The 243,797-nt window shown below is 37.0% G+C and overlaps 5 protein-coding genes across 7 annotated transcripts; 2 read left to right on the forward strand and 3 right to left on the reverse strand.

Annotated features, from left to right (window-relative positions):
* The first annotated feature begins 1,148 nt into the window (after window positions 1-1,148).
* Window positions 1,149-2,452, forward strand: LOC118646670 (THAP domain-containing protein 5-like). The gene is made up of 6 exons (XM_036290122.1): window positions 1,149-1,244; window positions 1,402-1,604; window positions 1,675-1,815; window positions 1,895-1,960; window positions 2,047-2,145; window positions 2,234-2,452. The coding sequence occupies exons 2-6, from the start codon at window positions 1,452-1,454 to the stop codon at window positions 2,450-2,452; spliced, it is 678 nt and encodes a 225-aa protein (XP_036146015.1). The 5' UTR covers window positions 1,149-1,244; window positions 1,402-1,451.
* Window positions 2,453-6,846: 4,394 nt separating this feature from the next.
* On the reverse strand, window positions 6,847-10,710 carry LOC118646671. Its single transcript, XM_036290123.1, has 2 exons — window positions 7,959-10,710; window positions 6,847-7,859 (listed from the first exon to the last, which is right to left on the reverse strand). The coding sequence occupies exons 1-2, from the start codon at window positions 10,708-10,710 to the stop codon at window positions 6,847-6,849; spliced, it is 3,765 nt and encodes a 1,254-aa protein (XP_036146016.1).
* Window positions 10,711-12,242: 1,532 nt separating this feature from the next.
* Window positions 12,243-14,421, reverse strand: LOC118646708. Its single transcript, XM_036290159.1, has 3 exons — window positions 13,151-14,421; window positions 12,960-13,010; window positions 12,243-12,624 (listed from the first exon to the last, which is right to left on the reverse strand). Exons 2-3 carry the CDS (start codon window positions 12,978-12,980, stop codon window positions 12,259-12,261), a joined length of 387 nt encoding a protein of 128 aa, XP_036146052.1. The 5' UTR covers window positions 12,981-13,010; window positions 13,151-14,421; the 3' UTR covers window positions 12,243-12,258.
* Window positions 14,422-15,214: 793 nt separating this feature from the next.
* On the forward strand, window positions 15,215-201,936 carry LOC105834703 (E3 ubiquitin-protein ligase Su(dx)). Of its 3 annotated transcripts, XM_036290416.1 has the most exons (13): window positions 15,215-15,680; window positions 28,117-28,255; window positions 69,745-70,170; window positions 100,824-102,318; window positions 111,971-112,202; window positions 130,102-130,409; window positions 149,946-150,188; window positions 150,724-150,883; window positions 151,035-151,309; window positions 170,106-170,331; window positions 170,709-170,805; window positions 195,781-195,990; window positions 196,820-201,936. In XM_036290416.1, the coding sequence occupies exons 2-12, from the start codon at window positions 28,198-28,200 to the stop codon at window positions 195,951-195,953; spliced, it is 3,693 nt and encodes a 1,230-aa protein (XP_036146309.1). In that variant the 5' UTR covers window positions 15,215-15,680; window positions 28,117-28,197; the 3' UTR covers window positions 195,954-195,990; window positions 196,820-201,936. The 3 variants fall into 3 exon arrangements, with proteins under 3 accessions (XP_036146309.1, XP_036146308.1, XP_036146310.1); XM_036290415.1 differs by having other exon boundaries at window positions 195,781-201,934; XM_036290417.1 differs by lacking the exon at window positions 69,745-70,170 and having other exon boundaries at window positions 195,781-201,934.
* LOC118646778 lies at window positions 158,052-162,556 on the reverse strand. Its single transcript, XM_036290421.1, has one exon. The coding sequence runs from the start codon at window positions 159,043-159,045 to the stop codon at window positions 158,077-158,079; it is 969 nt and encodes a 322-aa protein (XP_036146314.1). The 5' UTR covers window positions 159,046-162,556; the 3' UTR covers window positions 158,052-158,076.
* Window positions 201,937-243,797: the final 41,861 nt, after the last annotated feature.

Raw genomic sequence — 243,797 nt, forward strand, 5'->3', positions numbered from 1 at the left:
AGGGAATATTATATTTGTAATATTGCTACAATATTTCTGCAATATTGGTTATATTATGCACTATTGCAATATTTCTGCAACGTTGCAGCAATATTTCATGCTGTAGGGGTAGATTTATGGAGCACTTAACGTAACGTAACGTGTTACGAAAAAGCTTGTGCGGTGGCTCTTACAGGTTACGTTACGTTAAGTGCTCCATAAACCTAAGTTCGTACTTAAAATTAAACTTACATCAACGCACAAAGAAACTTTTAACGTAAGTTCTTAAGTTCTTACGTTAAGGATTTCTTTAGGGCCACCGCACAAACTCTTCCATAACGCGTTACGTTACGTTAAGTGCTCCATAAATCTAAGTTCGTACTTAAAATTAAACTTACATCAAGCCCTAAGACATTGCTTGAGACGATCTTGAAATAAGATTTGACTATGAATACCGGCCATAGACCGATCTTAAGCTCAAGCATTGCCTTAAGTCTAGCTTCGAGCCGACTTGAGACTTACTTAACCAATGAAATAACAACATTGACGTCTCAAGATCGTGCTTAAGGGCCACCGCACAAACTCTTTCATAACGCGTTACGTTACGTTAAGTACTCCATACGAACTTAAGTTGTACTTAAAATTTAACTTAAATCAACGCATAAGGGCCACCGCACAAACTCTTCCATAACGCGTTACGTTACGTTAAGTACTCCATACAAACCTAAGTTGTACTTAAAATTTAACTTAAATCAACGCACAAAGAAATCCTTAACGTAAGAACTTAAGAACTTACGTTAAGGATTTCTTTGTGCGTTGATTTAAGTTAAATTTTAAGTACAACTTAGGTTCGTATGGAGTACTTAACGTAACGTAACGCGTTATGGAAGAGTTTGTGCGGTGGCCCTTAAGATGCTAATACGGCTCTGTGATTGGTTGATGGCATCTTAAGACAGTACTTAAGATGATCTTAAATATAAGATCCGACTATGAATACCGGCCTATGAATCCCGTCCACTAAAGACCTATAATCAAAGATTCGCCAATGGCGAACACAATTTTGATTGGTCACTTGAGTCATATGATTTATCCGCCATTGCGTACCCACGCTGGGCGAGGAAGAGGGGAGAATGCTCTGTGTAGAGCACTAGAGATGTAGGTATTCTCATCCGCCATTTTGGGTCCACTTGGCTGACAGCATGAAGGAACTTTATGACTGATAGATAATAGAGAAAATTCGGCGGGTATTCCCGGACACAATATTGGTAGAAAAATTAATATTATACTTGGTGTTGCGTGTATTGTAGTACATTTACATGTTTTTTGTACGCTGAAAATATTATTTTAGGTTATATTAACCAAATATTTAATTGGCATTATTTCGCTCAACATTTGGTAGCTGTTATCAAATTCTTTTTTTAGTGTAGTATTGGAATCGTCAGAGTTATCGGCAAGTAAATTGCAATTTCAAGATGCCTTGCTGCGTTGCAGTAAATTGTAGCAACAGGTCCGAAAAAGGTTGGAAATTATTCAAGTTCCCAGTAAGTGATCGGCGAGTAAAGTGGGTGCAAAATATACGACGCGGAAATAATTGGACACCAACTGAGGCTTCGCGTTTGTGTGAAGTACGTTTTTATCTTTTACTGTCTGTCAATGTGAAACCGCGAAATATGTAACTCTGAACATTTTTTCTAGAAACATTTTGAAAATTCACAATTTGAAAGACATCGATCCGATGGTCTGAGAAAGTTGAAACCAAATGCCATCCCAACATTATTTGACGTACCAAATCCGCCACCCATGATCGAGCCATCTCCGCAGAAATCACTGTATAAAGTAATTTTATCAGACAAATTGTAAGTATACTATAGTATAAAGTAAAAGACAGTAATATACAAAGATTTTCTCTTTCCAGAATCCTGAAAAACATGCTGCTTTCGCCAATTCAGAAGCAGCGAGGCTTGCCAAACCTGAACAGGAGGTAAATTTTGAGAATTAATCTGCATTAATATTACGAAGAATTTGGTTCATGTTTTGGAAAAAATCATTTGTATTAAAATATTTTAGAAATTGACAAATGCCGAATATAAAAATATGCCGAGAAAAGAGCCTGAGCTTAATCATGTACCAGAACTCATAGATATACCAAGAATTTCAGAAAACGAGGTAATTTAAGAAACTTATTTTACAGAAACACATTTTTTAGACACTCATTTTATGGAAAACTCATTTAATTAATTTTATTTATTGACAGGTAGACGAGCTATCACAACTGAGGCGTGAAAATGAAAAATTGCTAAAGCAATTGCAAACAGAGCGAGTGGACTTACACGAGTTGGCGGTAGAGAATCAGAAATTACGGGACCAAATAAACGCCATCGAGAAAACAAGGCAATCCTTCTTAAATGACGATCAAATTAAATTTTTGGAGCAAGGTCGAATATTGCACTGGCCCACAACGACAGTATTGTAAAAGGTCTGAAATTCAGATTTGCCCTCTCAGTTCACGGTTATGAATATCTCCGAGGCACCGGATATCCATTGCCTTCGTACAGTACTATTATGCGACGAATACAAGACTTTAAAATAGATTTTGGGATTTTTGAGGACGTTCTTCAACTGCTCCGATTTAAAGTAGAAGCCATGGACCCAACAGACAAATTTTGCGTTTTATCGTATATGATGAAATGCAAATTAGTAAACAAGAAGTGTTACGTCCGGCAGACTCCACGATTTCCCTTCGTCAGAGGAACAAATAATTTTACAAAAGAAATTCCGTTTCAACGGTCTCCGATAATTTTTATGTGTCTAGGATTAGTCTGTTAGAAACGTAATAACAAACATAGATGGACGAAACGACCAAGTAGATAATTCCGACTCCTTTGAATATTGAGTCAACAAATAATAAATTCTGAAGATAGAAATTCAAAAAACAACCATGGGATCTAAGCAAAGTTTCACGTTTGCTCACAAAAAATGAGCAATAAAGTATCTAAACATAAGCAAAAAATAAATAACCGTTTCCTCCATCTGCAACCCATACCGTAGCGCGTCTAGCACAATAGAAAAAATTATTTATCTCTTAAACCCAAAGGGAAGATAACCTACGCGATAGGTCGGATCCCTTCGATAAAATTGAAAGAATGTGGGAGGAAACAGAGAAACTTTCGACAGATTACTTAACGTATGATTGGGCAAAAAGGAAAAACTATTTCTCCAATAAGAAAACTTAGAATTCACCCACCACACAATCCTGAAAAAGAATCCTACCAATTAGAATATTTGAACCACCTATCTCTGGATCCTCCCCTTGTAAGACTCTATATATATATAATACCAAATCTTGAAGGGAGTCAGTTGTTTTTTATACCAGTTAGTAATAGTAGGCAATAGTAGTCAGTAATGAAAGTACCAGTAATAAGAGTTTAGCAGTCAGTAATAGATAGTCAGTAATAGTAATGGAGAGTAAAGTTTTAGAGTTACGTTTTTAGAGTTAGTTAGTTAGTAATCATGTAGAATCAGTGCGCAAGTAGACTTTAGTGCCGTTCCATCCGGGCAAGAAATCTATTCGATTCCGACAAATTTGCTCGAGAACCAACAATGAGTAAGTCCCACAATCATAATTTCTTTGGTTTTTACGTTACTCATGGTAACATCTCCCTTCCATTTTAATTCTTTAAGACACCCTCCTATTATTTATAAATAATTCTCTCTTAGAGTTTTTTGTCCCCCTTCTTTACTCGGTTTGCGGATGCGAGCCCGGCAGCTCGAGAGTCCGACCGGTCGTTCCGGTGCGCGGATTCAGAGACGGTCATTCGAGAGTCCGACCGGCCGTTCCGGTGCGCGGATTCAGAGGCTGTTGCTCGAGAATCCGACCGGCCGTTCCGGTGCGCGGATTCAGAGGCTGTTGCTCGAGAGTCCGACCGGGCGTTCCGGTATGCGAATTCCGCCCTTAGTGTTCGAAAGTCCAAACAACAATTCACGGTTTTAATTTTCAAGAGTCTGCACTTTCCTAACCTTCTCTCTCCGAATTACTTAAGATATAATGTAACTCACAAACAAAAAGCTGCCCATTAGTTTTACACTTCCGAAATTTATATTAATAACCTTTGTGTTTTTTTTTAATTTTATTAATAACCCTTTGTTAAACTTTTAAAACTTTTGTAAACTCAATCGAAAATCTATTTTTATAACCCTTTGCGTATTTTTAAACTTTGTAAACTCTTGCAAAATTTATTTAGAACCATTCTTATAATTTAATCTTTATAAATTCATAGCCAACAAATTATGTTAAATCACGACTTCAGCGCCTATTTATATTCTTATAACATTTTGGAAAATTTAGAATAAATACTTTGTTTTTTTTTCTGTTACATAAATTTTATCATTTATTTAAATCTATAACTACCCCTCCTCATCCCGAACAAAGACTGCACCTGGTCCGATCCCGAGTTAAAGCGATTCAATTCGTTGACTCGAAACTTGGACCGACAAACGTACGACTCGAAACGGGTTATAGCGGGCCTATCGGCACGTTGACCTATATTTTTGAGTCATAAAAAGTGCGTTCGACCCGAGGCACATACCCTCTCTTAAACTGTGTGCCTACGGGAATTCTATACGTTTTGTTACGTTCTTCCCTGCCTTACCTGTTCTCCCTGAAATATCCTTCCTACCGAATAAAGAGTAAAATCCCATAAGGCTGGACGTAACAGAAGATTACGATAAAAATCTTGGTAAATTTGTTGGTTGTGCAACTTTAGGTAACAATCTCGATAATCTTGGTGAAAAAGTGTATGTTGTTGTTATTCGAGTAATCAAAAACCGGTGGAAACAAATAATTGCATGTCATGTAACTTGTAAAGAAGCGATTGACCCACAACTTTTACAAGATTTTATACTGAACTGCATTAGATCCCTAGAATCATGCGGTCTTTATGTTCTAGCACTTTCGTCAGATTTAGACAGTAGAAACAGGAGTTTATGGTCATCTTTGAAAATCCATGCTTCGAGACATGGAATTCGTTGCAATTCTTTCTCTGTCAATGATCACGAAATATTTGCTATGCCAGACCCTTGTCATTTACTGAAAAATTTGAAAGCTGCTATGTACAGGCAAATACTTTATTTACCCCAAACGTATGTCGAACTAGAAACACTTCCAACAAATGTAGTCAATGGGGCTTACGTTAAAACCTTGTGGAAGTATGAAATAATGAATGGACTAGACAAGCGCTTGCTACATCATCTTCGGCAAGAAGATATTGAGCCTACTAATTTTGACAAAATGAATGTAGGCGCGGCCGTTCGCTTCTTTTCCTCAAAAATTTCTAGCGCATTGAAAACTGCAGTTGAAAACAACATATTGCCTCGCGAAGCTCTGACGACTGCTCACTTTATTCTTGTAATTTATGAATGGTTTTCTATCATGGCCTCCAAAGTAAGAAAGACATCAATCACTTCACGAAATTGCGATAAGAAATATATTTTCTTGCACACAATTATTGATATATTTCAAAATACTGTATTCGGAGCCGGTTGGAAACCACTTAACTATGGATTTGTTATTGCAACTTTAACATTTTGCGACATCGCGGAGTTTTTAATAAAAAATGGATATGATTTCATCTTAGGACATCGCTTTACTCAAGATGTAACTGAGAATATTTTTTCACAAGTGCGACATAAACAAGGGTCTATGCCTACTGCACTTCAGGCTCTGCGAGCTATCAGACTCATTTCAGTATCGCAATTCGTATCTGAAATAAAACGTGCTAGTTATGTGAGTGACTCCGATGAATTTTTGTTAGACTTTTGTCAAGAGAAAAGAAATGTCAAGAGAAAAATGTTATCAGCTTACAATAATAAATCTCTTGAAGCTTTAGTTGTAAATGCTACATCTTCACTTGTCGATGAATTCCAAGTGCAAACTTTTTCTCTTAATGATTGCAGTCACATTATGATTAGTTATGATACTAATAGTATGTTCTATACATATAGCTGGTAGTACAACAAACGCTGTTGTTAAGCATATTTGTTCCAAATGTATTGAATTTTTGTCCTCGAAAAATTTGCCTAACATGGACTTCATCAACAAAGCAAAATGTTACAACAAGCAAATCGAGGTGGTTTGAAAGAACCTTGTTTAGAAACACTTTCTTTAATCTTTAACTGCGAATACTTTTTTACAGCGTACAAGAAATACATTTTAAGGAATGGAAATTCTAGTTTGATCAAATGTTTGGTGGATAATATTAATATTGCCTTTCCGGATTGTTGCAATGTCAAAGAAAAAATTGTGAAGCATTTTTTCACCGTTCGTTCTTTCTGTGTTAAAAATTTTTCAGAAAACTGTAGAAAACATAAAATTGTCTTTGGGGCTGCGTCTGCCAAAAGAAAAAAGAACTAAGTTATTTCATGCTACATTCGATCAAAAAATTTAATCAATGTTAGACGTTAACTTTGTAGATAATTGTGCTGGTTTATTTAGGTGTACATTATTCAGAGCACTGCGAGTAGCAATCTGAAGCTCCACGCGAAGCTGGTCAAGTTACATAAAATTTGTTAATGACACTATAATTATTACTATAAACTTATATTATTAATACTGGGTTTTTCCCGTCTCACAACTTAATAACTTAAATTAATTTGTTCGGTAGCGGCTCAGCTAGGCTAACGTTGTTCTCGACAAATTGTTCTATACTGATTTTACTCAGGGACCGGTAAATTCTTCCTTCTCAAATTCTCCCCTCCCTGCAAGGAAACAGCGAGCCGCTTTCACGCATGCAAAGCGTGACTTCATGTTCGCAGTCACAAGTTAAATCTCAACATCCCGCCCACCATTAATGACAATTAATCCTTACAATTTTATGATAGGCATGGATGCACTGCCGCGTCGGATACAGGAAGTTTACACAATTTGTTGATGGATCGCTTACAGGTTCCATTTGCTGTTTTCAGAGTTACGACACGCACTTTATTGTCAGTTCCTCTTGAAATTAGATCCGCGGGATTTTCACCTCCGTCGACGTGATGCCAATACTCGGGCCGAAGAACCGACTGTATTTCGGCTGTTCGATTGGAAACGAATGTTTTTTGACGCGACGGATCGCCGGCGATCCACGCAAGAGCTATCGTAGAGTCGCTCCATGCATGCACTTCGTCGAGCTTGATCTTGATGGCTCGTTTCACACCCTGAAGCAATCTAACCAGAACAACAGCGCCACACAATTCGAGCCTCGGTAATGTAATGGTCTTACTTTTGACCGGTGCCACACGCGATTTTGAACATAACAAAAGGGAACTCGATCCACCGCTGCCATCGCTCGACTGCAAGTAAATGCAAGCTCCATAAGCTTTCATTGACGCGTCGCAAAATGCATGTAAACAGAAGCGCATCGCATTGGGGCATTGAATGACTCTGCGCGGTACGCGGATCGAACCGACCCCACGCACATCTTTCACATACGCATCCCATGCCTTACGAAGATTGTTTGTCAATGGTTCGTCCCAGTCCAAATCCGACACCCACGTTTCCTGCATAATTAGTTTTGCTCGAGTTAATATAGGACCGACCATCCCAAGCGGATCAAACAATCTTGAAATCGTTGAGAGAACCTCACGCTTAGTTGAAACGGGACTTTTCACAAAATCCATTGAAAACTGAAACATGTCCGCCTTCGGACACCAATTTAATCCTAACGTTTTTATAGTGCCCGACTCGATCGCCAGCGCTGACGACTCCTCCGCTCGATTGTTCGCTCGCAAGTCTCGTAGTAATTTTTCGCTATTTGTACGCCATTTGTGAGGCCTAAATCCTCCCTTATTCAGCAATGCCTCAAGCTGTGCAACTAGCTCTACCGCTTGATTTTCGCAATCGACTCCCGTTATGATATCATCAATAGATCATTCAATAATACTCCTGATGCATGGCTGAATTGAGCACCTTCGTCCCTCGCTAACTGCTGCACGCAACGAACAGTCAAGAATGGTGCGCATGCCTGACCATAGGTAACTGTATTTAGTCTGTATTCGCCTATCGGGCGGAGAAAAACGCCATAAAATTCTTTGATAGTCGTGATCATTTGAATGTAACAATATTTGCCGATACATTTTTTGTAAATCTGCGGTAATTGCGACGGCCGGCAGACGAAAACGCATAACAATGTCGATTATGCTATCCTGTAAGGTTGCTCCTACCATTAATGTGTCATTTAGCGAAATACCGGAAGTGGTTTTTGCGGATGCGTCGAATACCACTTGTAGTTTTGTTGTTAGACTTGACTCGCGCACCACGCCGTGATGCGGTAAATATACTGCGTTCGAAGCATTGTCGGTTTCACAAATAGACATGTGATTTAAGTTAACGTATTCGCGCATAAATTCGGCATATCGATCGCGAAATTCTGGATTTCTCTGAAATTTACGTTCTAAATACTCTAATCGTTTCACTGCGATGTCTCTCGATTGACCCAACAGACGCCTGTTTTCACGAAAGGGCAGTCGCACGACAAACCGTCCGGACAACGCGTCTCGACTTGTTGTGTTTATGAAATGATTTTCACAGCTTTCTTCTTCCCTAGATAATCGCTTCTTGTTATCGCGGTATTCTTCCAATTCCCAAAATTTTTTTATCGTATCCTCGATCGATTCCTGCTGAATTAATAAACACCCTTGATTGCTCGGCAACGGACAATCGGTCGCACGACTGACGATCAAATGTGATGGTACTGAGCCCGCGATAATCCATCCGAACTTTGTGTTTTGCAAAATCGGCAAACCGTTACCGAGCTCAATTCTTCCGTGGTCTAACAACTGCAAAAAGAATTCGCCACCAATAAGTGCATCGATCTGACCCGGCTTGAAAAATAACGGATCAGCTAATTTAAGATTTTCAGGAATTAATAACCTTGATGATTGGATTGAGAACGACGGCAGATTCTTAGTCACTTGAGGAACTACCAAACAATATAAATTTAAATTGAAATTTGACATTCGCGAATTGATTGAAAGTCTACAACCGTGATTTATCGTACATTTCATATCGCTCAGCCCACTGATATGTTCTTGAATGTTATCTAAATTCAAATTCAATCTCCTGCATGCTGCAGACGTGACAAAATTGAGCTCGCTCGCGCTATCTAATAGTACTCGCAATTTAAGATCGCCGCTCGCCGTTGCAACATTCACGATGGCCGTTGCCATTAAGATACGCTTACGCTGGTCCTCAACACGCTGATGGTATGCACCTTTAGATGATCTAATGTCGATCGTCCTCAACCTGCCCTCGGTATTCGCCATCGAGCAAAGTGTGGCACCAACGGATGCCTCGCTCGAATCCTCTGATGAACTCCTCGTCAACTCCGCCGATGAACCGAGTGGTCGTCTCTTTATGTGACATAGCGTATTGTGCCGCTCGCCGCATTCCCTACAGGAACTGGACCTGCAATGTCTAGAGAAATGATCCGGTCGCAGGCAATTCAGACAAAGTCGCAACCGCTTGATTTCCTTGATTCGATCCTCGACAGACAAATTCAAGAAACCCGCACAACCGTAAATGAGATGCTGTCCTTGACAAAGATAACATCTTCCTTCCCGCGTTGTTGTCGCCAGTGCTGCATTGTTTCGTACCTTCGTGCTTGTTGTTCGCTGTTTGTTTGAATTGTCCTCGCCGACACTGTTTCTTGACGTGCCAGTCTCGCTATCATCAGCCGCCCGTCGCAATAGCTGGCTATGCCGCCGAAGAAATTCCATCATTGTACTTGTCGTTATGTTTTCCTTATCCTCAATATGTTCTTCCCAGCGTCTTCTAGTCGTGCTGTCCAAGTTCTTCTCGATGAGAAAAATTATTATATCTCCCCATTGGTCTGTGGGAAGCTTCATTGCTTGCAATACTCGCAAATGTTTTTGCACGTGATCCACCAATTCCTGTATCGTGTCCGCAGATTCTTGCCTTATTTTAGGTAGCTCGTTTAGTAAGCATTGCATGTGTCGTTTCTTGATACCCTTTTTGTCGTCGTATCGTTCCTTTAATAATTCCCAGGCAATGAAATAATTGTCTCCAGAGATTTCGATGGACTCAATAATTTTAGCCGCTGAACCGCTCAATGATCCGACAAGATATTGATGTTTCTGCACGTCGGATAACTCGCTGTCATGAATCAGTGTCTTGAATGTGTCGGAGTATCTCTTCCACTCCTCTATATTTCCATCGAATGTTGGTAATTTCATTGTTGGTAATTTTACATGAGCTTCTCGTACGGACGTGCTTGACTGCGTGTTCACTCTTTCCAGCAATTGACCTTGATGCTCCAGCGTGCGCGCCAGCGTTTCATTGTCATTACGCTCAGCTAATTTTTGTATTAGATTTGCTTGTTGTTCCAAGATTTGCATTATTTTTGTATCGCCTGCTGAACCGCGTGTGCCGCTGACCGACGGTTCCCCCGACCGTGGCTTGAGCTTGTCCAATAATTGTGCTAAGGCTGCTTTAGTGCTGTAATATCGTTCATTGAATTCATTGTCTTCGGCCTGATCAGCAAGATCGGCCTCGTCAATGGTCAGGATTTGCTCTGATATTCCCTGGAATCTTGTGTATATTTCTTCCACAGCCTGAAGACGTGCTGTGACCTCCTCGGGCGCTGTCTCAGTCGTGGCCTTGATGATGAAGTTTCTGATGGTAGTCATTTTTCCCTTCAGCAAACTTCGCTGCTTCCGGAGTTTTTCCATACTCATTTTGAAATTTGAAGTTGACTGTACTGTATCACTCGCTTCACCCGGTAATTTTTCTCTTGCTTATATTGAGAGCGCAAGGGAACCAAGGCCAGACCGCTCAACGCGTATCACGCCATTCGACGATGATCGGAAGTCAACCGATAACAACACCCCAACGGCGCGATTCGAAATTGTAAATTGATAATTGGTTAATTGTCTGATTTTACTCGTGAATAATCGTAAAAAATCGTTAATGATTGTTGAATACAGTTGCTTATGAGTTTCGTAAGCTTGACCAGCGTATATTCGTACCTGCGATTTATCACGACCGCTTTTCCAATCGCGCACTCTATCCGGCTCGAAGGACCATTATGTTAGACGTTAACTTTATAGATAATTGTGCTGGTTTATTTAGGTGTACATTATTCAGAGCACTGCGAGTAGCGATCTGAAGCTCCACGCGAAGCTGGTCAAGTTACATAAAATTTGTTAATGACACTATAATTATTACTATAAACTTATATTATTAATACTGGGTTTTTCCCGTCTCACAACTTAATAACTTAAATTAATTTGTTCGGTAGCGGCTCAGCTAGGCTAACGTTGTTCTCGACAAATTGTTCTATACTGATTTTACTCAGGGACCGGTAAATTCTTCCTTCTCAAATTCTCCCCTCCCTGCAAGCTAGGAAACAGCGAGCCGCTTTCACGCATGCAAAGCGTGACTTCATGTTCGCAGTCACAAGTTAAATCTCAACAATTAAAGTATAATTTTTCCAAAGGAAATTGTAATACTACTTGTAAGATTTTAAAATTACTTTATACAGATCAGTTTTTTTAAATAAAAATACAAAACATTGAAAATAGTTTTTCATTCGTTTATTCTCTACATAATATTATCAAATTGTCTTTCAGATAAACTGCACATCAGGTTACAAACTTTGTTTCGATTTTACAGTTTTTAATTCGTAATTTCATATCTATTAAAATGTAGAAATTATTTCATATTTACAATTTGAAATTAATGTTATTTGTACAAATTCAAATTCACACAATTCGTTTCAAAAAATTTAGCTTCAATTCACTCGAATTAATAAAATAATAAATCATAATTGAAGTCGCAAACTTTGAATAGTGTTTACATACGTTTTCTCGACATTTAAAAGTGAAATAATCAATACTTTACTAAGGAGCAAACTCAGAGTTTATACTCATGTCGCCATATATCGTGACATCTATCCACTTAGCTGGAACCAAAATGGCGGATAGGAATACTCACATATCTAGTGCCTTACTCTGTTGTAACGTCCGGGTCTAGGGATATTTCTTCTCAATGTGTGCGTCGCGACGCCTCGGTCGCCTGACCGACGCGGGAGCTCTCCTTTCAAATTTCGGGCAGCCCGCTTACACGAACTCTACCCGGGTATGGCGAGAGCTTGTTGCCGATGGAAAATCTTGTAGGATTTGGTTAGTATGACCTTGATGTAGTTAAGATTAATGAATCTGGATATATATATATATGTATATATTTATTAATAAAACAACGTATAGGATAGTTACATGTATTATTTAATTCTCTGGCGGAAATATAATAATCTGCGCTACTGCATCGCTATGGTATTCCGCAGTTGGATCTAAAGGTTCCAACTCCGGAGAATCGTGATCGGAATCGCTAAGCGTGATTATTTCGGGCGCGTTAGACGTTAACTGGTTATAGTTTTCCAAAGGGACGGTGTCTTCTTGGAACAGATCAAAGGAAGAGATCGCTCTTCCTGGCGGAGCGTCTGTGACTGGAGGAGGAAGGGGGGTGTGTTCCAGCGGGTAACCCACGAAATTTTCAATCTCCTCGAAAGCCCGCTCTAGGGCTTTTTGTTGAGCCTTGAGGATTTTTGCTCTTTTCCTTTTCCCAGCGCGGTGGCGATTTTTCTTGATGGTCTACAAATAAACGCTTGGTTAAGCGAGTGAACGCTTAGTTAAGCATCTTTCTGCGTCAAGGGAAATTAGGGCCGTCGAGTATATTCGTGCTTGTGAATGATTAACTTACTTATATCGCTGGCAAGCGATAGAACGCTCGCTAGCGGAATCTACGGTTTTTGTTCTTATATCGCTGGCAAGCGATAGAACGCTCGCTAGCGGAATCTACGGTTTTGTTCTTATATCGCTGGCAAGCGATGGAACGCTCGCTAGCGGAATCTATAGTTTCGTTGAGCACGAATATACCGGCTTTTCTAATTTCACCGACGATTGTTTTAATCACTGAGTCTACTCACTTTAGGTGTTGTGGAATTCATCGCGGCACAAGGGAGGGGAGAGGGTTGTACCTAGAGGAGTTGTTTATAATTATTTGGAAAATGAAGTCGACAATTAATCCTTATCGAAAGGATTCTTTATAATATGGCACAGTTCAATTTCAGAAAATATTCTAGGGAGCGATAGTAAACAATAATTAATTAGTACTCACGAGTTATAATATGGTTTGAAGCAATAGTTTGGTCCACTAATAATTAAATGGTTGATGTGGTTTGACAGTTGAAGATGGTCGCAGAGATATGTTGGTGGTAGCAGTCTGTCGGAGCACGCACTGGTTAACTTAATTAACAATGAGTTGATCGCGAAGTACGAGAGAGGTTGCAGATAACTTGAAGATTGAAGAGTGACGCGTGACCGAGAACTAATGACTGACTTAATCGCTGAATTGGTACTGCACGAGTGTCGAAAAATAATGAGAGAATGAATGAATTAATGAATGATCCGGCGTCTGTGCGCGGGTTTAAATAGGGCGCGGACAAAGGGATCGAGCAAAATCGGCGCTGCGCTCAGCGGCCGCTAGCGCTCCGGAGTAGGGAACACGCGCGAAGCGCAAGAGTCGGTAAGAGTGGGAGTGATTCGGCGGCTTGGCGGGAACCGAGTTTCGGGGGTCGCTGATAAGGCGCGTGAGACCGTTTGCACGTGTGCGGATGTTTATCGGAGATATCTCGTCTAGGATTTCGTCGATCATTTGATCCGGGATATTTTTCGGCTAGGATCGCTTTCACTACCAAATATCTCGCCGGTTTATCAATCTTAATTATTTCTTGGGCGCGACATCTCGTCGCCAACGTGAAATGGATATATCTTACGAACTGTTTATGTTAAATGCCTAGCTATGGTTCACCTGATCTTCCGACACGCAGTCCGGATATTACGCGGATTAATTTCGTATTGTATTTCTTTAGGCGCGACATCCTGTCGCCGTCGTGTTGATAATAGCAGATTTTGTTTTAGAACCGTTCCGTTTGAATCTTTGAGGATTCAGTTGACGAGATATCATTTCTTTAATCATCCGACAGTGCACGTGCAAGGGCCTTTACAAATATCCGGTTCTTATTTATCTTACAGTTAATTAATCCTCGACGAACCCATAAGCAATACGAGAGTAAGAATTTAGAAGTTTAAACGATCCGATTGCCTATGCGTTCGTACCGATAAGAGAGTTAAAATAATGCTAGTGTAACGTAAAGTATACATATATGTAATATATGATTTTGATATATATAATATATGTACGTAATTTTAAACTACGATTAAGTGCTTAATATTTGAATTATTATTATTAATGACGACTTAAACGAAAGTAAGAATGAGCCATAGAAACGTATTACTGAGTAAGGTAACTCAGCGCGCATGCATCTGGACAAGTTTCGCGAGAAAACTTTTGGACAAAATTTTCCGGACGCTGGGACGTTACACTGTGTTGAGCAGTATAGGTTAAAGGAATATGTGTCAGATGGTCTGTTCTTTCTATCTGGGGCCCGATTCTTGAAGTCATTCGCAAGAGAAACGTATACGCAAATACTCGCTCTAACAGAAAGTTGTAAGTTTATTGGTTAATAGCCATACGATAGCCAATAAATTTTTAACTTCTCTGTAAGAACAGAATTTGCGAATACGTTTCTCTTGCGAATAAATTCAATCGAGCCCCTGCACTGTTGCACTGGTGCAATAAGTTAGAATGAGAAAAAATATACTTGTCTTACTTTAACTTATTGCACCGGTGCAACAGTGCAGCTAGAAAGAACAGACCAAGAAATTATAAGGTAATTCAATCTCTGCACTCTAGGGTCACTATATTTTGACGATACACTCAGGAAGAACAAGTAAAATTAAATTTGCATCTGTTATATGGCTGCGTACAACTTGGAGCAGACTCGCATTGTTTACTATCTCCACTACTCCAGACCCTAGTCCCAGACCCCAGCCAGTCTCCGTATGGGTACAAGATGGTGGATAGCAGTCATGGTGAGGGACCATTGGCGCATCTTTGATTATAGGTCTTTACCTGGTATATCGTCCGTCCCTTTTCAACGTCTACGTTTGTCCTTTTCTACGTATGCCTATACCCCCACTTTTAAACCGAGCAGGCCTGGCCATATCTATGGCCAGTATTCATAGTCGGATCTTATATTTAAGATCATCTTAAGTACTGTCTTAAGATGCCATCAGCCAATCACAGAGCTGTATTAGCATCTTAAGATATTGCTTGAGACGATCTTGAAATAAGATTCGACTATGAATACCAGCCTACGGGTGCGTTCTACTTAAAGCTCGCAACAACCGTGGAATCATTTCATCCTTGTTGGTTATCAAATATTAAACAAGGATAAGCAACGCTCATGAGCGTTGCGAGCGTTAAGTGGAACACACCCTATAAGGTCTATGGTGCTGGCATTCCTCCTCCATGTATATATACTCAAAGGCTTTTCTGCCAGAGTATGAATTCTCCTTTAGATCTATGATCCGTGGTCGTTATCACGCTTTCGCATGATACACAAGGCTATGGCTACATTTGACGTATAAAATAAAAGGAAGATGGTGACTGACCGATAGCGGGGTTTTTATGATAACTCGAATCCCGAATATTTCTACTATTCTGGCACTGCGATAAGATTGAGCCGATTATGTGAGGAATGGATGACGGACCGTCACTGGAGATATCAAAACCACCTATTTTGGTTCGTATGCATCATATTGTCGATTGCTAACATTCTTCGATTGCGGATGAGTTCGCAACTTGTCATATGACAAAATCTCGTGAGATTACAGAATTTTCGGTGAATTTTTTGCCCCTTGTGCATACTCGCAAACATTTTTTATGCCGGAAAACATGCCGTGAAAGTCGTCTAACATACGCGGATCACGATAGTAAAAATTCTATTTTTTAAATTTGTTCAAGTTTTTTTTGTTTTTTTATTTACGTTTTCTAAATTTGTTAAGACAAGATTGGATTCAACCACTATTAAAATAGTATTATATAATTGGGCATTGTTAAGCGTGTTATATTTCGAGATAACATGAAGGTGGTAATGTTTCCTTTCAATATAATACATGGAGTAAGCGTAGAGTAAGGCGTAAGAGTAGGAGTAACTTTGCTGTAAAATGCTTACAACAGTTTTATCTAGAACAGTAAAGCGTAGAAATATGGCCAATTAGCAATGTCAAAGATAAGAAACAAATTGCTCTGATTGGCTGAGCGTAACAGCGTAAAAGTTAGAGTAGGAAATAAAATAAATTTATTTTGTTTTACACCAACTCTCTTATACCAGTAGTAACGTACTTACGCTTGCTTAAACCTACTTTTACTTCTTACTCTATACTTGCTCCATGTATTGTAGACCACGCTTAACTCCACGCTTACTTAATGTATTAACCATTAGTATGTAGATGCCATGCTTAAAGCGTGATCTACAATACATGGAGTAAGCATGGAGTAAGAAGTAAAATTAGGTTTAAGCAGGCATAAGAACGTCATTTCCGGCATAAGAGAGCTGACGTAACGGCGTAGGCAAAATAAATATATTTTATTTCCTTTTATGCTTATACTGTTACGCTCAGCCAATTAGCAGTTTGTTTCCTATCCTTGACATAGCTAATTGGCTCTATTTCTACGCTTACTTTATTGTTCTAGACAAGACTAAGCATTTTATGGCAAAGTTGTCACTCCTACACTTATGCCTTATTTTATGCTTACTCCATGTATTGTAGACCACTCTTCAGTGAGATTGAACTCTGACACACACAGAGAGGGGAATTCATTAGGGCTGTTATTTGTCGCTGCACTGCTGCACCGGTGCAATAAGTTAGAATAAGACAAATATATTTTTTCTTATTCTAACCTATTGCACCAGATAGCAGTGCAGCGACGAAGAACAGGTCTATTACTAATTTGAAATACTCTTTTTATTTATAATAAGCTTTTTTTAAGTATCCATGAGTATCTTCTAGAAAAATGCTAAGAGTTTTGGGTTGTTTTTGCATCTTGCATATTGTTTTCATATACTTAGTAAACATCAAGCAACAGTAATTTCAATATTATAATTCCTGCTCAACAATGTAATTGTTACATAATACGTTACATATTATGTAATAGTTACATTGTTAAGTGGGAAATTATAATATTGATGTTATGTGACCATTGCTTAGTGTTTATTGAATAGCACACAAATTATTGTGAAAAAGATTCCTTTTAAAATAATTTCAATCTTTCACAATTATATATATATAATATACATTTAATACTTTTATGTATAACAGTTTTAAAAAGAGTTTGTAAAATTTTGTTTTGTTGCAACATAAGAGAGAGTGTTTCTGTCACGTGCAGTAAATTTGGAGATATATCCAGAAGACAAGTTATTATGTTGTAAAATTTTTATATATTAATGAAATTTTAGGTTGGGATAAGGTATATTGTACAGATGTTAGCATTATTATTTTTAAGAAATGGTAAAGTATGTAATATTGTGATATTACTAATCTGATTTTATTTAGTGGCTGTTTTAAATCCAAAAGTAATAACTTACAATTTAAATTTAGCAAATATATAAATCACACAAGACATACTACTCCATTATATACATTTATTCATTTATCTTGACGTGAATTGTATCATACATTATGGTCACCCCTATTAAGTTAGATGTCCCACCAGTAATAAAAAAAATTTTAGTGATGTGTAAGACTGCAATGGTCTTACATATTACTGTTTAAATTGTCTGATATGTTTAGATACTTTATAAGATTTTAATATTATTTTCAAAATAGTTTAAAATAACAATTTTTCTTATTTTTGTATGTTAATAATAATGTTTTATATATAATATATGAAATTGTTTTAAAATGTTTTCGCACTTTGATTTACACAAACTCTACATGCGTTGTCTTTGGAAGGTGTGAAAATGTTTTTTAAGTACCCTTCTATGTATGTATTTATAAAATATAAAATAAGTTATAGATTATTTTATATCGTGAATTCTTATAAAATTTAACAATTTTGGCTCAACATTGTCACATGTCCATAAATAGAATTCTCTTAAAATTTATCTTTAAAATTACAACATAATTGTGGGATATTAAAGATATTGAAGATTTTTACTATAATTTTAGTAAAATTTGCTAAAATTTTATCAAGAGACATGGTAGTGTCAAGTGAACGCGCAGCGCGAGACCACCGTACATTTACGCGAGTACGCGACTGCGAGCACCTGAGATTATCAGATCTCAATAACGATTTAACCGATCGAGTTCTAACTAGGTTCAATCAAAAGCTTGGGTTTGACTTATAAAAAAAAAGTTTTTATTTTTTTTCTACGTGCTCTACGAGCGGAGATATAGCGCAAAGTCCAAAATGTAAATTTTTCATTTATACGTCGTCGATCTTTGTCGAGTACACGAATTCAACACGAGAGGACTCTTCTAAGATTTACCTGTGACAGTTTCTTATAAAATATATACTGCATATTGATATGATGATAAATTGCTGTCATTCGTGATCCGAACAAAATTACCTTTTTTAAAAAAAGGTAAAAAAAGGCGCCAAGTGTGTGTATGTGCGCCCCTAAGAAAAAACCTATTATATTAGGTAAATTGTCTTACTAGCCTATTGTTTTATTGTCTTTTCTACACAAATAATGATATAAAGTAAATGCGCCAAATATAAGAATATTTTAGTAAAGCAAAAATTTGGCATGCTTGGCTCGCATTTTTTCTATATTTCCAAGACTATGTTATTGATATCAATAAATATATACACAAAAATTAATGTGGCTTAAGTATTGTTTTACTATCTATTAGTTTTTGCTGCATTATTTGTTATTATTCATTTCCATTTTTTAAATAATTTTTTAATAGATTTTATAGAATTTTCCTAAGTCTTTTTTTAAATATACTTGGCTAATTGTATTTGTATTATTTTTGAATACGTTTATGTACTTGACATAACTTTTTTATCTTTGTTAAGTTTTTAATAGGTTATTGTTTTTTCATTATTTAATTTTTATAAATAATTTCCATATTGTATAACATTGATGGACCACTGCGTTTCAACGAGTTGGGCACGCCAAGTTTTTGCTTTACTATAACCCTGTTGGTTGATTTTAATCATTTAATTATTTGATTATCAAGCCCGTTTATTATTAAATATTTTAATAAAAAGTTATAATAAATAAATTTTGTACAAATATTCTTATATTTGGCGCATTTACTTCATATCATTATTTGTGTAGAAAAGACAATAAAACAATAGGCTAGTAAGACAATTTACCTAATATAATAGGTTTTCTCTTAGAAGCGCACATACACACACTTAGCGTCTTTTTTTACCTTTTTTTAAAAAAGGTAATTTTGTTCGGATATCTCGCATTTTGTAGTATTAAGCATCTTATTTAGGGTGCGAATATTCACTGATTATCACAGTTATAAGTATGCCACAAAAATTGACAAGTTACAAACAGAAGTTGACAAAAGTAATATAGAGAATGAAGCTATATATTAAAAAAAAAAAAAGATTTTTTATGGCTGTGCTTATTATTCTTTTCTTTTTTTTTCTTTCAGCAGATAATCGAGAAACAGCCACAATAATTTGAAGGTTTTTTCTACTAAAAAAAATACGTATACATATACAGGGTGTCTGGTATTTTTTTATGGGATTTTTATGAGCAGGTAGAGCGCATGAAACTGAACAGAAAAGTTCTTACCGTTTTTCCATTTTCGCAATAGTTAACAAGTTAGTGACTTGTAAAATTTTCTGTATTAGCCCGGCCTACCGGCAAATGCAAGCGCGTCGAGCGCCCCGCCGTAGCGGCCGCCCCTCCCCAGCGCTTGAACCTTGAGATTGCTAGGCGCGCGGGAGGAATTGTTACCACAAGCGACAATGGCTACGCACAAGCGTTACGCTAAATTCTCCCTTCGAGTTATGATAGTTCCTTACCTTTTTTAATAAAAATAAAATTTTTTAACGACAAAAGGTATGTGTGTACGTGTACATACATGTGTACAAAAAATATCAGTTTTAATGCTTAAAGAAGTGATTACTAAATTTATTTTTTTAATAAATAACAATTATTTTTAATAAAAAATATTTTTTTGATGATAGTCTTAAACGTCGTAAACGGTCATTATAAATTTTAAAAGAAACTGTTATCATATGCTCAAAACAAAATTTATGCTTCCTCAGAAAACATTAGAAAATTTTATCGATTAAAATGAAAATGACAACCAAATAAAATGTTTGTTTCAACTTTATATTCTTAATTAAAAATTAAATAACTAGGATATTTATATTTTTAATAAAATTAATCCTTGTACATACATACGCGAGCTAAAGGATAATCACTTTGTGACAGGAAAATGATTATGCCTTAGTTCCGCGATTTTATATCATTATTACTATTTACGCTGATTACTATACACGTACACGTAAAAAAATATGATTCTAGTTAAAAAAAAATCAATTATTCACTTTTAATTTTATTTTTTTTAATAATTACTTTATCTTTAATGACTGAAAAGAGTATTCTGTTGATAATAAACACCACACTTTACATAAAACAAATAATGTTTAACATTTTCGCGTATGTACACACACACATACACACACACACAAATTACACACAAACTACAAACCAATTCTTGAATTAAGGAATAATCATTTTCCTGTCACAAAGTGATTATTCTTTAGCTCGTGTATGTATGTATCCACCCCCCCCCACACACACACACACACACACACATTACATACTAAAATTTTCTTAAATTAAATAAATATTGTTTATAAGTTTTGAAACATTTAATAAATTCATATATTCGTAAATTTACACGGAGAAAATTTTATAGTAAAATTATGTATGATTTTATTATTTATGATAGTAACCACGAACTGTAAGAAGAAATTTCAGAGAATTATATCATATAAGTAGTGTAAATATTGTCGTAATTTGATGAAAAACATAATAAAAATTTTCATAATTCCTTCTTGGCCCGCATTTACTATTTACCATAGTAATTTTTATCATGAAGTTTTTTCCGTGTATTATAAATCTATCACAAGAATTAATTTTATTAAAAATATAAATATCCTCGTTATTTAATTTTTAATTAAGAATATAAAGTTGAAACAAACATTTTATTTGCTTGTCATTTCCATTTTAATCGATAAAATTGTCTAATGTTTTTTGAAGAAGCATAAATTTTGTTTCAAGCATATGATAACAGCTTCTTTTAAAATTTATAATGACAGTTTACGACGTTTAAGACTATCATGAAAAAAATATTTTTTATTAAAAATAATCGTTATTTATTAAAAAATAAATTTAGTAATTACTTCTTTAAGCATTAGATCTGATATTTTTTGTACACATGTATGTACACGTACACACATACTTTTTGTCGTTAGAAAATTTTATTTTCATTAAAAAGGGTAAGGAACTATCATAATTCAAAGGGAGAATTTAGCGTTACGCGTCGCTTGTGAGTAGTCATTGTTGCTTGTTGTAACAACTCCCCCCGCGCGCCTAGCAATCTCATGGTTCAAGCGCTAGGGAGGGGCGGCCGGGCGCTCAGCGCGCTTGCATTTGCCGGTAGGCCGGGCTAATACAGAAAATTTTACAAGTCACTAACTTGTTAATTATTGCGAAAATGGAAAAACGGTAAGAACTTTTCTGTTCAGTTTCATGCGCTCTACCTGCTTATAAAAATCCCATAAAAAAATACCAGACACCCTGTATACAGGGTGTCTCAATGCACATGGGTTAATTCTAAAAAGGTAAAAAGGTAAAAGGGATTGAGATGAACATAAAAGTCCAATATTGTCTTGGGTTAGGTCTGTAAATAATCGAGCTATTAACATATGGAATTTTCAAATCTAATTAATTTCTATCGTAATTGTGAACAGTAAATATAAAAGCTTATCAAACATTCATAATAGATTTTTTCTGTGTTATGACTCAAGCGGATCGAGCTCTTCCTTTGGCGCGCTCTCATTCGCATAATTTGAAAAATTAATACCTTGATTATTGGTGAACCTAACCAGAGATTTAACCCAAGATCTAACCCAAGACAATATTGGACTTTTATGTTCATCTCGATCTTTTTTACTTTTTTACGAGCATTGAGTTGGGACACCCTGTATATATATATATATATATATATATATATATATATTTCTACATACCAATTTATGGAAAAAATAATGTCTTAGATTGTCTAGATTATATATGTAAGTATGTTTATATATATAAGTAAATATTTTCATATGTTCGTATGTATATAGAAGGATGTATAGATCTACATATGTGTGTGTATGTGTGTCTGTGTGTGTTATTTGTAAATTTTATTTATCTCTTTCTCCTTTTTTTCTTTGTGTAAGTAATGCTTTTTTTTCCTTATGTTATACATAGTTCTAATAATTTAAATAATTACTCGTAATAAATATAGCATACGAGTAATAACGAACAATTATTAGAACTATGTATAACATAAGGAAAAAAAGAAGGAAAGCATTATTTATATAAAGAAAAAAAGAGAGGAGAAAAAATACACACGCACGCACGCACGCACGCACGCACGCACGCACATGTAGGTACGTACATCCTTATATGTACATATATACATACATATAAAAATAAATACATACATATAAACACATTATTAGCAACGTTATTTTTTTTGTTGTTACCTAATATTCTTCCTTATTTCTTCTCTTTTTTCCCTCTTTCTCTCTCTCCTTTTTCGGTTTTTCTATAATTTATTTAAGATTATTAAACATTAAAATAAATTAATTTTGAAAATTATTATCGTAATAATATTCTTTTATTTCTTTATACTCTTTACTTTATAGTTCAAATAAAATAATATTTATGCAACACACATTTTTTTGTAATTATGGTATTAATAGTTTTTTTCTTAGAAACAAGCATTTGGCACCTTTTTTTACCTTTTTTTAAAAGGTAATTTTGTTAGGTATGTACATAGTACATATAAAAATAAATACACATATGTATATAAACACATTACACTGAAAAAAAGTAATATATTCAATAAGATATGTTAATGCGGGCTGCCAATTACAGGTATACTTAATACAATAATATATACTATTGCAGTATCAACATTGTATTTGCATTAATAGCAAATATTATTGTATTGAGTATTTTATGTAGTTAGCAGCTCGTAATCACATATGTTATTGGCTTATATTACATTTTTTTCTGTGTAGCAATGTTGTTCTCTGTTGTTACTGATATTTTTCCTTATTTCTTTTCTTTCTCTCTCTCTTACATTTTTCAGTTTTTCTTTTTTCTATTGTATCAATTTTCTTTTCGTATTAATTTTTTGTCACTTTTTTTTCTCTCGATATCTCTAGTTAAATTTATCTTTAAAATATTCTTCGTTTTTACTATCAAAAGATAAAAACTATATTTTATAATATTCAGGGAAAAACATGATTTACACAAAGAGAAAGAAGGATAAAATACACATGCATATATGTATATATATATATGTATATATATATATATGTATGTATATATGTATATATGTTAATGCGTACGTACATTTGCATTAAAAGGAAGATCTTTTCAATAGGAAGGAGATCTTTAGTCCCTATACAATTTTTTTGTAAATTTATAAAAACGTTAACACCTTTTTTATATTAAACATGCATGTACATCTCGTATTAAATAGAATAATTTATAAATATCATATTTGATGAATACTGATAAGATTTTTTGGCGGTTTTCTCTTAGCCTTGTGGCCAATATCGGTATTCTGTATGAGTTCCGCCAAATAAAATATTTTATTTCAATTTAAATATATGTTTTATTCCAAAAATTTATTTTTTTTGTTTTTAAGTTGATTTTTATTATTAAATACAAATTATTTTTAATTACTTAATTTATGTTAAATATATACACAGAAAAAAATGTAATATAGTGAATAACATTTGTGATTGCGGGCTGCCAACTACATAAAATACTCCATACAATAATATTTGCTATTAATGCAAGTACAATGTTGATACTGCAATAGCATATATTATTGTATTGAGCATAGCTGTAATTGGCAGCCTGCAATAACATACCTTATTGAATATATTACATTCTTTTTCAGTGTATACACAAATATACATGCAAACAATATGCAAATATATGCGTGCGTGTTAAATATATAAAAAGTGTTAACATTTTTATAAATTTGCAAAAAAATTGTATGAGGACCAAAGATCGCCTTCCTATTACTAATGGATATTTTACTGAAGCTTTATATGATGCGCATGCGCGAGAAAAACCGGCCCGTCTATTAACACTGATATTAAACTTATTCGCCCGTGTTGTCTGCCAAATGTATATATATATATATCCGTATAAATGTATTTTCAAACTCATTAAATTAAATTGTAGAATTATATTATCTTTATTATCAGAGTGTGCTATGTGCATATAGTGTAAATAATATAATTATGCAAATAGTTATTGCAGTTTATATTTTATATTTCTCTCTTAATATTATATATTTTGTTATATTGTATTTGCAGTTTTAAATATTAAAAAAATATTTTGCCTTATATTAATCTATATTTGCATTTGTACCAATGAAAAATGTACGTACGCACATACGTATATATATGCTACTTTTGTTATATATATGCATTTATACTTTATATCGTGTAATACGTTAAGTATTATGTAATTATGGTTTTTATGTTCTAATATAAAAATATACGCAGGAGAGGCAGTTATTGAATGTGACGCGACTAAAGAAATAACGCAACTTCTAGCGCGGCGCCTATAGCACGAGATTATCATCTCGTTTTGCCAATAATTGAGAATGATGGAACTCATATATTATTATATTTGGATGGATTTGGCTTTTTGCTCTTTAATTTTTGTCCTTACAAAATTTTCAAAATTTTGAAAAAAGGGGTGGGGGGTAGGGTAAATCAAAAAGTTTGAAATTTTTGGAAAATCTAAATATACTATTGGAAAGAGTATAAAATACCATAAATTTTTTTTATAAATTTTTTTTTATAAACCTTATATTTTCCAAGATATTCGCCAAAAACGAAAAAACGCGTTATTTTTGAGGGGTGTTTTTAACCCCTAAGCGTCGAGATACGCCGTTAAAAAAAAATATGGGTCTAATATTTTGTTATGTTTTACAACATATCAAAAACTCATTGAAATCGATGAGTGACAGTTCTGTCCGTTCCCTTGTGAGTGATGTAAAACACAACTGATTAACATTATAAAATATGCCACGTTATTTGTTAACTTTGACGCGTACCAAACAAATTTAATCATGTTAAAAAAATGAACGCGACATTGTACAAGAATGTCAAAACTTTATAATAAATAAAAATGTGTTATTTTTTATTATAATAAATGTATAGAAATTTATATTTATTAAAACCGCAAAATTTTATTGTAAATAATAAAGAAAATAAATTTAATTAGAATATAATAAAAAAAAAATTAGAATTGGTCTTGAACCCAGGTCACACGGATAGCAAAACAGTAGGCGCGCACTTAGCACTCACGGCCACCGCGCTTTATATCAAAAAGTGGCTTTTCATTGTACTTACCTTACCGATCAATAATGCACATATTTAAATGCAATTTTCTCAGAAACTAGGGCCCATTTACCAAAAAGCCGAAACACGGTCTTTGTTTTTTTACCTCTCCTTTCTAATGCACTATGGCTTGTTCGAAAGTAGGCATAGCAAGTGTTGGCATCTCCTTGTCCGTTCTACCTCCATGCAAGCACAATGTCAAAAATTTTCGGACTTTTTGTATATATATTTTATATCCTTTTGCTGTAGAAAAGATAGCTTTTGAAAAAATTGATCATGAAGTAATGAAAGTAATTATAACGTTACGCCTACGTTTACTCGAGACCAACGACTTTATAATCAATTTTTTTCGGAAACTTCTACAGCAAAAATGTATAAGATATAAAATGTGTATTTTGACAAAACCTACAATTTTTATTTGAAACATTTTTTAATATTAGGTGTACAACTTTTCAAAGTAAAATAAAAATATATAAACCAGCAGTGCAAGATAAATAAAAAAACAAAAAGGCGCTCGGTAGATCGTAGACATACAATAAGCTGAGGCATTTGTGAACATAATGCCATTGAAATATATCGATTTGTGTTTGCATCATAAAGTTATTCTTGATTGAAAATATCAACTTACGAGCCAAAGTCTCGTCATTTGCGGGAGGTTTTAATTTTTTGCTTCATTGACGAATGAAGAAATATGCGGTTGAGGCTCATCGAATGCTTTCAAATACGTATGGTGAGGCCGCTATTAGTGAAAGAACGTGCCGAGAGTGGTTTCAACGCTTCAAGAACGGTGATTTTGACGTTGAAGACCGGTCACGGTCCCATGGTGGAACTAGCTCGGCGTAGTGTATTATGAGCTACTAAATCCGACTGAAACAATCACAGGCGATCGGTATCGAAAGCAATTATGCGTTTGAGTCGAGCACTGAGAGGCAAACGACCGCAATACAACGATAGACACGATAAAATGATTTTGCAGCATGACAATGCTCGACCCCATGTCGCAAAGTTCGTCAAAACATACTTGGAAACGTTGAAATGGGAAGTTCTACTCCACCCGCCGTATTTTTCGGACATTGCTCCCTCTGGCTATCACATGTTTCGATCAATGACACACAGCCTGGCTGACCAGCTTCTGTTCTTATAAAGAAGTGAAAAATTGGATCGATTCGTGGATTATCTCAGAAGATGACCAGTTTTTTCGACGCGGGATTCGTATGCTGTCAGAAAGATGGGAGAAAGTAGTGGCCAGCGATGGACAATACTTTGAATCGTAAATGTATAACCAGTTTTTCGCAATAAAGTCTCGAATTTTGAAAAAAAAAGCGGCGGAAGCAAGTTATACACCTAATGTTTTTAAAACTTACTGAAATAAATGTAAAAAACCTTAATTTTTCATGTCCCACACAGCACACGTTTTTTAGAAAGTTTTCTGAAAGATATCTAAAAGATATCTTCTGTCAAATATCTTTTAAAAAGCTTTTTAAAAGATGTGCTGTATGGGGGATCTTGAAAGTGATATGTGGATATTTTTATTATAATTTTTGTAATCAGGATACGTTAGTATACGCAGTTTTAAAAAATTGAAGGTATTTGTTTTTTAGAAGGGCGTAACGTCTTACTTGATACGGTATATATGGCGCACTTGGGCCTATGGATATTATTTCACTGCAGCACTGTCAATTTATTAATATTATTTTATTTATTGATATTAATTTTCTATGCTATTGCCATCGTTAATTTAACTAATTATAAATATTAGAATAAAAATGTACTTGTAATATGAAACTGAGTCTTTCGATGGAATTTAACTAACAACATGCCAAATATTCCGGTGGCCCTGTTATTTGTTGCTAACACTGGCATTCCGCGCGAACAGTAAAACGGTGTGATGGGGGTTGCTCCTGTGCGAACTGGAAAACTCCAAGCGGCGTCTTTTGCTGAATCAAATATAGGTAAATTTAAGATTACCTATTTGGTTTGCAGGAGATTTTGAAAATTTTGAAGGAGTATTGAAAATCATTTTTCTACTAAAAATAGAAGAATTTATTAAAAATTAATAGAAAAATGTAACACCAAGATCTATTCAAGATCAATTAGGCGATCTTAACTTTATCCATATGTTTAAAACTTTTACCGGTCGTGGAATTAATTGGAAGCGATACATTTGCACGCGATGCTTTTCACGATATTTTGCGCACCGTTTATTTGCACACCGTTCAGTTGCACACCATTTATTTGCATACCGTTTACTTGGATACAGTGAGAATAACTATGCCGAGGGCACCCTCCCGACGGGGTGCGGTAGTGGGGCCTAAGATACCTCTTGCACCCCCTGCGCGTGCGTGCGTGCGTGCGTGCGTGTCCGTTTTTTTTGTCTAACTGAACGGTGTGCAAATGAACGGTGCGCAAAGTATCGTGTCCAAAAGCACCGTGTGCAAATGCACCGTGTTTATTTGAACCGTGTCTAACTGAATGCCACCCAAATTATTTTACTATTATTACATTTATTTTAAACTATACTTCTAAAATTTTACTTGTGTACATTGCAGATATCGCAAGAGAGAGTGATTCAGTGAGAAAATTATGATTTCTTTGAAGTAGTCACCTTGAATCGCAATAAATTTCTTACAATGTCTCATTGCGAAGAGGATGCGACGTCCCCTGGTTTTCACCAATTAAGTATTACAAGTAAGTGTTGTACGGAATTTCTGATGCAATAAGATATTAAAATATATTTCTGTTAGAAAAAAATCTTAAAAATTAATAGACAAAGCACTGAACAATGTTAAAATTACAAAAGGAAATGAGTTATGTAAAGTGTTAGTGCGCAATAATTATGTAACCAACAAAATGGTATCAAGGGAGGGATGTCAATAAGACCATTTTTTTAAACCACGTTAGAATTACTTCAAACTGCTATTTTGTACTTCTCGATGGAACTCGCAATTCACTAGTTTGTTCAAGTAATTAGATGCTGAAAATAGGACATTCTTAGATCTCAGATTTACATGGGATATCACGTATAGTCGCAGTATCTGTCTCATTTTACCCTATTATCATTGAGTCACCATCACCATACTTCCTCAAAAATTATTCATATACATATACGTATATACACACAAGCACGCACACACACACGCACGCACACACACAGAGACTAGTAACTGGAGGTTAATTAGCAACTAATTCCGTTAAATAATTTTATTCATTGTTATGGCATATTGAACCAAAAAAATGGAAAAATCGCAAAATGCTATTAAATTCAGCGGTGCGTTTTCGAGATATTGAGAAAAAGGATAGGTTTTCAAAGGCAAATAAAAAAATTGCTAAAGAACATTTTTGTAGGAAATTAAGTTTTCTATCGGATATGTATGTTTGAAAAATTTTTACAATTCTTTAAAATAAAGCAAAAAACAAAAATTGTAAAAATTTCCAATTTTTACATTTTTGTTTATAACTAATATTTGCTTTAACAGAATCGACTGTACGCTTACAAACTTGAAGTATATATTATAACAAACAAAATGAGCACTTGTTAAAGTATTTTCCATTAATTGTCACCGAGATATCGTTGACGGAAGTTAGACATTTTTACTCAGTTGTTCGCTTTTGCGGTTAGATTTGAACAAAAAGTATTTTCTTATATTGCTTATATCTTGAAAACTAAGCATTTTATTAAAAAAGTACAAGACATCTTTTTTCTTGCAAATTAAATTTTCTATCGAATGTACATATGGAGCAATTTCATGAAAAAAATACTGGTAAAAAATAATACATCAGCTAGACGTTTTGATTTACTTATAAATATTACATACATATAAAATAAATTAAGACATTACAAGTAAATTATTAATATTTATATATGTAAGTTAAAATTTTAGACTTAAAGCTTTTACGGCCATTGACGTTGCTTCCAATAGAAAGGGCTTCCGGATACATACCGCGTTCTGGTACAGCGTTGCGCCGACGTTTCGCAAACGTAGTTTGCATCATCAGGGCTAGGAGCTCCGATACTGAGCTCTCTTGGATTGTGACCGTTTTTATATATTTCTTGTCTTGGTAGTAGGGATGAGGGTAAGGGGAGCGAGCGGAGTTGTTTGTCCAATAGTAGCACAGTTCATTGGCCTACTTTGGTCAACTGTTGGCCAATCTTAATATAATATTGGCTTACTACTTGCCAATTAATATGTGCTGTTCAAAAATGTTTTTAATTGACCAATTAAAAACATTTCCGCAGAGCACATATTAATTGGCAAATAGTAAGCTAATATTACATTAAGATTTGCCAACAGTTGACCAATAGTAGACCAATGAACTGTGCTACTATTGGACGAACAACTCCGCCTCCTTCCTTCATCCTCATCCCTACTACCAGGACAAGGAATATATAAAAACGGTTACAATCCAAGAGAGCTCAGTATCGGAGCTCCTAGCCCTGATGATGTAAACTACGTTTGCGAAACGTCGGCGCAACACTGTACCAGAACTCGGAATGTATCCGGAAGCTCTTTCTATTGCAAGCTAAGTTAAAATTTTTTATATTAATCTTTTATAAAAAATGCGTATTATCTAATATTATATTTATTTCCTTGTCAACTTTTACAGTAAAATCTTCTTAAATTCTACTATTTTTGCATTATTGCATTTGATGTCTTCACACTCTTTACAGAATATTGTGCATTGCAGCCCCAATTTCTTGCAACTACAATTTTCTTTACAATTTTTAATGCACTTGCATAATATTATATTAATGTCAGTAACGAGTGTGGTGCAGGGTCTTTTGTTATACGAACAGGCATTATTTATGGTCCATTTTTTATGATCTTCTAACCTTCTGCAACGGATTTAAATTTTTACCATACCACTGTTGGATTTGAAAGTATGCTCGTCTTTCATGTAATTTGCCGGCATCAGCAGTTGGAGGCAGACACGAAGGAGTGAAAGAAGATTTTTTTGACGAGCGAAAGATATAAAGCGGCAATTTGTTAAATTTGTATTATTACTTTTCGATCCGCATAGTAAAGCTATAATTTTTTTGGACGCTGCATTTGTTTCTTCTATGGTTGCATCCTTTTTTAAAAATGATGGATTTTTTTTACGTAAATTTTTAATGTTTTTCAAAACAAATTTTATAAATTTATTTTTCCCAATATTGTAAAATGACGATGTGGTATCGCACCTGCTGAAAGCGTGCATGAAACCAATTAGATGCTTATATTGAGGATGTATGAAACTGTCTGCGTTGTATAATTTGTCTGTTTCTCTTCCGGAGCTTGGCTTAAGTAAATAAATATTTTTAATATTTTATGATAATAATGACAGAATTACAAGGATATCGATATCTTGATCAATTATAACAACATTTTGAAACAGTACCGATTTTTTTGTGCTGTATTAATTATAAGTATGATATAAGCATCTTTTTTTTGTTTGACTTGCCTCGATTTTTGCTGCTTCCATTTTTCTATTAAAAATTTAATAAATCGTTTTTTATTATTTTATTATTATTATTATTTGTAAAAAATTTGTCGGATTTTGTTAAGAGTTTTAAATCGTCTTTGATATGTAATGCAGGAGCAATTAACTTACTGCGCCTAAGGCATTTAGATTTTTTATTCCCTTATTTGGTTCATCTGGATATCTATCAAAAACGGTACATTATAGGATTTATTTTATTTTTTCTATTTTTTATTATTTTATGGACACTTTTTCGGAAATTGTTTTTTTTTTTAATATATGCATAAGATAAAAAATTTAATTTACAACAAAAAAGGTGTTTTGTATTTTTTTCATAAAATACATAGTTTTCGAGATGCAATATAAAAAGTACTTTTTATTCAAATCTAACCGCAAAAGTGAAAAACTGAATATAAAAGGCTAACTTTTGTTAACAATATCTCGGTGACTATTAATGGCAAATATGGCTTTCGCGAATGCTCATTTTGTTTGTTATAACGTATACTTTAAGTTTTTTAAATTAAAATAATGTAGGTAGTAATTAAAAAAAAGTTATAACCAAGAAACTAAATTTTTTTATGGTTAAAACGTAATTTTATCCTTACTATTTTTGATTATTTTATACTTTTTCAAGATATTTTTTTCAATATGTGCTTTTGATGGGAAATTTAATTGCCAACAAAAAATGTGTGTTGTACTTTTTTTCATAAAATGCATAGTTTTCGAGATATATGCAATATAAGAAAATACTTTTTGTTCAAATCTAACTGCAAAAGCAAAAAACTGAGTAAAAATGCCTAACTTCCGTTTCCAACGATATCTCGGTGACTATTAATAGAAAATACTTTAACGAGTGCTCATTTTGTTTGTTATAATATATACTTCAAGTACTTTTTGTAAGCGCATAGTCGATTATGTTAAGGCAAATATTAGTTATAAACAAAAATATAAAAATTCGAAATTTTTGCAAATTTTTGTTATTTTTTGCCACCGATTTTGTTTATTTTTTAAATTTTAATAAATTGTAAAATTTTTTTTTTAATACATATCCAATAGAAAATTTAATTTCCTACAAAAATGTTTTATTTTGTTCATACTTGCCTTTGTTTTCGAGATATTTCGAATTTAGTGAAAACTTATCCTTTTTCTTTATATCTTGAAAAACGCACCACTAAATTTAATAACATTTTGCGACTTTTCCAGTTTCTTGGTCCAATATACAATTAATAAAATTGCTTGAAAGAATTAGTTGCTAATTACACTCGATTTTGAGCTCCAGTTACTACCTGTTATGAGTGACACACTCATAACGATAAGGTGTCAGTAACACGATAACGTAAGTCGGTCAGCTGCAGTCAGCATCGAGCGCATCGCGCGAGGTTTCGCGCAATCCGCTCGACAATTAGCGCAATGCTCCGTAGACAGCACTTGCTGTCTAAGCAATAATTTGGAATACTGACCGATTTACGCCCTCACGCAATCCTCTCCTTTCGATCCAACTACCGAATTATCGGATATATAAACCGGCGAAAGAAGGTGAGGATCGGGTCAATCCGAAGTAGACAAACTAAGACTACACACGGCACTCTGCTTTGCGGGGTCGTGTATCGCCGAGATAACTTATTGTAACCACATACCTTCCTCGCGAGATCTCTGGCAGCGATCCCAAATCGTACTCACAACGAGGGGTACAACATAACTTAATGTGCATATATATATATCCATATATATATACACGGTGAGTTTTAATAGCTGTCTCAACTTTTTACCATGAGAGACGGAATTACCGACTGCAATCTTAGTACACACATATACGACATATGCATGTGCAAATGCCGTACATGTGTGTACTAAGATTGCAGTCGGTAATTCCATCTCTTATATTAAAAAGTTGGGACAGCCAATATATACATATATATTGATCAATTTTGTTTATTAATAATTCAGTAAATAATAATTTTAGCCAAAATTGGTACAGCAACTTTTAGTTTAAAATTTCATCCTTTCTCACTCTGTAAAATAAAAATAATTTATTTTGGGACACTTTGCATGTGACGCATTTTAAACATACGGCCAATTTTCTTGTAAGCGAAATATCAAAAAATGTGTTAGACAAAAATTATATGGTTTACGAAAAAATTGCCCGTATTGTGAGTCACCTTGTGTGTGTGTGTGTGTGTGTGTGTGTGTGTGTTATTATTTACTGAATTATTAATAAATGAAATTGATCAATCAAATGGCGTGCAGCAGGAGTATGCAGAAGTGTAGCCATGGTATACCACGGGCTTTATGCGCTTATCACATTTCTTTACTTAAAACTTTATTTTAATTTTTTGTATTAATGAATTATTAAATAAATAGATTTAAATTAATAAATAAATAGAGAAATAAATAACTAAATAAACTAATAAGTAATTTAAAAAAATTAATACAATTAGTGTGTTATACATAGGTATAAAAAAAAGATTGTTGATAAAAAGTATTAAAATAAATTGTTAGTAAACAATTTGTTTAAACAATTAAAAAAAATATTTTGGCATGTGTCAGTCATTAGAATAATTTTGATCAATTTTTTGTAACGGAGTTATTAATTTTTACTTAACAGTTTTTTAATGTTTAAACAATTTGTTTAAAAATCTATTTGTTTAACCATTTTTTAGTCAATTTTTACTGAAAAAAATTTTTTAATGTTTAAACAATTTGTTTAAAAACAATTTGCTTAAATAAATTTGTTTAAACATTAAAAAACTGTTTTTAAGTAACAACGGATTAAAAAACTGTTTAAACATTTTGTTTCAACGATTATTTAAACTTTTTTGAAAACTTTTTTACAAGGAAACCTCGTAAACTCGAAAATTCTGATTTTAATGAAACTTGACATAAATATGAAAGGGGTAAATATATGAATAGTGCTTATAAACGGTGTAAAGGGTTGAAACCGCCTTTCAAAAGTTGAGGGTTTTTGCTTTTTCTCGATATATCTCGTAAACTAAACAAAATATCAAAAGATATTTTATACAAAAGTTTTACAACATAAATACTTCTATTTATTTATGTTGTTCATTTAAAAAAAAAAATTTTTTTTCACAAATTCACGCTTTATACCTTTTTTATGTTAAAGGGTTAAAACCATTCTTCAAAGGTTGATACATTTTTGCTTTTTTTTCGATATATCTTGTAAACTTAACGAAACATTAAAAAATGTTTTATACAAAGTTTTACAGTATAAATATTCCCATTTACCCGTTGTTTATAAAAAAAAATTTTTTTAATAAAAAAAATTTTCAATAAAATTGACTTATGTATTTAGCATTTATAAAATAATTATACTATCTTACACTACGTATCGGTCTTTTTTTCTACTTTTCCAATATTCCACGGTTTTTTTATAGTTACTATTTAAAATTTTGTTTCCTGTTTTACAATTATCTTTATTATCAGGTAATTATTATTATTATTTTCTACAAATTCTTTCTTTTCATCTGTTACAAATTCTGTATCAGGTAAATCCACTTCCCAATAATTTTGAAATTCTAAAGCAGCATCGGTGTGTACATCAAATGCTACATTATTTATTGCATTTATTATAATATTCTTTATTACTTTATATAATTGTTTTTTTTATTTGTAGACGTTGGTAGAATATGTGTAATTTGACATAAAACAATTAACATATTAAGAACATTTGCAAAATTTATGTGTAACATTATGCTTTGTTTGATTAAAAATTTAAACAATTTAACAGAATAATCAAGTACACGTTAGACGGAACTTGATATTGATGTGAAAACGTAATTTACATCATTAATAAAGATACCAAACTTTTATTAATATCTGATTTTATATATGATGCATATTGTGCCATGACGAATATAAAACATGAATATAAAATATGTGACATACACAGAATGAACACAGTGTGAAAACAACGTAACTACTCTAATATGGCGCAACTGTCATAAAAAATAATACATACAGGAATGCAGATAATATAAATATATAGTATTATAACATAGATAATATGTACATAAGTAATACAAATAATACTTAGTATAAGATAGTATAATTACTTTATAAATATGCTACATACATAAGAGTCAATTTTATTGAAAAATTTTTTTAATTAAAAAAAATTTTTTTTTTTTTAAATGAACAGCGTAGTTAAATGGAAATATTTATACTGTAAAACTTTTGTATTTTTTGATGTTTCCTTTAGTTTACGAGATACAGGGTCACTCAGAACAACTTTAGGTCCGTAAAATGACGTATTCCTGACGAATTCTAAGACAATTTTTCCTTTACCAAAATTTTATTTGAAGCATAGTTTTTAAGTTACAAGCCAAAATAGTTAACAAATCACGCGTCGAGTACAGAAGGCAGGCAGGAGCGGCGCGCCACGAGCGTAACGCGGGCGCGGCTGACTATCCTCGTCAGCTGACGAATGATTACCACCGCGTAAGTCACTAACTATTTTATCTTATAACATAAAATTATGCTTTAAATAAAATTTTGGTAAAAAAAAGATTGTCTTGGAATTATGTTAGAAACACGTGTTCCTTAAAATCACTGTTTAATAACCAAAAGTTGTTCCGAATCGTCAGCCGTCGGACGCTGCAACCAGCTAATTGCTACACGCGATGTGTGTGTATGCCGTGTGTGTGTGCGTGCGTGCGTGCGTGCGTGCGTGTGAGAGAGAGAGAGAGGGAGAGGGAGAGACGGTGGGATGGGAAAGACGTTCATACACAACGCCACGCAATTATTTCCGAGATTTATCTCATTCTTATTCTTATCCTTATCATCTTTCTTCTTCACCAATCTTCCTTCGACGTAAAGAAAACTTTTACATGGCGACGTGTATAAATCCGGCTGTTGTATAAGTATCCTTATTTTGTCGCTGTATCCAAACGTGGTGTTGGCGTACGGCGATTGTATGTATGAGTCTCAATCTTGACGATGCTGTTGTCAAAGATCGGCTCACCTCCAATGTTCTAGATGTTAGACATGCTAGATATTTCGTACGACGAATCCCAATGATTTTAAAAATTCAACGTTTGACGCGGTGAGTTTCTTTTTATCAGACGATCGAATATTTTTAACTGTCGTACAATTTATGTCACACGGCCGAATATTCTTGATTGGCCTAAAAATTGTGTCCTTCATCTGCTCATTCAACACGAGCATCTCACATTATCGTCTTTGTACGTATAATTTAACGGTAATCTCCTCTTCGCGAAAATCGAGTAATTGACCGTCCTGATTCACAATGCGAATCGTCAAATCAGTGCTCCGTGCGATTGGAAAATAAATGATCTGTGCAGGCGTTTCCGATATCTTATATCCTGGTGGTACTCTCGGTGAAAATTCGTGTATCGTGTGTACGCACTTGTCGTTGCTTTACGCAGTCACGTTACATTCTATACGAATAATGTTTACGTTTATGATATTTATAGGTGCATCCGATTCATGTCACAATCGCGATTCAAGAATACGACGCGATGAAAATCCCAACAGCGATCCAATGTTAGGTTTAATGAAATTTATCCGATAAGCATACATAATTTCGCTCTTCATTGTATTATTGTTGGCACGAATCACTAGTGGATATTCACTTTCTTCTTTATCTTTGCGAAACGTTCTCTTTCTTGCAACATCGGGATGAGATTGTAAAATTGCACGTTTCAAATATTTATCTATATCACGCAATTCATACGATCCTTCGGGAATCGTAATTTCCTTATCGTCTTTGTCGTAAAAAATTTGTTATTTGACGAATTTACATTAGGTATGATATAGTATGTTTCAAAATCTGTGAGGCCGAGCTTGTAATCGCCATCGCTCAAATTTACGGCTGGAAAATAACTTACCGCAAGGATGCTACTTTTGCCGGTTAGCATAAACGTCAGTGACATGTTGAAACGAATACTGAGTTTAATTGCGCAATGGCCTTTAAATTTATTATTAATTGTTTGAAGAAAACGCAGACATAGTTGGCCGCAGTTGCTTTGATCATAACGTTGATAAGGCGTGTGATTGTACTCGATCCGCGTTACATCTAAATATTGCACCAGTTCTTTCGGTGGTCTAAGATTGCCGAAACTATCAAAGTATACAGCGCAATTTCCTCTTTTTGCGTATGCCACCCAGTGTGTACCTGATCCTTCAGCATTATCTAAATTTACAATACCGCTCTCGTTTCGACATGCTCCTACCGTTGGTAATGCTGTACGCATAAAAGTTCCTCTAAAGTATGGAATGCGCATACGTTTTGCTAACTGTAGTAATTGTATGTTGGTAGTTGCACCTTTTGGCATTTTTAACGTCTTTTTGACGTTTTTTTTGTCGAAACTTTTTGTCCACGCTTGATGGAGCGAGATAAACTCCATGACCTTCCATGACACGATTATGACGTTTCAATTTGTCCAGCTGACGCTGTGCTGCCTTTTTATCATTCACAACCTTTACTATTCCCGCCGTTCCGCCGACCAACGATCCGAATTCCCAACAGCGGTAGAATGGGTAAAACACCGATGCGTTTCGCTACCTGAAGTATTCGTTTACTCGCTCTCCTTTTTATCTCTTTTTTTCTTTTTCAAACTCATACCAATTTTCGTCTTAGTTTTCATAGCTGCCCAAGCGGCTGCTGCAGCAGCTCTTTCTCCGAAAGTTGAATTGTTCGCTGTAATGCGTTTTCGCACTTCCGCAGCGAGTATATTGTCAGCTGCGTGTCTGTCGGTGAGTTTGTTGCTCCAGGAGTATGCAATGTCGTATTCGCGACACGCCGCGTCCAACGGATTAATACCCCGTCTCTGGCCAATCACTTTTTTAGCCTAGTACCCGGACCGCAAAATTTATATCCTGGTATGTGCAGTTTGAAAGGAAGCGCATTTATCGCACGATTTAACAAGCCGCGACCTACCGCTGGCATTCGCGACAATTCTTTATCAACGGTGCGGGGCCGTCGATGTGCGTCTGGTGCAACGATTGATTGTAATGTTCGTAGCAACGACGATAGCTTCGAACCTCCGGATCAGCCTTTGTATGTTCCGGAAGCCTGTCCCACATGTGTTCGATATAGTTGCCACACACGCGTAACAAAATAGCTTTTGACACCAATTTTAACTGCTCGGCGCTCAAATCAAGTATATCGGAGGGATGTGACAATATGAGGAACATTTTACATACTGAGCAATTTTGCTCAGCGCGTCTCTATAAATAGATCGCTCTTAATATAATTTTTGTCAGTTCTGTTGCGCCTTGCGGTACAACAAAATATTTTTGCCGTACCTTGCGGTGCGACAAAAGATCTTTCGGGATTCGTTGCTGCCCAAGGAGTAGGAACTCGCGGAAAGAGGCGGCTTTTGTAGGCAGGGTCCTCAAATCACTCACTCACTGATTCTAAGTTAATTTGATATAAAAGATTTATTTCACTGTGGTTGTACATTGGTTGCAGTCGGCGAAGGTGCCGCGTCGTATTACACTTGATTAGATACGGCGCGTGACTCGGAGTTAACGCGTCGTATCTTTGTTCGCTTGAGATTTGCTTGCGGCTAAGTCCCGAACTCGTACTTCACTCGTGCGGGCCGTACGTATCGGCTTGATTTCTAATCACTGATCTCGCTGGCCGCTGTTCAGCAGCAGCTTAAATAGTGTTGCGGATTTAATTATTAGTGGGGGCATCGGGCCCTCCGCATGACCATATATGGTCATTCCCGCGCGCATCCGGCGCGCGGGAAATATTTGCGAGCTTAGCAACAATTGCCAAAATGCAGATATGCATTTCCGGTGGCATGATTGTTGCTAAGCTGGCTTCGCTAATTCTTTAAGGTGGCTGGTGCGTTGCCCAGTGCGATGACCGGCCGGCAGCGCACGAGGCATATGTCACCTGACACCTTATGATAGCGAGCCTTCCTCGGCGAGTTAAATGATAATTTGAATACTTTACTTGTAATATAATTTTATTGGTTGTGTTCCGCTCACAACAGTTCTTATGAGAGCATAGAGGGAGAAAATATGCGGTTCGTACAACATTCACCAGCAATTAAAGTAACAAATTTCGATGACAGAATAATGTCCGAAAGAAGGATACGGAGGCATGGGAACATGTTGCCGAGTTCTATACGCGATATAATTTGCGGTCTGTCAAATTGTGGCAAGACAAACGTATTAATAAGCTTGCTGGAAAGTCCGCATGGAGTACGTTTTGAGAATGTGTATGTGTACTCGAAATCATTACAACAACCAAAATATCGATATTTGGAAAATTTATTGACACCGATTGAAGAAGTTGGTTATTTTGCATTTTCCAATAACTGTGATGTCATTCAGCCGAGTAAAGCCCTTCCGAATTCCATTTTTATCTTTGATGGCGTGTGATAAGCAAGATACGATAAGAGACTACTTTGCAATGGGGCGACACGTGGACGTCGACTGCTTCTATCTCTGTCAGACGTATGCAAAGATACCGAAACATACTCGACAATGCGAATTTGCTAATTTTATTCAAGCAGGATGGTACTAATTTAAAGCATGCGTACAACGATTATGTAAATACCGACATGTCTTACGAGGATTTTAGCAATTTATGTTATATTTGTTGGCAACAAAGTATGGATTTTTAGTGATAGATAAAGATAGTGCGCTCGCCGATATCGAAAAGGATTTAATGACTTCGCAATACCATAAAGCAGTTAGTTGTTTTCGATACGTTGACCAAGTAGCGTTTCTCAACATGGATAACACAGATAACAGTATGGATCGTGAGAAGATTGTGAAAGAGATTGCGAAAACGAGTGATTCAATTCGAAAAAAATATTGCGCTTTGAAAGTGGGTAAAGTGCAAGAAAAGATGATGTTGGAGAAACACTTTAAGCCCATTGTCGAACCATTAAAACAGATTGTTGAAAACACCGCAGAACCAAAACCCAAACGAAAGCGATCAAACGCTTCGTTTAACAATTATATAATGACCTCTACTCCTGTTAAAAAAATAAGAGACGATCAAAAACTACCAATTAATTTAAATGAAACATCGCAAATATTACATCATAGTGATTTATCGTACAGTCATGTACCTTCTGTCGAAGACGTTTTTGAAATCGCAGTCAATGAACCGCTTGTGACATCTGTTCGACAACAGTTGGAAACGTGTGAGGGATGTGAAAAGTTGCACACGCATTATGGTCCATTAGATTTAAAATATATGGGAGCTGTTCTGAGTAAAAAATCAGTCATCATAGATATTGTTTACGGAGTTTATTTCACCGATATTGGAACGATGTTCGGTGATAAACGCATCGACATACATAAGAATGACAACATAGTCATAGATGGTAAAATATACGCGGAAACGTCTGGTCTGTACGAATTAATTTTCATGAAAATGCCCAACATGTACACGAATAATGACCTGCAGAATTATAAAAACATACTATTGGCGACAAATGCATATAGACGCGGGCATATTGCACATAATCAAGTAATGGGCAACAAAGGGTCTAAATATAAATATAATTGCACCCTTAGTAACAGACGCAAAAATTGGACAAGGTATACCTAGCGCTATTACATTAAATGATAACAAGATTTGTTTATTAGGATGATCCCAACGAGCTTGTGGATCGCCTTCGATTGCTTGAGGCCTCAGGCAGAACATAATGCTCACGACAACGAGATTCTATCAATTATCGAGGATCATTGCAAGGCTGGTTTTATTATAAATTAAAACTGCGTGAAACAAATCATTTAGTCAACATTGAAATGCCAATCAACAAGTTTGGAACATCGCTCGAAAGAGATGGTGCGGAACCATACTATCAATGGAGCAGATTAGTCAGAAATTACGTCCGCGGTAACGCTCTTTGCATGGTTGCCACCGATTTGGATGCAAAGTCGTGCAAGATTCGACGTGTAGCGTTGCCTGTAGACGATAGTGATGCAACCAATAAACGATACGTACATTAGACTGTGAAAATTTTAAAGGATCGACAGGATGAAATCGAGAGGAAGATTGAGACACTTTAAAGTAAGTTGGAAATTACAGCTCATATGCTAAACGAGTTTCAAAGACAGCTCGACGCGGTGACTCATCGTGCAGAGTAAAAAAGTCAGTACATCGAATATATGCACCATTTACATGCCATACTCTGAACATGTCTGAGAAACAATTGCTGGTTGAGGAGTTGCATGCTCCGGCGAGAAGAAACTTTCTTCGAAGATGCGTCATAGTTTGCAGATACGATGATCTGTGGCAGGCGGATGTGATTGAGATGCGTCTTTGCACACGATTTAACCGAGATTATCACTATATACTCACCGTTATCGACGTGCTAAGCAAGCATGCATGGGTTGTGCCGTTCAAGACTAAGAGTGATAGCGAAGTTGCTATTGCGATTGCAATGATAATTCGGAAAGATGGAAGATGTCCGAAAAATTTGCAAATAGACAAAAGAAAAAAATTTTATAACGCAAACATGTAGAAACTACTAAAAAACATAACATTAATCATTGATCCCTGCAAAATCTCCCCGCTGTGGGTCCAGTAGTTTCAGAGTTATGCTCTTCGAAGCAACTCCCGGTCAAAACCAAACGTTGCAAGGTTGTAATTTGTAAAGTACAGGACTATCTGTGATGAAAAACAAATCAGAAAAATTTGGAAATGGGCTAAGCCGGTTTTGTAGGTGTCGCTCAGAGTGTCCCTGGTGCGCCCCAATACCGCTATCCCTTTTCAACCCTGATTCGCAATTTCTTAAGACTGACAGTGGTGACAGCGATTTGCGTCGCGTCCGTCCAACCGAGAACAACTTTCGAGCACGGTTGGGCTTTAAAATCGTTACATGTCGAATGTAACATCCCTGTAACATCTCACCCTTCTATGACCTTTACCATTCCCCGAGGATGGGTTGGGCAACTGCTTCTAAAACTAATCAGCACCCGCAGGTGCCTCCATGCGTCCGGAAAATTCGGAAATGTGCTAAGCCGGTTCTGTAAGTATTGCTCAGAGTATCCCTGGTGTGCCCTGATACTCTCATCCTTTTTCAACTTTTATTTGCGACTCCTTAGGACTGACAGCGTTTTGCGTTGCGTCCGTCCAACCGAGAACACCTCTCTAGTACCGCTTGGCTTTAAAACCGTTAAATGTCGAAAGTCTCATTTTTCTATAACCCTTACCATCTCGCGAGGGTGGGTTGAGCAACCACCTCTAACACTAATCAGCACCCGCAGGTGCCTCCATGCGTCCGAGAAATTCGGAAATGGGCCGAATCGCACCCGTAGAGGTCTCTGGTACTCTTCCCTAACCACGCACGAAATCCACCGCTTTTAATCTCTACCTGCTACTCCTTCAGTCGAACAGAGAGTCGCGGTTGCGCTAGGTTACAGGTGATCGCTTCAGGGCACAACTTGCATTTGAGATAAAAAAATCCTTGTTCTCTCCAGCCATTTTTTTTTCGTCCCCTCTTTTGTGTTAGGTTTCTTTTTCTTCTTAGATTTTCCGTATATTCATCTTTCTTTGCTTTCATGTCTTTATCAGCTGACACTTCGTCTGCGTTTTTGTTCCCGATTGCTATTTTCGTTTCCCTTGAAAAACGCATTACTTTTCCGTGTAATCTCTTACATTACTTTCATCTTTTTTGTTTCTTATTTTGCTTGTGGGACAGCAAAACATTGTTAAAACAAAACAAAAAAATTGTGAACACAAATATATTGCTCTAATACGTCTGTACAAAAAACAAAGCAAATAAGAAACAAAACATGACTCACAAAACAAGGAAATGAGAAAACTGAAGAATGAGACTTTTTGGTTTTGAATGCAAGTCGTGCTCTGAAGCGATCACCTGTAGTTTAGCAGGGTGGCACTCATTTGGACACGGTTCAAATGGCCACGGTGCATTTGGACACTGTGCATTTGGACACGGTGCATTTGGACACTGTGCATTTGGACACAAAAGAAATTTTATTAAAAATGTACAGCAGTTATATGCACACGTAAAATTTGGTCACCGGATATTTGCACACCATTCATTTGCACAATGCTCAGTTGCACACCGTTTAATTGTACACCATTTAAGTCGCAAACCCATGTGGTGCAGTGAATGCTTTACACACACACATACGCACGCACGCACGCACAGACACACACACGCGCGCGCGCGCGCGCACATACACGGAACCTTGCAAACACATTGCAAACGCAGCCATAATGTATGAATATTTAATATGCGTTTGATTGAACGGTGTGTAATTGAACGGTATGCAACTGAACGGTGTGCAACTGAACGGTGTGCAAATAAACAGTGTGCAACTGAACGGTGTGCAAATGATTGGAGCACATCTTTCAGTGTGCAAATGATTAGTGCGCATCTTTTCGTGTGCAAATTATCAGTGTGCATCTTTCCGTGTGCAAATGATCAGTGCGCATCTTTCCGTGTGCAAATGATCGATGCGCATCTTTCCGTGTGCAAATGATCAGTGTGCATCTTTCCGTGTGCAAATAATCAGTGCGCATCTTTCTGTGTGCAAATAATCAGTGTGCATCTTTCCACGTGCAAATGAGTGGTGGGCAAGTGAACGATGTGCAAGTGAATGGTGCGCAAGTGAGCGATGTGCAAGTTAGCGGTGTGCAAATGAATGGTGTGCAACTTTTACATGTCCAAGTGAACGGTGAGCATTTGTTCGTGTGCAAATATCTGGTGGCCAGAGTTTACGTGTGCATGTAACTGGTGTAAATTTTTAATAAAATTTTTTTATGTTCAAATGCACAGTGTGCAAATGCACCGTGGTCATTTGAACTGTGCGCAAGATATCGTGTCCAAAAGCACTGTGTCCATTTGAACCGTGTGCACCGCTCCTGTTTAGCACAACCGCGACTCGCATTCCGACTGAAGGAGTATCAGGTAAAGATTAAAAGGGGTGGATTTCGTGCGCGGTTAGGGAGGAGAGCCAGAGACCTCTACGGGTGCGGTTCGGCCCATTTTCGAATTTTCCGGACGCATAAAGGCACCTACAGGTACTGATTAGTATTGGGGGTAGTTGCCCAACCCACTCTCGTGGGGTGGTAAGGGTCATAGAAAAGTGAGACTTTTGACATTTAACGGTTTTAAAGCCAAGCGGTACTAGAGAAGTGTTCTCGGTTGGACGGACGCAACGCAAAACGCTGTCAGTCCTAAGGGATCGCGAATAAGGGTTGAAAAGGGATGGGGGTGTCAGGGCCACCAGGGACACTCTGAGCGACATTTACAGATCCGGCTTAGCCCATTTCCGAATTTTTTTGGTTTGTTTTTTGCATCAGATTATCCTGTACTTTCCAAGTTACAACCTTGCAACTTTTGTTTTTGACTGGGAGTTACTTTGAGGGACATAACTCCGAAACTACTGGATCCACAGCGGGGAGATTTTGCAGGGATCAAGTCGACACTTTGGGCTATATTATATAAACAGAAAAATTGACATCATTTCTAAGCAAAGAAAAATTAAAAATTGTAGGTTCCAAATTTTTACACTTGTTTGACGAAGATTTCGATTTATTGACACGAAAAGGTGTATTTTTGTACGAGTACGTGGATTGCGTGAACAAGCTGCAGGACACGTGTTTACCATCGCGCGAATCATTTTACAGTTTTTTGACCGGTGATACTGTATCCGAGAGCGATTACACACACGCCGAGAATGTCTGGAAGCGATTCTCCGTTCAAACGTTAGGTGAATACAGCGATCTATATTTGAAAACGGATGTTATTGTTAGCCGACATTTTTGAAAATTTTCGCGATAAATGCCTAGAAAGTTATGGTCTCGATCCCGCGCATTATTATACTCTCCCCGGATACACGTGGGATGCTGTATTAAAATACACCAACATCACTTTTGAACTGCTTACTGACATTGACATGGTAATGTTCATCGAGCGTGGTATACGCGGTGGCTTGAGTCAATGTTTAGGCAGATATGCGCAGGCTAACAACAAATACATGCAGACGTACAATCCATTGAAACCATCCTTATATCGTATGTACTTCGATGTTAATAATTTGTATGGTTAGGCAATGTGTCAACTGTTGCCCTATGGAGAATTTCAATGGGTCGAAGACGTCTCAAATTTTGACGTGAGTGCGATCACTCCTGATTCATCAACGGTATACATTCTCGAAGTTGATCTCGAGTATCCCCGAGACGTTCACGACGAGCACGCTTTCTGCCCGACACGCGATAAACCACCAAGCAAGCGTGAATATAAATTCCTCGCCACGCTGTATGATAAGAAACGTTACTTCATCCACGGTCAGATGGCAATGATCGCGCACCCGCATATCATCTGATGCAAACGGTTTATTGCAGATATGACACCGCGTCGCTCTATGATATGCCTCCAATTGTTCTTTCGATAACGTTTCCATGGGAACATTGGTGGATAAACGAGGCTTAACATTATGCGCTAATTCTTCAAGTTGTTTGGTAAACCATGCAACGCAATCTTTATCGCGACGAAACCGGTACGCGGATAACGCGCTGTCGTACGAGCATCGCACATAGTATCCGATGGTAAATACTTCATGTTGTTGATATGTGTCGTACATGATGCTTGTTCTGCATCATGTTGTGTTTTCCGCAGCACACACTCGAAGTCTGCGTAGACGACGAAGGGCACTCGTTCCTTGTGGTTTATATTTCGGAAATTTAACCATTTGTCATTTTCGGCGAATAATGTGATAGCGCAGTTGTTCATCTTCTGGCAGTCCATACCGTGTGATTGCAGCTTCTTGTAAGAAGAAAAATAGTGCAAACATTGTAAAGATAAAGAAAACATTTTTAATTACTTTTTCCTGGAACATGTATACATACCGATCGCAAATGTATGTTTTGTGTTCATATTTGCTCAGTTGGGAGCTGACGAGGCGGAGTAGATCTTTTATCCAGGCAAAATGACCTACGTTGTCTTCGCACAGATTTTGCAAGTATAATAAATTGACATGCTTGTCTTTCTTGCCATTGGAGAGCTGCAGCGGAATAATCTTTAGCATCGCCACTTCTCTTTTGATCCCGTAGACGTTGATTGATACATTGTTTAGTTTCTCAAATTTTCCAATGTCCTTTAGTGTAACGAGAAACTTGATTTTGTCAAACTTTAGAACTGTTGTATAATGCGGATATGATGACTCTTTCTGAATTTTTTTTGGGCGGGGTGTATAGCGGCGATCACTGACAACGCGAAGCATGCATTGGCTTTTGAATTAACGTTCACTACCGCACGTTTCATCATTATTTCTCGTGGTAATGTCACGTGACACCCCGCGTGTAAAGTATTGTACTTATTTATATTTAGAGTCAAATTTAAAATCCGCGAAAGCGCCCATCCACTATCGCATTTTTGAAATTCTTCGAGCGACGCTAATGTAGACTCGATAATGCATTGCTTATACCACTCGTCCAAGTTTGACGCTTGAAGTAGTTTACTGTTTTTTGTGTTTATACTTTTGTTGGCACATTTATCATCCGTTACAAGCACACCGTTAAACGCAGTGTTCACTTTTACACTATTGTGTTTTTCTAGAGCGTCCCGCACTCGCTCGAGCACTATACCGCTTGCGTCTTCTAAAAATGTTCGTTTAATATAGTTTGTATTTATCACCGCACCTGTCTAAATGCGATTCTCGAACGCTGTATCTATTTTTCGCCACACGAGTCTGTCCGCGTTATTACTAGTGCTCGCGTAATTAACACCGACGTGCACGAAACACCTTTGTAATCGCGTTTTTTCACCCTCGAGTCGCGCGATTCTCGCCATTAATGATTGTCTCTGTCTGACGGTAAGCCGAGGACGTTTGATGCGGTTATGTTTCTCAAGCTGTTGTATAAATTCGTCGCATCACTGCAACCACATGAAACACTTGCCCAAGATAGTAAACTCTGTTTGCTTGCTCTGACAGCTCACGTTCTTTGTACTCGGAATTATTCTTCATTTTTTATGTCTTTTTAGCATTTTTTTAAAACAACACCGTAAAATCTTCAATTGAGCACTTGCATGTAATTTGGTAGTCTTTACGCACACTGGACATATCAAAAGACACGATAGTCTTGCGCCAAGTGAAAGCGCAGCGCGAGACAGACCGCGTATATTTACGCGAGTACGCGACTTGCGAGCACCTGAATTTATCAGATATCAATAACGGCCGAACCGATTGAATTTTAACTAGGTTCAATCAAAAGTTTGAGTTTGATTTGTATAAGAAAATTTTTGTCATTTTTTAGCTGTGTCCTACGAGTGGAGATATCGCAATGCAAAGTCAGAAATGTGAAATTTTTATTTAGAAATTTTCTATGTTTAGTTCATACTATTTACGCTAGTTGGCGCTCGTCTAATATGTTCTTAGGTGTATATCTCGAGAACGGTTGGAGATACGAACTTGGGATAAGCACTAGTATTATAAAATGTCTTTGAATTAATTAATTAATTAATCATTTAATTAATTAATTAGACCTTGTAACGTGCATATCTCGAAAACGGTTGGAGATACGAACTTGGGATAACCACTAGTATTATCAGATGTCTTCGAAATAATTAATTAAATAATTAATTAATTAAACATTGTATTATGTATATTTTGAGAACGATTAGGGATACGAACTTGGGATAAGGACTACTATTATCAGATGTCTTCACAATAAATAATTAATTAATTAATTGAACCTTTTATTATGTATATTTCGAGAACGATTAGAGATACGAACTTGAGATAAGCACTACTATTATCAGGTGTCTGCAATAATTAATTAAATAATTAATTAATTAAACATGTATCATGTATATCTCGAGAACGTTTAGGGATACGAACTTGAGATAAGCACTACTATTATTCTGATAATAGATATCTTCGGAATAATTAATTATTAAATTAATTAATTAATTAATTAAATCTTGTAATATGTATATCTCGAGAACCGTTGGAGATACGGACTTGGGATAAGCACTAGTATTATTAAATGTTTTTGAATTAATTAATTAATTAAAATTAAGTAATTAATCAATTAAACCTTGTATCATGTATATTTCGAGAACGGTTGGAGATACAAACTTGGGATAAGCACTAGTATTATCAGATGTTTTCGGACTAATTATTTAATTAAAATTGAATTAATTAAAATTAATTAATTAAATTTTAAAACATGCAAATCTCGAGAAAGGTTGGAGATGCGAACTTGGGATAAGCACTAGTATTATTGGAACACTTTAGAGAGTCAATGCTTATCTAAAATTAATTAATTAATTAATCAATTAAACCTTGTAACGTGCATATCTTGAGAACGGTTGGAGATACGAACTTGGGATAAGCATTAGTATTATCTGGTGTCTTCGGATTAATTAATTAATTAGACCTTGTAACGTGCATATCTTGTGAACGGTTGGAGATACGAACTTGGGATAAGCACTAGTATTATCAAATGTCTTCGGATTAATTAATTAATCTTAAATCTGCATATCTCGAGAACGGTTGGAGATACAAACTTGGGATAAGTACTAGTATTATCGGAACAGTTCGGAGAGTCAATGTTTATCTAAAATTAATTAATTAGTTAATTATTTAAATTTTGTAACATGCATATCTCGAGAACGGTTAGAGAAACGGACTTGGGATAAGCATTAGTATTATCAGATGTCTTCGGATAAATTATTTAATTAAATTTTAATTAATTAATTATTTAAACTTTAAAACATGTATATCTTAAAAATGCTTGGAGATGCGTACTTGGTATGAGCACTATATTTTGGGAAGATTTCAAAGAGTTAACACGTATATGAATTTAATTAATTAATTAATTATTTAATGTTAAAATCTGCATATTTCGAGAACGGTTGGAGATGCGAACTTGGGATAACCACTAGTATTATCAGATGTTTTCAAAATAATTAATTAAACTTTGTAACATGTATATCTTGAGAACGGTTGGAGATACGAACTTGGGATAAGCACTAATACTGTTGTGAGTGAGACAGAATCACTCCAACCATATATTGTTATATTAGAATATTAAAATAATTAAGATTAATAAAAGAGTGTCTTGAACACTCTCAGAGGAAGTGTCATTTCATATTATCGCGCGAAGTATCAAGTGACACTTCGCGCAAGGCTGACCGGAAATCACACCGGTCAACGCACCGGTCGAGACTCGGAATTCCACCGATCTCAGCTTAGAAACGATCACGCCACATTTCCGGTGGAAATGCTAAAATTGCAATTTGGTGGTCTGTTGCTAAGCCCGCGAATATTTCCCGCGCGTTGGATGCGCGTGGCCATAATCGTATCGAGGACCTATTGCCCCTCTAACTGACACTTTCCGTGAACAATATAAACGACTATGGGCAGGTGAATAATATAAACAATTGATGGGCAGCGGGACTAGTTAATAGTCATTCACGCTAATACGCGTGTCACGTGTGTGGTTACTAGTTCGGGTCACATAGACCTCAGTACGTAAAGACTTAATTATATCTTATACTACATAGCGACGAAGCGTCAAGCGAGCTATTAAGTTCTCGCCGAGTCTTATCGCCACATGCAATTCAACACGACGTGGCATCACCGACGACCGTGTTGAGAGCTAATTTGTACAACACAGAATAAACAGCGCTTTTTATATAAAGACGAGAGTGTCATTACTTGCGGACCTGGCCCTCGCAGTACTTTCTCCGCGAGTTTCAACTCCTTGGGCAGACACGATCCCGAAATTATCCTTGTTGCACCGAAAGGTACAACAGTATTATCAGATGTCTTTGAATTAATTAATTAAAATTTAATTAATTAATTAATTAAAACTTGAAACATGCAAATCTCGAGAACGGTTGCAGCTACGAACTTGGGATAAGCACTAGTTAGGGTTCTAAATAATGCATTACTTTTTGTAATGCATTACAGTTTCATTAAAAAATATTTTTTTAATAACTAATGCGAAGATCCTTAATTACGCATTACTTTCTTAATAAGTAATGCGATTTTTTTCATTACGCATTACTTTTTTAATAAGTAATGCGATTTTTTTTATTACACATTACTTTTTTAATAAGTAATGCGATTTTTTAAATTACGCATTACTTTTTTAATATGTAATGCGATTTTCTTCATTAAGCATTACTTTTGAAATAAGTAATGCGATTTTTTTATTACACATTACTTTTTTAATAAGTAATGCGATTTTTTTCATTACGCATTACTTTTTTAATAATTAATGAGTAAAGAAATAATTATTTATTTAAAAAATAATAAGTAATACATTATTTTTGAATTTGCATTTTTATTACTCTGGCACTAGTATTATTAAATGTCTTCGGATTAAATAATTAAAATTAAATTAGTTAATTAATTAATTAAATTTTAAAACATGAAAATCTCGTGAACGATTGGAGGTGCTTGCTTGGCATTAACACTATACCTTTGGAAGACTTTAAAGAGTCAATACGCATCTAACATTAATTAACTAATTAATTAATTAATGTTAAAATCTTAATATCTCGAGAACGGTTGGAGACTCGAACTTGGAATAAGCACTAGTATTATTAGATGTTTTCGGATTAAATAAATAAATAAATAATTAATTAATTAATTAATTAAATTTTGAAACATGCATATCTCGGGAACGGTTGGAGATGCGAACTTGGGATAAGAACTAGTATCGGAACACTTCAGAAAGTCAATGCAGAGTTATCACAACAATAAATATAGATTAATCATCGGAACACTTTAGAAAGTCAATGCAGAGTTATCACAATAATACAGATTAATATTTATTACATTTACTTGCAAAAATGTTGTGATGACTTTGAATCTAAATAACTCACATTAAATATAAACTTTTAATAAAAATTAATTTGATTCTGAATTGCCTGTACATATTTTTTTTATGCGTTGATGTTGATGTTGAGACGGATGGATGAAATGCTTTACGCTGTGGAAATCTCCATCTAATGTTATTGATGCTGTGGAAAGACTTTACCCAGTGAAAAACGACTCATCGAATTGACGTCGAAGTCATCGATATTTCATCGAATCGAAATAGCACTCGAAATGACAGTGCGTTTTGATGAGTTTTTTAATATAAAGGTTTTTAAAGATACACGTTATTTACAATAATTATTTGGTATTAGGACGTTAAATAAGGAAGTTTGACATTTTTTTCTAAGACATCAAAATTTTATCAATTCATTATCGTTTCCATGCTAGTCATCGAAACCGTGACCATAATCGAATCGAAATCGATGAGTATTTCGATCAGTTTTCGATGAACAATTCGACGTCAAATCGAGAATTCATTTCTCACTGGGTATCTTGTATTCAGCACCTATGATACTGACTACTGTTTACATGCCATCAATATAGTGCAGAATCTAATATTCTTACAATCATATTATTTTTAAAAATTAATTAGTGTTTATTGTTTAATTATTGATAATTACATGTACTTTATATAGTTATTATAATGAACATATATTTAATATTTTACTAATTTTGTTGTACTGTAAATAACTTAAATTAAAAATAATTTTAAATAAAAATTAATTTGATATTTTGAAAATTTACGCATAAAAATCTGTATTTTTTAATCTGAATATTACATTGTTTGTGCAGGTTTTTAACAATGTACATTTCTATTAATTTAATTAAAAATTAAAAGGTATTGCTGTTTGTAAATATTCTTAATAACTTAAATTGAATTATCTTTAATAAATACATTATTAAAATGTGCACTGGTATTGACGATGAAACGGATGGATAAAACACTATAGGTGTTAGAGGAGATGTGATTCTGATTGTATTAACACCATGAACTACATGAAAAACGTTGAAAGTATCGTGATGTAGGAGAACGGCTTATAACAAAGTTTCCTTTAATTTATTTAGATCATTTAAATTTAAAACAAAATGTATAAGTGGGGCAAAAAATTCATTATAATATTAATATAATAAATTGCAATTTTGTACGTGTGTGAAATAGGGACATTTTATGCACCAATCAAATTGTTAACATGAAACGTTACAGGAAACATTAAAAACATTCATGATTTAACATCACAAAAAAAAATTGAATGGTTTTATTTGTATAACTCCAAAAGAGCCTTATAAAAAACTACAGGTAATATGAATTTTGAAATGTTTTTACATAATGATCTATACTTTTTAACAAAGTTTATTGCTATATTAAATGTTATAATATTGTTTTTATCTTTAATTCTGATTTTATTTGACTTATTCAGAAAGTCAAAAAAAGACTAAATCTTCTTGAATTCAATCCAACTGGCAATTTTATTCAAAATTAAAAAGTCAAGTACAACGTTTCGACTGCGTATCGGGTCCTTTTCAAGTACAAAGCTGACGTAGTTGGCAAAGAAACATAGCAGTCAATAAACTTGTTGCCGCAAGCTACAGATTATGCAATGTTTTGTGCAGCAACAATTGACACGTCGTAATATAAATTTAAAAACTAATTTTCTTTTATTTCTTAAATTTTTGTTCAAATTTTCCGCTTTTTTGCTCATCATTGATAGACTCCGCCATTCTGTATCAAGCCAATCAAAAGTTGGTCTACTTATGCCAGTCTCCTCTTTCAAGATCTTTAACAGAATCGCACACGCAGCGCCGCCGTGGAAATATTTCGAAACGGTACTTTAAAAACGTGCCACGTATAATAAACTCCATATTTAATTTTGCCTATTGCTGCTAAGTTAATTATAAGAATTAAGTAATTGAATTAAATAAATGCGTATTTTTAATAAATAAATACAACCGATAAATAACACAGGCATACAAAAAAGTGGTTGGTCCGGCGCACTAGACTAGTCAATTCTTATGTATTTCGACCCGCTGAATCCGAATCTAAGGTCAGAATTGCAAAGTTAGCTCGCATTTCTTAACCTCAAAAAAATTTTTTTTAAATGTTGGTCCGGCGGACCAGACTAGTCAATCCTTATGTATTTTGACTCGCTGAATCCGAATCCAAGGTCAGAATTGCAATGTTGGCTTGCATTTCTTAACCTAAAAAAAATTTTTTTTTTAATGTTGGTTTGGCGGACCAGACTAGTCTATCCTTATGTATTTTACCTTATGTATGTTACCCGCTGAATCCAAATCCAAAATCAGAATTGCTGAATTGGCTCATTTTTTTCTAACCTCAAAAAAAAAAATTTTTTTAAAATCTTGGTCCGGTGGACCAGACCAGTCTATTTTTATGTATTTTGACCCGTTGAATCCAAATTTAAGGTCAGAATTGCTGAATTGGCTCATTTTTTCCTAACCTCAAAAAACACCTTGTAAAAGCAGTTTGGATCACAAATGTATAATCCGGAACGTTTAGGGTTGCGTAACCACATTACCCGGGGAAAATTTTCTAGGAAACCACAAAAGCGAAGATTACGGAGGAAGAGTAGCGGAAATGATGGAAAACTATAGAAAACTAGTTTGCCTAATGAATCTTAAGTTGCATTTCTTGGATTCTCATATCGACTACTTCCCAGGAAATCTAAGTGATTATAGTGAAGAACAGGGAGAAAGATTTCATCAAGACATAAAGGAGATAGAGCATCGATATCAAGGCACGTAGGATGTGAACATGATGGCTGATTTTTGCTGGACGCTTAAACGTGATGTCTCTGTGAAAGTAAAGAAACGTAAGAGAAAATCATTACAGAATCTTCGAGAATAAAAGAGATATAATAGAAAAAGGGAGTGAATTTTCTATGCTATTCACAGAAGCTCAAACTTGTCATACGTATAGAATTTTCCCCGGGTAATGTGGTTACGTAAGCCTGCACTTTCCGGATTATACATTTGTGATCCAAACTGCTTTTACGAGGTGTTTTTTGAGGTTAGAAAAAATGAGCCAATTCAGTAATTCTGATTTTGAATTTGGATTCAGCGGGTCAAAATCATAAAAATAGACTAGTCTGGTCCGCCGGACCAAGATTAAAAAAAAATTTTTTTTAGGTTAGGAAAAGATGAGCCAATGCAGCAATTCTGACATTGAATTTGGATTTAGCAAGTCAAAATACATAAGGATAGACTAGTCTGGTTGGCCGGACCAACATAAAAAAAAAATTTTTTTTGAGGTTAGGAAATGCGAGCTAACTTTGCAATTTTGACCTTGGATTCGGATTCAGCTGGTCAAAATACATAAGGATTGACTAGTCTAGTCCACCGGACCAACTTTTTTTCTGTGTGCCTGTGTAATTAATAACTGAAAATACAAAATTGGATATTGAAATAATTTCTATTAAAATTTATTCTATGTATTTATTTATTAGTTTATTCAGTTAGTTAATTTTTTATTTATTTATTAATTTAAATTTATTTATTAATGTAAAAAATTAAAATAAAATTTTATTTGGGGGAATGCGTGATTAGCGCGTGGAACTTTATGACATACTATGCTTTTGCGTACTCTGGCCACACGCGGTTTGATTGAACTTGATTTATTAATAATTCAGTAAGTAATAATCTGAGCCATAATCGATAAACAAACTTTTAGTTTAAAATTTTAATCTTTTTTACGAAATACAATAAAATATAACTTAATTATTTTGGGACATCCCAGAGTGTTTGAAAACATGTAAGTCAATGCTCATAAAGAGGTATAAAAGGGATTAGTGTTTGGTAAGGAGAAGAGCAAGCCGCTGCTTGTATTTCTAGCGCCGTGCTACAGCTTAGGCGATCCAGGTATGTCCCTTAGAGCCGTTCCACTCCCAGCGCCCGGGGAAGCTTATCTTATATCTTCTTTCGAAGGTACGAATCACCGGCCTCCTATTTTGTCCGATTGCAAAAATGGTGCTCGATAGGATTCCTTCAGGAAATCTCGTGTGGAAGGTTTCTGCCTTCTACCTTGATTTGCACCTTAAGCGGTAGGCCGCCGTCGCCGCAGCTGCCATTACCACCTGATCGAGAGGCTTGACGCCAAGCAGCATCTTCATTGCCGCCACCGGCGTGGTCCGCATGGCTCCCAGAGCCCCTCTTAAGACTAGAGCTCTGACGTGTTCCAGTGTTGACTTAGCGGTCTTTCTCAGCACCCTTGGCTACCATACGACAGACGCGTACAGCAGCCTAGATCTGAGTATCGCTGTGTAGATCCAGTGGACCGTTTTCGGTTTGAGACCCCAAATCTGCCCGAATGTCCTTCTGCATATCCAGAGGTAAGAACATACACGCTTGCAACGGTTTTCGAGATGTTCTTTCCATGTCAGCTTCCTATCTAGGATCACTCTCAGATATTTAGCCGACACGGTTGGAACTAATCTCGTTCTTTCAAGGACCGGCTTTTCCACCGGGTCTATCTTGTACCTGCGAGTGAAAATTATGAGCCCGGTCTTTAGTGGATTCACCGACAAACCGGTCTCGCCGCACCACTCCCCAATCATCTCCAAGGCTCTCTGCGTGAGCTCTAGGAAAGTCTCCAAGAAGGGGCCTCGTATCAGGATAGCTAAGTCATCTGCATATCCCAATGTGAAGAAGCTTCTTTCTTAGAGGACGAGGAAAAAGAGGTCTCCGGAACGGCCGGCGGAACTTGAGCCTGAACCTGAGTCTGAGCCTGGGTCTGAGTCTCCCCTTTTCGCTCCCGAACCCTTCTCCTTTTTGCGGCTTCGGAGAGTTTCTTGTTGCGAAGATTTTCTTCCTTCGCCGGTTCGTCCGTTGCAGTTTCGGTGCCTCTCGTGCCCCAGATGGCCGTTTGGCTCCCGATCCCGCTTCTTCCACCTTTCCGGAATCTTTGGGCGAAGCCTCCATCGGGGTGTTTTTAGTGGGATTTAAAATTTTTTAATTAATCGTCTCCATTTTGTTCTCACTCTTGCTTGAGCAGCTAGGAAAATATACTGTCCACCCACGCAGAGCCCCGCATGCGTGCGTAAGCCTAAATACTCTGGGGTTTCGCCTAATTCCCCGGAGACATCGTTCGAGACATTGCTTTCTCAGTGCCACGCAGCTCTCGCCACGATAGCTTCCAGCTTGGCTTGGGTTGAGTTGGTCCGCGGTATCGGCTTTCTCCACCCCTGGGTTTTACGTCCGCCGGGGTAGATTATAACCGTTACTACTCGGGCGGTCCGCCCGGCACGGGGGTTTAGGCTCGGACCGGGGTTTTCCACCCGGGCGTCCTTCTATCTTTTTAATCCTTATGATTAATATTAATATTGAAAATAATATTCTAATTCAAGAATTTATTAAAAATTTTAAAGTATTCTGAGTGGGTTTAATGTGAGACATTTGTTATCGATTATTGTGTACAACTCGACAACGTTTTTTTCATTAAAAGTTATATTATTGTAATTGGCGTTTATAATAAATAATCTAGAACTCAGTATAAGTGTGTCGAAAGCCAAAGCTGGATGTTAGTTGCTTAAATTATTATTATTATGTACAAATCTTGGATAACAGACGTTTTGGCGCATTGTTTTCGGCCATCTTCAGTGTAAAATTAATTATAAATATAATTAATTTACAAATGCATAGTTCGTTAACCTGTCGTTAGAAGTAACCTTCCCGTGTACATACTGTTGTAGACGATATAAATTCGTTGACAGATGTTAATCTTCTCCATTACTCAGAAACTACATTCAGTTAAGAAATCGTATTAGGGTCAACAACTTATTATTAAAAGAATTAATAAATGTCGATAAATATCTTGTTATGGAATGTTAGAGGTTGTTCCCATGCTCTGCAATTGGATGGATTTAGATTATAGTTTGTCGCATGTGATATTCTGCATTGACAGCACGTAATGATTGGGATAATAAATAAATAAATAAATAAATAGATGTGGAATTAAGATTAAGTTTGAATTTAAGTCAATAGGTAAAGAGAAAAGAAAAAAGGAAAAAGATAAAGAACCAAACGAATAAAAGAAGCTAATGCAGTCAAACGTAAAATTTGTTGTATAAGTTAATAGAAGTTATATTAAAAAGGAAGTACTTGAGTCAATATATAGCTAAAATTGAACTAATTTTATGCGTGAACTGAGATAAAATAATGTAAATGTATATTAAATATGAATTAAAATTAAGATAATGTAAAAGGTTAAAATTTATTTAAATGTGTGCGGAGCATATAAAATTGTGAATAAATTAGAACTGACCTGTTGTATGGACAATTGGCAATTATTGAAACAAAGGATCAAGCACGACATACTCCACATTGTAATTGTATCATTAAACGACGAAGTGTCTGTTATAAGGTTCTGGTATAGACTGAGAGATTGAGTTGTTTATATATTCGGGAAGGAGTCAAGGATAGAGAGATAAATATTGTCTAAATATTTGGTATCATTTTGAATATTGAGACTTTTCTTCTGTTTTTTTTATGTGAAGCATTTCTGATGTAAGCCTTTTGTTATAATTGGATTCTCTGTCTAAAATTTTTACTGAATCCCATTTAAATTCATGTTGAGTTTTGGTTCTATGCCTTGAAATGGGAGACTTGCATGTTCTGTTAATTTCATTTTTATGTTTTTTTACTCTAGTGATTAGTTTGCGCTTTGTTTGTCCCACATAAGAAGCGTCACAATCATTGCAAGAAATTTCATAGACCACATCACAACATTCACATGAATTTAAAGGGTTTTTATCTGTTTTTAATATACCTGTTCAGCTTATTGTTAAGAATATATGCTAATTTGCATTCTTTAATGGATTTGAGAGGAAGGATTTTTTCTGAAATATTTTTAACATATGGTATTGTGAAGTAATGTGTTTTTTCGGAATTTTTTTTGTCACTATCTTGATTTATCTTGTGTTTAAGGAATTTAATTTTGTTGTTAATGACGTTAAATAGATATTTCAGTGGATATGCGTTTTCTAATAAGGTTTTTATTGCTGTTGTGATATTTTTTTGATAAAATTTGGGATGGGATAAGCGTATTATGTTGTCAATCATTCCTATCACCACTCCCTTTTTGTGGGACAAAGGGTGATGGGAATAACAATTAAGATATCTACCTGACGAAGGTTTTTTGAAGAGGTCAAAAATAACACGACCATTCTCTATTAATAAGGTGACGTTAAGGAAATTAATACAGTTGTTGACACTTTTTTCCATAGTAAATTTTAGTCTATTGTGTTTTTTGTTAAAAATGTTTAGAAGTTTGTTTAACTTGTCTTTGGGAGCCGCAAGTAAAATGTCAATATACAGTAAATTGGTAACCGATAAGTTAATGTGTCTATGATTTCGTTTTTCAAGTCACGCATTACAATATCCGCGATGGTAGGAGACAGTGGGGAGCCCATGGGTGTGCCAACGAAACGTCTGTTATCCAAGATTTGTACATAATAATAATTTAAGCAACTAACATCCAGCTTTGGCTCTCGACACACTTATACTGAGTTCTAGTTTTTTTATTATAATTTTTATATTATTTTTATTTATTATATCTCTAAAACTCTAAATGATTTGGATTTCTAGATGATGCCTTACTTTGTAAGATTCTGTATATTGATCCTCAAATTTGTCAGGTTTAGGTCTTTTTAATAAAAACAACCGTTCTTCAGGTTTAAATATCCAAAACTTAATTTTTTTTAATAATCCTTTGACCTGATTTTTATCTTAACGTTTTTATGAATGTTTGTCTATATGTACAGTGATGAGATTTATTAGGTGTACAACTTTGCTTCCGCCGTTTTTCAATAGATGGCTGTAGTGATAAGTGGTGGTCGAAATAAATAGATCGTAGACATTATACAATAAGCTTAGGCACTTGTAAACATAACGCTATCGAAATATTAGTGTCTGCATCATAAAGTTATTCTCGATTGAAAATATCAACTTATGAGCCAAATTCTCGTCATTTGCAGGAGGTTTTAATTTTTTGCTTTAATATGAAGAAATTTGCGGCTCATCGAATACTCTCAAATACGTATGGTGAAGCGCTATTAGTGAAAGAAGGTGGTTTCAACGCTTCAAGAACGGTAATTTTGAGGACCGGCCATGGTCTTTTGGTGGAACCAGCTCGGCATATTATGAGCTACTAAAACCGACTGAAACAATCACAGGCGATTGGTATCGAAAGCATTTGATGCGTTTGAGCCGAACACTGAAAAACAAACGGCCACAATACAACGATAGACATGATAAAGTAATTTTGCAGCTTGACAATGTTTGACTCCATGTCGCAAAGCCCGTCGAAACAGTCCTACCTGACCCACCGTATTCTCCGGACATTGTTCTCTCTGACAATCACTTGTTTTGATTAATGACACGCGGCCTGGCTGACCAGCACTTCCGTTCCCATGACGAAGTGAAAAATTGGATCGATTCGTGGATTGTCTCAAAAGATGACTAGTTTTTTTGACGCGGGATTCGTGTGCTGCCAGAAAGACGGAAGAAAGTAATGGCCAGCGAGGGACAATACTTTGAATCGTAAATGTATAACTAGTTTTTCACAATAAAGCTTCGAATTTCGAAAAAAAAAAGAAACGGCGGAAGCAAAGTTGTACACTTAATATTAAATAATTGTTACTAGCTAGGTTATCTTCGGGAGCCAAGAATTGACTGGACGGAATTCTTGCTATTTTTCTGAAAACTAATTTATATATTTGGTCGTGTCATGTACGTTGGTATTACATTTAAACATTATTTTGTTTTAAATAATCCCTTAAGGTCTGATGTAATCTATCCAATTATCTATTTGACTGACGGAAAGACTGTTGTACGAAATTTTCGAATGGAAAAAATTTTAACCATTTTTTTTAATTAGGTCGGTGATAAAGTTTCTTCCTTAATCTATTAGTATTGCCTTGGATGCTCCTAGCATGCAAATAATTTACAGTCTTCCACTATTGTCTTAGAAGTTTAATCTAAAGGGGTATACCTATATTATATTTAATGCATGGTGTTCCATATATGCAATTTTTTTTCTTCGGTTTTTTGGTTTTCAGATTTTAATGTTAAAATTTTTGCACATGCTATAAATTGTTATATGATCCTCACATACTACTTTAATTTCTTAATGTTCAAACGGACGATTTTTTGGAGACTTCTGCTTACAGAATTTTTAGTTCTTTAAAAAATTCAACCCTAATTTTTTTACGTAAAATTTTGTGCTCTTTTAGAATTCAACGTCATTTTTTCGAAAAAGTAATTCCAAAATTATTATAAACGATGTTTTCGAAAAAAAAGTAAATTTTTACCGAGAGATTTTTTCAATTAACGATATCACATTGAAACTGCTTGAGCTAAATCTTGAGGAGTAAATTTCTTGCGTCCATAAACTCCAAACTTCAAGCTTAGTGACTAAGTTTTTCAAAATTTATCATGACGCCAATCAAAATGACGCTCTTAACTAAAAGATTTAATCGATTTTTTTTACGCCAGAAGTGGTTAGATTAGAAATGTTTTGGCATCAATATTAAATGATTTTTTTACATGTTTTTACATGAGTTGCTGATTACAAATTTGAGATCAGATTTGCCAAATGTGATATGGCTGATCCAAGATAGCGGTATATATTGCTGAAATTTCGAAAAATATGATTAAAATCTTATACCAGAAGATTATTGAGAGCTGCTCATCCTCAATCGAGAGATATGCTCCCAACAAAAGTTGTTGAGAACCGACTTTAACTCGTAAGTTCAATAACATTATTGCGATGTTTCTTAGCCGTTGATAATTACATGTTGACTACGAGGACCAACTCTTATCACGAGGACGTCAACATCAGTGAGTCTTGGGGGAGATTTTATTTTTAATTTTTTGTTTTATTTGCATTTCTTTTTAATTTAAAGATATTTATGGAAACTTATTGAGCTTACGGGTCAGAGACAGTTTTTAACAATTTTTGTTGGAAACTATTCCATATCTCTCGATTGAGAATGAGTGCATCTCAATAATCTTCTGGTATAAAGTTTTAGCCATATTTTTTGAAATTTCAGCGATATATACCGCCATCTTGAATACGCCATATTGAACTTTACAAATCTGATTTTGGATTCATCATTAGCGACTCTGAAAACTTCTAGATAGGCATTTTGAACTGATTTTACCTTTTTCAAAATGTGATTTGCCATATTGAATTTTGCACCTCAGCGATTTAAAAAACATGTAAAAATATTATTTGATTGACACTGAAACATTTTTATTCTCTTTCTCGCGTAGAAAACAATCGGTCGAATTTTTTATCTTTAGAGTGTTATTTTGATCGGCGCCATATTAAATTTTGAAAAACTCAAACACTAATCTTAAAGTTTGGGGCCTATGAACGCAAAAAAATTACTCCTTAAGATTGAGCTCAAGCAGTTTCAATGTGATATCGTTGATTAAAAAGAATCTGTCAGTGGAAATTACTTTTTTTGGGGGGGGGGGGGAAAGAAATTATAACAATTTTGGAATTAATTTTTCGAATAAAATAACGTCGGATTCTAAAAAAAGCACAAAATTTTACGTAAAAAAAGTTAGGGTTTAATTTTTTGAAGAATTGAAACATGATGAATTTTTTGAGCGAAATCACCGTTTGGGCGTTAACGGGTTAATAACAAGTTAGGTACAGAAGCTTTTATTTTGCAATTGGACTTAGTTATAAACAAATTAAGCGCTAAAAACACCATTTTTAAAATATCAAATTATTCCTAAAAATTTTTGATTAATAACTTATACCTAAAAATATGTATATATGGGGCATTCTTTGTCAAGCGGGCCACCCGTTGTTCCAAAATTGTACTCGACATAGAAGAACCACTTTGCACACAAATTTAGTTACAAACAAGAGCTATCGAAAGCCATGTGCGCTTTTGAAAAATTTAAAATAGCGAAGCCAGTATGACGGATAAGAGTGCAAAATGTAAAATAGTTTAGAAATTTACTTCAATTCTGTTTTTTAAGAGTTTTCAAGCATGCTAATTACGAAACTGCTGTCAAATTTTAGAAATTCAAAATGGCTTATTCAATATGGCGGACCTAAAAGTGTAAAATGTAGAATAGTTTTCACAATTACTTAAATTTTGTTTATTTGAAAAACAGTGTAGTGTAAGGTATAAGTCTAATGTTACGTGACTGATGGTAAAACTAGCGCTGAACGGATATAGGAATGTAAGGATACAGCATATCTCGCGGGGTAGAAGCCATGAAGATCAAGGCGGGGTATCCTAGAACCCTCACTAGTGCGCACTCTTTTGGTGAAGAGAGAAATATTATTAATCGTATTCATCTGATAAGTGTTGTTGCGTGTTAATTTTACAAACATATTATTACTTTATTCATAAGATTTTGTTTTTGCGAATAATTATTCTCTACCTTACATTTGTTGTGAGTGTGCAACACTCACACCGAGAATAGCGCGAGCAATAAAGGTCAAGTGACACTTTGCGCGTGCAACACCGCCGGGTCTTTACACCGGGCGTCGCACTGTGCAATGCACCCGGTTGCCAAACAATCAACATTCAAAATCTCCTGATTTGGTTGGAAAGTACGTAGCCAGCAATTGCTGACTAAGCAAGTACACTAACCGAAGGCCAGTGACCGCGGAAATACCCTCTCCGGTAATAAGTCAGAAATCGGTGTATATAAACATCGCGAAAAGATAACGAGTGGTATATCGTTGAAACTGCTCCTCGTGGAGAGATCTCGTGGTTTCGTGTAAGGGATGCGTAGTTGGAATCTAAACGAGTTTTTGAGCCAAGGAACCAAGTTCTTTATTGGCTCAATATTGGGGAAAAGCCTTTCGGCATAAAAACCTCAGATAAATAGTCGTATGTTGAGATTACAAATTGTATAGTTTGTGTGAATCGTATAATCGAGTAATTTGTATGATCGAGTAAATCGTATAATGGAGTCGTGGTACCACGTGGATTTCGAAGCCCCGAATGCGTATAATCGTATAAGTTTTGTCTCACATGAAGACGAGCACGCGGGACAGTCCCACGTGTGAGCCGAAGCCCCGTATAAAACACCTTGCTCGCGTTCCGTTGAGTTTGTGATCCGAAATTTCTAATGAGAACGCGTAAGGAATCTATTGATTTAGAAATTAGCAACGTCGATCAAAAGACTCTACTAATCGCACTAATCACACTCCACTGTGAGGTTTGAGGTACACTCGCGTCCGCGTCTACTGAAAAAGTAAGTCAAGGCGTACTCGCGGTCGCTTATTTATCCTATCCGGCGATGCTCTCGGCTCACCAATCGATCGCCGCGATTTTTCGAAATTCTTTGGGAGTGGTCGAAGTTCATGGTCGTTCTCCGACCGTTTGCTATGCACTGATACGCGCTGGCTGACCTAATCGGAATGTCTCAAGCGCTCGGTGTGGCTCGTCACTCGCATTTTGAATAATCAATAACGCGTCTGTTCCGTCGAAATATTGATAAATCGCGGGACAAGTGGGTTTAATTGCATATCGTACAGTGACGAACTTATAAGCAGTTTCGTAATTAGCATCCTCGAAAACCCTTAGAAAACAATTGAAGTAAACCTATAAACTATTTTACATTTTGCACTCTTATATTTGCCATATCGAGTTTTTCAAAAGCGCATATGGCTTTTGATAGTTCTTGCCTGTAATTAAATTTGTGTGCAAGGTGGTTCTTCTACGTACAATTAGGAACGGCGGGTGACCCGGTTGACAAAAAATACTCTATATATTTTTTTTGAGGATTACTAATTACGAATGACGAAGTCAGAATTGCAAAATTCAAAATGGCGGATTAAAAATTAAAAAAATTCTGTATTTGCCTTTTGTGTGTATGCTTTTTTGGATTGCTGATTACAAATTTAAAGTTAAAAATTCGAAATTTAAAGTAACGAATCTAATATGGTGGACGTAAAAAAAAAATTTTGTTTGGCATAAAAAATAATACGTAGCGTTGTTTTTGGACTTAGAATAAAAATACTTTTTTTTTTCAGTTTTTGAAGCTATGTAATTGTTTATTACGTAGTACAAAAGAGTATACGCGTTTAAAAAACGCTCTTAAAAATATATTCTTGTACAAAACTTAGATTTTACAATACAAATTTATAGAGAGTTTTATGTTATTTTTCTACAAAAGTAATGATATAAAGAAAATGCGAACTATAAAAATGGATATTTATACCAAATTTAACATCTTCTTTATTATTATTTTTTGGCTGGCATTCATAGTTTCGTTTTTTGTTAAGCTCGCATCAGAAAGATTGGTATTGGGATTGATTACAAATATTACAAATAAATATTTTACTACAAAAAGTTGGCGCTGCTAAACCAAATAATTTGTCACCTCTTTTTTTTCTCTTGTGCGTGGATCTGAATATGTATGCGTTCGTACGTTTATGCGTGCGCGCGCATGTGTGTGTTTAGTATTAGCAGCGCCAAGTTTTTGTAGTAGAATACTTATTTGCAATCAACCCCAATATGAATCTCTAAGTCGGGCTTAACAAAAAACCAAACTATAAATGTTAGCCAAAAAAAATAATGTAGATGTTCTATTTTGTATAAACATTTATTTTTATCGTTGGCGCATTTCTTTATATTATTATTACTTTTGTAGAGAAAAAACTCAATACTCTCATTTTGTAGTGTCTATCTTTAAGTCTAAGTTGTTTTGTACAGGAATATATTTTTGCGCGCGCATACTTAGCGCTTTTTTGTACTTTTTTAAAAAAGATAATTTAACCTTCGTATACCCGCGCATTGGTCTGTCAGACTGACGATTTACTTTTGCCTTATTTTTTTTTTTAACAAAAGACGCTAGCGCTTCGAGCTCACTGCTAGCTGCATGATTTATTGTCAACTTCAATTCAGTGCGGCACGATCGTTCGTGCATACAACACGTATACTCGTTCACGACACTGATCGGTCTGTTAGACCGACGCGGGTATAGGTGTCACAATTTTTGGTAAGTAATATTTTGAGTACCTCCTATAATTATATATTATTTTTTGTTATTATTGGGTTTACATTATATACTATATTTATAATTTGTTTATAGGTACATTATATAACCTCAAAATGGACGAGAAACATATAAGAAGGCTTTTGGAAGAGGGTGACTTTGATTCCAATTATGAGGATGAAAACGACAGTGACTTTGAGGATCATATTGAAGTGCAGCAAGAAAGTAGTGATACAGAGCAAGGAGGTAATTCTGAGAGTGAGGAGGAGTTACAACAAACTTCTAATAATTACTACCTTGGCAAAGATAGCCAAACAAAATGGAATAAAAATGTTCCGTCAATAACAGTAAGAAGACGTGCTAAGAATATTGTGACTCAGTTACCAGGTGTAAAAGGCGAAGCTAAAAATTTGAAAGAACCAGGTGACATATGGAACTTATTTTTTTCAGAAAATGTAATAAACTCGATTACAAAGTACACCAATCAACAAATAAAACGTATATTACCTCAGTTTGAAAGAGAAAGAGACTGCACACCGACTGATGAAATTGAAATTCGAGCTTTTCTAGGACTTTTATATTTTGCTGGTGTTAGAAGAAACAGCCGTTTGAATGCCAAAGATTTATTCAAGACTGATGGCTCTTCTCCAGAGATCTTTCGTTTGACTATGAGTTGGAACCGTTTTTACTTACTTTTATGTTGTCTAAGGTTTGATGATAAAGATTCCCGAGACGCACGAGCTTCTATAGATAAACTGGCTCCAATTCGTGACTTGTTTGAGGAGATTGTAGCGTCATTCAAAAAATATTACAGTCCATCACAGTTTGTTACAATCGACGAAAAGTTGGAAGCGTTTAGAGGTCACTGCAGTTTTAGGCAATACATTCCATCTAAACCTAATAAGTATGGTATAAAGATCTACGCTTTGACAGATGCTAAACACTTTTACACGCTAAAGATGGAAGTATATGTTGGAAAGCAGCCTGATGGGCCTTATTCGGTGGATAATTCCTCCAAGGCTTTGGTTTTACGTCTTAGTGATATTATTCGTAATAGCGGTCGCAATATCACATGTGATAATTTTTTTACAAGTATTCCTTTGATCGATATTCTGCAGAGAGAATACAGATTGACCGTTATCGGAACTATTAGAAAAAATAAAAAAGAACTGCCTAAGCAATTCATCGAGTCTAGAGGCCGTGAGGAAAAATCAAGCTTATTTGGACACCGAAGCAATTGCACTCTAGTTTCCTATATACCAAAGAAAAACAAGAATGTTCTACTAGTTTCTAGTATGCATGATGATGCAAAAATTAATGAAGAAACTGGAAAACCAGACATTATTATGGACTACAATGCAACTAAGGGAGGCGTTGATACGGTGGATAAAATGTGTGAAACCTACAATGTCGCAAGAGGTACTAACAGATGGCCCATGGTGGTATTTTACAGCTTAATGAATGTAACAGGAATAAATTCGTACATAATATATGTGCAAAACAATAACAACAAAAAAATAAAGCGTAGGTCTTTTTTGGAAGCTTTATCTTATGATCTCATAAACGCACATTTGAGGAGACGTGCTGTGAACAGTTATCTACCAAGACTGATACGGCAAAGGCTTGCTGAAATTTGCAAATTAGATGGTCCCGAATCTACTGTGACAACAAATAATAACAAAATAGGTCGTTGTTATTATTGCAACGCCAAAAAAAATCGCAAGACTCGCTACAACTGCGTTTCTTGTAAAAAATATTTTTGTATGGAACATGCTATTATGATATGCTCCGACTGCTATGTTGAGCAATGTTAAGTACTTTAGTTTTTTTTTTATTTTACGAACTGTTCTTTAAGATTTTAGAGTTTTTTTTAATTTGATATGATAAAAAATATATTTTTGTTCAAATTTTCGTAGTTCATAAGAATATTGTTTCTTACCAATGGCTGTAATAAAAGACTGTTATTAGCTAATAAAAGTAAATATTATTTATAAAACTTTGTTTGATATGTTTTAACATACTCTCAACTAATAGTAAATTTAATTTTATGATGACACGTTACTAAAAACATACTAAAATGGACTTAGGAATCTCGGTCTCACAGACCATATGCGGGTATACGTGTTACACTTTTTAAGCGGGTATACGAAGGTTAAAAAAGACAATTTTAAAGTCCGTATCAAATTAAAAATTGAGATTGAGATGATCTTGTTGATATTATTCAAGGTCAAGTCTAGATTATCATCATCTTTTTTTTCTAATATTCTACAAACTTTGACTGATACGTTTTTACCTCAGTGAATCTAGCACTCTCACCACTAAAAAAAGTTTGAACATATGGCTTAATTTTCTGTTAATTTTTTGTTCTATTCTCGAATTTCTTGCTCCTATCGTGTGCGTGTCAGCACCTCCACTTTAACCATTAAGTTACAAAAGTTCAATATTAAGTAACAAATTCGGGACTAGGATATTTTAAGAGCAAATAAATAGACCATCACTTTGATACCAAAGTCGATGTAGCAATTAATTTTTTTATACTAATCTTCAAATTTAGTCGTATTTTCCTCCACGATGTAATATGCATACAGAAACTAAAAACTAACTCGTCATTAACCTTACGCACGTCATTACGTCATTAACCGCGAACTGTCACATCGTTGCCGTAAAACTCGCCGCGAACAGGAACACGCACTTTTTGTCAATACTCATGTCAATACTCAACTCGTAGTCATCTATTGCGCGAAAAGCAATAGTACAAATTCCTATCATCTGTCCCAGACGCTGCGCGACGACGACGATAACGACGATGTTTCTTAAAATATTTTTGCTTTTGATGCGACACTTTAAATCACGATATCTTTGCTCATAAGTCACGTAGCGGAAACAAAAACACTTTTATCATACAAATCAAATCTAAGCTCTCTATTAAGTTTATTAAAAAATTAATCGATTAAATTTAGTCATTATTGAGATTTGATAATCTACGGAATCTCGCAAACAGCGTCATGCATAAAAGAAGCAGCGGTGATACCTTGCTGCGCGTAGGCACTACTGTGTCTCTTAATTTAAAATTATTAATATCTTTACAAAAAATACAATATACTTTATGTTAAATATATCAAAGGGCATAGCGGAATAAGCAGGTGAAATCTGCCTCCGCACTAATCGAGCTCAAATTGATATCATTAGTTGGCACCCTTGAGATGTAAAACTTCCCCAAAAATTAGCTACAAAATTGCACTTTTTAGGGAGTTATAGAAGGGGAAAGAAAAATAAAAAGTTTTTTTTCCCTCGAAAATGGTTGGACCGATTTTAATTTAAAAAATATATGTTGTAAACATCGTTTAGGCAATTTTAAGAAAATTTTAAGTAATTTTTGTGATAAAAAAAATCCAATAAAAAAATTTTTGAATTTTTTATGAATTTTTTGAAGAGTGATAGTTCTGAGATACTACTTTTATATTTTCACAAAAACATCTCTAGATTTTCTTCTCTAACACGTATTTTTTTCAAATCAATTGGAGTGGTAGAACATGGTTAAAAATAATAATTTACACTGCGCCGCCGTGCCGCGTTGCACCGGCGATTGTTGTCATGTTGAATTTACATACTAGTTGCAGTGTTGCAATGTTTAGTGGTTAAGAAAAATTATGATATAATAATATAAAATGTAATAATACATATAATATTTTTAGGACGTCTGCAATTAGCCTTTAAAACTTATCGTTTTGGCGGTTTATCACGAGGAGATTGCAGTACGTTTTTAAATTCCATATGTTTGGGGTGCTTTTAATGTGAGTCCCCTTGCTTCTCACATTATCTATTTATCATCGGGGTGCTTTTTTAATATGAGTCCACTTGCCAAAAAGATAATGTGAGAGGCAAGGGGACTCACATTAAAAGCACCCCGAACATATGGAATTTAAAAACGTACTGCAATCTCCTCGTGATAAACTGCCGAAACGATAAGTTTTATAGACTAACTGCAGACGTCCTGGAAATATTATATGTATTATTATATTTTATATTATTATATCATAATTTTTTTTGGCAACTAAACATTGTAACACTGTAACTAGTATGTAAGTTCAACATGACAACAATCGCCGTGCGCCGCGGCGCGGTCGCCCAACCGGCGCGGCGCGGCACGGCGCAGCGGCGCAGTGTGAATTATTATTTTTAACCATGTTCCACTACTCCGATTGATTTGAAAAAAATACGTGTTAAAAAAGAAAATCTAGAGATGTTTTTGTGAAAATATAAAAGTGGTATCTCAGAACTATCACCCCCCCAAAAATTCATAAAGAATTCAAAAATTTTTTTATCGGGTTTTTTTTATCACAAAAATTACTTAAAATTTTTTTAAACTTGTCTAAACGATGTTTACAACATATTTTTTTCATTAAAATCGGTCCAACCATTTTCAAAAAATCCACTTTTTTTATTTTTCTTTTCCTTTTTATAACTCTCCAAAAAAATGCAATTTTGTAGCTAATTTTTGGGGAAGTTTTATTAAGCAATTTTTTTTTAGAATAAAGCTAGAACTGTCAGCTGTTAAATGACAATGCAATAACGAAGATATGAATGACTCTAGTACTTCCACAAATGAACTAGCGCCATTTGTTGCAAAAATGCGTCAGGACTTTTTCGACAACCTAATATATGAATAGACAACCTAATATATTGTTAAGTTACATAAATAGAGCACTCAACTTCGATTGGATTGTATTCATTTACAATTTGTAAAAATGAAATTTGACGATTAAAAAAATACATAAAATATTTAATGCACGTGAAGTATCTTGCATTTTTTTTTAAAAATATGACTAATGAAAAATAAATAATTTTTAATTTATTATATATATAAAAATTTTTTTTTACATTTTTTAATTGTGCAACTATTAAAATTGTTTCAGTTGAAGCAGCGATACTAAGAAGTTCAACTTTTTTGAAGCCTAATCCATATATAGAGTTTTCGGTCGATGATAAAAGTCCTCGTAAAACAGAGGTATCAAAAGCCACGTATCAACCGAAATGGAACGAGGAATTCACTATACTTGTCACGCCGTATTCACAATTGCATTTTCGATTACTTGACCATAGCACATTTCGCAAGGATACATTAATAGGAGAGAAACGGATAAACTTGTTTCAAGTGTTGTCACATTATAATGGAAAATTAGAAAATTTAGAATTGACATTTGATTTGATGAGCGAGAGCAAGCACGATTCTCAATTGTGTAAAGTCGGTGAATTAATTACGGTGTTTGATGGACTTAGAATTGATACCAACGAATTGCTGTTAAACATTAATGAACCATCTTGTCAAATTCAACCTGATGGTAAGATAATACTATAATGATTAACACACACACACACACACACACACACACACACACACACACACACACACACACACACACACACACACCAAGATTTAAAAAATTTTACTACCACTTAAAAGTTTCAGTGCATTTGAGATTTTTTCACATATTTTATGAAAAATTAAATATAAAATGTTTTATTGTTTGCCATTATCAAAGTTATATCTCCACATTTTTAATTGACTGTAAATGACAGATTATCTTCCTTTTTTGCCTTTTTTATTTGAATTTGTGGCTTTTTACCGGCTTCCACAAGTGACTCCCCCACCGATCAACCGTACGCAGAAATCATTTCCGCATGGTTATTCTCCCTAAATCACGCACGATTGATCACTTTGTCACACGTTCCCTTTTAGTCTGACATTTGCGTTGTACCACAGACATGTCATCTCTCAACACGCATGATACTTCTTGAAAAGAAGTATGACACATATGGTAATTTTTGAAAATTTGCAAAAATTACTGACCATTACCGACATTTTATCGCCATTTATGGATAACTTTTGATGTTTCGTCGCTTTTGAATGAACTTAATCCTAAATAAATAACCTGTCAGTAATCCGTGTCGCATAAATATTGTATTACATTACATTGTATCAAAGCAGTGAAAATAGTGGCACAGTGTAGTGAAAATATTGCAAAAATGAAGAATTTTTTAAATTGTGCCCCGCAGACCCCCGCCCTTTGCTCTAAACTCTCCATCTTTCATCCTGAACCACTTCTTACCTTTATAATTTCTTACACACTTATAACAAAAAATAGAATGTGTGCAAATTGGCTATTTCCACACATGCGTACGACTTATGCGTCCACTTTCCACACTTGGGGGAAATTGTCGATTTTCTGCGCTTTAACACAAATATCTATTATTAATTATAAAAATAATTTTATTAATTAATTTTTCTTTGATGACGTTATATCATGCTACATTTCTGAGTAAAAAAACATTGAAAAATACCAATTTTTAATTTTATAATTTAGAAACAAAATATTGCAGAGACTAAACTAAAAAACAAATTCAAAGTTTAAGTTTTTTTAAAAATGCGTTTTTAAAAACTAAAAATTTTTTGCTAAAACATTAAGCTTTTGAGAGATGTAAAATCTTAACCATGTAAGTTTTGGTTGTGTATATGTTTAGAGCTGTTATTTTTGATAGCTTCAAAGACACACAATATTTTTTGTTACTTGTACATTAAAATATGGTCCTTAAATGTGAATTGACAGATTAGGGAAGGTTAAATTCGCGAAAGCAATGAAGCGTGGAGAGATACCACATGTGTGTTGCGTGATGACGAGCCTGTAGTACGACGTGAGTGTAGGAATAAAAGCAAAAATTGGAAAAAATGTGAAAGAATAATCAAGCTTGGGGAAATAATCGTGTGAAAATGATTCCTACATGACTTTTCCACACGTTTGATTGGTGGGAGAATGAGTTATTTGTGCGAGAAAACTGTCCGTGCACAATTAGCGACTTGCGGAAAAGGGCCACTTTTAACGCACATGTAACAAAATAGATTTTGTGCTATAAGTGCGAAAAATCGTATGTCCCCGGGTGCAGGGAATGGACGCACGAGCCGTAAGCGAATGCGTTTACCCGCACAAGTAGAAATAGATGATCCGCACAAATACACATTTATTTTTGATAATTATTTAGATTAAGGGACACAGCGCCGATGATGTTAACCTTGACATATGTTGTCAAGGACATGATCCTGAGTAACTGTTCCTTATAACTTAATTATTGTTTGTTAAAAAGTTATTAACAAAGAAGTTTAAAAATATTTATATAGAATAGAACACACACACACAACACACACACACACACACGTAAAGCACTGATATTATGTACCGTATTTATGAAACGTAAACGACGTCCACGCTTGTACATTACCATATAGGTTTGCGACTTTCCACACTATTTGTTTCTAATGTTTCACATTAACCAAATAACGGCATAAAATTGGTGGGTTAGAGTTAGGAAAAATTCCAGCAGGGGGGGGCTTTGCCCCTCCCTCGCTTACGCGTTTTTTTTTGCATCTCTCCTCCGCGTGTATGTATGTGTGTGCGTGTGCGTGTGTGTGTGTGTGTGTGTGTGTTCTATTCTATATAAATATTCTTTAACTTTTTTTGTTAATAACTTTTTAACGAACAATGACCGCCGATTAAGTTATAAGGAAAAGTTACTCAGAGTCATGTCCTTGAGAACTTACGTCAAGGTCAAGGTCATCGACGCGGTGTCCCTTAATCTAAATAATTACCCTATTTTTGTTGTGCGTAAGAAATGGTAAAGGCGAGAAGTTCAGGACAGAATGTGGAGAGTATAGGGCGGAGGACGGACTTCTCACAATTAAAAAATCTTTATTTTTGCACTATTTTCACTACTGTGTTATACTTTAACTGCTTTGATACGATGTAATGTGACACGATGTTTATGTGACACGGATTATTGACAGATTATTTATTTAGCGTTAATTCTGTGCATCACGGTGGGTCACTAAGTGACCCATCAAGGTCTTTCTAGTTTTTAATTCATTAACGTCAACGCATTTTTAACATAATTTTTAGTGATTTTATTTGCAACATTAAAGATCTATAAAAAATTTAAAAAGTATTATTTCTTACGTAAAATTTTGCGCTTTCTTAAAATCTATTGTCAAAATTTGTGTAAAAAAAAGTCCAAAAAAGTTATAGCGACTTTTAAGTAGACAAATGCGAAAAAACGCAAAAATTTTTTTTTCAATATTTTTTTCATTAAAATAGTATGAAACTCCAACTTTTTTTGTAACCATCGGTGCACAATATAGTTGTGGACACTTTAAGGATATATTTTTTAAAGGGCATAGCGGAATAAGCAGGTGAAATCTGCCCCTGCACTAATCGAGCTCAAATTGATATCATTAGTTGGCACCCTTGAGATGTAAAACTTCCTCAAAAATTAGCTACAAAATTGCATTTTTGGGGGAGTTATGGAGGGGGAAAGGAAAATAAAGAAAGTGGTTTTTTTTTAAATGGTTGGATCGATTTTAATGAAAAAAATATATGTTGTAATCATCGCTTAGACAAGTTTAAGAAAATTTTAAGTAATTTTTGTGATAAAAAAAACTCGATAAAAAAATTTTTGAATTTTTTATGAATTTTTTTGGGGGGTGATAGTTTTGAGATACCACTTTTATATTTTCACAAAAACATCTCTAGATTTTCTTCTTTAACTCGTATTTTTTTCAAATTAATCGGAGTGGTGGAACATGGTTAAAAATAATAATTCACACTGCGCCGTTGTGCCGCGCCGGCTGGGCGACCGCGCCGCGGCGTACGGCGTACGTAATATTTCCAGGAGGTCTGCAGTTAGCCTATAAAACTTATCGTTTTGGCAGTTTATTACGAGGAGATTGCAGTACGTTTTTAAATGCCATATGTTCGGGGTGCTTTTTTAATGTGAGTCCCCTTGCTTCTCACATTATTTATCATCGGTGTGTTTTTTTAATGTAAGTTCTCTTGTCTTTCACATTATCTATCATCGGGGTGCTTTTTTAAAGTGAGTCCCCTTGCCTCTCACATTATTTATCATCGGTGTGCTTTTTTAAAGTGAGTCCCCTCGCCTCTCGCATTATCTATCATCGGGGTACTTTTTTAAAGTGAGTCTCCTCGCCTCTCACATTATTTATCATTGGTGTGCTTTTTTAACGTGAGTTCCCTCGCCTCTCACATTATCTATCATCGGGGTGTTTTTTTAAAGTGAGTTCCCTCGCCTCTCACATTATTTATCATCGGTGTACTTTTTTAATGTTAGTTCCTACGCCTCTCACATTATTTATCATCGGAGTGCTTTTTTAAAGTGAGTCTCCTTGCCTCTCACATTATTTATCATCGGTGTGCTTTTTTAATGTGAGTTCCCTCGCCTCTCACATTATCTATCATCGGGGTGCTTTTTTAAAGTGAGTCTCCTTGCCTCTCACATTATTTATCATCGGTGTGCTTTTTTATTGTGAGTTTCTTCGCCTCTCACATTATCTATTATCGGGGTGTTTTTTTAAAGTGAGTCTCCTCGCCTCTCATATTATTTATCACCGGGGTGCTTTTTTTAACGTGAATCCCTTTGCTTTTTACATTATTTTTTTGGCAAGTGGACTCACATTAAAAAAGCACCCCGATGATGGATAATGTGAGAGGCCAGGGGACTCACTTTAAAAAAGCTACCCCGAACATGTAAAATTTAAAAACGTACTACAATTTTTTTGTAATAAACTGCCGAAACGATAAGTTTTATAGGCTTACTGCAGACGTCCTGGAAATATTATATATGTGTTATTATATTTGATATTATTATATCATAATTCTTCTTGGCAACTAAACATTGCAACACTGCAATTAGTAACTGCAACATGACAACAATCGCCTTGCGCCGCGGCGCAGTCACCCAGCCGGCGCGGCGCGGCACAACGGCGCGATATAAATTATTATTTTTAACCATGTTTCACCACTCCGATTGGTTTAAAAAAAAAACGTGTTAAAGAAGAAAATCTAAAGATGTTTTTGTGATAATATAAAAGTAATATCTCAGAACTATCACCCTCCAAAAAATTCATAAAGAATTCAAAAATTTTTTTATTGGGTTTTTTTAATCACAAAAATTATTTAAAATTTTTTTAAACTTGTCTAAACGATGCTCACAACATATATTTTTTTCATTAAAATCGGTCTATTTTCGAAAAAAAACCACTTTCTTAATTTTTTTTCTTCTCCATAACTCCTCAAAAAATGCAATTTTGTAACTAATTTTTGGTGAAGTTTTACATCTCAAGGGTGCCAACTAATGATATCAATTTGAGCTCGATTAGTGCGGGGGCAGATTTCACCTGCTTATTTCGCTATACCTTTTGTTAAAATTATTATTTTTATTGAAAAATGCCGGTTAAATCGCAAAAATTTATGAATTGTACTTTTTCCAGAATAATTTATAAATTTCAAATAATTAACAGCTTATTATCATTGAAAATAATGGGATTGATATTTGCAGTTTATTATTTGATTAAATATACAATTTTTAATATGGCGGATTTAATATAGCAACCAAAAAGATGCGCCAATAGTCAATTTTTCTATATTTTTTCCAAATTTCTCCATAAATTCTTTTTCGAAAACTGTTTTATGCACAAACTATTATCAGTTTATGAATTTATTTATTAGTATATATTAATAAACATAAATTTATAAAGTTATAAGGCAGTAAATATAAAATAGTAGAAATTGTTGACTAGTAATCCTAATCATACATTTTTTTGAGCGAGGCCCGATTGCACACATAAGCTATTGGACACAGTAGTATTTCCCGATTGGACGCAGTTCCGATTGCACACTGTTCCGATGGGACACAGTCCCGATTGGACACGGACCTGATTAGACATAGACTTGAGTGGACATGAACCTGATTGGACACGGATCCGATTGCACACGAACTCGATTGCGCATCGACCCGTTTGCACACGGACCCGATTGCGCACCAACCCGTTTCCACACCGACCCGTTTGCACACGGACCCGATTGCACACGATACGCTTCCGCGTCGCAGAATAATGCAAAAACAACCTAGATAGCACAGAAAATTTAGCATAAATTTTTATAAATATTTAAAAAATTTATTTTTTTTTAATATTTTTTAAAAGTTATATAATCATTTTTCATAAACCATTTAGAAATAATAAAAAAGTGATTAACAATATATAAATTATTTTTAAAAGTACTGAAAGATATTTATGATATATAAACTCGAAATATTTTATATATTTTTTGATTATAATAGTATAAATATTTATCATAATTTTTTTATACCTAGCAAACTCAGACAAAAATATGTACAAAATATTTATTATAAATATTTTTCTTTCTTATACATATTTTATAGTCGCAAACCCATGTGGTGCAGAAAATGCTTTGTACACACACACACACACGCACGCACGCACGCACGCACGCACGGGGGGGGAGTGCAAGGGTGGCTTTGTCCCCCTCTCCCGCACCCACCTTGTTCAAGTCGCTAACCCATGTACTATCTGCAATGTGGAATCGTCGTGTGTAAACGGGTTGGTGCGCAATTGGGTACGTGTGCAAACGGGTCGGTGCACAATCGGATCCGTGTGCAATTGGGTCCGTGTGCAAACGGGTCGCGTGCAATCGGGTCGGTGCGCCATCGGGTCCGTGTGCAATCGAGTCCGTGTTCAATCGGAACTGTGTCCAATTGAGATAGTGTGCAATCGAGATTGTGTCTAATCGAGTCCGTGTCTAATCGGGATGGTGTGCAATCGAGACTGTGTCCAATCGGGTTTGTGTCCAATCGGGTCTGTGTCTAATCGAGTCCGTGTCCAATTGGGACTGTGTCCAATCGGGATGGTGTGCAATCAAGACTGTGTCTAATCGAGTCCGTGTTCAATCGGGACTGTGTCTAATCGGGAAATACTACTATGTCCAATCGCTTATGTGCGCAATTGGGACAGTTCCGTGCGCAATCGGGTCCGTGTGCAATCGGGTCCGTGTGCAATCGGGTCGGTGTGCAATCGAGTCCGTGTCCAATCGGGTCCGTGTCCAATTGAATCCGTGTCCAATCAGGACTGTGTCCGATCGGGACGGTGTGCAATCGAGCCCGTGTCCAATCGGGTCTGTGTCCAATCGAGTTCGTGTTTAATCGGGACTGTGTCTAATCAGGAAATACTACTGTATCCAATTGCTTATATGCGCAATCGGGACAGTCCTTATTTTTTTTTACATGCGTTTCTATGGAGTTTTGTATACATGGGTTTTTGAGGTCGCTGAATCCAAGTCTGGAGTCAGAATTTTTAAAAAATTCAAAAGTTAATACGGCAATTATGGTGGATGAATTTAATGAGTAATGAGCTAATTTATTTCAATTTGAGTATCTGGATTTTAGGATTGTTAATTATAAAGATTCTGTCTCTGACTACCGAACGTTACACTAGTTTTTAGCGCTTTGTCAAATACTCTGTGTGTTGTTGCTCGTTTTAATATTGTGTCTTAACCTCTGGGATCAACGTATATAATCTTACAGTTTTCTACAATACGCATATCAGTTTATGTTATTCATAACGTTTTTCATTGTCTTTGATCTTATAGATTTATTTTAATATGAAAGCCGACTTACGAAAAAATTTTATTGTTTTTCATTTTATTATTTATTTAATTGTATTATTTATTGGTTCACGTTTTTATTTATTATGACACATTTTGATACGAAGTGCGCTGTTTTATGGTCATCATTTTTAACTGTTTAATTATATTTTCGTGTCCATTATTTAATTAATGTTTAAGTTCATATTTATTGGTAATTTATTATGACTGAAGAGGACTAAGTATAGTCGAAACGTTATTACATGTAATTTTGAAATTGAACATCTTTTAACACTAGTGTTATTAGTCGCGTTTATAATTATATAATATTTAGATAATAAATTATAATGTATTAAGAAAATTAGTCTTGGTTTGATATGTTGACCTGTTTATCATATTATTTTTGCTTAGCATTAACGAGCCCTTTATAATTGTTTGTATTGTTGTTAATTATGAATCTGGAATCCAAATTTAAAGAATTACAATGGCGGACCTAATTTGATGGATTAAGCTTTTGAAAATTGGTCTAATTTATTTCAATTTGGGTATCTGCGAGTTTTAAAGTCGCCGATTATGAATTTGAACTCGAAATAAAAAGATTTAGAATAATGGATCCAATACAGCGATGAAAGTTTTTGAAAAGAAGAGCTAATTTATTTGAATTTGAGTATTTGAAGGTTTTAGTGATTGCTAATTACGAATCCGAAGTAAAAAGTTGTAGATTGAACAAATTAGTACTGTAATATTGCAAAGTTATTGTTTTAAAATGTTATTTGTATGAAAGGAAGAAAAACAGTTTTTATTCTGAGTGATACACAAAGAAAATTTGCAGATTTTACAAATCTACTTTGAAAAAGAATCCAAATACTCAAATACCCCCAAATTTAAATATCTAGTTATAAATGAATCCAACAACTTTTTAGAAACTTTTTTCGCTATATTGGGTCTGCTATTTTTAATTTTTTAATTTCGATTTTGGATTTGTAATCAACGATCTTAAAACCTACCAGATACTCAAATTGAAATAAATTGGCCTATTTATTAATTTTGTCTATCTATTAGGACCGTCATTTTTAATTTTAAAAATTAAATTTCAAATTTTGACTCCAGATTCGTAATCAGCGACCTCACGTAAAAACGAAATTTTATGAAAAATGCAGTAGACTCTTTATAATTGGCCGTACGATAATGCGCCACACTTCTTCATACGTACTTTTACACACATGAACGCGGCTTTCCTATGTTTTCCCACTACGCCACTAAGCGCCGCGCGTTGCCTGCGACTCAGCATTGTCTAGCGTTAACACTCCTTTCTGTACGTGTTTAGGTTACTTTTGCTTATGTTCTCGCGACGTTATCAAAATCAACAACGCGTTTACAACTGTGATTATTAGTTATGTAGTGCTTAATTATAAAAATATTAAATAAAAACAAAGAAAATTATAAAAAAAGGAAATATCAAAGCTACAGTATCTTACAGAAATTTGATATGATAGGTTAGGGTGTAACTTTTGCACTGGCATGACATTACAGACTTGACGCAGATGACTGCGCATCGTGTACGCGCGGGAGAGCGCGGTAATACGACTTCCGAGAATTTTCCTTTCCTATAATCTCGTTTTCGGCCAATTATCGAGAGTCTACTGTAATAAAAAACATACGGTTTAAAGGATGTAATCGTGAATTTTGAACGTGATTGGCTTCGGATTCAGCAGCGAGATTCAGGATTCGGGTGACGGACTGGTTGAGTGACGAGACAGACAGTTATGTATATAACGGCAACAGTTTATTACGAAAAGATAAATTCTACGATAATATAATACATTTCTTTACGTTAATATATTACAAAAGGTAAAATTTTTATGGCATTTTATACTCTTTACAATAGTATATTTACATTTTTCAAAAATTTCAATTTTTAATTTATCTCACCCCCTTTTTTCAACATTTTGAAAATTTTGTAAGGACAAAAATTAAAGAGTATTAAAAATCGAATCCATCCACATATAATAATATATAGATTCCATTATTCTCAATTATTGGCAAAACGAGATGATAATCTCGTGCTATAGGCTAGAAGTTGCGTTTGTTGTGAGCGGAACACAACCAATAAAATTATATTACAAATAAAGTATTCAAATTATCATTTAGCTCGCCGAGGAAGGCTCGCATAAGGTGTTAGGTGACATATGCCTCGTGCGCTGCCGGCCGGTCATCGCACTGGGCAACGTACCAGCCACCTTAAAGAATTAGCGAAGCCAGCTTAGCAACAATCATGCCACCGGAAATGCATTTTGGCAATTGTTGCTAAGCTCGCAAATATTTTCCGCGCGCCGGATGCGCGCGGGAATGACCATATATGGTCATGCGGAGGGCCCGATGCCCCCACTAATAATTAAATCCGCAACACTATTTAAGCTGCTGTTGAACAGCGGCTAGCGGGATTAGTGATTAGAAATCAAGCCGATACGTACGGCCCGCACGAGTGAAGTACGAGTTTGGGACTTACCGCAAGCAAATCTCAAGCGAACAGATACGACGCGTTAACTCCGAGTCACGCGCCGTATCTAATCAAGTGTAATACGACGCGGCACCTTCGCCGACTGCAACCAATGTACAACCACAGTGAAATAAATCTTTTATATCAAATTAACTTAGAATGAGTGAGTGAGTGATTTGAGGACCCTGCCTACAAAAGCCGCCCCTTTCCGCGAGTTCCTATTCCTTGGGCAGCAACGAATCCCGAAAGATCTTTTGTCGCACCGCAAGGTACGGCAAAAATATTTTGTTATACCGCAAGGAAACAAAATTGGTGGCAGCGGTGGGATTGACTGCCAGGAAGGAAGGCAAACAACTCCAACGAGGAACTACCTATAAGGCCAAGGGACCTATGTCACGAGCCGAGAGCAGCTGAACGACCTCGAGGACCAGCTGCCTGGACGAGCCCGCCGAGCAGAACTCAGCCACGGCTCAACACTCGACGCAGCGTAATCAGCGACACCGGAGTACCGACCTACCGCAATACACAGCTGACAACATGGAGCGAAGCGCAGCGTTACTGTAAGTCGAAATAATATTGTACAAAGCGAAATACGAAGGGCAAAGCGATAAGCCCTACTAATAGTAAAAACGTGCTGATCCCCCGGTAATCAAATAGCGGTTATCGTGAGCATAGAATAGGCGTGAATGTCGAAAAACAACGACGCTGCTATAGCAAATGACTTGCATAGCGAATTCGCGAACCTCGACGCGAGTTTGTTTCAAAACGAATTCAACGCGACACGGCAACACCGTGTAGAACGACGAACAAGACCGTACGAGAGTCGCACCCCTAGTCGCGTTTCGTCACGAGGCGAGTTCTCACTCACGTCATACGAGTCCGACATTTTCGACCCAGCTGACTTTTTTCAAACAAACGCGATGCCTAACGACGAACAAGCAGAAACCCTACAATTCATCGCCGGTGCAGAACAGGAACTACAGAACCTGCACCAAGAACTAAGTGCTAATGCGCCAAGACTCGCACTGCTACTCAAAGAGACGATGTGCAGGAAATACGGGAAGCTTTGCGCGCAATGATGCACGAGGTCCGGAGACTAACCACCGAAGTCAACGAGGTGCGAGAAACAAATTCGCGAACACTATGTACGCACGCGCCTTGACAAACGCAATATAGCCGGCGTGAAACCGCGTTCGAATACCCGGACGACGACGTGCGCCGACAAAGAGGTCGCGGAATATTGTCACTAAAAAAAGTTTGCGGAATGATACCTGAGTTCGACGGCAACGCGAGTAAATTGCAGGAATTTTTGAGTGCCATGACTTACGCGATCGAGAACATAGATTCGTCGGATGAAGTATCCTTACTAGGAGCGATATTGTGTACCAAACTGAAAAGACGCGCCATGTTAGACTTTCAGACACGAAAGATAAGCGATTTCGTGCAATTAAAAACGGAATTAGAATCGTGTTATGCAAGTAAACGAAGCACAACACATTTACAGCTCGATTTCAATACCCTGAAGCAAAAGCCAGGAGAAAGCGCTCGAGCTTACGGACTGCGTACAGATAAGCTCATGATAGACCTGTACGAGTCGATGATTGAAGGTCGACACCAATACACGGCCGAGCATAAGCGCATCATTTTAGAAATGCTGCAGCAGCAAACATTGGAAAATTACCAAATAGGGCTACGCGAAGATACAAAGGCGGTAGTCCGATCGCGCGGATACGTTACGCTACAGGACGCGATAGCAGTCGCAAGAGCAGAGGAAAGAATCAAGGGTCCCGCCGTGAGTAACACGAGACGGACACCCGACTCGCCGAGGCACTACGACAAGTCCGATGCCCGTTGCCGAAATTGCGGCCAATATGGCCACTACAGTAAGGATTGCCGGAATAACAGGAGCAGTAATCGATACGCCCTGCCGCAACCCGACAAACGCATAAATGCAATCGACAAGCATTGCAACCATTGCAAAAAGCGCGGACACACTCGCAACGAGTGTTGGAATCTCCACGGACGGCCTAAGTCAAAGGTGCCGAACGCGCAAGGAAAGATGCAAACCGCCGAGATAACGGGAGCAAGAAAGAAAGCGATAACGCAGAAAAGGAACTCTGACTCCGAGCACAGTAGCGAGGAAGAAGGAGCGACGAGCCGCACGCAGAGTACGCGCGCTCGAGCGTATCAAGTGACACACGTAAGACGAGACGGCACACGATGCGACGGTCTTGACCTAATTACGCTCCAAATCAAAGAAACACGCACTGGTAAAATCGACATGTTGTTCGATTCAGGCGCAACGATATCGTTAATAAAGGTAAAGAACCTAAAGGGAAAAACAAGAATTTATCCCGAAGAAGTATCATTGGTAAGAATAACTGGCCACCGAGTGCATACTATAGGAAAGATGCAAGCCACTATCAAGATAGGCGAGCGAGAGATTAAACACGCCATATACGTGGTGAAAGACGATTTCCCTATGGAATACGAGGGGATAATCGGCCTCGATTTCCTGCGCAAACAGCATGTATCATGCGACTATAAAAATAAGACAGTGACTATAGAAGATGTTACCCTGCGACTTAACCCGTATAATAAAATTATTTTAAAACCGCGCAGCGAAACCATCGTTCGTGCAGTAACGAACCGAAACAAAACCGGAGTAATCTGAGCCAAGGAAATATTCGCCCGGCATCTATATTGGCAGATGCATGGTAGAGCCAAAAAATTTTATGTGTTTTATAAGCATAATTAACACCACGGATAAACCAGTGGAAATCACCACACCGATCGTTACCGTGGAAGATATCGAAGAAGATGTCATGCAACAAGTCTATGTCGTGATCTCCAAAACGGACTGCGAGACAAAGCTTCCCCGCGGAGAACGCATATGACAACTATTACGCACACAGCATCTCAATCCTGAGGAACGAAAGGATATCAATCGGATATGCAACGAATATCAGGATATATTTCATTTGAACGGAGAACCTCTAACGTATACCTCGACGGTGAAACACGAGATCAGCACGCGAGCCGACGCCGCGCCTGTGAACGTGCGAGCGTATCGCCTCCCCGCCAAACATAAGGAGGAAGTGAGTACACAAATAAAGGAAATGCTGAAAAATAGCATTATCCGCACTAGTACGAGCCAGTGGAACGCACCCCTGTTAGTTGTGCCGAAGAAAGCTGACTCGACTGGAAAATCACGACTTCGAATAGTAATTGACTTTCGAAAGTTGAATGATTTGACTATTGGCGACTTATTTCCACTGCCAAATATTGATGAAATATTGGACCAGTTAGGAAATGCTAAATATTTTACGACGCTAGATCTAGCGTTGGGATACCACCAGATACCCATGGCGGAGCATGATAAACCGAAAATCGCATTCTCGACACCGTATGGACACTACAAGTACAATCGGATGCCGTTCGGACTTAAAAACGCGCCAGCCACATTCCAGAGGCTAATGAATTCTGTGCTTACTGGAATGCAAGGACTTAGATGCCTCGTATATTTAGATGACATTGTCATATACGGCTCAAGTCTAAAGGAACATAACAAGCGCTTAGAAGAAGTGCTACTACGCCTACGGGAAGCTAATCTAAAGCTACAACCCGATAAGTGCGAGTTTCTACGAAAAGAGGTGAATTACCTCGGCCATATTATTTCTGAGGACGGGATAGCACCCGATCCCGGAAAATTACAGGCAATCAAAAATTTTCTAGAACCACGCAAGGTCAAGGATATTCAATCCTTCATCGAACTTGCAGGTTACTATCGAAAATTTATCGGCGACTTTTCTAAAATTGCTAAGCCAATGACGAAGCTAACTAAGAAAACTGAAAAATTTGTCTGGACTACCGAACAGCAGATAGCGTTCGATACATTGAAGGAAAAATTGATGACGGCATCCGTGCTACAATATCCGGACTTCACCAAGGAATTCAACGTGACCACGGATGCTTCCGACTATGCAATCGGAGCAGTCCTGTCACAGGGACCGGTAGGTAACGACCGTCCTATTGCTTACGCAAGCCGAGTATTAAATCGCGCGGAGCAAAATTATAGCACTACCGAAAAGGAGCTGCTAACAATCGTGTGGGCTGTCAAGCATTTCCGCCCATATGTGTACGGCGTAAAATTTAAGATAGTGACAGACCATAAGCCATTTACATGGTTATTTAGTGTAAATGACCCCGGATCGCGACTGATTCGGTGGCGACTAAAATTAGAAGAGTATGACTATGAGATCATACACAAAGCCGGTCGAGTGAACGCGAACGCCGACCTGAGTCGAAACGTGAAGCGGGAGGCTCACGTTACGGAAGACTCTGATAAGATCCTCGCGCTCGAAGAAGACAGTGTACACACACAATTAAGCACGCCGATAAAAAATAATGAAAGTATACAGGAGTATACTGAAGAAGAAAAGAAACAAATTCTATATGAATACCACGATGCCCCGACAGGAGGACATCAGGGAATCGAGCGAACGATAAGAAGAATACGTCTAAAACACAACTGGCATGGATTAACAGCCGACGTAGAGAGATACATAAAGAAATGCGAGCTCTGCCAGAAGAACAAACTCTTTCGCAGAATTAAAGCACCGCTAGTTATCACCGATACACCAAGCAGACCATTTGAAAAATGCGCGCTGGATATCGTCGGACCGTTAACTTTAACAAACAACGAAAATCGGTACCTGCTGACATTTTAGGACCACCTAACAAAATTTAGTAAGGTTATGCCCCTTCCTAACCAAGAAGCGAATACCGTAAGTAAGGCATTTGTGACGAAAATCGTTCTAGAATATGAAATTCCGGAATGCATCTTAACAGATCAGGGAACTAATTTTATGAGCGAAGTATTTAAGAATACTTGCAAACTGCTCAAAATTAAGAAGATATAGACGACAGCTTATCACCCTGAAAGCAACGGCGTATTAGAACGATCGCATCGAACCTTAGCCGAGTATCTAAAGCATTTTATTAATAAGAATCAGACGGACTGGGACGAGTGGATTCCGTATGCTAACTACACCTATAATACCACCCCTCACACCGCAACAGGGTATACTTTCTTTGAATTAATTTACGGGCATCCCCCCGAATTACCAACAGCGCTAGCCAAGCCGCCTAAAAGGACGTACAGCTACGATGACTATGCGCTCGAGTTACGGGAGAGATTACGTGCCACTAATAGTATCGCCAAAGATAACATAAGGGATGAAAAACAAAAGTCGAAGGATTATTACGACCGATCCGTAAAGGAAACTAATTATAAAATTGGCGATAAAATTCTACTTTTCGACAAAACGCTTCGCCGAGGGCGTTCTAAAAAATTAGACGCGCAATGGACCGGACCTTATACAGTTACCGAAAGACGTTCGCACGTTAACTATACGGTAAAAAGGGGAAGACGGACAGTTTGCGTACACGTAAATCGCATTAAACCGTTTATTGAGGGATAACGCGAAAATAAAAAAGAGAGAGAGTAGAAATAATAATATATACACACATTCATAACGCAAGAATTACAAACAATAATAAATAAAAATAGACTCACCAGGTTGAAAACCGCCTAAGTAATCCATCCGGCACGCAAAATAATGGCACACAAAAAAGGGGGAACTAACTAAAGAGGAGGAGGAACCAACACTACACTTAAATTATAACTTACGAACTATACACTAAAAAATTAAAGAGGGGGAGGAAGGTCTAATGTTTACTCTTCTAACCCCCTGTTCCCCCTCCCCTCCTCCGAGTTTTCATTCGAGGAAAAACGTTCCTCCAGGGCACCGAAGCCTCGGTCCCACTCCTCCCCGGAGTCGGACACTCCGAGATTCTCAAGGAGACGGTCTACTAAACCAGGGGAAGGAAGGAAGACGTACGGCTCATCCTCGGAATCGGGGGCTACATCCTCATCCTCGGAATCGGGGGCTACATCCTCGTCAGAACTATTTCTCTCGGAGGACGCATTGTTCTGCTCCTCCTTGGAGTCCTCGTACTCCGCCGCGTCTTCGACCTGGTCTTTGAAGACCCCGACAATTTCACCTTCGTCCGGAGACTCGTCACTCAGGGCAATAACCCCCGGATTAGGCGACGGGGGTAGCGACGGCGGCACTAACAATTGCATTTTTTTTTCTCTCTTTCTCGCGGACCGTAAGAAATAAAACATATATATCTCGTACGACAGCTCGGACAAGACTAATCTCAGAACAGTCCAAGACAGTCGACCCAAAGGCAACATTAGCTGAGATAGATAAACATTACACCTTTCTCACGCACAATTAAAGAAGAGCACGTCGACGAGATAAAATAATGCTGATTAATAAGATGCAAGGTAGTAATAATAAACCACCTTGCAGGGGACTTCTCATATGTATCTACCTGGCAACAGCAGCTCAAGGAAGCGACACGCTGTATTAAGTGGAAAAATTCACCCATCATCCGGGGATCTACTATGAGAAAATAGGTAGACTCCGACCAATAGAATTGCAATGGAAACTAATAATTAAGATAAACACCGCGTCTTTATCAAAAAGACTGACGCAAATTGAAAAATATGTACAAAAAACTGACAACTTATGTAGAATCGTCGCGGTAATGAATAAGGCTATATGCGATAGTTTTAATGCTGTCATCACAAAAGAATACCAGAGGACAAATCGACTAATCCTGCGAATAACTGACACATATAAGACGCCGACAGTACAAAAACGAGGACTGATCGACGGAGTAGCCATCGGAGACTCAATAGCCAAATCGCTATTCGGTACAATGGACGCCAACGACAAAAAGACAATTGACGAACAACTCGCAATACTACATGATGCACAACAGTCAACACAGCACGCAGTAAAAAACCAACTAAAAATAATACAGGCAACTATAGCACACATCGACGAGACAGAAAAGACAGTACAACATAACGAGTACCTCCTCGCGAACGCGACCAAAAATCTCAAGCTAGAACTACTAGAAAGCGAACGCGCAAACAACATACAATCAAATTTTATAATTATTAGCACCGTACTGTCAGAGTTAGCTCGCGATGCGGAAGACGTCTTAGATTACGTCACCCTATTAAAAAGGGGTATGATGCACTCCAGACTAACGCCTATAGACCATATTATACAACTGCTTAAAGACGCGAACTCTCAACTCCCGGAAGGACTCTACTTTCCATTTAGAGCGAACCAGGAAGAATGGTCAACTATTGAACAATTCGCACTTGTAAGCGCATACTGCGACAGCGTAAATATATACACGATTTTGCGTTTTCTATTAATATCGACGTCAAAATACGAAATATTAAATGTGATAGCACTACCTGTGCCAGAACATAATAACACATTCTCTGTAATAGACATCAGGTATCCGACCATAGCGATAGACGGGGATCAGCACACGTATATAACCTTACCGCGCATCGATTTACAAAATTGTATGAAGATAAATAAAGATTACCTATGCGAGCGAAATTATCCTGCGAACAGGATTAATCCACACTCCGTGTGTGAAGTCAAAACGTTTTTAGAAACCGATAGGTATCACGAAAATTGTAACATTAAAAACATAGCGTCTAACCATAGTTTTTGGATAACCTTAGGCGACTCGCACTCATGGCTATATTCCGTACAGGAAAAACAAACTGTAACATTTTACTGTAAAGACCACGGACAGTAAGGAAGTGATTGAAAAAACGGGTAAAATAACATTGAAGAACAACTGCAAATTAATGACGGAAGACACGATAATAAAGTTTCCTAAGTTATCACACAGTACAGAAATAGAAACATTTTTACCACAGTACAATATTTCTATACTAAAGAACGAAACAAAGCTAAACATAAATGCAGTGCAACCGATAAAATTACAAAACATTGTCCTACATTCCTCAAAGTTAGAGGAATTAAACAAACAAATTATCGAAATGGACAAAAAATTGAATGAACAACCGAATACAGTTTTTCAGTCACCACACTTTATCTATCCAACGGCTACCAGCGGAACAGTGATTATAATAATACTAGCAATAATAATAACTGTTGTTGTAATAAAAAAGAAAAAAAGAAACAGCCATAAGAAGCGAGTCACATTAGACATAGATGCAGAATATACAATTCCCAGATCTATTTTAAAGCGTAGCAATAGCACGCGTTTTTAATTAAATATACAAAAACTTCGTACCTCCGTTTTTGTTTTTTTTACGGGGGAGGGATGTTGTGAGCGGAACACAACCAATAAAATTATATTACAAGTAAAGTATTCAAATTATTATTTAGCTCGCCGAGGAAGGCTCGCTATCATAAGGTGTCAGGTGACATATGCCTCGTGCGCTGCCGGCCGGTCATCGCACTGGGCAACGCACCAGCCACCTTAAAGAATTAGCGAAGCCAGCTTAGCAACAATCATGCCACCGGAAATGCATACCTGCATTTTGGCAATTGTTGCTAAGCTCGCAAATATTTTCCGCGCGCCGGATGCGCGCGGGAATAACCATATATGGTCATGCGGAGAGCCCGATGCCCCCACTAATAATTAAATCCGCAACACTATTTAAGCTGCTGCCGAACAGCGGCCAGCGGGATCAGTGATTAGAAATCAAGCCGATACGTACGGCCCGCACGAGTGAAGTACGAGTTCGGGACTTAGCCGCAAGCAAATTTCAAGCGAACAGAGATACGACGCGTTAACTCCGAGTCACGCGCCGTATCTAATCAAGTGTAATACGACGCGGCACCTTCGCCGACTGCAACCAATGTACAACCACAGTGAAATAAATCTTTTATATCAAATTAACTTAGAATCAGTGAGTGAGTGATTTGAGGACCCTGCCAACAAAAGCCGCCTCTTTCCGCGAGTTCCTACTCTTTGGGCAGCAACGAATCCCGAAAGATCTTTCGTCGCACCGCAAGGTACGGCAAAAATTTTTTGTTGTACCACAAGGCGCAACACGTTATTTCTTTAGTCGCGTCACATTCAATAACTACCTTTTCTGCGTATATTTTTATATTGAAACATAAAAACAGATTAATCTTAATTACATACTACCCAACGTATTACACGGTATAAAGCATAAATGCATATATATAACAAAAGTAGCGTTCCACACGGCATGTAACATTGCTGAAATATTGTAACGTTTGGAAATGGTATAGAAATATTTCATTAACATTTCAATTATAACTTTTTATGTTAAATATTTCAGAAATGTATTTGCTTCATGTTTTTATAAAATTGCAAATGCAATATTTCTGAAATCCTTTAGAAACATAAAAAAAGTTTGCTTTCATATTTGACTATTTCTGTAACATTACCAAAAAAGTGACAAATATAATATTTTAGAAGTATTCTTAAGACATTATAAAAGTAACATTATATTTACATTGCACAAATAAAGTATTAAATGTATTTAAAATATTTCTAATAAGTTTCTGAAAGATTGCATAAATAATAAAAAATTACATTACACTTAAAATAACTACCATACGAAAATTTTATTGTACTTAATATTTTTGTTATTAAATAATATTTTTATAAGATGTTCTACACTTTTGTCAAAACATTACACATATCTTCGACAGATATTAGTGACCTGTTTTGAAAATAATTGCAACGCGTTTTCCAACTTGAAACTTAATTTTTTATGTGTTTCAATCATGTAACATAATTTTCACTAGTTTCATCACAAGAACAGGCAAAAATAGATATTTTTATAAATCGCCCCATTATTTTGCATACGTAAAATTCAGTAAAAAACTATAAATATTTATTTATAAATCTATTATTTAACTATACATGTTTCATTTTTTTGACATCTATTGAACTGATCTGTAACAAATATGTATCCGTAAACATAAAGTACACATCATGGATTACCACGAAATGTTAGTCCGCATACGATCTTCGAGGTTAAGCAACGGCGGCTAATAATTGAATGAGTGACTGTTTTTTCGATTGTATAATTTAAACTATAATAGATGTAACTATGATTTGGGTGGTCGCGATATGTATAAGGTACCATTGGATGATTTGTGCAATGTGGGTATAAGCTAGACGAAACATGTACCCGAAATATTTTCTAAAATGTTTCTGGAATATTTTACATTGATATGTTTCATAAATATTACTGAAATTTTTCAGCAAAATTGCATTTGAAATGATCACGGACATTGAAACATTGTAGAAATATCGCAGAAACAATCATGAAATATTTTTGTGATATTGCTGTAGAAGTGTAATATTTCAAATAAAAGATTTTAGAAATATTATATGCCGAGTGGGATATGTGTGTGTGCGTGCATGCGTGCGTGTATGTGTGTATACGTATGTGCGTACGTACATTTTCATTGGAAGGAAGATCTTTTCAATAGGAAGGAGATTTTTGGTCCTTATACAATTTTTTTGCAAATTTATAAAAACGTTAACACTTTTTATATATTAAACACGCATGTATATTTTCTCATATTAAATAGAATAATTTATAAATATCGTATTTTATTTGATGAATCCTGGTAAGATTTTTTGGCGGTATTCATCAAATAAAATACGATATTTATAAATTATTTTCCCTTAACCTTGTGACAAATGTCAGTATTCTGTATGAGTTCCGCCAAATAAAATATTTTATTTCAATTTAAATATATGTTTTATTTCATAAATTTATTTTCTTTTTTGTTTTTGAGTTGATTTTTATTATTAAGGGGGCCGTCTACATTAGGAAGCCAAAATTAAGCACTTATTTATGATTTTTTTCTAATGAAACTAAGCAATGGATCTTTTTGCGATTTTTTTCACTTATTGTGCATGTCTTTAGGTACTCAAAACAATTTTTATTATAAAATTTTATTTATTTAATTATAAGTTGTAAGCAAAAATACACAACTGCCTTAAAAAATTCCTTCCACACTGCGTACACGATAACATCCAGTAGAATTGACTGAAAGGAAAAAACAAATAAAATGGCTGAAAATTATGTAAAAAATGCATCCGCTTGGGCGTTAATGGGTTAATTATTTTAACGATTTTTTTGTTAAAATAATTAACCCATTAACGCCCAAGCGGATGCATTTTTTACATAATTTTCAGCGATTTTATTTGTAACGTTAAAGGTCTATAAAAAATTTAAAAAGTATTATTTTTTACATAAAATTTTTTGAGTTTTTTGTTGCTATAAATAAATACAAAAAATTTGCTGCTTTTTTGAAAGAAATTTATTTTTTTACAGAAAAGAGCGCCAATTTCTACAAAATTCTACATCTGGAGTTTTTTTTAGATCGCTTACGAATTCGTTATCAGAATTTTATAATTCAAAATGATGGATCTAATATGACGGGTATAAAATTAAAAATTCAATTAATTTTTGTGAAACTTAGTATCTAGGAGTTTTGTCATATTGGACATTTTAAATTAAAAAAATTTTACAGCGAATTTGTAATCGACACTCAGAAAAACTTCTAGATACTAAAAACTCCATAGCATTTAATTTAATTTTTAGTTTTATATCTGCCATATTTTCAGCTATTTTAAATTTTGAAAATCTGATATTAGATTCGTAATCAACGATCCAAAAAACTTCTGGATACAGAGTTTTATCAAAATTAGTAAGCAAGAACAATTCATGACTCAAAGAGTTAAGTTTGTTTAAAAGCGACGAAGCGTCGAGTGTTTACCGTAGATGGCAATAAAATGTTGATAATGATCTGTAATTTTTGCAAAAGTTTTCAAAAGTTACCATATGCTTATTGAGAGATAATGTACCTGTGATACGACGCGGGTGTCAAAATGAAGGGGAACGTGTAACAAAGTGATCATGCGGGATGTAGGAGAGATAGCTGTGCGGAAATAATTTCTGCTCGACTTTTCCGCACCGTTGATCGGTAGGACAAAGTGTTAGGGAGCACTTCTGCATAAGAGAATTAATTCATCAGAGATCTTTATTTCTATTACGGTGAGCGAAATAAACGATTTTGATTAATTCTCTTATGTGTTATGCACTATGCGTTATGCAAAAGTTTGTTTTTCCGCCCTTGCTTGTGGGAGAAAATTTTCCATGCACAATCAGCGACTTTTTGGTCGATAGAGGGTCACGAAAAGGACCGTTTTCGACGCACGTGTAACAAAAAAATATGTTTTTGTTACCTGTGTAGCGAAAGTGGCCTCCTTTTTTCATTTGTCTCTTTATACTTAAGCATCAACATTTTGACGCACAGGCAACAAAAAATATTGTGTGCAACACGTGCGGATCATCTATTTCTTTACTCATGTAGATGAATGCACGTCTTCGGCTCACTCGCATTCGAAGAAAATAGTTAACTTTTTTCATTTGTAACACAAATATCTATTGTGCGAATGGTGAATTTATTTAAAAAATGCAAAAAGTTTTATAAATAAGCATAATATACGTATATGCTAAAAAAGTATAATTATTCTTTAATTACAATTTGCAAATATAAGATAAAATATTATATATTTGACATATCAGAGTTTTAAATGAAAAATCAAATGTTTTTCATTATAATAATTTTTATTATAAAATAAACAAAGTAAATTTTTGGATTAATTAGTTAATTGTGTAAGTAAGGAAAAATAATATTTAATGATTTGATCCAATTGAGAATATTAAAAAAGTAAAAATTTTAAATGAATAAATAAAAAATGAATTGTGGCATATGATAAAAATATATTATAAAATATATATAAAGATGAAATATATAAATGTTTTGACTTTACTTTTTTCTTTTCCTAGCATAAAATTATAATCTTGAGACTCTTAGCTTCTCGTCGCATTCAATTTATAACATCAGAGGCGAAAAATGACGTTAACAACTCAATTTTTGCATCCATGCCATTTGCAAATAAAAATCAATTTGGATAAAATAACAGTTACTTCAAAGTTATTTTAAAACATTTCTACAATACGGCGAATACTATATTTTTTTCTTAATAATCAATACATAACGGTAAAATACATGTTATACAACGCCGATTTTTACTTGTAAAGAAAGGAAACTTTCTTTTATGTGTATAATAAATGAATAGTTACTATAGTTAGCATTCACCTTGTTTTGGATTTTACAAGCACATCACAAGTTACAACACTAGGATATAATGAATAATTACAGTACAAACGTAAAAATTGGATTGTTAACGTATCATTTTTTGCCTGACGTTACAAATTCAATATGATAGAGGTGAGAAGTCTTAAGAATGGAAAGTTAAAATAAAATCGTAAAATTATAAAAATTACAATTTTTTTATTTAATGACACAATTACATTAGAAATTGTAGATTTTATCATATAATTTTATAAATGTATATCGCGGTTTTATTATTATTATATTAGCTAATTATATAGTTTTGATTTTTTTAAACTTCGATTTTCGATAATTTTAATGCTAAAATTTTGAAGTTCAAGTAACAAAGTCTTTGTAGCAATAAATAATCACATTTAATATATGTATATCACTGCTTTAGAGAAAATTTTTTTATAAGGTCTTATAATATTTCTAAGCATTTTTTAATTTAAAGTTGAATCTATATTAATTTTTTTCATTACTTATTAATGTTGTTATATTGATATAATATTGAATAAATTATTGGAACAAAGTTATATTAATACTAACATATTACTTTTATATTATATTTAAATTGTGGCTTTAAGGAGATCAATAAACATACTGCTACTACTACTGCTACTAACATATTACTTCGTTTTTAAATTGCATTTCTTAGACAACTTACAATAAAACTTTGAAAATTTCTGAAAAAAATCTAATTTTTTCAAATTTTTTAAATTTTTTTCAAAAATTACAGAATTTAAAATATACTAGAACACAACATTGCGCGCGCTTCGCGCGCGCCACTTAGCATTTTTATATTGAACATTGCACTTATTCTTCTTCTGTAATATTACTCTCACATACTTTATCATATTTAATGCCCTTCTCTATCTCACGCTCCCTCATTCTCCCTTTCCCCCCCTCTAAATTATTAATTATATTATTAATTATATTAATTATATTATTTTCATATTGTTCAATATTACTCTTACACACTTTACTTTCTTATTTAATCCTCTTCTATATCTCTCACGCTCTCTCATTCTCCCCCCTCCTCCCCACCTCTCTCTCTCTCTCTCTCTCTCTCTCTCTCTCTCTCTCTCTCTCTCTCTCTTTCTCTTCTTCTTCTACCTATCACTTAATTCTTGCAATTTTTTTAAACTTTTTATTTTTTATAAATATCTATATAAACACTGGCGCAAAAGAAAACGAGACAAAAGTTTTGACCGATTTTTAGGCAATCTTCAAAGTGATGCAACTTTGCGAAAAATCATCTAAATTACATGTACTTTTTTTAAATTAAAGGGCAAAGACTCTACTTTGAGAATCCCTAGGTGAAAGTTTGATTTGTTAAGTGCTAATATAACATATAGTATTGCATTGAGTAGGCAGTCCTCAACTACATATCTCATTGGATACATTACATTTTTTTGCAGTGTATATATGGTTTTACGTCCATATCAGCTATATTAATTGATTTTGAAACAGCTATAAGAAAATCAATATATCTACCAGTTTGGAGTCAATGTTAATTACAACCAAATAATATATTGATTTTCTACCCCTGACATTCATTAATATTATGTAAATTTTTATTTCTATTTTCTGTATATACCTCTTTAATATTTCTTTTTTTCTTTTCTTACTCTCTGCTTCCTCTATTTCTTTTTTTCTTTTTTTAATATAATGTTTATTTTCTTTAACCTTAAATAAAAACATTTATATATGTTAAAAATAAAAACGCAATTAAGTCATTAAAAATTCAAAATTTTGACAAAACAAGCTTTACAGCTTTTTAAACAATTATTAAATACCTATCTCGTCTTTCTTCCTTTTTTCTCTCCGCTTTTTTATGAAATGTCTTAATGTTTATTAATTTAAAAGAATTATGCGTTTTGAATCTTTTCTCTCTTTTCTTTTTTTCTCTCCTTTCTTTATCTTTTTCTCTTTCTTTAATCCTCTATCCTTTATCTTCTGCAATTTTGAATAAAAAACGTGTAAGTATAATTTTATAAATAATTACATAATATTATATAAAAACATTTTTATAAAAAATTATTATTTACTTAATTATTTTAAATTTTATTTTTTATTTTTTTTTATCTCACGCTCTCTCACTCTCCTTTTCTCCCTCTCTCTCTTTCTTTCTTTCTCTCTCAACACAAATTATTAATCATATTTTTATGTTGTCTATATCTATCCTCTATCTTCTGCAATTTTGAATAAAAAACGTGTAAGTGTAAGTTTATAAATAATTACATAATATTATATAAAAACATATTTTAATAAAAATTATTTACATATTTTTTTTAAACTTTTTTTTATAAATACACACACACACACATATATGTATGTATTTATTTTAAAAAAAGTTAAAAGAATTAAGTAAATAATAATTTTTAATAAAATATATTTTTATATAATATTATGTAATTATTTATAAATTTACATAATTTTACACACACACACACACGCGCGCGCACGCACAAATATACACACACAGAAAAAAATATAGTCAATAATATATGTAATTGCGAGCTGCTAACTTACAATAATATTTACTGTTAATGCTCTAACACTCTTCTTTTTCTTCTTTCTTACACTCTCTTTCTCTCTCTCTCTCTTTCTGCTCCTTCTTTCTATAGAAGTCGCTGTTTCTCCTTCTGTTTTCTTTTCTGCTTCTTTTTTCAACAAAAGTCGAAACTCTCTTTCTCCTACCAATCTATTTCCTTTCCTTCTTTTTTTCTAAAAGATTATAAAATTTTAAAGATATTATTGTTATTTCCTATATATATTACATTATTACTTAATATATCTTAATATTATATAAAAACATATTTTAATAAAAATTATTTACTTATTTTTTTTAAACTTTTTTTTTATAAATACACACACACACACACATATGTATGTATTTATTTAAAAAAAGTTAAAAGAATTAAGTAAATAATAATTTTTAATAAAATATATTTTTATATAATATTATGTAATTATTTATAAATTTACATAATTTTACACACACACACACGCGCGCGCATACACAAATATACACACACAGAAAAAAAATTAGCCAATAATATATGTAATTGCGAGCTGCTAACTACATAAAATACTCAATACAATAATATTTACTGTTAATGCTCTAACACTTTTCTTTTTCTTCTTTCTTACACTCTCTTTCTCTCTCTCTCTTTTTCCGCTCCTTCTTTCTATAGAAGTCGCTGTTTCACCTTCTGTTTTCTTTTCTGCTTCTTCTTTCTACAAAAGTCGAAACTCTCTCTTTCTCCTACCAATCTATTTCCTTTCCTTCTTTCTTTCTAAAAGATTATAAAATTTTAAAGATATTATTGTTATTTCCGAGAGAGAGAGATTATATTATTACTTAATATATCTCTTTATTACTTACCTTATTACTTACACACTTTTGATATAACCAATTTTGATTTGAAAACACAACTGTCAAACACAACTGTCAAACACTACGAAGCATGCGGCTCAATGATCAGCGAAAGAACCAATCAGCATCGCGGATTAAAGGCAACAATTCTTCGAGACTTTCGAGATGACTTCGATACATTCGATAAATAAATAACATATCTTTTTTAGAAAAGGATATTAGAATTTACATCCATAAAGATTTCTAGAAAAGATGTAGACACTTTATATTTCTTAGATTGTGCAAAATTGTTCTTTAAAAATTATATGAAAGAAGAAACTTTTAGAATATTTTTAAATGTATATATAATATATTTTTTTAAAAGATGTATTTTTTTATATCTTTTTATATTTGAAAAAGTTTTTTTGCTATATACTAAATATTAAAATAACATTGCTAAGATTTAGAAAAGGTTAAATGTTAAAATGTGGATATTTTTTTAACGTTGAATCTATACTGAATTTTCTTCATTAATTGTTAATATTGTAATATTGAAACAACCCTAGATAAACACTTATATTTTTAGTACTTTACATAGACACCTATCGATCTGTAAGAAACAAGAACTTTATTATTTAAGAACAATGTTTAATAAAAATTTAATAACAAAAATGACAGAGTTTTGAAAAATCTCTCGGATCTTACAGACCCGTAGGTGTCTACCTAAGGTTAAATAAGTTACCTCTATTGAGTTGGTCTCCCACCATGTAAAAATAAAAAAACGAATAACGCAAAATTATGAGCTATTTATGAGTTCTTACATGGCACAAATTAAAATTTTTGAGCCCATTATTTTGAGTACGAATTTAACATTTTTTGTGAGGTGGCTGAATCGATATCGACTCAGCGCCCCCACCACTTAAAAATTAAGATATTGAATTGATCATTGCGGGAGAATTATGAGCTTTTAAGCTGATATAGTTGCAATTATTGAGCTCATTCTTTTAACCCCAAACAACCCTCTAACAAATGCAACTCGAAAAAAATGTCAGAAAAAATGATGAAACTTAATTAAGAATCATGTTAAAAATATAACGTACAAAATTCCAAAGATTAACTCTTATGCATACATTCCAATCTTTGAGTTGCAACCCCTTTACGATAAAATCGTCCCAAAACCTCCCAAACACAAGAGAGGCCTGTACTTAAAATCACGCAAACTATTCATTTCACAACTAAATACCGTTTGTTTATTTATAAGCTCGCAAAATACGTACATTTCGATTTTTGAGCTGCAAACCTTTTAGGAAAAAATCATCCCAAACCCCCCCAATATAAGAGAGAACTGTACTTAAAATCACGCAGACTATTTATTTGACTAAATTTGACATAATTTGATTAAATTTTCCAACTAAAATAAATTTTGTTTATTCAAGTATTTATATATTTTAATTAACTAGTTAAATACTTGAATTGAAATTTGTGCATTTAAGTTAAATGCATAAATTTTTGCACTGACAAAATATTAATTTAGTTGGAAAAATTCATCAAACTAACGATTTTTTTTTCAGTGCATTAATTTATTTATCTATACAATTTATTGCATGTAATTTTAATTTTTATTTGAAATAAAATGTTCTTTTTTAATAGAAAATTACTTAATTTTAAACACAATTATTAAGACTATATTTTATTTAAATAATATTGTATAGCATAAACTTTTATACAAGGTAATGTTATAAACTTTTGGTAAACTTTTACAAAAGAGCCAGCTTTGATGATCTTGACTTTGACATGTTATCAAGGTCACTTTGCTGAGTAATGTTCAAGAGATTTTGGTCTGCGCTCGTTGTTTGTTAAAAAGTTATAAACAAAAAAGTTGATAAACCTTTACAAAAGGGGAGCCAGCTCTGAAAATCTTGATCTTGATATGTTATCAAGGTCACTTTCCTGAGTAATATTTAAGAAATTTTAGCCGCCGCTCGTAAATCGTTAAAAAGTTATTAACAAAGAAAATTTCATGAATATGGTACATGGTATCGCTGCTTTAGTTAAAGTCGCAAACCTATGTGATGCAGAGAACGCATGGGCAAGGTACAAGAGGAGAGCTTTGCCTTACATCCCCGCATTAATTTTAATAAAACACGCATTTTTGCGTGTTTTAAAATAAAAAAATCTATTAAGTTATGTGTTTTATAAAAATTAATGCGGGGTTGTAGGGGGAGGGGAAGACCTGGCCTTGCATCCCGCCCACGCGTTCTCTGTATTACATGGGTTTGCGACTTTGCATAAAAGATTAGAATAATAATAAATTAATACTTTTTAATTTAAAGCACGCATTTATGCATGCTTTATTTTAATAATAAATTTATTATTTATCAGGACTGGGTCTTCTTTGTTAAGATTTATCCATATTTTTCTATAGGATTTAAATTAGAACAATAATAATTAGGTTTAATTTAGGATAATAATAAATTAACAGATTTTCTCATTTTAAAGCACGCAAAAATGTGTGATTTATAAAAATTAATCCGGGTTGTAGGGGGAGGGTGAAGCCCTCTCCTTGTACCTTGCCCACGCGTTCTCTGCACCACATATGTTTGCGACTTTAAGTAAAGCAGCGATATCATGTATTATATTTATGAAACTTTTTTTGTTAATAATTTTTTAACGAATCACGAGCGGCAGCTAAAATCTTTTGAATATTACTCAGGAGGGTGACCTTGATAACATATGTCAAGGTCAAGGTTTTCGAAGCTGGGTCCCTTTTTGTAAAGGTTTATTAACTTTTTTGTTTATAACTTTTTAACGAACAACGAGCGCAGGCTAAAATCTCTTAAACATTACTCAGGAGAGTGACCTTGATAACTAGTCAAGGTTAAGGTCATCAAAGCTGGGTCTTCTTTTGTAAAGGTTACCAAAAGTTTATAATATTACCTTATATAAAAGTTTATGCTATACAATATTATTTAAATAAAATATGGTCCTGATAATTGTGTTTAAAATAAAGTAATTTTCTATTAAAAAAAAAACATTTTATTTTAAATAAAAATTTAACTTACATGCAATAAATTGTTGTATAGATAAATGAATTTATGCATTGAAAAAAAAAATTGTTAGTTTGATGAAATTATCTAACTAAAATAATATTTTGTGATCTTAATAACATATGTCAAGGTCAACGTCATCGGAGCTGGGTCCCCTTTTGTAAAGGTTTACCAAACTTTTATATAATAAATGTAATAAACTTTTATATAATGTAATTCTTGGTTTACTATACATTAAATAATATATAATAATAATTGTACATTTCCGTTAAAATTTGATGATACAGTAACTTCTGTTTCCTTTAAATTACCGTATTGTATCCAGGAATTATCTTTTCTGTGGCAAATTGCAGTAAAGTAAGTGTTATATTGTTTTTGGATCAGAATTGCAAGTTCTAGACGATTTTAGATTGACGACTTCTCTTAAATGATACGTTTGAGACATAAAACTACATTGCAGCTCAAAAGTCGAAATGTAAATATTTCGCGAGCTCGTAAATGGACAAACGGTATTTAGTTGTAAAATGAATAGTCTGCGTGATTTTAAGTACAGTTCTCTCTTGTGTTTGGGAAGTTTTGGGGCGATTTGATCGTAAAGGGGTTGCAACTAAAAGATTGGAATGTATGCATTGTAAGAGTTAATCTTTGGAATTTTGTACGTTATATTTTTAACATAATTCTTATTAGATTCCATCATTTTTTTTGACATTTTTTTCGAGTTGCATTTGTTAGGGGGTTGTTTGGGGGTTAAAAGAATGAGCTCAATAATTACAACTATATCAGCTTAAAAGCTTATAAAAAGCTCATAATTTTTAATAATCAATTTGGTATCTTAATTTTTAAGTGGTGGGGGCGCTGAATCGATATCGATTCAGCCCCCTAACAAAAAATGTTAAATTCTTACTCAGAATGATGAGCTCAAAAATTTTAATTTGTGGCATGCAAAAGCTCATAAATAGTTCATAATTTTGCGTTATTTGTTTTTTAATTTTGCATGGTGGGAGGGGGCTGCATTACCCCTTGACAAGAGTACATAAGTTATTAAAATAAAATCTCACAAAATGTTAACATATCACTTTGTTTTTAAATTACATTTCTTAGACAACCAACATTAAAACTTTGAAAACGTAAATACAACATAGAAAATGTATTCTATAATATCTAAACTAGCACGAATACTTGTGTAATAGTCCTGTTAGTCTAAAAAACAATAAAAATGAATATTTGAGAATACTTTATTCAAGTATTTGAGACATTATAATGCAAAAAATCTGATATTCTAATTTTTTAATTACTTTAATATTACTTAAGAGTAAGTCAATACATACAAAAATGTTTTCTATTTAAAAAAAAAACAACATTTATATAACAATTTATAAGAATTATATTAAAGAATTTTGAGAAAAAAATTGTAAGGACTAATAGTAAAAATTTATAAAGACTTATAGAATTTTTTTTTATTTTTGTAATAATAAATTGTGTTATTTCAGGTGCCACGAATGATGCAATTAACAACCGAAGTATTCTCAATGGTGGAGTTCGCGCACGTATGAGACTACACAGCTCCGAAAATCTAACACCGTCTATATATCGCGGCTTGACCAATATCAACCTCAGTCCCAGTTATAACGGGCAGACAAATAGCAATAAGATTGTTAGCCTTTCTTCTGCAGTTTCAACTACGGACGGAACGTCGAGTGGTAATGCCGTTGATAGCGCCAGCAGTAGCAGCAACTTCTCCACGGGTATCCTGGTGAATGGACACGCGATTCCAATGACGGACAAATCTATATCACCGGGAAATCGGCATGCCGTGGATGCACGAATTTTTACGGGTAGATCGTCGGTCGTCAAGGAGCCTCAATCCTCGACGTCGGCCAATCCTGAGAGCCGGGCGTATACATGGAGCAGTTACAGCAATACGGATCAATCTGCCACAATAGTCAGATCGGACTCGCGTGGATTGCCGCGATCGGAACAAGCTTCTTCAATGGTATCTTCTCAACAACAGATTTGTACGGATGTCCGTGGAATTCTCCGACAAGACCATCAATCTATGCTGATTGGTATAGATGGTTCTGGTATTCAAACGGACGCGAATGTGTCGTCGAACGTGGACACGTGCGGCAGTGTTGCCGGCGGCGCTCTACGGATAGAACAATCGATTTTCACGGCTTCTCCGGACGACCGCGCAATTACGCGTTCGGAACAATCGACGAACGTTCTTCTGGCGGATGATTTACAGGATCTGCGTGGAACTGCAAGGCAACTAGATCAGCCGATGAACATCCGGCGAATGAGTGCAACAATTAGTGAGGATCAGCGCGCGGTAAGGCAACAATCGGAGCAATCTGCGAGCATTCGCGTGGCCGAAGACGTACGAGGGATGAGAAACCAGCAAACAGAACATTCCACATCCACGAATGTTCGCGTAGCCGAAGATATGCGCGCAATAAGACAATCTCATCAGGAACAATCTTCTGTGAGTGTTCGCACCCAGGAGGACGTGCGAGTTCCGCGCTCCATAGAGCAGTCAATGAACACGACGACACCGCCGCTTTTAGACCTACGTGGAGGATCTTCACGTGGAGGTGGAGGAGGAGGAGGAGGAGGAGGTGGTGGTGGTGGTTGTAGTGGTGGTAGTGGTGGTGGAGCAGGAGTTGCTCAGCAGAACTCGAATGTCCCGCTAACGGACAGTTGTGCTGTGGTTTTCCGCTCGGATGGACAGTCTGCGGTAATCCCGCTCACCGACGGACGAACGATTCCCATTGTGGAGCACATGTCATCTGCCGCGTTGTCAGATTCTCGATCTAGTATTGTTCCACGAAATTCGCAGGCTGCAACTTTACTGTCCAGTCAGGCGTCCATGTCTGGACAGTCTGTGATGCAATCGGGATCCTCCGTAGTACTTGCTGAAGATATCAATCACTCTGAGGAACCCTTGCCGCCCGGTTGGGAAATGAGATACGATTTGTATGGGAGAAGGTAATATATACGCTGATCGCGAACATCGCAAATTTATGAAACTCTTATTTTTATTTTACATTTAGTATTACAGTTAGATAATTTAAAAATACTTAGGAATAAAGTAAATTGTAACATATGAACATATTTCATAGCATGAAATAAAAATAAAAATAATGTAAAGAATCCCGTTATTACCCTTATGTAAAATGACTTTTGGTGGAATTTACTAGAACTATAATATGTTGTAGTTTTTGCGTCCTGATTAAATTCATAATAGTCGCGAAGTTCAAAAATCACTCATTTTTATTATAACTAGACACTACAGACGCGCACTTTGCGCGTGCAATTTAACTTTTTTTTTTACTTTTTGGAAATAAACTACAACGATAATTATATAGATAATTATCTATATAAATTTGACAGTTGTCAAAATTCAATCGCAATGACAGTTACTTTTGCAACATGAAGTAAGCGCAGCGAGAGAACCAATCAACATCTCAGAAAAGAGGCAACAATCACTTCGAGATTTGCAATTATCGATATAACATCCACTTTTTAGAAAAGGGAAAGAGGTCAAAGATCGGGAATGTAGCCACCACTCAACACAGTTTGTGGCAATACATTGTAATCTTTTTCTTCCAAGTATTCATACTTTCTTGTCACAATGTCCATGTACCAAAATTCTTGCCAGTGACGTCCAGATAGTCTAATATATGTACCAGGAAAATACTTGGTGCAATGATGAAGTCGGACTTAACCTTTACAAAGTTTTGCGCTAATTAAATGTTTTACCATTCAGAAAGAAGTTAGTGCACTCTTTTCCAGATGGTAAAACATCCAGTTAACCCAACATATCTTATAGAAGTTACATCCAACTATCGCCGATCTGGTACATCAGGCATTTTTTTGGTAGATATATTAAACTACCTGGACATGATTGCCAAGAATCTTGGTGCATAAATGTCGTGACAAGGAAACATAAATACTTGGAAGTAAAAGACTACGGTGTGCTGCTACAAACATAGCTGTGTCGATTGGTAGCTACATTTCCGATTTGACTTTTTTATAATAAAAAGGAATGATTTTTGGACTTTGCAACTATTATGACTTTTAATCAGAATACCGAGAATTACAATATATTACAGTTCTAGTTAATTTCACCGAAAACCATTTTACATAAGGATAATAGCGGGGTCCTTTATCGAAATAAAAGGTAAAATCACAAATTGTTTAATCTAGAAAATTTTAAAATAATAATGTAATTAAGAGGATATAATCTAGAAACCAAATTTTAATTGTCATTTTTGTAATTTTTTTTTAAAGAAAGTAATATATTTTTGGAATGAAGTATTTTCCTACATATTAATACATGTTTAATGTGTAAATTTTTTAATTAAAAAACTATAAGTTAGCGCTGCATACAATATTGAATAAGATCTTGGAAAACGTTGGTGTTTGCGATTGTCGCAATATAAAATCGCTGGGACCTTACGGATGGGAGCAGGGTGAGAGGACGTTGCGGCAGTAATGCTCACGAATAAATATATAGATGTTTAATTATTATATTACACAGAGGGAGTGATCAGAAAGAATCTGATCTATCGCAGAAAGTGAGGTTATTCAATATGAGAGTGTACATGCACTTAGTCTAAATTGAGCTTACAATGTCATTCACTGTGAGATAAACTGTTTCTCACTCGCTTGGGTCGATTGTATTAATCGAGCACCGGCCTGGTGATGCTGATGCCCCGTGAGCCGTGTGATCCACGTGGCGCCGGCCTGCGCTGCACGTGGTGAGTCTGAGCTGACGTTGGTGATGCACTTGAGTGTTCACTGATGCGACTGCTAATGAGTTGACTCGTATTCTGATTATTAATGAGAGCGTCGAATGTCCACGGAATGAGAAACACACTAAAACTGCCTGCATATACGATCACGCGTTCGTACACACGGTAGCCATAGCACACTACAGAAAACAGCCCGTCTTCCCGAGCCGGTCGGGCCTGCACGTGCGCGATGCGCCGATCCTAATTAATCTTTGTCCGTGGCGCCCGGCGGATGCTGCCATCTAGCCGATCGCGAAATTAATACATTCAATGATTCTCGAACAGTTGGTTCCACGACTTCCACGGTTTTAGCTGTTTTGCTCATCTAAAACAAAAAACCAAAGAAATTCTTAATTTGGTTATCAGAATAAAAAAGTCGGTATCAGAATTAAAAAATAGTAAAAATAAAAATATATTATTTTGACAATTAAGTTTTAATTTTCGCAAGAAAGCAAGATCGAGAAGCAAGATCAAGGTTGATCCGGCTAGCAAAAGCTAGATCGAGAAGCAAGATTAACTTCGTGTTTGTATAAGCAAGGAGGGCACTTTGAACATTTATAGTCCAGAGCTTGCTTTTGCTAGCCGGATCAACCTCGATCTTGCTTTGGCTAGATCTCGATCTTGCTTTTGTCAGTCAAATCAATCTGAATGATACGTAAGGATCAACTTGACCCCATAACAATACAACATACAAGATATTTTGCACTTTGTGCCAATGTACTGCAAAGTACTACTTTGGGGCGTCATAACTCGAAAAGTACTAGGTAGAAGTACACTTAATTATAGTGTTTTGGAAAGCTCTCGAGATAAGGTACAAGAATATGTAATGAGAAAAGGTACGTTTCATTTAAGAAATTGAAAGTGACCTTCACGTGACTTTCAACAAACTCTTCAAGGTTAAACCAATGGTATCATCTTATGTTCTCCTTGAAACCATACAACTTTTGTCTGAAATATTTTTGTATACGGGGCTTAGTTTTTGAGATATTTTGCTGTCCAAGTTAAAATGGGACACTCTGTATATATATATATATATATATATATATATATATATATATATATATATACAATATATATGTACAGGGTGTTTCGTAAAGATTTATATATATATATATATATATATATATATATATATATACATATATATATATACTTTTGTAGTGTTAGGTGTAGTTTTAGCTATAGTGTATAGTGCTTAGAGTACATTTTGTGTATTTTTCAACATGGATTACCAGATTTCACTGGCGGTTTCTCTACCTTCTGGTAAATTTTTTATGTTTTTCTTTTCTTTTTCTCCTTTTTTCTTTTTTCTTATTTTTTTTTGTTATGCTTTGATTAACGGCTTTAGTCTTTTTGTGTGAACGCGCGTTGACATCTTGCCCTTTTTTATTGTGTAATTTGCAGTATTTTTTCTCGGAGTATTTTTTGGTAATTGGGTAGGGTCCGATCCATCGCGCGTCTAGCTTTTTGGATCTCCCACGATGAAGAGTCTCGTCGTATAAGAGTACTTTATCTCCTATTCTATATTTTATTTTCTTGGCATATTTGTCGTAATATTTCTTGGCCCTTTGTTTTTCTTCTTTAATTTTCTTCTTAGCGATTTGGTTTGTTACCCTTATTTTTTTCCGTAGTTCCTGCGCGTAATATTTATAGTTGTACGTAGGATTCGGGGGTTTGGTTAGAGCTGTCGTAAGTTCAGCTTGTCTTCCGAAAACTAGCTCAAACGGAGTGTATCCTATCGCCGTGTGTGGGGTAGTGTTGTATGTATGCATACGGGATTCATTTGTCCCAATCCGTTTGCTCTTTATTTGTAAAGTGACGTAGATACTTTGCTAACGTTCGGTGCGATCTTTCAAGGGTGCCATTACTTTCAGGGTGGTAAGCAGTGATTTGGATTGCGTCGTTTTTTAGTAGTTTAAATGCGTTTTTGAAGATTTTACTCGTGAAATTTGTTACTTGATTTACGTTAGAATACATTCGGGTGTACTGTATTCAAGGACAATTTTCGTTACAAATTTTTTGCTTACTGTGTTTACCTCTTGATTTGGAATCGGCATCGCCTTGCTGAATTTTGTCAGGGACATTTTGATCTTGGAACGTTAAGAGATACTTGTTTCCGCTTGCTCTGTTAATAGTCCAACGATGTCCAGAGCACATTTCTCGAAGGGTCGGCTGGAGGTATCCGTAATTACTAACGGTACCTTATTTCTTCGAGACAATTAATTTTTTTGGCAGAGTTTGCATTTTTTAATATATTTTTCTATGTCTGCCGTTATTCCGGGCCAGTTGTGTTTCAACCGCATTCTTTTTAAGGTTCTGTCGACCTTTTGATACCCTCTCGTAGGTGCATCATGGTATTCGTGTAGAAGTTGCCGCTTTTCCTTTTCCGTGTAGATTTGCACATTCTCTTTATTTTTTCTTCGTATCCCGTGTGTATTTGGTCTGTGTTTTCTGTCTTTTTCTAAAACGAGTATTTTATCAATTGTCTCGGTAATGTGGGCTCCCGGTTTCACGTTGCAGCTCAATGCATTGGCGTTTGCATTCGCGCATCCGGCTTTGTGCACAATTTCATAATAGTATTCTTCTAATTTTAAATGCCACCGGATTAATCTAGATCCAGGGTTGTTCACACTGAATAGCAACATAAGGGGTTGCAGTCAATGATGATTTTGAAATTAGTGCCGTATATGTATGGTCTGAAGTGTTTCACGGCCCATACTATAACCAGTAATTCCTTTTCTGTGATGCTATAGTTTTGTTCTGCGCGGTTTAGCATTCGACTCGCGTGGGCTATGGGGCGGTCTTTGCATATCGGTCCTTGCGTAAGACTACTTCTCTGCATAGTCGGAAGCATCCGTTGTTATGTTGAATTCTCTTGAGAAATCAGGATACTGGAGTACCGGCGCAATCATTAATTTCTCTTTGAGAGTGTCGAACGCGATGTGTTGCTTTGTGGACCATACAAATTTTTCTAACTTCTTTGTCTGCTCAGTTAGCGGCTTAGTTATCCTCGAAAATTCATTGATGATAATATCCGCCGAGGCTTATGAAAGATTGCACGTCTTTTACTTTCTGAGGTGCTGAGAAATCCTTCATTGCCCGTAATTTGCAGCATCAGGGGAAATTCCCTCATCTGAGATTATGTGTCCCAGCTAACTTCACTTCTTTCCGTAGGAACTCACATTTGTCCGGCTGCAGTTTCAGATTGGGTTTCCGTAAGCACTGTAGCACTTTCTTTAGACATTTATTATGGTCTTCCAGACTTGAACCATAAATAACTATATTGTCTAAGTATACCAGGCATTTTAGTCCTTTGCATTTCCGTGAGTGCTGAGCCTCTGGAATGTTGCAGATGTATTTTTTAGGCCGAATGGCATTCGATTAAACTCGTAACGTCCATACGGTGTGGAGAACGCGATCTTTTGCTCATCACGTTCTGCCATGGGTATCTGGTAACCCTAACGCTAAATCTAGCGTAAAGTACTTAGCGTGTCCTAGTTGATCCAAGATTTCCTCGATATTGGTCAATGGGAACGAATCGCCGATCGTTAGATCGTTTAATTTTTACGATGACTATTCGGACTCGCGATTTCCCGGTCGGGTCAGCCATTTATGGCACCACTAATAAGAGTGCATTTTACTCACTATTACTGGTTTTTATGCCATCCGTTAGCATCTGTTTGATTTGCTTATTTACTTCTTTTTTGTACGATACGGCCGTACGTTTATCGGTGTCGTGTCACCTCGCGTGTTGATCTCATGGCGGTCGTGCATGACAGGGATTCTCCGCTCAAATAGACGTCTTGATAGTCTTCGCATAAGCGCAGGAGGCCCTGCCTCTCCTCTGGGTTCAGGTGCTGCATTCATAATAATTGTCAGATGCGTTCCTCTTGGGGATGTGAGAGACTCGATGACCACGGTGTAAATCTTGTGCGCATTTTTCTCGCTTAAATCCTGTATTGTAACGACTGGTGTGTTGATCCGTCTTATCAGTGATATTGATTACACTGATTGACATGAAAAGTTTTTTGGTTTTACGAAGCATCTGCCGATGTACACTCCTGGTACTGGTTCCTAGGCCCGTACGATTCCGGTTTTATTTTGATTAGTCACGGCTTTTACGATCGTGTCGCTGCGAGGTTTCAGGACAATTTTCTGGTTTGATTTACGTTTCAGGGTGGCATCTCCTGTTGTTAATTTTCTCTGGTTATAATCAATCGCAAGTTACCTCTTGTTTCCGTAGGAAATCTAATTCTAGAATACCATCGTATTCATTGTTAATGAAAAATCAAACTATGAATGCCAGCCAAAGAATAAACATCTGTTATTATAGATTGGCGCATTTTTCTTCATATTATTTTTGTAGAGAAAAAACTTAATACTCTTATTTTGTAATGTTTATTCTTAATTGGCGCAAAATATTTACATATCATTATTTTTGTAAAGAAATTTGTGTGTGTAAATACGATAATTTTTTATTTAAAATAATTGTCACTTTAATAATCAAAGTTATATCATTTCAGTAATGTATATTACTTGGGTTGAATTTGATCAAAAGTTTTATCTTGGATTTGTGATTTTTTTCATTATAAAAAATATTACTTAGGTTGAATTTATCAAAAGTATTCTTAGATTTTGTGATTTTTTTTCTTAAAGAAAAACCACACACTTGGCGCGTTTTTTTTTACCTTTTTTAAAAAGGTAATTTGGTTTGGATCTTTGACTATATAAGTATGGATTGCCAGTAGCTAACTTCAGACTGATAACTAAGATGTGTCGCGCCACTATCGACCAATTGAGAAATTGGAGAACTAAAATAACGTTAGGGCTGCGTTCAGAAACGTCACCCGAATGTTCTTGGGTATTATTCTATCCTTGTCTCACATTCAACGAACAACGCTCTTTGGTCGATGGAACGGAACCTAAATCTCGGAGATGTTGGTTACGGATTTTAGTACAGAAGTGAATGGGAAAAGCTTGGCGCGCTTTTTTTATAAGAACATTAGATGAACAATAGATTGAAATATTTTATTCTTTATTTTAGCATAACGTATAAAATATCTAAACTATTTAATTTATTGCAATTATATCTGGAGTATTGTTTTTGTGTATAAAATAATATAATAAATAAAACAATAAGTTAATTAGTATAGAGATAACACATAGTTGCTTTTAAAAAATATATGTAAGTGGATATTGCAAATTGCATAATTTTTTGTGTTGTATTAACTTATATTTGTGTGTTAAAAAATTATTTTTTATTTAATAAAGTTTATGTAAATATAAAGAAGGATGGAAAAAAGTCGATTTTTGCTTGGCCAGCAAGTAAAATCGATGTGTGTTTTTATAGTTTTTTGGTTTTAGTATAAATGCGGGAATACGCGTTGAAACTAAATTCAAGTATGATTATCGCTAAGAACCGCGTTATACCGTTTTTTTTTTGCGGATCACATGGTGATATTTTTTTGTCTAAAATCGTGAGAAAGAAAGCCTGAAACGGACAAAAGTGTGATTATTGCAAAGTCTCAGAATATAATCCTATCATAAATAGAAGAGGTTATCTATATTGACAAACTATTCAAAATATTAAAACATTAATATTTTTAATAAACAAAACATTTATGCAAAATAATTATTTTGTTATTAACCCTAATCCTACACTTGGGGTAGAATAAACCGCACTGCACTTTTAGACTTAGTTTTAGCTAACAAGGAAACCTTGCGAGCCCAAAAATTTTAATTTTAATGAAACTTGGCAAAAATGTAAAAGGGGTGAATACATGAATTTAGAAATTTTTAGTTGGTATAAACGGTTTAAAAGGTTAAAACTTTCCAAAAATTGAGTTTTTGCCTCTTCTTGATATACCGTAAACTAAACAAAATATCAAAAAATGTTTTATACAAAAATTTTGGCACAAATGTAAAGGGGCCAATACATGAATTTAGAAAATTTTAGTTGGTGCTCAAAAACGGTTTAAAGGTTTAAAACCACCCTTCAAAGATATTGAGACACTTTTGCCTTTTTTTTCGATATATCTCGTGAACTTAACGGAACATCAAAAAATGTTTTATACAAAAGTTGCACAGTATAAATACCTCCATTTAATTATGCTGTTTATTTAAAAAAAATTTTTAATACAAAAATTTTCTAATAAATTTATTTAAAAAATTTATTTAAAAAAGTTTTTCTAATTAAAAAAATTTTTTAATAAAATTGACTTTTATGTATCTAGCATTTATGAAGTAATTATATTATCTTATACTACGTATCGGCCTTTTTTTCCACTTTTCCCATATTTTACGGTTTTTATTTTCTTATAGTTACTATTTAAAATTTCGTTTTCTGGTTCACAATTATTCTCATTATCAGTTTCATAATTATCATTATCATTTTCTATAAATTCTTCCTCTTTATCTGTTACAAATTTTATATCAATTAAATCCACTTCCCAATAATTTTGAAACTCCAAAGCAGTATCGGTGTGTACAACAAATGCTACATTATTTGTTATAATATCCTGTATCTCTTCATGTAATTGTATTCTCTTTCATTTATAGGCGTTGGGGAAATATGTATAATTTGAAATAGAACAGTTAACATATTAAGAATATTTGCAACATTTATGTGTAACATTATGCTTTGTTTGATTAAAAATTTAAACAATTTAACAGAATAATCAAGTACATGTTAGATGTCACTTGATACTGATATGAAAATGACGTGTAACATCATTAATATAGATACAAAACTTTTATTAATACGTGGTTTCTATTTCATATATGATGCATACCGTGACATAACAAATATAAAACATGAATGTAAAAATGCGACATAGACAGAATGAGTGAAAACAACGTGACTACTCTAATATTGCGCAACTGTCACAAAAAATAATACATACAGGAATGCAGTTAATATAAATATATAGTATTATAACATAAATAATATACACATCGATAAATAATATGTAGTATACGATAGTATAATTACTTTATAAATGTTAGAGAGAGAGATACATAAGAGTCAATTGTATTTAATATTTTTTTAATAAAAAAATGTTTTTAATTAATTTTTCAAAAAATAAACAGCGTAGTTAAATGGAGGTATTTATACTGTAAAACTTTTGTATAAAACATTTTTTGATGTTTTGTTAAATTTACGAGATATATAAAAAAATGTCTCAACCTTTAAAGGGTGGTTTTAACCCTTCGAATCATTTTTGAGCATCAATTAAAATTTTCTAAATTTGTGTATTGCCCTCCTCTACATTTATGCCAAATTTTATTGAAATGGAAATTTTGATGCAATAAATATTTAACATAAGAAAGGCATAAAGGATAAATTTTTGAAAGTTTTTTTTTTACATAAACAGCATAGTTAAATAGAAACATTTATGCTGTAAAACTTTTGTATAAAACATTTTTTGATAAATTTTTAAAATCTGACATTAGATTTGTAAGCAGCGACCCCAAAAATCTCTGGATACAGAGTTTTATTGAAATTAGCAAGCAAAAATATTTTATGTTTTAAAAGGTTAAATAGAGATTAACGAATAAAAAACAATTATTTCTATTATTTTTTAAATTTATATAATTGTTGATATAATGTATAATTTAGTATTACAAATTTAATGTTTAATTCACTTAACTCAATTAATGAATGTTTAATCAATTTTATTATACAAACTATTTATTAATTTTTAATTAAAACGTTTCATAAGTTTGAAAATTTTTTAAACTAAGGCAATCATTAGTAGAAGAATATATTTATATTTGTAAAAAATAGTAATTTTTGAAAAAAGTAAAAAAATTTTTTTGTTATCTTTTATCTGTCTTTTTATTAGATATTATGTCGATCATAATACCCGAAGCACATCTTGGGAAAGACCGCAACCTTTACCTCCTGGATGGGAAGTTCGTCGAGATCCGAGAGGTAGAATTTATTACGTTGATCATAATACAAGAAGCACCACGTGGCAAAGGCCGAATACAGAAAGATTACAACATTTTCAACATTGGCAAGGCGAAAGACAATATGTCGTCCAACAAGGCAATCAAAGATTTCTTTATCCTCAGGTAACAAAACTGATTAATCTATACAAAGAACAAAATAAAAAAATAAACAATTTTTTATTTGTTATACACTGGAACCCCGCGTTAGCGTACTCCGCGTTAGCGGAAACTATCCCCTCCATATGCACTCGGCCCACATGAGTAGCGTGTGTGGGGATAGCAATGAGCAATGCAGTCGCGTATTTCACGGAGTGGGAGTGAAACCAAGCAATAGGAGATAACCCCGCGTTAGCGGACCAAAGCCCCGAACAGTCCGCTAACGCGGGGTTCCAGTGTAGTTATATATATGTAATTTTTTAATCACTATATTACTTAATGATATATTACATCTACAAAATTGAGAAAAGTATATACGAGGATAATCCCACAAATACCCGATCTGACGTATAAATGGCGGTTGTTGTTTAAAAACATTACTATGGTAGAAAATACCAATCTAAAGCTTAAGTGTGAAGTTTGAAGACGCTACGTTATTTAGTATTTGTTTGACAGCCATCAATAGTGAACTCTCAGTGAATTTGGAAATGTGGAAAAAATTGGTCATCGTTATGTGATACAATACTTTCATTTGAAAGGTCTCAGTCCAACCAATATCAAAGCCGAGCTAGAGCTTTTACTGGGAGCGCGCGGTGCAATAGCGCACATTCCGATAGTACACGTCCCGATATTGTACAGTAAAAAAGGCATATTAACCCAATAGCACATAGTAAAAAGCGCATTATCCCGATAGCACACATCCCAACAGCGCATGTCCCGATATCACACAATGAAAGAGGCATATTATCCCAATAGCGCACAAAGTAAAAACCGTATTATCCCGATAGCACACATCCTGATCGCGCACATCTCGATAGTGCACATTCCGATAGCGCATATTCTGATAACGCATATTCTGATAGCGCACATCCCGATAGCGCACATCCCGATAGCGCATATCCTAATAGCGCGAGTGTGTGTGGTCACAGCGAAGAAGTGTCGATGCTTTATAGTGTACCACATGGGTTTGCAACTTTCTACGCGTAGCGAGGTCCACTCACACTCTCCTCTCCCCCTCTCTGTTTACATTCGACTACATTTAGTAAACACTACATACCTATAAAATTTCATTGATAATTTTGCATGAATTTATTTCTGTCTGATTGACACTGTGTTCGTTTGTTACTGTGTCCGTTTTATTCAGTCTGCTGTGTCCATTTTGATCTTTGCGCATCTGAGATTCACTCACGCTATTGGGATGTGCGCTATCGGGATGCAATTATTTCCATAATAATATGTCTTTTATTGTGCGACATCGGGATGTGCGCTATCGGGATGTGTGCTATCGGGATGTACGCTATTGGGATAATGCGCTTTTTACTTTGTGCGCTATTGGACTAATATGTTTTTTACTGTGCAATGTCGGGACGTGTGCATGTACGCTATCGGGAATTTACTAAATCTTTATGTGTGCTATCGGGATGTGCGCTATCGCATCGTGCGCTAATGACACCCTCTCATTCTACTCTGGAGGAATCTGCTCCTTCGTTTACAACAGTAAAATATTGGATGATAGAGTTTTGTTGTACCCCTCGTTGTGAGTACGATTTTGGGATCGCTGCCAGAGATCTCGCGAGGAAGGTATTTCGTCACATACACCGTTATTTGTCTCGAACACTTTTATTCTTGTATTCAGTTACAATGAGTAGATCGCGACCCCGCAAGGCAGAGTGTCGCGTCTATTAGCTCGTTGTCCACGACCCCGCAAGGCAGAGCGTCGTGGTTGTGTGTTTACAATAAGTTATCTCGGCGATACACGACCCCGCAAAGCAGAGTGTCGTGTGTAGTCTTAGTTTGTCTACTTCGGATTGACCCGATCCTCACCTTCTTTCGCCGGTTTATATATCCGATAATTCGGTAGTTGGATCGAAAGAAGGGGAGGATTGCGTGAGGGCGTAAATCGGTCAGTATTCCAAATTATTGCTTAGACAGCAAGTGCTGTCTAAGGAGCATTGCGCTAATTGTCGAGCGGATTGCGCGAAACCTCGCGCGATGCGCTCGATGCTGACTGCAGCTGACCGACTTACGTCATCGTGTTACTGACACCTTATCGTTATGAGTGTGTCACTCATAACATCCCTCCTCCCTGATAAAAAGAAAATGAGGGGACTGAATTTTCGCTGTTAGCTTAAGGCTGTATCGGGCCCTCGTATATCGGATTGCTTATGAATTTAGTTTTTCTACGCTTATTAACTATTACAATAATAATTACAATACTAATGATTACTATGCTTATTAGTGTTGCTGATCCCATTGGATATGCAATTGTCTCTATAAAGTTAGTAATGTTCGTTTGAGACGTTATTTCGTCCAAACTTTGGCTGAGTGTCGTTAGTTCGTTAGAGTCTTTTATAACTTTTTGTAACTGCGGTACCGACACTGGTTTTAGTCTTCTTTTATCCTCTTCGCGGAGTCGCGAGAGATTGTAGCCGGGCACGTGGGCTACGATCTGGTGTGTTATCTCTTGTTCTGGTGCTCGTAATATGACGAATCTTGAGGTCAGGGAACATCCAGCATTCACTGTTATTTTGCCCGATCGATTGAGGGTATGCTTTTCTTCTTGTTGATCCGTGCAGGTTATTGTTATCTCCTGCTCTTTTGCCGTCGAAAATATCCAAGCCCTTGGCTCTGTTAGAGCTATCCAGATAGTTTCGTTTGTTACAAGGTGTCGGGTTTCGCATTTTTTATCAGTTATTTCTATGTAAGTTTGCACTTCGCAAGGTGCATTTTCTTGCACATGGTAGATAGGCTGACCTTGGTCGCACGTGTAGGTATCACGTTCCTGTACACATGTGCTTAGTTCGTGTTCTTTTAACACGAGGTAGTGGCGATTAGCTTTGTCAATTCCCAATGTTGGGTGTGTAATTTTCGCTATTGTGAATACGTTGCCATGCTCGTGTACAGGCAGTGGTATTACGTTGACGATATCGTACTCTGGTTGAGTAATCATTGGAAATTTCAGGATCGTATATACGAAGGGGCTGTTAAAATATGCGCTTGTTTTTACGTATTTTACGATGGTTCGCCAGTTTCCAAGTTCCACCTTGAAAGGGAAATGCTTTTCTTTTGCCAGCTGTAGAGTGGCTTCATCCAATTCCTGGATTATTTGATCGACAGGCAGTAGGTGCGTCATAATGGTTGCATCCCGTGTGTGTGTGAGGTATTCGATGATGTCCTCCATGTCGTTGGTTAGATCCATTATTATTGCATTGATGAGTGTTAGGTATTCATTGATTTCTTCTCGTAGTAGGGTGTCAGCTTGCTTTTGGCGGATTTTGTTTGCAATTTTGGCCAGCAGATTTTCGTTGTAATTTAGTGTTTGCTCGAGGGATTTCAAGTGCCCTATTGTGCCGTTTATTATCTTTAATTGATTTTTTATGACGTGGTTATTTATCCTTTGATTGTTTTGCAGCATTTTCATCTGCTCTTCTATTCTGCTTGCGTCTTTGGAGTCCATGGTCCCGAACAAGGTTTTTCCTATAGTGCCAATGGCGTTTATTAATCCTCGTTTGCTTCTAGGGTGTTCATACATGGACATTAGCCGTATCATCGTCGCCATGCCTTTCGCGTTTTCTTTACGTAGTATTGTTAGTGTGTTTTGGCACATCCTGTTGGTGCTTCCTGTTGTTTTCTTGCAGTATTCTTCCGCTCGTTGGATGTACTCTTGTAGTGCGTGCCATCGATGGCTGATGCTAATAACGTCAGTCTTGATCACTATTTTCCATGTAGATTCTATTAATTGTAGTTTTCCGATCTTCTCAAAGTACATTCCTGGCTCGTGTGCAAATTTTTCAATTTTACATGGTATGGCGTTTTTTGTTTCCGCTACTCTCGTGCAGCTCCACGTGAGGAGTCCCCTGCAACGATAGTGTAATTTTATGCGGGTTTTTATTTCATTATCACATTTAATTCTATCGCCGTTGATGCGACTTTCTTCAGTCCGCGTCCGTCAGTTCTTGTCGTCTTTACGGTCTTTACGTTGTGTTTCGCGTCATGTGTTTCCGAAAGCCTTTGTCTGACGCGTCTACCGTTCGTGACGGTGAAGAGGAGAATCCGGACGTATTTTTTTCTCCTCTCGTTAGTGACATTGAGAGTGATGACGAAGATGATTTTTTCGATGAGTTTTTTTGTAGTTGACGACGATTTTGCTGTTTTGACAGCTATGGATTTGTCGACGGTGCTTCCCGCGGATGCTGAGTCTGATTCAGACTCTATTCATAGTGCTGAGACTGTAGTTTTGGTGCCACGATCTTCGGATGAGGAGGCGTCTTCTTTGCCTGAGCAACTATCCGAGGTGGACGCTTCGGCTTCTCTAGCCGATTTTATCAGTGACCTTGAGTGGGGTCACGAAGAGATTTTTGGATTGATTATTAGTTTGGACGGTGCCTTGCCCCAGGAAGGAGGGGAACCGGATATTGAGAAAGTCGACTAGCACTTCTCTTTTTCCATATATACTTTTATAGTGTTTAGTGTAGTTTTAATTAGTGAATAGTGTTTTTATTTGGGCCCTTTCTTGGCGATTTCTCTACGTACTGGTGAGTCTGTCCTTACTTATTTTTATTTTCTTTCATTCTTATGCTTCTATGAACGGTTTCAATCTATTTGCGTGTACGCGTGTTGACGTCCTGCCCTTTTTTATTGTATAATTTGCGTCTGAGTGTTTTTCAGTGATTACGTAGGGTCCCGTCCATTTCGCGTCTAATTTTTTGCATCTCCCGCGGCGGAGAGCCTCATCATACAGGAGTATTTTATCTCCTATCTTGTATCTTATTTCTTTAGTAGTTTTATTGTAGTATTTCTTGGCCTTTTGTTTTTCTTCTTTTGTGTAGCTTTGCGCGGTTTCATTATTTTCGTTTTCTTCGTCTCTCGTGTGTATTTGACTGTGCTCTCCGTCTTTGTCTAACGCGAGCATTTTATCAGCCGTCTCCGTAATGTGAACCTCTGGTTTCACGTTGCGGCTTAACGCATCGGCGTTCGCGTTTGCGCGTCCGGCCTTATGTACGATTTCGTAATCGTATTCTTCCAATTTTAAACGCCACCGGATTAATCTCGATCCAGGGTCGTTCACACTGAATAGCCATACAAGGGGCTTGTGGTCAGTGATAATTTTAAACTTAGTGCCGTATATGTACGGTCTGAAATGCTTGACGGCCCATACTATAGCCAGTAATTCTTTTTCTGTTGTGCTATAGTTTTGTTTTGCACGGTTTAGCACTCGACTCGCATATGCTATGGGGCGGTCTTTGCCTATCGGTCCTTGCGATAGTACGGCTTCCACTGCGTAGTCGGAGGCGTCCGTTGTTACGTTGAATTCTTTTGAGAAATCAGGATACTGAAGTACCGGTGCGGTCATTAGCTTCTCTTTTAGTATGTCGAAAGCAATCTGTTGCTCCGTGGACCATACAAATTTTTCTGACTTTTTTGTCAGCTTAGTTAGCGGCTTAGCTATCCTCGAAAATTCGTTGATGAACTTTTGGTAATATCCGGCGAGCCCTATGAAAGATTGCACGTCTTTCACCTTCTGAGGTGCCGGGAAATCTTTTATCGCCTGTAATTTGGCGGGATCAGGGGAGATTCCCTCTTCTGAGATTATGTGTCCCAGGTAATTTACTTCTTTCCGCAGGAACTCACATTTGTCCGGCTGCAGTTTTAAATTGGCTTTTCGTAAGCGCTGTAGTACTTCCTTTAGACGTTTATTATGGTCTTCCAGACTTGAGCCATAAATAACTATATCGTCTAAGTATACAAGGCATTTTAGCCCTTGCATTCCCGTGAGAACTGAGTTCATCAGCCTCTGGAATGTTACAGGTGCATTTTTTAAACCAAATGGCATTCGATTAAATTCGTAATGTCCATATGGGGTGGAGAACGCTGTCTTTTGCCTATCGCGTTCTGCCATGGGTATTTGGTGATACCCTGACGCTAAATCTAGCGTAGTAAAATACTTGGCGTTTCCTAGTTGGTCCAAAATTTCTTCGATATTGGGCAATGGAAACGAGTCGCCGATCGTTAGATCGTTTAATTTTCGGAAGTCGATGACTATCCGTAGTCGCGGTTTTCCGCTTGAGTCAGCTTTTTTGGGAACCACTAATAAGGGTGCATTCCACTGACTTGTACTTGCTCTGATTATTCCGTCCGTGAGCATTTGCTTCATTTGATTATTTACTTCCTCCTTGTGCTTGGTGGGGAGGCGATACGGCCGTACGTTTACCGGTGCCGTGTCAGCGCGCGTGTGGACCTCGTGTTGCACGGCGGCCGTGCAAGACAGGGGTTCTCCGCTCAGATGGAAGACGTCTTGATAATCTTCGCATAAGCGCAGGAGGGCCTGCCGTTCCTCTGAGTTGAGGTGTTGCGTTCGTAGCATTTGTCAAATCCGCTCCTTCCGAGGGAGGTGAGATTTGTTTTTTGATTTAGCGACCACGGTGTAAATCTCGTGAGGATTTTTCTCGTTTAAATCCTCTACAGTAACGACCGGTGTGTTGATCCGTATTGTCTTATCAGTGGTATTGATTACACTGATCGGACATGAAAAATTTTTTGGTTTTACAAGGCATCTGCCAATGTAAACCCCTGGGGCTGGGCCCGTACGACTCCAGTTTTGTTTCGACTAGTCACGGCCCTTACAATTGTTTCGCTGCGAGGTTTTAACACGGTTTGTTGATATGATTTGAATTTCAGAGTAACGTCTCTTATTGTTAACTTTTTCTGGTTATAATCGCACGTTACTTGTTGCTTTCGTAGGAAATCTAATCCTAGGATGCCATCGTATTCTAGCGGAAAATCATCCTTTACTACATACATCGGATGTTTTATCTTATGCTTGCCTAGCTCTATTGTCGCCTGTATTTTTCCTATGGTGTAGACCTTGTGGCCTGTTATCCCGACGAGGGCTATTCTTTAATGGCGAATTTTGGTTTCGCCTTTTAAATTTTTTACTTTTATTAACGAGAGTGTGGCTCCGGAATCGAATAACATGTCGATTTTTCCTGATTTGGTTTCTCGTATTGAGAGTGTGACTAAGTCGAGTCCGCTATCTTTGTGTGCGTCTCGCTTTACATGCGTAACTTGATACGCGGCGGCGGTGCCCGTCGTGCTCGAGTCATCGTCCGAGCTCTCGTCGCTACTTGCCGTATCGGCATGTTTTATCATTTTGACGGCCTTACTTGTACGCTGTTTAGCGTCCTTTTCTATTTTCCTTTTTGGCTTTGCTTCCGGGCGATCCTCGTCTTTCGGTGGAGGTCGTCCATGCAGGGTCCAGCAGTCGTTTCGACTGTGGCCCGTTTTCTTGCAGTAACTGCATTGTTGTACTGCTGTATTTACTCGTGGTCGTCCTTCCGGTCGGGGTAATTCGAACCGGTTGGCGTATCTGCTGCTTCGGCAGTCTCTTCCATCGTGCCCGATTTTTCCGCACTTTCCGCAACGGATGGTCGGAGCACGGTTATTGCGTTGGGCATTTGGCATATCCCGCCTATTGCCGTTGAGGCGCGTGCTTGCCCTCTTAACTTTTTCTTCTGCGCTGGCTCCTGCGATTGTTTCTTGAAGCGTGTTGTACCGTTGGGCTCGAACTAATAGCTTTATTTCTTCGTGTAGCCCTATCTGGTAGTTGTAAAGGGCTTGTTCCTTGATGCTCTCAAGTATCGCCCGCTGCTGTTCTATTGTATGGTTTTTTCCTTCCTCCATGGATTCGTATAACTCCATGGCCAAGTTGTCTACTCTTCGTCCAAATTCTTGAGCGGTTTCGTTTGATTTTTGTTTCAGGGAGTTAAATTCGAGCTGCAAATGGGCGGTGCTGCGCTTGCCCAGATATTCATTTTCTAATTCCCTTTTTAACTGGTCGTAGTTTTCTATATCGCGAGTGTGGAAATCCATCATCGCCTTGCCCTTGAATTTGGTACATAGTATCGCGTCGAGGAGTATGAATTCGTCCGACGGATGTATGTTTTTCATCGCATAGGAGCTGGCGTTTAAAAATTCTCGTACTCGTTCCCTCGAAGTTCCATTAATTTCGGGGATCATATTTCGCGCTTCTTTCAAGCTTAAATTGTAAGTGTTGGTCCCATGCCGATGTCGTGCATCTCGGGGTGAGTGCCCATACGACAGATCTAACGCATGGTTAGTCGGTTGTCGCGTATTTCTAGCCGTTTCTCGCGGCGGCGGCTGTGCTTCGTGTCGGTTTCCAAGCTGGAAACGAAGCTCGCGAATTTCGAATAGCAGGTCATGGAGCATCATATTCTCCATGGGATGCATCGGTCGCCTATGAATTTGTGGCGCCGTCGGTGAACTTCCGCTTTGTTCACTCAAATTATTACGGAGCTCTTGTGCTTCCTCTTCGGGTTCTTCCCGGATTACGCGAGGCGACGCATGTGGTAGGGAGCGTGTCGACGGTCCCGCTACGTCTGTCCGCGTTGGTGAACGTGTGTCCATATTGTCGTTTATTAGACTAAAGTCTGGTCCCTGTATCGGGAACGCGCGTTCAGTCGTGATATTTGGCGAATTTGCTCGACTATTCAAAAGTCGAAGCGCGTTATCGAATATTTCTTCTAACGCGTCTTGAACAACGTTAAGCGCTGTATCAGTGTTTTGGTCGGACATTTACGTTTGAGTATAAACGCGTGTGCTGAGTTCGCGTTTTATTTTGCGGTATCGTATGTCGCGTTGCGCTAGTGCGTTTACATTTGTATGCTTTTGAATTACAGTAGCTGTCTTAGCTATTTCTTTTACGGTAATTGCAGTTACCGGGGGTCAACCGATATTTCGCTTTAGTCGCGTTACAGTTTTATGTCGTCTTACGCTCGTTTCGCGTTACAATTTAATGTTTGTCGGACTTACATAAGTACGATGAGCTGCATGGTGCGGCGATCAGCTGAACCTTGTCGCGGTAGGTCTCGGCGTCGTCTCGAGTTTCACTCTTATCGCTGACGCGCTATGTACGCTCCGGCGTGGCTGGCTTCCTGGCCTGTACAGCTGATTGCTCGGTGACGCTTGGTTCCTCTAGGATCTTCCTTTTGGCAGTGCAAATCCCCACCGCTGCCACCACTGTTGTACCCCTCGTTGTGAGTACGATTTTGGGATCGCTGCCAGAGATCTCGCGAGGAAGGTATTTCGTCACATACACCGTTATTTGTCTCGAACACTTTTATTCTTGTATTCAGTTACAATGGGTAGATCGCGACCCCGCAAGGCAGAGTGTCGCGTCTATTAGCTTGTTGTCCACGACCCCGCAAGGCAGAGCGTCGTGGTTGTGTGTTTACAATAAGTTATCTCGGCGATACACGACCCCGCAAAGCAGAGTGTCGTGTGTAGTCTTAGTTTGTCTACTTCGGATTGACCCGATCCTCACCTTCTTTCGCCGGTTTATATATCCGATAATTCGGTAGTTGGATCGAAAGAAGGGGAGGATTGCGTGAGGGCGTAAATCGGTCAGTATTCCAAATTATTGCTTAGACAGCAAGTGCTGTCTAAGGAGCATTGCGCTAATTGTCGAGCGGATTGCGCGAAACCTCGCGCGATGCGCTCGATGCTGACTGCAGCTGACCGACTTACGTCATCGTGTTACTGACACCTTATCGTTATGAGTGTGTCACTCATAACAGTTTAAACGAGGCCGTACAAGCTGCCAAGACGAACATCGCAGTGGTCGACCAAATGAGATGACCACGCTAGAAATGGTGAAGAAGATCCATAAAATTATATTAGATGACCGTCGACTGAAAATGCATAAGCTAGCAGACATCGTAGGCATTTCAAAAAGTGCAATACATCGCATATTGAATGAAAATTTGGAGATGCGTGCCGCGTTTGCTCATAGTGGAACAAAAACAGCATCGTAAGGATGTTTCAGTCGAGTGTTTGGCGATGTTTCACAGTAATAAAGTCGAGTTTTTTGCGTCGATTCATAACCATGGGTGAAACATGGGTTAATTACTTTACACCTGAGACAAAAGAACAGTCAAAACAACGGACTGCAAGGGCAGAATCGGCTCCAAAGAAGGCGAAGACAGTTCTTATTATAAACAGGGTATCGAAACGATTGAACATCGCTGGGAAAAGTGTATCGAACTAAAAGGAGATTATGTTGAGAAACGAAGATATTTTTTCCCAAATTTTTTGTTTTCTTTGTTGTCGAGTACTTCTGGGACTACCTTCGTATATGTCCGTAGCAAGATTTTAGTGGTGAAATAATATTTTTTATTTTATTTTTTAAAGGCATTCTAATTCTTTGAACTGCAATGTACATGGGCCGTATTTTCGCACAAGTAATTCATTTTTCCATCAATAACCGTGCGGAAAAAACTTGCGATAATCATTCTTGCACGACTATTTCCTCCAAATCTCGCACGATTGATCACTGTGACTGCGTTTCGAAATTTACTGCTAGTACTGAAAATCTATAGTACACGTAAACATAAACTATAGACTTTTAGTACTAGTAGTGAATTTTTGTCACACCTTTATCTTCATTCTGACACTCGTGTCAAACTACAATTATCTCGCGACATGGTAATTCTTGAAAACTTTTGCAAAAATTACTAATCGTTACTTGAAGTCACTGGATTTATAGAATGCGTTCGAGGAGATGCTATTAGCGCTATTGGCATCAGTCTATCTTTGTTCTATTTTTAAAGAGTAATGAAAATAGATTGATGCTGGTAGCGCTAATAGCATCTCCCCGAACGCACCCGTAAAATACTGCAATCGTCCGCTATTTTGGCTCCATTACGCGGCAATTTTAAACCTACACTTATCCATTTTACGAATATGCATTACAAACAAGAAAGAAACAATAAATACTAATAATTAAATAATTAATTAATACATATACAATGTTTACCTCACAAATTACATTCTCTTTTTTTACCCAATTAATCGTAGCTATTCCAATCGCTGCTTGTTAGCAAGCGAAATAAACGAGCTCTTTTTTTCTGTGCGATTTTTACACAAATCAACACAGCAACCTGTATTCCGATTCTTCTTTCAACTCTTTCTTTTACAGCACATTACCCCGTTACGCGGTATAAGATTAGTACATTTGTACTTTAAAGTACATAATTATGTGTAGTTAAAATATAAAAGTGTATATCATGTACACTTTTCGACGCCATTTTGACTTTAATGGGGGATCGCGGTACTTCATAAATTCAGCGACTTTAACCGTTACTGACATTTTATTGTCATCTATGGTAACTCTCAATGCTTCGTCGCTTTCGAACAGACTGTATAAAACGGACAAACTTTTTATCTAGGAGTACTTTTCTAGAGGGTTTCAAGTGTGCTCTTTCGAATGCCGCTGAGAAAAATTGATAAATAAGTTAAGAACATTGAGCTTTTTTTAAAAAAAGTTACGATTTTTTGGTGTAAAATTTTTTTTTAAGTGGATTTTTTTTATTGTAATGGATTTGGATTAAGATCGGAACTGCATAAAGCATGCACCTTTTAATTGTACTTGAAAACTATGCAGCGCAAAATTTTTTTAGCATGACGGATCTAATATGGCCGCTTAAATGTCAGAAATTTTAGAAATCCTTATTTTTTACAATTTTTCTTATTTAATCGTAATTTGATTTACTAATGCTCATTAATCACTTAAAAACATTTGACTGTATTTGTAACCTAAAAAGTGAAATCCAATATGGCGGCTAGGATTGGTGGAAACATCGAAAAATTAGTATAATTCGTAGTTTTTTTTATATTTCCGTGTATCGATATGACTGGGAAGTACAAAAGCAACTATGTACATTGTGTACGTGCGTGTGTTTGTATGTGCGTGCGTGCGTGTGTGTGTTTTGACAGACTCTCTGCGTGTTGCTCTTCAGAATTTGATATTTTTATACATAGGGCCTTACAGAAGGAGGATCGAGACGTAGGTGGTTCAAAGGTTTTAATTGGTAGAACTCTTTACATGAGTATGCGATGGATGAATTCTAAGTTTTGCTATTGGAGGAATCGTTATTTCTTTTTGACAAATCATACGTTGAGTAATCTGTCGAAAGTCTCTCTGTCTCTTCCCACATTTCCTTTAATTTTATTAAAAGAATCCGCTCTAGCGCGTTGGTCTATCTTCTTTTCGAGTTTAAAAGGTAACAAATTCTTTATCGCCCTAGACGTGCTGCGGTATAGTTTGCAGATGGAGGAAACGGTTATTTATTTTGCACTAATGTTTGGATTCTTTATTGCTTATTTTTTGTGAAGAAACATGAAACCTTGCTTCGAACATGAGTTTATCTTTGTATGTCTAAGTTTAGAATTTATTATTTGTTGACTTGATATTCAGAAGGAGTTGAAATTATCAACTTGGTCGTTTTGTCCATCCATGTTTGTCATCACGTTTCTAACAGACTAATCCTAGGCGCATGAAAAAATTATCGGAGACCGTTGAAACGGAATTTCTTTTGTAATGCTATATAATCTCTGACGAAGGGAAATTGTGGGGTTCTGCCGGATATAACAACATAACTGACTTCTAAATCATGATTTGCCAATGACTTTATGTTAGAATTATCTATTCTCATTACGTGGAGGTGGATGATTATAGAGAATCTTTTTTGTTTTATTTTTTTGTATTTTTAAAATATTTATCTTTAAAATAATTTTTCATATTTCTATTTTTTACTAAAAAAATTTTTTTTATAATTGAATGTAATGAGTATTTTCGAAACATGTCTTACAAAAATATAAATTGCAATGTTAACATAATTTTCTTGTTTTTACTTTACTTTAAGAATATGAAAGAATACGAAACCGAGCCAGTTAGCTCACAAATATTGTTCAACAAAAACATGTATAGTAAGAACATGAAAATTCTGTAAACATTGCAATTTATATTTTTGTCAGACATGTTTCGAAAAAATTATTAGATTCAATTATAACGAAAAAAAATTAAAGAATTTAAAAAGTAAGAATAGAAAAAATTACTTAAAAAATTAATAAAATATGAAAAAATACAAGAGATAAACAAAACAAAAAAAGATTCTCAATAATCTATTTTCACGCAATGAGAATCGGTAACTTTCACATGAAGTTATTGGCAAAAAATAATTTAGAAGTCAGTAATGCCGTCAATTTTCTCTTATAATTATTTTCTGAATTAAATGTACACACACACACACACACACACACACACACACACACACACACACACACACACACACACAGTGTAGCTCGCACAGTATAGCTGCTTTTGTTCTCTCCACTCATCATTAGTACACGAAAATATAGAAAAAATTATGAATACTAGTTTTTTCGGTATTTCCGCCAATCCTAGCTGCCATATTGGAAGTGCCATAGTGGATTTTACTTTTTAAGGTACAAACTAATATAGTCAAACGTTTCGAAGTAATTTATATGCATTAGTGAATCAAGTTACAATTGTTTGAATAGAAAAAGTTGTATAAAATAAGGATTTCTAAAATTTCTGACATTTAAACTGCCATATTAGATCTGCCATATTAAAAAAAAATTTTTGCGCTGCATAATCTTTAAGTACAACTAAAAAGTGCACGCTTTATGCAGTTCCAAAACTAATTCAAACCCGTTACGACAAAGAAAATCCACTTTAAAAAAATTTAATACCAAAAAGATCGTAACTTTTTTTTAAAAAGCTAAAAAACTCAATGTTCCTGACTTATTTTTCTCGACGGTATTAAAAAAAAACACATTCAAAACCTTCTAGAAAAGTACTCTTGGATAAAAAGTTTGTCGGTTTTATACAGTCTACGCCATCAAAATTTACGAAAAAATCTTATACATTTGAACGTTAAAGGGTTAAACACTACATAATTTAAAATCATAGTTGTAAACGCGTTTATTTTGATAATGTCGCAAGAACACGAACGAAAGTAATCTCAACACGTGCGGAGGGGAGTGTTTCGCTTGGCCGCAGGCGGCGCGCGGCGCTTAGTGACGTAGTGGGGGAGCCTAAGAAAACCGTGTTCATGCGTGTAAAAGTACATGTGAAGGAGAGTGTTGTGCGGCCAATTATCAAGAGTTTATTGTATAACAAAAAAATTTTTAAAGTTTATTAAAAAGTTGTTTTATTTAGAATTTATATATAAAAATTCTAGGAAAACTTGGAATATTCAGGAATTTTTTAAATAAAATTTGGGTATACACCCTGTAATAGATAGATATTTATTATACTGCGCCCCCTTGAGGTTTGCAGTCTTATCAAAATATACATCTCTTCTATGCACAGAATAACATTTTAGCTCTACACGCCCTGGCCATCTGCAGCCTCACAACTAACACCTCCCTTTCCTTCTTGACCCTCTATCACTCTCTTCCTATACCCCGTACCACTACATATTATCACATTTACGACCGTATATTTATAAATCCCCCTTATTAATCTCTTCGCGACCTGGCCTGTGCGACCTTACAAATAACATCTCTCTCTCTCTCTTTCTCTTTCTCTCTCTCTTCTCTCTCTCTTTTCTCTACTTATATTAAACCCTCAATCTTCTCCTCTTCTTCAAAATTATCTTTACGCAGTCTTCCCTCATTTCCTGGTTATCATCTTCAATCCCTCTCTGACTAATATACCTTTCCCTCTTTTTCTTTCTTGCCTCTTTCTCTTTCTCGAACCATCTCCTTATTCTCTCCTTTTGTTCCAGCCTCTCCCAATCCATCTTTTTTGCTCCCAGCCACCTTTTTCCATCTTCCTGTACCGGTCTTTTACGTTCTTTTCCTCTCTTTAATTTCTGCTACGCGACCTGGCCATATTGCCTGTAAGCGACCTTACATCCTTCTCCCTTCCCTACTCTCGCTTCTTACTTAACTTCTCCTTTTCACCGCCTTTCTTCCTTTTATGACCTCCTTTTTAGTTCACATCCTTCGTGCTCTCCTTCTCTCTTTCATCTCTTTTCTCCTCTCTCTTCTCCCCTCTTTCCATCTTTCACCATTCTGTCACCTGCTTATACATAAAATTATGATCAATGTATATCAGACAATACAATATTCTCTTTTCTCTTTCTATTCTATACCGCGACCTCTCTCTTCCCCTTCACCCTTTTTTTCTTCACCCCCTTCCTACATCTCCTCCTCTTGTTCTTCCCCTCCGCCTTTTTTTCACCCTTCACTTATTTACTCACTCTTTCCCCTTCGTTCCCTTCCCACCTTCATCTTCTCCCATCTACCCACAATTCCTTATTTGTTACTACCACATTTCTCCATCTCGCTCTTTCAACTCTTGCTGCTTCTACCATCCTTTACCTCATTCTTATTTCTTCTAGGCTAAGGTCTTCATCCATTTAGACTTCCCATATCCCCATACTCTTCCCTCATACTTCTTTCCTCCTCCAGATCTTCTTGTCTTTTACTTTTTCTAGCTCTGTTATTACCACATACCTTCCCGCCTCCCCTCTCTTGTCTCCATTTTTCTTAATCTAACCCTTTCTTATCCACTACCTTTTCCATCACTCGGTCCACATAGCTGTAACGAACCTCCCGTCCGCCGGCTTCCATCGTCCGCGCGCGGCCCGACCGAACACCCGTCGGGCCGCTATACGGGCACCGGCCCGTCATAAAGACACGTCTCTCATCGGAGATGAGATCATCTCCAATGATCCGCGCACCGGCCCTCCGCTCACTCGATCAGCGGAGGGAGATCGGGCACGGAGGAACCCGAGCGCTCTCGGAGTCTTACGAACTTCCACCCGGACGGGTATAAAAGGCCGTTCCGGTGGAGGACCAAGTCACTTCTCGACCGTATTCCGGCAATCCTGTCCGCCCGATACGACGAGAAGTCCTCCTTGATCAAGCAGTAGAGTGGAGCGTCTCCGCTTTCGCCAAGCGCTCTTGGCCACGATCAACTCACATCCTTATCCTGAGCTCATCAGTCGAGGGTGGAGTGTTCTCCGCCTTCGCCGAGGCAGTCTCGGCCGCAGCTCATTCCGTTCTAAATACACGGCCCGGACACAAGAGATCGAGAGTTCTCCGTCTCTCCCGAGTATTCTCGGGGTCCGGTGCCGTTCCCTAAGACACACGTCATCTCCGACACGGGACGGGAAATTATCGGCCGCGCATCCACGATCACCTGCGCTCCGCGTGAACACGGCTCCGCGCCCACCACGCCGCGCGCTCCCGCGTCTCGCAACTCTCACGCGGCACAGCGGGATATTACCCGACCTCGCGCCGCGTACCCCGCCTTCACCACCGAACACCGCCGCGGATTCACACGAACAGCTGACGCCGAAACGTCAGCTATCCTGTACATATTGTAAATATATCTGTAAATATTTGTTTAAATATAATTATAAGAAACCAAGTACACCGTCGGGTACGATTCATTGCCTCAGGACCTTTCCTACCCTAGATCCCGGCGAGCGTCCGTGTAGGAAAAACGGTCGTTACATAGCTCCCTTCTTCTCTTTTTCTTTTGTCTCTTCTCCTTGTTTGCCGCTTTTTTCCTTTTTTTACTGTCCATCTTCGCTCTCTCCTCCACCTTTCTCCTGGCTCTCTCCCCCGCTTCTCTCTTTCTTCTGGTCCTTCTTCTCTGCTCCTCATCTCATTTGCTCTCTTTCTTCTCAATCCAGCTCCACCATTCTTCCATCCTCTTGCTTTCTTCCTTTTCGTATTCCTCCTCATCCTTTTTCTCCCCCTCTTTGTTTTCCGTTTGCCCCTCCTTCTCTCTTCTACCTTCTCTGTCTCCTTTTCCGTCTTCTTGTTCCTATCTTTTTCCCGTTCACCTACCTTTCTCATTCCATTCCTCGCTTGTCTCCTCTCTTACCTTTGTGCTTATTGGGCTCATTGGTTTTCTCCCTCTCTTCTGCTCTATCTTGGAACTCTCTTCTTTCTCTTCCCGGACCTCTTCTCTCCTTCTGACAGCTCCTCCAACTCTTCCTGCTTTCCATCTTTTCCTTCCCTTCCTCTCTTCTCTTCCTCCGCCTCAGTCTCCTTTCACTCCGTATTTTCCTTAAAAAAACACACACTTAGCGCTTTTTCTTTAACTTTTTTTAAAAGTAATTTTGTTTGTTAATGTGAATATCACACATTTTATAGTGTTAAGCATCTTTTTTTTATAGAGTTTTTTATATATAAGAAAAGTTGTGTAGACCCAAGAAATGCGCGTTTTATCATCGCTTTTCCGCGTACGTGATTGACAGTCGACATTTTTAATTTATGCCCACTTTGTAAAAAAAATATACTTACATTGTCAATGCAAAAAAACCTCGATATTAATAGTTTTCATGCATTTTTCATACTTTTCATACTTTTAAAAGTCTGTGTATTTGGTGACCTATTCTTTTAAACACTTGCAACAATAGAGGCAACAATAGCGCTGCCTGCAAGATATGCACAGAGTGAATAGGTGCAAATTTGCACTAAAGTGGAAACGACGTATACAAAGTGCGTTTTTATAAATTTTTGAAGTTGTGATTTTTTTATAAATACGGAAGAGAAATTGTGTTCAATGTAGAATTAAACATAATACATTACTTTTATAATTTTTTTTTAAATATATCTATTTTTCTTTAGGTTCGTGTAAATATTTTTATTAGAATGAATATAGTGATTTTTTTTAGAAAAAAATGCGATTTTTCTAAAGTTATTATGATTTTGGTCATTTTTTACTACAAAAAATGTTGTCTTTTTAATTTGCAAGTTATTCTATTGCATTTCTCAGGAAATTGGATTAAAATTTGGTTTTATTTCATTAAGATATAGAGATTCAAAAAATCAAAATCCTAATTTGCTCTTGTGTGGGACCTAAATTGGGATGTAATGTTTACGGATTAACATTTGGTCAATAATCTTCTATTGTAAAATAGGAAAATATTAATTTAGTTAAAAATGTTAACTTAAAGTTTAAGTCTACCTTCAATAGAGTAGACTTTGTTAAATTTTTGTATTGATTGTATTATTATTATAGGCTCATGGTAGTCAAGCTGCTGCCGGTCCATCAACATCTATAGTTGATGATGACGATGCTCTGGGACCATTACCGGCCGGTTGGGAGAAACGAAAACAACCGGAAGGAAGAGTTTATTATGTAAATCATAAAAATCGTACCACGCAATGGGAAGATCCTCGAACGCAAGGCCAAGAAACCGGAATGGATGAGCCACCATTGCCGGACGGTTGGGAAATACGCTTGACGGAAGATGGAGTTCGATATTTTGTGGATCACAACACTCGAACGACAACATTTCAAGATCCGAGACCAGGTGCACCTAAAGGGTTAGTATGTCGAAATACATTGTTTTAATTAAAAAAATTCTAATAAAATTTTGATGAAATTTCAAAGACATTTTGTTAATTTTTGAAACATTTGACTAGTAATTTTATTAAAATTTTACAAAAAATTTTTTAATTTTAATAAAATATTGTTAATTTATTATTACTGACAATGAGTATCTACACATTTTTACACTTTCACAAAAATTATATTTATAATAAAATGTTATTTTATTAGATGTACAAATAAGTTTCCGCCGTTTGACAAAAGTTGCCCCCATCAGTAAGTTATGGTTAAAATCCAGATAACACAGAGATGAACAGAAATTCCTAAAGAAGTCATTTTAGTGAATACTTGGAGAAGTAGAAAAATGAATACATAAAGAATTCTTGAGGAATTAGCCACAATGAGTTTACATTGAAGTATTCCTTAAGAGTGCATTGCAATGAATACCTCGCGATTTATTATTTGGAATACTTTGAGTATTCATCAGAAATTACTCGAGTGTTTGGATGTCAATTACATTTTTATAATTATATGCTTAATAAATGCTAATTTATACTTTTATACACGAAATACGCTATATATAATTAACAAAACAATATATTAACAAATATGTATGCATAAACAAGAAGTGTTTAAGGATCATCACGGGGCGTTAGGATGCGTACGGTCTTCGAAGTCAAGTAACATTGGTGATGGTTAACACTTGGATGGGTGACCGTTTTTTTAGGTACAGAAATTAAACATGCAGAAATTAAACTGTAACAGGTACGACTATGGCTTGGCTGAAACATGATATAATTTTCCTCTTACAAAATTAATCCGAATTTTTATTTTTTAAATTTTTCTGAGAAACGTTCCAATATTATAAAAATCGAAACATTTATCAGAAATCTTGAAAAGAAATTTTTTAATTCCGTTTGAGATATCTACTTGGAGAAGTCCTAATGAATACTTTAAGAAGTTCTGAGGAATTCCAACAAGTAATTCTATATGAATACCTTAAGAAGTTCTGAGGAATTCTAACAAATAATTCTATATGAATACTTTAAAAAGTCCTGAGGAATTCGAATCATGGTGCATGTAACTTTCTACGTTATTCTTAAAGTATTCTTCTATGAATTCCTCAGGAATTACTGTTCAGAAAGGAAGACTGCTTTATGAATTTTTTAAGAAGACACTGTGTTATCTGGGAATTGCCAGATGTAAAACGCCATTATCGTAAGGTTGGACATTTGTCAGCAACATAACTTTGAAATATTAGTGAATTTTTATCAGTATAATATATTCTTTTGTGTGCGAAAGTGTCGAGTTTTGAGTCGAATAAGCGTCATTTGCGAGAAATTTTGATTTACTTCTTCAATTTGAAGAAATCTGCAGCTGAGGCGCATCGATTGCTTGTAGAAGCATGGTAAGGCTGCCTTAAGTGAGAGAAGTTGTCGTGAGTGGTTTCAAAAGTTTAAAAACGGTGAATTTGACATTGAAGACAAAGAACGTAGCGGAAGGCCGAAAGTGTACGAAGGACGCGGAATTGGAAGCATTATTAGATCAAGATTTTTGCCAAACGTAAGAAGAACTTGCACTTACATAAGGAGTGACTCAAGCAATTTCATATTGGTTAAAATCATTGGGAATGATTCTAAAACAAGGAAATTGGATTCCATATGAATTGACGCCGAGAAACGTTGAACGCCGATTTTCCACATGTGAAATGCTGTTTGCCAGGCATAAACGAAAGGGTTTTCTACACCGTATAGTCACTGGCGATGAAAAATAAATCCACTATGATAATCTAGAAAGGAAGAAATCATGGGGACCATCTGATCATGCTTCAACATCTACAGCTAAGCCAAATATTTATGGAAAAAAACTCTTGTTGTATATTTGGTGGGATCAGCTTGGTGTCGTGTATTATGAGTTGCTCAAACCGAACGAAACCATTATTGGGGCTGTCTACTGAACACAATTGATGAGATTGAGTCGAGCACTCAAGGAAAAGCGCGCCCACTACTACTCCAGACACGACAAAGTTATTCTGCTCCATGATAATGCTTGTCCACTTGTTGCGGCGCCGGTCAAAACCTATTTGGAAACACTCAATTCGGAAGTTTTACCCCACCCGCCGTATTCACCAGACATTGCTCCTTCTGATTTCCACTTGTTTCGATCGATGACGCATGGCCTGTCTGAGTAGCACTTTACATCATATGAAGATACCGAAAATTGGGTCGATTCGTAGAAAGCCTCAAAAGATGAAGCATTCTTCCGACGCGGTATCCATATGCTGCCAAAAAGATGGGAAAAAGTAGTGGCAAGCGATGGACAATACTTCGAATAAAACATAAGGTTTCGTTCTTTCACAATAAATGCCCAATTTTTGATAAAAAACGGCGGAAACTTATTTGTACACCCAATATTATTAAGGAATATGTGTGACTTTGTTGCAATTTTCAAAATTGTATTATAATTTATTTCAATAAAGTGTCATTTATCATTACGAAATATGTAATTTTTTCAATAAATATTTATTACAATTTTTAAAAAAGTTAATTTATGATTATGAAACATTAGCGATTTTAATTTCGATTTTTTTAATAGTTACAATTTGCAAAAAATGTTAATTTGTTACTACCAAATATTTTTTATTGTAATTTCATCAAAAGTTTATTACAATTTAAAAAAATATCATTAATTTATTATTATAGAAAATACTGGACGTTCTGATCTACGGATCTTGGCTATCTACACCGTTTTACCTCTATTATAATTGAAAAAAAATTGTTATGGTTTATGTTGCTTAAATTCTTGTATTAATTATCTGCGGTTTATGTTTGTATTAAGTATCTGCGTTTTATGTTTGTATCGTTAATCTTGATAATGATCTGACTACAGATTGAAACGTTTATTTACTTGTTTCAAATTTTTATCGAGATAATATATTTAATTAAATACATTAATCCAGTATTAGTTTATTTGCCCGTTTCTTTAATTTAATTATGAGTATTAATAATGTTTTGTTAAAATTTCATTACATTTTTATTCAATTTTTAATTAAAATCTGTTTTTTATTAAATGCCGAAATAGTAATAATAATAATGGATTATTCCGGACTCCCTGAGGGTTGTCAGAGGGTTTTCTGAGGGGCGGGGGACTATCAAACCCTTTACATCCTCCTGCTTTCCATTACATCCAAATTATAAATAATACAAAATATCACTTTTTTTTTTCCCTTTGCGCCCTGACTATTGTGCAACCTCACAATTGTTTTCCCTCCCTCCTATCCACGCTTATCTACAATCCCTCTTCCCCTAGCTTTTCCTCTTTTCTTCTCTTCTCCTGTTCTGTCCTCTCTATCCATCCTCCTCATGTTTCTTCTGCTTCTCCTCTTTTCTTTTGAACCGCTGCTGTTCTTGCTTCTCTTCTTCTTTTTTGAACCTTTCTCACTTCTCCTGTGCTTACACCCATCTTCTCTATCTCTTCAAATGTCTTGTCTTTGTCGCTCTTTCCAGTCTTTTTCATCCTTTCTTTTCCTCCTTCCTCTTTCTCATCACACTCTTCTCCAAATCTCGTTTTCTTATCTTGCTTTTTCTCCTTCATCTTGCTTCTTTCTTAGGTCACCGTCATCCCTCACCGATCTCCGTCTCTCCTCTTTCTTCTATATCCTTCTATATATTCCTTCTTCTCTTCTGCTCACTTCTTCGTTTCTCCTTTTTGCCTTCTGTCTCTTTTTTCACTTCCGTTCCTGATCCCTTCTTGCTTACTTACTCCTCCACACGATCCCTCTTCTCTTCTCTTCCTGCCACTTCCTCTTTTCCCTCCGCTTTCTCTGTTCTTTTTTTCTCCCTGCTGTCCATCTCTATCTCCGTTTCCACTTTTCTCCTTTCTCTTCTATTTTTATTCTTTCACCATTTTCACTAATTACTCTCTTATACTGCTGCCTTCTTTCTGTTTCCTAACCTCCGCGTGCTCGATTCCACTCTTCAATCCTTTCGCCTTACAGTACTCCATCGATATATTGACTTACCGATATATCAATCCATATCAACAAGCACGCTTGCCACCGTATGCCGCCATCTTTCTTCCTTTGATTCCACCTTTCGTTGTTTCTATCACCCCATTGGAGTTTCATTCTTCTCGGCTCGTGCGCTTGCCTCGATCTTTTCCTCTTACCACTTCATCACGGCTGCGTTTCAAAATTCTCTGCCAGCAATCTGCTCCATCAACCGCTTCTACCGCTATCTGCCTCTCCGCACCTTCTCTACTTTCTTTTTCCGCTTGAACACTCCAGCGCCCTCTTTGCACACTGTCTTCTCTTCATATCCACTACTCCTTCTTCTCGTTATTCTTCTTCTCGTCGTCTTTCCTCCAGCCTCTTACTCCGAATTTCTTACACATTTTCTTTTTCTCCTTCTTTCATACACTTCCCTCCAATGTTTGGTCCTCCCTTCGTTCTCTGCTTCTTCCTCGACAAACTCTCACTTCTCCTCCATCAACTTTCACTTTTCACATACTAATAATTCTGAGATTGAGTCTCCCGTATATCTACCACATTTCATCATTTTTGAAGCCTTTTTAAATGTAGAAATAGTATATTGTGTAACAAGTACGAGGAATGGATACACGAGCCAAAGGCAACCCTATGAATGGGTAATAGCTAATTCTCGGTAACTTCTCACGATTTGCATGTACCATTTCTTGTTACAAGTGTGTTAGAAAATGACGGAGGCGAGAAAAGTTTAGAGCAAAGGCTAAGGGATGGCAGGGGAAATAAAAAAAATTTTTATATAGTTTTAAATAAATTAATTCTTTGTCGTCTCTTTTGCAATTTGGACGGAGGTATAAGTCACTTTCAGATAGTGTTTTGGATTTTTGACATTTATTTTTACTGATACTGATCATCATGTATTGACTTTTCATCATGTTATTACTGACACTAATATTACTCGACTTCTTTTACATCTTGATATGACGCTAGTGTAGTATCATTGAGTGACACGAATTGACCTAAGGTTAGGGAAAACAACAAAACATCAGTAATTCTTTGAGAATTTGTATACATTAGTGGGTAATTATTTACATTAGCAATTTCTCACCGATTTTAATGACTTTTAAATATATTGTCAAGGTCACTGTTGTGTTGGGTGACACACTCACAATGATAAAAGGTGTCAGTTATACGCTGTCGTAAGTCGGACAGCTGCATCAGCATCGAGGTACCGCGCAATCCGCTCGAAAATTAGCGACACACTCTTTAGACAGCATTTGCTGCCTAAGCGGAAGTTTGGACTATTAACCGAATTACCGATTGGCGAAATTCTCTCTCTTTACAGCGAAATTATCAAAATTATCGAATATATAAGGCACGAAAAGAAAGCGATAGATGGGACAGTCGGGTCAATCCGAATTCGACACACGGCACTCTGCTTTGTGGGGACGTGGGCTAACCGCATTATTGTAAACGGAGAAGAGAATAAACTGTTAATTACGAATACACGGTGTGAGTGACTCCATCCTTTCTTCGCGAGATCTCTGCCTGCGATCCCTACAGTACTCCAAACCAGGGATACACACATCGGCAGAAATAATGTCCCGCGACGTTTAGCGTGCGGTGATCACGCATACATAAGAAGCACCGCACGTGTTACTGGGCGCGCGGAGGAGCAGGAGGGATGGGGGAGGAGCGAAAGAAGTGGGGATCGCGCCGGTATTGCATCCTTCGCTAATGCCGCACGTTGAAGAAAGATAAAGCTAAGATGAGTGAGAAGACGTGATACCGACTCGCCGGTGTCCAATATCTGTTTCACTCGCACTCGATACTAATATCGCCTCTCGCTCGCCAATACCCATGCGTCGCGCTTTCTTTTTCTTTTAAGAGGCGGCTATCCGAGTGCATGAAGCGTCGACATTTCTATTAGCATGTCATTTATTACTTTATATTATATAAAGTGATAAAATTTAATTTAAAAAAAAAACACATTTTTAATAAAATATTAATTATGTTATACATAGAAAGAAAAAAATGCACGTTTATTTCAATTAATTATTGATTTACTTATAATTGCGTAATAATGCTTTGTTTTTATTCTGTAACAAATTTTTGTGTGCAATTATAATCATTGTTACGGATAGTTTTCAGACTCACTATAAGAGTTTCTTATGCACTTACAAATTTTCAATATAAGATTAATTTCTTGCATTGTAAGTAGAATTAAAGTTACAATTAAATATAAAAATGTAGAAATAATAAATTAAAACATAATTTGTGTTACTTGTAATGAAATTACAATTAACATGTTACTTTTACCACCGACGAGTGACTATTAGTGAATAATCTCTCGTCGATGTTTTAACCAGCCGGAAAATACCGACCAGCCGGCTTTCGAACACGTGAGACATCTTTACAGACGTCTCTATTCGCGATGTGAAAGTTTTATTGGCCCTGAAGGGTCCGATTGTGGTGTTAGCTGCGGAAGCATCAATAATCCATCCAGTATCTAGTCCGGCCAATAACTTGATTGAGTCGATTAGACATCGAATCAATCAAGTTTGCAAGAAAATCTGGTTGGAACCGAAGTTCTTCCCAGATTTCTTTTACTTGATTGACTAACGCTGCTACCGTCCTGTCGCTTCTTGGTTTCCATCGTTGAACAATTTGTACCCAGACATTTTTAATCAAATTTAGATCTGGTGAACGAGCAGGACAGTTAAGCAACTTTATCTCCGGATGATTCCGAAACCATGCCTGTGTTTCATGCGAAGTGTGGACTCCAGAATTATCCTGCACTAATCGAATAACTGGCATGTCCTCTACGGAATAAATTGCGCGTACTGATGGAAGAAAGACATCTTCCAGTATGCGAATGTAATCTGCAGAGGTCATTTGTGGAGGAGTTTTTACCAGCTCTCTGATTGTAGTGCCGTTAATCTAGCCCCACAATGAGCATGAAATTTTTCCACTTTATAAAAAGGCACAACAACTGGTTCAGATGCAATCGTTGATCTCGTTGTCGTCATACGTGAGGTACGTCGTCATACGAGTACGCACCTACTTACATACATGTCGTAATGTTTACGTACAAAGAGACTTTGAAATAAATGTTTAACACACAGACGATTCTCGTAGAGTGTTGAGCTTGTATACGAAATTTTCAAAATGCCGCGTAGACATTTGAACGCATTTGAAACGACATAAAACGACATTTAAGAAGTCGCAAGGAACAGCCGCGAGCGCGCGCATGACAAATCGCAGGGTCCTTACTTTGCTGTGAGACACACACACACACGCGCGCGCGCGCGCGCGATGTGCACAATCCGAACGGCATCCACCACGTGGTGCACATTGGATAACGCTAATGCCGTGGTGGTAAGCGACATTTTAAACAAAAATGTAAGGTTGACTTTGTAACTTTGTTAAAAGGGTGTAGAAAAATTATTGAAAAACCGTTTTAAGCAATTTCAAGAATGATAAACACGTGGAATACAAATGTTTTATTTCATGAACGTTAGTGTTTATTACTGGGGAGTAATTGTACTATAAAACTTTGTTTTAGCGATGTGATTGGATCTTTCTTCACAACAGTACTTTGAATTAAATAAAACCGTAAAATATGCGATTTTTTACGTAATCTTTGAACGTCATTTGTTGTTAAAAAAAGTAAATCTGTGAAAAAAATGATAACAGCAATCAAAAGTGCAAACTTTCAGCTTTCCAACGCTTTTTTGCTGAGCGCTGTACGTTGATTTGTTCAGGAGTAACAAGCGATGAAAGTCAAAATGACCATTTTTTATTAAAATCTCAATAACTCGGTCAAAAAAATCGTACAGCAATGAACAACTACTCAAATTAAAGGGAAAAGTTTCCGCTCTAAGATGCAAGTAACAAAAATACCCTATGATTTTTTTACGCGAGATGCAGCGCAGCAAATTCGCATAAAAAATTTTCATTTTAACGGGTTAAGCTTCATCAATGTGTCACGTTGGTGAAAAGAAAGATAACTGAAATTACTAAAAAGCATTTAAAAGAAGAAGTTTCAAGCTTTAAAACGCTTTTTGGGTTTTGATTCTACGATAATTTTTCGCTGAGTTCCAGCGGTTTGAAAACAGCCTAAATTTTTGGTATACAAAAAGTGTTCCCTATTTTTTTTCAGTATTATATTTTAATTTAAATAAAAGGCTAATAATAAAATAAGTTCAAAAATTTATAATCTTTTATCAATACCATTATTTTTATCACATTTACATTTTATTGTAAATTTAATTTTGCAAGCTTACTTACAATGCAAGAAATTAATTTGTAAAGGAGGATGTTAAAAAAGGTCGATTTTCCGATTACAAAAGGAACTACAAAAGGAAAATTTGAGTTCTATAGATATCCATGAGCCTATGTATAAGAAGTGGAAATGACAGTCTTTTTTTCTGGAGATCTGTGGAAAGTGTTGAAAATCTGTCAAATTGATTGAAAATTGTGTGTCTATCCGGAGACAAGTCGAGTCTGTAGCATGAAAGAATTTTCAGTCAAACCAGCTTCTGGTTAAATACTTATCCAATAGTTTTTGAGATCGCTAATAATGTTTCAATATCAAGATCTCAAAATTCAAAATGACAGATTCAATATGGCGTGGCAGAATATCAAATATCGTCACGAATACGACACTCAGCCGAATCCAGAGACACAAACGAGGATGTAATTATTGTCTCCATTTTTTTAACTTTTTTTGTTAAAAATTTTTCATTTTGTTTTTTTTTTGTTTTTTATAATTATTATAAAAACATTAATTATTATAAACAAAAAAAAATAAAAAAACAAAATGAAAAAATTTTTTAATGAAAAAAGTTAAAAAAGTTGAGATAACAACTTCCACGTCCTCGTTTGTGTCTCTGGGTTCGGTTGAGTGTGATATTCGTGACGATATTTGATATTCTGTCACGCCATATTGAATTTGCCATTTTGAATTTCGGGATCCCGATATTGAAACATTATTAGCGATCTCAAAAACTGTTGAATGAGTATTTAACCAGAAACTAGTTTGACTGAAAATTTTTCCATGCCATAGATTCGACTGCCTCCAGATAAACGCAATTTTTAATTAATTTAATAGATTTTCGACACTTTCCACAGGTCTCCAAAAAAAAAACTGTTATTTCCACTTCTTATACGGCTCATAGATATCCATGGAACTCAAATTTTAGGTTCCTTTTGTAATAAAAAAACGGATCTTTTTTAACATCCTCCTTTGTGAGGGCATGAAAAATTCTTATAGTGGTCTAAAAATTATCCGTAACAATGGTTATAATTTTACACGAAAATTTGTTACTGAATGAAAAAAGAGCATTATTATACAATAATAAGTGAATGAATAATTAATTAGGATAAACATGCATTTTTTTCTTTTTATGTATAACATAATTAATATTTCAATAAAAATTTGCTTGTTTGTTTTTTTTAATTAAATTGCATTACTTTACTTAATATAAAGTAATGAATGACATGCTAATAGAATAAATGTTGACGCTTTGTGCACTTGGATAGCCGCCTCTTAAAGGAAAAGGAAAGCGCGACGCATGGGTATTGACGAGCGAGAGGCGATATTAATATTGTGTGCGAGTGAAACGGATATTAAACACTGGCGAGTCAGTATCACGTCTTCTCACTCATCTTAGCTTTATTTTTCTTCAACGTGCGGCGTTGGTGAAGGATGCAACACTGGTGCGATCCTCACTTTTTTAGCTCCTCTTTTATCTCCCCGGCTTCTCCGCGCGCCTAATAACACGTATTCCGCCTCGTGTGTGTGTGTGATCACCGCGCGTTGAACGTCGCGGGACACCATTTTTGTTGGTGCGTGTACAACAGTGATGGCAGCGGTGAGATTTGCTCTCAAAAAGAAAATCCAAAAGAAACCGAGCGTCACCGAGCAATCAGCTCGAGGTACAGGTCAGGAAGTCAGCCACGCCAGAGTTTACACAATGCGTCAGCGATAACAGCGAAACTTGAAACGACGCCGAGATCTACCACGACTCAGCTGATTGCCGCACCATATAACTTATTGCCATATTGATGTAAGTCCGACACACATAAAATTGTAACGCAAATTAAGCGTAGGACAAAACAAATTGTAAAGCGATTGAAGCGAAATATCGATTGACCCCGGTAACCGCAATTACCGTAAAAAATAGCTAGAATAGCTATCAAACTAAAAACTGCACGTAAATGTAAACATGCCAGCGCAACGTGACATACGATATCAAAATATCGTGAAATAAATGGCAATACGAACTCACCGTGCGCATATAATAATTGAACGTAAACGTCCGCCAAGCAAACTAACATCGATACCGCGTTTAATGTAGTACAAGATGCGGAATTATTTGATAACGTGATTCGAATTTTGGATAGTCGAACGAACTTTCTAAATATAACGATTGAACGGGCGTTTCCGAGAGGGACCAGACTTTAGTTTAATAAATAATGGCACGACCGACTATATGAACACATGTTCACCAACGCGGACAGACGTAGCTGGACCGTCGACATGCTTTCCGCCACATGCGTCACCCCGCATAATCCAGGAAGAATCCGAAGAAGAAGCACAAGAGCTTCGAAATTCGAGCGAAAACACCGGCAGCGCCGCAAATAAATAGACTGCCGATACACCCCATGGAAAACATGATGCTCCATGACTTACTGTTTGAGATTCGCGAACTCCGTTACCAACTCTGCAACCGGCAACTCGCCCACGCGACCTATATCGACGTATCTTAACTATCGAACGTAAATTAACTATCGAACGGCATCCAAAATGAATGAAACATTGGCGTTTCCTTCGTTTCGATTGCACTGATCTACGACAACTTCACGTGCATGTACTATTTAATCGAACGATTATTTGATTTATAATATACGTTTTTTTACAAATGTGATGAAAATTGCACCGCGCGCGATTTCTCCTCTTTCAACTTTGTTCTTTAGTTGTTCTATCTTTTGATTACGTTATTGGAAAGAATGTAGAACGCTGAGAAACCGCGTCGAATCAGTGAACAAAGTTATTCCGGGTGGTCTCGGTCGGAAAGAATCAGCACTGTGAAGTAAATCCTCTGCCGAGGAAAATGGCCAAAAAATACAAGGCACCGTTATAGCCACGCGCTAAACCTTTTTATGAGCGATCGCCCAGAGACATGCGGCACCAGCGCGGAACTAATATGCAGTATTTGACCTTAAAAGAAGCACGGAATATGAGATTAACGGAATTCGAGGGATCGGGTACGAGAATTTCTGAACGTGAGCTTCTAACCTGAACCGCAATGAAAAATACTCTTTGGACGAATTCACACTGCTCGACGCGATATTATACACAAAATTCAAGAGCAAAGCGATGATGGACTTCCCACCCGCGATATAGAAAATTAGGACCAATTAAAAGGGAATTAGAAAACGAATATCTAGGCAAACGCAGCACCGCCCATCTGCAACTCAAATTCAACTCCCTAAAACAGAAGGTGAACAAGACCGCCCAAAAATTTGGATGGCGAGTAAACTTTGCCATGGAATTATACGAGCCCATGGAAAAAGGGAAACATCACACTATGGAACAGCAGAGAGTGATACTCGAGAGCATCAAAGAACAAATCCTCTACAACTATCGAATAGAGCTACACGATAAAATAAAGTTGTTGGTTTGAGCTCAACGGTATAATATGCTACAAGAGGCAATCGCAGGAGCAAGCGCGGAAGAAAAAGTCAAGGCGGCAAACACGTGTATCAGCAGCTACAAGCAAGATGTGCCAAACGCCCAACGGAATAATCGACCATCCGATACGGAAAGTGCGGAAGGATCGGACACGATGGACGAGACTGCTGAAGCAGCAGGTACGCTTACCATTTCGAATTACCATGACCGGAAGAGCGATCATGAGTAAATACAGTAGTACTACAATGCAATTACTGTAAGAAAACGGGTCATAGTCGGAACGAATGCTGGACCCTGCGTGGTCGACTTAAAAAGAGAGATGGCCAGGATACAAAGCCAAAAAAGAAAATAGAAAAGGACAGCAAATGTACGAATAAGGCCATCAAAATGATAAAGCACGCCGATACGGCGAGTAGCGACGACAGCTCGGATGATGACTCCCCAGATAACACAGAGAGTTCAAAAAGAACTCAATTGTATGTCACCAATTATGAATTCTTTTTGAACTCTCTGTGCTATCTGGATCGAGCACGACGGACACTGCTGCCGCGTATCAAATTACGTATGTAAAGTGAGACGCACAGCGGACTTGACTTAGTCACGCTTCCAATACAAGAGATCAAATCAGAAAAAATCGATATGCTATTTGATTCCGGAGTCACACTTTCATTGATAAAAGTTAAAAATTTTAAAGGCGAAACCAATTTACGCCAAGGAATAGCTCTCGTCAGGATAACAGGCCACAAGATCTACACGATAGGAAGGATACAGGCGACGTCAAGCAATCATAAAATAAAACATCCGCCATACGTGATAAAAGATTTTCTGCTGGAATACGACGGTATTCTAGGATTAGGTTTCCCACGGAAACAACAGGTGACTTGCGACTATAACCAGAAGAAATTAACAATAGGAGACGCCACTTTGAAACTTAAATTGAACCAAACAACCGTGCTGAAATCTTGCAGCGAAACGATCGTAAGAGCCGTAATTAATCGAAATAAAACTGGAGTCGTACGGGTCTAGGAACCAGCACTAGGAGTGTACATCGGCAGATGTTTTGTGAAACCGAAAAATTTTTTATGCCCAATCAATACCACTGATAAGAGGGTACGGATTAACACACCGGTTGTTACGATAAAAGACTTAAGCGCGGAAAATGCGCATTTATATCGTGGCCACCGAGCCAAAAAGCAACTCATCTCTCTGGGAGGGAGCGGATCTGACAATTATTACGGACGTAGCACCTCAACCCAGAAGAGCGACAGGCCCTCTTATGCTTATGCGAAGACTATCAAGATGTCTTTTATTTGAGCGGAGAACCCCTGTCATGCACGGCCGCCGTGCAACATGAGATCAACACGCGAGCTGACACGGCATCGATAAACGTACGGCCGTATCGCCTCCCCACCAAGCACAAAGAAGTAAATAAGCAAATAAAACAGATGCTAACGGATGGCATAAGAGCCAGTAATAGTGAATAAAATGCACCCTTATTAGTGGTGCTCAAAATGGTTGACTCGACCGGGAAACCGTGAGTTCAGATAGTCATCGTGAAAATTAAACGATCTAACGATCGGCAATTCGATCCCATTGACCAATATCGAGGAAATCTTGGAACAACTAGAACACACCAAGTACTTTACTACGCTATACTTAGCGTCAGGATATCACCAGATACCTATGGCAGAACGTGATAAGCAAAAGACTGCGTTCTCCACACCGTATGGGCATTACGAGTTTAATCGAATGCCATTCGGTCTGAAAAATGCACCTGCAACATTCCAGAGGCTGATGAACTCAGTACTCACGGGAATGCAAAGGGTTAAAATGACTGGTATATTTAGACAATATAGTTATTTATTGTTCAAATCTGGAAGACCATAATAAACGTTTAAAGAAAAGTTGCTACAGTGCTACGAAAACCCTCCCAATCTAAAACTGCTGCCGGACAAATGTGAGTTTTTACGAAAAGAAGTGAATTACCTGGGACACATAATTTCAGATGAGGAAATCTCTCCTGATTCTGCTAATTACAGGCAATAAAGGATTTTCCAGCACCTCAGAAGCTGAAAGACATGCAATCCTTTATTGGCCTCGCCGGATATTACCGAAAATTCATCAGTGAATTTTCGAGGATAACTAAGCCGCTAACTGAGCTGACAAATAAGTCAGAAAAATCTGTACAGTCCATAGAGAAACACATCGGGTTCGCCACTCTCAAAGAGAATCTAATGACCGCGCCGGTACTCCAGTATCCTGATTTCTCAAGAGAATTCAACGTAACAACGGATGCTTCCGACTAGGCAGTGGGATCCGTCTTATCGCAAGGACTGATATGCAAAGACCGCCCATAACCTACGCGAGTTGAGTGCTAAACAGCGCAAAACAAAACTATAGCATTACAGAAAAAGAATTGCTAGTTATAGTATGGACCGTGAAACACTTCAGACCATACATATACTGCACTAAGTTTAAAATCATCATTGACAACAAAACTTTTGTGTGGTTATTTAGTGTGAACAACCTTGGATCAAGATTAATCCGGTGGCGTTTAAAACAAGAGAAATACGATTATGAAATCGTGCACAAGGCCGGACGCGTGAACGCGGACGCCGACGCATTGAGACGCAACGTGAAACGGAGGCTTACATTATCGAGGCGGCTAATAAAATGCTCGTGTTAGAAAAAGACAGAACGTCAAATACACACGGGAGACGAAGAAAAAATAAAGAAAACGTGCGAATCTACACGTAAGAAGAAAAGCGACAAATTTTACATGAATATCATGATGCGCCTCCGAGAGGGCATTATGGGGTCGAGAGAACTCTAAAAAGAATGCGGTTAAAACACAACTGGTCTGAAATAATGGCAGATGTAGAAAAATGTATTTAAAAATTCGAACTCTACCAAAAGAATAAATTGTTTCGAAGAAATAAGGTACCGTTAATAATTACGGATACTCTCAGCCGACCCTTCGAGAAATGCGCTTTGAACATCGTGGGATCACTAACAGCAAATGGAAGCAAGTATTTTCTAACGTTCCATGATCACCTGACAAAATTCAGCAAGGCGATGCCGATTCCATATCAAGATGCAAACACGGTAAGCAAGGAATTTGTAACAACAATTGTCTTTGAATACGGTACACCTAAATGTATTCTAACGGATTAATGAACAAATTTTAAAAGTGAAATATTCAAAAACGCATGTGAACTATTAAAAATAGAAAAAATCCAAATCACTGGTTACCACTCTGAAAATAATGGCACCCTTGAGAGATCACACCGGACGTTAGCAGAGTATCTACGCCACTTTATAAATAAAGATCATTCGGATTAAGACAAATAGATCCTGTATGCGATGCATACGTATAATACTACCTCCTTAGCGACTGGATACACTTCGTTCAAGCTAGACGGCTTTTCGGACGACAGGCCGAACTGTCGACGGCCCTAACCAGATTCCCGAATTTTATGTACAACTATGAAGATTACACGCAAGAACTGCGGGAAAAAATGAGGGCAACAAATCAGATTGCTAAGGAGAAAATTAAAGAAGAAAAATAGAGGACCAAGGAATACTATGATAAAACTGCTGAAGAAACAAAATATAAAATAGGAGATAAAGTACTTTTATACGATGAAACTTTACGTCGCGTGGGATCCAAAAAATCAGACGCGCAATGTACGGGGTCCTGCGTAGTCACCGAGAAACACTTAGACGCGAATTACACAATAAAAAAGGGCAAGACGTCAACGCGCGTACACACAAATAGACTGACGCCGTTCATGAAAGCATAAAAAAAGGGGAATAAAGGAGAGAGAAAAGAAAAATAAAAAACTCACTAAAAGGCAGAAAAACTGTTCGTAACATCTGATAATCCATGCACAAAATATAGTATAAGCATTACACACTATAACTAAAATTACATTTAGCTGTACAAAAGTATACATGAATATATGTACAAAAAGAGGAAGGTTAAGGAACACTAATCGACGTTCTCGATGTTCGATTTCCCTTCTTCTTGGACCAAAGAACCGTTTAAACTAGCGAGCATGTATTCGTCATAATCAAAGTTATTGATGTGGTCGGTCAGATAAACCGAATCGTCCACCTCGGATGGATGTATGGAATTTACTAAATTCTCCGACGGCGGAAAAGGCACCTCCTCGTCTGAAGAACGCGAATGCCGCCAGAATTACAGTCTCGGCACTATGGACAGAGTCTGCATCGGACTCAGCACTCGCGGGAAGCACCACTGATGAATCCATAACCGTCGTTACAATCCCCACAGCATCAACGCCATCGTCAATTCCGCCGAATATTTCGTCGAAGAAATTCTTTTCATACTCACCCTCGACGTCACTAACCGGAGGAGAAAGAAATACGTCAGGATTCTTCTCTTTGTCGTCACGAACGGTAGATACATCCGACAGAGGCATAAAATTACACTATCGTTGCAAGGAAGTCCTTAGCCATCGATGGCATGCACTACAAGAATACATCCAACAAGCGAAAGAATACTGCGAGAAGACGACGGAAAATACCCAGAGAATGTGCCGAAATACATTAAAAATACTACACAAAGAACGCAGGAAGGCCATGGCGACAATGATACGATTAATGTCCATATATGAACATCCCAGAAGCAAAGGATTAATAAACACCATTGGCACCATAAGCAAAACTTTATTTGGGACCATGGATGCCGAAGATGCAAGACGAATAGAAGAATAAATGAAAATGCTGCAAAACAATCAGAGGGTAAACAACCACGCCATAAAAGACAAATTGAAAATAATAAATAGTATTATAGGGCACCTCGAACAAACATTAAGTTACAACGAGAATCTACTGGCTAATATCTCGAGCCGAATCCACCAGAAGCAAACCGACACTCTACTACGGGAGGAAATCAAAGAGTATTTAACTCTCATCAAGGCCATAATAATGGTACCTAATCAGCGACAGAGATATTGAGATGTGGATGATATTGAGCACCCCATATACACGCGGGATGCAACGATTATGACGCATTTACTACCCGTCGATCAAATAATCAAAGAATTGGACGAAGCTACTCTATAGATAGCAAAAGAAAAACATTTTTCTTTCAAAGTAGAGCTTGAAAATTGGCGGATTATCCTAAAATACGTAAAAACAAGCGCATACTCCGACCCTTTGTGTATACGATTCTCAAATTTCCAATGATTACTCAGCCAGAGTACGAAATTGTTAACGTGATACCGCTACCTATACACGATCATAGCAACGTGTTCACGATAGCAAAAATTGCACATGCGACACTGGGTATCGATAAAAAAAATCACCACTACCTCGTGTTGAACGAACGCGAGATAAGCACACGTGTACGGGAACGTAATATATACACGTGCGACCAAGGTCAATCCATATATCACGTGCATGAAAACACCTTGCGTGCAGACGTACATAGAAATGAACGACAAAAATGCGAAACCTGACACCTCGTGACAAACGAAACAATCTGGGTAACACTAGCAGAGCTAAAGGCTTGGCTATTTTATACTGCCAAGGAACTTGCACAAATGAGAAAAGAGAAAAATCACTTTAAACTGATCGGGGAAATTAACGTTGGACTTTGGATGCGTTTTAACCATAAAATTGGTCACGCTATGGACCAGGATAAACCATGCGCAACAGATCACTGCACACGTGCCGAGCTACAACTCCTCGCGACTCAGCTAAGAAGAAAGAAGTAAAATAAACACCGTGCTGGTAGTGCACTTACAAAAGGTGATAAAGGACCCCAAAGAACTGATAACGTTAAGTCAGAACCTAAACGATATAACGCCTTACACGGACAATAGTAATCTACTAGAAACAGTGGCATACCTGATCAGCAACATTGATAATCGTAATAAGTAGCATTATTATAATCATAATCTATAAGCGCAGAAAGCTCATATTTTGTAAATAATTTGATATACGACGACGCAATATAACTATTTTTGCGAAGAATATATTTTGCGAAGCGAAAGCTCAATCCCTTTGCTTTCTTTTTCAGGGGGGAAGAATGTTGTGGGTGACACACTGACAACGGTAAAAGGTTTTAGTTACATGCTGTCGTAAGTCGGACAGCTGCATCAGCATTGAGCGCATTGCGCAAGGTACCGCGCAATCCGTTTGAAAATTAGCGAAACACTCCTTAGATAGCATTTGCTGCCTAAGCGGAAGTTCGGACTATTAACTGAATTACCAATTGGCGAAATCTCTCTCTACAGCGAAATTATCAAAATTATCGAATATATAAGGCACCAAAAGAAAGCGAAGGACGGGTCAATCGGGTCAATCCGAGTTTGATACACGGCACTATGCTTTCTCCGATGCAAAACACTACTCAAGTCCCAACCACGGTACTCGTGGGCTAACCGCATTATTGTAAACAGAGAAGAGAATAAACTGTTAATTACAAATACATGATGTGAGTGACTCCATCCCTTCTTCGCGAGATCTCTGGCAGCAATCCCTACAGTAAACCAGGAGTACAACGTTATTTTGAACAACTTTTCCCTGTACATGTTATCGCCGCTCGGCCTTAGTTTCTGAGTTATACACAAAAACTTATTAACAAAAATAGTTTAATAAATTCGATACGACACTTCTTCGATGTGGCCTCCCCACACAACACACACACACTCACACACACACACACACACAAACACACACACACACACACACATACCACACGCGCGCGCGTGCATGCGGGAAAGGGGGCAGCGAAGAAGTGTCGTATTGTATTTATTATACTTTTTTTGTTAATAAATTTTTGTATCAAATTTTATTTTCTTTCCACATTTTATACAATTAATAGAAGCTTGGCTTACTTTGCGTTCATTAAAAAATTAATTTATCTTAATTATTGCAAATATCCAAAAATTCATATAACCTTACTTTGTAATATAAAACCACGTCAAAATATGTAATTTGTTATATCGAATAACTCTTATAACAGTTTAATAAACGATGAAGCGAGGATGATAACTAGAATAACTGTAAACACAGAACAGACTTTGATTAAAGCAGAATTCTCCGTGGCGCAGAACAATGTGGAAACAAATCTTGGCGTGAAAAGCGTGGAAACCCCTCTCCCTGCACTCCTCCACGCATGTTTTGTACCACACGGAGCAAAACAACGTTAGTGACTTTCCATGCGGAGGGAGGTCTACCCACACCTCCCTATGCTTACAGAGCAGAGCAGAGGGATGAAGCCTCTCCCCCTGCTCCCCGCCCGCGCGTTTTTTTTTGCGTTTGAAAACTGATGAAATCGAAGCAGAAAATTAAAAACTTTTGTGTATAACTTTTATGTATAACTCAGAAACTAAGGCCAAGCGGCAATAACATATATAGGGAAAAGTTGTTCAGAATAATGACCCTCACAACATATTTAAAGTTTATCAATATCGGTGAGAAATTATTAATGTAAATAATTACCCATTAGTGTAGTAACAAAGGCAAACGTATGAAAAACGAGGTAAACATGCAGAAAAGTTTCTGCACGGTTCGTGCCATCTATTGGAAGGACAAAAACGGTAAAAATAATGAACTACTTGTGTGAGAAAACTATTTCGTGAGAAATCGTGATTTTCTGAATGAAAAAGGGACACGAAAGGGACGACTTTCCACGCACATGTAACAAAATATGTCCACGAAATATTATAACATTTTGTTTGTATACATATATTCATCAAAATTTTATTAAAATTAATGAAACGTCAAGTTTATCGAAATTTTATTAAAATTAAAAACAAATTTTTTAGGGCAAGCTGCTACACAGTAAAATAATAAATGTTATATGTCCTTTTGTAGCCCGAAAGGTGTATATCGTGTTCCGAGAGCGTACGAGAGGTCATTCCGATGGAAACTATCTCAGTTCCGTTTTTTGTGTCAGACTAACGCGCTGCCTAATCATATTAAGATTAGCGTTAGTCGACAGACATTGTTCGAGGATTCTTATCATCAGATAATGAACGCAGAGGCTTTTGCATTAAGACGACGATTGTATATAATATTCAAAGGAGAAGAAGGTCTGGATTATGGAGGTGTATCTAGGTATGATGTACAAATTCAAGAAACAAAAAAGTTCTTCACATCATTTATCATTATATAAATATGACAATTTTTTTACAGACATATAACAGAATAAAGGCTTTTTTAATATTTTAAGAATTACTTAAAAGAAAAAAAAAGATATCTTGGACTTGTCTGTTGCGAAAATTTTATATTTACCGATTTATATTCATATATTTCCTATTTGATTTTTGCCGAAACAAAGTTATTTCATGATATGATACTACTGATAAAGAATAATTTAGCTTAATAACTCCAGTTAAAAAAAAAGTAATTTGATTTTTATAGAAAATCTTTTAAATATAATGAGAAACTTATTAATAGAAAAAGAGAAAAGAAAATGTGGAAGGAGTGAGAGAGGAGAGAGAGAGAGAGAATTACGTATCAATGTTGGTTTTTTCATTACATAAAGCTACTGTTTCATACAACTATATATTTATTCTTTACGCCAACTTATAGTAATTTATTTGTATAGCGTTTATTGTTTGTTGTTATCGAACAGTTTTTTTATTTTCAGAGAATGGTTCTTCTTATTAAGCCACGAGGTTTTAAATCCAATGTATTGCCTATTTGAGTATGCCAACAAAAGCAATTATAGTTTACAAATAAATCCAGCATCGTATGTCAATCCTGATCATTTACAATATTTTAAATTTATAGGAAGATTTATTGCAATGGTGGGTATTTATTTTATAGACAAAAATTCACTTTTTTAGTATCTTATTATGTATGAAAAATTATATTAATATACTATAATTCTACTATATAATTTATCTATAAATACATAAATTATATAATTATACTATATAAATTACTTTAATTTTTTAGGCTCTTTATCATGGCCGATTTATATATAGTGGATTTACAATGCCATTTTATAAGCGCATGTTAAATAAAAAATTAGTGATGAAGGATATAGAATCTATCGATCCAGAGTTTTACAAATCCCTTGTGTGGATAAAAGAAAATAACATCGACGAATGTGGCCTAGAATTATATTATAGTGTAGATTTCGAGATTCTCGGTCAGGTGATACATCACGAGTTGAAAGAAGGTGGTGATAAAGTTAGAGTAGGTGAAGACAATAAAGAAGAATACATCAGGTATGTCTCTTTTGTAACGGAAATATATGTGATTGTAATTTTAAGAATTTATATAAAAAGAAAATTATGTACACCACACACACACACACAAACACACGCACAAATTAAATGTATTTAATACTATTATTATCAAAACATACATACACATATGTACGTATGTATATTGTGTTCTCTTCAAATGACACTGGTAACAGATTGAAGAAAATGTAAGGAGTGGATTCTAGCTGATGATAATAAGACGAAAATCGAGAATAACAAAATTGTAATTAAGGCTTTGGTTCTTGAACTATAAATATTTATGTGCTTTAGGCACTTTTTTAATAAATATTTAACTCTTTGAGGATGGTGAGGTTTTCTAATGGGAATAAAATTTTAAAAGTAATTTTTTTGTTGTTTTTAAGTCGCTCTTTACAATTCTATCTTGAAACTAAATTTTACATCTATCATAGCGGATTTTTATTTTTAAATAATACAATTTATTGGTTTTTGAGATCGTTAAATTTGCATATAATTTTAACATTGCAAAATTAAAAATGGCAGTTTACAACAAAATACATTTAATTGTTTTATATATACTTGAGCACAAATAATGTCAAAATAGTACATTGTGTAACAAGTGTGGAAAGTCGACTTTTTTGGCACAAATGCGGAAAAGTGAACGCATAAGCTGAAGATGGGCGAGTTCATTCGCACGAGTGGAAAAAGCCGATCTGCATGAATTGCACATACTATTTGTTCTTACAAGTGCATAGAAAATGCTAGGGGATAAAGGCGGGAAATTTAGGGTGGAAGGCGAGAGGTTTGTGGGAGGCGAAACTGAAATGACAAAATGTAAGACAAAACGTGAAAGAGAAGAGGCAGGACGCGTGATTTATCAGGATCGTGTAATTACAAAACAAAGGTGTTTTATTGTCGTAGCCGTCACAGTTGATTTCCCGACTGAACTGTTTGTATCCGCGTGCGTCTCGATCGTCCTCACTACTACGTGTGTCGTGCCTCTCATCGTTCTTCTTTCGTCCCCTTCCCTTCGCCATTACGTTATGCTGCCGCTTATGCCCTAGCGCCCCTGGAGGAGATATTTCCCAGATTTTCTTACATTCGGCCTTCCTGCATGTTGTCTGTCCTCAGGCAACCGTTGCTATCTCTGTTCATCTTATAGTGCTTTGTGAAGCGCCGTTGCGTCATCTTCTCCGTTCGAGATTACCGATTCCAGCAACGCTATTGCGCTAACTAGATTTGGTTCGTCTTTACTGGTTTCGGTAGCACCGTCGTGCTTCTCTTCCAGTTCGTCTTTACTTGTTTCGGTAGCACCGTCGTGCTCCTCTTCCAGTTCGTCTTTACTGGTTTTGGTAGCGCCGTCGCGCTCCTCTTCCAGTTCGTATTTATTGATTTTGGCCGTGCCATTGCACTAACCAATCTCAATTCGTGGTTTCTGATTTCGACAGTGCCGTTGCACTCTCAAAACCAGTCCGTTACACGTGTGCGGACCGCTCATTTGCCATGGACTGTAATCCATGGTTTTATGTGATTAGCGGCCGTTACCGTTCGACTTCGTCTGTGTCCTTTTCGTAAGTCCTCGATCTCGTAACGGTCGTTGATGAGTACCTTGCGTACTTTGAATAGTCCTATGAACTTGGGGTGTAGTTTTTTACTGCTACCCATCGCGGGGTCACTCGTGATCCGTATCAGTTATACTTTGTTGCCTCCCGGCGTGTTTTATTGTACCATTCTTTCTGCCGTTGCTGTACTTGGTCAATGTGAAATTTGATATCCGTGCGTATCTCGTTTAGATCCAGCCAGTGCACCTCTTGGGAGCCCAATTCTGTACACGCCTACCGACAGTCGTCGGTGTCGTTAACAGCATCGACCGATACGTGTCATAGCGTAAAAGCTATTCTGTACAGTACATAACGACGAAGATTTTTTGACAACTGTCGTTCACGACCGACAATGTCGGTAACTACCGACAATTTTTAACGAGGTACCCCGTATGGGACGATAATGGTCTACCGATAACTTTTAAGCCGTCTGATTGGTCGCGAAATAAGTAAGGTTATAGTAAAACGATAGTGTCCCGTACGTGCCAAGTGTATGCGCTAACGACCTAAAATATTTTGAAATCTATTATTAAAAACACGAGTAAAAAATGTATACTAAATATTTTTTTTTATATTATTATATGTAGATATTACTTTAATTAAATACTAAAACTTTAAAAATGCTATTAAGCACTATTAATACATTGATTGCTAGAAGAAAAATAATTTTTTATATTAAATTTTACGTTAATACAATAAGTGAATACAAAATAAAAAGCCCAATATTATAATTTTTAACAATAAACGTACATTATAATACGTATATGTAAGGAATATTTGAGTTATTTACTTCTTATTATGTCTTTACAAAGATATTAATAAATTTACCATTAACTGCACAATACATATATTAATTAATGTATAAAGTGTATAGAATTAATATAAATAACTTATAAGATTATTAAAAATTCGCACAAGATCTTGTATACATTATTTGCCTTGTATTTATTGTGTGTACTGACATATAATAAATATGTTATTTAAATATAGTTTTTTAAAAGAATTCTGTGCAGGAATTCCAAACCTTACTATAAAACTTTATTGAGTACCATGTACAAATTGTTTTTAGAACTTTTATACTGGATATGATGATAAAATAAAAAAGGACTCGAATGTGAATGTGTACCCAGATAGCACAGAGAGTTTAAAAAGAACTCAATTGTATGTCACCAATTATGAACTCTTTTTGAATATTTTTATATAAAAATAATTCTTTTTGCATCTCAAAAAAAATTCATAATTGGATATAAAATTGAATTTTTTTAAAATCTCTGTGCTATCTGAGTATGCTGGCAAGGAAACTGGAAAAGATTCTTTAACAGAATTATTTTTATGTTTCTTATAAATATCTTAGAAACATATGTATACATGTTTTCATAATGATATCTTATTTTATTTCATCATTCGTACAACTTTTCAACATTATTATCCAAGTTACACTTGTAACTTGGATTCAATATTTTTAACTTGAATTTAGGATTATATTCCAAAACATTCTTTTAAAGGAAAAGTATATTCGAAATATATAGTATACAATTAAGTAATGTATCCTAATTATATCAAGTACAATTTTCCTCGGAGAGGATGTTTTGGAATGTAACTTAGGTGAACGTCATAGAAAGTATTATACTTCTCCGGTCACCGAAATACTACTGATATCGTACTTATGATTATGTCAATAAATAAAACTAATTATTTCAATTACTGAATAAAAATACGTGTAGCCAAAAAGATCAAGCGGAAGAATAAAATAATAGATCAATAAATCAAATGTTGCTATAAAAACCAGAAAACGGAATAGGAGAAAGTTTTATTGCTAAATAAATCGTCAATGTTCAGATAACTCATTAGCGGCAGCAAAAAGATAGCACAAAATATTTATAAAATATTTATAAGAAGGAAAAATATTTATGATAAATATTTTGTACATATTTTTATGTCCGAGTTTGTCAGGTATAAAAAAAATTATGATAAACATTAATGAAAATATTTAAAATAAATATTTATACCATTATTATCAAAGAATATAAAAAATATTTCAAGTTCATATACCATAAACATTTTTCAGTACATTTTAAAAATATATTCTATATATTGTTCATAATAATTTTTGTATAATTTCTAAATGGTTTATGAAAATAATTATATAATCTTTAAAAAATATTTTTTTAATTGAAAATAAATTTGTAAAATATTTATAAATATTTGTGATAATATTTTGTGCTATCTGGGATATAACGTAACAGCATGTCACACGCTTTTGTTGCGTTACGTCTTTCTTTGTGCCTTAACCTAAGTCTAAATTAACGTTGATTTTATAATAACATTCTGTAAATCTAAATTTACGAGTCTAAATATATGATTAACACTTAACGTAACATGACACGTATCCTGATTTAATGACTCAAGAATTCTCTTTTTTTGAAAACGTTAGGACCATCTACAATTTGCAATGCTATTGGCTGACAACTCGGTTTTACTTATGACTGTACTTTTCGATAAAGTCGTACTGACGACTGTCGCTTGCAACGATGGGTGTCGTTACGATCAATGTACGGAATAGGTTCAACCCGTCCGTGTCGGTTGTGCAAGCGACAGACATCGGTAAATTATCGAACCGATAGTCGTCGGTAGGCGTGTACAGAAATGAGCTCCTGGATCTGTGATAATAACGACGTTTCTGTGGCACTCCTCGTTTCGCAGCTAATCAACGCTTTCATTGGTGTTGTGTCAATACTTTTGTTGTGTGCCGTATTTAGTGCACTTTGGATCTGTTTGATAACCCCGTCCCAGTTCCGGGGGTCTCATCCCGCCGTCGTCGTGACTAGTGCTTGTACGATAGTCTTATTGTATCTCTTACATTGTCCGTTAGCCCGTGGGGTGGCCGCAGCGTTCAAGACATGCCATAGCTATGGCAAAACGTTTGGAATGTCCGTGACGTATAGGCTATTCCTCTGTCGCTTATGATCTTAGTGGGAACTTCAAACAAATAAATTAAGTTTGTCAACGTCTTTACCGTGTCTTCTGGCTCTTCACCGGTTCGACTATCACGAATTTGGTGAAGGCGTCGATCAGTACCAGCAAGAACTTATTCCGCTTGAGGCTCGTCTCAAATGGACCAACATGGTCTATGTGCACCGTGTGGAAAGGCACCAGTATCTTTTCAACGATATTTAATTTACACTGTCTTTTCCCGCTGGTGTCCTTATAGTAGGCGCAGCTCAGACACGCTCTTATATATTTTGTCATGAATCGTCTTATCTTCGCGAACCAGTAGTTCCGTTTAATACGTTCAATTGTCTTTTTAATGCTCAGATGCCCTGCATCGTCGTGACACAACCTGCAGATCTGCATTCGCGCGCTCTGCGGTACCACCCATGCTGTCGTCTGGTCGTCGACTTTTCTGTGTATCCTATTATCTTTAAGTAAATACTCATCAAAGTAGTGTTTTGTCTCTCCTGTCGGCTTGTTTCTTAACAGGATCGTATCCGCAGCAGCTGTTCATCCTGTAGCTGCGCCGCCACGATCCAGTCACCCTCCGTTAAGTCTACCTGTGCAACACCCGCCATCAATGGTGCCGGGTTGCGGCTAAGCGCGTCTGCATGTGACATTTTGGATCCGGCTCGATATTCCACGTCGAACGTGTATTCTTGTACCTCAAGCCACCAACGGCCAATCTGGGGTAATAGGTCTCGTTTCGAGAATGCCAATCGTAATGCGTTGCAATCTGTCACCACCTTAAATTTTATGCCAAGCAGATACACTTGAAAGTATCGCAAGGCTAGGACCACTGCCATCGTCTCCAGCTCATAGGAGTAGTAGCATCGTTGATCCGCGGTGGTTTGTTTGCTGTAGTAAGCCACCACTGCCAATTTGCCGTTGACCCGCTGCAACAGGATAGCACCTACGCCAACCACGTGTGTACTTCTGTGTGCCTGCTGGGATCAAATATTATCATGATCGGTCGGGTCGTTAGCTTATCCTTGATCGTACGGACTGCCTGTTCCTGTGCGTCCTCCCACGTCCAGGGCACGTCCTTTCTGGTGAGCCTTGTTAGCGGCTCAGTTATCGTTGCAAAGTGTTTAATAAATTTTCTGAAATAACTGGCCCATTCTACAAATTCGCGCACTTGTTTTACCGTCTGGGATCTCTCCATGTGCAATAACGCTTCTACTTTGCGCTGACTAGGTTGCACTCCTTGCTCGCTGATTTCGCGATCTAAATATTCTAAAGACTCTGCAAAGAAAGAACATTTTTCCAGCTTTAACGTCAACTTATGCTTACGAAATGCCTCTAATACGAGGCGCAGTTGCGCCATGCCCTCCTCAATGGATGGGATGATCACGTCGTCTAAGTAAGGAAAAGCTATCGAGTTGTTCAGATCGCCCAACACCTTGTCCATTAGCTTCTGAAAAACTGCCGGCGCGTTTGTCAAACAAAACGGCATTCTCAAAAATTCATAGTGGCCCTCAGGCGTCACGAACGCCGTCTTCTCAATCGAGTCCGCTGCTACTGGTATCTAGTAATACCCGGATGCTAGATCCAGTTCTGTAAAATACTTGTTACCTCCCAACTTATCGATCTGTTCTTCAATCAGCGGCATTGGATACTTATCTTTGATCGTGATCGCATGTAACTGAAAGTCCACGCACATGCGGTATTTGTCACTCTTTTTCCGCACGAGTAATATAGGACTTGCATAGGGAAAACTTGACTCCCGAATAATACCGTCAGACAGTAACTCTTGTATTATTCTTCGTACAATTTGCTTTTTGCTCTCAGCCAGGCGATAAGGACGATAGACTATCGGCGTGTCCATCATAAATCGAATGCTCAGCGACGCAGCGTCGGTCTTCCTTAAGTCTTCCATGGAAAGCGACACGACACAGTCACGAAATTCGTGAATTAGGGCTACGCATCGCTGTTTCATTTCCTTGTTTGCGTGGTCTGCCCTCACCGTCATCGTGTTGCGCGATTGCGAAATTAACGTCGACGCCTTTATCGATATTAGTTATGGTCAATTGTCTTAGAGTCAACTTACTGCCTCGTTTAATAAACACGATGTGCTCTTGGTCGAGGAAATCACGGCCGACCATGAGGTCGTATATAAGATGGCCGTCCGGCACCACAATGGCGTCGACCCACGCTGTCGCGCTTATAATTTTAATTTCACAGCGCGTCGACTGATTGCTCGTCATCGTGTTCTGCGAAACCTCTCAAAACGACCTCCCGCGTCGTCACTACGGCCATGTCGTGCTCTTCGACGATAGACGCACGTAGTAGCGTGCTACTACTTTCCGTGTCAATCAATCCGGAAATCTTATGGCCATTTATAGTCATCGTCAGCTTGTACGAGTTGCGCGCGATATCCGCCTTTACCGCGTTCGCGTCCTTTTGTTTCGGGCACTGATCCGAAATGTGGCCCAAACAGTGGCAGCGTTCGCACTCGACACGTGGCTTGCGACACGCCTTCGCGATATGGCCGACTTTTCCGCAATTGAAGCACTTGCCCCTTGATCTGGCCCGATCGCCCTTTACGGTACTGTTATTGTTCGTCAGCTTAGCGTTCTCGTCATTTTTGCCTACGCGTTCCGAAGATTTTGCTGATTGGTCTTGCTGGTCGGGCCTGACGCCCGACACATTCCTCCCTTTGCTACTTCCCGCCGGAATGCAATCCAACGTCGTCATATATGCATATAGTCTGTCCGCGTTCCGGTGCTGCGCGGAACGAATTGTTCTCGCAATGCCTTTATCTGTGACCCCGTCAATTACCGCGTCGATGAGATACTCGTCGGGTATTTCGATATTCAATTTACGCATTTTATTCAGTTTCTGGAAGCTGTAATCGCCAAGTGCTTGACCGGGCGCACTTTCGTAATTTGCGGTCTCCCGGAACAACTTCGCGAATGGAACAGACTTACGGAACTGCCGCTTCAACGCCTTTTTCATCTCTGTCCATGTGATAGCCAGCCGTGGCCGCGCGTCGTACCATTGCCGTGCGTGTCCTTTCAGCCGGGTTGCGATCAAACGCATTATATTTCGATCCTCCCAATCGTACTGTTCCGCCAGGTCGTTCACGTGCTCGATCCATTTATCGACCGTTAAATTATTCTTCGATGGATCAAACGGCGGAATCATCTGTTCGTCTCTTCGCTGTATGCCCTAGCTTTTCGACTGCGATACTCGGCTTATGCTTTCCACCATGCGTTCCAATCGACGGATACGTTTATCACTGCATTCTCTCCCATCTTCAAATGATGCGGAAGGAGAACGTGTCCTTTTCCGTTTTGCACTTCTACGAGATTTATCTTCACGAGATTCATGGCGTCCCATGTTACACGTGTTGCGTACTACGCACTAACTTCACTCGGCACGTGTTCGTTCTCAATCCCACTTCTGATATGTAAGACAAAATGTGAAAGAGAAGAGGCAGGACGCGTGATTTGTCAGGATCGTGTAATTACAAAACAAAGGTGTTTTATTGTCGTAGCCGTCACAGTTGATTTCCCGACTGAACTGTCTGTATCCGCGTGCGTCTCGATCGTCCTCACTACTACGTGTGTCGTGCCTCTCATCGTTCTTCTTTCGTCCCCCTCCCTTCGCCATTACGTCATGCTGCCGCCTATGCCCTAGCGCCCTTGGAGGAGATGTCTCCCAGATTTTCTTACAAAAAATGTTTTTATTTTTTTATTTCTATATTCTAATTTTACTGACACTGGTCATTGCATTATTACTGACACTATCATCGCGTTCGACTTCTTTATATGGTCTTGATATGACGCGATATTTGATCTGATGTCTTTGAATGTCATGAATAGACATCGGATTATATGTATTTTACATATGCAAATATGCAAAATACATATAATGAGCTGTTTATAACATTTTGCATATAAAACGTTTTTCATTTAAAGTACATATTTCTCTATAAAATGCTAAACTTTTACAAATATAGAAATTTGAAATAGGTGTGTAAAATGCACGCCAACCAGTGGGTATGACGACTTGAGAAAAATAAACTACTGGACAAAATTAAAGGAACAAAAGTTTGAAGTAGCGCTATGTTCGTAAAAGTTGAGCAAAAAATTTGAATTTTTTATATGATATAGCTTAAAGTGTCGACTCGACCTATGCAAAATCTCCCCGCTGTGGGTCCAGTAGTTTTAGAGTTATGCTCCTCGAAGCAACTCCCGGTCAAAAACAAAAGTTGCAAGGTTGCAGTTAGGAAAGTACAGGACAATCTGATGCGCAAAACGAACCGGAAAAATTCGGAAATCGGCTAAACCAGTTCTATAAGTGTCCCTGATGCGTCTTGATACTCTCATTCCTTGTCAACCCTGATTTGCAACCCCTTAGGACTGACAGTGGTGACAGCGTTTTGCGTCGCGTCCAACCGAGAACAACTCTCTAGCACCGCTCGTCTTTAAAACCATTAAATGTCGAAGGTCTCACTTTTTTATGATCCTTATCACCGCGCGTGTTGGGTAGCCACCCCTAACACTAATCGGTACCTGCAGGTGCTTCCATGCGGCCGGAAAATTCGGAAATGAGTCGAATCGCATCCGTAAAGATCTTTGGCACTCCTTCCTAACCACGCACGAAATCCACCCTTTTTAATCTTTGTCTGTTACTTTTTCAGTCGGACAGCGATTTGCGGTTGCGTTACGCTACAGGTGATCGCTTTAGGGCACGACTTGCATTTGAGGTAAAAAAAATTCTTGTTCTCTCTCCAGTAATTTTCTTTTCATCTCCTTTTTGTGTTAGGTTTTTTTCCCTTTGTAGATTTTCCTTATGTGCATCTTTCTTTGCTTTTATGCCTCTTCCAGCTGCCTTTTTGTCTGCGTTCTGTTTGTTCCTGATTGCTTTTTTCGTTTCTCTTAAGAAACGCATTACTTTTCTGTGTAATCTCTGATTCCTTCAATATTTTTTGTTTTTTGTTCTTTGTGGGCCAGCAAAACATTGTTAAAGCAAAACAAAGAAATTGTGAACACAAATTTATTGTTTTAATACGTCCGTACAAAAAAACAGCAAATAAACAAAACATGACTCACAAAGCAATGAAATGAGAAAAATGAAGAAATGTAAACAAAAACAAAACAAATGATAATAAAAACTAAAAACAAATGAAAACAAAAGAGTAACGGAGCAAGATCAAATCCAACTCAAAGAATTAATCCAAAAAGGAAATTAGTAACGGGTGTGCCCGCACGGACATCTAGCACAGTTTGGCATCTCCGGCGCATTGTTGATGAGTTTGGTGATGATGGTCTGGGGTAGTCGCTCCCACTTTTCCAGGAGGGCATCTTTCAGCTGGTGCAGGTTGATTGGGGGCTGCTGCATCTTTTCCACTCGCCGAGCTAACTCATCCCATAGGTGTTCTATGGGATTCAGGATTGTATGCTGGTCATTTCATGATTTGAATCCCCTCGGCCTTCATATGGAGACGGTATTCTCGGCGGTTGTGGTTTGGCATTGTCCTGCTGAAAGATGACGTCGGGTTTTTGTTCAATAACTAGAACCACATGCAGTGTAATGATGTCCTCGACGTAGCGAACCGAGTTCATCGCTGGCAGTGGAATGTAGACAAGAGCAGTGCGAGAGTGCGTCCTGATGCCAGCCCACATCATGACGGAATCATCCCCGAACGGCACGACTTTGTACACACATTCACGTCTGAAGCGCTCACATCGTCGGCGCCACATCCTCACGCTGCCGTCAGTGCCTGAGGTTTCAGGGCTTGACCATGCGCAGGCTTCCTGGGCTTAAAATTGGCTTTGTGCAGTCGCCGCCGGACGGTTTTAGAGGAGATTGTTTGATGAGTTGCATCTTGGTGTTCGGCGGCAACTTGCGGCGTCGTCTTTGTCCGGTCCTGCAGAATAGAGTATACCATTGCTCGGTCCTCCCTAGCAGTGGTGCACTTTTTTCTGCCCTGGCCTGGACGGCGGACGTGACGTCCCGTCCTCGCGGTGTCATTGAACTACTCGGGAGATCACCGACAGAGGCCTGCTTACTCGTCGCGCGACCTTCCTCATTGTCATGCCAATTTCTTTGAGCGTCACTATTCTGACGCTTTGCTTCACTGAAACCGGTCTTCTTACTGACGGAATTTTAAATCAAACTTACCCATGTAAAGTCAATCAAAATATTATCGACACTTCAAACCCTTAGAAGAACAGAAAATGGTTGAAGGTAGAGATTAAAAGAGGTGGATTTCGTGCGTGGTTAAGGAGGAGTGCCAGAGATCTTTCCGAGTGCGATTGGGCCCATTTCCGAAATGAAGATCGCCCTTATCTTTAACAGGAAAAAATTAAAAGAACAAAGTTGTTGACAAGTCACCTAGTCAAGTGAAGCGTTTGGAGCAAACTGAACTGTTTTCTTGAAGTGTTGGCAATATTTTGATTGACTTTGTTTACATGCGCAGGTTTAATTTAGAATGCCGCCGGCAAAAAAGAGAGTAGTTTTGGTGGACGAGAGCGTCAAAATTTAATTTGTTTTTAGCTTTTTCGTTACCATTTGTTTTGTTTCTGTTTACATTCAGTTTTCTCATTTCCTTGCTTTGTGAGTCATGTTTTGTTTATTTGCTTTGTGTTTTTGTACGGACGTATTAAAGCAATAAATTTGTGTTCACAATTTCTTTGTTTTGCTTTAATAATGTTTTGCTGGCCCACAAGCAACAAAAAACAAAAAATATGGAGGAAATCAGAGATTACACGGAAAAGTAATGCGTTTCTTAAGAGAAACGAAAAAAGCAATCAGGAACAAAGCAATCAGAACGCAGACGAAAAGTCAACTGGAAGAGGCATAAAAGCAAAGAAAGATGCACATAGGGAAAATCTAGGAAGGGAAGGAAACCTAACACAAAAAGAGGGGATGAAAAGAAAATGATTGGGAAGAGAACAAGGATTTTTTTTATCTCAAATGCAAGTCGTGCCCTAAAGCGATAACCTGTAGCGTAGCGTAACCGCGAATCGCTGTCCGACTGAAGGAGTAGCAGGTAGAGATTAAAAGGGATGGATTTCGTGTGTGGTTAGGAAGGAGTGCCAGAGATCTTTACGGGTGCGATTCGACTCATTTTCGAATTTTCCGGCCGCATGGAAGCACCTGCAAGTGCTGATTATGGGGTGGCTGTCCAACCCGTGTTCGCGAGGTGATAAAGATCATAAAAGGGTGAGACCTTCGACATTTAATGGTTTTAAAGCCGAGCGGTGCTAGAGTTGTTCTCGGTTGGACGCGACGCAAAACGCTGTCACCACTGTCAGTCTTAAGAGATCGCGAATCAGGGTTGAAAAGGGATGAAAGTATCAGGGCGCATCAGGGACACTTTGAGCGACACTTACAGAACTGGCGTAGCCAATTTCCGAATTTTTCCGGTTCGTTTTGCGCATCAGATTGTCCTGTACTTTCCAAACTGCAACCTTGCAACTTTGACCGGAAGTTGCTTCGAGGAGCATAACTTCGAAACTACTGGACCCACAGCGGAGTGATTTTGCAGGAGTCAAGTCAACACTTTGGGTTACATCATATAAAAAATTCAGATTTTTTGTTCAACTTTTACGAACATGGCGTTACTTCAAACTTTTGTTTAATTTTGTCCAGTAGTTTATATTATAGTGTGTTATAAGAATTATAATTAATTAGCTACAAATGTTTTATTTATTTTTAGACTCTTATGGTTCACTGATTTTCCAAATGTTTTTGTTCAATTTAATGAGATAATTTATGTTGATTCAATTTGATGTTAAAGCAATAAGATATAAATCTTAAACTAAGTTTTTTTTTTTTTTTTATAAAGCATATTTTGGCTTTTTTGTGCATATTTACATGCATATTTTAGCATTTTGATTGTGTTTATAATCCAATGTTTAGTCATGAATTAACAAATTAGCCAAGATTAAGTTTACGGGTTGGTAATTTTGCGAGTTACCACATGCGTGTCGTGAGATAATAAAGTGTCGACAACTATGTAAGAGTTACCGTATGTGTATCGCGAGATTAGAGAAAAGGCACCGAATTTGGAACACTTTGTTTTTTGACTATACTTCTTGAATAATGGTTAGAAAAACCATTTTAAGAACACGAATTTAAATTAGAAAGTATCTTCTATCAAATTATGTAGCAATTTTTATAACATTGTTTCGTATTTATTTAATGATTAATGTTTTTGTGACACATGTCAAATAGGGCATCTGACGAAATGGGCGCCTAATTTGGAACTCGTATACGATCGAAGTATTAATGTTATATTTTATTGACTTATACATTTCACCTAAATTATGTAGTTCTGTAAACTCTATATTATTCTGTTAGGTTCGGCTAAGAAGTATATTTTTCAACAGGCACACTTTTTTGTCTCTTTTATTGTCTCTCGATGTAAATCGTGAAATCTTGTGTCAAAATATTTATTATACATATAGGTTATATATTAAAGTTACGATCACATAGAAGCTAGCTATACTACGGCGTAGTAACAATTGTCATTACTAAACTTCTAATCTCACGAAGTGTTCCAGTTTATGCATACACGGCAACTTTATGTTCAAAACTGCACTATGAAATAAATATATATAAAAGAGAAAAAAAAACATTTTTAGGAAACTACAAACATGTGAAATAATGGTTATCTTATCAATAATACACTCATTATTGTTTGAACTGTGCAAATTGCAAGAGAAAATTGTGCAAATAAAATCTCGCTTTTGACGATTTTGTTTTTAGCAGATTTTATGTAGAAAAAGACATGAATGTATGAAATATGGATTTTTATTTCTTTAATTAACCAAATAAATTATTTTTATCAGTATTTGTACGGTGCGATGTCTAGTTTCCAAGAAATAAAAAGGTTTCAATTTAGGAAACTGTTTCAAATTCGGCGCCTTTTCTCTACGTGCCTGCGAGTGTGGTAACAAAAATTAAAGGTATAAATAGAAATTAAACATGCAAAAAGTCATGCAGGAAAATTTTTCTGCACGATTGACGCTGTCTATTAGAGGATAAAAACTATAATAATGAATTAAATATTTGTATGAAAAAATTAACCTGTGTGGGCGACAAAAGGGCGACTTTTGACACATATAACAAAAAGATTATTCCACTTTGCACTTGTACATCAAACAAAATTGTTTCTAAATTTATTATATATAAGAAAATTACTATTTTGTAATTTGTACATTTTGCATAAATATTTTTTTACATATTTTGTTCATATTATGTAAATGTTTTTGTAAATACTTTGTATATATGCTACTAACATGAGTTTACGTAAAAAGTAAGAATAAGTTTACGAAGGAATTTCATAAAAAGTAGAAGTTTGGGTCTATATAATAAGACAATATTTAAATTGTTTGGACATATTGAATTTGTTATTTTAAATGTTGCAATTTTTTTAAGATTAGAAATAAACATAACAATCTTAAAAAATCTATATTTAGAAGAAAGGCACTGAATTTGGAACACCACTTTGTTTTTGGACAAAATTTCTTAAATATTTTAAAAAATAATTAAATGGTACAGAAATTTTTATAATACTGTTTTGTATTTTTTTAATAACTAGATATCACAGACGCGCGTTATTTAAACCAAACAAAATTACTTTTTTTTAAAAAAGGTAAAAAAAGGCGCCAAGTATGTGTATGTGCGTCCCTAAGAAAAAAACTATTATATTACATAAATTGTCTTACTGTCCTATTGTTTTATTGTCTTCTCTACACAAATAATATAAAATAAATGCGCCAATCATAAGAATATTTATACAAAATTTATTTATTATAATTTTTTATTAAAATATTTAATAATAAACGGCTTGATAATCAAATAATTGAATGATTAAAATCAACTAACGGGATTATAGTGAAGCAAAAACTTGACGTGTCCGAGTCGCATTTTTTCAATATTTCCAAGACTATGTTATTGATATCAGTAAGTATATATACAAGAATGCGATTAATGTGGGTTTTGTTTTACTATCTATCAGTTTTTGCTTCACTATCTGTTATTATTGATAACATTTACATTTTTTAATTAATTTTTTGATAGATTTTATAAAATTTTTCTAAGTCTTTTTACCAAATATATTTGGCTAATTGATCTCATTCCATTTTTAAATGTGTTTATGTTTTTGATGGGTTATCATTTTTATTATTTTATTTGTACAAATAATTTTAATAATTTCTTAATAGATTTTATAAAATTCTTGTCTAATTGTATTAATCTTGTCCCATTTTCGAATACGTTTATGTACTTGACATATTTTCTTTGTAAAATTTTTGATGGGTTATCATTTTTTCATTATTTTATTTGTACAAATAATTTCCATATTTTTATTGTTTAACATTGCTGGTTTATTGCGATTTAACGACCCGGGCACGCCAAGTTTTTGCTTCACTATAATCTCGTTAGTTGGTTTTAATCATTCAATTTGATCATCAAGCCGTTTGTTATTAAATATTTTAATAAAAAATTATAATAAATAAATTTTGTATAAATGTTCTTATAACTGGCGCATTTATTTTATATCATTATTTGTGTAGAAAAAACAATAAAACAATAGGACAGTAAGACAATTTACCTAATATAATTTTTTTTTCTTAGGAGCGCACATACACACACTTAGTGCCTTTTTTAACCTTTTTTTAAAAAAGGTAATTTTGTTCGGATATCACGCATTTTGTAGTATTAAGCATCTTATTTAGAAAATTATATATTTTTGCAATAAAAAATTATTATATATATTGATAATTTACTATATTAATTTAGTAAAATTTACTAAAAGTATAGTGAAATTTTTTGCTACTATATAACTTCCTGATACTGCATGCTTTGTAATTTCTAGAGCTTCTTTTTCTATATTACTTTTGTCAACTTTGGTTTGTAATTTGTCAATTTTTTGTGCTTTAAAATATACAATTTATATAACATAAATACAAAATTTATATAAAATGATATTTATACAACACGCATTCTTCTATCGCCGTGAAACTCGCCGCTGACTCATCTGCTAACGTCAAAGCATATATTCGACTACGAATGCGCATTTTTCATCGGATTTACGAGACTTTTCTTGTAAGAAATTATTAACCGTACGATTTACAGATATATCTCTTAATATTTATTCATTACTCTCACAAAACGATCATATCATGAATGACAACGATTTATCATCATATCAATATACAGTATATACACTGGCGCCAAAAAAAAACGAGACAAAAATTTTGACCGATATTTAGACAATCTTCAAAGTGATGCAACTTTGCGAAAAATCATCCAAATTACATGTACTTTTTTTAAATTAAAGGGCAAAGACTCTACTTTGAGAATCCCTAGGCGAAAGTTTTATTTGTTAAGTGCGAACCTTTTGTATCGCATGAAAACCAAACATGTTTTTTTTAATTGACAAAAGTAAAAGTTTGTTATCATTTTTTACAAGTTTTTTATTAAAATCTGGCTAATATTAATCCAGATTCTTAAAGTTCATTTTTTTCTAAGCAATTTAAAAAAAAATACATGTCTTTTGATGGCACAAATATACATGGCCTGTTTTAAGATTATGTTTAACATTTTATTTAAGATTATAATCATATTAATGCAAGCCTCGTATCACTATCCACCTGAAGTTAAGTGGCAAAGGTATGTTTGGGACAGTATGTGACAGTAATCCTTGGGGCATATTGTGACATGCTTATTTTTGTTTATCAATTAATTATTCGCTCTTTTATCATTGTGCGTGCGTGCGTGCATGTGTGTATGTTTTCTCTTTTACCATTGATTATTAAGCTAGGGTTACCAGACGTCCCTTAAAAAAAACCGATTATTCGGGATGTGTGTTTTTTTTAATGTTTTAATATTTTATTTTAATATATTTTATTTAGATTGAGAAAAATCATAAAAAATTCACAATATAAAGAAATATTAATACGAGTTCGTTATAATATTAATTTTTTTTAACTTAGACTGTTAAAGTTATAGTCTAAATTAGCATATATCTATCAGTGAAAGCTTTATTTTTAACATTAGAACAATTTAAAACATTTATTTTTTGTTTTATATTGTATCAATGTTGAAGGTGCAATAATAAATCTTCAAATGTTTTTGAAATATATTAGAAAGATTTTTTCCGCCCTTAAAACACCCAACTTTGGCCTGTCACATACTGCCTCATGCCTGTCACATAGTATCCCATACGTGGGGCAGTATGTGACAAATGGGGTACTACGTGACAGTAACTATTTCTCAATTGTTTGCAAAGATTAAAATTTGGAAAAATTACTAATTGTTCTTTGTTGAAAGAGAAACTTAACCAACTGATAAGAATTTGAATATTCTTTTACACCAAAAAGAAGGACCGGAAAAACGAAATCTGTCACAATGTGCCCCACCTTCCCCTATAATGTAAAAAAATTTTTTAAATCAAATTTCATTAAAATCGTACTAATAGTTTTAAAAATAAGAGGCCTGGTCCAAATTTGGACCAGACCGTTCTCAACCGGTCAAACATAGGTAATTAAAATGGGTAATGGTTCTTTTATAAATAAAAAAACTGTAGAATTGAATGAAACTTACGAAGACTATTCATATGGATATGAGATAAATTTTCTCAATAAATTATAGATCAGGTTATCGACCAAATACTCAAGTAATAAATTTTTTTTAATGAAATTTTTATATAGCTTTTATGACAGATTTGCGATTTGTCACCGGAAATAATACTATTTATTCTCACAAAAACTGGATTTCTTACTCAAAAATTAGGTACTGAAGGTAGAAATCATCAACTTCTTAATGATTCGTTCATAATTGCACTATGCCGAACATTGTAAAAAGATATTTAATGATAAAATCAAGGATGTATAGGTTACGGAAGCCATGTCGACAGCTTGGTAATACGGCGAAATTCAATTGATTCGAATATATGATAATGTAAATGGAAATAAGAGAAAATTGATTAATTAGATTGTCGTGCCCCTCATTATGGAACACGGTACGGGATCGTTGCCGATGGTTCCTTGGGATCAGGTTCCGTAGAGGTCACGCCGAGAGTTGTAGAAAAGAGTTATATTTGGTTACTCAAACTCAGTTACACTTTTCCAATATTAATAAACCCGTTTTGATATAAATATCGTAACTGCAAATGACTAAGTATAATAAAATGTTACAACAAATGACTAATTGTAATTATAATAAAATGTTACGATGAGCGACATGGATTCGTCGCTTGATTAATACGCAGTAAGCCCCGCTCGTTTTCTGTCCGCGATGCTTATATACACCGCTTTTTTAGCTTGTTGCTAGAGAGATTTTCCCGCGTTTACGGGTCTTTGGCTAGTACACTTGCTTAGTCAGCAATTGCTGACTACATACATTCCATCGCAAATTAATGAATTTCGTGAAACAACTGGATGCATCGCCTGATGCGATTCCGGTGTGAAAATGGAAATATCATATAAATTCATTTACTGAATTTTTGTTCATGATTCTCTTATATTTGTGATTTTTTGTACAAATTTTTAATGCGTTGCGTCATTCACTAGAAAGTCACTAAAGAACCAAAATCTTAAAAAATAAAATCTTGAACGCAATTTATCATTACTCAATACATTTTTTTTTATCTGTTGCCGATCACTATAATAATACATTGTGTAACAAAAGCGAAGATCGACTGTTTCCCATAGTACGTTACACACAAATGGAAAAAACCGACCCACACACCGTTTTTTGTTACTTGTGTGTCGAAGTGTGATCCCTTGAGTGCTTTGGATCCTTACGAATTCACAAGTTAAGGAAAGCGTTGGTAATTCTACGAGAATTATCATACACGTGTTACGAGATGGTAAAAAAATGTCAATAATTCTGTAAATTACTATATGCGTATCGCGAAATACCGTGCAACGCGAGTATGATAACGAAGACGAAGGTATGTAAAAAAATGATCAAACAAGTAGTTATGCAGAAAATTTTTCTGCACGATTCACGCCATCTTGAGAGGATAAAACGGTGCAGTAATGAGTTACTTGTGCGAGAAAGCTATTCCGTGAGAAATCGGCGACTTTTTACACGAAAAAATGACAAAAAGGATCACTTTCAATGCACATGTAATAAAAAACAATTGTTAAATAGAATGTGTTAATTTCAATTTAATACTAATGTTTTTCTATATGTAAACATACGTAAAAAATGAGCTTTCACTTACGAATATTCGATAGATTGATGACAGAGTGGAGAATGACGAGAGGTATAGAGGAGCAAACGAAGGCATTTTTGGAAGGTTTTAATTCGGTTGTACCGCTTGAGTGGCTTAAGTACTTTGATGAACGCGAATTGGAGCTTATGCTTTGCGGTATGCAGGAAATAGACGTCGAAGACTGGCAGCGCAATACTATATATAGACACTATACTCGTAACAGCAAACAGATCTTGTGGTTTTGGCAGGTGCGATATTCTTAACATTATTATGTCAAACTTAATGTTTGTTTTCCGGAAAAATTTTTAGAAATTTTCGAAAAAATGGTCTTTTCCAGTTTTTTCTTTTAAGAGTTCTTTTAATATTATTATATTTTTTACGTCAATGGTTTTAAGATGTATTTTATATTTAACATCAATAAGTTGTTCGCTATTCATTTCAGTCCATATTTTTCCGTTTTCTTTTTATTTATAAAAATTGATTTTTTTCTGTATTTTTTGGAAGAAATGGAAAAAACTTGATTTATTTTCTATTTTATAATTTTTGGAGGAAAATAACACACACAAAGACTTTATCACAATTGTGCTCAGTGTCACATATTAAATAGGCGCTGTTTGTATTTTAGTTTGTGACGAGAACAGATAGCGAAAAGAGAGCTAGATTGCTGCAATTTGTAACGGGTACTTGCCGTGTACCTGTCGGTGGATTTGCCGAACTTATGGGTGAGTTACAGAGAAATAAAATTTTTTTATGATAACAGTTTTCTATAACTTTGTTATAAATATAATTTAAAAAAAAGGCAGATTTTTAATTAAAAATAAATTAGCATTTTTAATTAATGTACATTTAATTATTGTTAATAAATAATAAGGTAATTATTCTGAACCCCCCCTCCACGGCTCCACCTTTAAATGGGTTGCAATTTTTTGTAATGGCTTCTTATAGTTAATGTAAATAACAATTTTTAGTCGGGGAAGTACAAAAAAAAACTTATAAACAAAAAAGAAATGCAGCAACATGAGTATGCTCTAAGGCGAAATTTTAACTCAAAATATAAATAGTATACAATTTACAATAAAATTTACAAACCTTTAGGGTAGTCTTTGACAAAAGAGCGCTTTTTTCTAATATATCAAGGTTATAAACGAATTAACGCGGCGTTCGATATACATAAATTGACACACACGCACGCACACACACACACACACACACACACACACACGGGAGTATATGGCCTTCGGCCCTCCTCCCGCACCAACTCCGACCACCGTCGATAGGGGTGCTCTGGGTAGAATTGCGCAAAAGTAACTTTGTTGATAATAAATTATGATTTAACTGACATATTATTTCTTAACAAAGTACGCACCGTACACCCTACCGACGGGGTGGGTGTCCTGGGTAGAAGTTCGCACGAGGAGGAGCGCAGGATCCTCTTGCACCCTTCCCTATGTGTGTGTACCCCTGGGAGGACGAATTTCATTCCACATTAATCGGAAAACTATGGCACATTTTAAAACCATTTTTGTTTATAAATTTTTTTTTTTGTACTTTCCTCGATTTAAAATTATTATTTACATTACTCTTTAAACATAAAAAGCCATTACAAAAAAGTTTAGTCCATTTAGAGGTGGTGCCGTAGTTCGGAATAATTACACAGGCACACAAAAAAAGTGGTCCGGCGGACCAGATTAGTCTATCCTTATGTATTTTGACCCATTGAATCCAAATCCAAGGTCACATATGCTGAATTGGCTTATTTTTTTCCAAACCTTAAAAAAATTTTTTTTTAATGTTAGTCCGGCGGACCATACTAATCTATTTTTATGTATTTTGACCCGCTGAATCGAAATTCAAGGTCAGAATTGCTGAATTGGCTTATTTTTTCCTAACCTCAAAAAAACATTTTGTAAAAGCAGTTTGGGTCATAAATGTATAATCCAGAGCGTGCAGGTTTGCGTAACTATGTTATCCGGGGAAAATTCAATACGTATGACAAGTCTGAGCTTCTGTGAATGAATAGCGTAGAAAATTTACTCTCTTTTTCTATTGTATCTAACTCTTTTATTCTTAAAGGTTTTGTGCAATGGCTTTCTCTTACGTTTCTTCCTTTTTACAGAGACATCTCGTTTGAGCGTCCAGCAGAAATCAGCCATCATGTTCACATCCCAATGCCTTATATATGCCTTAATATTGATGCTTTATCTCCTTGATGTCCTGATGAAATTTTTCTTCCTGTTCTTCACTATAATCACCTAGATTTTCTGGGAAGTAGTATAAATATGAGAATCCAAGAAATACAACTTAAGATTCATTAAGCAATCTACTTTTCTATAGTTCTCCATCATTTCCGCCACCCTTTCTCTGTAATCTTGACTTGTGGTTTTCTAGAAAATTTTCTATGACACTTTTGAAACTTAGTCGTGCTGCTCTTTTATTTTCATTCATTTTGGTGACAAAATTGTTGTCTCTTAACATTTGAAGTCCATCGAAAATTTCTTCCCGCAATTTTGCATCAGAGATGTTAGAAAATTTTTCTTGTATTATAAGTATTGGTAGCATTCACCTTTTTTATTTAGAACTTTCACTTTTAGTTTATGAGTTCTGATTTGATATGAAGAGGTGGAAGAACTTTTAAAGGCTCAACTAATGGTTTATTTATGATATTTTTAGACTCAGGTTGCAAAGACGTCATTGTTGGCCATTCTTTTCTTATGTAATGGTTCGATCTCTACTATCCCATTCACATAGGAAGCACGAATTTTTTGTGTAACCTGATTGTTGACCCAATAATATGGTGAGAATTTTTAGAAATTTGCCATCTACTATATGTTCTTTGTACTTAATTTTTTTAAGAACTGTTTTCAGGTTTGTGTACTCTTCTCTTATCACTACCGAGTGCGCTACAAGAATGGAGGCACATACATTAGTATTGTGCAGCAACACTGCTTTCAAGCTTCTGTTAGAAGAATCGATGAATAGTCTCCACGCATCAGACTTGTAACATCCAGGTTTCAGTTTGTTTATTAGTCCAAATCTTCGAGAATAAAAGAGCTGTATATTGTTGCGTTCACCCGGCAAAACTGCCTTTCACTCTCTCACTCACGCACTCCCACACGAAATAAGAAAGACGTTTTCTCTCTTTCAAAACTCTTTAATGTAAAGCTTGAAATACAGAACGTTTTCGGACAAAGAAACGAAGTACGTCCGTTCGGGTTGACAGCTCCGGATCAAATCTGACGAGCGCGTCCGCGTAAACAGCGTGGTTGCTAAGGAGGACGCCGCGCAGCCGAGAATCGAAATGCATCGTGCGTCCAGCGCGATCGTAACACTGCCCCCTCTACCAAGATTGTCGTCCCGACAATCGAGGAGGGCAGTTTTCAAGCGGTAAAACGTTTCCCTGCAGACATCAGGACTTCAGAGTGATTTCCTGCCCTACCCTGAGCTGCTGCTTCAGGTTACCGGGCCACACTTCCATTCCCGTTCTTCTGCATTTACGGGATCTTAATTCCTTCTCCTCGAGTCCCCTTCTCGGAGGCAGCCAACCAGGCTCCCTTCCCCCCCCAGCTTCGGGAAAACTCAGAAATTCCGCTTCCAAGACTCCGTGAACCACCCTGCCGTTGCTTCTTGTAACCGCTGCCGACGCCGCTCCTCTTCGAACAAGGGGGAGGTAATTTCCCGTGGACCCCTCTCGCTAAGAGCATCCTTGTCCCCGTCTCGGCATTTGCCCAAAGTCTCACGGGAAACCACGGTCGAAAACCGTGAGCGAGACGGTCTTCTTAAATTCTTTTCTTATGAAAGATTACATTATCGACGTCTTCCAGACAATTGTCGAAGAATCCTCTCAGGAATACCTTCTCCAAGACGGAAGACCTTGCTTCTGAAAAAGAAAAATAAAAATTTCCCGCAATAAATTGTTAAAATTAAAAAATTCAAGTTCCTCTTCCCTCCAAAAAAAAAAAATAATTCTTTCTCAAGACGGGCTTTTGAACTCCGATTTGTCCCAACATTTCTAAAAATTCCTCCTCAAAAACGGAGCCAGCCTATTTGCATGAACCACCTTCTTTTTATGCCTGGAACTTTTCTGAATGCAATAAACAACGTCACTTAACTTCTTGACCACCAAAAAGGGGCCTTCCCAGTCGTCTTGCAATTTTGGAGCTTTACCTTTAACCCTACGAGGATTGTAGAACCAGACTCTTTCTCTCTCCTGAAAAAGAACTTCCCTAGTTTTTCGATCATAATGTGTTTTCATTTGAGAAGATTTTAAATTTATCCTTTCTCTAACACAAGAATGGATTTCTTCCAACTTTGCTTGAAGATTTTCCACAAAATTTCCTTCCGAAGATGTCCCCTCTTCCTGAAGTTTCGAAGGACCTCCTCGCAAAAGATCCAAAGGTAATCTAAGATCACGTGCGAAATAAAGCTCCGCAGGAGTCATACCGGTAGACTCGTGCTTCGATGATCTATAAACCAAAAGAAACATGGGAATCTAACGATCCCAATCTTTCTGGTTTTCAGAAACAAATTTTGCCAAATAATTTGTTATTGTTTGATGTTGATGTTCGACCAGCCCATCAGATTGAGGATGAAGTGGAGTAGTTCTTATTTTTCTAATTCCGAGAAGTCTCATCAATTCCGAGAAAAACTTCGATTCAAAATTTTTCCCTTGATCCGTATGGACTTCCACAGGCACCCCATGTCTGGAAACAAATTGGTTAACAAAAACGTCAGCTACTGTCTTTGCCTTAAAATTTTTCAGAGGGAAAGCTTCCACCTATTTTGTGAAGCAATCAACGATGACGAGCAAAAATCTATTTCCAATATTAGTCGCCGGAAGAGGACCAAGAATATCTATCAACCCTCTCCAAGGGAACTCCAATATTATAAATCTTAAGAGATTTCCCTTTACCTAAGGGACCCTTCTTAGAAATACAGATCTTGCAAGTTCTGCATCATTCTTTAACGTCCTGTTTGCAGGTAGCCTAGAAGAAACGCTTACGGATCTTTTCCAAAGTCTTATTTATTCCAAAATGTCCTCCGGAAGAAGAGTCGTGTGCTTCCTGCAAGACTTTCTTAACCCGTTTACGAGGAACAATAAGCTAAAGAAAGTTGGATTTAAGGTTTGGAGCTTCTCATTTCCTATAGAGAATCTCGTCTTTCAAAATTAAGGCATCTCAGTACGACCAGTAAATCCGAGAAGAAACATCTCTCGAAGTAAACCCTGTGCGAGGTGGGCGAACTCCTTCCTCCTTGCCTCGAAGAAAAACCGAAATGCTTGAATCTTGTGTCTGATCTCTACGCCAGTCCTCCAAATTTTTCCCTTCGAAAACGAAGCGAGCGACTGCCTTGCTATTTATTTCAGCATCTCTTTGCTCAACTTTAGCACAATACTCACAACCATGCGTTTCACATAATCGTCTGAACAATCCGTCAGCGTTACCGTGACACCGTCCTTTCCGATGAACAATATCAAATTCGTACTGCTGGAGCCTTTTCAGCCAGCGAGCCAATTGTCCTTTCAAATCTCTAAAAAACAAAAGCCAACGCAACGAAACATGATCCGTACGGATCAAAAATTTCCGTCCCAAAAGATAATGACGGAAACATTTAATTGAATCCACTATCGTTAAAAGTTTACGGCGAGTTACACAATAATTACGCTCGGTCTTACTGAAAACACGACTAAAATACGCAATGACCTTCTTCTTCCCTTCCTGATTCTGAGATAAAACCGCGCCAATTCCAATATTAGAGGCATCGGTATTTAAAATAAATTTACTCTCCCCTTTCGGGAAAGAAAGTATCGGGGAAGAAGTCAGCATATATTTTAATTTCTCAAAAGCTTTCTGGCATTTTCCTTCCCAAACAAATTTAGTTTGACTCTCCGTTAACGCAAAAAGAGGTTTAGCTTGTAACCGCCGCTCGCGAGCGACGGCCAACTTCGCCTCCGTCCCTGGGCGCGGCCCGGTGCCGCCCGGGTGTCGGGGCGACTATCCTCGCGAGGTTTTCCGACGTTACTCTAAGTTGGGCGCCAGGTACGTTAAGCGTACCACTCTGTATTCACCAACTCGCAAACAAATGTGAGGATACTCGACTTTCGGGAGAGACGGGCGCACGTTAGGCGACCGGGACGTTAGCGGCTCCGAGATCCAACTGCTCAGCCCTCAAATGGCAGAGGGAGAGGTTCGGTGCGGGCGGATGGAATCGGGAAGGCGAGAGAATTACTTGCACGACACAGAAGTAACAAAAATAGTAACAATTGTATTTGATCGTACGAAATACAGAGATGAGCGACTCTGCGGAGCGGTGGTGGCTCGCGCGCGTTACCAGCGGGCGTCCGCTGGGTATCAGATTTTGGCGAGAACGGTCTTCGAAACGAGCGGGTTATGAGGCGTACGCGGGAACTCTCCGACTTGTCTTACGCTCGATCCGGCGTCGTTGGAGGACGCCGACTTCCGTCAGGGTGACCTCGCCAAGGGCGAACGGGACGGATCGCAACTCCGAGCCCGCGCGACATGCGACGGACTCGTGTTCCCCCGCACTCGAACGATTCTCGCGAAGATAAGCACGATGATTAGTAATGATTCGCCAGTACGGCGGAATACGACGAGCGCGTCGATAATTATCCGAATATACTCCCCCGAAGGGCTCGCGATCACAGTGCGATCGACCAAATTATACAACATTGACGAATAAAGTCTTCCACGACGCGACAAAATACAGCGCGGGAATAACCCGCGACACGACGACCGGACGCAACAACAATTGACTCGGCTGCGGATCGGGACGCACACGCAACGCGAAACGATTATGAGACACACGGCACGCAGCGAAATCACGCGGACGGGCGCGATCGGGCGAGACGACGAGGCTCCGTTGAATCCGCGAGCTCGTGATTCCAGTAACCACGCCGAAAGATATGGCGATAAATACGCGGCTTCCTCGCGGCTCGCCCAACCCGCGAAATCGGTGGCTTTACAGTGTGAGTGACGCTCGTCTCACCACTTCGCCTCTCTCCGGTTGGCCTCCTCCGGGTCGGGATGTCTGTCGTCCCTGCGTCCTTCCTTACACTCGGCTCGGGATATTAGAACGCACACACAGTTTTACTCTACTTCCGCAGCACGAGTGAGGAATCCTGGATCTCGCGGGGACCGCTCGGTGGCGCGCTCCACCCTGCCTCCGGCGTTCCCGGCCCTCATTGGTCGATTTCGCGAAAATCGATTTTCGCGCAAAGCGCGGTGCCCACGCTGTCGCCGGCTGATCGATCCACGCACGGCGGTCGATGATTATGGGCCCCGGGCACGGGAATCCTGGCGCTTCCTTGCGCGGTCGACTCTTTTCTCCTCGCCCGGCGTATCTTCCGCCATCGGGGCGTCATTTCCTCCTCGACGGGGCGTCGGCGGATCTTGAGTTGTCGTGATCCCTTCGCCGAACTTCCCGCGGTATCGGGTCTGCAGTCGCCCCGTCGGGATGTCGGCCTCGCGCGCCGTCGCTGGATCCTGAAAGTGTGACTCAGCGGCAGTATCGGAATTCTTACAGGGCACAAACGGTAGGCAATATAAGGGCGGCATTACCTGCGGACCCCCGCTTAGAAAGAGTCTTCCTCGACTCTCTCGTTGTTCGTTCCTCTGTAATCTCCGGGACGATTTTCCATTGAGACGAGACGTCCGACAACGATAACGAGATCTTCCGAGCCACCGATCTCCGCCGCACCCGCGGTATAACGCCCGCAAAATTCTTAACAATTTATTAGATGGACAGCACGTGGGACGTCACACACACAAAGTACAAAAAAATACGCTTTTGCGTCCGCTCCCGAGCGGGAGGACGCAGGGCCCGCGAGATGTTATTGCGTAAGGGCCCTCAGGGCCTTGTGACGGACAGCAGCCTGCGGCTGTCACGTCACAAGCTATAGAAGAAAAATCTTTCACAAATTTACGGTAATACGAAGCAAATCCGAGAAAACTACGTAATTGTTTCTTTGTGTGAGGAACGGGCTATTCTCTAACGGCAGCAACTGAAAGATTTTTCTTCTATAGCTAAACCTCTTTTTGCGTTAACGGAGAGTCAAACTAAATTTGTTTGGGAAGGGAAATGCCAGGAAGCTTTTGAGAAATTAAAATGTATGCTGACTTTTTCCCCGATACTTTCTTTTTCAGAATCCGTAGAAATTCCCTTCGCGGAAATTACATGCCCCAGATACTTTGCATTTTTTGAAAAAAGAACACATTTTTTTGGATTCGATTTGTTGTACCCCTCGTTGTGAGTACGATTGGGGATCGCTGCCAGAGATCTCGTGAGGAAGGTATTTGGTCACTTACACCGTTATTTGTCTTGAACACTTTTATTATAGTATTTGTTTACAGTGAATAGATCACGACCCCGCAAGGCAGAGTGTCGCGTCTATGAGCTCGTTGTCCACGACCCCGCAAAGCAGAATGTCGTGGTTGTATATTTACAATGAGTTATATCGGCGATACACGACCCCGCAAAGCAGAGTGTCGTGTGTTGTCTTAGTTTGTCTACTTCGGATTGACCCGTCCCTCATCTTCTTTCGCCGGTTTATATATCCGATAATTCGGTAGTTGGATCGAAAGAAGGGGAGGATTGCGTGAGGGCGTAAATCGGTCAGTATTCCAAATTATTGCTTAGACAGCAAGTGCTGTCTAAGGAGCATTGCGCTAATTGTCGAGCGGATTGCGCGAAACCTCGCGCGATGCGCTCGATGCTGACTACTGCAGCTGACCGACTTACGTCATCGTGCTACTGACACCTTTTTTATCGTTATGAGCGTATCACTCATAACAAATTTTAAATTTACTTTTTGTAATCGTAAAAATATTTTTTCAAGATTTTCCATCATCTCAGCAAAACTTTTTCCATAAATTATTACGTCGTCTAAATAAACCAAACAAATTTTTGAAATTAAATTTCACAAAACCTCCTCCATGAGGCGCTCAAACGTAGCAGGAGCATTACATAAACCAAAGGGCATCGCTGTAAATTGCCAAAGCCCTTTGGCGATAGAAAAAGCCGTTTTCATTTTGTTTTCCGAACGAATTTTAAGTTGCCAATAACCGCTCTTAAGATCTAAGGTAGAAAACCAAGAATTACCTGAGAGTTGATCCAAAATATCGTCAATTCTGGGAAGGGGATATAAATCTTTAATAGTTACCGCATTGAGCTTCCGAAAATCCACACAAAATCTAATTGAGCCATCCTTCTTTTTTATTAAAACTGATGGAGAAACCCATGGACTTTGCGATTCCTCTATTACTCCTCCAGATCGCATTTCCTTAATTTTATCTACCTCTCCTCTCATTTGAATTGGAATTTGGCGAGGTACCTTAATTGGAGAAGAGTCTTGCACACATTTATGACATGTTCAACAACATTACAATTTCCCGCAACAACATTTTCAGAAAATACATCTTCAAATTCTGTCAGAAAATTAGCAAAGATTTTTTTCTCTAAATCAAATTCTGAGAATTTTTCTCAAAGAGTTCTTTCAAGGAAATTGGGACTTTTTCCACAAGAAACTTCAATTCGAGTTACTTCTTTAGTTAATTCAGGAGTACCAAAACCATTTTCAAAAGTTTGTTCCAAATTAACAATTTTTAAGAAATCTACCCCGAGAAGACAATCATCATTTATTTCCGCAACAAACATCGGAACTTAAACAACATATTTCCCTATTTCCACTTTTATTTCGACTTGAGATTCAACAGGGACCTTCTCCCCAGTGGGATATCTAAGATTTAAATGTTCCGATAAAATCTTTCTCTTTTCCTTTGTAACAAATTTACTATTTATAATTGTAACATCACAGCTCGTATCGATCTTGAAAGAACACTCTTTTCCATCTGCTCTACCTTTAAACAAGAAATAATCAAAATTCCTCTTAATTCTATTAACTTTTATATTAAAAGGTTGCTTAACATTCGGGGAATAATTTCTTCTAGTCGAACTCTCCCCGAAAAGTTCGACTAAGCCGTGTTTCCCTTTTCGCTAGGACAATCAGAGCGGAAATGCCCAATTTTTCCGCAAATCCAACATTCCCCGCGGTTGGCGCTAAACCTGCTGCCACGCGAATTCTTTTTTCGAAATTTTTCATCTCTTCCATTTTCTTTTCCTTTCTCCACATTTGTCTCTTCCTCCCCGCGCATACCTCCCTTATCTCCCTTCCAAAAATTCTTATTAAAATTCCCTTTTCTTTGTTCGAAACCCTCCCCTTGAATAATTTTTAAAGTTTTCGCTCTTTCTACAGCCAAATTTAATGATGTTATATTTTCAAGTTGGAGAGTCCGTTTAATAAATCCATCGGAAATCGCAGAAATAAATTGCGCACAGGCGATTTTATCAAGAACTGCGTACGGGCATTCGGGGTAAGCGAGGCGTGAGAGTCTTTCAAGATCCAAATCAAGCGCGGCCAAATCCTCCCCAAATTTCTGTTTTCGGTTTGTAAATTGCGTATAAAAATTCTGAGACAGATGCCCCTCTCCGAAACGTAATTCAAGCTTCGATTTTAATTCCGCGAATTCGAGGTTATCTAAATTCTGCACTGTCTCGAGCACGGAACGTACCTTTCCCCGCAGGCAAGATGCAAGCGCGATAGTTTTAATTGAGTCGCTCCACCGATTTGCAGACGCGATCAAATTAAATTGCGCAAAGAATTCTCGTAATGGGACCGACCCATCATACGTATCAGGCTTTAACTTAAAACCGCACTCCGCGCGCACGCTCTCCTCCTCCGCGAGACACGAGCCCGAATCCCCGCACGCTCTAACAACAGATTGACTTATCTGGTTTCTTTGGAGACGTATGAGCTCATCCTCGTGTTGCTGTAGCTTTGCCCTGAGCTCCGCCTCTCTCCGAGTTTGCTCGTCGCGCTCCTGGCGTAACTGCCGGATCTCGAGGAGAATGGCTTGTAGCGTAGCGGCTTCCGCCGACACAAGCTCCGAAGCCTGCTCACGAGCCTTACTCCTAGTGACAGGCATCCCGGCTTCCTCTTCCACAGGCGTGACACTAGGGCTAGTTCGAGTCGGCGTCCTCGATAACATTCCTTTCGATCAAAGCTCGTTGTCTATTGTTCGTGGCTCGGACGAGCCCCCAAAAATGTTGCGTTCGCCCGGCAAAACTGCCTTTCACTTTCTCACTCACGCACTTCCGCACGAAATAAGAAAGACGTTTTTTCTCTTTCAAAACTCTTTAATGTAAAGCTTGAAATACAGAACGTTTTCGGACAAAGAAACGGAGCACGTCCGTTCGGGTTGACAGCTCCGGATCAAATCTGACGAGCGCGTCCGCGTAAACAGCGTGGTTGCTAAGGAGGACGCCGCGCAGCCGAGAGTCGAAATGCATCGTGCGTCCGTAACGATATCGCGATCGTAACAATATTGTCACGTTCTGATTTTATGTCCGTTTTGGGTCAATACATTTAAGTAATTTACTCGGGGATGGACAAGTTTGTGAGAAATATTAATCTTCACCGAAAAGATAGCGAATTTTATAAGTTTGATATCGAGGATCTTTTTTCTTTATATTTTTAAAATGAGGAAAGTTAATTTCAAAATTAATCCTGATGAGTTTATATTTGTTTTGTTCTTTAGGCTTTTGGGAAGGTTGAATCAAGAGTTTATCTAATTCATAAATAAATTTCAGAGGATCGCGATTAAAGATTATCACTTGATTAATTTGATATCTCAGTCTTTTAATTCTAACGCGTTTACCACCCTTTTTGGGCATTTATTATTAGAGTTAGACTAAAATTAATTACACTCAGTTGCCACACCTGAGGAAGAGTCAGGATTCAGGTCTGTTGCCACACAAATGTCAGCGACAGGGCCCGAAAGATCTCCCTCGATGCTCTCGGCAGCGACAGAGTTTAAATTCAATCTGTTGCCACTCAAAGGCAGCGACAGAGGTTGAAAGGAAAACTAAATGATCAAGAAGAGTAATTAACTTAATTACCTTTAATTCCAAAATCTACTTCGAAACAACAAACTGAGCCTAAATTCTAGGATTGGTCCGCTAAGGACTTCGATTTAAGATCGCTCAAGTTAAAGATCACGACAATCCCAGACTAACTGAATAACTGTCGGATTAATCCGAGTAATGTCACAATTGACAATAGACTTAAGGGGCTACATACACCCAGAGACGTAAAAATTAGGCCTTTTTCTTGATTTTTTTTTTTCGAAACATAATGTATGTAATTAATCCTAGTTTTCTTTACTTTAAAATACATTCTTAGAACATGTTTCAGAATAAATTTGAACTAAAAATATTAAAAAATGGCGGAGATATTGTCCTCGTCGCAAGATCTTGTTAAAAAAAGGTGCTCCGCGGTGCCAATTGCAGCTCGTACAGAACTTATCTGAAACAGACCAGCCTAGAATTTTCTTAAACTGAATGATATTATCTAGCCTTTATCGTGGCCGATTTTTAAAATATTGATTTTTGGCAAAATGGCGGCCGTTTAAAGAAAAAAAGCAATTTTTTAGGGTAAAAATCGATCGTTTTTTTAACTTAAAAAAAAGTAAGAGCTCAAAAAAAAAACCGCCACGATAAAGACTGCCTTTTTTTGTGTAGATTAAGCCCTCCAAATTTTAAGTAAATCGGTCTAGCCGTTTCCGAGATATTTTTGGCACGCGTTTTGAAAACATGGTTTCGAGAGAAACGCGTTTAAAGTTTGACATTCGGTTAAAACGTAGATAATTTCTTTTTAAACTTACATGGAGTCATCCACTCCAGGGCCATACAGTGAACCCTCCTCAGATGTAGCGGCTTCAAAGGCTTCAATTTTAGTTTGCCGGTGTAATATTCTTGCGTAAACTATCTGCTGCAAAGGATTAGAAGGCGCTCATCGCGCCCCAGCATTGTCAAACGCGCTTGGACCTTTCTCGCTATATCTCCGACAATTTTCAAGGAATCACTTTGAAACTTGCAAGGGATATTCTCAAGATCTTATACTTTACGAATATGCAAAAAATGAAAAATCCATTTTTTCAAAATTTCTGGGTGTATGTAGCCCCTTAAGACTAGGACTGAGAAGACTTAGACTTATACAAGGCTGATTAACAGACTAACAGACTGACGCTGAGCATTTGGCTCATTTATTTATATTTAATTTCCCTCTACTTAAACCGCATTTTTTCCCTTACGCAAACTTATTTTCTTGTGGAGGAGGAAGGTTTAGTCTCAGGGTGTAACCCTATGCTCAATCGATTTTGATTCCGATATTGACCTACACTTGATAATACCAGCAACCGAATAAGAAATCAATACAGCAACCGAATAAGAAATTAATGCTCATGTATTCTATTATTTAAATTCAGTTTTTAAAGTAATTATTACAATTTTAGTTTAAATGTTTCCGCGTACGTTACAATATAATAGAAAAAGGGAGTGAATTTTTTACGCTATTGATTCACAGAAGCTCAGACTTGTCATACGTATTGAATTTTCTTCGGGTAATGTGGTTACGCAAGCCTGCACGCTCTGGATTATACATTTGTAACCCAAACTGCTTTTACAAGGTGTTTTTTTGAGGTTAGAAAAAAATGAACAATTCTGACCTTGAATTTTGATTCAACGGGTCAAAATACATAAAAATAGATTAATCTGGTCTGCCGAACCCACATTTAAAAAAATTTGTTTTGATGTTAGGAAAAAATAAGCCAATTCAGCAATTATGACCTTGAATTTAGAGTCGAAATACATAAGAATAATCTAGTCTGGTCTGCCGGAACAACATTTAAAAAAAATTTTTTTTTGAGGTTGGAAAATATGAGCTAACTTTACAGTTCTGACCTTGGATTCAGCGGGTCAAAATACATAAGGATTGACTAGTCTAGTCCGCCGGACCAATTACTTTTTTGTGTGTGCCTGTGTCAATAATAATAATCAATAACACAGGCACACAAAAAAGTGATCTGTCCTAAGGATTAGACCACTATATCTTGTTGAACACGAATCCAGTGTCAAAATTGTCCTCCGCAGAACCCACCGTTTTGTTTTAATTAAAAAGGTAGCTTAAAAATCTTAAAAATTGCAATAATTGCTTTGCACGCGGAAAATGGTGAATGATGGAGCAATTTTGACACCGGATTTGTGTTCAAAGGGTCAAATATATAAAGATATCATGATCTGGTCCGTGATACAAACCATTTTTTTATGGGTAGCTGTGTTGCATTATCGCACAAAAAAAATTTAATTTGTATCATGGACCAGATATCTTTATGTATTTTGAATCACTGAATTCGGTATCAGAATTGCACCATTACCCACCATTTTCCGCGTGCAGCGAAATTATTACGATTTTCAAAGTTTTTTAGACCATTTTTTTAATTTAAAAAAAGTGGGTACCCAGATAACAATATGTCTGCACAGTGACTGCACAGTGCTTGCACGCGTGCTTATTAATCGTCACAGTGTGACACAGCACTATGCAGATGCGTCCTCCTTTGAGACTTATATCACTCGCATACGTGAGTGCCGCACACGTGCGGGCGATAGGAGCCTCATGTGAGTGTTCTAACTGAGACTTATATCGTTCGCATACATGCAGCACTCACGCGTGCGAGCAATATGAGCTTTGAGTGTTAAATAATAAAATAATAAAAATAATAAACATTTTTTGAACGAGCGAGCGAAAGAGAGAAAGGGAGAGAGAGATTGATTGATTGATTGATTGATTGATTTATTATAATAATGCCCTAGCAAGCTATGGGGCAAACAAAGATATACATTTGATAGTTACAATATAACAGAGGATAAACAATGTGTGTGTAATGCTTAACTAACAAGGGAACCTCGCGAACCCGAAAATTCTGATTTTAATGAAACTTGGCATAAATGTAGAGGGGGTGAATACAGGGGGTGAATTTAGAAATGTTTTATTTTGGTTCAAAAACGGCTTGAAGGGGTGAAAGCACGCTTCAAAGTTGACACATTTTTGCATTTTTTCGATATATCTCGTAAACTAAACAAAATATTAAAAAATGTTTCATACAAAAGTTTTACGGCATGAATACCTCCATTTAACTACGCTGTTCATTTTTTGAAAAACATTTTTTTTTTTAATTAAGATAAATTTTCAATAAAATTGACTTTTATGTATATAGCATTTATAAAGTAATTATACTATCTTATACTACGTTTTATTCATATCATCTATGTGTATATTATATATGTTATATATTATCTACGTTATAATACTATACATTTATATTATCTGCATCCTTGTATGTATTAGTTTTTATCTAACAGTTGCGCAATATTAGTAGTCACGTTGCTTTCACACAGTGTTCATTCTCTTTACGTCACATATTTCACATTCAAGTTTTATATTCGTCATGTCACGGTATGTATCATATATGAAATCACGTATTAATAAAAGTTTGGTATCTTTATTAATGGTGTTACGCGTCATTTTCACATCAGTGTCAAGTCTAATGTGTGTTTGATCAATACATCAGTATCACATCTAACATGTGCTTGATTTTTCTTGTTAGATTGTTTTTAATTAAGCGAAGCATAATGTTACACATAAATGTTGCGAATGTTCTTAATATGTTAATTATTTTATTTTAAATTACACATACGCCTATAAATGAAAAAGAAATACAATTACGTGATGTGATAAAGGATATTATAACAAATGCAGTGAATGACTTATCATTTGATGTACACACTCATTTTGCTTTAAAATTTCAAAATTATTCGGAAGTGGATTTACCTGACATAGAATATGTAACAGATAAAATGGAAGAATTTTTAGAAAATGATAATGTTGATTATGAATCTGATAATGAATATAATTGTGAACCAGAAGACGAAATTTTAAATAGTAGCTATAAAAGGAAAGCCGTCGAATATTGGAGAAGTGATAAAAGGCCGACACTCTCTTTTAGGAGTGCAACGTCGCTTCAGAAAGGTGAAGTCCCTACCACAATTATCATTAAAAAAAAATTCTTCATCATTTGTTACATATTCTATGTCAGGTAAATCCACTTCCCAATAATTTTAAAATTCTAAAGCAGTATCAGTGTGTACATCAAATGATAAATCACATTCACTGTTATAATATCATTTGTTATAATATCCTCTATCACATCACGTAATTGTATTTCTCTTTCATTTAGGTGGAATATCTATAATTTGAAATAAAACAATTAACATATTAAGAACATTCGCAGCATTTACGTGTAACATTATGCTTCGCTTAATTAAATAATCTAACAGAAAAATCAAGCACACGTTAGATGTGATACTGATGTACTGATCAAGCACACGTTAGACTTGATACAGATGTGAAAATGACGCGTAACATCATTAATAAATATATCAAACTTTAATACGTGATTTCCATTTCATATATAATATATACCGTGATATGACGAATATAAAACTTGAATGTGAAATATGTGACGTAGACAGAATGAACTGTGTGAAAGCAACGTGACTACTCTAATATTGCGCAACTGTTAGATGAAAACTAGTACATATAGGGATGCAGATAATATAAATGTATAGTATTATGACATAGATAATATATAACATACATAATATACACATAGATAATATAAATAGAACGTAGTATAAGATAGTAAAATTATTTTATAAATGCTATATACATAAAAGTCAATTTTATTAAAAATTTATTTTAATTAAAAAAAAATTTTTTTTTTTTAATAAACAGCGTAGTTAAATGAAGGTATTTAGGCTGTAAAACTTTTGTATAAAACATTTTTTTATTTTTTGTTTAGTTTACCAGATATAGCGAGAAAAGGTAAAAATATCTCAACCTTTAAAGGGTAATTTCACTCCTTCAAACCGTTTATAAGCCTAAACGAAAAATTTTCTAATTTTAATGAAACTTGGCATAAATGTAGAGGGAGTAAATATATTAATTTAGAAATGTTTTATTTTGGTTCAAAAACGGTTTGCAGGGGTGAAACCACACTTCAAAGTTGAGACATTTTTGCATTTTTTTGATATATCTCGTAAACTAAACAAAATATTAAAAAATGTTTCATACAAAAGTTTTACAGTATAAATACCTCTATTTAACTATGCTATTTATTTAAAAAAAAAAATTTTTTTTAAAGAAAAAAATTTTTTTTTTTAAATAAATAGCATAGTTAAATAGAGGTATTTATACTGTAAAACTTTTATATGAAACATTTTTTAATACTTTGTTTAGTTTACGAGATATATCGAAAAAAGACAAAAACTTAACATTTTTGAAGGGTGGTTTGAACCCTTTAAACCGTTTATAAGCACCAACTTTTAATTTCTAAATTCATGTATTTACCCCTTCTACATTTATGCCAAGTTTCATTAAAATCAGAATTTTCGGGTTCGCGAAGTTCCCTTGTAAGTTAACAATATTACCTAAATGAACAACTACATTTGCGAGTAAGTAAAATAGTAAGTAGTAGATAATAATTAGACTAGAAGTAATAATATTATAGTACTGTAATATATATGATATATATGACACAGGCGCTTTCGCAGATCAAACATAATTTAGGCTTATCTATAAGCTATAAAAGAAAATTAGCAAAACAAAACGATCTGGCACAAAGATTAAGCAGTCAGCAATGTTAGAATGATAATATTCAAGTTCAGCGGTCGGTACCCATTTGAAAGCTTTGCTCATTAGCATCAATATAATTTACTATAATTTATAGCACTGCCAATGTGCACATGTCAATGCGCAGTTTCAATCAACATGCCTTCTTCAGTTTGAATATGCTTATATAGCAGGGACTTATACTGGGAAATTGAGGTTAAGTTAGTTATCCACCAGGCAAGGAATGCCACAAATAGATAGCAGACAAGTGAAATGAATTATAGTATAACATAGTTGTGTAGGTAGGAACATGAAACATCTCAGTCATACCCGTTTTAGCTGAGTGCCTCAAGGATTCATCACGCTTCTGGAAAATATCAATCAGGTATGCCGGTGCCATATTGTGTGCAATATGAAACAATAAGACACCTAAAAGGTACCTTCGTCTCCCCGATACACTAAGCTAACCCAATCGACGCTTAAAAGGGGTAAGGTACTTGTCTTTCCGCAAATTAAAAATAAAACGAATGGTGCAATTTACAAGTCTTTGCAGGTCAAGCTCGCTAGTAAGATCATTATAGACTACACAGCAGTAGTCTATTAACGGTAACACGAGAGAAGTAACAAGCTTGACTTGAAGTTGCATTGACAGTGAATTCTTGTAGTACTTTAATCGATGAAGTGTAAAATGAACTCTGCGAGAGATAGCCGACACAAGGCCTGCCCAAGAGAGATTAGATCGGAAAATCATTCCCAGGTTACGCACTTCGTCAACATAAGGTAAAGCTACTTAATTCACCACAACAGTGGCAATGCATTCAAGTTTATGGTGTTAATATAAGTACTACTACCTGATATTAAAAATTTTGATTTATCGAGGTTTAATTTTAAGCCATTTTGTAATGCATAATTAACAATCACATTTACATCGTGGCGAATTTGAGCAAGTCCCAAATGAAGTTTAGATGGGAGACAACTCAGGTATATCTGGGTGTCGTCAGCAAATACAATATGTCTGGAATATTCCAAGGAAACACCAATATCATTGATAAACATTGAGACTAATAAAGAACCAAGTACTGAGCCCTGTGGGACCCCGGATGATGTTTGGAGCCATGTCGATTCAGAGAATCCGTCCATTATTGTTTGAGATCTGGATGTAAGGCAGGAGTACATTCATCTCAGAGACGCCTCAGAAAATCCAATTTCAGCCAGTCTAATCAGTAAGATTTTGTGTGAGACAGTATCAAAAGCTTTGCTAAAGTCAAATAGTACCAACAAGGTTATGTATCTTATGTCGGCCGCTTTCCTTATATCATGACTTAGTCGAAGCAAGGCAGTCTGAGTACTATGATTTCTACGAAATCCCGACTAGTAGAGATTGAGGAGATTATTTTCTTCTAAGAAATCCATAATTTGTTTATGAGCAAGCTTTTCGTATATCTTTGATAATTCAGATAGGTTTGCAATAAGACGAGTATCTGAAGGCGTTAACGGAATCTTAATCTTTGATAGTGGACGTATATAAGCTCGCTTCCAAGTTGATGGGAAGTAAGAAATGTCGAAACAGGCGTTGAACAAGGAGGTCAACTTGACTATAAACCATGAGGCAGTTTTGCAAATCATTAATGGAGATATTTGATCAGGTCCAGTGGAGCGAGATTCAGAGATCGTTTTAGATACGAGTTGTAAAACTTTACTCGTCGAAACGTGACAAAAATTAAAGTGAGATTCCGTATATGCAGTTATATCAAGGATATTTTGGAGATCATCCAAGGAGCAGGGTAATGAGGCACTGGAAACTGACACATAATGTGAATTCAATTGATCAGGCGTGAAAAAATTTAAAGGGGAAGACAATGAGGACCTAACGAGACCTAATCCAGCCAATTGTTTCCAGAGAGTGCCAGGATTATGAGTATTAACCAGCTTATTATAAGTATATTCAGATTTAGCACGTCTCAAATCGACCGTAAGTGAGTTACGGAAATCACGATAGATTTCCAGACCTAGTAGACTGTTAGCTCTTCTTGCACGTTATAGAGCATGCACCGTATGGCGCATCTTAAATTCCAGAGTGTACCATGGTGCAGATCGTCTAGCGACCTCAAAAGATTTAGTTGGGGCATGTGTATCAAGGGCATTAAGCATAGAATCACTTACAGATTTAAGATACAAATCGATAATTTCACAGGATACTGAACCAACTGAGGTCATACCATCAAATAGTCCACAGAGAGAGGATCTAACATTAGCAGAAAAGGCATTCTCATCAAAATGTCTATAATCACGCGCCACAATTTTCCTCTTTATATTCAACGGTGAAACAAAAGCATAAGATAATTCAAGAATATCGTGTCCATCTATGAACGGCACATCTGATTTTACAAATGATAGGATCTTATCACTACTATCTACAATAATAACGTCTAGCAGAGTATCAGAAATTGCAGTATGATAGGTAACCTGAGACTCAACTATATGCAATGAAAGAGATGCAACCATATCGCTTAGGTACCGAGATTCAAATCCATTAGCCATTATATTACAATTTAAATCGCCAGCAATGATAATGTTTTTATAAGCATGTGAGATGTTACAGTACGCGTTGATAAAATCAGTAAACATTAATCTATTAGGTCGCCTATACATTGAAGTAAATAATATTGAATCAAGACTGCCGCAACGAACATCTATTGTGACGGTTCGCCTTTCCCGAACGCCTCGGACAGGCTCGCCGGGTACCAGGATTCGAGAAAAGGGGGGAAACCAACTTGCGCACACCGATGTTAAAGTAATAGATCTTTATTATAATGCTTATCCTATCTTACATATTCCTTATGCTACCTTATGTACTACTTAGACTATGCGGGTATGTACAACTTAGCCTAGCGATGTCAGTCGGACGGGAGCGCGCTAGTGCGCAGCACCTTAGAACGCGGTCGCGACCCGGGGGCGCCGGCGAGAACCGGCGGGTAGGGCGGCCAGGTAACCTGCCCCGTTGGAGATGACAAGGACGGCCGAATGCCGGCGAGAACCGGGCGGCAGAACGGCCAGGTGGCCTGCTCCGTCGGCGGACACAAGGATGGCCAAATGCCGGCGAGAACCAGGCGGCAGAACGGCCAGGTGGCCTGCTCTGTTGGCGGACACAAGGATGGCCAAATGCCGGCGAGAACCAGGCGGCAGAACGGCCAGGTGGCCTGCTCTGTTGGCGCAACAAGGATAGCCGAATGCCGGCGAGAACCGGGCGGCAGAACGGCCAGGTGGCCTGCTCCGTCGGCGGACACAAGGATAGTCGAATGCCGGCGAGAACCGGGCGTCAGAGTGGTCCGGAGACCTACTCAGTCGACAGGACGGGACTGGTGCTCGATCCCGATCGAGCTCGGCTTTTATACCCGTCGGGGCGATCCCCACGCGTTCCCAGCAGCGTGGTGGGATCGGTTTCCGACAGGGGTACTAGACTCTCGGGAGGGGCGTCCGTAGACGCCGAGTCCCGTGGTGGGGCGGATGGTCGGCCCGGGACTTAGTGACGTATCGTCACACTATCATTAGAAATTCAGGTGAGTTTGAGAAAACATTGGGTAAGGTTGAAATGACATTAGCCTTTAAAGATTTATGAATAAAACACGCAACACTTTCCCCTTGTTTTCCAAGCCTATCATTACGTAATAGAAAGTAGTCATCTATTTTCACAAGATCATCTATTATGTGAGGCTTAAGCCACGTCTCAGATATTGAAATAATATGGAAAAAATTTTTGGCAAAGTAGAGTCTAATCTGATCAATGTGCGCCAGTAGTGAGTTAGCATTGAACTGTGCGATTTTTAGCGAGGATGTTGAACATCGTGTATTGGCTTGAGACATTGAATTCGAATTTTGCAGTAGTCAACCTAGCTTCTCCAGATCCTCCTCTCTGCCTATACGAGTAATTTGAGCACCATCATACTTCCTTGCATAGATCTGCCCATCTCTAATCCAAACATATTTTCAGCCGTGCTTAGTGGCATAATCTTTGGCTTTCCGTAAGAGATTATATGTATCAGGATGGAGAAATTCGTTAATGTAAAGGTGACCTGATTTTTGTGTAGAAAAAATTTCACTGACAGAAATGGGTCCTTTAGTGCGTTTCTTTTTCAGAATATGCCTAGCAATTTGAGATGATTTGAATTTTACAATTAACGATTTAGAAAAATTCTGCGATTTCGAAGAATCCTGAGTAGCAGTAAGCTGATTTGGTCGTTGCGGTGCTTTCCGAATCACTTGTCGTATATCCAAAATGTCTCCATTTAAATGAGATTCTCCTAGAACATCAAGCAACCTGTCTACAATCATCTGTGGATTTTCCGTCACAGAGGCTGGAATACTAGAAATTACTACCTCCGCAGTTTCAATCATAGGTGAACCAGCCACAGTTGATCTTAACCTATTTAAATCATCAGTCAATTTCGAATTTTGTGTTTCTAGACGTGCTATAATTATCTTCATTATCAGTTTTCTTCATTATCAGCTTCCAAGTCTGCAATTCTCGCTGAGTGTTCCTCTACAATATTGTTAATTTTGTCGATGGAGTCCAATTTGGCATTCAGCTCTTTATTGGATTTATTTTGATGGTCCATAAAAGAATTTAACGTGTCGTTATTCTTTTTTTAGTCAGTCCATTATAGCCTCTAATGTAGCATCTGATCGAGATTCCGTGGGTGAAGCAGGTCGCAGAGAGCTCACTAATTCAGTGCCAGTAGGCTGTGATAAGGATCGAGAAATTGTAGGTTGCTTGGTAACCATCAGATCCGGATTTAAATTTAAATTTAAATTTGAGTTTGAACATCCCGATAATTGCTGGTCCATTCTTGACATTATGTTGACAGCGTTCTTCACACAACAGGAATTCACAGGTCTATGAGTAGTGTAACTTTTGAAGCATGCAGGATGGAAAAATTTTGTGCATTCAGGACACTCAAGACTCATTTGAGCCACCGGCTTTGAGCATTTGGCACAGACTCCCGACATAAATGAGTCTCGACCGTACAAACTCAATCAAAACAAAATTAAATTAAATTAAATTAAATTAAAATTAGATAAAATAGAAGTAAAAGTAAAATCATGTGCACACACGAGGGTTGAGTATGTTATTCACGTTCATATACCTCGCTTATCAGATTTTCTTTTCACATATTACCACTATTGTCACGCGTCTTACAGCAGGTATTAGCGCACTTGTTAACCGAGTGAGATCTTACGCACCCAGGGTAAAAGGCTCTCACATAGTGGCACTCAATCGATACAGTCGCAAACTGCTTTCTACACTTGGCGCACGTTGGCTGCATTCATGGAAGAGTCACAAACAACCGTCAAAGATTGAGTAAAATGACTGCAGTCAGATACAATCAACACTTCGCAGTTTATAGTGTGGTTACAAACTAGACACCCGTTAGGCACAGAAGTCACGCGAAGCTCACGCTGCAGAGATGAGGTTTGAGTCACGCAGCGAGACGAAGCATTGAAGAAGACGGCCGACAAGATAGCGCGTGCGCAGGAGAAAGACTGCCAGAGAAGATGGCAAGACAGAAAGAATGATCCAGAGTCCGTCGATGTATCCGAATACGAAAGTCGCCAAAATGAGCCAAACAGAGTTGAGTGGACACTCACCGTAAAGGGAAAGTGTCAGAATAGTGCGCTTCTGACCGTGAGACTGCAAAAAGAAGGCCTCGAAGGGCAGTGACCAGCAGTAAATGCTCGAAAAATACGGAGCGAAGAACAGTGTGTCCGCACGCTATACTCTCCCAGAGAGCGAGCGAGAGAGAGAGATTGTAAAATTTAATTATTGCATTATTTTATCCTGAATCGTCACCTAATGTAATATATTCTTACAGACTTATTAGAAAATAAAAATAATGTGAACGATATTTTAATCCAATGATATCTTTATTAAGACGAAACGGGAAATAGCTGAGTTAAAAATCAAATTATTTTTCTACTATCTATTAAATTGAATTAAATTATATATTGAATATATATTACTTTGTGTTAAAAACAAAAAAGAAATACAAAATAAAGACAAATATAATACTTATTTACAGGTACGTAACCAACAAGGGAACGGTCAGGGCTATCCCTTACCGACTTTGATGGGCATTGGATATGTTGTAGAGCATCAAAAAAGTTCAGAGACCCGTATTTTTTTATCGGCTTATCTCGAGGTTTAGAGGTTGTTTTAACGCCTATAAAAAACGTATTTTCTCATTTTTAACAAATATCTTCTAAAATGTGAGGTATATGAAAAAATGTTTTATATAAAAGTTTTATAGGATACTCTTTGCAATGATGTATTCAATTCTTTAAAAAATGTCAAATTTTTATTTTTGTTTTTTTTCTAGGGGTTAAAACAACCCCTAAAACTCGAGATAAGCTGATAAAAAATACGGGTTTTTTTCTTTTTTGATGCTCTATAACATATCCAAGGCCAACAAAATCGGTGAGGAACAGCCCCGACGTTCTCTTATTGTAAGTACAGATAAACGAAATAATTTCAAGAAATTATAAAGTTAATTATTGAAAATGTGAAAAATATTAATCTCTTTAAACTTAGATTATTTTATATGTATATAAAATTAAAAGACTGTGAAATGTAAAAAAATGTCAAAATTACCAAAGTTCAATATTTCTTGAAAGCTTTACAAATTTACACATTTTACAAATTTTCTGAAAATATCAAAATTTAAGAAACTTTCAACATTATGACCATTTTGAAAATGTTTGCATTTTTTATTTTATTGAGATTTTACACACCAGCTAAATATTAATTTTGAACATTTTTTTATTTTTTTATTTTTATTCTTTTTTGTATTTTTATTCTAATTACATTGTATGAATAATTTTAATTTTAATTTTATTTTAATTAGTTTTTGTAATTTCAAGATAAATATGTTTCAATTATTTACACGCAATATGTGCCGCTTTGAAAATTTTTTGCAATAGTCAAAAGGAACTTATTATTTTTTTTCTAATTTTTTGTCAATTTAGCAACGTTCTTTTTCGATTGTAAACTGTAAAAAATTTTCTAAGCGATGACACGTATGTACTGACTCAATAATTGAAATATGAATATTCTAAAACTAAGAAAACTAATTAAAATTAAATTACAATAAAAATTATTAATCAAATGTAATTTTATGAAATTAAAATGCATAATAGAGAAAAAAATTATGAAAATTTCAAAAGTGTTCAAAATGTTCATTTTACACACACACACACACACACACACACACACACACACACACACACACACACACACACACCGTGCGCGCACGTATGTATGTATAATATAAATAAATAAATATAAATGTAATAAATATCTAAATATAAATATCGTCAGCTAAATTAGAAAATCTTAGAACTCCATCGGATGTCCGATGGAATTATGAGGTTTTCTAATTTAGCCAATGATTTATTAATATTATTAAAATATATATATATTGTTGGCTAAATTGCTTTTATATAAAGTTTATATATATATTATATATATGTATATAAAATTCATATAAAAGCAAACCCTATATATCGATCATATATGGCTGTTCAGTGCTATTTTCTACCCCGTCACGTAATAAATATAACGTGATTGCGTTGTTGCATACACGTGTGAATATCACACTGTGCGGATGACATGAGTTCATACGAATAATGTTTTCATTCGTACTGTGATAAATACAATCATACATAAGAAAGTACAATGAAATCTTTGTTCGATCACTCATATACCTTTTCATGCATGACTGCATAGTGCCACCTTTCACGCACACACACACGTGTCGCCATCACATCGTGAAGGCAATATGATTGTGGTATTGCACGCACGTGTGATAATCACACCGTGAGGGTGACGTGAGCCCTCACAATTTGTTATCTGGGTAATGCAGCAATTCTAACACCAGATTCGTGTTCGCATGTCAAAATACATAGAGATTGATTAGTTGGGTCCTAGGAACAGATCACTTTTTTTATGTGCCTGTGTAATCATTATATGAAATATAAATTATAATTACATTAATTTTAAATAACTATTAATATTTATCTTATAACAATATGAGTTTTGTGCTAAATTACTATTGTTGTATTACAGGAAGCAATGGGCCACAAAGATTTTGTATAGAGAAATTCGGGAAGGACACTTGGTTACCAAGATCACATACCTGTTTCAATAGACTAGATTTGCCACCTTACAAGAGTTATGACCAATTAGTAGAAAAACTGAATTATGCGATTGAAGAAACGGAAGGCTTTGGCCAAGAATAAGCATTGTGAACATATTAATTAATGATTAACGTAATAGGTACGCTACAACTTGTGTATAATTAATGGACGATAAGAACGAAATTTAAGCGTCCCAAACTAATGGCAAATGACTATTCCATGCTATATTAAAAATCCGTTTGGGGCAGTTATAATAATAAATAACATTGTAAAAGTTGCAAATAATTAAAGATGTGTATAGATTGTTTCAGAAATGTATGAAATGTCGTAAATTATATGCAAATGTAATAATCTAATATCACTTTATTATAATTTATTTCAACATATTTCATATTTTATCGATATTTTAAACTTAACTATAGACATTGAATAGAACATTAATAAGACGGGAAGTTTATATAATAAAATTAACAATAATATAAATACACATTAAAAATATCCAATTTAATATTTCTGTATGGCATAGTGTTTAATTTATATTTCCTCAAACAAATCTTGAAAAAATGGAAGAAAAATATTTAAAGGAATATATATGGTATATATATATAATTTTAAGACTTAAATTTTGAAATGTTTTTTTAACATTTTTAAACTTTAACCCTTGGTTATCACTTATCTCCAATCACATTGTTGTTACAGTGGATACAGCGCATACACCCATATCGATTTTCAAACGGTCATGGTTTTAAAACATCAGAAATATGATAGCAAAAAGAAATTGGAAATTAACTCCGAACTTTTTAGAGTATTACTTGATTATTATGATATTAAAATTTGAAAAAGTTTATGTTGAAAAAAAATCTTGAAAATTGTAATTTCCAGAAAAATCAGTTTTTATAAAAAAATAATCTTTTTTTAGTTTTAAATATTGTAAGTTAAAAATTTACGTGGTTATTGTTGATATATAGTACAAGAAGGATGGCGTGGTGGATATGAAGAGGTGACAGTAGGCGAAGAGGGCGCTGGAGTGTTCGAGTGGAAAGAAGAAGTAGAGAAGGAGCGGAGAGACAGATGGTGGTGGAGGCGGTGATGGAAATGAACAGACGCGATGGGATCGAGTCATGTGCATGGACCAAGAAGGATGAAGCCTCCAATTGATTGTAATGGAGTGGTGAGAGCGAGAGACCGAGTCATGCGCATAGGCCGAAAAGGAGGAAGTCCCAATCGGCCGACGGGAAGTGGAATCGAAGAAGGGATGATGGTGGCGTATGGTGGCGAGCGGGTCCTTTGATATGGATTGGTACGTCGATATATCGATACATCGATGGAAGATAGATGGAACCGGAACCAGAGGAGGGAGGTAGGAGACGAGAGGTGGCATGCAAGCGGCGGATTGGTATATCGACTTATCGGAGTATCGATGGGGTAAAGATCGAGGAATGGAATTACCACACGGATATAAGGTTAGAAGTAGATAGAAGGAAGTCGAGTGATAGAGTGGCGAACGAGAAGTAAGAGTGATTTAAGAAGGGAAGGTCAGAAGAGAAGTGATTTTAAGGCTGGAGGAAAGTGAAGGAGGAAGAGAAGATGGATAAACTAAAGCTGTGCGGAGAGTTGAAAGAAATGAGAAGATGCATGGAGATGGTAAAGTTACTAAGAGAGTTGTGCAGAGAGGTGAGCAGAGGGAAAGAAGAAGAAGGAAGATTGACGACGAGGATTTATGTGAGAGCGGAAGAAGAGGATAGTAGGGGTGAGAAAAGAGGAAAAAGGTGAAGGTGTTAGGATAGAGCGAAGAGGATAAAGAAGGAGAAAGAGAGAGAGGAGGAAAAGGAGAGACGGGGAGAGAGAGAAAGGGATGATGGCAGCTGGGGAGTGAACGAGATGGAGGTGAGGAGTATCGAGAAGGCAAGGGTGGAGAAGGAAATGGCGAGGAAGAGGAGGGGTATACGTTTGAACAGAGGCAGAAGAGGAAAATGGGTGAAAGTAAAGGAGGAGGAAAACAGAAGGAAGGAAGGAGAGTAGGAAACAGGAAGAACGAGAGAGAAGATAGGTGGGAACACAGTGGATACGAGGACGGACTGGAGAAAAAAATTGAAAGAGAGAGGGGTTCAAGAAGAGAGAAAGAGGGTGCGCAGTTCCAGTCTAGGAGGACGGATGAGAAGATGGAGGAGAGGCGACTGGAAACGAAGAAGACGGATAAGGAGAAATTGGAAGAAGAAACTAAGGAGGTGATTCGAGGAAAAGGAAGAGGCAAGAAAGAAGAAAAAGGAGAGGTGCATTATTTGGAGAGGGGTTGAAGGGGATAACCAGGAGGAGACGAAAAATTATTAGGATGATTATGGAGAGTGAGTTGGGGAGGAAGGTGTTAAGAAAAGTGGAGGAAAGAAGGCGGAGGTGAGTGATCAACGGAATTAAACGAGCTGGAGAACAGGGGTGAGATCTTAGAGAGGGGCATGGAGATAAGGGGGAGCTGGTATGTTAGAGTTGACGAGGACCTGACAATAGAGGAGAGGAAGAAGAGATGGAGAATCGTGGAAGCGGCGGACAGGGAGAGGACGAAGGGTAGTTTTCAATAACAGATTTGGGTGGAAGGGCAAAAGTAGAATTGGAATGAGTAGGAGAGGAAGTGGAGGGAGGAGGGAGAGAAGAGTTGTAAGGCTGCTCAATGGCTAGGGCGCGAGATGGCGGATAAGATGTATATTTGTATGTTTTATGAGATGATTGTATTATGTGATAAAATTGTTGGAGTTGTAAAAAGTTTAGTGCACCCTGGAAAACACCCCGTTAACCCTAAGTGGAGTACGGAATAAACTCACACATACAAGTAGCTTTTTAATCGGCGCTTAAAAAAGGGTATTTATTTTTAAGGTAGAAGAAAGGTACTTTTTTAATAGAAAAATGATATGCTTATGTAGAAAAATCAATTAAAAAAAAAACGTAATCAATTTTTTAATAACGTAATAAAAATCAATTTTTTTAAAAACGTAAAAAATGGTTTTATTAGTGCTTCTCATATGGCAGTATATGAAAATAGGTAAAATTAATCAGAGCCCTCACAGTCTGTACATAAATACACTCTATGTTTGTCACAAATTCGCCGTAAGCATGATAGACACTAGAGCCTTGTCTTCCCGTCTTTTAAGGCTTTGCAAATATCGCACTGTCCATTACAAGCAATACGTTTCGAATACGGCTGCCTCATAGATTATATGCCCTAGCGCTACACACATAACTTTAGAAAATTATCACTAAATTGAAAAAAAAATTTTCAGTATCCGCACACTATACTTACCCTTTTTATGTAAAAACCACGTGAAAACAAGTATTTCTCAAATAAAAAAAAAACAACACCGTTATCACACTCAGCGTATCATATAGCGTATCCTAATTCTAATGACTGCCAAAAAAATTGACGCGTTTTTCGGCTTTGCAGTAGTTTGGCGTCATAAAGGAGATTTCAATCTTTCAACAAATGGCGTTACTAGTGCCATAAGCAGACTATAAGTAAGACTTATTTGACTTCAAAGTTGACGCATGAGTACACTGTACCCAGTATGATAACCAAGGGTTAAAAAACATTTTTTTAATGTCTTATATTTTGGAATATCTTCTATATTTTTCGAATTATTTGCCTAGATCGATTAAAATAGGACACTATATGATATAGGATGTCTAATAACACTGTCCGATAAAATTTGATTTTTTTTGTAACATGAATACGAATAGTCACTTCCGACGTATTTTTGCCTGCTGAACACGAATCCGTTGTCAAAAGTTGGCTATCACATCACAATTTTGAGAAAAACGACGTCAAAGGAGCTAAAAATGACGATTTCGAGAGTTTTCAAGACGTTATAATACCCGCACTAAATTCTTTTAACAAATTTTGTTAATATCCTTTGAAAATATCAACTTTTAGTTTTAGAATGCACTTTGTTTTGTTTCGATATGATTTTTTATTCCCAAGATATCTGAATTTTTGTGCACTTAGATTACGGACGGATTCGACAAAATTTAATTCTTTTTGGAACACGAATGCGAATAGTCATTTCCGACGTATTTTTGCTAAACACGAATCTGTTGTCAAAAGTTGGCTATTGTGTCACAATTTTGAGAAAAATGGCGTCATAAGAGTTAAAAATGACTATTTCGAAGGTTTTCACGCCATTTTTCTCAACATTGTGACGCAATGGCCAACTTTTGATAACGGATTTGTGTTTAGTAGACAAAAATACGTCGGAATTGACTATTTGCATTGGTGTTACAAAAAAAATTCAAATTTTGTCGGACAGTGATCTGTCCGTAATCTTAGTGGTCAAAAGTTCAGATATCTCGGCAATGAAAAATTATATCGAAACGAGCCAAGGTGCATTCTAAAACTAAAAGTTAATATTTTTAAAGAATATTAACAAAATTTGTTTAAAAAATTTAATTTCTAGTATTATAACGTCTTGAAAACTCTCGAAATCATCATTTTTAGCTCCTTTGACGCCGTTTTTCTCAAAACGATGTCAAACGAGCTAAAATAATAGCCAACTTTTGACAACGAATTCGCGTTTAGCAGGCAAAAATACGTCGGAAATGACTATTCGCATTCGTGTTACAAAAATAGTGTCGGACAGTGTAATTAGTGATAAAAAGTGCTTAGGACTTCAAGGAATAGCGTTATCCATCATTTCATTGTTTTTGTTTCATGTTTAATATGCAAAAAAGATAAAATAATGTGCTAGTGATGCGCTTTTTGAACACAGCCTAAATAGAATGGATTAAACTGAACAGAAAAGTTCTGTATTATTTCATGTGTCGCAATAGGTATAACAAAAAATTAATTAAAGATTTGAAGATTACGCGCAGGGACACACGCTGATTCACGGATCTTTATTAATTTTTCATTGTTGAGAAACTCAGATTGGTAAAAGATTTCTTTTCTTTAATTTAATCTGTTTTATTTGTCCGCGCAGAAGATAATGCAACTATTATTGAACATCCTGTATGTATATTAATGTATGATAACTAAAAGACTTATTATAATGTCTAAGTCTTTAGTAAAAAATTGTCTTCAGTAAAAAAAGGAGGCATTTTGTATAATTTAAAGTTGCAGTCCGATGTAACAAGATTTACCTACTTTTGTTAGAATTTCAAAGAGTTACAAGTGTATATGAAAATGATTGAAAATATTTATATTGTATAATTTTTACTAAATATTTTAATATATAAACGCGCCTATATTCATACAGAATCCAAAATGTTTTTTTTGTAGTGTATAATGTACATATAAAATTTATGCGCGCACTTGCAAAGAAGAGTTCCAAATTTAATTTTTTGCCAGTGAAGATATTGCAGCAAAAAATTTCAAAGAAAAACTGAATACTAAAAGTATATTGCATTTTTTTTCAAGTAGTAATTTTTAAGATTTTGAATTTGATTAAAGAATATTAAGCAGTCGCTTGTATAGCAGTAGCCGTATGTACAGTAATTCAATTAATTAAGTATTGCAATACACATACATGTAACATTTTTGCATATACAGGTTATTTGGTAACAGAAAATATTTAAGGAGTGATTCTAATTGTAAATGATAAAATAAAATAAAAATCAAGAACAATTGCGATTAAAGCTTTGTTTATATTCATGTTCATTAAGTACTTTTTAGGCGAATATTTAAACACTTATAACTAAAAATAGTCTTAAAATTTTATTTTTTATTTTATCATGTCTAGAATCACTTAAAATTTTTTTTATTGCTAAATACTCTATATAAAAATGTTTGGTGCGGGAGCGTCCAGAATGGTCACGTTCGGATTGACCATTCATAGGTTACTATAACCTTTCTCTTGTATCCACCAATTAGAACATTGTACGTTAAATTATTCGATCGATGGATATGGCCATTCTGGTGCCACCCGTTTGGTGCCAATCTCGCACTTCACATTGTTTACTATTTAGTATTGATAAAAATTGCGTTCCCTCCCCCTTCTCTGTGTAATATTATTTGGTAATATCATTCATTATTTTAATATATTTAATAAGTAAATACAACATTTGTAGATTTATGGTTCATTAAAATTATATTACTAATGTGACGCAAATTCTAAAAGAAATTTATTGATTCAAAAAAACATTTAAATTATAATTTAGTACAATAATATACGAAATATAAGTAGAGCAAAGTTACTTGCGATCCTATGGCGTGATTTATTATATCTGTTATTTTTTGTAATTTATTTATTTCTGTAATTAGATACAAAAATTGCTGTTTAAAATAGAAAAAAGAAATACTTTTATTATTTAATTTTTTGAGAACTTTTCTACTATTTTGGTTTGCTGATTTTGAAACATTTTATAAATAAATTATTTATGAAGTATAAAAAAATTAATTCAATAAGAGCTGGGATCAAATTTTCTTGTGTGAATTAGCATAAGCTCTAATTTACTTTACTTCTAAAATATTTCATTGCTAGGTCTAGATAATAGAAATCTCGTCTAAGATGTACTATTTGTGTAAATTGGTAACAAATGATTGCATAACTCACAACATATAATTTTGTTGTACCCCTCGTTGTGAGTACGATTGGGGATCGCTGCCAGAGATCTCGCGAGGAAGGTATTTGGTCACTTACACCGTTATTCGTCTTGAACACTTTTATTATAGTATTCGTTTACAGTGAATATGAGTTCGCTGTCCACGACTCCGCAAGGCAGAGTGTCGTGGTTGTGTATTTACAATGATTTATATCGGCGATACACGACCCCGCAAAGCAGAGTGTCGTGTGCTATCTTAGTTTGTCTACTTCGGATTGACCCGTCCCTCACTTTCTTTCGGCGGTTTATATAACTGTAAATGCGGTAGTCGGATCGAAAGAAGGGGAGGATTGCGTGAGGGCGTAAATTGGTCAGTATTCCAAATTATTGCTTAGACAGCAAGTGCTGTCTAAGGAGCATTGCGCTAATTGTCGAGCGGATTGCGCGGAACCTCGCGCAATGCGCTCGATGCTGACTGCTGTAGCTGACCGACTTACGTCATCGTGCTACTGACACCTTTCTTATCGTTATGAGTGTGTCACCCATAACAATTTGATCATCAAAATTTTATCACACAATGAATGGCTATATACTATCGAAAATATAATATAATTATTACAATTATTTAGATTCAGAAAATTATGGATATCTAAGTAGCTCATTAATATAATCAAAATGATTCGATATATGAGACAAAACATTTACACTTTTTACAAGGCGTTTAACCTATTGAACCATGAATTATTCTTGCGTTCCAATTTCGATAAAACTCTGTATCCAGGCATTTTTGGGGTCGCTGATTACGAATCTAATGTTAGATTTTTAAAATATAAAGAGTGCGTTCGAAAATAGCTTTTACTGGGAAAAAAAGTTAAGTTGGTAGTATTGAGAATTTTCAACGCTGCGTTCGTTTTCTCCTTGGGAGCTGGGAGTAGTTGGAGACCGATCAAATGGGTGCATTTAGTGCAAATAGCAATGAAATATTATGTCAGGCGCGATAACGTATGCATATGTTTTATATAACCAAAATTTATCAGTAAATTCAAGGTAATGTTTTTTTCTTTGTTAATAATACTTAAATATAAAATAAAGTTTAATATTTATATTAATAAATAAAAAGCAAAGAATTAAATTTTATTAATATTTTTTATTATAATGTATGGTTGCCGTCTATGCCCAGGTAGCAAAAATAGAAAGTACAACCGTATGCGAATAATAGTTTGATAATTCTTCATGTATTATAACTTGCTACAACCTTAAGGGCACAGTTGACAGGAAGTCGACTAAATGTTGACTTCTAAATAGTCGACTTCTAGAAGTTGACAGAAAGTCAACTAAATGTCGACTTCTAGAAGTTGAGGAAAAGTCATGACTAGGGCTGCGTTCGGGAAGCGCATATATCCTGTGTTTTATCAGTGCTATTGCTCAATGCGTCATTCATTAGACGTAAAAGATTTCGTGCTTGAGCCGACAAGAAAAGGATTTCGAGCTGACAAGAAAAAGAGGATCGGCGTAGTTACTAATGCATCGGAAAACGAAACGTCTGCCAAATTATTTATTGAGTTATCATAAATCGCAGATAACTTGGGAATAAGAATATCACCACTATAATGATTTGTTTGAAATCGGAGGTTCAGAATTACGATAATAAAGCAGCAAATTACTTCTATTTCTTTGATGTTTTGGGAATTATCCCGAAAACTTTCCTTATATTTGACAGGACGAGAGTAGTATACTGGAAGCTATGGGGCGTCAAAACAAACCCCCACTCCTCGCCCTCACAGCGGGGGATGTCTGGCGCAGCGGGGGGTGTCTGGCGGTGGTGGAGAGTGTGGTAGGGGTACCTAGTGGAGGGGAGGGGAAGAATGGAGCGTTCTGATTGGTTGGATGATGGGAGAAGCGTGGTTTAATGGACCGTTTTGATTGGATACCCCATAGCTGCCACGGTTTTTGATTGGATATTCCATACATACCTGTCGTATTAAATAGAGAGCGTGGGTGGGGGCGTGGTTTAATGGTGTGTTTTGATTGGTTGCCCTTATGTATTCTACTATTATATTTTGTATAGAGAGGGTCGAGTATTTTGGGCCTAGTGTCCCCGACAAAATGACGGAACTTGGATTCGCGTGTCTTGCTCAGCGGAGGTGCGGTCCGGACAGGTGTGCGATATTGTGATGAGACGAATGAGACACAATAGGGACTAAGAAGCGTGACAAAGGTGGTATTGTAGGTGTGTGTTACAAAGGAGTGACGTTTCATGATGAGAAACATTTTGTAGGTTTTTGAGGAGAAATAGAGTGGGTGGTTGAGTGGACAGGTGTCGATGCAGATCGATACAGGTCGATATGGGATGACGCAGGCCTGCTCCTCAGTTTAGAGTGGATATGTCGCGCGGATTGTAGTCGTGAAATTTATAGACTATAACGTATGAATACTGCTGATTATGAAAGTAGGACGAATTTATTATCCTAGCGGCGGTGTGAATTGATGGGTGGGCTAAGAAAGCAGACGAGACGAGACTTGGCGATACAAAAAAGTTTATTTTACGTAAGAGCTATTATTTAAAAAATACTACATTCGTAGGAATGAATAAGCATTTTTTATTCGGTTAGCCTTAAGAGTATGCGACTGAACGCCATACAGCACAAGATTTTGCGCTGAAGATTTTCTTAGTACATTAAAAAACTTTATAAAATAGGTTTACATTCGCTTACGCAATATGCTTATAAACTTGCTATATGCTTGGGTATAACTCTAGTAAATAGCATGGAAGATACGATTTATTTAACTTACTTTCTAGGAATACAAAACTGCATATGACAGCACGCTAGAAATTTTTCACATTTTCTTATTTTATTACGAGTAAAAATTTTACGAAACATTTCAACTATTTGACGATCGTTGCGCTCGCAATCGGAAGAAAATAGTTCGTGAAACCGATTGAGATTATAACCGTTAGACATAAAATATAAAAAAAACAGCAGTATTGTCCACAAGTTTGAGAAATCAGTCCTTGTAAAGGTACGGTGTTCCATTGGTACACTACCGAGTTTCGTCGCAGGCGTAGAAGGAATCTGGAGTTCAATGGCGGTAATCCGTAGCTGTCGAAATATGTTCCTGCTCCGTGTTTATCGACGTAAAACGCGACCCAGTGCTCGCCAGGCCTATTGTGTTCGTCCGTATTAGGGACGATAGCCGTCGACCTCGTCCACACCCTCGGTAGTCTGTCTGCTGGATAGACCCCGACATACTTGACATTCAGATGTCGCAACGCATGTAAAATTTCCAGCGAATTCATACGAAGGCGGTGTTCGTGACAGAGGAATCGTTTGTGTAATTTCAGCGTTTAGCTGTTTACTCGAGCTAGTGTTTTTGCAAGACGATGACGTTACTAGCTTGTACTTGTAAGAATGTAGGTTGTTTTTGTGCTGTCGGTCTTGTCTTTGCTTGACGTTGTCACGATAGAATAATTTTCTTTCTCTTCGTCTGATGACGGAACCTCGACTTTTATCTCTACGTTTTGAGCGTTTTCTTCTTCTTCCTCCGTATGTTCGCTAGAGAGACTAGCGCAGATCGAGCTTCGGTTGTTTCGCTCGTTTAGCCAACGTTTCAATTTGTAAGCGTTGCGTAACGCGCAAAGAAATTTAGCGCTAGTGCGAAATCCGTTATGGCTGCAGCGTTGACCAAGTTCGGGTATCGGGCAAATTTTTGAATGGCGGAGAATCTGCTTCCAGATTATATATGTTTCTCGAGAGCAGATTACGCAAGTAACTTGCTTTTTCTTGTCCCCTGGTATAGATAAAGCGGGCGTGGTGTGTAATTTCGCGTAATTGTCTCACAAAATACTTTGGATTGGCTTCGCCGTCGAACCACTCGATACCGTGGTAATTTCGCGAAAGCCAGTTGTTTTCACGCCTCGATCTCTCAGGTAATTCGTCAAATGAGCAGGGTGGTAGCGTAATCCAATGGCCGACGATCGGAGCGTTAATCGCGACAACAGCGGTTTCTTTGGGAATAAAATTTTCTTCGATATCGCGAAAGCCTTAAATGTTGATGACTATGTCCATGGTTATAAAGGACTTTTGCTTCGATCCTTTAAGAGCTCAAGCGTGTAGTGACTGTCTTCGCGTCTCGTACACAACTGATTTCTCTTCTCCGTATGATTTTGAAAATATCAGAGAAAAGAATCGTGGCGATGGTGGTGGTGGAAACGGTGCTGTTGGTGATGAGGGAGAGGGATATAATTTTACGCTCGCTGTTATTGTACATGTTAACCGTCGTGAAAATTCTAGCCGGAAAAGTCGACGATAATTTGACGAGACGAGTCGACTTCTAGAACGTTATCAAATTCGGCATAAACGATACAGTTAACGGTGGTGGATAATGTCTTTGCGAATCGTACTTCTAATCGTAGACTACCATGTTTCACGAGATTCTAATGTCCGGCATAATTTGCGGATAAATCGGGAGTGAAGTCGAAAGCGAAAAGTGTATATCCATCGGCATAATCCTCTCTACTTTATAGAATTGCCCTCGTTCAAAAAGTGAATACCGGTGCCCGAAAAGAGCGTATGATAGGCTTTGACGTAGAGCGGTTCGTCTTTTGAAAAGTTCGGCTGTAGAGGCCTACTGGGGATTTGCACGCCGTCGACGTATAGCGAAAAGAAATTTATATCGTAATTTTTGAAATTAAACGGATTTAATTTTCTATCGCCATTAAACGCTTTGTTATCTACAAAACCGACAATTACACGTTTAGGCAGTTGTCCGAGGATCACGTTATCTATCGATTCACCCACGAGATCCGAGTGTAACGTTGAAACGTTACATGGCCGTACCGGCCACCAGCAGCACCCAGCACCCCGGTCGGTACCAGTAGCGACGACATCCGGGCAAGCAACGGGCGAATTATTCGTGGCTGAAAGGTCGGAGAGAAGAACCCTCGAGGGCAAAAGCATCGTAAGCGTAGTTCTACAGCGCACCCCAATGCAACTGGACGACGGGGCGAAAGAGCAAAAGGAGACCCGACCCGAGGCCGAGAAGGAAAAGGCGTAGGACGCGCAAGCCCCACACGAGGTCAAACCCCGATCATTTATTTTGTTTATTTAAACTTGCGTTAGTTTGATTTTCATTTCAAGTTTAAAGCGGGCGGAAAACCAGCGTGCGCGACTAAGGTCAGATTTCTTGACATATTTTCAATTTATTCTTTTATATTTTTCTTAAATATATATATATAAATTAGTGTATCACTTATTATAAATTTTAATCTTAGATTTAAGTCTGTTAAATAGCGTTCTAAGTTTTTCTTGTTTTATATGTTTGCATGTGACATTCTAGGCATTATGATTTACGTACCTTGCATGGTAATGTTCACGCTAGTGGCAATATTTCTTTTAGTAATTATAGTAATAATCGTTTGTTTCCCAATTTACTTTTAAAACTTTTATTTCATTCCTACACGCTAGCTAGCAAAATGCTAGAAGCACAGCTTATGTGCTATAATATTAGTTTAATCGGATTAATTACACTGTTGTGAGGACCAACCACTTTTTTTGTGTGTGACTGTTGTTGCGCCTTGCGGTACAACAAAATATTTTTGCCGTACTTTGCGGTGCGACAAAAGATCTTTCGGGATTCGTTGCTGCCCAAGGAGTAGGAACTCGCGGAAAGAGGCGGCTTTTGTAGGCAGGGTCCTCAAATCACTCACTCACTGATTCTAAGTTCAATTGATATAAAAGATTTATTTCTCTGTTGTTGTACACTGGTTGCGGTCGGCGAAGGTGCCGCGTCGTGTTACACTAGATTAGATACGGCGCGTGACTCGGAGTTAACGCGTCGTCTCGTTGCTCGCTCGAGACTTGCTAGCGGCTAAGTCCCGAACTCTATAATTTTAATATTTTATTTCCTTTATTTTATGATATGAATTTATTGGTTGTGAGCGAAACACTCACAACCAATAAATTCATATCATAAAATAAAGGAAATAAAATATTAAAATTATAAGATAGCTCGCCGAGGAAGGCTCGCTATCAAGGTGTCAGGTGACACATGTCTCGTGCGCTGCCGGCCGGTCATCGCACTGGGCAACGCACCAGCCACCTTAAAGAAGTAGCGAAGCCAGCTTAGCAACAATCATGCCACCGGAAATGCATACCTGCATTTTGGCAATTGTTGCTAAACTCGCAAATATTTCCCGCGCGCCGGATGCGCGCGGGAATGACCATATATGGTCATGCAGAGGGCCCGATGCCCCCACTAATAATTAAATCCGCGACACTATTTAAGCCGCTGCCGAACAGCGGCCAGCGGGATCAGTGAATAGTAATCAAGCCGATACGTACGGCCCGCACGAGTGAATTAAGAGTTCGGGACTTAGCCGCTAGCAAGTCTCGAGCGAGCAACGAGACGACGCGTTAACTCCGAGTCACGCGCCGTATCTAATCTAGTGTAACACGACGCGGCACCTTCGCCGACCGCAACCAGTGTACAACAACAGAGAAATAAATCTTTTATATCAATTGAACTTAGAATCAGTGAGTGAGTGATTTGAGGACCCTGCCTACAAAAGCCGCCTCTTTCCGCGAGTTCCTACTCCTTGGGCAGCAACGAATCCCGAAAGATCTTTTGTCGCACCGCAAAGTACGGCAAAAATATTTTGTTGTACCGCAAGGCGCAACAACAGTCACACAAAAAAAAAAGTGGTTGGTCCGGCGGACTAGACTAGTCAATCCTTATGTATTTCGACCCGCTAAATCCGAATCTAAAGTTAGAATTGCAAAGTTAGCTCGCATTTTCTAACCTCAAAAAAAAATTTTTTTTTTAATATTGGTCCGGTGGGCCAGACTAGTCAATCTTTATGTATTTTGACCCGCTGAATCCGAATCCAAGGTCAGAATTGCAAAGTAGCTTGCATTTCGTAACCTTAAAAAAAAATTTTTTTTTCTTAAATGGTCCGGCAAATCAGACTAGTTTATTCTTATATATTTTGACCCGCTAAATCCAAATCCAAGGTCAGAATTGCTGAATTGGCTCATTTTTTCCTAACCTCAAAAAAAATTTTTTTTTAATGTTGGTCCGGCGGACTAGACTAGTCTATCCTTATGTATTTTGACCCGCTGAATCCAAATCCAAAGTCAGAATTGCTGAATTAGCTCATTTTTTCTTAACCTCAAAAAAATTTTTTTTAGGTTAGGAAATGCGAGCTAACTTTGCAATTCTGACCTTGGATTCGGATTTAGCGGGTTAAAATACATAAGGATTGACTAGTCTGGCTCACCGGACCAATATTTAAAAAAAAATTTTTTTTTGAGGTTAGAAAATGCGAGCTAACTTTGCAATTTTGATCTTAGATTTGGATTCAGCGGATCGAAATACATAAGGATTGACTAGTCTAGTCCGCCGGACCAACCACTTTTTTTTGTGTGCCTGTGTAATTAAAAAAGAATTTTTTTTGTGGTTAGAAAATGTGAGCTAACTTTGCAATTCTGACCTTAGATTCGGATTCAGCGGGTCGAAATACATAAGGGTTGACTAGTCTAGTCCGCCGGACCAACCACTTTTTTTTGTGTGTGCCTGTGTTATCTTAAGGCTTAACGTCACGTTTCTTTTATCATACGCGTACAGCTTATATTTTACCATTTTATAAGATTTTAGAGTTTTTTAGTTTATAAGTAACTTTTAAAGAAACTGCACTTTAAGTGCAATCTTTGATTAGAAACTGCACTTTTAAGTGCAATACGAAAAACTCGCCAAAACGTTAGAAGGTGCATAACACTGCATCCCCGAGCACTCTCGGAGTGCCAACAACACCCGAAGACAGCGCCATGGTAGGGATGAGGCACCTAAAGGCACGCCATGCGCGGATTGGCTGGAACATCAGCGGTGGGGCACAGCACGGGCACCGCGACCAGGCAGCGCACCGGCACTCTCCCATTGGCGCGTGCGAGCGAGAGGGGGTATCCCCGAGCGATCGCGTCTACGGCGTGCCCAGACACGCTCCCGATTGGCGAGGCGTCGCCTGGAGGGGGAGGCGTCCCCGGCCGAGTATAAAGACGTGCGTCGAAAGCTCTCGTGAGCTTTCGCGCGTCTGACTTCTTTGCGAACACATCTCGGAAAAATTGTAACACGAGTTTCCCGCGCGTCAGACAAGGCCGATGCGAGACGGCGAGTAGAACTAGCGCGAGTTCCGCGGAATAGTGTGTGATTGTGATAGCCGCGTTATAAATTCGCACAGGCCGAATGCGAGTAGGCCTAATTGATATCCGAAATCCGAAGTCACGAAATGATTGTGATCGAGCGTCGCGGACGGGAAATGTGATCAATAAAACTCTCGTACACGCGAGAAGCGATTACTCGTCTGTGAAAAAGCGACGCGAACGGGTATCTGTGAACCAAGCTGAAGTTGAATAAACCAGTTATTTGTTGTTGTTTATAATAAAACACACGACTTGAGTTTATTCACTCCCCCAAAGTTTCCTGCGTGACTGTTCCTGAGACGAGACGGATTCCTGGCGAGCCGAGGAGAAGCAGTCCTGATTAACCAACGAGACCGCGGGTAAAATACCCTCGAAAAAATACTTACCTGGCGAAGTTCCCGTGAGACCGACGGCGACCTGGGAGGACATCCTGATGTTGACGGCAGCACCTGAAACAGAAAATAAATCGTGATTAGTGATAGTCATCGATAACAGCGTTGTGTGTTGTGCGACGGCACGTGAAGGCGTTCCATTTTGTGTTGTTCGTTCTTCCGGCACACCCAACAACGTCGAGCTTCCAGAGTTCCAGAGCTGAGCGACGATCCTGGAAGGCGAAACCTTGCCTCTTGGAGGTTATAAAAAGGCTGGCGACTGTGACGACCTGCGTAAAGTCATTGGTGAGTTCCCATTTATTCAGATCTTGACTCGTGCCTATCGGTTATCCGGTCACAACGTAAACGTTTTAACCTCTACTCTCGTGACAGGACACTTGGCAGTTGTCTTACTCAGCATTTTAGCGTGAGCCAGTAATACACCAGGGCTTATTTTTGCTCTTCTTACGAGTAGACTAGCGTCTACACTAAAATACGAATTTTTGACATGGAACTAGACAAATTCCATTAGACAAAAAGAATCTTTCGAGCGGACGAGTCTCATTCTAACTTCTACACCGTTGATTAAAAATTTATTTTGATTAAAAACGTCACAGTGAAGATGTTCTATGAGATCTAGCGTCTGTCCTGACTGAATGTAACGCGATCGTCTCACGAGAGCGCTATTTGACGCTGCGGAATCTACGTGGATGTCCATGAGACCGGGTGTATCCATATCCAATAGACATGCGGTCAGATGAGAGGATTTTGCGGGAGAAGCATAGTTTAACAGCGCCTCGATGTATGCGCGGTATGCGTAGGCATTGTTTGGAGGCGACACGAGTTTCTGAATTAAAATATACATCGATTTGATTGAACATGAAATGTAACAAATGATTTACAGGGCCAACTTTCTACGCGTAAACGAACACTTAGCATGGTATGTGTGAGATCCAAGTAATCTTCCCCGTGTCCGGGTATGACGAATTCTATGGGGGTGTCGTCGGCGAGAGATGTCACGGGTTTGTAATAAATCCATTGCGAACTCTCTATGCTGGTTTGTGTGGGAGGTAAAGAAAAGAGATCGAGTTCGCTCTTTAAACACTCGCTCGAGTGAGTGTGGAGAAAAGACATATTTAGACTTATTTTCTCACGCAGTAACTTTCGACAAAAGATTAAGAAAATATGTCGGACACACTTCTTACTAGTACGACGACGTTTCGTAGCTGAAGACTTTCTAGTTTTGCCCCTCTTTTTTTTCTCGTCAATCTTTTAACCGCTTTTTTCCTTTGCGTACTGCTTTTTGACACTTTCTTTTTGCTCGTTCGTTGTTTACGCGAAGCCGGTCTTGTTGTCACGATGCGGCTAGCGTGACTGCCGAAGGGGAACTGAAGAATTTTATATCCCAACCCCTTCATTAGGTTTTTAATTTTCTTTTCGGCTTTTCTTTTGAGATTTCCTCGAGATTCTTTAAATCGATTTCTGAGCGCCTCCTTCAAAGGAGTATTATTTTCAACGTCGTCTATCACGTTAATACCCGCACGTAAAGCTTCTTTACCGATCGCGCGTACACCTTTACTCAAGTAAGGTAGTGCCTTTCTAAATAATCCGCCGAGAAAACTCCCGATTCCGCGTCCGCGCTGATATAGCGATCCGACAAAAACTCGTGGTATCCCACGACCGTCTGACGAATTATAATATTCTACCTCTTCCTCCTCCGCTACCATATTAATGACTTATTTATTTTACTTTAACTTTTTGTTAATGTTTAAGTTACTGGTAACGTCTAAAGTGTAACGTCACCGTTAACGTCCCGGACTGAAATGGTATACTTTTACCAAGTGCGTCTTTTATATCTATTTCGATCGTACGGAAATTCGTTTTTCGTAATGGTATGTAATGCGGAGGAGAAAAATATCTCGCCTGATTTGCGCCGTACGTGTAATTAGATGCGTTCAATTCGATCGGAACTATTCGAAGAAGAGGAGACTTGACATCTCCGGTAATGTAAGATTCACAAATATCGCAATAAACGAACATTTTATCGGGAATTCCTCGTATTAGACTATGAGGTTCGACACTCCAGAAAGACAGATCAGCTCTATCAAATAGTATAAGAAATTTTGCTGTATAAAAATCTTCTGTGGAATTAGGTTTCAATGCCGTGAGCTCTGTGTAAAAATATCCTTTCTTGTAAAGCAGCATGCCTCCGCAACCCATTATTTTCAAAAGATTGTCGGAAACGTTTAAATGATGAATTTTTTGACATTCGTACGCCTGACATTTGACACCGATATAAGTTTTAAATCCTTCCTCTTTACGAGTTTCAAAATGAATATGCGAACCGGCTTTTCTACACGCAGAATTAATCGTGGAAAAAAGTTCGTTGATATCTTTGTAAATACCATTTGGTATTACAACTTCAGTCGTTGTTAACTTAATGTCTTTCTTCTCTTTATCCTTCGGATCAATATCGACGAATTTGAGGGTGTTTTCACCGTGATTTATGTGCAAGAAAGTATTAGGAAATTGAATTTCGCTAAGCGCGACTTCCCATTCACCATGCAAAGATAAAGTCTGTGGTAATTGCGTAGTGAAAGATGACGTCTTATTATGCGGAAAATGTCGCTTACTGCTATTGCTCGGAAGGACGACGTAAAATTGATCCTCCCTCATCTCGAAGAGTGACTAAATTCGAAGCGGGAATCCAACTATCGAACTTACAGGGATAACCAATGGACCAGCACCTGTTTATTTTTCCCGCGTCCTCTACTCTTTATTACACAATCGACGATAAACTCTTCCTCCCACAAATCTCGACTCGAGCTAATTCCTGTTCGTAAAAAATGCCGTCTATAACTTCACCAGCTAAATCGCTCAGTTCGTACACCCGTGGTTTTCGCCACTCGAGAACGCGATGAATTCAAAATAGCTCTTCGCTCCAACCTGCCTCGTATCCTTTCTCGAAGGTAACTTTCCCTCTATTGATACGAACGTGATCACCGACACGATATTTATTACGTCTTTGATTCGTATCCTTCCAACTGTGCGATATATTTTCACGGGCGATTCGTGCGTTTTCTCTCGTCACGACCGCCGGCTGCATTTTTGTGGAAGAGTGGCGGGTATGGTTGTACGCGCGAACGATATCTTGCAAAACGTCGATGTAACGCCGTGTATTTTTATGCGTAAAGTAGCTCCACATTCTTTCCTTTAACGTCCTGTTGAAACGTTCGACGATCGCAGCCTTTATGTCTGGATTACGCGCTACACGAAAATGGATATCGTTTTCTTTCAAAAACTTTTGCACTGTTTGCGCGACAAATTCTTTGCCTTTGTCCGTTTGCAGGTATATGGGTGTGCGTCCTTCGCTTCTCGCGAGTACGCTATGAAAAGCTTTTATTACAGTGTTGCTCGTTTTGTCGCGCATCGGTTCAACCCAGACGAATTTACTGAGCACATCGATAATCACGAGTAGATAAGAATATCCGTCATTGTAACTTTTGAGATTTCGTAGTTCGATTAAATCGGCCTCCCACACGTCGTCGATATTTGTTACGTTATAATGCAGACGTGGAAACTTTCGCCGTAAAGGTCTGTGTAGCGTGTACGCGTCTTGCGATTCGAGCCAGCGCGTGACTTCGTCACGCGAAAAATTTGGTTTAAAAGCGTGTGTTAGATTATCCACAGCCGAATAACCCGCGTAATGTGACGGATCGTAGTAGATTTTTTCAAGTTCTGACATTATTGTTTTTTCACCGTGCTCCAATTGAGTAAGCGTCGTTTCGGAGGCGAACGCGTTATATTAGGCGTTGAACTCGCAAAAGACTGCGGTCTCTCGTTTATTGAAGAAGAAGTACCGTGGGCCACTTTTAATAATTCTTTATTCCCCACCAGTGCCGGACGAATATTTAAGCTACGCAGTAATTGTGCGAACTGAGCTCTTCCCGTTGTTTTCACGGTTTTTCTCTCGCGCATTGCGTCGTTTATCAGATTCGCGATATCGGAATCTTTTACGACGTTGCCGTCTATAGTCACGACACCCGTCTCGTCCCAATTTAATCTGTCGGGTACCGCTTCGTCTTGCAAATGTCGCATTAGCATACGAGCTTGCGTGCGATACGTTTTCGGAACCGTTTCCATTATTTTTTCAACGCTTTTTATCACATGAATATTACGAACTATTTTTAGGGTTTTTTCCTTTACAGTATCTATGTCGCTATAATGTGGGCGTTTACCGGAAATTCGTGAAGTTTCGTAAAAAACGTTCGTTGAATCATCGTCGTAGGCATCGGGGACGTCGTCGTCGTCGTTGTCGTCACCCGCGTCTCCTTTTTCAACCCGCGTATCGTTGCTAGTGGTTTCGTCCGCACTCCGAACGGCTTTTCGCTTATGTGCCGCACGGATAAAATGAAGATACCGCCAAAGTGCCTCCTTATACATTTTCCATCTCTCATCCTCGCTGTGTGGCCAGGGAGAATTGAGAACGTGACTCATCTCCGCATCGAGTCGAGTCAGCGGGGTTCCCGGGGTTCGTACGGAATTATTATCTCCGACGATGTTTCCCGAACTTTGCGACACCGAGTTCTCCATTGGTTCCGCGGAGACCGCTGTTAGTTGCTGCTGCTGCTGTCGCTGCATTCTCTCGAGATTTTCCGTAGAAATTAAGACCATTTTTTTGCTCTTTCCATCCTCACGTAATTTTACCCACCGATAATTTGCGGTACTAAAGCAGCCAATATGGGACCGATAATATAGGATAAAAATCCGCCTTGTTGTAATATTAGCTTTCTTTTAGACTTCCAGTTTCAACGTTTTGCCGCGATGCGTCGTAGCGTCGTTTTATATTTGGTTAGATGATCTTTTTTGCGGCGTTCGAGCGAAACGTTGCCGTTGAGAGTATTAAGAACGCATTCGCGAATACAACGAATAAATTTTTCGTCGGCGGTTCGAATAAAGGTCGTCCGCTGGTTTTTGTTTAGATGACACACGGCCTCGAGAAGACAGACGTTTCTTTTACCGATCGAACGTCTGGCGATTTTCGTCGCGTTATCCGATTTCGCATTACGCTTCTCCTTCATCGCGTGTGAGTAACACGACTGAGTGGCGCCAACACTGTTACGTGATTTTTATACGCTTCCGCTGGAAAACGATCTACGCGATACGTAGACGTAATGTCGCGTATCGTTGAGAAAGATGCACGTCTGAAATCGATACTCGTCAGGTGTTGATTGTTTCAGATCGAACAGTAAATATCCGTGTGGTTTCGACGTGGCGTCGTAGTACGCCTCCTCCACAAACTTCGGGTCGTCGGGATAAACTTGCCGCGCTAAATGACGAATTTGCGCACGATCGCGAGGATTTTTGAAAACAACGATGTAATTAGCGTTGAGAGATATGTCGTGCTGTCCGCGCCTCTGATGGAAGAGATTTTGCGAGATGAGAATGACGCTGAAATTTTTGTGATGACTACCTTTGGTGAAAAAATCTACGATCGCGTCACTCGACGATTCTCGCATAAGATCGTCGATTATCACCAGTTTCGGGACAAATAGATTGTTCGAGTAATCCTCCGAACGTGGTAATCCCTCGCGAAATTCGATTATATTTTTCTTCCTCGCTGCAGCGTTGTATAGTTCGTTCTCTTCTTCTTTTACGCACACGTCGTGTTGTAACTGACGATAGGCCTCTTGCCACTCGGCGTAATAAAATAAAATTCTCTCGAAACGCACGTCGGACATGCGCGACAAATATCGAAGAAAAGTCTTTACAAAGATCGTTTTCTCACATCCGGTGGGTCCGCAAACGACTGACGTCCAAGGATGTTTCTAGCGCGCATCCATTACGCGAAATGAGCGAATCGATTTTGCTACGCGTCTTTTAAAAGAAACGCGAGAAATAATGTTAATAATTCTTTCCGTGAAAATACACAATTTTTTAAAAACAGATAATCTCTGCGTCTCGGGGCGGCGGCGGCGGCGGCGGCACGCTCGCGTCAGCGTACCCCGCGTATGCTAGTCGGCCCGAAGGCACCGCGGCCGACGAGCAGCTGATTCTCGCCGCGGTGTGACGCGTGTAAGCTTATCCGACACGATACGCTAGCTCGCCACAGTGGGGGGCAACGCGACCATCGGGCGTTGCCCTTCGCGCCGCTAGACTGAACGAGATTACGACGGGGAAAAGGACTAATTAGAGGAGGGAGTGATTGGTAAAGAAATTATATGACAAAATTTTTTGTTTTAAATATATATTTTATTTTTAAGAAAATAAAGTATATTTTTCGCGCTTACGCACTCGCATTTACACACTCATTCGAGTAAAAATACGTATACGTGCTACATTGTCCTAAGTATTAAAAATATCACACGGGTATATTTATTTTTTATTTATTTTTATAATGACATTTATAATTTTTACAATGTTTTTCTTATAAGTATATATTTTTACTTATTTTTATTTATTTATTTATATGCATATATGTATAAACGTTGTGCGGCGGAAAATTCGCTAACTTAAAACTAAAGAACGAAAAAGAGAAAAAGTTACTCCGCGTAACCGTACGGGAAAGAATAACGTTTGTTGATAAATTTTCGTTTTACCATGACCGGAGCACACGTCTTTGTTTCGCAGCGTGTTACAATATCGTGAAATTTTGTGCATCGTATCGCGTTAAAACGTAAATTTATTGGTCCCATCCTCGCGATTTCCGCTTCTTCTTCTGCTTCGTTTGCTTCCTCCACGTTTTCTCTTTGACTTATTAGCTTTTTAATACTATTAAAATTAACAAGTAACGAATTTTTATAATTTAACGTAATACCTTTTACTTTACATATTTCTCCCGTAACACCTTCCGGTGTACGTACGACGTACGCGTAAAATTTAGGCCCGCCGGACACGAATGACTCGATGTAGCTAACACGACCGTAGCACTCGAACTCATCTGTCATATCTCCCAAGAAATTTCCTGTACGAGGCTCGTATTCGTTTGGTTCGCCACTGCTTAAGTATATACATGAATCGGTATCGCAGTAAAACACACGCTTATCGAATATTTCCAGATATTCGTATAATTTTAAACGTGCTTGCGCTGTCGTGTACGCCGCGATCACGACATTGGTTATTGGCGAGGATACGACTGCTTCCTCGCGTAGTCGCCATGAAACGTACATTACTTCGTCGTTGACGGGTAATATACCGGTTATGTCGTGTTCGGGACTCGTCAGTAAAGTCGCGAAACGTTGATACGATTTCACGATCTCGGTCTTGGGTAAATTAGTTCGCTGACCGAATTTGCTCCAGAATGAATTCAAGCAGAGCTTTGCGACCGAGCGATGTCCCGGATTTCGAGCGATATTGTTTTTGTTGAGAACGATACCCTCGGTTTCCTCGTATTCCCGTAGATATTGGTCCTTAGCAGCGTCGTCCTGGCATTCGCTCGGCTATCCACTCGCTTCTTGTTTTAATTGTAAAAATGTGTTTATATATTCAGCGAACAACCCGCCCTGCCGACTACCGTGATCGTATCTCGTGACTTTATACTGCCATATCTCGCTCACTTCTCTCACGATATAACTCTTCTCGACAGCCTTACGTAATTCACAGGATACCCAGGTGCCCTCGAATTCACGATCACCCGGGTAATCGTGAGTGCACGGCACTGACGAGAAAGTTTTGCAGCAACTATGGCAAAGCCCGAAAATCAACTTATTGTTCACGCGATACGGGAGCACCGGGTGAAATCGAAAAAAAAGATCGCGAGGCGGGAGTACCCTACAGCGGATAAGTCCCTCGAGCGTATCAAAATTGAAATTCGGCGCTGTCCCGATTAATTCGGCACATTCTTCACCGATGTAAAGATCAGGGTGCCCAATCGGGAAAGAACCGGTTTTCAGTATGAAATTATGTAGGGGTACAAAGAGCACACGTCTACGTAGTGTATTTTCTCCGTACCCTTAACCTCGTAGTGAGTCGCGATGTTTTCCGTGCGCCTTCTGTAAAAAGCGTCTCGAGGGTTAAGAGGTGATCGTTTCAGTAACACGTGATTTTCAAAAAAATTACGCATCTCCTGATTTTCCCGCGCCTCCCTATCGAAGGAGCACTCCCATTTTTCCGTCACACGGTACCCCAGACTCTTAAGTCGCCACGTCCTTGCAAGAATCCGTTCGTAACGGGAGTCGATGGTGTCTCCAGGATTCGCGGTCGATAGCGTACGATCGCGATTTATACGAAAGCATGACGGACACCCGTGCCAGAAGCAACCATGAAATTGCAGCACGTAACGTAACGTTTCACCATCGATTTCCGACTCGTAATAACCATCAACGTGCGCACCTTCTACGTACCGTTCGCGGCTTCGCCCCAAGTGAATAATCGGATGTCCAAGCTCACGCTCCATCCACACTAGCCACTGCAGAGCTTTCCGCGAATGCTTGTCCGCGTACCTGTATCCCCCCGTCGAAATTACCCCTATTTCGTCCTTGCGTAGAAAGTTCTTGCAGAAAACTTTCATGCACGTGGACACTATAGTTGTGCTTTCCTCGAAAGGACACATGTTACCGCGTTCTAAAAAAATCTTACGAAACGCCATGCACGCGCGTCTAAGAATGATGACGTCGTTACGACAGTAACGAACAATTTCACGCTGGAAATCAAAAACGTAGTCTGTACGCGACATCTCCGCGTACCATGATAAAAATTGTTTGTGTTCCTCGGGCTTCATTTGCTCGGGACAATAATATCGGGGGTCGGGTAACGGTCCGATATACGACTGATTTTCGAGCGTATTAAATAAATGTGGAAATATTCCTTTGTCGTCCGTATCTCTCAGACCGAAAGCTTTTGGTAAATCAGCCAATCGCATGGGCATGTAATTTACACTATCAATAAATTTAACATGCCCGAGCGTTATCGCGATAATTTTTGTCCCGTTTAAAATCACCTCCGAATTTTCTATCATTCCCGATTTTTTTACTAAATACTTTAATATGAATTGAGCGTCGAACGCTTTCGCATTATGCGCGATACAGATGATTCTTTTGAAACACTTTGTCGTTCTCGTTACGAAATCGACAAATTGTTTAACCGGATCATCACGAAACACGAACTCACGTATCCCGCACCATTGGCACCGTGTCTCGTCTTCTATCGCGGAACATGCCTCGCAGATTTGCTGTGCGACGCAAAGCGTCGGTACATGAACGCGTGTGTTTTCGCTACCTTCCAGCGACTCGTCTTGACGCGTTTCGAAATCTTAAAATACAAACGCGACGCGACCTTTAGAGCAACTGTTCGTACATTCCTCGATATCTTCCTGCGACGCTTCTTCCGTTTGTTTTTTAACCGTGCTCGTACCCTCTCCGGGATTCTCGATTACGGTTTTCCGTTGGAGAGGCCGCATGTAACAAAGATGATTCGACGATTGTAACGAACGTCTTACAATATACCATGTCGTATTTATGTCCCAATTTCGCTTTTATAAATCGTCCGCAACCGTCGCAAATTTTAACCGATTCACAGACGCTCGCGTGTGATTTACCATCATACGACTTAGTCTCGAGATGACGAGCGTAGCAGGAATGACTGAAAAAGCCTCGTTTACACCTAACACATTTAACGATTACCGTAGTGAGATTCTCACACAAGGACGTGGCGTAACATCGCGGGCATTTCTTAGCGCAGTGATGACCGACATCGGGACGGTATCCCACGTTACACGCGACGCAATATCCACCTCGTGAACCGGCCGCGGCTTTTAAGCTTAATATAGGATTATAATGACGCGTACGCTCATAGTACATAATGTTAAGACGGTGCGAAGGTTCCCGCCTTAATAATTCGAGCAACGCACAACCGTCGTACAATGGTTTCTCACCTCTACCAAAAGTATTAAAATTGTAAATCATAATAGCGATATTTTCGGCTGCGAGAAATCGTTGAAAGCGCTCAATTTCGGAAATTCCGCATTTCTCTTCAGGGATTACGACCCCGGCATTTTTCGTTAAATCTAGCGCTAATTCGCGCTGTAACGCCGATGTCCGGCACCTAACCGTATTCCACAATCTATGTAAACCTCCCTCGCGCGCGTTTCCCCGCTGACAATATATACGAGCTAGTACCAGAGCGCGAGGGAGACACAAATTATCGTTATTGTTAATTTGCAAAATTGAGCGCTTAGCAACGTCCTCGCGTGTTAATTTATTAGACGACCATCCGCATCCTACAGGTACCGCGACGTTGAAGACGCTAATCGCAAAGTTTTGCGCTACATCCATTCCACCCGCACTTTGTGCTACAGAACTCACGAGGAGCCATATGTCCTCATGAGTTAAGTCGCGTGCTGGACGGAATGATAGACCAGCCGGGCCACGCGTTAGTTCCGGTGAATGAAAAGTTAATCCGACGTAATCGCTCGGCGCGCACATGTGTAGAGCGTGAATTTCGCGGAACGCGTTTTCTAATCAACAAAGGGTATTCGAACTTTCGGGCAGCGGCCGTATCCTAAAATATGCCTCCTTCCCGAGCGTTTTGAAATTTTTAAACTGTCGCGAATTTTCCGCCCTTAACTCTATGTAATTAAATTCTCCGACCTGCGGTTGTTGCTGGTGTTGTTATTGTTGCAGCTGTTGCTGCTGATGTTGGTGACGGTGATTGCCACCTATGCTGCTGCGGATGATCAGCGATAACGTTCGAAATTTCATCGTCGTCCGCTTTTTCTGCTTCTTCTTCTTCTTCTTCCTCTTCTTCCTCCGTCTCATTTGCACTTAAAATGTCTTCTGCATCAGGACGTGCAACTCCGCCGCCAATTTGAACTAAAAGAAAAATTGACAATTTTTTGTCCGAGTTTTGCTAAGCGATACGAAAACATTTATATAACACCATGACAAGGTAACACACCTGTAATTTATTTATTATTTATTTTCCTGTCTCTTACATTCTCCCCTGGCCCAAAAAGAAATTCCTTATTAGCGGGGAGTAAGAGATATCTAAATAATAATATTCGATTGAAATTACAACGAAACAAGGCTGCGTACGTGAGCACATGTATAGTAAAATATTATTATTACCTGTGTTTGACAAGGATCTCTGTTGTCGACAGTATCATCATCAGTATCGTTGATGTACACTTCTTCTCTCGCCTCTTCCTCTGATCTCTCTTGCGACAATTCTCCCTCGTATTTCGTTTTGTTTTTCCGACACTTCGTACTCGTCGTCGCTCCACCTTGTAATTGTTTCTTCTTCTTCTTCTTCTTGTTCTTCTGCTTCTTCTTCTTTTTCTTCTTCTTCTTGTTCTTCTAAATTTCTGCGAACTAAAAATTACAATTTGTTATTAAAATAATTACTCGATATAACAGCTTTTTATTTTATTTACTTTTAATACTCACTTTGGTTAAATAAAATAGTATCAGTTGAAGTTATGCTATGCGTATCGTCATCATCTTCTTCTTCTTCTTCCTCGGTATCTAAAAATATATTTATTAAGTCGATATTTCTTTACATAATTTTTACATTGTTTTTAATATTCTTACCTGAGATCAAATTGACAACTTCGGTCGTATTCGGTGGTTGCACAGTCGCTACTTCTATTCGCGCTCTCCCTATAAAATTTAATTCTTATTAAAATTCTTACCTGAGTAATTTATATTCCCCAGGTAATAATAATAATATTATTATTTTAAACTTACGGGCGGGCACCGCCTCAGGCTCTTCTTGTGCTCGCCGCCTCAGTATTCGATCTTGTCGCGGATCGTACGGCGATATAGTGGCTATCGGACGGGGAGGTGAAGTTTCTGTTAAAAAATAAATATTAAATTAAAACATTTCTTTATATTATAATATTAAATTTGTTATTTAATTGAAAATTAATAATATTTACCTGCGCTATATTCTGTAGCGCGACGTCTCAAGAAAGCAGCTATGTGACCTCCAACGTTCTGTTCACGATTTCCAGCGAATTCCAGTACCAGGGAAAAACTGTCCCGACAATATAACACTTCATGCACTAGCACGATCAACTCGCGTTTCCCCGCGAAATATCCGAGTTCGTCTAAGATGCACAACAACGTGCATGAACTGTTTGTCGCAAAACGCAAAAACAACTTAACGTTATTATCCTCGTTGCCCGACAATTTGGACAAATATTCGACGGTGTTAAAATTTACGTTTATATACCCGGTTATAGTAAACAAGTTTTTCAAAATTGTACGAAGCGCCATTCTTTCACGTAATACGCATATAGACGTTTGCATACTCGGAAAAATTTGCACAGAACTAACTTCAAATCGTGTCCTCCCTTAGTATTTGTACTTTGAAAATACTTACGATGGTGCACGAGAAAACAGAGGACGGAGAATTTTTCCCACCCATGCTATTGGTCGGCAAATTTCGGTTTTCGAGTATTCATCGGAACGAACAAGATCATTCGTTTAAAAGAATTATCTCGGTAACCGTAAATCTTTACTTTGTTCTCTCAAAGCCAGTTGCGCGCTGACTAAAAATTCTTTCTATCGCGAAAAGGTAACTCTAAATCACGTTTCGATATTACACTCAGTATCATTAGTGTCTACTAAAATACTAGTGAATAAGCCAATTTACGAAAAGGAAACTTTATATTTTCGTTTCTAAAAGGATCAATTTAAGATGCGCAGGTGGTCTAGTTCGATGAATGCCTTTCCCACAAAACTTAAACGTTTTTGCTTTTAGTACAGTTTCGGGTATTCTTATACTAATATGTCAAAAGAAAAATGCCACGGGGTGCTGACCGCGCGGTTCGTCATATATCGGCTTCTAGACCTGGTAACTATTAGATTACGAATCCTGCCTCATCATCTCTTTTATAAAAAGCGCTGTAACGAGAATATATAAATTTATAGTCTAAGAATCGCGCGACATATCATTTCCACGCTGAAACCGACAGGACCACCCGCACCGCGCGACCCTGATCGCGCCTGTTTTTCTCCCCTCCATTCTGATTTTTCCACGGAAAACATACAAGAATGCTATCGCGTTAAAAATCTTCACTTACATTTATTATGTACAATATTTATTGATTTACACGACTGGGTTGGATAAAGAAGAATGGTTTTATTTCGCGCCAACCTTCCATTTCCTACAAATATTTTAGTTCTTTTGTGTTACTTATTTTGTATTATCAAAAGTAAAATTTTAAATTAACGTGCTATTCTATAAATTTTTATTAGCAAATTTTTTATTCTATCCTATATGAAAAATTTAAAAATTTGTAGTTAAGATATTTGCTTCTTGAAAATTTACGTTGCGTAAGTTTACCAATAAAAAATCTAAATTCTTTATTCCAGCTAGTATAAAAATTTAAAAATTTGAATTTAAAATATTTATTTCTTAAAAATTTTCCTTTGTGTAAGATTACAAATAAAATTTTTTATTCCCACCATGTGAAACTAAACTACATTTTTTCTGAAATGTTGCAAAACAGCAGCTACATAAATACTCGGTCCAACGGAACGAAATCACTCGTGTCACGTTGTTCGAACCTTATAACTCGTGAGCGAAGCAATCTTCTTCTCGGTTTTGAACAGTGACTACAAGTGTTACGAAGAGCAATGGCAAGTCAGAAAGTTTCTAATAATTCCGATAAGTCGGAGAGTGTACGTGCTATTTCCGATAAGGAACACTGCAACGAGAAAAAAAAAGAAGAATTTCATATGCTGCTATCGACAACCTACGGGCTCAACAATTCTCATACGAAAAGGATACACGTAGGCCTGCAGACAACTCCCGAAGGCATCTTCGCCGGTGGCCATTGTCAAATTAACCGGCGATTATGCGGAAGGTATTTACTTCGACGCTGCTACATGGCTGCAATTTCAAGAAAAGATGGGGATCGTTGAAGAATATCTTACCGCCGAAAATAAATCGAAACCAAATCGCATCTTCATTAACAACATTTTCATCAAATTTACCACCTCCTACGGAGCAAAATCAATATTATTAGCGTATAAAGACAACGGAGAGAATTCTACCTGCGACGGGGAGCATCGACAAAGCGAGGAAACAGCAGATTCCCCACCAACGAAGAAACGTAAAACGTATACCGTGGCAATAGTTATGCAAAAGAACGCTTTTCTCTGAAAAACGTGTCAAAATGCGTCGATGCACGTATAGCGCATTTACAAGTTTTCGCGAATAGCGTCAACGAGTGCGCGAGATATATCATCAGGGAAATCGAATTAAATCTGCCTAAAAGTTACATAGATCACGATATTGTGAAACTAACGTTTCGGGGAAATTACAGTGAGATCGAGCGTAATATGCGTACTCAAATCAATGATTTAACTTTCCTTGATGTGTACTTTAATATAATATTTTTAGAATTAACCACTCTACGTTTTAACGAAATACTTCGCATAATTTTATCAAATCGTGCATCATAAGTTTGCGTAACATTCGTTTAATAATAACTCATATTTTGTAAAACGTTTTACATTGTAACCATAAATAAAGCGTGTTTTCCATGATATTTATTAGAATTATACTTAGGATTATAAGTATAATGTCCAGCCAAATGCTACCTATTTTGTAAAAATTTTCAATGTACTAAGAAAATCTTCTGCGCAAAATCTTGTGCTGTATGGCAACGCGTTCAGTCGCATACTCTTAAGGCTAACCGAATAAAAAATGCTTATTCATTCCTACGAATGTATTTTTTTTAATAATAGCTCTTACGTAAAATAAACTTTTTTGTATCGCCAAGTCTCGTCTCGTCTGCTTTCTTAGCCCATCTACCGATTCACACCGCCGCTAGGATAATAAATTCGTTCTGCTTTCATAATCAGCAGTATTCATACGTTATAGTCTATAAATTTCATGACTACAATCCGCGCGACATCCCCACTCTAAACCGAGGAGCAGGCCTGCGTCATCCCATATCGACCTGTATCGACCTGCATCGACACCTGTCCACTCAACCACCCACTCTATTTCTCCTCAAAAACCTACAAAATGTTTCCCATCATAAAACGTCACTCCTTTGTAACACACGCCTACAACACCACCTTTGTCACCCTTCTTAGTCCCTATTGTGTCTCATTCGTCTCATCACAATATCGCACACCTGTCCGGATCGCACCCCCGCTAAGCAAGACACGCGAATCCAAGTTCCGCCATTTTGTCGGGGACACTAGGCCCAAAATACTCGACCCTCTCTATACAAAATATAATAGTAGTATACATAAGGGCAACTAATCAAAACACACCATTAAACCACGCCCCCAGCCACGCTCTCTATTCAATACGACAGGTATGTATGGAGTATCTAATCAAAAACCGTGGCAGCTATAGGGTATCCAATCAAAACGGTCCATTAAACCACGCCTCTCCCACCATCCAACCAATTAGAACGCTCCATTCTTCCCCTCCCTTCCACTAGGTACCCCTACCACACCTCTCATCACCGCCAGACACCCCCCGCTGTGAGGGCGAGGAGTGGGGGGTTTGTTTTGACGCCTTATAGCTTCCAGTATACTACTGACGAGTTAAACATCTCTACTCATAACTTTAAAATATACTTTCATCCATAATTTCTGCGTTTCGATCTGGGGCCCTATTCTGTACTGGCTACTGACAACTATCGGCGTCGTTGTGCACGCTTTTTGCCATATAAAATATCTGCGCAACGACATCGATAGTTGTCGGTAGGCAGTACAGAATAGATCCCCTGCATAAAAAGTAACTAAAATCTGACGTTTAAAGTTGACGGAAAGTCAATTTTTCGTTATGATGGGAAAACGTTTTTTGGGTCATTCGTCGACTATAAGCCGACTTAAAGTCGACTTTCCTTAAAAAAGTCGACTTCAGGCCAAGTCAAGTTTCGATAAAGTCGACTTTAAGTCGACTTAAAGTCGACTTTTTGCTTTTAGAGAATGTGTTCCAAATAATTTTTTTATTTTTGATACGTTTCTCCTTTCATCTGTGTTGTTACTGAACAAGATATTTTGTAATTCTTCTTATACTAGAAGAATCAAACATGTTTTCGAGTAAAATATTCTTCAATAATAATTAACTTTTCCATAATAATAATAATGTTGATTAAATTTGTATATTCTTTTTATTGACTTTCGTTTCTTGTTCAACAATCCGAAAAGAAAGAGCCTGTAAATACATTATATTAAATAATTATTTATATATTCAGTAATCTTTTATATTGATTAGTTAATTTACAAAAAGTAATAATTTATGAATTTGCATTAAGAAAATATTTTATTTTAAGTAATTTGTTAAATTTTATGTATGCATCACAACCACACATAACAATAAAAGATATTAAGAGAATTTTAATGTTCCTCTTATTTCTTGCTTTTTATTTATTAATAATGTTATTTTACATTTACTCTATTTTATATTTAAGTGTTATTAAACAAAGGAAAAGGATTACCTTGAATTTGCTAAATTTCAACAATCGTAGGTATAAGTTATATAAAACACGTGCGTACGTTATCGCTTGTCAAGATATTTTGTTGTCATTTGCACTAAATGCACCTATTCGATCAATCTCCAACTACTTCCAGTTGGGAGAAAACGAACACAGCCTTGGGAATTCTCAATATTACCAACTTAACCTTTTTTCTCAACATGAGCTAAAGCTATTTTCGAACGCAGGCAAAATGGCGGGTGTAAAACAAAATTAAACCAAATCCTGTGACTCTTAGTATCTAGTTTTTCTGAGTGCTGAATACGAATTCATTGTCAGGTTTTCAAAATTTAAAATAACGGATTCAATATGACGAAACTCCTAGATATTAAGTTTCACGGAAATACTTGAATTTGTAATTTTATGCCCGCCATATTAGATCCACCATTTTGAATTTTACAATTATGATAACGAATTTGCAATTAAAACCTCAAAAAACCTCTAGATACTAAGTTTTATAAAAATGGGTTAAATTTTTAATATTGTGTCCGTCATTTTCGAAAATCTGACAACGGATTCGTAATCAGTGACATCAAATATCTCCAGTTGTAGAGTTTTGTAAAAATTGTCTGAGAGAAAATGAATTTCTTTTAAAAAAAACAGCAAATTTTTGGTGTTTATTTATATCAAGTAAATAAATACAAATTTGTGGTCATATATATCTTTTAAACATATCTTAAGATATCCCGAACTATCAAAAAGAAAAAACTGACTTTAAAAGGTTAAAAACACGTTAAAATAATTAGAAACTAGAGAGACCTTAGTGGGTCACTCAGTGACCCATCGTGACGCAAAGGGCGTCACGATGGGTCACTGACGTTAAGAACGCCTTTATAACTATCAGATTTAATAAAGCAATTAATTCATATAAGAGAATTCAATACATGTAATTTCTTTTTATTGATAATTTTTTTAATACTTATTAAATTTATTTTATACAGAGCCTTCAAATGAAAATCATTAATTATGTATGCGTGCGTGCGTATGTGTTCGAAATGGCCACTCCAATATGGCGGCTAGAGTGAGTAAAAGAACTATGAAAGCACTTGATTTGTTGATCAGGTGGTCCAAAATTTATTTAGGCTGTTGTACCGAATAGGCCACTTCTCCAATTTTCATGAACCTTTACATCCAGACATATTTAAGACATCATGTTAAAGTTGTGTCTCAAGTCCTACTTTCCAGTTTTGAGTAGTTTATTTATTTAAAAAAGTTTAAAAGGCAGCGTGGATTTAACTGTCCTATTTATTTGTAAGATTAGATCCACACCATCTGTTTCCACATTGTTCTGCGCCACGGAGACATGGTGGAGAAAGTAACAGGAGGGAGTGTGACAAATGGAGGTGTATTGACAGTGGACGGAAGGAGGGGAATAGGCGCGAGACCTTACAGTCAAAAGTTTAAGTATAAAGATATATATTGGATATTGTATTTGTCTCATAGGGTATTGTATTGTCTCAGAATAGAGCAGCCAGCCAATCAGGTTCTTTACCTCGCTCCTCGCAGTTTGCAATACCCACACGCCTTAACACTCCCTCCTGTTACTTTTTTTTCCGGAGATAGGATATGTTATAATTATCTATGCGGAGATGTAGGAGGAGAAACAAAGACCCTTCCCCTGCATCCCGCCCACGCGTTCTCATTACATGGGTTTGCGACTTTCCATACAAAACGAGAAATTATCCTCATAAAACACGTACACATTTAAAATATGTGCACTTTTTACATGGGCTTGTGATCAAGGAGCATGGAAGATATGACCGCTGCGCATGCTTATGTTGCTACATTTCATCGACACGACAAGTATGTTAAACTGATTAGTATTCAACTTTAACGATTAATATCTCGCTTTATGAGGTAGAGCAAAGCTTTTTTCTGTCAGATTCTTTCATTTTGTGCAAAAACGTGCGTCGGATGAGCATAATTTCATCCATATTTAGGAAGAGACCCCTAAACTGAACAATTACTATATCTCTTTTGTTAATAACTTTTAAACTATTTAAAATCCGAAAATAAGACTTGAGATACAACTTTAATATGACGTTCCAAATATGTCTGTAAAAGTTCATTAAAATCGGAAGGATGGCCTATTCGGAAAAACATCTTTTATTCGAAAGTTCATTAAAATCAAAAGGATGGTCTATTCGGAAAAACATCCTTTATTCGATTTTCATGAAAATTAATATTTCGGAATTTTTCTTGTTAATCGTGAACAATCCTTTGTATTCCCAAAAGTCAAAATAGCGAATTTAACATGGCGACTATACTCTCCGAGTTCTCTGAAACTCTACGTTTTATTACCTAGTTCTAAATCCATAAAGGAAATAATAACAGAAGGGAGTAGGTCTTTTTTAGACGGTGGGAATAGCCAGAAAATATGATTGGTTATCCACAGCCTTCTCTTTTGTATACACACGGACATCTTTTACTTTTTTAGTAGTCACAGTAGTCAACATCAATGTCTATAGCATTTTCCTCTTAGTCTGCTTACAAGGAGACATCTGCTAATTCTACTTTCGAATGAGCCATAATGCATTCGAAAAGGAAGGTGAAGAAACAAAAACCGTGTTTTGGCTTTTAGGTGAATGGGCCATAGTTTTTGAGAAAATTTCATCTAAATATGTACATTTTTGGCCGGTAAGGTAAGTACAATGAAAAGCCACTTTCGGCATGAAGCGCAGTGGCCGTGGGTGCTAAGTGCGCGCCTAATGTTTTGCTATCCGTGCAAGCTGGGTTCGAGACCAGCTGTGATAATTTTTTAAAAATATATATGCCAATTAAATTTATTTTCTTTATTCTTTAAAATTAAAAAATATTTTTTGCGACTTTAATAAATTCCTATTATGTTATTATAAAAAATAATATATTTTTATCTATTATAATATTCGAACATTCTTGTTGTACAATGTCGCGTTCATTTTTCTAACTTTGACAGATACTATAAGTGTTGTAGACCTTACGCGGCATAAGTAAACCGCGAAGCTACTGCGTACTAATGTCGAAACGCCCAGTTTCGTGGAAGTTAGCCAACACACCCGGTCACTGGACCCTAAAATCGCGCTAAGCTAACAAGTCATCCGGCTATATATGTCAATACGCGTAGTGACCGAGCGGAGAGTAACTTAACAAACAGAAAATGAAGATCTCGAAAAATCACGTTTTTTCTTAAAACAGCTGTCATTTTGTCTAAAATTATTTTTTCGAAAAATCCTTCGTCCCCGAACAAGATATATTCATATACTAATAAAATCTTTTTGACTTTTTGATTTCAGATGAATTGGTTTGAAGAAATCGTGATCATCGCACAATATCTCTGGTTTCCTTAATCTGGCTATAACTTTTTTAAGTTACAATATTTTTCAACGAAAAAATTCCCGAGTGTTGTTTAATACATGTACTTTTGTCCGGGAGTCAGCGACAGTTATTAATGACTAAAATCAAAGCAGATTTTTTTATATGAAAGATACTATTATATAACTGAAACGATTGTCACCTGATACTCTAGCAGTGGGGGTAACTGCAGTAGTGCTTCCCACGCGTAAAAAATGATTACAAATTAGTTATATTATCAAAGCTGGAAATTTTTGTACTGTTTAATTATGCTTTAAGATTGCGAAAAATGAAAGTCAGCTTGTAAAATAATGGGAGAAAACGTGTCACTTACTCACGTGAACGCGTTAAAAAGTAATTAAAATGACATTACCAAAGCTCAAATTGTTTTTGTAAAAGTTTATTAAATGTATTTAATCCTTGGTTGTTATACTGGGAATACTGTACCCATGCGTCAATTTTGAAGTTAAATAAGTCACCACATAAATTTTTAACTTAAAACATTTAAAATTAAAAAAGATGTTTTTGTAAAAACTGATTTTGGGGGGAAATTACAATTTTCAAGATTTTTTTTAACATAAAGCTTTTCCAACTTTAACATTGTAATAATCAAATAATACTCTAAAAGGATTGAAGTTAATCCGCAATTTGTTTGGTTATTATATCTCTGATAGTTTTAAAACAGTGACCGTTTGAAAATTGATATAAACAGCGTATAAGGATGCGACTGGAGATAAAATGTGACAACCGAGGGTTAACAAATATGTAGTCTAGGTAAGTGTACAATAGTGCATGTTAGCGATGAACCTATGATCTCATGTATATTAGTCTAAGATTCGGCTAGAGCGCTTGCGCCACACGTCCGTATTGGTTATCCTTTGCGCAGCCTCCGTACGGACCTTTACCCCGCTTTGTTCAGCGGACGTGTGCTGAGACCCCACATAGAAATTGGCATCCAGTCGATGTCCAATGGACGTCTATTAAATCTCCATAGATCCATGCGATGTCTATGTCAATGGTGGAAGTCAGATGGACGTCCATTAGAGGTCTAGTAAATTTCCTTAGCTCCATTGGAGGTTTACCTCCATGGCGGAAGTTAGATAGACATCCATTAGGGATCCATTAAACATCCATAGCTCCATTGGATGTTTTTTTCCATAGTGGAAGTTAGATAGACGTCTATTAGGGATCCACTAAACTTTCATAGCTCTATGGAACATTTACTTCCATGGTGGAAGTTACGGGACTGTCCCGATTGCGCACATAAGCGATTGGACATAGTAGTATTTCCCGATTGGACACGGACTCGATTGGACACAGACCGGATTGGACATGGACTTGATTGGACACAGACCCGATTGCACACGGACCCGATTGCGCACCGACCCGATTGCACATGACCCGTTTGCACACGGACCCGATTGCGCACCGACCCGTTTGGACACGGACCCGATTGCACATCGACCCGATTGCACACGACCTGTTTGCACACTGACCCAATTGGACACAGACCCGATTGGACACGGACTTGATTGGACACAGTCTCGATTGCACACCGTCCCGATTGGACACAGTCCCTATTGGACACGGATCCGATTGGACACGGACTCGATTGGACATGGACCCGATTGCACACGGGCCCGATTGCACACCGACCCGATTGCACACGGAACCGATTGCACATCGACCCGTTTGCACACGGACCCGATTGCGCACCGATTCGTTTGCACACGGACCCGATTACACACGGACCCGATTGCGCACCGACCCGTTTGCACATTTAGATATCTTTGAAATGATGTGAAAATAGTAACATTTATCAGAGACGTCTACTAAGAGAGGTCTTTGAGATATCTCATTGAAGAGTTTCATTTAAGTTTCTTGAAAATGTTTCCTTATGACATCAGCTAAATGATATCAGCTTAATGTCTCATAAAAAATATCAATGCTGTCCAATTTTTTAGCCGTCCATGCGTGTCGTAGTTGACTCAGAAATCATACAACACTAACATCCTGAATGAGAGATCCATTTGATATTTTAAAAAATTATCATAAGGATAATGTTTTCCAAAATGACGGTTTGCCTACAATTAGCGCGCACAAAATCTAAATTCATCATGTACTGAACAAAAACAGAATAATAAATGTACTATTCAATTTTTCTTAGAATATATGATCTATATAGTTATAATTATCTAATTAACCATTTGAACGCTTCAAAGTATTAATGCTAAATAGATCGCAATTTCCATCAAATTATTAAGATTATGGAAAAAGATAAATTTAACAATGAAATTAATAAGTAAATAAATTAATGCTATTTATTTTTAATATGTTCTGCAAAATTTAATTGCTTTTATAAAAATAATATAATTGCGTCAGTTTATAACATATAGGTATATGTAGACAATAACAAGTACCCATGTCGATGAGTCAAATTGACGTAGCAGATAGAGTACAAGGTTCGTAATGTCCCGGGTTCAAAACCTATCAGCGGCAAGTAAGAATAAAATAAAATAATATAATTTAAATTTAATTAATTAATAAAAATTTGTCCTAAATTTAGTATGTACTGTTAATAAAAAAATAACTTTAAAAATGAATTTTTTTTTAAATTTTTATTTCGTCAATCATCTATAGAGGCTCCATAAAGCATCTACTAATGATCCACAAAACATCCGTCAGTCATCCATCGAGGTTCCGTGAAGCCTCTATTAACAATCCACACAACGTCTAATAGACCTCTTTGACGACGTCTAATGGAGGTCTATTAGACGTACGCAATGCGGAACTGTGAATTTCTAATGGCTCTATATTGGACGTCTAATGGACGTCCACTGGAAGTTCAAACTTCCATGGCAGACGTCTAATGGACGTCTATTGGAGGTTTCATTTCTATGTGGGACACTTGTGTCATGGCGCCCACGCCTACCACGCGCGAGCTCGTGTGAGCGAATTTAAGTTGTTAAGCAGCATATGTACAAGAAACGCGTTTCACGTAACGCAGGAAACTCACGTTTCCCCAACATTGTGGTCCTTCGAGCCGGATATACATATCCAATAAGGCAAATAGCACGGATCAACCGATGCATGCACACTGTGTCGACAAGATGGACAGTGCCGATAATACAAAGAAAGGGAAGGTAATGCACAAGCATTCATACGCCTATTAAGATCGTGAGTATCTCAATTTATTGAGATCCAAGGTAAGAGGTTCATTATTCAAGGTTAGTCGCCATAATCATATTCGACCGATCAAAATTGGCAGTTATTGTCGAAAGGCGTTACGTAGTATTTAAGTCGCAATTTCGTCGCTGTGCGCGATAGTTAATCTATTTTGCAATGGCTTCACTAACACTAACGGAGGCCAACGTCAAACGCGCCCACATAAGAGCAGCGGCTACTCGACTAAAAACCTTCGTAGAAGACTTTGACACTGGGAAGGGATCGCGGCATGATCTCGCGGAACGTAAAAGGAAATTAACAGATTTGTGGGATCAATTTGAGACGGTTCAGTCGCGTATCGAGAAGCTTGAGTGTGCCGATCCCGCAATAACAGACAAGGACGCTCTCATTGAGCAGCAGTCCTTACAGCGTGCGTCGTTCGAAAATCCATACTTCAATTTAATGTCTCGTTATGAGACTCTCCTTGAGCGCTACGAGCTAAGCGCAGCAAATACGTTAGCGTTAGAGAAACACATCTCAAGTTACCTAAGATAGATTTGTCAACTTTTTCAGGTGCTTATGAGGATTGGTATTTATACCAGGACACATTCGAAAAAATAATCCATTTAAATCAGTATTTAATGGAAATTGAGAAGTTCCATTATCTACGCTCGTCACTAAAGAATAAGGCGGTAGAAATAATAAAGTCCATCGAGACTACCACAGACAACTATCATGACGCATGGGGAGCAGTCAAGAAACGCTTTGACAACAAGCGCTGGATTATTCAAAAACACGTCAGGGCCATCTTTGAAATTCCTGCGCTCAACAAAGAAAATCACATGGCATTGCGTGAGCTACCCGACACCGTCATGAAACATTTGCGTGCGCTTAAGGCCCTCAAGCCTACTGATCATTGGAACGACCTTATGATACACCTAATTGTTTCTAAGCTTGACATGCCCATCACCAAGGCGTGGGAAACCATATCCACCAAAGTATACCCGATTTAAAAATGTTAACTAATTTTTTTTCCAAGCGTTGCCAAGCCCTGGAATCTGTACTAAATAAGTCTCAAATAAATCTAATGAGTAATACAGTTCAGAAACAAGTCAATAAAGGCAAGCCCGCGGTGGTCACAAATGTCGCCACTACCAATCTTTCTTGTCCACTGTGTGAGGAGAATCAACATTTATATCATTGCGATAAATTTCTTAAGTTATCAGTTGAGGATCGACTTAATGCCGCAAAAAGAGCACATCGTTGCATTAATTGTCTAAGATCCACAACGCATCAAGCACAAGCATGCAACTCAAGCGCTTGCCGCAAATGCAATAAAAAACACAACACATTACTACATATAGCATCAACAAACAATTCTGAAACAGTAGTATCAAATTCTAGGGCTTCGGCAAATCAAGATAGTGATTCTGTACCCGCTGCAACACAATGCACATCATTGCATAGTTCTCTCAATATTCTATTGTCAACAGCGGTCATACACATATACGACGCTAACAAACAACTGCATTCTTGTCGTGCCTTACTCGACAGCGGTTCACAAATTAATTTTATAACCGAAGAACTTGCTAATCGATTGCAATTACGTCAACGATCACTGCAAATTTCAGTAGCGGGAATTAAACAAGAAATGTTCAACGCTAATACTATCGTTAATGCACGCATAAAATCGCGATTTAACAACTTCAATGCCGACTTAGATTGCGTAATCGTACCACACATAACCCAACAATTACCACAGCGATTTATAACCACCCAAGATGTGTCCGTGCCAAAACACATAAGATTGACCGACCCTAATTTTAATGTATCAGCTAGTATTGATATCTTGATAGGCGCCGAACTATTTTAAAATATAATTTGTGCGGGTCAAATCAGAATCCCGAACTCAACTGACCATACAAAAGACACATCTTGGATGGATCATCTCAGGCCCTCTCGCGCATGCGTCGGCTGGATCCTCTTCCTCGGTTAATTGTCATTTTGCTGTAGTCAATGATTTAAGTTACGAGTTGAACAGATTCTGGGAAGCACACCGCCTCGCCGCAGCCTTTCACAAAAGAAGAACAGATGTGCGAAAGCTCATTTTTGCAGAATGTGGCACGTAACCACGAAGGACGTTTCATTATCCAATTACCCACAAGACCTAAAAAATTAAATGCACTGGGAGAATCATATGAAATTGCTTTGCGTCGTCTTAAGGAACTGGAAAGGCACCTTATTACACAGCCAGAAACGTATGCGAATACAGAAGGTTTATGCAAGAATATAGGAATCTAGGCCACATGAAGGAGATACTTACTTCTTCGGATAACAAGGCACCCCTTCGGATAACAAGACCACCCCTGTATTTTATCTACCACACCACGCAGTGCGCAATAAAGCAAGCATCACTACAAAACTCAGGGTGGTCTTTGATGGCTCTTGTGAAACCTCAACAAATGTATCTAAATGACACACTAATGATTGGTCCTAATCTACAGGAAGACCTTTTTCCCATTCTAATCCGCTTCCGCACCTTTAACATTGCCATCACAGCGGACATTTAAAAAATGTACCGTCAGGTATTGGTGCATCCAACGCAAACGCCGCTTTAGCGCATTCTTTGGCGTAACTCCATCGAGGAACCCATCAAAACTTACGAATTGCTTACCGTTACATATGGCACTTCCGCCGCATCATTCTTAGCGATCAGGGCCTTGAGGAAGATAGCAGAAGATTATATGGACAAATATCCAGTTGCAGCTAAAATTGCCTTACGGGACTTCTACGTGGACAATTTGGTCACTGGAACACGTACCCAAGAGGAAGCCGTACTTATCAAGAATGAAATCACTCAGTTGTTACAAGAAAGAAAATTTGAGCTATGCAAGTGGGCATCCAACTTGCCCTCGTTACAAGATGAGCATTCCGAACATTAACAAAGTGAATTTGTCTTATCCACGGACATGGATACAGAAAGACGCACATTAGGCATCACATGGCGTTGTCATACGGACAATTTTATATTCTCCAGCATTGGTCACTTGCCTCCATTGGCAACGCCAACCAAGAGAGCCATCTTATCAAGGATCGCTTTAATCTTTGACCCATTAGGCCTACTTGGTCCACAGTTGTGGCCAAGACAATTATGCAAGAATTTTGGCGTCTCAAGCTAGACTGGGACGAATCCATATCATTGGATTTGAACACTAAGTGGCATCAGTACGAACGGGAGCTGCCAGAACTGCAAAACATTGGCGTCTCGCACCGTGTAATAGCATGCAATTAACATTCCAGATTGGCTTCTCAGATGTGAGTGAAATCGCTTACGGAGCGTGTATTTATTTACGATCCTCCTCACCAGAGAGTACCACGCGTCTACTCTGCTCGAAGTCCAGAATAGCACCATTAAAGAGTTTATGTCTTCCCTGACTTGAATTGTGTGGTGCGCTATTACTAGCCCAATTAACCGACAAGGCTTTGAAATGCCTTCCATGCAAAATCGACTCCATTTATTTGTGGACAGACTCCACTATTGTAATTGCATGGTTACAGGCTTCCAGCCGATCGTGGACGACGTTTGTAGTCTCCACCGAATAGGTGAACCCGGATCTCTCGTTATTCCGTGCGAGCGTCCTAGCCAATTCGACCACCGAAGCATATGATATCATTATTTAAGTCTGACGAATCCTGTCGGCGCGCAGTTTAAAATAAAAACTAAAGAAAATTAAATTTAATAGAGAAAAAATCATATCCATCACTAAGATACAATATTTGACCGTTAAGTTGCCTTTTCACGCTGACGCTTGACGCTCATTTTCAGCATCAAAAAACATCACGTGACTAAAAATAAAGATACTCATTTGTCATTTTTAGTCACGTGATTTCTTTTGACGCTGAAAATGAGCGTCAAGCGTCAGCGTAAAAAGGCACCTTTATAGACTATTTACAACTCATTGATATGTTTAACATATTACGATCGCTTTTAAAGGTTACTCAAAAGGGAGAGTGACCTTGACAACATGTCAAAGTCGAGATCATTGGAGCTGCCTCTCCTATAAACTGAATAACTACTTAATTAAAAATTAAATATTTTAAAACCTATTTCGTACATTTGCTTTTGTGGCATTTAACTACATTTAGTAAATACTATATAAAAGTTCAGCCTATATATATATATATACAGGGTGTAATGGAAACATTCCGACAACGTTTATGAGCAGATAGAGCGCATTAAACTGAACAGAAAAGTTCCTTTACTGTTTTTCCATTTTCGCAATAGTTAACGAGTTATGGACTTGTAAAATTTGCTGTATTAGCCCGGCCTACCGGCAAATGAAAGCGCGCGGCGAGATGTGGCCGCCCAGCGCTCGAGGGCCTTGAGATTGCTAGGTGCGCGGGGAGAGTTGTTACAACAAGCGACAATGGCTACGCACGAGCGACGCGTAACGCTGTATTCTCCCTTTAACCTATGATAGTTCCTTGCATTTTTTAAATAAAAATAAAATTGTCTAACGACAAAAAGTATGTGCGTACGCGAACATACATATATACAAAAAAATATATATTCTAATGCTTAAAAAAGCAATTATTAAATTTATTTTTTTTTTCATTTATCAAATAACGATTATTTTTAATAAAGGATATTTTGTTGATAATAGTCTTAAATGTAAACTGTCATCATACATTTTAGAAAAAACTGTTCATGTGCTCGAAAAAATAATTTATACTCTTTCAAAGAACATTACAAAATTTTATCGATTAAAAATTAAAATAACAACGAAATAAAATTTTAGTTTTAACTTTATATTCTTAATTAAAAATTAAATAAGTAAGAAATTTATGTTTCAATAAAATTAATGCTTGCGATAAACTTATAATACACAAAAAAAACTTTATAGTAAAAATTACTGTGCTAAGTAGTAAACGCGGACCAAGGAGGAATTATGTAAATTTTTATGTTTTTCATCAAATTACGATAGTATTTATACTACTTATATGATATAATTCTCTGAAATATTTTTTTACAGTTTGTGGTTACTATCATAAATAATAAATCATACATAATTTTACTGTAAAATTTTCTCCGTGCAGATTTACGAATATATGAACTTATGAAATGTTTGAAAACTTACAAACAATATTCATTTAAGGCAAGCATCTTTTAGTATGTAATTTGTGTGTGTATGTACATACAGGAAAAGATTAAATGTTATTTGTTATTTGTTTGATCGCTATTACTACTATTTATGCCGATTGCTATATACGCACACAGAGAAAAATATATTTCTAGCGTTAAAAACATTAATTATTCAATTTTAATTTTGTTCTTTTAAATGATTATCTTTAATGGTTAAAAAAAATAACTGTAATAATAAACTCCTTACTTTTTTTTACATAAAACAAATAACATTTAACCTTTTCCTGTATGTACACACACACACATACATACACACACACACACACACACACACACACAAATTACATACAAAAGTTTCTTGCCTTAAATAAATATTGTTTGTAAGTTTTTAAACATTTCATAACTTCACGCAAACCATGCTCTGCATTTCTCAAAGCGACTATGGCCGATCGCTTTTCAATTGATAACTCCTTTCTAGGAACCATTTACACGTTTTCATAAGTTTTCACAGTATTATAATACAAGGCGAACGCCGGAGTTCTTTCACTGTGTATGTGTTGACGAATCGGTTTCAAAACAGCATTGGGCAGGTTCTGATATCATAACGAGCACCTCGCGACCTTGCGCGCGTATTTTGTTTATTTCTAGGGATCAGATACTATCTAGCTGTTAGCCCCGGAATTTTTCAAAAACTACAGTTTTCAAGAATTTTTATATAAATAATGTATAAATACGATACATGCGAGTGCCGAAAGTGTTTATAACAGCAAGTAATTTATTTTTATGCAAAACACGCATATCATATTCATCTTTTATAAACAACGAATCTGGGGGTGTATTGAAATTAATGAGCGGTAGTGTATATATGCACTAGGCAACGAGCATGTTAATGTTCTTACAGGCATATGTACACGCTATTACGTTCATGTCGGCAATTGCTATAAAAAATTTCTTTGCAAGGAGAGAAAGGCCTGCGCAGAAACGCATGCTAAAGTGCGCTATACTTTTGGAAGTATAGCGCACTTTAGCATTGTAAGCGGGAAACCACCTTAATTGACCAATCAGGAAGTAGGACTTTTCATCTCTTTATTTTTAAAAACTCTACATTTTACAGGGTTGAAATTACCTCTTCGAGATTAACTTATAAAGTCGGTATTATTTTATTTAACTGTTTATTTTTATTTTTTAATTTAAAATTTTTAATTTTAATTTTTGTATACCGCTTTCATACTGCTGTTTAACACCAATAAATTATCTCAACATTCGTAGCTATAACAGTGCATTTTTCTAGTCACCATATTGGAGCAGCCATTTGAAATTTTTCGGAAGACCTTGGTTTTTTTAAAGTGTATATAAAAACGAAAAATTTGAGCCATCAAACGTGTCATTTTAACTTAATGAATTTTGCATAGACACTTGTCTTACTCTGAGAGTGTACAATATATACAGGGTATTTATGCGCTATGTAAAAAAATTCCAGACTGTGTGCGTGCGTACGTGCGTGCAAAATATAGTAAAAATCAATTACACTGATTTAGAAATCTTATGTATATTTGTTAGATAAAAACGGTCAATTTTATTGTAGAAAGAAATTCTACTAAAAATATTTTTATTTTTGAACATATTCCATATTTATATTGTCCATATAATTATACAGGCAGTTTGAAAATTTTCGACATAGCGCTTGCATACAGGTAGAACGGACCAAACTGAGTAGAAAAGTTCTCTACTATTGTGTAATTGTTGCAATAGTTAATCAATTATTAATTAAGAAAGAAGTCATTTTGCCCGGCCTACCGCCGAATACTGCGTATCGATCATGTAATTTTTCCCCTAGGGCGGAAACGTGAAAAGTGAAAAGTTTCGAGTTACTGTCTCTTTCTATTCGACACCAATAGAAAGAGATAGTTACATGAAATTTTTCACTTTTCATGTTTCCGCCCTAAGTAAAAAGTTATATGATCGCTGTCCTGGCAGACACGCGGCAGCACGAGACAAGATAAGATCGCCTAGCGAGAAGCTTGTAAACAACTTCCTAGCGATCGCGGACGCGCGTCTCGCAGGGTGGTCTATCTCGCCTCGCACTACCGCGCGCTTGCCAGTATTCGACGGTAGGTCGGGCAAAATGGCTATTCTTTCTTAATTAATAACTTAACTATTGCGACAATTGCAAAATAATAAAGGACTTTTCTACTCAGTTTAGATCCGTTCTACCTCTATGCAAGCGCTGTTGAAAATTTTCGGCCTCCCTGTAGACTTTGTTCGTAAGCGAAGTCTTGCACGACACGCGCTACATGCGCGAATATTAATCATATGTGCGAAAAAACACACATGTAAGAATACATGACTATTCGATGCGCTTTCGAATCGATTATTCAATCGCCCATACACGAATATATTTCAATTACTTTAACTTCATTGCGTACTCCGAAAAAAGAATCTTCGACAACTGTGATTCGACTCACTTTCCGGCCGCATAGCAACATGCGTATCGATAACGTTAATTAACAAAATATTTCCATTTATCAGTCAATTGTAATTAATAAAAAACTACCGAAAGGGTATGAGAATCGCGGTTGCTAAAATATTTCTTACTATTATTCATTCCTGTGGTAATTTTTCTCATGTGCAGACGCAATTTGTATGTGCTCTTAATTTCTTGTGGCGATTGATAATTTCTTCGAACAATAATTAAGTTTATCGCGAAAGAGTGGCTCAGAGACCGAGTTCTCCTAGGCGTTGCCATCGCGAGTGTTTAATTCTTCTTTTGAACATTTAATTCTTTTATCGAATTTATATGTGTCTCTCAGACTTATTCGATTCGCAATTGTGATTGTGTAATTTCCCTATGGACTTCCAATAAACTGTTTCTTAAAACGCGAAATTAGTGTGAAATTAATCATTCACATTCGACAGAACAGACTTATTGATTCTTATAGCATAGAAAAATTGCAAAAACATTGCAAAAACGTTGTAAAATACTACTGCAACATTGCAATAACAATAAAATATCTGCTTTTAAAAATATTGCAATACAATACTGTAATAATATTACAATAAAATGTATAACATTTTGTAATGTTATAATTAAGGTGGTTTATGCACATAACGAAGTACTGCAGAGTACTTTAGCTTGTAACGAGCCGTTCCTCCGCCGTCGTCAAGGCATAAAGATACGAGGCCGTTACCCTCTTACCTCGCGCAGTCCCTTCCGCTTATCTTTCTCCCCGCACATCTCCGCTCCTCTTGTCACCAAACGAGAGCTATAAAAGCCCTCCGCTGGTAATAAGAGAGCAGATCTCCTCGGTCTAGCGCACTGAGCCGACCGACCCATCTCAGCGTACTGAACTGAGACTCCTAGTGCACGCACTGAGCGCTTCTTCGCGCCACATATTGAGTGGCAGAACACCGCCCCGCTCGTCACCCGGATCCCGGTACGCACACTGAGCGACCGATCCTGACACCGTACACGGGGACCCCGCAGTGAGGGGAAACCGCCGCCGCGAAGATCATCCACGCGGGATGACACCGTACGAAACAGCTGATCGCTGGCTTCCGAGCCGAGCTCCGCGCACCGCCGCGACCAATAGAAGCGCCGCACCGACCGACTCGGCGAATGGAAGCGCCGCACCGCACCGCGCAACCGCGACCGTAGCACCTCAGCCAATCCGGCAACCGCCACGAGCGCCGCAGTCACCGAAACCGGCCGCTATCGCCAATCGACGCACCAACCGACCGGTACAGTACGGGCCGTACGCCTGCACTATGGGACGTTCGACCTGTTTTTTGGTCAAAATTACAAAGACTGATTTTTATAAGCTTTTGTTTATATATATAGGGGTTTTTGGGGTCGCTGAATCCGAATATAATATCAAAATTCCAAAATTCAAAATGGCGGATCCAATATGGCGGACATTAATTTAAAAAAATCAACATATTTTCATAAAACTAAGTATCTTATGGTTTTTTGGGTCGCTAAATCCGAATATGATATCAGAATTCCAAAATTTAAAATGACGGATGCAATATAGCGGACATTAATTTTTAAAAATCAACATATTTTCATAAAACTAAGTATCCTATGGTTTTTTGGGTCGCTAAATCCGAATATGGTATCAAAATTCTAAAATTCAAAATGGCGGATCCAATATAGCAAACATTAATTTTTAAAAATCAACATATTTTTAACCACCAACCAATAATAAAACATTAGTTAATAAAAGATTGATATAATTAATTTTTGGATCTTCAAATTTAAAATAAAAATTATCCAAGTGAAATATATTTTCTAGCTCAAAAGTTGTATTCTTTATCTTCGGTTTGACTAGCACTTTGATCTGAAATATTTTTTGAGTCATTATCTGATTTATTATCGTCTGTATCAAATAAATTTACAACTTCTGATGGAAGAACCTAATGGCCTGTTTTACTCAAGTCGTGGGAGCTATCCGCTTCAGGGTCCAAGTCATCATCAGTATTTCTATCTATGTAGGTATTATTATCCATTTCCCTCTGTGCTGCCCGTTCATCCTAAATTTCATCGAGTAAGGGTTTATTTACAACACTGGGGTTCTTTCTTACCCTCTATTTAGGAATCATGACGAGTGAGCTGTTTAGCCCTTTACTGGAGATCTTATAAAAATGCATGAAATACCCACATATTTACATTATATAAATGATGTAAATTGCATTTCTTCCATATATGCTTTTTACATTGATTTAGTATGGTATATTATATCTGTCATTTTCAATTAAAATTTTTGATGTCAGATTCAG

Source organism: Monomorium pharaonis, chromosome 7, assembly GCF_013373865.1.
Source record: "Monomorium pharaonis isolate MP-MQ-018 chromosome 7, ASM1337386v2, whole genome shotgun sequence".
Taxonomy (NCBI): domain Eukaryota; kingdom Metazoa; phylum Arthropoda; class Insecta; order Hymenoptera; family Formicidae; genus Monomorium; species Monomorium pharaonis.

Bases quoted from the DNA above. Each gene is read 5' to 3' on its own strand.
- LOC118646670 (XM_036290122.1), top strand. From the start codon at position 1,452: ATGCCTTGCTGCGTTGCAGTAAATTGTAGCAACAGGTCCGAAAAAGGT. The intron at 1,816-1,894 runs GTAATTTTATCA...TTCTCTTTCCAG, and splicing joins CGCAGAAATCACTGTATAAA to AATCCTGAAAAACATGCTGC. The intron at 1,961-2,046 runs GTAAATTTTGAG...AAAATATTTTAG, and splicing joins TTGCCAAACCTGAACAGGAG to AAATTGACAAATGCCGAATA.
- LOC118646671 (XM_036290123.1), bottom strand. From the start codon at position 10,710: ATGAGTATGGAAAAACTCCGGAAGCAGCGAAGTTTGCTGAAGGGAAAA. The intron at 7,860-7,958 runs GTTCGTTGCGTG...TCATAACGGGAG, and splicing joins CATGCGCACCATTCTTGACT to TCGATTGCGAAAATCAAGCG.
- LOC118646708 (XM_036290159.1), bottom strand. From the start codon at position 12,980: ATGAATTCCACAACACCTAAA. The intron at 12,625-12,959 runs GTGAGTAGACTC...GTTTATTTGTAG, and splicing joins TGAATTCCACAACACCTAAA to ACCATCAAGAAAAATCGCCA.
- LOC105834703 (XM_036290416.1), top strand. From the start codon at position 28,198: ATGTCTCATTGCGAAGAGGATGCGACGTCCCCTGGTTTTCACCAATTA. The intron at 102,319-111,970 runs GTAATATATACG...TCTTTTTATTAG, and splicing joins TACGATTTGTATGGGAGAAG to ATATTATGTCGATCATAATA. The intron at 170,806-195,780 runs GTGAGTTACAGA...GTTGTATTACAG, and splicing joins TGGATTTGCCGAACTTATGG to GAAGCAATGGGCCACAAAGA.
- LOC118646778 (XM_036290421.1), bottom strand. From the start codon at position 159,045: ATGATTCCGCCGTTTGATCCATCGAAGAATAATTTAACGGTCGATAAA.